Here is a 288358-nt window from a genome sequence, read left to right on the forward strand (position 1 = left end):
GGTGGATTGAAATATGAGACATATTTTCAGGACAGATAAATGCCTTTTAACAATGCTGTCAGTTCTGAAGCTGCCATCTAATGGTTACGGATTCCTCAATCACCAGCTCCTGTGGTCTCTCCTATGTTCAACCACTCACTGTAACCCAGGTCATTTCCATGGATCTGTAAATGAGTTCAAGCTCTCTGTTTAAAACTATTCGATAAACAGAAAATGGTAGAATATTATTCAACCTTAAAAAAGAAGGAAATTCTGACACATGCTACAACATGGGTAAAACTTGAGGACATTACACTAAGTATAATAACAGCCTCAAGGGCTGGGGTTTTGGCTAGTGGTAGAGCACTAACCTAGCACATGTCAGACCCTGGGTTAATTCTTCCACACCACATATAAATAAATAAAATAAAGGTATTGTGTCCAACTACAACTAAAAAATAAATATTAAAAAAATAATGGGCCTCAAAAGGACAAATACTGTGTAGTTCCACTTATATGAACTATGTAGTCAAATCTCTGGAGACATAATATAGAATGGTGGTTTCCAGGGACTAGAAGTGGGGCAAGAGGGAAATAATAGTAAGTAATAAAAAATAAATAATAGAGGGAAATGGAGGAGTTGTTGCTTAACAGGAATAGAATTTTAGTTTTGCAAGATGAAAAGCATCCTGGAGATAGGTTTCACAGTAGAGTGGAGGGATTTAACACTGATGAACTGTACAAGTAGAAATGGTTAAGATGGTGCTGGATATGGTAGCCCCTGCCTGTAATCCCAGCTGTTCCAGAGGCTGAAGCAGGAAAATCACAAGTTCAAAGCCAACATCTGCATTTTAGCAAGAACCTGTCTCAAAATAGAAAATAATAAAAAGGGCTGGGAATGTAGCAGTAGAGCTCCTCTAGGTTCAATCCCTGGTACTGGAGTGTGGGGTGTTAAATTGGTAAATTTTATGTATATTTTAACACAATTAAAAACTTTGGAAGCTACTAGTTTTAGAAATAGCATTATAAACCATATCTAGCATATTTTCTATTAGGAATCAGGGATTGTATATATAATCAGGAATCTAAGTACAGACTGTCCCTAATTTACAATACTTTAATTTAAGATTTTTCAACTTAACCGGGCATGGTGGTACATACCAATAATCCCAGCTACTCAGAAGTCAAGATAGGAGGATCGAAAGTTCAAGGCCAATCTGGGCAACTTGGCATGATCCTGTCTCAAAATAAATAAATTAAGTTGAAAATCTTTTTTTTTTTTTTTTTTTTTTTACAATGGTTCTTTCAGTAAAAACTATACTTTGTGTTTTGAATTTTGATCTTTGCTGTACTCTCCAGATGGTGGGTGGTATATTAGCTTCCTGAAGGTAGGCCTCTTATAAATTTTCTTTCTTCAGCACAGCTCCGTGCCTACTGAAGGTGATCCCTTGACTTCATGAAATCTTATATTTTAAACAGAGTTTTTCATATTCTTTCCCTATAAGAAACAAACAAAAAAACATGTTAATTTGGCAACTCCGAGTTCTGAGGATATGGAAAAGGCCGGACCCAAGGAGCAGTAAGGAGCCTATTTTAGATGCTCAGAAAAGAAATAATAAGAACTTTCTTTAATATGGCAGCAAAAGACAGACATGGAGGCAAGGCATTTGGATACAGAGACCATGTGCCTGGGTGATTGATGGTGACTGGGTAAAGAGGCGAAGTCAAAGACAACTATAACAGGCTTAATGCAAATAAGGAAAAGGACTGGTTTAGGAGAGGAAAATGATGAATTACATACCTTGGATATCATATTATTTGTTACTGTGTAACAAATTATAAAATTTATCATCTTAACATAATAAGCATGTGTAACATCATAGTTTCCAAGAGTTAAGAATCTAGGACCAATTAAGCTGGATGTCCTCTCATGTGGTCCAAGTCAAAATGTCAGCCACACCATCATCTGAAGGTTTGACTGGGATTGGAGGATCTGCTTCCAAAATATCTTGCTCCAAGAGTTATGGACTGGAGACTATAGTTTCTTGCTGGCCACTATCAGGAGACCTCTGCAAGGCTGCTTGGGTGTCCTTCAATTATGGCATCTAACTTCTTCCAAAGCGAGTGTATGATACAAAGAGAGCTATAAGAAGAGGCCACAGTGCCTTTTATGACCTAGTCTTGGGCATCACACATTATCCTTTTTGACATTATTTATTAGAAGTGAGTATGGAACTAGGTATGGAACCACCACTCGACCCAGCTATTCCTCTCCTCGGACTATACCCAAAGGACTTAAAAACAGCATACTACAGGGACACAGCCACATCAATGTTTACAGCAGCACAATTCACACTAGCTAAACTGTGGAGCCAACCCAGATGTCCTTCAGTGGATGAATGGATAAAAAAAAATTGTGGCATATATACACAATGGAATTTTACTCAGCATTAAAAAATAACAAAACCATGGCATTTGCAGGTAAATGGATGGCACTGGAGAAGATAATGCTAAGTGAAGTCAGCCAATCCCTCCAAAATAAACACCAAATGTTTTCTCTGATATAAGGAAGTTGACTCATAGTGGGATTGGGAGGGAAAGCATGGGAGAAATATATGAATTTTAGATAGGGAAGAGGGGTGGAAGGGAAAGGGAGGGGGCAGGGGATTATCAAGGATGGTGGAATGTGATGGACATCATTATACAAAGTACATGTATGAAGACTTGAATTACTCAATTCAACATACTTTATATACAAACAGAGATACAAAAATTGTGGTATATATGTGTATTAAGAATTGTAATGCAAAAAAAAAAGTAACATTACCTTAGATTAGATAGAGGTAAGTGAAAGGAGGGGAAGACAGGGGTCGTGGGAGATAAGAAAGATAGTAGAATGAACCAGACATTACTTTATACATGTATGTGACTATATGACCAATGTGATTCTACAATATGTATACTCAGAAAAATCAGAAATTATATACCCTCTATGTATGATATATCAAAATACATAAGTGCATTCTACTGTCATGTATAACTAATCAAAACAAATAAAAAATTAAAAAAAATAAAGGCTGATCCCAGAAGAACATGAGGACAGTGCCTCTGGAAGTGGACTTCATTATACAAAAAAAAAAAAAAAAGTGAATCCCTAAATCTAGCTTGCACTCAAGGGCCAGGCTAGACTCCATCTTTTCATCTTTTGAAGGGAAGAATGTTGAAGAATTTATGAACATAATTAAAGCCACTATAGATAGGATTTTAGGAAGGGAGCATTCAAATTAAAAATCAGAAGGAGAATATTGGGAGATTTTAGAGAACCAATATATTTTAAGCAAGAGTTGAAAATATTGAGGATGGATAATTCTGAAGGCAAGTGCCTTCATTTAATTTTCTCTCTTAACCAGCCTCATTATTAATGGTCACTGTTCCCTTTTCCATATTATATTATTCCAAATTTTTAAATATTTTTAAAAGGTTTTCATTTTTAATTTGTTTGTTTTTTTCCAAAGCTGCTTATTATGAAAAATTTATAGAAATTTCAAATTTACAGAATAGTTGAAAGATTGGCAAAATGAATGTCTGTGTATACCTGCTATCCAGGGATGCAGTAATTGCAGTATTTTTACTTATTTGCTCTATCAATTTTTTTCTGAACCATTTACCCGCTGATATTCCTTTTTTTTTTTAAGAGAGAGAGAGAGAGAGAGAGAGAGAATTTTTTTAATATTTATTTTTTAGATCTCGGCGGACACAACATCTTTGTTGGTATGTGGTGCTGAGGATCGAACCCGGGCCGCACGCATGTCAGGCGAGCGCGCTACCGCTGAGCCACATCCCCAGCCCCACTGATATTCCTTTGTACAGAAGTTTCCCTTGACAATGGAATAAAATATAGATTTTTTCAAAAAGGCAGGATACAGATCCAGGCCTGGTGGCTGAGGCAGAAGGATCACAGGTTCAAGGCCAGCCTGGGCAACTCAGTGAGACTGTCTTAAAATTAAGAAAAAATAAAAACTAGAAAGGGCTTGGGGTGTGGCTCGGCGGTAGAGCATTCTTGGTTTCCATTCGCAGTACTGGGGTATAAAAGAAGGAGGAAAGTATAGGCTTAATTACCTTAATTACTGTGTATCCAAGTAGAGAAACTGAATGTAAATGTTACAATGCTAGCAAATGATTTCTTTTTCTCTTTTTTTGAAAGTCATAGTCGAAAAGGTAAAAACATACATATTTGATATATTTTGTCAAAGACCCATGGAGGGCTGGGGTCGTGGCTCTGTGGTGGAGCGCTCGCCTAGCGCGTGCGAGGCCCTGGGTTTGATCCTCAGGTTCAGGAAAAATAAATAAATAAATAAAATAAAGGTATTGGGTCAACTACAGCTAAAAAAATAAAATAAAATATTTTAAAAAAAGACCCATAGTGATTATCATTTTCCACTCCCATCAGCATTGTAGAAAAGAGTCCCTTAGTCAGGTGAGGTGATGCATACCTGTAATCCCAGAGAGTCAGGAGGCTGAGGCAGAAGAATGGTAAGTTCAAGGCTAGCCTCAGCAACTTAAGGAGGCCCTAAGCAACTTAGTGAGACCCCGTTTCAAAAACTGGAGGTATAGGGCTGGGGATGTGGCTCAAGTGGTAGTGTGCTCGCCTGGCATGCGTGCAGCCCAGGTTCCATCCTCAGCACTACAAACAAAGATGTTGTGTCTGCCGAAAACTAAAAAATATATAATAAAAAAAAGAGAGTACTTATAAAAACAAACAAACAAACAAAAAACTGGAGGTATAGCCCAGTGGTAAAATGTCCCTGGTTTTAGTCATTAGCACATATACACATGTGCACACACATGGAATCCTTGTTATTCCTGTTTTTTTTTTGCGGGGGGCGGGGTACAGGGGATAAAATCCAGGGGCACTCTACCATTGAGCTACACCTCCTACCTCTTTTTATATTTTGAGATAGGGCTTTCTAAATTGCTGAGGTTGGTCTCCAACTTGTGATCCTCCTGTCTCACCCTCTCCAGTGGCTGGGATTCCAGGCATGTGTTGCTGGCTTTTTTGTTTGTTTGTTTTGTGGCCTTGCCAAGACAGTCTGTTTTCAAACATTTGAATCATTTGCCAGGGAAATATTTAAGTTTTTGTCTAATGTGTTAAATGAGATATAGTATCTTAATGTAGGCATCTCTTCTACAAATGAGGCCGAACATCTTTTTTATTTAAGAGTCATTTGCCTTCCTTTTGTATTCTGCCTGTGACTTTTGCCTGTTTTTCTCATGAGTAGTTTGTTCTTCATTCTAATCTGAATTCTCCCCATGTATTAGAGAGATTAGCTCCTTGTTTCTAAAATAAATTGAGAATTGTTTTTCTTTCTTTTTGTTTTTATAATTTATCATTTGTTGTTTTTTTTTACTTTGCTTAATGTATTTGTATGATATTTGGGTTTGGGTATTGAATTTATTGGTTATTTTTAAAAAAATTGCTTTTGGATTTTTCAGCCAGAGTTCTCCCCTCACACTCGGATTGTAAAGGGTTTTTCCTATGTTTGCTGCTGGTGCTTGTAGGACCTCTCCCCTCCCCTCTCCCTTTTATCCCCTCTTCTACATTTATATTTCTTTCCCCTGCTTTCTTCTTCCATCTCTCTGAACTTTTTGATTTCTGGAGTTTATTCTGATACAGTGTATGATATATATCCACTGTTCTTTTTTTTTTTTTTTTTCAGTGGCTGGACTACTGACTATTGTTTTCCCAGGGATTTGAAGTATACCAAATTTCCAAAAAGTTTTGCTTTTTTGGATTTTCTATTCTCAAATCTTCTATTTTCAGATCTTCTATTCTCTTACAGTAGTGTTGCGGGAAACAGACTGATCCACAAGGAACAAGTAGCACTCAGAGAGGAGAATTCCAAATTTTTAATTTTATGCAGGTGGGCCCAGAAGAAAACAAAAACTCCAAATTCTGAGCCCTGATCTGAAGTTTCTCACAATATTTATAGGTTATTTCAAGTCATCTTAGAACCATCCTATCATTGGGGCTTTTCATCTTTTTTTAAAAAAAATCCTAATCTACGCAGCTGAAGGCCCTGTCCAGGGTCTCTAACATCAAGCATGCTCACAAAAACAGATAAGAAGAAATCTGTTACATTTCAAGAGGGAGTAGTCAGATTCCTAGGGCAGTTATATACAATCCATGGTTAATTAGGCTTCCTGGAGAAAGGCTTAGAGAAGGGAGTGGAATTGACCCCTTCTCCAGGCATTGGTTTCTTACCATAGCGTTTTTTGTAATTTCTTTTCACAACCATGTCTGGTTTTGCCATCACAGTAGTAGTGTTGAGTTAACTCAGGGGATAGAAACTATAAATACTTTCAACAGGGGAAATCTTTTGTTTCTATTTTTTGAGATGGACATCTTGCTAAATTGCTTAGCTTGGTCTCCAACTTGTAATCCTCCTGCCTGTGCCTCCCAAGTAGCTGGGACTACAGGCTCTACCACCATACTCAGCTAACAGGGGAAGTTTAAAGAATTACCAACTACGGTAACAGATTAAGTATAAAAGATAAGGAAACTCTCTTTGGCACCCCATGACTGAGGAGTAACACCTAAGGAAGAACAAATTTGGAAGGAGTTCAAACCTCACTGGATAAGCGAGGTTTGGCCATGAAGTAGCAGAGGTATTGATTGATTTAGCCTGGCTGGTCTGGCATTGCAGGGCCAGCAAAATGCACCCTCTAAAGTGCCCCTGTGCAGATGGCAGTCAGTAACCAGTGTGAATGCATGGTCAATGTAGGTCCAGGTTCCCTCAAGGCCAGAAGGCCTTCACAGCATGCAAGTTGTAGAGTGATTTCTTCACCTCCTTCCCTGTCTCTTCCACTTCTTCCACTGAACCACATCCCGAGGCCTTAAATATATATATATATATATATATATTCTCCCTAAACTGTTTAGGGACTCTCTAAGTTGCTGAGACTGGCTTTGAACTCTCAATCCTGTTGCCTCAGCCTCCCAACATGCTGGGATTATGGGTATGTGCCACCTCTCTGGATAAGGTGATATTTCTTAATGAATTCCTTTGAGATGTTGACCCTTTGGACCGCAGCCTGGATGGGTGGCTGTGGAAAAGTTATCACCAACCTGAGGCTACAAGATTGCAGAGGGACCTTGTTTATTATTGAAAGAACACAGTGTATTTGAATATGTTAATAATATTAGCCTGGATCATTGATCTTCTTTAGGGTTTACCTGGCTATTCCTATTTTTCCACATGAGCTTTCAAATAAACTTCTCGAGCTCCAGAAAAAGCATACTTGATGGCATTTTATATATTCTTTTGGTTTTTAGTTTTCAAAAGTATTTTAGAAGACCAACCAGGAGGTCCAATTGTCTCAGCACAAACTTCATTAAACCTGTCCTTGTCACCAGTGCATGATATAGCCATCCAGATGATACCTTTTGTCACATGGAAATTAATCTGTTAGATGACTCTAAAGTGGAAAGGCAACCAACTAGGAAAAGGCTTTAAATTGTAGTCATTTCCAGCTGGATGAAGAACCTTCGAGTTTCTGGCATTAGCAGATGGGTTCTATTACCTGACTGGTAAGAGAATAACGTTAGGCTTGTCAGAGCCTCACTAGAACTCCCAAAAAGTTCAAGGGTACTTATGGTCGCATTCTATGGCCATATGTTGCTACTGTTAATGTCTGTTTCTTTTTTAAAATTAAAAAAAATAACCTTTTAAATTTTTATGTGGTGCTAAGGATTGAACCCAGTGCCTCACATGTTCTAGGCAAGTGCTATACCACTGAGCCACAACTCCAGCCCATTAATGTCTGATTCTATTGAATAAAACACCTTCATGTGGGCTCTGGTGTGAACTGGTGTCTGCTCTAGTATAGACTGAGCAGGCCTCATCACTGGTTTATCTTATGCTTGTATGGCTTGATTTTAGTTTTGTATTCCCTATAAAGGAATACCACCGTTGAACTCAACACAATTTATAGTGAAATAAAATTAAAATATCGTAGAATAAATTATCATGGTTAAATAACTACCACAACAATGAAGCAATAAAGAAGTAAATGAGGATTGGGATTATGGCTCATAAGTAGAGCATTCACCTACTATGTGTGAGGCCCTGGGTTCGATCCTCAGCACCACATAAAAATAAATAAATAAAATAAAGATAGTGTGTCCAACTACAACTAAAAAATAAATATTAAAAAAAGAAGTAAATGAATGAGAGTTTCATACTTCACATTCCTACCCCTCTGTAGTTAATATTTTCACATGTATCTTTTTGGATGTATTTGTAATCCCATATAAAGGTGTGCATTTATAAAAAAAAAAGTTTGAATACTTTTTAACAGTTACTTCTATAGCTCATAGCCGTATCTTTTGTTTCTCTTTACAGCCATTATACCTGCCCATGAGTCCTTGAGTCCTTTATAATGTCCCTTTGTGCCTCTTCTCACAAGGAGTTTTCTCAGCTGCTGCCTGTTCAAGACATGGATATCAAAAACTCACCATCTAGCCTTAACTCTCCTGCCTCCTACAACTGCAGTCAATCTGTCCTACCCCTGGAGCATGGCCCCATATACATCCCTTCCTCCTATGTAGAGAGCCATCACGAATATTCGTCCATGACATTCTATAGCCCTGCTGTGATGAATTACAGTATTTCTAGCACTTCAGATAACATCGAAAGTGGGCTTGGTCAACAGACAGCAAGCCCACATGTGTTATGGCCAACTCCTGGGCACCTGTCTCCTTTAGCAATTCACTGTCAGTCCTCACTTCTGTATGCAGAGCCTCAAAAGAGTCCTTGGTGTGAAGCAAGATCACTGGAACACACCTTACCTGTCAACAGGTAAATGTAGTCTTCATTCTGAACTGCAGTTCGTGGGCATGATGCACTTTGCTCTGTGGTTTAATGAGAAGAAAGATGTGTGTTATACAAGGTCTTTATTTTGTCACCTAGATAACTTAGAGCACCGAAAACATATGATGCCCTCATTAAAAGGTTGTGCTTGTAGATAGGTATCATGGGGAGAATTCACTGTCTTTATGTGATGAAGATTGACCTTGAATCAGGCTGGGATTGTGGCTCAGCAGTAGAGCACTTGCCTAGCACATGTGAGGCCCTGGAATCGATCCTCAGTACCACATAAAAATAAACAAAATAAAGGTATTGTGTACAACTAAAAAATTTTTAAAAATTTAAAAAAGATGGACTTCGAATCACTTTCCTCCCAATGAAGCTATTTGGGTTTGAAAAATAAATCTTTACTTTCAGGTTAGAATCTTTTTGTGAGTCACAACTTAGTGTTCAGGACAAATTGTTTCCAGGATAAAAGTAAATAACATGCTCTGAAAAGGTAATTAGTACAAGCTTTCTAAACCATGAACTAAAACAATACTTTAAGAAGTTTGGTGAGAAAATGCATAAATGTAGGCTTCTGTTAAGTTTTTCTGAAATTAAATATTTGAGCTCTTTAAATGCAAGGTAACATGATGAATTATTTCAGTCTAAATTTTTATATTTTTAATAATTAGTATGGCTGTAGAGGGAAAGGATGGTATCAAAAGAAGGACAAAGAAGAAATAAACTTCTAAAACAAGCAGAATGCTACGTTAGGGCATGTTGGGTATTGAAATTCATCACTTTTGAGAAATCAGGCAGGGGATATGGCTCTGTGATTGAGCATGTGCGTGGCGCATGTGGGACCATGGGTTCAATCCTCGGCATGCATATTTATAAAAGGAACTTTGAGAAAATGTTATATAATAATTTTAGTTTTCGGGTTGGGGATGTGGCTCAAGCTGTAACGCGCTCGCCTGGCATGTGTGCAGCACTGGGTTCGATCCTCAGCACCACATACAAATAAAGATGTTGTGTCCGCTGAAAACTAAAAAATAAATATTAAAAAATTCTCTTTAAAAAAAAATAATAATTTTAGTTTTCTTCTTTTAATAACAACTTTATATTGGTGGATAAAAAAGAGAATATAAAAATTGTAGGTAACTTCAAAAATTGTGTTTTGTGGTGTGTGTGTGTATGTGTGTGTGTGTTTGCATGTATAGTATCTGAATATCCAATTGTTCTCCACTATTTTTTTTTTTTTTTTGTAACAGGGATTGAACCCAGGGGCACTTAACCACTGAGCCACATCAGTGTTTTTTTTTTTTTTAATTTTTTGTAGTTATAGATGGACAGAATGCCTTTATTTTGTTTATTTTAATGTGGTGCTGAGGATCAAACCCAGTGCCTCATACATGTGAGGTAAGTGCTCTGCCACTGAGCCACAATCCCAGCACTCTGCCACTGAGCTACAACCCCAACCCCCCTGCCCTTTTTATGTTTTATTTTGAGACAGGGTCCGGCTAATTTGCTGAGGCTGGCCTCAAACTTGCTATCCTCTTGAGCTACTGGGATTACAGGTGTACACCACCACATTCAGCAAAAATTGTAGAAAACTTTTTTTGGGGGGAGGGTACTGGAGATTGAACCCAGGGGCACTCAACCATTGGGGCACATCCCCAGCCCTTTTTTGTATTTTATTTAGAGACAGGGTCTGACTGAGTTGCTTAGCACCTTGATTTTGCTAAGGCTGGCTTTGAACTCATGATCCTCCTGCCTCAGCTTTCCGAGTTGCTGGGATTACAGGTGTATGCCACCATGCCCAGCAAAAAATTATAGGTAACTTTTTTGAAGAAATGTTGGGTTGGGGGCATATAGCTCAGTGTTCAAGCCCTCATCTCACACATATGACACACTGGATTTGATCCTCAACACTATAAAACATAAATAAATACAGTTTAAAAATATAAAAGTAATGTTTTCCTTTAAAAGAGGAAATATTTTTGTTTCTGAGCTTGAATTCTAATAAAAGTTTTGTTAATATTTGGACAAATTAAGAAATAAGTCAGTAATACCCCTACTATTCCCTTTTCAAAACAAACATGCTCAGACAAAATTAGGAACTTGCCAGGTGTGTTTTTAGTGCCCCCTAGTGTTCCCTTGCTGGGTTCTGTTCCTCCTTGGTATCCCTTGCCCCGAAGCAAGCTTTGAGCCTCTGCTTCCTTCCTGTGCATGGATGGGCATAAACTCACCTAACCACTTTCACACATCAGTCATTCTCCACATAGATCTGATATCAGTAACAGAGGTTCTGCTCCATCAGATTTCCTAGAATACATTTATCATGAGTCCTGGAAGGCAAAGAGATTAAATTAGACTATGTTCATGCCTTTTTTTCTTCCCCCTAAAAACCCTTTCTTTCTCTTCATGCTCTTTTACAATGGATGTTTTCTTTGCCTTCCCAGAGAGACACTGAAGAGGAAGGTCAGTGTGAACCATTGCACCAGCCCTGTTACTAGTCCAAGTTCAAAAAGGGATGCTCACTTCTGTGCGGTCTGCAGCGATTATGCGTCTGGATATCACTATGGAGTCTGGTCGTGTGAAGGATGTAAGGCCTTTTTTAAAAGAAGCATTCAAGGTACAAGAGTATTGTTAACTGCTCTTTTAGTTTTCCACTTTTGCTTTTAAACAGTTTTGCAGAGATGACCTGGTAGAGATTTCAGCAATGATCTGTTTGATACATTCACGTGAAGATTGGAGGATCATATGTGTTTGGGAATGGGCTGGGAGGAGCCGGTATGTGGGTTGTTTCATGTGCACAGAACTTTATCTTTGATTGTCTTGTTCTATGCCACAACCCTAAGGTCATACAGCCAACTCAAATGGGTCTTGCTCCTCCTTTTACCCCCAGGATCATGGGGAGATGTCCAGTTACAGTTTCAAAAAGATAATGCTTGGAAAAGGTGCACTTGTTAGAAGGTGCAGAGGTTTAATATAGGGCACGCTTAACAGGCCTGACAGTGGGATGGCTCCTGAGGAAAGGAGAATAAATAGATTTTATGGAAATGGTCAGAAATCAGGAATTCAGCTGCAGCAGACTTTGAGAATTGATGAAATGCTGTCTTCTTGAATTTAGAGTTTCCTGCATGACTCCCTGTTTTCTGCTCTGGGATTAGATCATTTCTCTAACATTCTCCAATTTCCTTCTGGGCTAGGGTTCATGTATTTGGTTTGCTAATTTTCAAAAATCACCTTTTCGTCAATTTCAAGTTGTGCATGACTGGCTTCAGGACCAGTCAGCCCAATTCTGTACACATCCTTGCCATCACTCCCTCCCATGCCAGCCCTGATTGTGCTGAAGTCTCTTTGTTTGTTGGCTGTGTTTCTTTCTTTCTCTTTGCCTCGTAATTTCTTCTTCAGATGTCCCTTCTGGGCAATGTTCTTGTGTAGAGCTCCTTCCCCCACCTACCTATCTTTCTTTCTTTTTAAATTTTGAGACAGGGTCTCTCGAAGTTGCTGAGGCTGGCCTCAAACTTGTTGTCCTCCAGCCTCGGCCTCCCAAGTTGCTGAGATTCAAGAATGTACCATGAGGTGGTCTTCTTCCCTTTTCTATCAAAGCCTCAGTGCCTGGTTTTTTTTTTTTTTTTTTTTTTTTTTTGGTACCAGAGATTGAACTCAGGGGCACTCGACCACTGAGCCACATCCCCAGCCCTATTTTGTATTTTTATTTAGAAACAGGGTCTTGCTGAGTTGCTAAATGCCTGCCCATTGCTGAGGCTGGCTTTGAACTCATGATCCTCCTGAGCTGTTGGGATAATAGGCACACGCCATCGAGCCTGGCTTAGTGCCTTGTTCTTTTTTTAAAAAAAATTTATTTTTTAGTTGTAGATGGACACAATATCTTTATTTTATTTATTTATTTTTATGCAGTGCTGAGGATTGAACCCAGGGCCTCATACATGTTAGGCAGGTACTCTGCCGCTGAGCCACACCCCTAGCCCCAAGTGCCTGTCTTGACCAATTAAGAACAGCAGCCTTAAGGGGGTTCATAGTGTGCAAATGGCAAATAACAATTAACTTACCCACTGATAAGTGCAGATTAAGAGGAAGTTTTACCTGAAGCAGAGAAGCACCAATAGCACCCAGACGGTGGTGAGGAGAAGAATGTTGGTGGATAAAGTCATCTTTCTATGTAGCTCTGAAATTTACCCTGTTTGATAACCACCCATTTATCCTGGATCTTCCATGTTATAGCTCTTTGGCTTCATCTGAAGCTTCCTCTGTGAAACAGAGATACTCAGAGTTGTTCTAAAGATGAAATGAAGTTGATTATGACAAATATATCTAATGCTTAAATATTTTTTTATGATTATCATAGTAGCGAATTATTAGGCCAGTTTTTTGCCATATGTGATGTGGACAGTTCACATTTCCTGAAATTCAGAACTGAATTCTTGATATACAATTTTTAAATTTTTGTGGTACTGGGGTTTGAACACAGGGACACTCCACCAGTGAGGTACACCCCCAGGCTATCCCTTTCCACCTTTGAATTTGAGACAAATCTAAGTTTCTGAGACTGGCCTTGAACTTGAGATTCTTCTGTCTCAGCCTCCTGAGTCACTGATATTAAAGGTGTGTGCCATCATACCAGCTTGATATGATTCTTGAATTCTGTATTTTTCTGAGGTTCTGGAATTTTACCCCTTGAGATTTTATATATATATATATATATATATATATATATATATATATATATATTTTAGTTGTAGTTGGACACAATACTTTTATTTATTGATTAGTATGTGGTGCTGAGGATTGAACCCAGGTCCTCACACGTGCTAGGTGAGCGCTTTACTGCTCAAATCCCAGCCCAAGGATTTTTTTTTTTTCTTTTTTGGTACTAGGGATTAAACTCCAGGTTGTCAACCTCTAAGCCAAATCCTAAACCCACCCCTTTTTATTTGAGACAGGTTCTTGCTAAATTGCTCAGAACCTCACTAGGTTGCTAAGGCCGGCTTTAAACTTCCGATTCTCCTGCCTCAGCCTCCTGAGCCACTGGAATTATAAGGCATGCACCACTATGCCAGCTCCTTGAAGAAATTTTGGTCCATTACAATTAAGTATGTCTTGAGAGAGAGAGAGAGAGAGAGAGAGAGAGAGAGAGAGAGAGAGAGAGAGAGACTCACTCTTCTTTTTTGCTGTTGGAAAAACATCTGTCTGCCTGAAATATCTTTGAACCTTGAGACTATAGCTGATAACAGTTGAAAGTAAATTTTCCCAATGTCATTCCTTCCTCCTACATCAGCCAGGAATGTCAAATTATAAATATGCAAAAAGAAAGAGTTCATGCTGTGACAACTACTTAAGGCCTAAATGATCCTTTCTTTGGACCTTTTATATTTTCATAAATACTTTGCAGTAATTGAAAATGTCCACTCAAATGTCTCAAATAGGCCAGGGTGGTACACTGTTAACTTGAGAAACTGGTTACATTTTTGTTTTGTTTTCCTAATTTTAAACTTGTCTTGCTAACTTGATTCATAAGCTCCAGGACCACATCTTAATACATTTCCGTCCCTTTCACTGGACGAGTACACTGGAAGCTGTTTGGGCTGGGCAGTCCATTAGTGCTGACCTTGTTGGCTTCTTCGTACACTAAGTTGCCATTAGAGATACTGTCATTTCTCTCCTGGGCTGTGGAGCACAGAGCAAAGGAACCCGGGGAGAAGCTCCTCATCATTCCTGGTCCAGATGAAGGCATGGCTTATTTTTTAAAAGCTTGTTCTTTATTTTACTTCTCTTTCCTATTAAAATTCACTTAATGAATATTTAGTGAGCCCTGTACTAAGCTCTACAGGTACAGTGTTGAGCAAGACAACAGTTTGTGCTTTTTTTTTCTTTTTTTTTTTTTTGGTACCAGGGATTGAACTCAGGGGTACTCAACCACTGAGCCATGTCCGCAGCCCTATTTTGTATTTTATTTAAATACAGGGTCTCACTGAGTTGCTTCGCGCCTCACTTTTGCTGAGGCTGGCTTTAGACTCAAGATCCCCCACCTCAGCCTCCCAAGCCCCTGAGATTACAGACATGCACCACGCACGGCGCCCGGCTAGTTTGTGCATTTTGTTCACTTGCTGGTACTCAACGATTCTGTGAATGATGATTTTTAAAACATCAGTCCTGCAACTGCTGGGAACATATAACAACTTGAATGATTGTGGAAGACCTTGAATTTCAGAGAGTGCATACCTTAACATGTATTTCTGCCACAATACAACTGTCAAAATCAGGAAATTAACATGGATGCATTACTGCCATCAAATCCTCAATTTTTCCAACGGTGTCCTCTGTGGCACAAGAATCTAGTTTCAGAACCAGAATTTGCATTTAGTTATGTTTTTATTCTTCATTTGTCCAGAGTACTTCTTGAGTCCTTCTTTGATTTTCATGATTTTAAGCACTTCCAAAGATTTTAGGCCATTTTGCAGAATGTCCGTCACTTTGGATTTGCCTGATGTTTCCTCATCATTAGTTTTGGGTTAACATTATTGACAGGAATATCTCAGAGATGATTCTGTGGCGATGACGCTGTGTTCTTCTCATTAGCTCCTTTTGTGTGGTGCATGATTTTAATTTGTCGCATTCCTAGTGATGTTCATTTTGGTGATTTGATTAATTAAGGTGTTGTCTGCCAGGCTTGTATTCTGTAAAAGTTCTGTTTTTTCTTTATTTTTTCTTTCTCTTTGTAATTTATGAGTCTTTTTGTTAGGAAATCCTTTGAGACTATGCAAATATTCCTGTTCTTCATTAAACCTTTAGTTAGTTAATTTGTATTATTATAACTTATAATATTCTATTTTTTGCCATGAACTATTATCTTTAGTGTCATTATGTATTATCCTGATGTCTATATTATTTCGGATTTGACCAGCAGGAAACCTTAAAGTGACTTCTATGTCTTTTTTGACATGTTCCTATAATTCTTTGGGCACTTATTCATAAGATGCTTCAGGCTTATCCATACTTTGCCTGTCCCAGTCCTGGGATAAGTTGTTTCTCCATGGAGCCCCATTTTCTCCTAGTGGAGAATGGTATTTGTAGTCTGGCATGGTGGCTACAGGCCTGTAATCCCAGTGACTTGGGAGGCTGAGGCAGGAGGATCTCAAGTTCTAAGACTAGCTTCAGCAACTTAGCCAGACCCTGTCTCAAAATAAAAAATAAAAAGGCCTGTGAGGTAGCTCAGTAGTAAAGCTCCCCTGGGTTCAATTCCCAGCATACCCCCACCAAAAAAAAAAAAAGGAGAAAGAAAAAAAATCTGAGTACTAGTTTTCTTCTTGCTCTGGGAGTGTCCCTGCTTCCAGGTCTTCTTAGGGGACAGCATTAAGTAATATATATTGTGTGTGTGTATATATATACATGCTGTAGAAGTGTAATGGAAGATTTGTTCTAGTTTCTTCCTGTTTGTGTATTTGCATCTTCTTTCTCTAACATGAAGAACCTGTTTCTTACTATTTTTACTGTTTGCTTCTTTAATCAATACCTCTATATGAAAATTTTTTAATTGTTGCTGCCCCTGTTCATCCTCCAGGCAGACACCCTCTTCACTCCAATGGGGCTTCATTATGCCACCATGGGGATGGTCCCACATAGAAGCTCAGGGTCCGCCCTCCCCACTATCCACCACACCTAGTTCACTGGAGAGTAACTAATAGCAACAACAAGACACTTCATTGATACAAATTATGATCTATATTCATTAAAAAATTCAAATAATGTGGAAAAATAAATGTAGAAGAAAGTGAAATCACCCCCAGTTCCACCACCCAGAAGTAATTACTCACATAAGTGATGAGCCTTCTAGCTCTCTGTCCTTATGTGCAGAGGGAAAGATATTTTAATAAAATATGTAGAGGGAAAGATTAACATACTTTAATAAAAATGAGACTGTATTATTAGAGATGCTATATTTTGAAATAAAAGATAGTTAACTATGTCATTTAAGTGTAGCTGAAGAAAAAGGGCCTAACCAAAGTTCAAAAGAACTTTTCTTTGCTAAATGAGATACTCATATTGGTCAAAAAAAATTGTGGAGTATGTTAAAAGGTTGGAGTTTTTATTTGCCACTATGCAAAAAAAAAAAAAAAAAAGAGAGAGAGAGAGAAAGAAAAGTAGAATTCTGCATGCATTATATTCAGTTTAAAGAATAGGAAAGCAAAATCCCTGTGTAACCGGTGCTCAGGTAATGAGACAGGATATTGCAGTGCCCCCAGGTAATGAGATAGGATATTGTAGTGACCCCCTGGGTGGCCCTTCCAGTCATAGCTCCTTCCCTCCCTCCAGGGGTAAGACAGTCCTAACTTCTGCCTTCCTTGCTAAGATTTTACCACCTGTGCACATATCCCTAAGCACTCTAGTTTCATTTTCTCTGTTTTTGAACTTTGCATAAATTAAATTCTCTTCCACTCTGTCCTGACTTGTTTCTTTTCTGACTTATTCATTTATCATTGAGATTCATCCATTGCCCACTCTGGAAATCTGATCCATTTAGGCTTAATGTAAGAAGTTCAGGCTCTGTTGTTTATTAGAAAGATACAATGAAGAAATAAAGGCACCTCTAGGGATGGTGGTACACTCCTGTAATCCCAGAAGCTCAAGAGGCTGAAATAGGAGCATCAAAAGTTCAATTTAGCAACTTAGTGTGGCCCTAAGCAACTTAGTGAGACCCTGCCTCTGCAAATAAAAAATAAATAAATAAAAAGGGCTGAGGATGTATCTTAGTAGTAAAGTACCTCTGCGTTCCATCCCCAGTAGCAAAAATAAATTTAAAAATTTTAAAAAAGAGCTGGGTGTGGCCGCATACCTGTAATTCCAGTGGCTCGGGAAGCTGAGGCAGGAGAATTGAGTTCAAAGCCAGCCTCAGCAATTTAGTGAGGCCCCAAGCAACTCAGCAAGACCCTCTTTCTAAATAAAATATAAAAAAGGGCTGGGTATATAGCTCAGTGGTTGAGTGCCACTGGGTTTAATCAATCCCTGGTACCAAAGGAAAAAGAAAGGTACCCGAATGCTCTATTTTTATCTGTTTTATGATAGTCTCCATTTTCTAAACCTTTCTCAGACCCATGTGTCCCTTATCATCCTTTTTACGAATGTCCAGTCCAGACAGCCTCTCTCATTTACACAGCTATAGCAGGTTCTCACTTGGTCTCCTGTCCTCCATTGGTTCTGCTGACTCTAATCCATTCTCCATACTGCATCTGAAATAACTTTTTTTTCGTATTAATAGACGGACAGAATGCCTTTATGTTATTTGTTTATTTTTACATGGGGCTAAGGATCAAACCCAGTGCCTCACACATACTAGGCAAGTGCTCTACCACTGAGCTACAGCCCCAGCCCATGAAATAACTGATTTTTGAAATATTTTATCTCTACATAGAAATAAAAGTGTAATTGTCTTAGAGGTGGTTATCTAACAAACAACTTAAATCTTAATGTCCTATTACACTGAGCATTAGTTTTTGTATGGGTGGATCTATGGGTTGAATAAGATGGTTCTATTCCATAAGGCTGGCCCTGGCCTTTGGGTTGAGTTAGGTCTTTTCCACACATCCCCACATTCTCCTTGGACCAGTGGCTACCTTTTAGGCACTCAAGAGGTCAAGCCAACTGTTAGAACAGCACATTTATTAACATACCAGAGTCAAACCCAACATCAGTGGTGCAGAAATGTACTCTGTGCACTCTAGCGTATCACAGGGTCACAAGGTGGAGGGAGGGAGGGAGTGAAGCAATGATAACGATAACCCACCACAGCTAAAGACGTACTTTCTGTTCTTATGTAGATTGCTAATTTCTGTTTTAAAGTTTTGTTATTGGTTCATTATAGTTGTACATATTAGTGAGATTCATTGTCACATATTCATACATTCATACAACATAATCTGGTCAGTTTCATCTCCCAGAATAATTACTAATTTCTTTATTTGTTCCTTTTGATTTACTTTTCTTATTTGGTTATGAATTCACATAAAAAAATATTATATTAAATCCTGAAGAGGGATATATGTAAAAGCATACAAGCAGTTGAATTTGGTAAGTTGATACACAACTCTCGAGGAATTCTTTGATTTGGAGCAAATCAATTTCATGTGACTTTCCCTTTCCATGTCCAAAGGAGAATATTTCTAAATGTATTTCTTTATTTATTTTGGTACTAGGGATTGAACCCAGGGCCCTTAACCACTGAGCGACATCCCCAGCCCTTTTTTATATTTTATTTAGAGATAGGTCTCACTGATTTATTTAAGGCCTTGCTAAGTTGCTGAGGCTGGCTTTGAACTTGTGTTCTTCTTGCCTCAGCCTCCCAACCTGCTGGGATTACAAGCTTGCACCACGGTGCCCAGCCTAAGCATATCTATTTTTTTAAAATTCTAGTAATATGAGGGAATAACCTATTAGCCAAAAAGCAAGGTACTGAGCTATTCTTCGTTTTCCTTTACTTGTTGTCAGGGTGTCACTTTGGCATTTGTATCTGTATCTGTCCCCTAGCTCTCACGTGGATAATATGCTTTTCCCCACATTTTTTTTTCTTGGTGCATTAGAGTTGCACATAATGATGGGATTTTGTTGTTACACACTCGTCTGAGTACACAATATAGTAATATAATTTGGCCAGTATCACTCCAGCACTTATCCCCACCCTTCCTCTTTTCTACCCCTCCGTCTCTTTCCTCTACTGATCTGCCTTTGATATCCATGAGGTCTGCCCCCACCTTTCTCTTCCTTTTTCCTCTCTAGCTTCCACATATGAGAGAAAACATAGTCCCTTGACTTTCACTTAACACGATGGTCTAGTTTCATCTATTTTCCTGCAAATGACATAATTTCATTTTTATTTATGACTTAACAAATCTTCATTGTATATATATATATATACCACATTTTCTTTATCCATTCATCTGTTGATGGACACCTGGACTGGTTCCATCATAGCTATTGTGAATTATGCTGCTATAAACATGGTATGTGTGTATCATTATAGGGTGATAGCTTTCATTCTTTCAGATAAATACTGAGGCATGGTATAGCTGAATCATGGGGTGGTCCTGTGTCTGGTCTTCTGAGGAACCCCCATACTGATTTCCTTAGTGGTTGAACTAATTTACAATTTCATCAACAGTCAACTGGGTAATATTATCAGTGTTGTTGCCCTGGAAGAAATTTAACCAAAATATTTTAACAAGAACCTTCATTTTTTTTTCCTCTGCTGTAGGACATAATGATTATATTTGCCCAGCTACGAATCAGTGTACCATAGATAAGAACCGGCGTAAAAGCTGCCAGGCCTGCCGGCTTCGGAAGTGCTATGAAGTAGGAATGGTGAAATGCGGTGAGTGTTCACTTGCCTTTTGTTGTATGGAGCCATGCCGAAAACTGTGTCTTTCGAGGAACTAGAGGGCACATAACCTGGATAAGAGATTTAGGACATAGTGATCATCTTCAAGTGTTTGTCACACCGTATTGACCAGTTCCCTATAGCTGCAGATGTCAGAGCTGGGATGAGTGTGATCAAACTGCCAGAGGCAGATTTTGGCCCCAATGCGCAAGAACTTGCAAAGTTCCTGTGGGTCTAGCAACAGAATAGGCCACTGCATGGGCTAGGGAACTTCTAGCCACTGAAATGTTTAAATAGGCTGGATGGCCACCTTCCTGAGACCCTGAAAAGTCCCATTCCAAGAATAACATCCTGATTTAAATGTCCACAGTGGAAACTTATGACAAGAAAGTAGAATATCTTGTGGGTTATTTGGGTAGCTATGGAGAAGTGTCTTGCTTCCTTCTACTAGCTTTCTAGAAGTGGAAAAAATACATACAGGAGTCAGATTTTGTTCTATGATGGTATGTATGTGTGTTTATATATGTATGCATAACATGTAGTAAACTATATAGTATATAGTGTATGTAATGTATAGTATATATACATGATATGTGTGTATACATGCTATACATACACATGTTAAAAAAAGAAGAGCATTTTAGTATAACAAGTCACAAAGATGCCTACTCCTGCTCTCTCCACCTGGATAGCTTTTAATTTACTTGTCTGTATACACTTTTTTGTGTGTGTGTGTGTGTGATGGTGGTGAGGATTGAATCTAGGGCTTTGAGCTTGCTAGGCAAGCATTTTTCCACTGAACTACATCCCTAGCCTGTTTATTTTTATCTTTATTTTTATTTTGAAACACTAAGCTCACTAAGTTGCCTAGGCTGGCTTTGAACTTGCAGCCTCCTTCCTCAGTCCCCTCAGTAGCTGGGATTATAGGCATGCACCATCATACCCAGTCATGCTTATTGTTTATATATATTTCATATCAGCTCTGCCTGTGCTTTTCTTATTCTTTTGCTAGCCTATATTTTGCCTGGAATTTGTTGTAACTTCTTTCTTGGTAACTAATTATTTGAAAAAATTAAAATGAGCATCTTTCTCTTTTTCTCCCTGATCATCTTTTGGTAGCTCTGCTTTTTAAACATTCTCTGGTTCTTTTCTTTTTCTCTGTATGTACAATAGATTAGAACCCTCACCTAATTCACAAGTACAGCAGAACTCTCTTAATTTGATCACACTTCTTGGGCTTTTGTTTCTGAGAAAGTTTACTTGAAAGCTTTGAACAAAACTGTAAAGGACTAATAGCTAAGAAGGGGGAGAAATCACAAACTTAGGAATGTCTAAGTTGTTGCCCTAGTTCCCTCCCCCCCACTCCGCCCCACCCTTGGGTACCAGGGATTGAACTCAGGGGCACTCAACCACTGAGCCACGTCCTCAGCCCCATTTTTAATTTTATTTAGAGACAGGGTATCACTGAGTTGCTTAGCACCTTGCAGTTACTTTGAACTTGTGATCCTCCTGCCTTAGCCTCCCAAGCCTCTGGGATGATAGGCGTGCGCCACTGCACCCAGCCATGTTGCTCTGTTTTAAAAATGCTGCCACTGGGTGCTGGGGTTGTGGCTCAGTGGTAGAGCGCTTGTCTAGCATGTGTGAGGCATTGAGTTCGATTCTTAGCACTGCATGTAAATAAATAAAATAAAGGTCCATTGACAACTAAAAAATATTTTTCAAAAATACTGCAACTGGAAATCCAGAGATGACATATGGGTGTAGTCCATGCAGAAAGGTGGTTTTTCCAGGTGTCAGAGATGAAAAAGAGAAAGCCTTCGGCCCTTTGACAAAAAAAAATTACAAAGAAAAGGTCTTTATTTTTAAGTTAGACAATATTTTAAGGTGAGTGTGGTGTGTGTGTTTTTGAAAAACAATGGTTTTCAGTTTAGTCTTAGGTCAAGGGCACATTGTGTACTAGGATCTGTTGGACAGCTCTAGGCCTCAGGGTTCAAGGCAGCACCCACAGTAGGAAGAGCATGAGGGTTGGACTCCTATCTATGGACTGAGTGTCATTTTGTTTCTTTACTTTTGGCCTCTCTCCAGATGCCCTTCTTGTCTGTCCTTCCCCCAAACCTTCTACCCACATTTTACCTTCTATTCAGTCTTGGAGGATTGGTAGTCTCCCTACATTCTGGATCCTCCTGCACCATCTACATTCCCTCTTTAGTCATAAATCATGTCTCTGTGACTAATTTTTTCTTCTTTACCTCTGATCTTTTCTTTCCTACTGATGTGTTGATATAGTTATTTAACATAGGAGGACAGCTGCCTAGACGGACATCAGAGATAAGGCCTCTTTACAAGGATATGTTTCCATGTAACTATCCAGGAAAACAATCTCAATAGCCACATATTTAGTCTGTATCCCTGTGTTGGGACAACAGCTCAGCGTCTTTCGAGTGTCATCTCTTTACTCACCTGATGTATATACTTTCAAAAAATGGATTTGGTAGGTAGTTGGTATAAAATAAGAGTTAAACAATAAGACAATAGTTACAAGCACAAGCTCTGGATTCATATGATTGGTTGGATTTAGATCCTGCTCCTGCTAGTTTCTAGCTTTCCTAACTTGGTCAATTTTTTTTGAGCTGCCTTGTGTCTGGCTCCTCCTCTCTGTATTGAAGATATTAATAGCACCTGTCCTTGTAGGGTGACTGTCAGCACAAGATAGATAATCTGTGTATGATACACAGTATCTGGTATGTAGAAGCTTCTGGTTGATGTTAGCTGCCATTATATCATTTATTACCCTCACCATCCATCCTCTTTGGGCTGGGACTATTTACTACACCCTATTTGTTAGTTTGTCATTAAGCTCACGGAGAGGCAGCTGCCTAGGTTGTAGTGTCAAAGTCATAGCATTAGAAATGTCCTCATAGAAAATATGAATTCCTTCACAAGGGCTTTGTTTTATGGAACCTGAAATTTCCAGAACTCACTACAGGGCCTGGAACATAAGACTTGAAAGTCTTTCACATGGGGAAGGCACATCTCTTTTGTATACTCCTTATCCTCACACAGGGTACAAAAGAGAAATGTGTGATTAGAGAAGTGCTTTGTAAGCCATACATTTTATTCCATGTTAGTCTGGAGTAAAATTGAACTTAAATATTTATAACACTCTAATTGCTAATAAAATGAAATATGTCTTAAGCCAGGTATGGTGGCTCATAGCTGTGATTCCAGTGACTTGGGGGCTAAGACAGGAGGATCACAAGTTCAAAGCCAGCCTCAGCAATTTAGTAAGACCCTAAATAACTCAGTGAGACCCTGCTCAAAATAAAATTTTAAAAAGGTCTGGGGATGTGGCCCGTGGTTAAGCGCCCCTGGATTCACTGCCCAGTACCAAAAAAAAAGAAAAAAAAAAAAGAAAACAAAGGAAAAAAAAAGAAATGTATTTTAAACTTTTAATTCTTTTGGTAACAAATTTGATTCAACTCTTCCTGAGTGGATAGAGCCCTTCCTTTTACTATAATTAGCTAAGACTAAATTTCCTTGGGAGACATTAGTTTATATTTTCTCATGCCTTCTAGTTAATTAATTAATTTATTTTTGTACCAAGGATTGAACCCAGGGGGCAGTTGAGTACTGAGCCACACCTCCAGCCCGTTTTATTTTTTTAAGACAGGGTCTCACTAAGTTGCTGAGGCTGGCTTTGAACTTGTGATCCTCCTGCTTCAGCCTCCCCAGTTGCTGGGATTCCAGGCATGCACCACTGTACCTGGCTCTAGCTAATTTATTTCATTGCTAATTTTATCTTTATTTTAACATCATCAAAAATGATCTGACATCAATTTTAATTAAGATTTTCTTTATGACCTGATATGTGAAAATTTTTATAAATATTTATGGTCTGTGTATATTAAGCTTGTCAGTTGTGCGGTTGACATGTTCAGCATTCTCACTTTTCTCTCAACTGTTTGCTCCATCAGTTGCTGAGGGAGATTACATTACTATATCCTATAATAATAGAATATTTGTCAATTTCTTTCTTTTATAATCACTTTTTTAAAATATATTTTTTTAGTTATAGTTGTAGATGGATACAATACCTTAATTTTATTTATTTATTTATTTTTTATGTGGTGCTGAGGATCACACCCAGCACCTCGCATGTGCTAAGTGAATGCTCTACTGCTGAACCACAACCACAGTCCATTCATTGTATTTTTTAAATATTTTTTTTATTTGTAGGTGGACATATACCTTTATTTTATTCATTTATTTATTTTTTTATATGGTGCTGGGGATTGAACCCACTGCCTCATGCAGGCTAGCAAAGCGCTCTACCACTGAGCCACAACCCTGGCCCCTCTTCCATTGTATTCTCATTTAAAAACCCACATTAATAAAACATTTTGGTACTAACACAGGAATAGAAAAGTAGATCTCTAAAACTGAATAGAGAAAAGATAATTTTATATGTAATTATTTATTAATGAAAAGACGTTTCACATCAGTGGTGAAGTCTTATTCAATAATTACTATTGGGAAAATTGTACATCCATTTGAAAAATATAACATGAAAATAAATATATCATATAATATCATGATATAATATAATGCATATAATATAGGTATGCATAAAATTCCAAATAAATTTGAATCACACATTGTTCAAGAAGACAAAGGAAAATATATAAAATATTGATATAAAGTAAAAAGATTTGATTCTGCATTAAAGCTTCTTATGACAAATGACACCATGAGCAAAATTAAAAGACATATATCAAGTAAGATAGCCAGGTATGGTGATGCATGCCTGTAATTCTAGCAACTGTGGAAGCTGAGGCAGGAGGATTGCAAGTTTGAGGCCAACTTTGGCAACTTAGCAACACCCTGCCTCAAAATAAAAATTAAAAAGGAGGAGCTGGGATTGTGGCTCAGCGGTAGAGCATTTGCCTAGCATGTGCAAGGCCCTGGATTCGAGCCTCAGCACCACATAAAAATAAAGAAACAAAATACAAATGTTGTGTCAAACTACAACTAAAAAATAAATATTAAAATAAAAATTAAAAAGGGGTAGAGGTGTAGCTCAGTGGTAGAGCACTCCTGGGTTTAATTCCCAGTACCACAAAGAAAAAAAACAATTAAAAAAAAGCAAATAAGGGCTGGGGTGGTGGCTCGCCTAGCATGCATGAGGCACTGGGTTCGATCCTTGGCACCACATAAAAGCAAACTAATGTATCCACCTTAAAAAAAAAAAAAAAACTAAAGATACATAAATAAATAAGTATTTTTTAAAAAAGCAAATAAGATGAATGTTGCATCTAACAAAGTTATCTATCAATACTATACAAAGAGCCTTTGTAGGTTTTAGGGAAGAAAGGGGCAAAATGCACAAATAGGCAATTAATAAGTAAAGAAATACAAAGGACAAACATATTAGTTAACCTTACTAGTAATTTTAAAGATAAAAAGTAAGGCAAGACTGTTTAGCCCAGCCTTATAATAGCAAATATTAAAAATGTTAGTCCTTATAAAGCAAATATTAAAAATGGTTTTTAGGGGCTGGGTTTGTGGCTCAGTGGTAGAGCACTCTCCTTGCATATGCAAGGCCCTGGGTTTGATCCTCAGCACCACATATAAATAAATAAATAAAATAAAGGTATTGTTTCAACTACAACTAAAAAATATTTATTAAAAAATGGTTTTTAATGCTCAATGGTATTATGTGAGAATAGGTGGTCCTTAAACTACTAGATTATAATTTTTGAAACACTTTTGGGGAGTAATCTGTGAATGTGTATCAAAATTTTAAATATATGTATGCCTTGGTTCAACAATTTGATTTCTTTGAATTTATTATAAGGAAGTAATTTGATACATATACAAAAATGTATGTTTATTATAATATTTAAACTAATAGAAAAATTGTAGCAAATTAGATTTACTTTAGCATGGGACTCTAAATAAATGATGCTATACTAATAGAACAGAATGCTATGTGCATTTTTAATTGTCATATGACATTTTTATTTATTTATTCATTTATTTATTTGGTGCTGGGAATGGAACCCAGAGCCTTGTGCATGCAAGGAAAGCATTCTACCAACTGAGCTATATCCACAGCCCTTCATATGACATTTTTAATGAAAAGAGAAAAAGAAGGTTATGAAATAGTATCTATGCCATGATTCTAATTTGGTTTATAAAATATGAAAATGTATAAAAGCATAAAAAGCTGAAAGTATTTATGTCCAAAGTCATTCTCTTCTCTATTTTCCAGATTCTTTTCAATTAATTTATTTGAAGTATACTTGTTTGTGTAAGTTTGTGACAAGAACACGTGTTACACATATGTGTATATGTGCATACAGATATGCATACATACCTGTGTATGTATATATCTGTATATTTAAAATATATCATAAAGTGTATTATCAATGTTGAAGTCCTAACTTTTCCCTATTTTCTACCTGAGGAAAATTCTTCATTTTGTAATTTGGAAACTGAGACATGTCCTCATGCTTTAAAAGAGAAATGGATTTAGTATCCACAGATGACCTTCAAATGGAGATTTAATATGCCTAAAATGTCAAGTTTTTGATTTTGTTATACAGTCACAACTATAGTATTCTTCAGTCCAGGCCCCAAGGCTCCAGAAAAGAAGTTGACCTTCTGTTCTCAGACGCTTTCTGAGAATAGACTCTGGTTCTTCCGTGATATCATGGCTGTGTTTTTTCCCTGGCCATCAGGATCTAGCCTCTGGATCAGAGCAAACACTGTATGGCCATCTGATCTCCCCTTCAGGCTCCCGGAGAGAAAGGTGCGGGTATCACGTGGTGAAACGACAGAGAAGTTCCAGCGAGCAGCTGCACTGCCTGAGTAAAGCCAAGAAAACCAGTGGGCACCTGCCAAGAGCCAAGGAGCTGCTGCTGAGTGCCCTGAGCCCCGAGCAGCTGGTGCTCACCCTCCTTGAGGCAGAGCCACCCAACGTGCTGGTGAGCCGCCCCAGCACACCCTTCACAGAGGTCTCCATGATGATGTCCCTCACCAAGCTGGCCGACAAGGAACTGGTGCACATGATCGGCTGGGCCAAGAAAATTCCTGGTAGGGCTCTCTGAGTTTTAGCATTTCATTTATTTCTAGAAAGGACTGCTCCCAATATTTTTGGGTTCAGAGTACAGAGTGGATGTCCAGGACTTTGTCTAGATATTTAACAATTTGACATCTTAATTTATAACTTAAAATGTGTTCTTTTCTCCTATGTTGAAAACATAGCTTCCACATTTCCTGGAAGGCAGTGTGGTTTAGAAGTCTTGGACTTCTCAGTTCCTCTCTACCTGACATGTTGGTACAGAAGGAGTCGTGCCTGGCCTGTTTCTGTTCCTGACTCCCTTCTTTTCCCTACTCCCTGAGTCCTTCCTTGCACGCATCCCATCCTCTCTGTACACATCTCCAAAAGACACTGCCTGTTGACTGCCTCTCATTCCTACATGTGGTCAGGGAGAACAGTCTCAGGAAAGAGACACACCTGGGTTCTGAAATTGAACTTGGGACCATTTGGGCAAGAAAGTCCAGGATTTGGAACCTGGAACATAGTTAAAAGGTAGGTATATGACCTTCACATTGACTGGGTCTGTTGGCTGTGAACTTCTCACCTTGAGCAGGTTGGGGTGGAGTAGGGTACAGTATGATCAGCCTGAAAATGAAAAGTTTGTCAGATCCTAAATAGGAAGTTTTAAAATATTTTTTCCAATCAAGGAAATATCAGTTATGTACATAAGATACAAAGATTAATAGAGTAAACCAGCAGTTGAGGTAACATGCATCAAAAGACCAATAAACCTGGCATGCTGTCAAGTCAAAAGCTAGCTTAACTGTTTTTGAGTTGTCATTTAGAACCTACATTTTTCCATCCTATAAAGTAAACTTTCCATCCTATAAAGTAAACCAGACCTATTTATAGTATATATAGACAGTCCGTGATTTAAGATGGGACTTATAATTTTTTAACTTTATGATGGTGTGAAAGTGTACCCATACAACCATTCTGGTTTTCTCCTGTGGTTCAAAATTCAATCATGAGCTATTCAGCATTTTATTATAAAATGGGATTTGTGTTATCCAACTGTAGGCTAATATAAGTGTTCTGAGCATGTTTGTATCCAACTGTAGGCTAATATAAGTGTTCTGAGCATGTTTGAGTAGGCTAGACTGAGTTATGATGTTTGGTAAGTTGAATTTAATACGTGCTTTTTTTTTTTTTTTAAGATAGGGTCTTGCTCTTGTCCAAGAGAGCCTCAAGTGACACTCCTGCCTTAGCCTCCCTAGTAGCTGACACTACAAATGTGCGCCGTAGTACCTGGCTCTACATGCATTTCTCTTTTTTTTTTTTTGAGGGGAGGGGTACTGGGGATTGAACCCAGGGGCACTCAACCATTAAACCACATCCCCAGCCCTATTTTGTATTTTTTAAATATATTTTTTAGTTGTAGATGGGCACAATACATTTATTTTACTTATTTATTTTTATGTGGTGCTGAGGATCGAACCAGTGCCTCACACATGCTAGGTGGGCACTCTACCACTGAGCCACAACCCCAGCCTCTTATTTTGTATTTTATTTAAAGACAGGATCTCACTGAGTTGCTTAGTGCCTCACTTTTGCTGAGGCTGGCTTTGAACTCACAATCCTCCTTCCTCATCCTCCCTTCCTGCTGGTATTACAGGTGAGTGCCACCATGCCAGGTCTTGCAATTTTTGACTTAAAATATTTTCAGCTTACTGTGGTTTATCTGGATGTAACCCCATTGTAAGCTGAGGAGCATCTGTACCTAAAGTACTATATTGTGCTAAAATTACTAATTAGCATCTGAACTAGTGTTTCTATGGAGGAGTGAATTTAGGATTCTAACCTTGTACGGCTGCAACACATCATCCTCTGAAAAGACATCTCCATCTACTTCTTTACAGTGGCCTAAGAAATGAGGTCTCTCTCCAGGCTCTAAACCCCTGGCTTCAGAGGCAACAACTGCATTAGGCAAACTGTAAATATTAGGGGGGGGTGAGAAGCTAGGTGAAGAAATGTTGGGGATAGAGAGCTGTGGGATCCAAGACCCTGTCTCTTGTGGTCCTTTGTGGGCCTGGGCTCATTCCTTCTGAGTTTTCTGAGGGTTTTCTGGTGTCTGGCTTTGTTTTGTTTTGTCTAGCATCTTCACCTTTGCCAGAATGATTTCATTTTCTCTGCTGTTTCCCACAGGAGATGCACTTTCCTTCAGTTTTTGCTTTGAATGCATAACACTATTTTGCAGGATCCCACATGGAGAGTAGTGGTGAAATTATTGCTAAAAACTCTGCAGTTTTTCTTGGTACTCTAACAAAAGTGAACTTTTAAGCCATATTAGTCCTCTTTCAAGTGTGGTGTTTTGAAAGTTTTGCAGAAAATTTAGGTATAGGCTTAAGGTGTGATTTTTCTCTCCCTGCAGTTGACATAGTCATTAGCCAAACCAAAATGATATTAAAATATCATCTAGCCTCAATCTTGTCAGATATCTATAAAAATAAAAATCTTCATCTCTCTTGGGTAGGTTTAGTGTTTATAACTGAGTGGAATTGGAATGTATGAACATCAGAGGGACCTTACCTGGGCTATGTGTGTGTCTATGGAAGGGATTTGTCCATCTTTACATTCATTACTCCATTGAACTCTCCTTTGTGCAGATTCACAATGTAATTGCTCAAAGATTTGAATCATGTGTGTGGTCTTGGTGCTGCAGTTTCCTCATTGGTAAAATGAGTAGGTTAAGTGATTGTACCTATAGGAGGGTTTCGGAGGAAGGCAAGAGTGCCCCCATGTTTCCTATAGAAAATAGTCTTAAGGGAGATTAAATAACTAGCTAGGAGGGGACTGAGCTAATGTTCAAACTGAAGTTCATTCTATGCCAAGACTTTGCCTTTGGTTACCCTGCCTGCTCTTTTTATCATAGCATATAAAGGAAGCTCCAGTGTTCTCTACTTTTCTTTAAAAGCACTCGGTTCCTTACGGATTTCTGTTTCTTTCCAGTTCTGTGACCAATGCATGCTATTAGGCCGTCAGGACCTGCTTCAGTTGTAGTATTTGCTCTTTAGGATGCATTCACCTAGAATGAGTGTTCCTACTCAGAAGAATGATCCTAACTCTAGAGAGGAAATTTGAAGCAATCAGAGGAACCATTTCAGTTGAAGCCTTGACTTTCAGCAGAGGCTGGCACTGCTCCCTGCATGGCCCTCACCCCCAACCTCCACCTACCCTTTCTGCCCACCCTTTTAGTCCCAGTCATGGCTTGGGTCAGACAAGTAGTCCCTCTGACTGGCAGCTGAGCTTTATCTTTCTCAATAGTCACAGGAGTTATTAAGACAGTTTTGCTAACAAGGATCAGTTCTGGCTTCCTGTTTTCCTTAAGCATCTGCCCAGGGAGCCAAGTAGCCTTGGTAACAGTTCTTTATAAATATTAAGTGAAGTCCACTGTGGTGGTGCACACCTGTAATCCCAGTGACGCAGGAGGCTAAGGCTGGAGGATCACCAAGTTCAAGGCCAGCCTGAGCAACTTAGCAAGACCCTGCATCAAAACAAAAAATAAAAAGAGCTGGTAGAGCACTGGGTTCAATCCCTGGAACTGAGGGAAATATAAATACATACATACATACACACATACACACATAAATAAATACTAAATGAAATTTATCTCTAGAAAAGGTTCAAGACTGGAAACTGCAAGTTACACACCTTAAATTCAAAACTTTCTTCCTTTAAACAACATTGAATCACATCTTATATTTATTATTTCCCTATGTTGTTTTTTTCTCTTATTTTTTTTATTGGTTGTTCAAAACATTACAAAGCTCTTGACATATCAGAATCACATCGGTTACACATCCACATTTTACATGATGCCATATTAGTAACTGTTGTATTCTGTTATCTTTCCTATCCTCTACTATCCCCCCTCCCCTCCCCTCCCATCTTCTCTCTCTACCCCATCTACTGTAATTCATTTATCTCCTTTTTATTTTCCCATTCCCCTCACAACCTCTTATATGTAATTTTGTATAACAATGAGGGTCTCCCTCCATTTCCATGCAATTTCCCTTTTCTCTCCCTTTCCCTCCCACCTCATGTCTCTGTTTAATGTTAATCTTTTCCTCCTGCTCTTCCTCCCTTCTCTGTTCTTAGTTGCTCTCATTATATCAAAGAAGACATTTGGCATTTGTTTTTTAGGGATTGGCTAGCTTCACTTAGCATAATCTGCTCTAGTGCCATCCATTTCCCTGCAAATTCCATGATTTTGTCATTTTTTAGTGCTGCGTAATACTCCATGGTGTATAAATGCCACATTTTTTTTATCCATTCATCTATTGAAGGGCATCTGGGTTGGTTCCACAGTCTAGCTATTGTGAATTGTGCTGCTATGAACATCGATGTGGCAGTATCCCTGTAGTACGCTCTTTTAAGGTCTTCAGGGAATAGTCCGAGAAGGGCAATAGCTGGGTCAAATGGTGGTTGCATTCCCAGCTTTCCCAGGATGTGTTCCTAAGCCTTTAAAAACTTGCTATTCTGACTTCACAGAACAGGTTGGAAGAGGAGGGTGGGTGTGTCTCACGGCCTCTTCTTTTCCCTAGGCTTCGTGGAGCTCAGCCTGTTGGACCAAGTGCGGCTCTTGGAGAGCTGCTGGATGGAGGTGTTGATGGTGGGACTGATGTGGCGCTCCATTGACCACCCTGGCAAGCTCATCTTCGCCCCAGACCTCGTTCTGGACAGGTGAGGAACACGTACTGTGCTTCTTCTCAGACTCGTTTTGGGTGAGGCCACTTAGTGAGTGGAAACAAAGTCCTAGGTGCAGTAATTAAAATCTCATACCTGAAAGGGTAATTAGAGGATGATAATGTCATCGGCTCCTTCACTGGGTCAAGAACCCAAGAAAAAGAAAGCTGTCCCTTGCCTCCTTGCTAATCTGCGGTGCAGCTGCATTCAAAGGCCGGGGTCACAACAAGGGACTGTACCCTGCAGGAAATATGGCCACTAAGTGTGCAGGTCAATGTAAATTTTTCTGCATTAAAAATTCTATTTTAGTGGTGTGCAGTGGTGCATGCCTATAACCCCAGTGGCTTAGGAAGCTGAGGCAAGGAGGATCATGAGTTCAAAGCCAGTCTCGGCAATTTCGTGAGACCCTATCTCAAAATAAAACATAAAAAGGGCTGGGGATATGGCTCAGTGGTTAAGTACCCCTGGGTTCAATCCCTGGTACAAAAAAAAAGTCTTTTTTCAGGTTATAATCTTAAATTGTTCTATCTTGTCCACCTCTAGTGAGCAATTACATCTCCAACTATCTATACAGGTGATAAATTTCTTATGAATTTATTTTCATATGCTTTAACTCACTCTAAAGCATGTGCTATAACAGTGTTTTTGGAAATATTGCTGAAAGGAATAGTTATTAAAACCAGATGAAGGGGCTGGGGATGTGGCTCAAGCGGTAGCGTGCTTGCCTGGCATGCATGCGGCCTGGGTTCGATCCTCAGCACCACATACAAAGATGTTGTGTCCGCCGAAAACTAAAAAATAAATATAAAAAAAAAAAAACAGATGAAGGTTTATATAAGTTGGGATATGATATTGCTAATGTCATAACTTGGTTACTTAGCTTTTTAAAAATGATGGCGCAGAAAAGGAACCAATTTTTAATTGATTTAATAGAGCTGTTTATGGAGGGAAAGCTGGAATATACAACCACATTAAAGATTTCTGCAGAAAAAAATAGAAAACTTTAATATGTATATATATATATATATAAAACTTTAAAATAAATATATATATATACATATAAACTTTAATATATACATATAAACTTAAAAAATATATGTATATATATATGTATATATATATATATATATATATATATATATATACACATAAAGGTCAATAGACCCTTATTTATGTATTTATTTATTTATCTATTTATATGCACTGCTCAGTCTCCAACCCAGTGCCTCACACATGCTAGGCAAGTGCTCTACCACGGAGCCACAACCCCAGCCCTAATAGAAAACTTTCGGTGTACATTTGAACAGTTTGAAAATCTCCACAGGAATTGATTTCCACTTCCCCTTATGTTGAAAAAGTGCCATGTTGACTCTGCACAGAGTGGGAGGATGCCTAGTGCTAAGAACAGAAAGTACCTGCCCCAACTCTTGCATCATAATCCTGTTACCACTTTAGGTCATCAGAAGACCCTCATTCGCACGTTTGGCAGATGAAGAGCGGTGCCCCAAGGTATCAGCATCTATTCATGGATGACATTGACAAAGAGCACTGTTCTGAGTAATGAAGGTGTTTTGGTGGAGAACAAAGCCTGTGGGAAGAACTGGCGCATGGGATGTGGCTTGAGCAAGAGCAAGCCCTGGTGGTGAACCATAGAGGGAAGCTCTGGAAGCCCAGAGCAGTGTGGAGCCTGAGAGCCTTCAGTAACAATCAAAATAGCTCACTTAATGGCTTGTATGTGCCAGGCACCATCGTAAGCACTTGTTTAATCTTCACAACAGCCCTTTGTGGGTAAGCACCATCAGAATCCCTATCGGAAATGGAAGGTTTAGTGACGTTGCTTCAGTTATACAAAAGTAAGTGGTAGAGCTGGATTTGGGGACCTGTCTGTGGAATCCACACTCTTAGTGACATCGGTTCATTGCCTCTCGGCAAGAGAGAACTGGAAGGGGAAGGAGGAGGCCAAAAGGCTGCCTTGCTTTCTACTTTATTCTTTTGGCTTAGAATAACACTATTTTATTTCTGCCTACTTCAGAAACTCACTCTTCCTGCTGTCATCTCAGGGTACCGTGCTACAAGGCAGGTCAAAAAGCCAAGCCCCCAGCCAAGGCATGCATTCATTATGTTCCACTCATGACTTAAATAAAGACACATACACTCCCCGACAAACCTACTTGTACATATAATATACACATACAGTTCTCCTAGAAGTTAGTGCTAGTGAGATGTTCTGTCCCTTGATAATCCAGTAGATTTGCAGATATTGAAATTATTTTACTTTTTGTCTTGTAGCATTAATTTTCAGTGACTATATCATTCCTGGATTTCAGTGCAATTAACTTGCTTCTTTATATGGGTTCTTTAATTCCTGTAAGTAAATGTGAAAATTTCTATAAATGGAAACCAATCCTGGATAAATATTGTGCTTACATTGTACTTAGATAATAGAAGAAGAAAGTTATTTTTAATATATTCACATTACTCCTTATAAATATTTGAAAGTCTTATGTTTCATAACATATAAATTTAGTATATCTCATTAAGTATAAAAAGGAGGTCTAGGGAATTGTAAATGCTTTCACATTGAGGAGGCATTGTTTTGAGCGCCTCCTCATGTTTACTTTTTGTTGTTATCCCTAATATTATTTTTAAAAAAATTTTTTTTGTAGTTTAGGTGGACAGAATGCCTTTATTTTATTTGTTTATTTTTATGTGGTGCTGAGGATGGAACCCAGTGCTTCACGCATGCTAGACAAGTGTTCTGCCACTGAGCTACAGCCCCAGCACCCTAGTATTATTTTTGACACATTAGCTTTTTGGAATCTAGAATTTCAAGTTTAAGATAGTTCAGTTACTCAGCTCATCTCTTATATAGATAATATAGTTTTGTTTCTGGGGGAGTTGCCTAATCAAAATCAGGGATCATACTCTATAAAGGAGTTCCATTATGAATCTTTTTTTTTTTTTGCTAAGTAAATAAATAACCCTCACACTATTTGAAAATTTGCTATCTGTTGCTAAATTTCCCTGCCAGAATTTCTTCAAGTAATGATATGACCTTTATTCATGTTGAGGCTTTTAAAGCAAGAAAACTTGAACCTACTGAGGATGAGAGGAAAATCTGGTTATCTCAGCCGATTTCCAAAAAGGTAGTTCTTTTAGTAACCACTAAAATCATAAATTCATTTCATGATCTACTACAGAACCTGAGCTGCTGCTTGCTCAAAAAATCATACATGACATTTTTATATCCTTAGCATCAATAAGAAACTGTTAATGTTAAATGCTTTTTAAAGATCAGAGAAAGCTGGGTGCCGTGGTGTGCACTTGTAATCCCAGCAACTCAGGAAGTCACAAGTTCCTGAGTGGAGGAACAGGAGGCTAGCCTTAGTAACTTATGGAGGTCCTCAGCATCTTAGTGAGACACTGTTTCAAAATAAACAATAACTACAAAGGGCTGAGGATGTAACTCAGTGGTAAAATGTGTCTGGGTTCTATCTCTAGTACCAAAAAACAAAAACAAAAACAAAAAACCAAATGCCATAAGAGGAAGTTTGAGTGTATATTTGCATTAATTATTTCTATATTGAATTTTCTTCAAGGTAGCTATAATATTTTCACTTCAGAATTTAATTTACCCTTGGTATCCAAATGTTGAACCCTTGTTAAGGATAAGCACATGGAAAGGACTTACCTGGGTCTGCCCACCCTATATCCAATGGCCATGCACAGGAGGTAAATTCTGGTCTGTAACCATGTGTGCAGCCAGCAGATACATATGTTAGTACTAAAGAATAGCCCCAAAGTAGGGCCCACTCATTGAACATTTGTCATTGTATTAAACAGGATGTCTTTCTTTTATAAAAGAAGATTATCAAGCAATAGACTATTCCACATGTAATTAGTAATTTTATTTGGCACTGGTTTATGGACAAATGGTGGGCAAATGTGTACTTCCATGAGTAAGTAGATTTGATTGAAATACAATTTCAATATTTTAACCTTCAGTCCGTATGTTCTCTATCTTTAATTCAAATCTTATTATCTTGTCCTAGTTTTTTTGCTTATAATTCAGTTTTAATCCATAATTACAAAATAAATGAAATAGACCTCATCAATTTAAATCCTCCACTTTTCTGTATAACTCAATTGAAAGTAGAATTTTATGAGGTTGTCATTTATGAGGTATTGTTTGTTATTGCCCCTATATTTCTCATTTATTTTCTAAAAATATATTTGGTTTCTACAGTCTGTGAAGTGAATAAAATATTCTAACTTTGCCAGCCCTTGAATGAAATGGTTATCTGTCATATCTGCCAAAAAGAAAGCAGTCAAACCTGGTTCTTTAGGATTTCTTTCAAGTGAATTTCACAAAAATTCACTTTTCCCATGAAGTACGCATGCTCTGATTACTCTAAGTTGCAGAATGTATCTGTATGTAAACTCTCTCCGCATTTTGAAATACGAATATTCGTTAAAAATGGCATGCATTTGGGGCTAGAGTTGTGGTTCAGTAGTAGAGCGCTTGCCAAGTCTGTGTAAGGCACTGGTTTGATCCTCAGCATCAAGTAAAGAATAAATTTAAAAAAGGTATTGTGTTCACCTACAACTTAAAAAAATATGGCATGCATTTAGTGAGGGAATGGTACCAATCTCAATATTTAGTGGCAGGTCTTAGGCACAGGTGACAACTTCTAAAAAACAGGGTTGAGTTCAGATGAGTGTCTGCTATACCATTATGACTTCTGAGCCTCACAGAAGGGTAAAGGGTCAAATTATTAAAATTAGTTTTTTTGTTACAAATGGATTCAATATTTTTATTTTACTTATTTATTTTTATGTGGTGCTGAGGATTTAACCCAGTACCCCACACATGCTAGGCAAGTGCTCACTGCTGAGCTACAGCCCAGCTCCCAAAGTCAAACTTTTAAAGTATAAGTGCAAGGGTTGTTGGGTATTTTTTGTTTTGGCTCTTAAGTGCAAAATCAGCTTCTCTGAACCAAATGTCCTCAAGCTCAACAGTTGCAATTTCTAAGAATTAGTTGTCTCAAGCAGAGTGACTTGATGTGGCACAAGGGATGTTTCTTGTGTACCTGCTAAGTGCAGAGCCTTTGTTGTCCCTACTGGAACCCAGAACTGAGGAGGTGGTCAGGGGAGGTAGGAAGAAGGGGTGTGGGGAGGGTGGGGGGTTTCTCACAGATTTTGGCATTCCTTCCAAAGTGCTCTGATTCTCCTAGATAAATGTCTTTCCCTGTAAGTGACTTCTAGGGGGCACTAGTGTTTTGTCACTTAACCTGTGTATTTTCAGAAAGCTGCAACTTTTTGCAGAAGTCACCATGCTGATTTGCCAAAACCCTGAGCCAGTTTGGGTGCTTGTAGCTCTGTGTAGGTGAGTCTGTGGGGTTGTAGGTGAGTCTGTGGGGTTATAGGTGAGTCTGTGGGGTCACAGGTGCTGTGGAAAGCAGGACCCTGGTGAGCTGCGCTCCTAGCTGAGCACCTAATGGGAAAGGTCTCTCCAGAATTGGTGGTGCCCAGTGGTGTCAGTTTATTTGAATTCTACAGAGGCTGTTCCTGCAAATACCCTGATCATTAGAAGTGTCCTGGTGGGGTTGAGGGAAAAGGGTTGGGAGCAGCCAGTGCCAAGGAGACTTTAATCTCCCTTCGGGGGATGCTAAAGAGACTAAAAATGAAACCCTCAGAACCCCACTGTGCCATGGACACCCTTCACTCAGATGCACTGCAGCTTTCAGGAGTAATGAGGGTTTTGGGGCAAAATCATCTTCCTGATTGTTAGGGACTTCCAGTAACTCTATCTGATGATGATAGAAGTTTTTTTGGAAAGCAGTGAGGTAGAATAATATATGTCTGGCTAGAGTGAATAAAAGCCACTGTTTTTTTTTTTTTTTTAAGATAAAGAACAGTAATTTACTTCAAAGGTATGTTTAAAAAAATTCATCCCTATAAGGAGTTCTCAAAAGAATTTTGATTATATGCTTTGAAGTTTGCCTAAAATTTTTGCAGAAAAATGATCTTCAAGCCTGGTGTGATGGTAAGCGCCTGTGGCCTAGCTACTGAAGAGGCTGAGGCAGGAGGATCACTTAAGGCCAAGTGTTTGAGGCCAGCCTTGGCAACATAATGAGATTCTGTTTCAAAACAAACAAATAACAAAAACTTCAAGTCAAAATTTTCTCCAATCCCACTTCTGCCTTTTTCTGACACTAATTCACCTCGGTTGTGATTTCTTCGTATATTATATTCCCAGATGCATTTTTTTCAAATTAACTTTTTTGGAAGTGTGTCTTGGTTGGCACACCTGTTTCTAAGCAGCTAGGAAATGAGAAGCTCTAGATATGAAAGTTGATTCTTCTTGGGATATTTGCTTCTGTAACATGCAGACTTCCTCCTTAACACTTCCCAATGGGAACATGGAATGTCTCATTTGAGTCATCTGTCATATCTGGCTAGATGTCATATCTGGGTGACTGAAATGGTTTAGTTTTAAAGTAATCAACTAGAGTGGTATTTTTTAAAAGAAAATAAAACAACAACACACACGTGATGACAAGGTGGAAGGAAAAATGTAGTTCCAATGCATACTTTTGCCTAAATAATATTGACTCAATATTATTGATTTACTAAAAAATCCCCTATAGCACACCTTGTCTTCTTTATGTGAAGTAATTGTAGCAGTTCCATGTTGCTAGGTGTTGTCTTAATAATACCTTGCTGCAGTCAAAGGATGTACAAGATAAAATCTAAGATTAAAAAGAAATGTTCCTTATTCTTTTTGATGGTTGCCTAAAGCTGTGTGTTCCTTAAATTCTCAAATGAACTTTTATAGGGATGAGGGGAAATGCGTAGAAGGAATTCTGGAGATCTTTGACATGCTCCTGGCAACGACTTCAAGGTTTCGTGAGTTGAAACTCCAGCACAAAGAGTATCTCTGTGTCAAGGCCATGATCCTCCTCAACTCCAGTAAGTAACCCCCGCAGCTGGGCTGTGTTTGTGGAGAGAGATACTCTTTCTAGAACTGGCATGGCAAAAGAACAGTATTAAACTTGTGTTTGATTTTAAAAGGGGACAACAGCTTCCTTTGGGACTTCTCTGTTTTTTTTTTTTTTGTAGGGATTTAAACTGTAGTTAACTTTTGGTAACTTGAGTATAAATTATTCATCGGGTGAACTCCTGGGAGTTGATTTAAAAAGTAGCTCAAGCCATTTACTGGAAAAGAAAAAGAAATGAACTTTAAAGTGTTTCCCTATCAGCCTTTTTGCAAAGCTCCGACAGACATTTTACAGGGTTGATGTGCATCTATAGTTAATGTTTTTGGGCTTCTACTTTTACAGATTCATGCATTCATTTGTTCATTTAGTAAAGACACTTAGGAAACAGTCCTGCCCTTAAATAGCTCATAGTGTAGGGAGGAAGGAAGTAAACTATGAAAACTCATAATCTCAGTGCTGTACTTGAGTGTGTGTGGAGTAGAGCAGGAGAACAGGAGGAGAGATTCAAGAGAGGCTACCAAAGCAAAGACGTCTGTGGAAGAGCAGAGGGGGGTTGCCTAAGGCTGCAGACTGCGAATTGAAGGTTACGAATGGTTTCCTTGGGCACTGAGCAGCCAAGAGGTTCAGAAGGGGACAGTTGTGCATGGAAGCGTGTTATAGCAAGGTCACTCCCATTTCCAGGTGGAGGACTCCCTGGAGAGGAAGAGACTGAGGCAGGGGTCCTGTTAGAGACACTGTGAACTTGAACCAGTTTGGTATAATGGGATCAGGCGATGGATCAGGCTTCAGAGGTGGGACACAAGGAAGATATCTAAGATGTGTGGATGGTTTAACTTTGCTGGCTTTAAAAATTATACCAATAATTCCTGGTTATTGTGAACATTCAAACAAAAAGAAGAGTTTAAAAATTACTAGGAATACCCCTCTTGAAGACAACCACCATAACTTTGGTGACCGTAGTTAATAGTGTTTGTGCTTGCTTGTTCTCTATCTAGTTCTCTTTCTCCTGTTGTCCTTGGGTATCCATGGGGGTCTTAGTTCCAGGATCCCCTGTAGGTATAAAAAAAATCTATGGATGGCTCAAGTTTTTATACAAAATGATATAGTATTTGCATATTCCCTATGTATATTCTCTCATATACTTTATTTTTAAATTACTTATCATATATAAAATGCTATGTATATAATTTTTGAATTATATAATTTAGGGAATAATGACCAAAATAGTCTGTATGTGTTGAGTACAGATTCAGTCTTTGTTCCTAAATGTTTTTGATCCATAGCTAGTTGAATCTGTGGATTGGAATACTGGATACAGAGGGTCAGCTGTATATATTGATAGAATCATACACAAATACACAAATGTGTGGTATGTTATGTTCAAAATTATGGGTGCTTTGAAATAGACTTATTTTAGTCTTAATTTTGTTGTTTGGCCCTCAGTGTTCCTATCCAAAATCAAGTAGCCAACATTTTGAGACCAGGTCTTACAAAGTTGCTAGGTATCTTACTGAGTTTCTAAGACTGGCCTCAAACTAGTGATCCTCCTGCCTCAGCCTCCCTAGTCACTGGGATTACAGGTGTGCATCACTGAGCCCAGCTCCAGGTAGTTGATCTTAACAGCCAAATGATAGCTTTCCTACCTTCTTTCATCCTCTGGTGGTTAACATACTACCTTAACATACTACCTTACCACTAATATACACAGTCAGGCTTTTATTTTTTTCATTTTAAAAAAACATTGGGCCACTACACACAAATCTCTGTGTCTTGCCTTTTTACTTTTCAAAGTGCTGTGAAATTCCTCCAGGTCAGCTCAGAGAGATCTCATTCAATCTTTGAAATCAGGACATTTCACAGGGCAGTGTTCAGCCATTTCCCTATTGATGTGCCTTTACTTCATATCCAGTTCCTTTTAAAAATCACTATAAACATTACCTTAGTAAATAAAGATATGTTATTTTGTACACATTTCTACATTTCTAGGTTCTTGTCATACTGCTCAGCTTACTCTCTGTTTGGTGTTCATCCAGCCTCCATATCAGGTATTGATTGTTTGCTTAGCCATTGTTTACTTATTTGTTTATTTTGAAAGTACCGGGGATTGACCCCAGGGCCTCACACATGCTAGGCAAGCACTCTACCACTGAGCTACACCGTGGCCCTTTTTATTCTTTATTTTAAGAGAGAATTTAGCTAAGTTTCCCAGGCTGGTCTCAAACTTGCAAACCTCCTGCCTCAGCCTCCCAAGTAGCTGTAATTAATTATAGGCATACACCTTTGCCTAGCACTTAGCCATTTATTCTTTTTGGGCTTTTTAGGTTATTGATTTTTTTCTGACATGTTATATATACATAGAATTTTAAATGTAGTCATATAATTTGTATGATTTTATGTATTTGTAATTTATATTTATTTTTATATATTATATATGTTTATATATTTATGATTTTATAATATTTATACTTATAATTTTAGATTTACATTTATATAACTTGCATAAACCATATATATTCACACAATTATTCTGTTGCTTGCTATAAAGTTTCTAGAAGCTTATATTCAATGTCTGCTTTTCTCTTTGTGGCCTGCTAACAGTCTTACTTTGAGTAGCTCTGGAGAGAGCACAGAATGCTGTCCAGGAGACGGTTGGGTCTGGGTGGAAGGTGGGTTAGGCCTCACAGGAGAGGGGCACAGAGGAATGAAGAAGGGATCCAAAGGTACAGAGACCCTGAAGACAACCCTTGAGTATGTACCAGTTGGGTCTCTGTGTGACCTCACCTTCCTAACAGGACACTACCCTACATCCAACACCCCTCCCATTTATTGTTACCATTCATAAATTTTTCTAAAATAGTAGATGATTGGTGATTAATAATTCCTAATTGGGGCTGGGGCTGTAGCTCAGTGGCAAGCACTTGCCTGGCACATGTGAGGCACTGGGTTCGATCCTCAGCACCACATTAAAAAAAAAATCCTAATTGATGGTTAAGTTAATGTGCATATGGGCAAATTTCCAACAGGACATATAAAATTGATCAGGGAATAAAATCAACTTTTTCTTGCTCTTTTTTTCCAACCTGCCTATAGACGTTTACCTCACATGTTTGCTGCCATTTCTGTCTTTGTTAAAAGAGTGAATCTGCTTAAAAAGTATGTTCCCATCTCATCAATGGAAGGACATCAAATGCCAGATTATGGGGTTCCTCTTACTTTCAGAAATAATTCAGAACTCGTTTCTGTGTTGCAAAGTGCTCCTTGGAAAGCAGTTTGCTTGTTGTTACAACGCTTTACTGTAAAAAGCCTTCTCTTTGGCAAGGCTCCTTCTAGTCATTTGAGACTCCGAGACATCATATTGTGTTGTTGTCAAAGCTAAAAGCAGCATCTGTGCAGATGGGGAACATGAAGGCAAGTGCGCTCCTCCTGCGAGATCTGACAAAACCACATGGTAAGAGAACCACAGAAGGCAAGTGAGGCAATTACCACTTGTGACAGTAAATGACTAAAATTTGTTTATGGTAAATCCAAATGAAAAAATTCTCCAGCAAGAAAGTTGCTTGCTTGGTAGTCGTAACAGTTGTCAAATGAATTTATGTGGTTCAACATTGCTCGGAGGAGAATGGGATTCTGTTTCTATTGGAAATTTTCCTACTGTTGAGAAAGGGGGATCTTTTGTATGCCAGATTTTAAGGATTTGCAAGAACAGACTTTTTTCTTCTGGATTATTTGTAGCACTTAAATTGGAAACAAAAGCAATGCCCCCCAGCCCCGCGAAAAAAGCAGGTGTGGAACCTACTGCCCCAATATTAAATACAAATCCATGACAGAATATATAAACAGACATTGGACAAACAGACCATGCAGGACAGTGAGCCCTAAGAGAAGGGATATAACAAGGTGACACTAGTTGTCTGTCTACTGCATGGAAGCAGTTTCTAGGTTGCAATGCAAGGAAGTATATTAGGTTTCAACAAAGAAACAGAATCAATAGGATGCATGGACAGATATTGATGTGATATGCAAAAGTGGATTTATCATGAAAATTGGCTCAAGGGATTATGAGAAGTGTCATGTGTGCCATCTGCAAGCCAGAGACCAGGGAAGCTGGTAGCCTGGCTCTGTCCAAAGGTCTAAGAACCAATAGCAGCGATGGTGCAACTCACAGTCCAATGCCAAAGGCCTGAGAAACTAGGAGACCACTGGGGCAAGGCCCAGAGTCCAAAGCCTGGATAACTTGGAGTTCTGAGGTCCAAGAGCAGGAGAAGTTGGATGTCCCAGATCTGGGAGACAGGATAGGGAAGGGAGGGAAAAAGGGAAGTGAGGAGGAAGAAAGGGAGGAATTAATTTGCCTTTAGTCTGCCATTTTGCTCTCTCTGGGCCCTCTGCCCAGGATGGGACCTGCCCACATTGGTAGGGGCAGATCTTCCTTACTCAGCCCCCTGATTCAAATGCCACTGTTATCTGGAAGCACTCTCAGACATACCTAGAAATAATGCTTTGCCAGCTGTTCAGTATTCCTTAATGCAATTGACACCTGTAATGGTTAATTTGAATTGTCAACCTGATTGGATTAAGAGATGCCAATGACAGGCAGCACTGTCAATAGGATGATGGCTTGGATGGAATAAAAGTTGGAAGAACAAGGAAGCAGCAGCAGATGTAAGCTTGGTTCTTCTTGAACAGGTTCTTGATTGCTGCTGCGATCATCTGAGGATATTGAACTCTTGATTCTTTCCTTTTTGGAACTGGACTCTGCCAGTGATTCTCCAGAAACCTTCGGTCTTGGAATGGGGTAGCACCATTGGTCCCTCTTGTTCTGGGGCTTCAGCCTGTTGGACTGCGCAGCTGCTGGTTCTTCCAGTTCTCTAGCCTGCAGATGGCCATTGTGGACTATCTAGCTTCTGGCTGCATAAAACAACCTGATAAGTCCCCTTTTTATAATTATATTTCCTGTTGATTCTGTTCTTCTAGAGAACCCTAATACAACACCTAACATTAACCATAATACGGGCTGGGGTTGTGGCTCAGTGGTAGAGCACTTGCCTAGCATGCATGAGGCACTGGGTTCGATCCACAGCACCACATAAAAAAACGAAATAAACAAAATAAAGGGTATTGTGTCCATCTACAACTATAATAAAAAATAACCATAATAGGGAGTAGCCCAAATAGAAACCATTTTTCCCCCTGAACTGAGGGGGAAGGGTTGTGAATTTGGGGCTATCAAGGCAGCTGTGATTTTTTAGGAGACAAGACTTGAGAGGAAAGAGCTGCTCAGAGAGAGAACTTTGGAGATCTGCAGAAGACCCTCTTCCAGAAGGCTTTCCGCTGGGTATTCATCTGCTCATGATTATGAAGATACTGAGGGCCAGCCTGGGAAGAAACACCAGAAAAGATGGAGCAAAACAATCCCTGAAGTTCAAACAGGGTGAGCTTACCTTGTGAGAGCCCAGACATTGGGTGTGATCCTCAGGAGACTGTTGTCTGGATAGTTGGGAGAAAGCAACCCAAGTCTGAAGGCTACCAGACAAAACCTAAGAGGAGCCTGAGGGCTGAGCTGTAGCTCAGTGGCAGAGCGCTTTGCCTAACATGTATGAGATACTGGGTTCAATGCTTAGCACCACATAAAAGTAAACCTATAAAACAAAGGCATTCTACAAGTACAAAACAATTTTTTGAAAAAATAGTAAGCCTGGGGCTGGGGCTGGAGCTCAGTGGTAGAGCACTTGCCCCTCACGGGTTCGATCCTCAGCACCACATAAAAATAATAAAAAGATATTGTGTCCATCTACAACTAAAACAAAAAGTTAAATAAGAGTAAGTCTGAAAAATCAAAATATTGCTAAAGAATTTGACTGCAACCCAAGACAAAACTCAAGATTATTTAAAGCAGAAGATTGGGATATTGCTCCCTGGTAGACTGTTTGCCCAGCATGCTCAAGGCCCTGGGTCCAATCCCCAGGGCTGCAAAACAGAACAGAACAGAACAAAACAATACAATACAAGGATATCGAGTACCCAATAAGGAAAAATTCACAATGTCTGATAACCAGCCCAAATTAGTAAGCATTCAAAGAAGCTAGAAAATGTGATCTCTAACAAGGAAAAAGCCACTAGGTTAGAAAAGACCCACAAATGAAATGAATGATAGAATTAATAGACAGTACATTAAGACAGTTACCCTAATTATATTCAATATATCCAGGAGGCAGAGGAAAGCATGAGCAGGAAAAGGAGGAACATGGGAAGTATGAAGCAGGCACAAAAGGAACTTCTCGATGCAAAAACTTTGGGTGGTGTTTACATCAGGTGAGGCGCAGCAGAAAGAAGGATCGTGGATGTGAAGACATAGAGTTCTTAAAAAATGAACGCAGCATTAGTGAGACAACTGCAGTTGTTCATGTGCATAAAATTGAAATCCCTGGGCTGGGATATAGCTCAGTTGGTAGGGTGTTGGCCTCACATGCACAAGGCCCAGGGTTCGACCCACAGCACCACCCCCACTCCGAAAGGAAAGAAAAGAAATCTCTGATAAGGGGGATATGGAAAAGCACTTAAAGAGGCAATAGTTTTTAAAAATTCTAAATTTAATGAAAACAATAAACATGGTTTCTATGATGCTCAGTGAAGCCTAAGCACACATACAAAGAAGGAGAAGGAAGATGATGAATATCACACCAACATATATTATCATCAAGTTGCTTAAATTCAATGAAAAAGAACAAAAAAAAATTTTTTTTTGAGATGGGGTCTCATCATATTGTGTGGCTGGTCACAAACTCATGGGCTCCAGTGATCCTCCCACCATAGCCTCCTGAGTAGCTGGGACTATGGACACAAGCCACCTCACTAGACTGCAAAAAATCTCAAAAAAACAGCCAGAGAAAAAAGACATACGGAGGAACAAAGACAAAGATGGCAAAAAAAATCTGCTTTCTGAAGTGTAAATTAAAGAGATGGAAACAACATCTTGAGAGTTCTTGAGAAAACAATTGTCACTGTAGAGTTCCTTATACTTTCAAAACTGAAGACAAAATAAAAATCTTTTCAGACATAGAAAAACTGAAAGAATGTATTACTAGCAGCCCTGTACTGTAAGAAATATTAGTAGATGCCCTTTAAGGAGGTGAAGATTATACCAAATGAAACCATTTGGTATAATCTTCATATCCAAGGAACATTCTTTTCCTATTTAAGTCCTTTTATTTGTGTTTCAAAGATAACCTAGTATTTAAAGCCAAAATAATAACAACATGCTGTAAGTTTATATAGAAGAAAAACATGTCACAAGAGCACAAAGGCTAGGAAAGGACAAACGGAAGTATGTGCTATTGTAAAGTTCTTCATCTGAACATGAAGTAGTATTGCTTGAAAAAAACCAAAAACTGCAGTGAGTTAAATATGTATATCATGACCCTGAATGCAGCTGTTGAAATTATTCTTTAAAGAGTTAGGACTAATATAATTTTTAATAAAGGTGATTAAAAATAGAACCACAAGAAAAATCCATCTAAAGGAAGATATTTTTAAAAAGTGGGAGTGAGACAGGAGGATTGCAAGTTTGAGGCCAGCCTGATAGCTCAAGAGTAAAACACCTCTGGGTTGCTCAATCCTGCAAAATCAAAACCAAAAAAAACAACAGTCACAACGAGAAACCATTATATACTCATAAGATGTCAAAATGAACTGGACACAATGCTTTTGGTCTAGAATAGGGGATACATCCTTAAACTTTCAAGGGTCTGATCCTTACTGGACATAAATGGAGGAGGCACATCCTCCTCCAGGTGGGGGCTTAACATTCTAGCTTGCTTCTCAGTCACCCTCTGCACCGAGCATGCAGAGGATGTGGGTGGAACTGGAACCACAGTGTGATCTCAGCCTCTGATGAACCTCTTGAGATGCAGAGACAACAGGAAATGTTACATTTAACAACCTGTTCCAATGTTCAAGTGTTTTAGAAATTCAGAGGTGTTACGTGAGCACTGCAGTTAATAGCATCCTTAGTTAAGAGCAGAAGGACCATCCTTGTCACCTAGGACCCTGAAGATTCGTAATCCTCCCTCAGAATTAAAGAGATCACTAAATCTAAGAAATAGAGTGGAATCAACCTGCAAACATTTACCCTGAATCTTTCAAAGTAGTTTAAATTGGGAACATGTCTATTTGTCTAAAATTTTTTTTATAGAGGTTTTATTTTTATTTATATATTTCTGTTTTAGTTATACATGACTGTAGAGTGTTTTTAAAAATTTTTTTTTGTTTGAACAGTTTTAAGACTTAAAAAGAATGAAACTTAACAAGGGAAAGGAACAGAGGTGATCCTGTTTTACATTAGACAGCACATACCTACTACACCTCCCATAAGCTGGAAATTTCTTCGTGGTCAGTATTCTGGGATTTTAATTAAACAGTCTAGGTTTCCTAATTTATTTGCCTTCAGTCAAGGAACTACTTATCTTCATCCTTGGAACACATAGGATGTGGCAGATCTGGGGCTTTGTGCTTCTCAGAATATCATCAAATGGGCCAGTGAGAGGGATGCCCAGCTGTCCCCAGAGGGGAGAGGAGACAGTGTCCTGGATTTTATTTTGCTCTCTTTGATATGTGTGGAGCACTATGCCAAGATCATCCTTTGTACTAGATCTCTTTAGTTTCACGAAAGGTGCTTCATGTAATTCTGTTCTATAATGAATCCTAGCTGATGTTCCCACCTTTTGGGGGGTGGAGGGGTTTATTTTTGTCATTTCCTGTGTGTTTGACTGATGGGGCTTCCGGTCTGGTCCTTTGCTCCTGCCCAGGGCCTGCTCTTAGCAGTTACTGTCCCCAGGTGTTGGGTGAGCAAGAGGGTGCATGAATGGCCAAAGTGCAGGCGCTCCTGTCTGGGGAGGGCATTGGCAGTGCAGTGGGCATTCTTCAGGCCACTGCCTTCCCAGGATGGTTGTGTGCTAGTTGCAGTCTGTTGTCTCTATATTTCCCCATATGTAAAATTGGTGTGATTGATGCCTTGTTAAAACTCTGTCTAGAGGTAATCTTCCTCCCTTGCTCTCCCTCCCAACCCCATTTTGAGTCACCCCCCTTATATCAGAGAAGACATTTGGCATTTGTTTTTTGATAAATTGTGGTATAAAGGTGTATTAAGAATTGTAATGCAAAAAATTATGAATGTAATGCACTCCTCTATTGTGATGTAAGAAATAATAAAAAATAAATAAAAATAATTTAAAAAACCTCTGAAGCCTCCCTCTGCAAGCTGCTCATTAATGATGGGTGGAGGTACTATGTGGAACTGTGCTGCCCTGGCCTGCAGAAGGTCAGGGTCAGCCTCAAGCTATGCTGCTGCTTTGGGTGGGGTGACCTAACACCTAGCATGTGTTCTCACACTGCCCAGGGCATTTATGTTTCTTAATTTTCGTTCTGAGGTGTTATTTTTATTTAAATACATCTTGTGCCCTAATGCACATACCACACAATGAAGCCATTTAAGTATATAATTCAATGCTTTAATTATATTCACTAGAGGTGGTGCCGTCATCACTATAATTAATTTTATCACCCCAAAAGAAATCCGATATTCTTTAGCCATCAACCTCCATTCTCCACCCAACCTATACCTCCAGGCAATGACAAATCTACTTTCTGTGTCTATAAATCTGCCTATTCTATATATAACTCTGTGCAAATGCAATCAAAATGTTTTCTTGTGCCTAGCTTCTTTCACTGAGCATAATGTTTTCAAGGTTCATACATGCTATAGTATTTGTCAGTACTCAATTCTTTTCATGGCTGTACTCATGTATTCCATTATATAGATAGACCACATTTTGTTTATTCATTCATTCATTGATGGACATTTGGCTTACTTCTACTTTTAGGCTATTTTTTTAAAAATAAGTTTTTAGTTGTCAGTGGACCTTTATTTTATTTATTTATATGTGGTGCTGAGAATCTAATCCATTGCCTCACATGTGCTACGCAAGCACTCTGCCATGGAGCCACAAGCCTAGCCCCCACTTTTAGGCTATTATGAGTAGTGCTGCTGTGAGCCTTTGAATACAAGCTGTGACTTATTTTTATTATTTCAAATTTTGTCACTTTGGAATGAGATATGTACAGGTATACGATTTTGGTTCCTTTTAGAATTTGAGGACATATTTCTTTATGGCAGTAGAAACTCATAGAGCACGTCATGCAGCAGAACACATTAGATAACAGTTCAAAGAACTATTTTTGCACCTGGGATCAATTTTAGGCAAAGCGAACTTAAAATAATTTTCTCTGTACTTTTAATTCATGATTTTCTGTTGTGTACCTAAAATAAGTGTTGACATTTAAATGATGATGGTGATGGGGCCAGGACTGTGGCTCAGTGGTAGAGCGCTTGCCTAGCATACATGAGGCACTGGGTTCAATCCTCAGCACCACATGAAAATAAATAAAATACAAACATATTGTGTCCATCTACAACTAAAAATAGTTTCTAAAAATTACGATGTATGATTGGCTAAAAAAATGCAAAAACTTGAACCTATGTGATTTCAGTTAAATTCCTCCCACAGATGAATGTTTCCTCCACACCAGGAATTGTGCAAGGTGAGGGGGATATAATGACAAGCAGGTTCTGTGCCCTCAGAGCGCATGTGTGCAGTCTTGGGGAGGACTGGAGGGTGGCTTTGGAGATGCAGGAGGACAAGGCAGATATCCAGCATATGGGGTTTTAGGGGAGAACTCAAAAGCCAAACTTAAGTTGGATGGTAGGCAGGACAGGGGAAGCTTCTACAAGGAAGTCCAAGATCAGGTTGGGATCTAAAGGAGGAATAGATAGAAACAAATAAGAGAAGGAACGCTGGAGAAGGAGGGAGTTTCTAGGCAGGAGGTTGGGCGTGTTTAGCACATCACCTGGGTCCCTCGACTGCTGCATCAGGTGGTTGGGACTGTACCCCAAAAGCGCAAAAGGGTGTGCCTTAGAGGGTGCTGGATGAGCAGATCTGAGTTTTGGCCATTCAGGGGATGCCCTGGATCAAGAGTGGGGTCTTGTTTCCTTTCCATTGAGAGGGCAGGTCACCACTGGGGGGCAGTGGCAGGCCAGAGGGTGCGAAGGGATTCAAAGAGCCACTATGGAGGACAAGGTGAGCAGGTGGGTTAGGGAAGTTGCTTCAGGGATGCTATAAAAAGTGGATATTTTAGATATGCATCACGAGACATTATGGCAGGCCCCTAGGCATATGCGGAAGCTCTGCAGTTGGGTAGCTGTGCTTCTGTGTATCCTGTGCCGAAGGTGGGGTTGGGCGTATTTGAACTGAGTTGCCTCAATGTAACTAAAAATGTCAAAAAAGAACCAGAGCAAATATTGCCAAGACAAATCCATCACTACAGTCAAATCTGTACCTGTGGTTGATGTCACATAATTTTTTTACTTATTATTACTTTGAAATTGAAAGCCTGGAAGAGAAGTCAATGTTTCAGGAATTGAGAATTGTTTTGTGGGGGCAGAGAAGGGGGGAGACTTACCTGAGTTGTTATTTTGTTAATTTGCAACCATTGGGAAGCTGCAGCATCTTAGATCCCAGAGTCAGAGGGGAATTGAACCCAGGGTAGGGCAGGTTGGGGAGGCAACCCTGCTTTTCCGGGCCTAAGGAAATAATGTTCCTTTGAGGTTGGAGCTGGAGAACTGGATCAGGGTTTGAGAGCTAGAAATGGTAAACATAAGATAGGCAAAACCCGACTCCAAATGGGTGGTTATCCTGTCCCAGCAAGGTGTCCCATAAGTTCGAGATGTTGAGGATCTGGACAGGGTGGCAGTGGTGCCACCTGTGTGGGACACACACATGGTGGTGGTGTGGGGGAGGCCAAGCTTCATAGCATTGGCCATTGTTTCTTAAACTCCATTAGGTAAGGAGCTCTTTTTGGGCTCAGAGTAGAATCAATCTCCCTTTCTGACCTCCAGATACACTTGTCACTGCCGATGAAAATATCCCATCATGATCTGGGGAGAATAGATACACCTACTGCTTGAGCGAGGCCACTGTTCTGGCCTGACAGATTGTTCAAGAGATCATTTATCTGCCCTGCCATTTATCTGCCCTGCATTCAGCTGGGCTTCCCTTGCAGCTCAGGGATGGGGCTGGCTTTCAGGGAAGAACCCCTGGGAGGTAAAGTCAGGCTCTTGAGATCTCGCCTCAGATGCCCAAGCCAGAACAGCTCAGACCTAGGTGGGCTTCCTTCCCCGACAACATGGGCAAGCTTCATGGTGAGCACGTGACTTTGGTTTTTCACAGAGCAATGACTTGGGGCTCTCATTGTCTCATCCAGGTATGTACCCTTTGGCTACAGCGAGCCAGGAGGCGGAGAGCAGCCGGAAGCTGACTCACCTGCTGAATGCTGTGACTGACGCTCTGGTCTGGGTGATCGCCAAGAGCGGCATCTCTTCCCAGCAGCAGTCCGTTCGCCTGGCTAATCTCTTGATGCTCCTGTCTCACGTCAGGCACATCAGGTACCGGCCTGCAGGGGTACACGCATGCGCGGTGTACACGCTCAGAGCTTTGGGAAGTTGAAGGTGGAGAGTGTAGGCTTGTCACCTTTAAGAGAAAACCCGTGAAAGGGAGTGGGGATGTTCACTCACGTGTAACCAGAGATTGGCACGCAGTATTGAGTGAATATCACAGGGCACCTTCCAGATTTTCTTGGCATCATGTGGTGTCCTGTTTTTTGGTTGCTAGGGTTTAGAGCTTTTTCATGGAGTCCTAAAAGGGGCAGTTCCTCCTCTGCAATGAACCACCACCCTGAGTCATGTTCCTGAAGAGGCTAAGTCTGATTCTCCTAGGGCATCCGTTAGGCCCGTGATTTGGGGAAGCGCACAAAGCTTTCCTAAAATTTATTTTTTTCCTTTTGATGACATCAAGATATTAAGAATGAGATCTTCCAAACAAGTTTGGGAAGGCAGGGTTGTGGATGGAGCACATTCCAGACCCACACGTAAAATTGTGTGCTGGTGAAGGGGGTGGCAGCAGTGGCTTCTGCTGGTGCATGGTGTCACCCAGGAGGGTAGCCCTGCACCGGGGCTGGATGAAGGTGGAAGATAATGTCGGCTTGAGGAGCCAAGTGAGGGGCTGTGGGGAAGGAGTTTAGCATGAGGGAGGAAAAAAGACCACTGTCCCTGTTTTTTCTTTATTTCTTTTTGAAACAGCATCTATTTTGCCCAGATTGTCCTCAAACTCGTAATCCTCCTGCCTCAGCCTCCCAAGTAGCTGGGATTACAGGCATGTGCCATTGGGTCTGGCTCCTGTACACTATTCAGAGCCACGTTTTTACATTTTTGGGGGGGCAACTTCATTTAAAAAACAGCTTCCTAATGTAGTGCAGAAATGCTCTCTATCTTAGAAAAGCTGTGATGTGCCTTTTGGAGAAAATAGGTAAGTTTGCTTCAGGCATGAGTTAGGGTGCCTTTTGTTGGCTGTGAGTTTGATGCTAATAAATTGACAATGTCTATTAAATAAGGCATCTTTATATAAACACACCTAAAACAAGACTGACCAGCTGATGAAAATGGGACGAGAAGTTTTTAGGAAACTGTGTATGTCCCTGAGGAGCAGTGACTTAGTATTTCCTAATTCGGTGTTTACAGTGACTTTATAGAACATGACTACGGTGAATAATTAGAATTGATTGTACCCTGTGCCATGTGCTGGGTGGGTGGTGGGACACAGAAGTCAAGACAATTTTGTTTTTGTCCTTGAATATAAATTACTGAGAGCTGGAATGCTTGAGCTGTAGAGTAGGAGACTGGGGGAATGCTTGGAGGGGGCAGTTTCGGACCTGCTCTGCGCAGGAGAATGGGGAAGATTTTGACATTCCCAACCCTACCCTCAGGGAAAAAAAATCTCAGTATCTTTTTGTCCTATAGTAACAAGGGCATGGAACATCTGCTCAGCATGAAGTGCAAAAATGTGGTTCCCGTGTATGACCTGCTGTTGGAGATGCTGAATGCTCACACGCTCCGTGGATACAAGTCCTCCGTCTCGGGGTCTGAGTGCAGTTCAGCAGAGGACAGAAAGAGCAAAGAGGGCTCCCAGAACCCACAGTCTCAGTGATGCCTGGCCTGGAGGTAAAAAGGCCCACGTGAGGTCAAAGTCAGAAGCATGAACTTAAGCAGATCGGGAGCCTGGCCTTCACCGTATCTCCACAGAGTGGCCCCTCATCTGGGTATGGCTGCCTCCGTCATGTTTGGTCCTTCCCTACCTTCCACTTCTCAGGAGTCGGGGTGAGAAAATCAGGTTTTCCTTGTACTGGGGGCACATTTGAATACAGAGTCCCATGTTACATGGCTGTCTAGGATCTCAATGTGGTCCCTTTCTTACTTTCCATCTCCATTCCACCTCTTTGGGAAATATCCTAAAGGTCTTGGAATGAATGGTGTAAGTCTGACTTGGAAGTATTGCAAATTAGAACATGACATATTGATAGGAAATGGACTAACCCTTACTGTGCACTCTGTAGTCCCTTTGGAATTGACCTTTGGATGCTCTCTTCTGGACCATTTGATTATAGGATCGAAAACCGCAATGACAATCAGTTAACTAGTTTCACGTACCTACCTCACAGGCCTGTGAGGACTGATGTCATGTTCTGAGGTTCTGTCAAAGACCAAGGGGACAGTGGTTAAACTGGCATGTGAGCCTTGATCTTCCTACCAGACTTTGTTGCTCTCTTTGCACACATCTGTCCCTTCGTTTGCATTCATGGAGCCCACTAATTCTTTTGGTGTGTGTGATCACTTTCATGGAGGATTGTGGCAGATTTAAATTTCTCTGCCCTTGGAGTTGGGCCTTCTTGAAACTATTGTCCCAGTGTGCTTAGCACGTGTGCTACAGAAAGACCTCATGTCTGCAGGAATGGGATTCTCTTGTGGGTGTGGGTTTTAGCCACAGTTTTTCCCAGGATGCTGTGAATGCAGTTTCCTTTTACATGGCAGAAGTGGCAGTCATAAGTGCCACATCAGCCACCTGGGGGACACAGGGACACCATGGGTTATGGGTGCTTTTCTGTGGAAAGATGCTACACACACGCACACACACTAGCATGTTAGCTCTGGGGCCATGTTGTCTAGGCACCACTGGAACAAGACTTGGTTTGGAGACTCTCCTTAAAAAAGAGAACTATTTAGGGGTAAGTATTTGTGGCAAAAAATAATCCTTTTAACCCCTGGGGAACTCTCAAAATATTTTCTTATCAGAAAATTTATATGGTAGTCTGGGCAATATAGAAATAGGAAAGGAAGACAAAGCACTTCTGAAATGACAATTTTAACTCACTTTTTTTTAAAATGGAAATTTTTCAGTCCAATTTTTGGAGGACACAGCCAATGTGTAAAATGTATAACAGTCATTATTTTGGATATGAACAGTTAAATGATCATGTTGATTTTTGTAGTAATGTTTTTCAAAAGTTCCTTGGAATATGACAGTAAGTGCATTTTCTTTTTGAAAATAAGTTTACTTTGGCTAGCACATCCTGTATTTACTGTCATTAGGAAGATAAATTTAAATTTAAATGTCACAAAGGTTAGTTTTTGCTAGTGAAAAAACCTTTAGTTCTTAATTTTGACCCTGGTGCAACTTTACTAAAAAAGTTGAGTTTAGCTGTCTTAGATACACTTGGACATTGGACACACCAAGCCTGGTAATCTGAGGCAGTTTAAAATTATTCTCAGTAACCCAAATGTGACAGGCTTAGAGAAATTCAGCACAGAAAACAAGCTTGATTTCATAAGGAAGCAGAGAAGGTCAGTTTTCTTTCTTTCTGACCAGCCTAAAGTTTCCTACTGTAAACACACAAGGCTTGGCAGTGGGGGCAAAGAAGGCAGCCTTGAACAGTTATTTGCCAGTGAATTCTTCTATTTTATAGATGACCGGGCAAGAAAAACAAGAATAAACAATAGAATGGGTTCCAATCCATTGCCTAATGTGTACATAGCGGAGTGGATTTTTTAGGTTGATTTTTTTTTTTAATCTTTATTTTTATGTGGTGCTGAGGATTGAACCAAGTGCTTCACATGTGCTAGGGAAGCCCTTTACCACCGAGCCACAACCCGGCCCCCTTAGGTGGAGTTTTAACACCTAAAGAAAGTACCAGATTGGACTCAGGTGGCCAAGTGCCCTTTGTGCCAAGTCCTGTGTTTCCAGGTAAGTGGGCGTTCCCTGTGATTCTTGTCCAGTGGCCTTTAGTTATTTTCCACAAATTCTTCTGCCTGTTTCTCAAGGATTTAGCCAGGATGTGAATCTTTCCAGGTCTCACCTGGGTGTGCTGGCTGCACAGGTTAGCACCTTCTCACCCCAGTGCTCTGACTGGGATCTGGGGCAACCAGACGATAGAGAAAACATACTTGGTACTCAAAGGGTTTGTTTTTCATTTGGAGTATCCCAGGGTCCTCTTCCTCTTCAGATGAAGTGTTTTGAGTATCTCTGCCCATCTGATCCAAATATATCCTCTAAAGATGGACTTTTTTTTAAAAAATGCTTTAGGCTGCCCTTTTGATGTGCTGATCAAATCCTCTGTGTCCATTTTATAGATGGTATTTTGTCTAATTCACAGTGCTTTCTTTGAAATGCCTTCATTTTGGGGATGTCTACTCTTCTTAAATAGTCTACGTCCACATTCCTCTAGGGCAGTTCAAGTTCTCCCATAGCTAAGCAGGGATCGCAGTGTTTCCCAAGTTCAGTTTTTAAAAGGAATTAATTAGAGCAAACAGAATCTGACAAGTGTTAACAGGAATTCGATTATTGAATGAATACAAGACCTAACTACTTTCAACATATTTTGGAACCCTGATCCTCAGCTTTGCCTTATATTGGTATCACAGGATTTCCTTCCTGTTTTAATTTGGAACTGACCGTTTAATGTAAGAAATATTTACAGGAGATGAGTGATATTTGGGCTTAATTTGAGAAACATGAGTAACTAACATGGGGTCATATAGACAAATGTTAATGGTCACCATGGAATGTCCTTCCCACCCAGAGTTCACTCAGATTCAGATAGTGACTGGTTGTCCCTAAAGAGGACCAGGGTGGACAACCTCAGGAGAGCAGTGGTTTTTTCACAGTGGGTTTTCTAAGGGAAGTTCCCTCTGTTCTCACTCCCTCTTTTCCATCCTCAGACCTGTCATGTACCAGGACCAACTAGAAAAGATTAAACCCCAGATAATCCTGAGATTTTCTTGAAAATTTGATATGAGAACAAAAGACAGAGTTGTCAGCCAAATAACAAATTTAGAGAATCTTAATTATAGTAAAAACAGTTATTTCAGAATTCAGTTAGAACAAAAAAAAAATCAATTGCCAACTCCTGGCAAAACCGTACTACATATTCATATGTATGTGAGCTAAATGGAAGCAATTCTAGAATTTTCTAGCAAGTGAAAATAGGTGTTTGGTTCCTATTTTCATCTGCTGAGGGTCTTGAATATTTTGATACTTTTTCTAATTCAAGATGAACCTTCAGTTTCTAGTTCTATACACACATACGTACATATTTTTTGGTACTGTGGATTAAGCCCAAGGGTGCTTTACCACTGATCTACCTGCCCAACCATTTTTATTTTGGAGATAGGGCCTCACTAAGTTGCCGAGGCTGGCCTGAAACCTATGATCCTCCTGTCTCAACCTCCCAAGTCCCTGGGAGTATGGGTATATGCCACGCCTGGCTTAAAACAAATTATTTTTATTAAGATTGGTATATTTTTTGCCAGTCACAGTAGTGCATGCCTGTAATCCCAGCAGCTGGGGAGGCTGAGGTGGGACAATCGCAAGTTCAAAGCCAGCCTCAGCAAAAGCAAGGTGCAAAGCAACTCAGTGAGACCCTGTCTCTAAATAAGATTGGTACATATCTTTAAGCTGCCAAAACCCTTTCAAAAAACACAATAAAGGTTATGTAAAGTAAGCCTTTAGCACTTACTTACATTCAATTTCCATAATGATTACCATGATCATAACTTTCTGGCTGGAAACTAGAGAGTCTAAGCGAACTTGTTCCAGTCCACACAGGCCACACAGGGCAAGTAACAGAGCTGAATATAGGCAGTCCAAGTCCAGTGCTGGAAGTGATCAAGCAGTTCAACTAGTTCAAAAACTATGAAAGGGCCGGGGATGCACATGATATATATATATAGATATACATCTATCTCTCTATCTATCTATCTATCTGTTTATCTATCTTTTGGGTCTCTACCACTCACTTATATCTCCAGCCCTAGCCCCATCCCAATAATTTTAAACTGCAGAATCCATTTATCAAAAGCACTCTGACATGCATGGCTACTGTGACTTAAGTGGGACTTACTGATGATACTGTATACTCCTAATGCCTACTACAACCCTGCAGACACAGTTAACAGCTTGGAAACCTCTGACACAGAAATTCAGTTCCACCTTTTCTTTTTTGGGGGTGTGGGTGGGTGGGTACTGGGGATTGAACTCAGGGGCACTCTACCTCTGAGCCGCATTCCTGGCCCTCTTTTGTATTTTATTTAGAGACAGGGTCTTGCTGAGTTGAGGCTGGCTTTGAACTCGTGATCTTCCTGTCTCAGTCTCCGGAACTGCTGGGTTTACAAGCATGTGCCACAGCACCCAGCTCCAGTTCCATCATTTATACATGTGTAAATGAAATTCCCCAGGGGACAACTGACCTGCTTAAGGTCATACTTACCATGGAACCTGGAATGGAATTCCAGTCTGCTTGTCCAGCTAGCATTATTGCTGCAGGATTCTGCTTCTTGAGCTGAATCTCAGTAGGATGGAAAGATGGTTAGTCAGTTAGGGTTGCTTGTGTTGTACCTTCAGATCCTGCCTTCTCAGCTTGGATGGGGTCTGCATGAATTCTTACAAGTGGCAACAGTGGCAGGCAGGAAAAAAAAAAAAAAGATGTACTATATTATTCCTCTCCTCTTCCTGGGCTCACAGGCCAGAAGGGACCATCATCACCACCACTATCTACCTATTACTACTTTCCCCAAATGTGTCAAGCTGAGTATATTCCTTGGAAATTTACCCATGTAGAAGTCTCACATCTCTTAGGCATGAATACTTTCCTGTAGCGATTAATACCATATTGTGAAAATACAGGCATCTTCATAGCTCTTGAGCTCACTGGAATTTTGGCTCCATGTTTGTGGTCTCTGTGATACATAAATTTATCAGCCTTTTTTGTTGTTCATGAGTCAAGGATTTTTTTTTTAATGCCAAGGATCCTAATTCACTTATAGGACCAGCCAGTTGATGGTGGGTTTCCTCTCTGGGAAGGGCAGATGTCCAATGGTGTCTGAATGTCATATGAGTATTGGTCCTATAACTATATTCTTCAATGGTCCTGTGTACCTCAGAGTTTGTTGCTTGGTTCTAATTTGTCATTTTTTGGGGGTGATGCTTTGTGCCCTTGATTTGTTGACTCCTGTTCACAGGCTTTCAAATGCGGACTTTTCAAGAAATGAATGTGTGATGTTGTGTGGAAGCAGACTTGGAGACCTGCTTTACATTCCTCTGAGTAGCGCTTTTTCCTTACTGTGTCCTTCCAATGTCTATGGAACCATCGCAGATAAAAGTTTAATGTGACATAAATAAAGTGATTTCCTAATTTTTGTGACATATTTGTTGGGCATATAAGAACTTATAATTGGGCTAAATGGTATCTACATTCTACTGTGAATTCTGAGTTTATAGAGCCCTCTGGAAATTTGATGACGACCATGGGCGCATTCTTCCTTTATGAGATCTATAAACACAAATGCCTCATTTCAGAAGAGTTCACCTCGGCCTTCATCTCCAGCTTCTTCAACAAGAAACATTTAATCTTTAGTCACTAAATCATTTGTGATCTGACCACAGGTAAGTGTGTATGAGTAAAATGAAGCCCACAAAATGTCAAAGTCCTGGTGTGCAGGGCATCAATTATCTGGGTAGATTTTCTGTAATGACCCCTTCTGAGTCATTTAGTATCATACCCTTCAGAAATGCAGGGGAAAATAATTCATTCATATTGAAATTATCTTTGGGTCAATGGTCACCTGAAAATTTCCCCCACAAGTGGCGATGGAAAGATGCAAATATATTTGCAGCAATATAAAACATTATCTCAGAGAAGTGTTTTTGGGAATATACTGAGTTTGAGGTGAGGGAAGGCAGCAGTGGTTTCATCAGAGTTGGGGGTGACTAAACTCAAGACTTAAAGGTCTTTATCTTGAGGGAGTGTCCACAGTTGATATGCATAGTTAGGCTTTGAAATGCAACCAGCACTTTGACCAGCCTCAGGTCTCCCCCTTAGGGCAGAATGGAAGATGGAGAGGGAGATAGGAATTTTGTTCTTCCTCTCAGGCTAAAATGGAGCAGGAACTCTCTAAGCAACTCAGTGCCTTAAGGAAAGAGCTGTAACATTTTTACTTAAATTAATGTAATCCCAGAGAAATTTATGAAAAAGGTGAAATATTTGGTACTGGGAATTGAACCCAGGGCACTTTACCACTGAGCTTCATTTCCAGCCCTAATTTTTTGAGACAGGGTCTAAGTTGCAGAAGTTGGCCTTGAACTTGTGATCCTCTTGCCTCAGCCTCCAAACGCAGAAAATGACCCATTTTCACATCTATCTCTAGATACTCGAGATGCAGGTGTGGAACTGGGTAACTTCAAGGCAGCAGAAATGCTGGGGTTTACCTTCTTTGTTTTGGCAGAAGGCAGACAGTGGTGCTGGAATTGTATGGAAGGCAGGTGGCTTTGCCTGAAACATTTGTTAAACACTTGATCACCTGTCACAGGTTGAGCATGCTTCACCCAAAAATCCAAAATCCAAAACTTTTTGAGCACTGAGAGCACTAACATAATGCTACAACTGGATTCTGCACAGTGAAACTTTGTTTCATGTGCAAAATTACTTAAGATATAGCATAAAATTACCATCAGCCTCTGTGGATAAGGTGTATACGAAATATAAAATACCTTTTTAGACTTGGTTCCCTTCCCCTATATAGCCCATTATGCATATGCAAATATTCCAATGCAAAAAGAGCTTCAAATCTAAAATACTTCTAGCTACAAGCATTTTGGATAAGGGATATCGAGTCTGCAATTCATTCCAGATAGAGATGGGAATACAAAAACTGGGTCATATGTTCTTGATCTTTTGCGTCCACCTTCCCTTTGGGACTTTCTTCATCTACTCCCTATTAGCACCTGAGATCATACATTGAGTCATTGGCACATATACAAGGGTCCTTCCTCCAGACAGGGTGAGGTTTCTAGATCTCAAACAATCCTGTACAAAGTTAAATAAGTAGAATATAAATTTTAGCTTAGAATAAAAAGCCCCTTATAATATTTTAAAAACAATTTTTGTTTAATAGAAGACTGGCCACTGACCCACTTTGTGATATAATTCACTACAACAGTTTGGCTAATTTTTTTTTTTTTTTTTTAATGAGAAACATCTGAGTTGTACATACCACAGACAGCTTCAAGTTTCTGTATCAACCCCCGCCCCCTGGCAAAATGGTTCAACCAAACCTGAAGCATCTCTTTAAACATTGAAAATTTTTATAAAATTAACTTACAAAAACATCCCTATCAAGTTTGTAGTTTGGCGTTTACTGTACATTAGTCAAAAGCTCAAGCTAAAATCTGATTTTTAAAAAAATCCAAGTTTACATTATTCATAGATTCAGCATTGTTAAAAAATATGCACAAATAACCACATCCATGCAATAAAATTTCTTTAAAAATTTAAAGCAATATAAAAGAGCAGATCTAGGTACTGAGCTGAACATTTTGGTTTATAAACTGGTAGCTCAAGATCACTAGCTGATTGGAAGAAAACTGATTCTAAACATTTAAAATATGATTGTTTCAGTCAGTCAGCTCGGTGCATATGAATTTTGGAACCATTTCTAAGGTGGGATCTGCTTGTTTCTCTAATATATATTCTGTGATGAACGCCACTGCTCATGGACCACGTTAGCTACGTTATAATAATGCTGTTTTACAAATAAGTCAGAATTTACAAAGTGCGAGACTCTTAGGAAAACTGCCCTTTCCAGAGTTCCCTCAACCAATCAACTAGCTTTGCCCAAATGCCCTCGGCAATTGCTGCAATAGTTCCCTGTCCCCAGGAAGGACTTCATTTGAAAGCTGCCCTGGAACCCCAAGAGCCCATTCTGGACAAGCCCAGAGGTGGGTGTCCACGACAGGTCCCTGGACATTCCCAGTGCTAAGAGTCACTCACACATTGGTCTGGGGCCACAAGCTGGGCACCCATAGCAAAGAGGCTGGTGGTATGGTGCTGGGACTGGCTGAGCCCTCTAAGTCGGAGGAGGCCCATTGGTGTACCGTAGCATGGGGTAGAAAGAGCGGGCGAAGTTGTTGGCCTGGGTGCAGCTGTAGTCCTCTTCGGAGGAGGGCAGCAGACAGGCCAGGAGCAGCAGCAGCAGCAGGAGCAGCTGCAGGGGCAGTGCTGCCCTGATCACCCTGGAGAGGAAGGAGCGCCGTGGCTGTGAGCTGCCGGGGCCAGACATCCTGCCAACAGAGGAGAGCTGATCAGCAGGTTCCAGAGGACACACTCACCTGCTCCCCTGACCCTCTGCTATGTAAGCAAGAAAATCTGGGGTGAGAGAGCCAAAGGCAGCCAACAGCTGGGGTCCTGTTTTGGAAGAGAAACCCTAGCAGTTTCCAGGAGAAAGAAAACCAGATTTCTACAAGGACCTGCATAGTGGCACTGGCAGAGCTGGCACAGTGACTGTGAACCCTGGGGAGTCACTCCTGTGACTGTGAGGTCATTACCTGCTGTCTGTCTCATTCTCATCTTCTGTAGTTCTCTCTGCTCTGACCTGCTGGGAAAAAGAAGCCAAAGAGTAAGTTGAAGACAGTTTGGTCCTAAAGTGATACACTTCTATAGCTCGTCTTCCTGCCACACTTGAGACTAGACTAAGACACCTGAGATTCAACAATACTGAGTAAGAAATAATTGGGTTTGTTAAACTATCATGTTTGTTGATCTGATTTGAGGGAGAAATCAGGAAACCCCTTTAACAAGGGCCCTCGTATTTTACAATCTACTATGATCCCAAACTAGTGTAACTGAGTAGGAGACAATCTTTTGAGTCAGGTCTTTTTAAAAAGTATATTTTAATATTAAAAAAAAATCTTTGGAGGAAGAATTTCTTTTGATTAGAGTTAAAGCAGATCTGTGCTGTCAGGAACTGTCTAAAGGGGTCTTGGAGTTCCAAGTTTCTGTCATCTCACGAGTGTATGGGGCTGGGGTTGTGGCTCCATGGTAAAGCGTTTGCCTAGCATGTGTGAGGAACTGGGTTCGATTCTCAACACCCCATACAAATAAATAATTAAAATTAAAAATAAAAAAATCATGACTGTGGTTCTGACAGAAGTCAGGGGCTCTCACCTTCGCTTGGGGAGCTCCCATGGCTGCTGCAGAAGGCTGGTCCCCGGAGTCTACCTCATCAAAGTTGAGCAGAGATGGGTCTGAGTTCTGAAAGCCACACCCCAACAGTTCAGTTCAGAATAGTCACAAGAGCACAGAACCATGCTTCACACAGTCTTCTAGGCCCTGCTCCCTCCCCGAGCCTACAGCTCCTCCTGAGCAGGCTCCTTCCCTTGCTCTCCGCCCTTGACTCGAAATCTTTTCAGACAAGAGAGAACATAACCAGGGCAAGGACAGCCATGTGCACTGATTCCAGCTGACCAGGGGCTCACCAAGGTCACTGTGGCCATCGAGACATCAAGTCTTGGGTGTACAGGAGGAAGTAGACATTCTAGAGTAGAGGGACCTGTCCCAAGTTTGGGGAGCCCACAGCCTGGGTACTCCTTTGGTTCTAAATTTTTATCCCATTTTAAAGAGAGGGAAGTTAAATAAATTAGAGAAGTGGTGAGAACAAAGGGACCAGGACAATAAAGAGGACATGAAACCTCTGAAGTGAGTAGGGTGATGTGGGAAGACCAGGCCCTCATCCACTAAGGCAGATGTCAAGGGAAACTCTCAAGAAACAGCACCATTGAGATACAAGTGAGAGTGAAGCCTTGAGTCTGATCCATCTGAAGGCAGAAATGATGGCGGATGGCTGCTTTCCATAACCCCAGCCATGACAATTAAGGCAGTTACCTTGCTCTCTCCCTTTTCACATACAGAACACGTGTGAGGAGCTTATGCAACTTGTATGGCCACACTCCACTCAGACCACCTGCTCTCTCCTGGCCTCCTCGCCACAGCACGGCTACACATCCTGCCTTCTGTCTGCCTCTACTGTGACATCTTAACCCATAAAAAAGCCACCAGGGGACTCACCTGGCTTCCCCGTAAGGACATCAAATCTTGGGATACTTGTTCTCGTAACTGTTTGAGTTTTTTCTGGATGACATGGACCTTCTCTTCAGCTTCAATGTAGTCTTCTCCATGCCCCTTAACGAGAAGGCTGGTGGAGAGCTCCTGTAGGGAGTTGACTTGAGGCTGACGTTCCACTAGTTCCTTTTTCAGTTGCTGAAATAAAAAGTGTGTGAAATAGTTGTCCAAAGAGAAGCTGGTGTGGCCACCCGAGGCTTTCTCAGTTCCCGATGAATGCTGAGCCTTCTACTTTGCCTGTGTCCTCAGTCTAGCACTGTTTAGAAAGCAAGCAGGTTGCACCCTGTCCCTGCTTTTTTATTCCTTTCCACTCTGCAGATAATTATGATGCTGGAGAAATCAGAGGAAAGGAATGAGTAGGGTGGGGTAGGAAGACCTGAGCATCCAAAACTTTGGTACCTACAGGAGTCCTGGAACTATGTCCCCAGGTCTTATGTTTTTCAGGATGTAATTTATTTCAGAAGTACCTGAGATTGAACCTAAGATCTTATGCACTAGGCAAGTGTGCACGAGGCTCTACCACTAAGCTCCACCCAGCTCTTCTGATATTTAGACAGTGTCTTGCTAAGTTGCCCAGGCTGGCCTAAAACTTGTAATCCTCTTGGCTTAGCTTCCTGAGTTGCTGAGATAACAGGCCTGTAATGCCATGCCTGGTTTGTCAGGGTATTATAAACACTCATGTCCCCAATTCCTGAGAGTCTGAAAGACTTCTTGCTCTATCTCTTCATCTCTGCAAGTCATTGTGCTTCACGATTACAGAGGGCTGCTTGGTGGACAGCAAAGGGAACATGAGGGCCAAACTCCTGAGTCACAGCTCAGTCACAGTCACAGCTGCCTCTGGCACTGTCAGTGCCCGGGAGCACTCTGACCAGCTGGAGCAGCCAGCAGCCAGTGACCTGCAGAACCCTGGAGAAGGGAATTTACCATTAGTTCTTTCTGGCACTCCTGGAGGACCTGGCGGTTTGCCTTTGGAGTGGTGACATGAGCCTTCTGCCTCCGGTTCTCAGCACTTGCCAGCCACAGGAGCAGGTTTTGACTTAATTCGTGGAAATCCTTAAAAAACAACATAATCTAAGCAATGCGCCTTCTGGGCACCATGGGAGAGGAAGTGCCGAGAAGGCTGCAGGCTGCTTCTCAGCCATCAGTCACACATTCTTCTAAGACAGTGAAAAAAGGGCCACATCTCAATTACAGTACAAGGCCTCAAACCAAGCCAAGGGGAGAGCAGGGGGAAAGTGCTAGCAGAAAGGAGGGGCTTCAGGTCATCCTCAACGAAGAGACCATGTGCATTCTTCAACAAGTTCACTGGGCTCCGTGGCTAAGGGAGCTGGCCCAGGCTGTGGTGGGCTCTGTTCCCTAAAATGGGGTCACAGCTAAACAGCAATGCAGTGTTAATAAATGCTGAGCACTTATATGTCAGGCACAGGGCTAAGATGACACACACCACCTCATTTAGTTCTAAAAAGGACCTGGGAGACAGGTATTAAAACGATGCCCATATTTCAGATGAGAAAACCAAGACTGGGAGACTCAGTGATTTTGCCTAAAGTCCAAAGCTATGAAGTCGTACACCTGGATTAACTGTTCCTGAGTTCCATGACCAGGTCTGCCAATCACTCTGGCAGAAGGACAGAGATGGGGCAGTGTTGGGGTGGCATTCCCAACCTACAAGAATGTTTGCTGTGACCCTTACAGGTCACAGGGGGTGGGTGAGGCCAGGAGACTCAAGGCGAGCAGTGTGTGTGTGTGTGTGTGTGTGTGTGCGCGCGCGCGCGCGTGCACTGGGGTGCATGACTCTTTGGAAACACACAGTAAAGCACACATTTCCTAGTACAAGCCACATTTGTGCCAAAGCAGTCTGATGATAATAAAAATATCTGCTGCTCCCACCACATGGGCCTGGCCGCTGCCGGAGACAGAGCCTTGGGCTGAGTCAGCATACCTGGCACTGCATGAGCGACTGCCGCAGGTCCCCTCTCCAGCTGTCCACTGCGCCCTGGACCGCTTCCCAGCGCAGGCCCAGCTGGCGGAGTCTACTCTGGAGCTCTGTGGCTTCGGTGCTCTCAGTTGGCAGAGATTCCTTGCCGCTCACATTGACAGAGACCATTAATGCCTTGTAGTTCTCAAAAGCTTTTAATATCTCCTGCCACAGAGGGAAATGAGTGGGCTAAGTGCTCTGGAAAAGGAGGGGCTCCTTTGAACCTCAGTAGGGAGCAGGCCTTCCACACACTTCTCCGGGCTGTGGCTACTGAAACGCGAGTGACCTCGCTTGTGACTGGCTGGGAAGCATCAGGTGAGGGAGCTGCCTTATAAGGCCAGGGAACCTGGCACGCTAGCCCGCAAGGCCCGACAGCAGAGGCTGGTCTCCTTGCTGGTGGACTTGCTGGATTAACTTCATGCCTGGAGGCACGAAGCAACCCCGATGACTGCCACAGCCCTTGCTCTGTGATGGACTTAATAAAATTTCTGGACCCAGATTCAAAGTCTTTTGGATAAAGTATATATCATTTTTCTACCTCCAGATATCCTAGAAATGTTATTTCTAAGATGAATGGGAATCCCTGATATACAAACACACAAAGTAAAATAAAAGTACATATATGAAGAGTGCTTAGATACCCCAAGACCCCTTGCCCAGGGCCTCTAGAGCTCAGGCTTGTGTTCAGAACACCTCCAAAGCACAGGGCTTGAACTGCCCCTACTCTGCTCCCTAGGCTGGTACAGGTGGAGCCCAGGCTGATTATGGGGTGACAAATCCCAACAGTATAGTAGGGTGACCAGATCAGGCCGCAGGATCTACCAACCTGGAACTATACATATAGATCAGCTGGGTACAGTGGTATCTGCCTGTAATCTGAAGTCTGTGGCAGGAGGGTTACAAGTTTGAGGCCAGCCTTAGCAACTTAGTGAGACCCAGTCTCAAAAAAGAAAAAGGCCTAGGGATACAGCCTAATGGTTAAGTGCCCCTGGGGTCAATCCCCCATAATAAAAACGACAACAACAGAAAAGTCTAGAGGTTTGCCTGGGAAATCAGATCTGTCCATCCCTGGGGAATCTGAGCTATATCTCTCCAGCGCTGCTCTGGGTTTCAATCATTTGTAGATACTGTTCCATGTAAAAATAGAACTCTTCGACTTTGTCAGTTACAGAAGTGACGTGAAACAGGCTGACCTCTACCACGCTCCATCTGTGAGCTGCCACCTACCCAGCCCAGCAGTGCATTCATGTGCCTGTTCTCAGCTCCTCTCCCTCCAGGCCTCCAGCTCACCTGCAATCTCTTCACTCTGGGTTCCATTTCCTGGATGTTGGAGGGAGGCTTTGCCATCTTTAAAGTTTCAAGCTCTGCTTCAGTTTTTCCCAGCCAAGCAGTGATGGCGCTGATATTAGAGTTCAGCTGCTGCATGTTTTGTTTCATTCTGAGTTTACTGTGAAGCTCTTGTGCTTGAATCAGTTCCCACCTGTCAAAGGCACCTGAAACAAAGCCACCAATTTAAAAAAAGCAATAATGCAGACAGACTTCTCTGGCTGAAGCTACTAGGGGTCAGCGTGGTAAAAGTGTGTGGGACGCACGCCCCTTGCAGGAGGATCTGGGTAGGGTTGTTCTCTTTTCCAGAATATGGGACAGCGCATTTCTCTGTGCCACACTCCCAAAGGCTGGAAAGAGGCGGGGACTTGGGGAGGAATGGGACCGATGTGTGCTCTGGTCGCCTACTCAGCATCTCAGTTCTCTGTTTCCTCCTTTGGTCCACACACAATCACACAGAGCATCAGCTTCACTTTAGATTTCGCTGAGCAAAAACTTTGACAGTTATTGGTCTGGTCTAATGAGGGGACACTTGAGAACACTTTATCACCTTTATTTTGATTTTTTTGGGGGGTACTGGGGATTGAACACACTGAGCCAAATCCCCAGCTCCTCCACCCCCCCGCCCACCTTTTTAATTTAGAGACAGGGTGTTTAGAGACACTTGTCTCTAAATAAAAACGAAGTGCCTAAGTTGCTGAGGCTGGCTTTGAATTCAAAATCATCCTGCCTCAGCCTCCCGAGACTTCACATTTGAGATATATATGAAGTCATTAAAAACTTCATCATAGAAGGCATATTTTGTCAATGTTTAAAGAACAGTTTCCAAATTAAAATGAATAGGGACTCATAAATACAAGTTATTTAATCTGAAAATAATATTGGCTGTTGTAGAGTAAGTTTAATAGTTTTGGTGAATCATATGTTGATCAATTCCTAATTTTTGGGGGGGGTGAGTGCTGGGGATTGAACCTTTACTATTGAGCTATATCTCCAACCCTTTTAATTTGTCCAGACTGGTCTCCAACTTGTGATACTCCTGCCTCAGCCTCTGGAGCTCCTGGGATTATAGGTATTCACCACTGCACCCAGCTTAATTCCTAATTAATATTCTGTCAGGTGATGTTTCAAATGCTCAGCTCAGCCCAAATACCACACACAACCTCTCTGATAGCCGCCGGCATAGCAGTACCTGATGGCTGTCCTGTTAGGGTGGCCAGATGCTCGTCTTCCTGCTGAGGGCTGCCATTCAGGACTCTTGGACTTTCTTTGCCACCATCAGTGCCTGGATGTAATAGTAGCTTTCCCTAGAATGAGTCAATTTTTAAGTTACCATCTATAAAAGTTAAAGTTTTCTGAAGAATGACTGGGTTCAGACTCATAGGCAAGAAATAAGGGTACGGGGCCCTTTGCTTTGAAGGGCCACTCTCTAGTAATATGGAGGTGGCTTCGTACGTGGTTAGCATTTGTAAGCAAACAGAGCTGAGTGGAGAAACAAAGCCTCCGCAACAGGGGCTGGGGCTCAGTGGTAGAGCGCTCATCTAGCATGTGTGAGGCACTGGGTTTGATCCTCAGCACCATTTAAAAAAAAAAAAGAATAAATAAAATAAAGGTATTGTGTCCATCTACAACTAAAAAAAAAAAAAAAAATTGAAAAGCCTCTGTAACAGCCCAGGAAAGGGCAAGATGGCAGCAATGGGAATAAAATTAAATTTGCATGCTTCAAGGTCCCCAGGAGAACTGTGGGAAGAAATCAAAAAACAATCTTTGTGCTTACCATGTTGGCACGTTCACATTTCCACAGCATTTTCACTATCCCTCCCATCTCCCTACTGAGGTGGCTGGACAAACCGCCTCTCAGGGTGTGTGTCCTTCACAGCACATATTCACTGGCTCTCTATTATCACAGAGCTGAATGGACTATATGACTCAAGCCTTTGCAAAAATAAAAGTGTTTCTTTTAGGAAAACTATCCTTCCTTTTTTTTTTGGATTGAGTCCATGTGGCCTATTTGTGTGGAATGAACAAATTTTTAAAATCCTTCAAATTTGTGGGGACATGCCTGCTTCAGACACAACAAAAAGGTTTGAGTTTTTGAAATTGGCCAGATGAAGGACACGAGAAGTGTAATGGCTTGGGAGAAGCAAACCACATGGGCCCAGGGTATGTGAAGCACAGGTCAGGCGCTGGGTCTCTTTCCCCCCATCTTATCTCACACCAGAAGGGCAGATTAAGTGAGAGCTGCTTGCCAAGCAAAAGGAAGTATTTCTGAACTATATGTGGCCAACCCATTGTTAAATGACTGGGATTGAATGTGTGAAGATGATCCATCTCCAAGTATGTGGCCATAGTCACTGCTAGACAGAGGGCACTCTGACTAAATCTCCTGATGCTTACATTGCTGTTGGTTTCTCTAAAAGATGGTATTAAGATAAAAGGGATGCTTTAATTTTAATTCTCTTGTCACTAATCCTCTATACTAAGAATGTTCTGTGGCCCATAGTAAACTCTAGGCTGTCCCCCACTTGCCCAGCCGGAGCATGCTAAGAACTCATGTAACTGAGAAGGGACAGATGCTGTGACTACCCACCTCCCCCAATATGGCAGCAGTAATGATGACCTCCACTCCTGCAGGCCTTCTTTTACCTTTACACACATCAATCTTAGCAACAATTATGCAAGGCAGGGTTATCCTTGGGTGAGTCAAGCTCACAGAGGCAAGACAAAGTGCCTTAGGTTCTGCAGTCATGAACTGGCAGGGCTGGGAACCCAAGCCACCATCCACCATGGCCTGCCATCAAGTCTAAACATGAAGTCATGGTGTTTTGCTTAGGATGTGGTCAAGAGGTCAGTTTAACAGGGGAAAGGGTCCTGGGGAGGGAGAAAGGGAAGGAAAGCAGGGATACCAGGGAATGAAACAGATCAATTTATGTGTTGTGCATGTATGAATATATCACAATAGGTCCCATTATTATGTATATTTATAATGCACCAATTAAAAAAACAATAAAAAAGATAAACATAACCAAGGCTTGGGAGCTCAGGAGCAGTTCAGGAAGGCCCAGGAACTTGTCTCTTTAATTTTTACATGGAAAACTGACAAAACAGAAACAATTACTACTATATTATGTCAACGTACACAAAGATAGTTTTGGCCAGAAACCTCTCTGGTCTGTTTGCCAGGGTCCTAATGGAGCATGGATGGACAGTTTGGCAGAGATTTTTTTTTTTTTTTTTTTTTTTTTTTTGGTGGTGCTAGGAATCACCCAGACGTTGGGACCTTGGGCCATGCTAGGCAAGTGTTCAACCACTGAGCTTTATCCCCAGTCTCTCAGTAGAGCAACTGTCCCATGAGAAAACCAATTCAAGATGTGCCTAGGGAGTGAGCACATGTAATCTGCACCAAAAATCTCTCTTAAATTTTAACTCTTACTCATACATTTGGGTTACATTCCCAGGAGAGTCAAGACTTACATAGGCTGATTTGTAAGGGGTGCTGGAACCCGAGGGGATGGGTGGTACATTCCTGTCACCTTCCATTTGTTTGTAGTGATGCTTGGGACAGGAAGGGCTGTCAGGAACATGCCACGAGTGGCCATCAGAAATGGATTTACCTGAAACAAAAAGTTGCAAGTGATGGTCTATTTTGCAAACAAAGGATTCCTCTTTAGTGACACAAAGCAGGTCATGGGGAATATGGCATCAGGTTATAGTGTCAAGATGAGTTCCTCAGCTCTCCTTGCAAAGCATGCATGTTTGCAAAACGTCAGTATGTCTCAGGAGGGGATGAGATGAGTCATGCAGCTGAGCGGCATCGTGCTGCACTAGATGGGATCACAGCGGAGCACAAGGAGCATGAGTGGCTGTGGGATGAGTGGCATTTTGAATGGAGCTGGTATCTTGAGTAGGGGGGTGGAACTGGGTGGCCAGGTTGGATCTGGGGGCCAAGAAGTCAGAAGGCCTCTTGGAATTGAGGGGAAGGGGTGACCTTGAAGATGGACTGGAGACCCCAAGGGCTGCTGCTCATGGCTCTCCCCCACCACAGAGTGAAAGATAAAGGTTAGAGCTGCAAGTCGAAGAAAGGAGGTTGTTTTTTTCTCCTGCAGCAGAGGCAGGGGTACCCTCACCCCCACCCACCCAGCCCAGTCCCTGGAAATGGTCAGAAGCAAGGAAATAGTTCCAAACCAAGCCACCATGAAGAAAAGCTTGGTCCATGCCAAAGGACTTCAGTTAGATGGAGGAAATGAAAAAAGGCATCATGAAAAAATTCCTCCTACATAGCCCTGCCGGGAGGAGGGCTGGCATGGAGACGCTCTGGTGAGGGCAGGGAGCACGCAGCTATGGGTGAGTAAGGCAGTGTAAATACACCATGACACGAGGACCAAGGCGCATGGTGTCCACAGAAGGCACAGGGCAGACGGGACATGGGAGCGAGGGTTAGGATGCAATATGCGTCACGGGACTCTGCCATGTGGAGACGTGCACGGGCAGGGGCCTACCAGAAGATGCTTTCAAAGTTTTTGTGGTCATTTTAAGATAGGCCTCAGGATTTTCAGGGATTTCTACATCTGAAAAAGAATAATGTCATTTTCCTCACTGGACATGCCTGCAGATTAATGCCCAAGTAGTAAGTTAACAGTTGTGAAACATTGTCAGCTGAAAGGAGGAAACTAACTACTCTATCTTTTTTATTAGAAGAGTTTTGAAACCAGGAGTTTGTTTTTTTTTTCTTTTTTCCCCCAGCTGACCTCTGATTGCCTGCTGCAGTGGTGGAGGGAGGGGAAGTTCTGTAGAAAGAACAGAGATGCTCAGTCTACTGAGGCTCCGAGAAACTCCACTGAAAAGTTAGCTGAGGAGTCTCCCCAACAGCGAGAGCCATCTGTGCGTGGCTTTAATGTCTGTAGGTCAATTTTTTGCTTTTTCACCCTTTCACTGGCTTATAGGAATGAGCCAGTTCTCAGGTAAGTCAAAAGGTGGACAGGACAGAACCCAGGAAGCTATAGAAGTCTGTCTGGGTCGGCCACAAGCTAGACATCAAGAGCTGCCCGTGTCACTAGGGTGCTAGGAACACAGCCAAATGGGGTCAATTTCTAGGACTCTGGGGATCTGCCATTACCTGAGAGTGCACTGTAGTATGGACCTTCCTCATCTTCTTCGTGAGAGGAGGAGCCCCCCACGTCACCTGTGTGATCCCACTCCAGAGGGATGGAGTCCACACTGACAGGGGTCTCACAGCCAGACCGCTCGTGGCTCAGAGCAGGGGGCACAAGATGGCACAGGGACTGGGGAGACGAGGGTTCCTCACTCTCTCCCCTTTTATGCCAAGAGTCGGTCTGGATTTCTCTGGGGTCTTCCATGTCTGTTTCGGTCTCAGAAGCTTCCTTTTCATCTTCCAAACCCTAAAGGGAGGAGTATCCAGCTTTTAGAATTAACCAGTTCAAGGGCAATTCACTTAGAAGGAGCCCTGGAAGTCTGCCTGGCTAGCAGCCATCACCAGCATTTCTAAAGCTGATTCAAAAAGAACTGTATCCCCAGGCTCTGCTTATGGTTATTTGAGTTTAGCCAATCTAGAATGGGGCTAGAATCTGTATTTTTTGCAAAAACTCCAGCTATTTCCAAGATAGAAAGCTGAGGTATATAATCAAACTTAAATAACTTTATCTGGAAGGTAGGGGAAAGGCAGAGCAAACTTTCATGTGAGTAGCAAATTCCTCCAAGAATCAGAAAGTTTAAAAAATAAAACAAAACAAAACAAAAACAACTTCAAATCTGCCAACAAAACACCAGAAAGGCACAGATATTAAAAGCTTTCCCACATTAAGAAACACATTCCCCAAATTTGTAATAAAAAAACCATAACAGTTTTCAATGAATTCTCGGGGTACCATCATGTGCCAGAGGAGCCCTGTACTGAGGAATACATTGAAAACAGGTCAGAGGAGCAGGAAGTTTTAGAAATATCATCCTCTCCACTGGGTAGTGGGGACTTGGAAGTAATCACAACTCTATTTAATAAAAGCAGAAATGAAAAATTTCAGCATAGGCTCAGTGATTTTTAACCATAAAAATCAATCAGTTGAACCTCTACGAAACTGACATCCCAATTCTTTAAGCGGTTGGTGGAGCCCTGGGCAGGTCGCCTTGCCCTTACCGGAGCGTGGGAGGTCAGGCGCCGGTGGAAGCGAGAGACCCTGCCGAACACCTCCTGGCAGTACCGGTGCAGCTCCTCCAGCTCGTCCTCAATCAGCACAGCATCTAGGGGCTCGCTCTTCTGAATCAGCTGCTCCCCAAACACGATGAGCTGGTCGATCTTGTTGGTATTTAACGTAATTTCCTGTTGGAAGCCCTATTTAGAGGATGAGAAAGAGAAGACTTCAAAAGAAAGAAAATTGCCCCGGGGCGTCCAGTGCTATGTTCAAACAGGGCCTTAGGAAAAGGCGTGTCATTTTGGTTTTGTTCCTATTTTCATTTTGTCTGGTACCCAGGACTCCAGCTTCATCAATTTTTAACCAAGTGACAATGATGATTTAATAGTTTAAAAAGGCTGTCTATGTATTTTTTTCCTCCTCCTTCTGGGCACCGATTTTTTCCAATTAATAAATTCTAAGGGTTTGACATCCTTGGGTGTGAGGGGAGGAACACAAGAACATTTCCCATAATAAGCAACCAATGGGCATCTGTCTGCCTCAGGTGAAATAATAATGTTTATGGGGGTGCCATTAAGGGAGAAACATTTTCATTTCTCATTTTCTTCTAAAGTCTAGCTAAGGAGAGAACAACCGTGAGATAAACCTAATATAGATATTGGTTAAATCTGTTCTTGGCACCACCAATGATAGATTTCCCTTTCATTATACCCAATTTGAGTGCTAGAGAAACAGCATTGTATGATGTTTCTATTTGGAACCTCAAGCAAATTCTCCCCTTGGATGATTTATCAGTGGCCATCAAAAAAGGGGGAGGGGGCCTCATTCCAATGACTCCTCAACTGCAAGGATTAGTGTCCTTGCTCATGAGAACCCAGTAATACATAGGTAAGATGCAACCTAGCTGCTCAAAGAATTCTGGAATTTGTTCTTAGAGCATCAGGTGAAATCTGTACTTGGCCAGGGCTCCTCCTCAAAGCTGCCATCTTTGAAGAGGAGCTGAGGAAGCAGCCCTTACATTCAGCTGGCGCATTTTGTCATCAGCATCGCTCTCGGAGAAGTGCTCCACATTGGTTAGCTGCAGGTCCATCTCTGTGAGCCACACCAGAATGCTCTCCCTGGTGCCCTCGAAGTCCTCCCTCTGGTTGGTGAAATGCTGCAAAGGGGAAGAAATCAGATCTGTACTGACCTTGGGAAAAAGTTCAGGTAGTCATCACCTTTGGCTCAAAGGAAAGGGTGCCCGAGTGCTCGGGAAGACTTGTATCCGGGGTGCCCAGGAAGCCTGAAAGCACTGTACACTGCAGCCTGGGTCTGGTCCTGGCTGTGATACCAAACAAGCCCCCAACCTCTGAGCCTTGGTTTCTACCCTAGCAAATGAGGGAAGTGTGGGAATGTTGATTAGGATCTCAGAGGTCTTTTCAAACACTTGAAATTCTGTAATTCTTTAAGTCAGGGATTTTCCCCTGTCCACTGAGGAACCCCTTGAGAGGCCGGGCCAGGCATGGCAGATTTAGCAGCAGCTTCAAGATAGAAAAGTGCAGATTGCAGGGCTGAACCTGGATGACTGACTGCCCCACTTGCCTTTGTGTAATTCTGAGCATGTTGGAGACCCAGAGGAGATGCATCACCTCCAGTTTAGGAGGCTCTCAGATGGCAGCCAATTTCCAGAGAAATGTGGCATTCAGAACCAAATGACCATTTAGACTAGTAATAGTCCAATCAAGAAATTAACACAATGAGCCGGCTGTGGTGGCACACGCCTGTAATCCCAGCAACTCAGGAAGCTGAGGCAGGGGGATCACAGATTCAAAGCTAGTTTAGCAAGGCCCTAAGCAACTCAGTGAGGACCTGTTGCCAAAAAAAAAAAAAAAAAAAAAAAAAAAAAAAAGGCTGGGGATGCTCAGGGGCAAAAACAACAACAACAACAACAAAACAATGAAATTGTCTAGATTACTAGAAATGCTAGCCAATGTCCTCCTCAGAGGGTTAAAACCCAAACCAAACCAGAAACACCAAAACAAAATATTCTTATCTTTCTAAAAGGGTTTCAAAAGCATTCTGCCTTGAAAACAGAGTAGGGGTTAATATCACATTGGATAGCTCCTGACTATACTCCTTTAGCTGAAACCTGGACTCAAAAAGGTTTACCTTATGAACTACAGAAATCCAGGGTGAGTACATACAGTTGGCTCTCTGTATCCTCAAGTTCTACACTGGAGGATTCGACCAACTGTGACAGAAAGTATTTGAAGAAAATTTGTCTGCATTGAACATCAGGACAAGACAAGACTTTTCTTGAGCAACATACTGCAATAAGTATTTGCTTATATTAGGAACAATTAGTAATCCAGAGACAATTTAAAGTATAGGAGGAGAAGATGTGCACAGATTATTTGCAAATATCACACCATTTTGCATGAGGGACTTGAGCATCCAAAGAGTTTAGTCTCTGTTGGGGGAGGGGGGTCCCCACTGTATTATTGAAATACCAGCCCCCAACCTCTGAGGTTAGTCACTGAGCTGTAAAGGAGAATAATGGCTGCCCCCAACCTCTGCAATGCAGAGGGGCACATGCATGATGGGGTTTATGCATATTCCTGGGGGCACATAACAACACACAGACGCAGGGCTCTTTCTGTGTATTGCCTCCACTGACCCAGGAAGCAGGGCCTGTGCTCTGTGGGCAGTCCCTGTGCTCACGTGCACGCTGGAAGTTGTAGAGAGTTGTGTTTTGGTAACACAGATCACATCTACAGGCTTTAAGAAGCCCCAACACAAATCCCTCTTTAAAAATGAACGTTGGCAGCTGAGGGCTCCTTGGTGCAAAGAGAACTCTAAGACAGGTTAGTCCTGCAGTGAAATCTCCCTGCGCTGTTACAAGCCTGCCACTGCCTATCCCATATCGCTTCTCCCTGAAAATCTACAAATAACCCCTGTGCTGCAGGCAAGGTTACCCTGAGTCTCCGCAGGATGGCTGTCACCCGCTTCTGGAGGTTGTCCCAGCGCTGGTTGCCCTCGTGGACCATCTGCTTCAGTTTGCTGGCCGTGTCGGTGCGGTTCTCCCGCGCCAGCCGCCGGTACTGCTTGTTGATGAGCTCCAGCTGAGTGAGCCGCTCGTGGATCTGCCGCTGGAAGGCCTGCAGCCCACGGAAGGGTCAGTGTCAAGGAGGCAGAGGGCTGGGACATCTCCCTCCCCTACCCCAATGGCTTGCTCTGTGTGGCCAGTCCCCAGTCTGCACAGGTAACAGAGGGTGACTTCACCAGTAGTTGTTTTAGGTACTAGAGATGGAACCCAGGGGTGCTCTACCACTGAGTTACATCCCTAGCCCTTTTAAATTTTAATTTTGAGATAGGGTCTTGCTAAGTTGCTCAGGCTGGTCTCAGATTTTCCATCCTCCTATCTCACCCGGCCCAAGTTGGGATTTAGGTGTGCCACTGAGCCTGGCTATCCCCAGGTCTTTGATGATAAAGCACAGGCTCCCAAGGCCAGCATATGGCTGTTGGCATACATGGGTAACACTTTGCAAAGCTGCCTTAGCAGCTGGTGGCAGGCTGAGGATTGTGCTGTCCCCTCCAGAGGTCGGGGAAGTAGGCCCTGGGAAGCCATTTAGCAGCTTCTGAGTGGCTGCTGTCTCGGTCATTAGCAGGAGGAAGGATGGGGAAGGCGTTTACCTCAAACCTCTTCAGCTCTTCTTTGGCATTTGTGTACAACACCTCAGAGGAATTGGGGCAGGCTGCTGTCCTCTCGGCAGACTTGAGCCAGTCCTCGAAGCGGGAATAATCATCTAAAAACTTCTGCCACAGGCGCCATGTCTCTTCAATTCTGATGGGGGGAAAGTGGCTTAGCCAGCCGCCCATTTCCACCCTGTGCCTTTGGACTTGTTTTTGCCTCCTGACTGGGCCCATTCCTAGCTGCCTTATGCTCACGCAATTAGGGAGGGACCCTGCCACCCTTCCTGGGAAACAGCTGAGGATGCTGCCTCCTGGTCTGCACACCTTCCTTCTGGAAGGGCCGAGCATCTCAGAGGTCCTGCCTCACAGGGCTGAAAAACAGGAGACAAGCTCAGCAGTGCTTCATGGCCCAGTAAACATAGTAAGCAGCAGCCACAAAAGAGCTGGGGGAAGATGGCACCACACTAGGTTTTTTTCCAATAAGTCCTTGGTAAACACTGGTCACCCCTACTGGGTCCTCTCTGCCAATACCTGGCACATTTCTAAGTGACGTGAATAGAGCAATTACTATGACTGAAGGCAGGGGGTGCACAGGGTTCTGTAGGCCACAGTTTAATGTTTGGGGCCAGCAGGGTCCTTACTTCATGCGCCGCTCCATTGACATGGCACAAATGTTCCTCCAGCGCCTGTCCAGGCTTCTGGTGGTCTGCTGGATGGAGTCGCACTCGGTCTCGTTGGCACAGGCGTCAGAGTCATGCAAAAGGACATCACAAATGTTGAACACGGACTCCACCCCTGCGCTGTGCTGTTCGATATCTCGCTGCAGATCCTAGGGTTGCAACAGGGTACGAAAGCCTTTGAGACAGTGGCAATGGATGGAAGGCTGGCATCAAAGGTTCACTGCTCATCCCTCCCCTAGTCTAGGGACACAGCCCTGGGTGCACTTGGGACCAACAATACAGGCTCAGCCTGTCTTTGTACAGCTCTGTGCCATTGCACCTGACCTGAAGCCTGGGTGGTGGCAACAGGTGGGATTTATGTGTTGAACTGAGTGAGGGTGGGAATGGTGTGGGGCCTGCTGTGCACTGACAGGTGGCCCTGCTGACCCTGAGAGGCCACTGCTCCATAGACTTTGGGCATGCTTGCAATCTAATCCAAATGACCTACCCCAAAGGCCTCCACTTTAGATTTGGTTTCTGAACTATCCAAATCTCTTCAAGAGGAGCTGAGATGTTAGCAACAGAATTGGAGCTTTTATGGCTCACAGAACTCTGGAACCTACAAAGAGCCCTGTGCTGTCTCTCTACATGCGCCCTCCTGTGTGGGTAGCTGTAAGGGTGTGCATGGCCTCTCCATGAGCCCATCAGTGGCTCCACAGGTCCCAAGGAAGAATCCTGGGACTCCTCTACCCAGAGAGTGGGGCTGTGACCTGGGGAGGGGGGGGAAGGATCTCTGGATTCTTCTCCCATGATAGTGACAGTGATGCAGTTTCCCAATTTGGAAAAAAGAACACTTATGGAAATGCATGGTCACAGGAAAAAGATAAAAAATTTCATAGGAGGAAACATGGGGCTAGAGATATAGCTCAGTGATAAAGCACCTGCCCAGCATGCATGAGGATAATACACACACACACACACATTTTTTCAGTCATTGTGAGAGAATAATTCTTTCACATTCCATGGGTGGGCTGGGGAGTAGGGAGACAGATGAGGAACCTGTTTGTTTTGCCATTCTGGATGGGATAGGCTTCCCCTGACATCCAAATTATGTGATACGTGACAGGAGACCACACCATTAATCCTAGTAGCTGAATTATGTTGTAAAGTAGCCAGGACCAAGTTAAATTCTATTTCAACTGTTTGATAATACAACCATTTCTGAAATTGCACAATGGTTTAAGCAAGCCACTATCAACTCCACTAAGCTATAAACCAGTTTTCAAGAGGATTACTTTACAAACAGTGGCTGCCACCAGCTGCAGAGGGGCAGCTCAAGGTCATTCCAGGTCACCTCAGTATTTAAATAATTTTGGAGACAACTACTATATGCCTAGGTAGGCCTAATATTTTCTTACATTTCTTCTTTCAAGTGCACAATTTGGATCATTGTGTGTTTGGGTGGATTTGAGAGAACAAATGTGAACACTCCACCTGAATTCTAAATCAGCCAGCTGCTAGCACAGATCCCGAGTAGACACGGGCACCAGAAGAAACATCTCTTCCACTCGGTCACCCTGTGAGCCCAGGGAGAGATATGCAGGGTAGGTTTTTAAAGCTCTACAGCTCAGGAAGAGTATCAGAAATGCTATAAGGGTGGCAGTATCCCCAGGGCCAATACTAGGACTAGCTTAAAAATTATTACATTTAAGTTGAATTCCAGTTTTTAAGAATTCTTACTGGTTTATAGAATTAGAACAGGTTTTTCTGAAATTTACTGATATTGATACATATCCTTTGAATTATTAAAGTAATAACAGTAATTTAGCACAGTAGTGCTAATTGAGTAATTCTGACAAATTAATTGAAAAATTCCCTCGATCTCACCTGGCTCCAACTGGGTAGAATTTGATGAAAATGCTCAGAGAAAGTCTAGTCTATGGATAAACATGAATGCCACGTTTTTTGTTTTTTTTTTTTTTTTGTACTAGGGATTGAACTCAGGGGCACTCAACCATTGAGCCACATCACCAGTCCTATTTTGTATTTTATTTAGAGACAGGGTCTCACTGAGTTGCTAAGCACCTCATTGCTGAGGCTGGCTTTGAACTTGCAATCCTCCTATCTCAGTCTCCCGAGCTGCTGCGATTACAGGTGTGCACCACCACACCCGGCCAAATGCCATGTATTAGATTTTTTGCGGTTAGCTTATATTAGTCATCTAGCTTATATTGAATAAATGTTTAAAGAAAATTTAATAAATGACAGAAATGAGGTTCTAAACCAAGTTAAAAAAAAGAGATCATCCACATTTTGGCTGAATAAAAGCAAATGCCCTACATTTTCAACAACAAAAAACCACAACCACCCCCCCAAACACCTAAAACACCAGAGTGGCCTACTGATGTTGGAATTTCATGTATAAAATCAAGTTGTAAACTATATTTTAAAATGTAGATCTTCCAAGTCCTAGACAAGTATTATTTTGCAAATTAAGTAAAATAATCCTGCTGCTATGCCCACTGAGGCATGAAGCTGAACAATAATTGCATTTCAGAGACTGTCCAAACTTGGAGACAAACTGAGTTTAAGGAAAGGCAGAAGACATTGGGAAAGACTTTTGCCAAGGGTTTTGGAAAGGGGCTCCTCTTCACTCTGTTTTCCTGAGCAGTTGACAGTGAAGTTAGGAAAGAGCAGAGGAGGAGGAGGAAGAGGGTGCTCAGCAAGAGGTGATGGGGGGAGACATAAAACCAGAGAAGAGATGCAGTCAGGAAGGATGAGGATAAAAAGAAACCAGAAAAATAAGATAAAGAAGAAAATCACAGAGAGGAACCCATGGTGTGGTGGCTCCAGGAAGTCTCCATGGGAGGGGCTTGGGTGGCAAGCCAGCCAACCAGGGTAGTGTTGGGGGACGGTTAGGGGGCTTGGAGTGAAGCTGAGTGGGCCTTTGGGGAAGAGGCTATTGGTCATTACAGAATGAGAGGGCAACTAAAAATGTCCCCAAGTGCCATCTGGCACCCTCAGGGATTCAACAAACAAACAAACAAAAAATCAGGAGAGAAATGTTTAAGACTCAGTGAAAGTGGCTCATGATTTGTCACTAATGGGTGCCATTTCCTTTGCATTTTGAAAGAATGACCCCATCAACAACTATCTAAAGAAGTTCTACCAAAGAAAGGAGAAACCCAGAGGACTCTCATAGAGTCTAATCCTTCCTCACCAGGTCCCTAAGGACATTACAAAGAGGACCCAGGGATATCATGGCTCTTTAGGGAGCTGGGGGCATTTGCAGGAGGCAATACTAGGCAATCCCAAGCTTTTGGGTCCTTTACCAGAGGCAATCAAGCAACTTATTATATTTATTAGGGATGAAAAAGTAAGGTTTTTAAAAAGTGACTCATAAGTTCATTTGTGTGCCACTTCTGTTTTTAGTGTTTTGGATGATCTAGGTTTAGTATAAGAAACACATGCTAGTTCATTCCATTCAACAAAAGTACTAAAACTTTGCTCAGGTGGCAGAACAATGAAATGAATCCCCTCCCTTCCAAAGATGTCTGAATCCTAATTCTAGAACCCATGAATATATTAGGTTACAAGGTAAAGGAGAATTCAGTTTGCTGATCATTTGACTTAACATAGATCATTTTAGATTGTCTGGGTGGGTGCAATGTGTTCCTGAGAGTCCTTAAAAGTAGAAGACTTAGAGGAAGATGCAACTATGGAAGAATGACCCATAGAGACAATGTTGATTGATGTCTTAGAAGGTGGAAGAAGTGGGCCAGAATCCCAGAGATGTGGGAGGCCTCTAGAAGCCAGAGGGCAAAGACATGGATTCTCCTGTGGAGCCCTCGGAAGGGCAAGCTCCAGGTTGGTGCCTGGTCAGAACTGTAAGATTAATACATTTGCATTTTTAAGCTGTAAACAACAGCAATAGAAAATTAATACATCTAATTTATTTGCTGTAATGGTAGTCCTAAATACTAACTCCACAACTATTTTGATAACCAAAAGGAATAAGACTTCCATTATGGTAACTTTGAATTCTATAAAGAGGGAAACCTCGAATCCATTAGATGGAAATTATGTATCATTTCAGTATGGGAACAAATAGGCCAAGAGAATGGCAGTTCTAAATTGTACACTTTAGGAATAAATATCCTGCAATTTAGTGTGTCATATTTCAGATTTATAAAAAGTTAACACAGTTTTGAGCCTGTACTAAATTCAGCCAATCATTCTTTAAGAGCAAAGATACTGCCATCTTTCTTACTATTTATCTGAAAAGACTCACCACTCAGGATTGATAGTTGTTTGCAATGCCTTATCTATTAAGAGACTAGAAATTAAGAAATTTGTCCAACAGATTACATTTGTAAATGAAGCTGATGATGTTCCACTGAGAAGTGCATCAAAATCTCTAGACTGTCCACTGAAGTTCTTTGAAATTTATGTCATATTCTTTCTCCACAAAGCAAAGACAGAATTTAGATGACCTTAATAAAAAGACACCCTTAGATATCTGAAGTGGTAAAACCAGTAATAATTTGTAGCAATATTAAATCATACTAATTTGAAAGCCATTATAGGCATCATTTGAATAGTAAAGGCAATAGTAATATCAAATACTTGGCTCTGTTTATAGAAGCATGAAATGACACTTGTAACCATTAAAAGGATGGACCGAACTCAAGAGAATGTCATAGAACAGGCAGTCTTCTGGCCTTGAATCTGGGGGAAATGTGCCAACACAAACTGTCTCTACGCAGCTATGATAGATAGGATGAGCACAGGGGAGGTTAAATGGGACAAAACCAGATTCAAATCTAAGAATCATACGCCTTGCGTGGTTGGAATAATCTGCCTATAGCTCTGAAAGAAAACGTAGATGAACAAAAGCCACAGAAAGAACAATATAAACTTGGTAATTTAAAAAATAAAGACAAACTTGGGCAGTGCATTATGAAAATGGCATGTGAGTAAAATTTACAGAAGGCAGCAAAGTGGATTCAATAAACCAGTGATGTCAGAGAGCTCCTGCCAGTGGGTGCAGTGGCCAATGCTAGTGGAACTCAGTGATTTTTCAAAATGCAGATTTCCAAGGTTAGCTCAGAGCATGCATATATATAGCTGATGACAAAATGCAAAGTGTGGTAAACTCTGCACACCTGAGCTTCTCGATCCTAGTATGTTCCTTTGCTTGTATAAAAGAATTTTCTTTTGAGACAGGGTCTCACTAAGTTGCCCAGGCTGACGGAACTTGTGATCCTCCTGCCTCAGCCTCCTGAATAGTTGGACTGTAGGCATGCATATCTTATAATTTTTGTTTTTTAAAAAAATGTCTATCAGACACAAATAGCATGACCCCATGAAAACTTTCCTTCATAAAAAGAGGTATTTCTTTTCCAACCTGTTGCCTTTCAAAATTATGTTAGCAAAACACAACAAAGATCAAAGTTCAAAAAAAAAATGACTCAACTAAACTCCCTAATTTCTCACTAAGATTAAGGTCTACATCTTACACACTATTTAAACTGTTTCATAAAGAGCTATATGAATGGGTGGGCATTCAAGAGATGGACGCCTCACACATATAAAAATGCAGACAGGCAATCAGGGTTTTTTTCCTGGAAAAAAACAAACCGATATTATGAAATGCAAACATGCTGAAACACAGCAGATGATGTGGGCAGGTCTGTGTTCGTTATCAGACTTGCATCTTAGACACCTCTGCTGGGAGACAGCTCACTTCCCATGGCCCCACCTGCTGCTCAGCGAGCCTCTTCTGGATTTCCTGATCGTCACAGACGTCGTAAACAACCGGCTTCGAAAGCTCAGACTCGATGCGAGCCAACCAGGTGCGAAGGTTGCTCATGTTTTTGTCTAACTGCTGAATAAAAGCAAATGTCTCCTTCAGCTTCTTCACCCTGAACATATTTGCAGAAAAAAAAAAAAAGATGGAAGACAAAAACTCAGCATTTAGTGATAAGAAAAAGGGACCAGCCAATAAGGGTGTTTGTTGGTGGGTAAAGGATCAAAACTTGCTCTGATCTTCATGTCACCAGAGTTCCCATAGAATACATGCCACTTTGCAAAACTGTCACCTCGGTTGATTTTTTCATATGGACTTAGCCTACCCGTGCAAACAAGGATGTCCTATCATTCCCAAAATGGGGGCCCCCTGAAGTCCTATCCATCTTGCTGGGCCTCTAGAGGTGAGATGTCACCACTTTTGGCTTCTTTTGCCCCGTTTCTGTCTTGGGTATGCCTGAGACAATTGTCTTCCCAAGAGATTAAAGATGCCACACGCCTGGCTAGTTGGTAGTTAGCCCACAATGCCTCTCATGGGACCTTGCTCTGAGCAAGAGAAGAACACATGCCAAACCCACCACTTCAGCCAGGATTGATGGTGCCACTGAACCAGCCCATGTGGGTACTAGAGGGTCGCCTGTCAGTCAGAGGGTGGGGGCAGAGGTGAACGGTGGCCTCAAGCACAGTTCTAAGTGCCGGCTACCTGGCCAGCCTGCCTCAGATCGTGCCCAGGCTGACTCCACATTGAGCAGATTTGAAAAGACACACGTGGCGCTGGTGTCAAGTGGTGCCCTCACCGAAACCAAGTGCCACTGAGAGACAACCACCATAATTTTATGTGAATACTGAAATAAAATGTGTCCCTAAACCCTTTCATGAAAGTCCTAAAGGAGCGTGAGTGAGGGTGACCTGGGGGATTTTCAGTTAATCCCAGCGACTTCAACTAGTAGCTACAGTTGAAACTTCCCACTTACCAATCCTCAAGCTGGAAGATACTGTCAGAACTACATCCCATGGCTGGGAGCGCTAAAGAGAGAAACTGAGGTGCTGACCCTAGCTCACTGGACCACACTGTCCTCCATGCCACCACCACCTCTTCCTTAACTGGACAACTTCCTACCTAGCGACCTCCTTGCCCTCCTACCCACCTTTGGTTCTGAAGCTGAAGGATACATCCTGGAAGGCGGGTCTGATCCATGGCCACAACACAACAGTCGCTGCCCTTCCCGGACAAACCAGTTTAATCACGTGATCTCCTCCAGCGTTCAGTGGCCTCTGCCTCTGGCCCTTCAGTTTGCAAAGCAGCTCCTCTTTCCTTCTGGAGCTTCTCTCCACTGCCCCTCCCCCACAGGCTCCCACAGCATCTGGGCCTCCCACCTGGTGCCCTAACCGTGAGTCTCTGCACCTATCAGCACAGAGACTAGCTGCCAGGCAGCACTCCCACACCGCCTGGTGGGCCAGAGGTGTCCACAAACATTTGCTGAATGGATAAATATAGCTAAGCCCTTCTACAGCCTAGGAATTGGGTAGACCACAGAGGTGTGCATGTATATTTTGTTTTCATTCCTTACAAAGGACCAAGTCAACCAGCCAGCTCTATTGTCAGGGTGACCTGTTATGCTCTCCCTTATCTCCAGTAGGCCTCTGAAGTCTCCCAATTCAGGAAGGCAACAGGATCCAAGTGAGGTTAAGGCCAGAGCTTCGGAGATGAGCTGCCCAGGGTCAAGTCCATTTCACTATCTATAAGCTATACATCCCTGCAAGGCCCTCAGTCTCTGACTCCTTGTTTCTTTGTTATCTGTAAAATTAAACACCTTGCAGTGGTTGTGAGACCAAAATAACAGAATGCATGCATGTAGAGCCACTGGGGCATAATAAATGCTCAATAACACTAGCTCTTCTTATGCTGACTGGGTTTACAGGAGACTGTGAAAATAATAATGCCTTTTCCATTCAGCACTGGACCTCACCAAGTTCTTTCATAGGTGTTTTAATCTTATTAGCACCATAGACTGTTCAGGCTTGTAAGCTGTGGAGTCTGGTGGAGAAGGACACAGACAGGCCCTGACCACAGGGTTTCAGTCCTGACTGTTTAATCTCATGTGAAAAATGGTGCTAACAGTAGCACCTTCCTTCCTGGGTAGCTGAGAGGACCACAGGAGACACAATGCATGAAGGGCACTGGGACACTGTCTGATGTGATGGGCAGATGCCCAGGGACTGTGTGCATGATCAGTTTTAAGGAGGAATATTCTCCAAATTGCATTCTTACTGCTAACAAGTTGCCTTCAAAGTCACTAAAAGGATTCATTGAAAAAAAAAAGTAACAGAAGCCCAAGCCAGGCCTGGATACACTGTAAACTGGATGAAGCAGGGGCTTCATTTCCACCAAGTTAGCATTATGCCCTCCTCATCCAAACATTCTGCCACCATGCCTGTCCAGGGACCAAAAGTCTTCCACACAGTTGGGAAGGGCTGTCCTCCTCGGAGGCTCTGCTGGAGAAGAGGCCTGGGCAGGTTCAGGTTTAGTTCAGCAGCCTCCTCTTCCCTTTTCCCAGGATGGCAGCCACTCACTGCCTTCATTCAGCATCTGACCCTATTTCACCATAAGAATCCCGGCCTCTTTCTTATTATAAAAAGAAAGAGGGCTGGAATGCAAGTTTTTTATATGAAGGTGCAAGCAGCAAAATAATCTGGGTGTAAGAATACCGGAGTGCAGTGGTCTTGACTGACTTCAGCCCTAGGGGTCAGCCATGCCATGCATGATAACTCCTGCAGGAGGGGGATGAATAATTTGCTCGGCTTCCCAGGACTGTGGTTTCTAAGGGGTGCTCCAGACATATCAATGGGACATAGGTATAACATACAGGCTGAGCATCCCTGTTCTGAAAAAATCTAAAATCTAAAATCCTCCAAAATCAGACACTTTTTTTTTTAGCACAATCATGATGCCACAAGTGGGGAATGCCACTCCTGATCTCGAGTGATGGTTTACATCAGAACATAGGCAACACTGAAAGTTACTATGTAAAACTATGTCCGGGGTATTTATGAGAATCCTAAATGAATTTTGTGTTTAGACCCAGGTCCCATCTCTAAGGTATTTCATTATGTACATATGAAATTATTCCCAAATCTGAAATCCAAAATACTTCTGTTCCTAAGCATTTTGGATAAAGGATACTCAACCTTTATTAGACTTTATACTGCTAACCTATTCTTTTAAAGTATCTACATTGGATATGACTTTTAATACATAAACCTTATTACTAAAATGGAATATCTGTGTAACATAGCATCTAACAGGCTGACCAGTGCCAGGCCTGCAGTGGTTCACACGTTAGCAACTCATTTAATCCTTATGACAATGCTAAGATATGGGTATTATCGTCATTCCTATTTGACAGTTGAAGAAATGGAAGCCAGAGGTTAAATTATTTGCCCTAGTCACATGGCCATTAAGCAGCAGTGGGGGGAGGGGGCAGGATTCTAACTGGGCAGCCTGGCCTAGAGGTATTACCATATGGCCTCGCATACATGCCTGCATACACTAACGTGTACCTAATAGTGGATTTTGTTGCTGTTGGGGACATGACCAGAAGTCTGGACTCATGGCTACTGCATTACTGGGGATAGAAGCCAGTACACACAGCGCTAGACTTTGTGGCTATAAGCTGGTGTGTGGGGAAGAGGTCAGAAGGCTCAGATATGCTGTCCCCATTTCCTTCCCATGATTTTCTTTCAATGCATTTAACTATTTGCTTAATCTTGATTGCTGTGCATATTCTGGAAATCCAAAGATAACTGGAAGATAAGTCTTATTCCCACAGAGCTCATGACCTTGCAATTAGATGTTATGATAGGGGAAATGCACAATAAAGATCTATTGAATGAGGTTCACTTATACCTTCAAGTTTTTTTTTCTATAAAAGAGGTGGTCACATTATATTTGAAAGGAGAGAAATAAAGACCAGAGCACATCAAAGCCCTTTTGCCAGAAAACAACATGGTGCCCTCCAGTGAGCCACATGTGCCCCTAAACTCAATTTCCAAATGAAGTGGAACAGGCACACAAATCAGGTGCACACTTAGGGTAAATTAAAGAAGAAGGGAAGGCAGAGGGAAGGCAAGAAGACTGCCAAGAAGCTATATAGCATTCATCAGTCAGAACTGAACCTATTCCATGTATCAACCTCTGTCTGGAAGCACAACACCCCAAATGTATGAGAACCAAAATGTTGCTCCTTGGATAATCATGTTACAACTCACTCCAGGAACATCAGATGCATTGCTGAGTTTGTAATGTTCTGTTCTCTGTAGATACTGTAACCCAAATCACATTGCCCAGGTCAGAAACTTATGTGCCATTTGCCAGCCCCAGCAACTGGCCTCCACATTAGGACTCCTTAAAGTTGCTCTTGGAAAACATCTGAATCTCAAGTTAATATGGAGAAACAAGGAAATCTATTCAGAAACCAGTCCATTGGCACAACCCTGCATTACATCAACCACCTAAACAGTTTGTTTATGTGGCTCCCATCTCTGTACTTGCCCACATTTTGACCCAGGTGCTCTTGGCTAACACTTCTCACATATATGCCAACAAATATTTATTCAGAAAAATGCAGCATGATTTCCTGAGTTGAATTCTGAGGTCTGATGATCAGAACAATAATTTTTTTTTTTTTTTTTTAGGTGCAAAGGGGGAGCTGTCTGCCTATACAGATATTTTCCATGAAACCAAACAAAAGAATTATACCCAAGAGTAGCTATAAAACAGAACAGTTCTTTTGCAAGGATTATGGGTAGAAATGCAGAAAACAATTAAGGCGAACAAAGTTTTTCTTTTATCTTGACTAGAGATGGATCAGAATGTAACACTGACAAATACTGATCTCCTTCCAGAATGAACAGTCAAAATCAAGGTGAGTTGGTTAGTAGCAGTCTCCGCATCTAGCCCAGGTCTTACAATGCAATGGAGGCTTCAAATAATACCTGCATATACATTTAGAATAATTAATAGTTGTGCATATGGAATAATTTACCTTTCAGTCCAGTTCTCCTCATGCTAAGAAGTCTACAGTGAAATTACTAAAGCCCTAGATTAGCATAAATTGACAAAAAATTCCCATGCCAATGTGGACAGCAGAACAAAAATCACAAGGAAAAACTGAGATGGTTGAAAGTACCCAAATTTGTGCCGAAATCAACACTGCAACATGGGGGCAGCTGTCAGCTGCTAAAAACACTGTATGGATCCTGTACAACTCTGATCTTTTTCAAGGGCTAAACATCTTTATAGCAAAATAATCAATTGCTCCAAGATCCCAAAGCCCTGATGTGAGGACACGGACATGACAACACATTCTGGAGCTAATCGCCTGGCTGGAGCATTTCTGAGGCCGGAAGACTCCCATCTTCCACACAGCATAGTCGCTGTCTCTCTGCCCTGCTTGTCGGAGGCAGCCTGCAGACACGGCTCGCATGCTGACGCCGGAGAACCCATCCCCCGATGGCTGAGCGCATATCCTCCACCGCCACCATCTCATCGGTGATCTCTATTGTCACCAAAATGAGAGAGCAGAGAGCGAGACACAAGAGACAGCTACCGTGTCGCCATAGGCAGAGCTGATGGCTGAAATGGCACTTACTGTATATGAGAAAAAATCATTCCTTAGGTTGAAGCGAAAGCTCCAAGTTCCCGGCTGCACCTCCACCTCCCAGGGCCGAGGCGGCCCCTCCCCCTGCCCAGCGTGCCCTCTTCATTCACTGGTTCAGCATCTTGCAGAGCAGCGGACGCAGCCCTCCCCAAGGCTCCTCACGGAGGCGGCAGGGCTGGCCCGGAGCGAGGCCAGTAGCAAAGGAAGACACCTTCTCTGCCCACTGCAATTTTTTAATCTCTGTTTTCTCCCTTCCAATAAACAAACATCTCCAGCTCTTCCCTCAGACACTCAGTCTTTGTTCTGACGCTACAGGATTGCAATGCTGGGGGAAGAAAGTCCCAGTGTTATCTTGGCTCTGGGTTATTTACCAAGTGCTTTAAACCCAGGGAGGAAGCAGATTGGAGACATGGCAAAAAAAAAAGGATTTCTGTTCTCAAATTAATTTTTCTGTTTCAAGTTTTTGGAAAGGGACAGTGAAATATCTAAAGCCCCTGAGTCTAACAGGGATGCCTTCCTCCTGTATTCCTAAGGGGGACATTTCCCAGTGGAGATTTTCTGCCCTTCCTTTTGAGTCCTGTGCATCTTGGTTTAGGAAGATCAGAGAGTTCATATAATCCATTCCATTGCTTTTTGCAGAAAAATTCCATCTTGCTGTACAAATGGAGCTCAAGATTTTGCAGGGGGAAGAAACTGTATACTTTTTCTTGCTAGTTCCTTCCTTACTATAATGCGGGCACCTGACAATTCCTCCTTATCCCTAGCCTCAGTTTCTCTGGATGATCTGAAGTGGCTCCGTTTACCAGACCACTGCTTGGTTTGTGTTAAGCTCACTTCCAGCCCTTATTTTATGACTCCATAATATTAATCCATTCCCTTGGGTTCCTAAAGCCCAACATTGGATCATTATGACATCCCCACCTGAAACACAGCAAACATTCTAAACTAGTGGAATTAGGAATGTGGATTTGGTAGCATTTCTCCCCAAATGCAGCATCCAATTAACTTATGCTCACATACTTGGCTACTCCTGTGACCTGCTAAACATGAACCTCAAAGAGTCAGTGCCCTGTATCATCCCACTGATGGCTGCTCTCTTCTGGGGAGTGGGAGTCCCTTGACTCCCCAGGAAGGTATTGGGAGCAGTAGTCACCTGTTCTAGAGCTGCAATGATCAGGTGACGGAAAAGAAAATGGAAGTGGGGAGGCCTATCTCATATCTTGCTTTCTTTATGCTAAAATATCTCAATTCTTCCTGCTCCCCTGGACCAGACAACCTACTAAGACCAGAGCAAGTCAGTTTTGTGACTAAGAGAATTGTTTGGTCTTTCCCAATAACCTTGAGAAAATATAGATAAAAGGAGAGCAGTGAAAAGCGTTATCAGTTTAAAAAGGCATGTCTCCCTGCCCATTCTGCAAGGGAAGGAAAAACAATCTTAACACATGGTTGCCATGGTAATAACTGCTGAGTTATGACAACATTTTAATTGTTACTATTATAAATTAGGTGGGCTTTTCATATGGGTAGGTAAAATGTGAAAATTAGGCTTAATTTCTTTCCATGGACTTGATACTTCTGAAAGCAAGAGAGCAAGCCACTGTAAATAGGAAAGGATCAAGACTATGAGTAATATTCTTCCTTCATTGATTCCTAGGACTCAACATTGGTTAAGAATGCCAAGCCTGTTAATGAAGATACCACAGAAGAGAAATTAAGAAGGGCAACATTGCTTTCCTTAGAAAATACAGACAAGGTGGGGCTGAGTGTAGCTCAGTAACAGAGTGCCTGTCTAGCATGCATGAGGCCCCAGGTTCCATCCCTGTTACTTCAAGGAAAAAAGTACAGACAAACAAAAAGAAAATTCAAATCTCTAATGATCCAACATGGAGAGATAACTAACATAAAAATTCTGGAGGTACCTCTTTTAGGCACTGAAAGTTTTCATCAGATCATTCCAGTATGTTGCTAGAAAGAGTCTTTAAAGAATTCCCATACCTGAAGAGGCTCCATCAAAATGCGTAACCAGCAAGGCACGATAACGCATGCCTATAATCCTAGCTAGTCTGAGGGCTGAGACAGGAGGATCGCAAATTTAAGGCCAGCCTCAGCAATTTAACAAGGCCCTTAGCAACTTAGTGAGAACTTGTCTCAAAAATAAAAATAAAAAAATAAAAAGGGCTGGGGATGTAGCTCAGTAGTTAAGTGCTCCTGGGGGTTAATCCCTAATCCTGAAATAACAAAACACACACAACCACATACACCATTAACCAGAGTGACTCACTAAAGACACAGACACCTGGGGTAACAGAACTCCTGCTTCGTTAGGATTTGGTCATGCTTTCCCATCTAGGAAATGGGAAGGGGCTCTGGGAAACAAAGCTAGATGGATTTTTTTTTTTTTTTTAGGTGTTTCATGAATACTGTTTTTTTTTTCTTTTTTCTTTTAAAATAAAACAATAGTAGGTCAGATTATGTGGTAAACTGAGTCCTTCTCTGGCTTCAGTCCCATTAAGGGGATGAAATCCCAGACTCCCCTGGGTGTGGTGGCACGTGCGTATAATCCTTAGCAACTTGTGAGGCTGAGGCAGGAGGACGGCCAGTTCAAAGCCAGCCTGAGCAACTTAGCAAGCCCCTGAGCAACTTAGTGAGACTGTGTCTCAAAATTCAAATTAAAATTAAAGAAAAAAAAAAAAAGGAGGCCAGACATGCGGCTCAGGATTAAGCACTCCTAGGTTCAAACCCAGGTACCTACTGCCAAAAAAATCCCAGACTCCTTTGGGAGCTTTAGTCTGTGCTGGCTAAAGCATGTTAACTAGGCATCTTTTCATCCATCACCTGGCATTTTGTATTTAACCTGTTCCATGGTAATATAGCGCCCTCTAATCCAGGATATTGTATGTATTGATTTTTTTTTTTTTGGGGGGGGGAGCTTCTGTAATTTAGTAATCTTTCCTTCATTCAGGTTTTGCTGAGTCACTTTTCAGAGATATTATCTAAGAAAACTGAGGAGGAGCTAATAGCTACAATAAAAACTTAAATTCATTCAATCTATTACATGAACACAGTAGCATAGAACTAATATTTCTTGTCATCAATCAGATTGGAGTCTAGATGACCACACCATCATCAAAAAATATGCTTTCAGTGGTTTTCAGTAATGAAACTGATAGCATGTTTCCTAAGAATTTAAGAGGACACAAATGTAAGATACTACAAATATAAGGGCCCTCGATGACAGCTAAATTTCCCAATCCCACCACGACACAGAGCCAGCTCTGTGAATTCTAATTGCCATGTCAGGGCCTGTTTAATCTTATGTGACAGGACCTGGGCTCCCTGACTCTTTGATAAGGTTATTTCAGGACACACAGACTTCAGGTTCTTGAGGGATTTTACAGAAGCTGAATACTTTATCAGTAGAGAAAAGACAGTGGTTTGGGGGTGAGCCTCTTTCCCCAGCTATGGTTATCGTGGCCATGCTGAATGGATAGCATGTGTGTGTGGATGGACCCAGGGTCATCGTCTGGCATTTCAGTCCTCACTGCCCCCGGCCAGGGTGGGAAGGCACAGGGCTGTGGAGTTGGTCAGTGTGGAAACCAAGGCTCACAGAGCCACAGACCTGCTCGCAGGTGCAGGATTTCTGTCTCTTGGTGCAATATGGATTTAGTTCCCCAACTGTTTCCCAGACCAATCCAAGGCCACTCCGGGGCACACATTACAAATGTCCATCCTAAACCCCAGTCAGATCTATGGAAACAGAAGCTCAGGGGCTCAGGGAGGAGCGGGCCCTCCAGGGGATTCTGACGAATGTTCAAGTCTGAGAACCACTGCTTTCCATTAAACAGGATTCTACACTGAGTTCCAGGTTTCTTTTCTTTTTTGGGGGGGAGGGTGCGTGTGGGGTGAGGGCAGCATGACGACCAGGAATTGAACTCAGGGGAACTCAACCACTGAGCCACATCCCCAGCCTTATTTTGTATTTTATTTAGAGACAGGGTCTCACTGGGTTGCTTAGTGCCTCACTATTGCTGAGGCTGGTTTTGAATTTGGGACCCTCTTGCCTCAGCCTCCTGAGCCACTAGGATTACAGGCGTGTACCACTGCACCTGGCTGAATTCCAGGTTTCAAAAATATTTCTGACACAATAATTTTAAAGCCAAGGCCTCCTAGTGGTGTAGTGGCACTCACCTGCAATCCCAGTGACTCAGGAGGCTGAGGCAGGACCTTGGCTCTATCACGGGGCTACATCCCCAGACCTTTTTATTTTGAGACAGGGTCTTGCAAAGCTGCCCAGACTGGCCTTGCCATCCTCTTGCCTCAGCCTCCCGAGTCACTGGGATAACAGTTGTGCACCACCTCCAAATGCTCTCTCGATGCTTAGTGCAATGGCATGAACAGTCCTTGGTTCTTATTCTTGTCCTGAGCAGAATTGTGACTGCTACCTACCTTCTCTGAGCTGTAGTTTCCCTTCTTGTAAAATGAAGTATCATACTGAACTTGTAGTATTAAGGGCTAAAATGAAATAATGGTTGTGGGGAGCCTGGCAGTTATAAATAAACATTGTTTTTCTCCCCACCCACTCCAAAAGGAGTCCAGCTGAGATGATCACCAATTTCATGTGGTTTAAAGGAATCCTGCACTCAATGCTTTATTAATTCATTTGAAATTTGCTGAGGATGCATCCAAAAGAACAGGCTTTTTGTTTTCCACTTTTCCCCCTCAGTGAATTATCCCCCTGGTTTAGTGACATTTCAGACTTTTGAGTGCCATTTCAAACCTCAGAGTTTATTAAAGACTTCTAGTGAAAAATTTTTAAGTGATGAGGCCAAACACCTATGTAGGGTTCCCTCCCATGCATGTTCAAGTCCGAGAACCCCTGCTTTCCAGAAGTAGCCGAACTCTACTTCTGGACGGGTGTCCATGATCCCGTGGCTTTCAGTATACCCTGAAGGGCAGGTTCTTATGAGTCCTGTTCAAATGTCGACTTGGCCGCCTGGGTTCCCAGCTCTTTCCTTCCCCCACAGCAATGCCCCCGTCTAACGCCCAGTCAGTGCTGGGGATCAGATGAGCTGATTCTATGTGAGGATGGCTCACCGCAGGTCCAAGCTTGCTGTCTGGATCCTTGACTCACTTGAAGGGTTCGCTCAGCTAAGAGCTCCTTACATTCCACCTGACCCTTCTTTAATGGTAAAAGATGTTACAGTTCCCAAGTCCCTCAGCACCAGGCTCTCAATGTGTCCTACACATTTCAGTGTTTCCAACTGGAAAGGGTCTGGGGTGGCAGGGAAGCAATGTGTTGAAATCCTGGTTTTGTCATGAGCTGGCTATATAACTAATTATGGGTAAATTCTTTAACTTCAGCCCTCGGTTTCCTTATCTGTAAAATGGGATAATGATACCTACCCTTCAGAATTACAATGAAGTTCAAGTGAAATCATACAAAAAGAACATACTGTTAAGAATATCACCGGCAGCCAATATATTTGCTATTATTTCGGTTCCTTAAGTTTCCCAATTGCTGTTTCCCAAAGGATCAAAGAAACTTATTCCACTATAGTCTTTCTTTCCCACCAAGCAATTGGTTGAAGACAGGCAGCCAAAGAAGCAGGGAGGGCAGTAAAGAGCCTGTGAAAACTCCAAAGTGATATAACAGGAACGATTAAGAATCTTCAGGAAGCATCTGCTAGATTTTGCTCCTGAATGACCCATGAACAGGGACAACGTCATCACACCCTTGACTAATGCCAGGTGGAGTCCAGGACAACTTAGGACATGAAGATGACGATGGTAAAGAACATTCCTTCATTTCAACAAATAGGTAAAGCACCATTCTTGACTCTGGGTCAGACCCCTGGCCTCACAGAGGAAAGATCTCTTATTACTAGACATAACCACGGGAATCCTCTTCCACTCAACAAATGTGCTATTGAATCTCAGAGTTTTCAGAGGGGTAAACAGTGAAAACCACCAGTCAATCATTGTTGGTTCCTGCATGCTACACCAGTCCTCTGCCAAAGGCAGGACACACCACCACTCATCCACACAGCAGGGAGTGGCCTCTGACATAAGGAGTGTCACTGGACAAATTTGCAGATTTGGAAACTTCAAGTTTCCATGGTAAATAAGTAAGAAAGTCAGGAGTGGCTCAAAACCAAAGCCTTACCTAGGTTACAGCAATGGATTTCAGTAGGTGTATTTTTCAACAAGCTGTAGAAAGAAGTGAAATTCAGCCCAGCCTATTCTAGCAGCCAAATCACCCCGAGATACACCTTTAGGAGACTCACTACGGCTAAAAAATTCTTAAATGACCCAGACCTTATTTAGCAGGCCAAGTCTTCAGTTGAGATTTAAAGTCGGTTCAGACTTAGCCTCACTGGAGCTTTCCAGCTTCATTTCCTGTGGGCTTCTTGTCATCTCTCAAGTGGCGTCTGTGCTGCTGTACCCTGTACCTGTTGGCTCACAATGTACATGTCTCCCTCGCTGCCTCTAGTCATGGTCAAGAGTCAACCCTTCCCCAGGACTGTCTGGGATCTCAGTCCTTCCGTAAGATTCTTCCTAATCCCACCCCTAGGAAGATGTGATCCCAGCTCTCGAACCTGCTGGGCTTTATAGCTGCTCAGATATCCACTCCCATTAATGTAATTGACTCATCTTACTTCCTGTCTGTAATTCTCATACCACTTAGCCCCGTGGCTCTGCTGATTGAATCAGGCTCACTTATGACTTCCTGTAAACAGCGAGGTAAGGATATGCCACATTATTAACAGCATCTTATTTTTATCTGTGCTGCTGTACCCTGTACCTGTTGGCTCACAATGTACGTGTCCCCGCTACTTGGGAAGCTGAGGTGGGAGGATCACTTGAGTCCACAGGTTCAAAACCAGTCTGGGCAACATAGTGAGACCTCCATCTCAAAACAACAACACTGATTGTGGCTCAGTGATAGAGAGCTTGCCTAGCACGTGTAAGGCACTGGGTTCAATCCTCAGCATCAAATACAAATAAATAAATAAAATAAAGATATTGTGTCCATCTATAACTAAAAAAATAAAAATAATAAAAAATAAGGGGGGGTGCTGGGGATGTGGCTCAAGCGGTAGCGCGCTCGCCTGGCATGCATGTGGCCCAGGTTCGATCCTCAGCACCACATACAAACAAAGATGTTGTGTCCACCAAAAACAAACTAAAAAATAAATATTAAAAAATTCTCTAAAAAATAATAAAGGGAGGCTGGGGGGGTGCAAATCAATGGCAGAACACTTGCCTAGCATGTGTGAAGCTCTGGGTTCAATTCCGCACCAGAGAAAAATAAAAATTAAGAAAAAGCAAAATAGCCAGGCATGGTGGTACATGCCTATAATCCCAGCAGCTTGGAGACTGAGGCAGGAGGATTGTGAGTTCAAAGCCAGCCTCAGCAAAGGCAAGGCTCTAAGCCACTCAGTGAGACCCGGTCACTAAATAAAATACAAAAAAAGGGCTGGGGATATGGCTCAGTGGTTGAGTGCACCTGCTGAATTCAATCTCTGTACCCCTCCCTAACAAGAAAAAAGAACAAGTAAAATAAAACTAATCTAATTTAAGTGAAAGTTTACTAAAATCACTTTCTTTTAATGATGAAACTGGAATTTCTACTCATTCTTACCAAATGTCAATCTGTACATTTATAAATCTGCTAGATTACCTTAGAGGAAGATGGCACCCAGTTTTCCAGCTCTTTGAAGTAACCCCTGAACCTTTTTAAGCCATTCTCACCTTGATCCAATAACATCAAAAAGATGTTGCCATCGATCGTTGATTTTGTTGAGCTTGTCATCGATCTCAGCTGCTCTTGTCTTGCTGCTGGCCTTGATCAACTGGTCGCCCATCTGCTTTAGCTGTAACTTGTTTTCACTGAACAAGTTTATTTCTTCCATGCAATCCTGGTAAAGGCACCAAAAAAGTCTGCATTATCCCTGCAAACTCATTTCTGCTCCAGTCATAAACACACAGTTGCTGCTTAGAATCCTTTTAAAAATCAAAAAATTCTCAGGCCTGTTAACACAACTCAGCTGTGAAAGGCTAAAAACAAACCCGGCCCACCAGGCAAATGCGAAATATATAAAGCAGCAGTTAGTTTGTCAATTCAATAGTCCCTCGGGTTGCTCTGTGGGGATTAGTGATCATTTCAAAATCATGGGCTTCACTGCTGTTGGTTCTCCCCTTTGGCAAGGTGATCACCTTATAATAACCTCTGGAGAGGGCTGGGGGTGTGGCTCAATGGGAGAGCACTTATCTAGCATGAGTGAGGTCCTGGGTTCCATCCCCAGTGTTGCAGCAAAACAAAACAACCTCCAAAAACCCCTGAGAAACCAGTCCTGGTTTAGGGCCTGAAGGATGCTCGTGAGCTCCTTCTCTGGCCAAACTTCCTAACCAAGGGCAAGCAACTCCCCTCAGTACCATGTCCACCTATGATGGTCTCACACTCCCATCTCTCTGGAATCTTCTGTCAACGTTTCCCTCCAAAGGATCAAAAAAAAAAAAAAATGTTCCTGGAAACACACCCTAATACAGTTTACCTCTCTGAGCCTGGCATCAGGAGGGCAGAGCAGCCCAAGGTCATCATAACCGCACCCACCTGGGCACCCCTGCTTACTTACCTTCTGCAACTTTTCAATCATTTCTTCAATGCTAATATCTGCTGTCTGTAGAACCTTGTTTTCCATCTGGACCAGCCACGCACACAACTCTTTATTTTTTTCATTGAACACGATCCATGAATTGAGTCTGTCTTCAATCTCCTGTTTGCGTGTAGCCACCTGAGTATAAAAATGCATCTGGCAGCTGAGGAGAGCCAGGAAACCCCTCCTGCTCTCTCACTGAAAGGACTATGAATTTCATTCCTTCTAATCAGCATCTCTACACACTTCAATCTATTTCTTCCTTTTAAAACCTAGAGTTTAACAGCAACAGAAGTGTTTTATACCTTTAATAACTAAAGTAACCAAATACTGCATTGCACCTGACTGAAAGGATTAAGCTGTATGCAATGCCTCTCTATTATTATCAGGTTATATGAAAAATTAGAAATCAGAAAAGTTAGTCAAATATCTTAAGCATCACCCGATTTCCACTGTTTCCTATTTTTCAATATGCATTTATTAACTACTTACTATAGCTAAATTGTAACTTTATGATCCAAATCCTTTCCTTCTAAAAAACGGATCAAGTCCTTATGCCTATAAGGCCAATGTCCTATTTAATTTGAAAATTAATTATAATCCAGATCATGATATAAATTACACATCTGTAATGCAAATAGACCAGAAAAATTGCAGTCCCCGAAATGTTTAAACAAAGCAAAACAACACACAGAACGGTGCACGTCATTCATTTAATCCACCGTTCCATTATACACTGTAGTTTTGGGATGGAAACCATGAAAATATCACCAAAAACTGGTTGGCCACAGGCTGACCTCCATTATGAATAAGTGGCCCCTAAACTGACATCAGCAAAAGGTCCTTCTCCTTACACTGAAATTTATTATCTAAATAAATTTACATTTAGATAATGAAAATTAGCTTCATTAAATGGTCAGAAGTATTTCTTTTTTAGGTCTTCAAAAAATCTTTAAAATCTTAAGAGTTAAAAGGAGATAGCTAAGATCTTTTAGCAAAGTTTTAACACTTTGCTTTATAGACCAGGAAATGAAGGTTGAATTCTCTGGGATTTTCTTACTATGTACAAAAAAACCCCTGCTCTTTTTAGACAGAGGGAGGCAAAAATACCAAATGCTGGACATCCTACCCAGACTAACCTGTTAAAAAGGCTTGAAAATCTACACTTTAAAAAAGCAAGCTTTTGGTTTCCATTCCTCGGGGCATCTATTTATCTTAGCTTTTAAAACTCTTGGCATTTTGAACAGTGTCCCGATTGACTTCATAATGGTAACAATTAAGAACATCTGGACCCCAGTCTTTGTGTCTAACTTTTCAAATACTTTTCACATATTCTAAACATTCTTTTACAGAAAACCTAAATAAAAAAAAAAAAAAACTTACAAGAACATTTGAAATTAGGGCACATTGTGATTATCAAACACTAAAATCAAGGAGTTTTTGATATTTAATTCACAAAAAAATGAGATTAAAGATTTTCTTTTCCTTAGAATTACATGTTCTTAAAACAAAGATCTTTAAAGGCTATTTGAACACTTTAACCCCATTCCTGTCACACTGGTAAACTGTACAACCCCAACCACAGTCCCCTTCCTGATAAGTAGAAGGGGGGCCCCTGAGAGACAGAACAGCAGTTGGCCACTTCTGTAACAGTGGCCCCTTCACCTCTGAATATAGCCCTCATTGTTCTAAGATTTCTTTTTTTAATGTTTTTTTTTTTCTCTCTTCTCCTCTCTCCCCCTCCCTAACAATATTGGGGAGACAGTGTTATCCTTTCTTTCCTCTACTTAATTTCCTTTGAACACACCTATTAGAGGAAGGAGATGCCAGCGGTGGATCTGGGAAGTGAATATCTCCCAAATTAACAAGTAAATCTTAACAGGCCAACAGGGCGCCCTGGGACCCCCTACCAGAGCACACCTGGAATGTAACCTTTGAAGAGTTCCTTTAAAAGGACCCTGTCCCTCCAAATCGAGAGGACCACAGCCTTTGGGACAAGAGTCCCCTGTGTTTCTTCTTTGCTAGCAAAGCAATAAACCTTTTTTTTCCTTTTTCTCAAAACTGTGTCCTCATTAAATTGGTATTGATTGGTATTGGGACAGGGACCAAGCTTTTGGTTACACTTCTTTTAGAGAGTTTAAAAAAACTAACTCCTTGAAATAAATCTGCGATGGCTTGTGAGTGCAGAGTTCTCCCATGAACACTCCCACGCCTGCAGACACTAGGTGAGACTCCCCTGTTAGGCCCAGAAGGGACACTGCAGTGAGAGAGACCTCTTCTAATACACCAAATTAGAAGTGCTGGGACACCAAGCAGAGAGCAGAGGCCGCACATCTGCTCATGGCTGCAATTCTCCCTGCTTACGGTGATTTAAAAAAACCAAAACAAAACAGTGAGCAAACTTGCAGCATTTAGTCTGCTGAAACAAAAGGGTCAAATCTGTTAAACCCTGCTGCTGCCTTCTAAAGGAACGGCAGCCGGCCAGGGGACCCGCAGAAAAAGGGCCTCTCTTTCAATGAAAATTAACCTCCTTTCTACTTTGTCTGGCCTTCAGGACATTTCGATCAACTCCCAAGCAGCCGTACCCTGCAGTTGACTGACTTACTCTGAGGCAGAGGTCCTCCCATTGTCTGTGCAAATGCTCTATCTGCTCCTTCAAAACCATCACGTCCTCCGAGAGAATGTGCCGGGTTAAGTCGCCCTTCATGGTGTGAAGTTCTTGCAAGTTCTGAGTCCAGTTAGTCAGAGACTTCTCTAGTTCCTGCATTAAACACAAGAGGGTGTGTGTGTGTGTGTGTTGGTTGGGGGAGCCTTCAACTCAAGCTGCTGTTGTTTCCAAACCTGTAGGCTAATCCTTTGATTAGACTCTGGGGGAGGGGAGGCCAGGGAAGGGGAGGGACCGGCAGAATTAGAAACAGCCCTGCGGGCTCCGCAGTCCTGGTTGGCCAGCCCTTCACCACCTTTCTCTCCAAGGAATGCTCTCTCCGCCTTCCTTCTCAATTCCTCAGGTAGTTCAGATTTTTATATCATGCATCCTATTTTAAAGTCATGCACGTCTTTACCTTATTTAGTATATTGGAGCAGTATATTGGAGTCTAATAACAATGTTGCACACATTTTTAATTCGGAAACTGTTACAGATAGGTAACAGTGTGATTTCCTGCTTTTAGATTGCTGCTTACTGTTGTTGTCAAATAATGACAATTTCTGTTCAGAGGAAATTATTTCTGGCTAACTTTCTAAATGAATATAAAGTGGAAGAAAACATGAATTCTTTGCTAATAACTGACAGAGATTAGTTAGATAATTTCCTCTGGCTATAGAAACTTCTATTCTTTATATCTCTATTTACCTTTTATTTTACATCTATGTTATTATTTTTGTGGTTCTGGGGATCAAAACCAGGCCTCACACATGCTAGGCAAGCACTCAACCACTGAGCTATACCTTCGACTGGTATCTATCTCTGAAAATGAAGGGTTTTTCAAATTAAAACTCTGAATTCTTGGGCTGAGGTTGTAACTCAATGGTAGAGCGCTTGCCTTGCAAGTGGAAGGCACTGGGTTCGAGCCTCAGCACCACATAAAAATAAAATAAAGGTATTGTGTCCATCTACAACTAAATAAAAATTAAAAAACAAATTCTGAATTCTAGAATTGAATCAAGAAAATTACTTTCATCATAAAGAAGGTCAAAGGGAACAGTAAGCCCATTCAACAGTCCTTTAGGTTTTTCTTGTGCAAGGCACCTTTTAAGGGTCTCCATTCCTATCACTAGGAGTCTGAAAGAAGGTCCTATGTCATTTACACCAGAAATCAGTCTGAAGGGTGGCCACAATAAAAAATGTCTTAATTCTGATTGACTTTTAGAATTCTAGAAGTTACACTGGCATGCCTTCATAACTCGCCAACAAAAATTACATTTAGTAAAATGCGCTGGGGAATTCTTTTTAATGACTGTGTGCAGATGAAGAAACGGTACCTTCATCAGAGAGAATAAATGTTTTAGACCCATGAGTCTGCAGTGGAACACCACGAATGGCTTCCACAACGTAAAAGGGGCGACTCACTCACTGAGGTGCACCACTCACCAAGTTAAAGGGCTTCACTGAGGTTCCCAATCGGGTGCTAGGAAGCTCAACCTGTCCAGTCCCCTGCTCAGAGGCCCAGCTCTGATGCCTGCACAGTAGGCAGGTGTTTTTTATCCATCCAGGTTTAAATCAATTCTTGTGATACCTACAATTGAAGGGTATACCCAGCGGCTCAGGAGGCTAAGGCTGGAGGATCAAGAGTTGAAAGCCATCCTTAGCAATTTAAGGAAGCCCTAACCAACTCAGAGAGACTTGTCTCTAAATAAAACATAGAAAAGGGATGTGGATGTGGTTTAGTGGTTAAGTGCCCCTGGGATCAAACTCTGGTACCAAAAAAAAAAAAGGATTGGACTCCTCCTACAACCCACACACTTTGGGTAGTGCTGGGAATTGAGCCCAGAGCCTCTTTCACACTAAGGAAGGGCTCTACCACTGAGCTATACTCCTAGCCCAAGATATAGGACTTTTGAATATGGACAATCCTATGATTTTAAATAAGTATTGCCAAATTGGGTCCTCAAATGTCCTCTACATACTTTTTGGTGTTGAGTTTTATATATTGGGGGGCAAGTTTAATATGTAGGAATGATAACTAATGATTCTTTAAGTTTTCCCCCAGTAATGGGGATTGAACCTAGGGGCACTATATTATTGAGCTACATCCTCAGCCTTTTTTCTTTTCAAATAGGGTCTCCAAAATTGCTGAGGCTGGCCTTAAACTTGCCTCCTGAGTTGCTGGGATTATAGTTGTGTGCCACCATGCCCAGCATACTTTCTGAATTTCAAACCATGTGACTATATTACATATTCAAAAATAATTTAAAAATTAAAATCACCCCTAGGACTAAAATTTTATAAACACAAATATCTAGCAATTTTCATAATAGTATGATTAGGCTATATATGAAAAACTTATAAAGAAATCTTATATAGGTTGAGTATCCCTTATTCTTGAGATCAAGAAGTATCTCAGACTTCAGAGTGATTTTGGAACATTTGCACAGCCTTTACTGGTTGAATATCTATCCCTAATCTGAAATGCTCTGGTAAACATCAACATAGCTCTCAAAGTTTTCGATTTGGGGGTATATTTGGATGGCACACACTGTCCTAGACAGGCTTCAGGTTACTTGGAACCTTTTTGGAATATGGTCAGGGGTTGAATGAATTCAATACTTTTTGCCTCTGCCTGATTCTTTCCTTTGATAAATAGGATGCTAAATGTAGGGGCATTGAAAATATTCTGCTGGAAGCTGAGCAGTGTGGTACTTAGGAAAAAGGGTTTTCACTTCCCATTCTGCACAGGTTTTTAGACTTTATGGAATCAATTTCCTGGAGATGAACTAAGAAAGTGATTCTGAGTTCTTTCATTTGTTACTAATTTGTTCTCTCATTTTGAGTCTAAACCTAGTGTAAAGATGGCAAAAACTTTGAAAATTAGCTATATATACTTTATAGAAGTATGGGTGAACAGCAAACATACTTAATGGTGAAAGATTAGAATTGTTTTCTTTTGGTGAGCATGGTGGCACCCACATGTAATCCCAGTGGCTCAGGAAGGAGTCTGAGGCAGGAGGATTGCGAGTTCAAAGCCAGCCTGAGCAACTTAGCGAGGCACTTAGCAAATAAGCGAGACCCTGTCTCTAAATAACATGTTAAAAAAAGGGATGGGGATGTTGCTCAGTGGTGGAGCACCCCTGGGTTCAATCCTCATTTAAAAAAAAAAAAAATTTTTTTTTTTTTTTTTAAACATCAGGACTGACACAAAGGAGCCAGCTATCAATGCCTCTCTTCAATATTATTCCAGAGGCACTGGCCAGGAAAGGAAGTAGAAACACAATATGAGAATTAGAAGAAACAGCTGGGCATGGTGGCACATGACTGTAATCCCACCAGCTTGGAAGGCCGAGGCAGGAAGATCACAAGTTCAAAGCCAGCCTCAGCAATGGTGGGGTGCCAAGCAACTCAGTGAGACCCTGTCTCTAAATCAAATATGAAATAGGGCTGGGGATGTGGCTCAGTGGTCAAGTGCCCCCAAGTCCAATCCCCAGTACAAAAAAAAAAAAAAAAAAAGAATTAAAAGAAACATAAAAATTTGTCATTATTCATAGATAATGATTATCTTTAGAGAGAATCAAAAGACTATGTAGGCTAATTATTGGAATTAACAAGAAAATTTAATAAGGTGGTTGAACATTAAGTAAATATACAAAGATTATATTTCTGCACTCCATCAATGATCATGGAGGGACTGGGAATGTAACTTGGTGGTAGAGCATTTGCCTATCATATGGGAAGCCCTGGGTTCAATCCCCAATACCTCAAAAAGGAAAAAAAAAATTAGAAAATAGAGAAAGGCAGTGTTTAATAGCTTTAAAAATACATACCAAGAAATATATATAGCAAAAGGTATACAATACTGTATAAAGAAAATTAAAAAACATTATTGAGAAATCATTAAATATGAGCAAAAAAGGGGTCAAATATGCCATATTCATAAACAGGAATGCTCAATGGCAAAATTATATTACTTGCTACAAATTAATCTATTTACACTTTGCAATTCCATTGAAACTCTTATCAAAAATTTTCAGTTTGACAAGCTGCTTCTAAAAGTTATATGACAGGGCTATGGGTACGGGTATAGCTAAGTGGTAGTGAAGTATTTGTCTACAATGCTTGAGGGCCCTAGATTTGATCCCCAGCACTCTGTATCCACCTCACACACACAAAAAGCTATGAAAGATCAAAGGCCCACAGACATCCATTCTTATGAATGTGGAAGAACAGGAGTGGGTATACATCTCTCATAAAACGAAGATTTTTTAAAAAAATTATAAAGCACAGCAATCAAGATAAATTGATATTAAATACAAAGAAACAGACCATAAAACATAGTAGAGAAGTGGAAAACAAATCACACATATATGTAGTAAATTTGATTTTTAACACTGGGCCATTCAATAAACAGGTGCCAGGATAATACAGATATATGAAAAAATAAACCCTCACTTAAAACATATGCCAAAATCAAGTCTTCAACAAATAAAGAGGTAAATGTATAAAGCAAAATTTGAAAACTTTCAGAAGGAAATATATTTTATGACGTAAGTATAGAGATTTCCCAAAGGAGAAAAGAACATAAATCACATAGGAAATTATTAATAAATTCATCTACAATTAAAATAACACAAAATCTTTTCTTCAGCCAGTGACACAAGAAAAAGTAGAAAACCAAGCTCCTTGACAGAAAAAGACATTTATAATGCTTATACTCAACGCAGGAGTAATGTATTAAGAATAAAAAAGCAGCTGGGTGCTGGGGTGCACGCCTATAATCCCAGCAGCTTGGGAGGCTGAGACAAAAGAATCACAAGTTCAAAGCCAGCCTCAGCAAAAGCAAGGTGCTAAGCAACTCAGTGAGACCCTGTCTACAAATAAAATGCAAAATAGGGCTGGGGATGTGGCTCAGTGGTTGAGTGCTTTTGGGTTCAATCCCTGATACCCCCCTCCCGCAAAAAAAAGAATAAAAAAGCAGCTTGTTCAAATCAATAAGATGAGGATAAATAACCCAACACAAAAATGAGTAAAAATATAAATAGGTCAGGCATGGTGGTGCATGCCTGTCATCCCAGCAACTTGGGAGGCTGAGACAGGAGGATTGAAAGTTTGAGGTCAGCCTCAGCAATTTAGCAAGACCCTAAGCAACATAGTGTCTCAATGTAAAAAATAAAATGGGCTAGTAAACTATAAAGAGATGCAATCTCACACCTATCAGACTATCAAAAGTTAAAAATAAAAATCTGACAATCCCTAATGATTGGAGAAGGAAAACTCAAATTCATACTATACAGTAGGGAGAAGGAGGGAGCTATAGTTATCATACTGGTGACTTAAAAAAAAATCATAAGGGAAAAAAACTGTATTTATGTTATATACTATGGTGCCACTTATTGAAACCCAGAGAGCTGTACTTCTGTATTTCATTGAGAAGGACAACTGTGCATTAAAATGATAAAGGAATGAATAAGAATGACAAATGCCAAAATTAGGATTGGGATGGATACCTTTGAGGAAGGAAAGTACATGGGAGCTTAAACTATATTGGTAATGTTTTAATTTTTAGCTGAGTAATAGTCCTATGGGGGAGGATCCTTATTTCTGGCACAGTTTCAAGTATTAAACAGCTCATGCCAGGGGTGGTGGTGCACACCTGTAATCTCAGCAACTCTGGAGGATGAAGCAGGAGGATTCAGAGTTTGAGGTTAGCCTCAGCAACTTAGCAAGACTGTCTCAGAATAAAAAATGAAAAGGGCCGGAGATGTGACCTAGTGGTTAAGTGCCCCTGGGTTCAATCCCCAGTACCAAAAACAAAAATGGCAACCCATTAATGCCTATTTTTTTTTTTCAGCTTAAAAAATTAAAAGGCACTGATTCTGGTAGGCACTCCATGTTTTTAAACACCAAACTGCAGATAAGAAAGAAATGCAGGGGCTGGGGATATGGCTCAGTTGGTAGAGCACTTGCCTTGCATGGACAGGCCCTGGGTTCAATCCCCAGCACCAAAAGATGGGGGCGGGGGAGAGAGAGAGATGCAGGAAGTTCCTGACTTGGGAATTTTATAGTCCAAATTCCTATCCATAAGCTTGTGACTTGCCTTCTGCAAAGACTTAAAATATCCAGGAATGTGGATATTTGCCAGTGTGGTCAATTAGGCATAGTAGCACAATTTGGTTTAGAAGAATTTTAGGAAAATGTTATACTTGAGTAAAAAACTCAACATACTGGTTTTAAAAATGAATTCTTCAGTTGTACTAATTTCAAAGACAAGGTCATTTGATAAGGGAATAGCTTTTAAAGTAATCCCAGAGGCCACATCTTATATTACAGAGGAGCAACAACAGAAAGAGGATCTGGAAGAGAAAATCCCTAAGATCCCAAGAATAGATTTTTGCAAAAACTTTCCTCGTCTTCATTTGATGATTACAAAAATCACCAATTTTAATACCTTCAGAGCCCAGAATGTGATGTTAGAAGATAGGGAAAATCTTCTTTGACTGAATGTGAAACTCAGTTTCAACATGGAAATAAAGTCAAGCAAACACCTCAGGAGCTCTGAGAACAGCTAAATGATTATCCCAACCACTGTTAGACTTCAGTACCTTAGTCAGCTCTCTTTCTCTGTGGAGGTCCTCATGAAGTTCTGGAAGAGGATCTTTACTTTGTGCTTTTAAAACTTGCAGCCTGCTTTTTAGCTCCTTGATTTTCTTTTCACACTGGTCCCAGGTCTATTTAAAAACAGTATTTAAATTGGATAAGTACTTGGTTCTTAAGAAACAATTGTACAAATAAAATAGCTCATTTAATCCACATAGTCTTTCTGTGTGTGTGTGTGTGTGTGTGTGTGTGTATGTGTTGGTACCAGTGATTGAACCCAGAGGTCTTTAACCACCGAGCCACATCCCCAGCCCTTTTTAAAATTTTATTTAGAGACAGGGTCTTGCTGATTTGCTTAGGGCCTCGATAGGTGGCTGAGGCTGGCTTTGAACTCGCAATCCTCCTGGCTCAGCCTCCCAAGCCGCTGGGATTGTAGGTGTGCACCCCCATGCCCAGTTCTTGTGTGTTTTTATAAATCACATTGTAGCCTGGTTCCCTGTCTTGAGTAGACTGATCTAAAGGAGCAGAGGGGACATCAATATGACTTGACATGGCCTTTGCAGTTTTACCAGTGGCTCGTTTGGATTGAAATCTCTCTTCCTCCCTGCTTGTCTTTGTCATTTACCTAACCTTCCTTTTGAGTTTTGGAGAAGTCTAGATCTAAAAAGCTAACATGAACTTTTAGCATTCAGTCTTAGGCATATGCTGTTGATGGCACCACCAAGCAAAAAAAAACTCAGCCCCTTCCTGGTCTTCTAATGTCACCCCTCTGCTGGCTCTCTGCTTCTTCCAATGCCTGGTTGTAGCAACCCCTTTACATTCAACTTCCCTTGTCTGTTCTCATTACTGCCCTGACTGCCACTTTCTCCATAGTGCTTTGCAGTTTTACGAAGCTTTTCAAACTTCAGCAACTCATGGGAGTTATGACCTTGGGACACAGGGTAAATATTAACACACTTAAAATGAGACTCAGAGAATACTGATTGACCTACGGAGAGGGGGTTAAAAGCCTAGCCTAGTACTGACCACCTCTTTTCCTTAGATCTCACATTACTGAGCAAATAGAAACCTGCATTTTCAAGTTCAGGGTATTTATACTGGACTCATTAGGTTAAGTTTCTATTTCTTAGGTTAGTAAAAGTAGACAAACATACAATGAAACACCATTCCATTTCTCAGTACAACCTGCTACCTAAACATACTCAGGGTGACCCAAATCTAGGGAACACTCCCACCTAAGGGGAGGCCATTTGTCTAGCAGCATCTACTTCCTGGTACTCAACTAGGAAGAAAGCAAAGAGAGAAGCAGAACTGTGAGTCCCAGCTGCTCCCACCAAACCTTTATTTTCCCTTACCATCATGCTTTACAAATAAAGCAGATGGTCAACCAGAGATTGCTAGCTCATGAATTTCACATAAAATCCACATACCACATAAAATTCAGACACTTCATTCACAGGAGAAATGCTCAGGCCCAAACTCAGCACAGTTATACTTAATTTGAAAAGGTGCCCCTGACAAGCTTGGTTATCTAGTAGCAGTGCACACAACTGATTAGAGGAGAGTGGGCCATATGGAGTAGGGAAACTCAAAGATGGGAATAAAAAAAAAAAAAAAGCTTCCTATTCAGAAAAGAGAAAGAAAAATCATAAAAATTATATCAGAACTTAAAGAGCATCTAAGTTTTGGGTCATAGGTTCAAATCAGCTGAAGTCCTTGAGAATACCATGGTATTTTGGCAAAACAACAATTTTCCTACTAAAGATTCAAAATAAAATATTTTGGAACAGGAAGTGGTGTGGCATATGCCTATAATTGCAGTTATTTGAGAGGCTGAGGCAGGATGAACACAAATTGGGGTCAGCCTGGACAACTTAGAGAAAAGGGTTGGTGGGGAACATTTCAATTCTTCTTCTTTTTATTTTTTGTACCAGGGAATGAACCCAGAGGCACTTAACCATTGAATCACATCCCAGCCCCTTTTATATTTTATTTAGTGACAGAGTCTAGCTAAGTGGCTTAGGGCCTTGCTAAATTGCTGAGGCTGACTTTGCAATCCTCCTGCCTCAGCCTCCTGTGCCATTTGGGATTATTGGCATGTGCCACGGTGCCCGGCTGGAACATTTCAATTCTTAAGTGTGCAGTCATAAATTATCTGGTATCTGGAAAATTCACTTATGTGGAAAAGAGTATTCTCTGATCACAGCAGAAAAATGTAGTGTCAGCCAGGTGTGGTGGTACATGCCTATAATCCCAGCGGTTTGGGAGGCTGAGGCAGGAGGATCACGAGTTCAAAGCCTGCCTCAGAAAAAGCAAGGCCCTAAGCAACTCAGTGAAACCCTGTCTGTAAATAAAATACAAATCAGGGCTAGGGGCTGGGATTGTGGCTCAGTGGTAGAGTGCTTGCCTATCATGTGTGAGGCACTGGGTTCAATCCTCGGCACCACATAAATAAATAAATAAAATAATTATGATGATCTACAACTAAAAATAAAACAACAACATCAGCAACAACTACAAAAAAAAGAAAAAAAAAGGCTGGGGGATATGGCTCAGTGGTTGAGTGCCCGAGTTCAATCCTCAGCACTCAAAAAAAAAAAAAAAAAGTACAGTTTTTGTGTTTATTTCATATATTTTACCCCAGGATAGACCATTGTATGGAAGGTGAGCTTTGTGGCTTAAATTTCTACCAAAAATGATTGTTTCATACTTCATAAATGTAAATGTCTTACCAGAGCCTTAACTAATTATATACTTATCACTAAGCTTTTTCCGTGTTATATTATTATTTTACTATTATGAAGTAACTAGCATAACTCACAGGTGAGTAGAATTTGAGTTCCATTGGAAAACTCACAACATTAGATTTCCTAGAGTCACTCCCATCTTCACATGGCAAATAAAAATCATATACAGAGTACTTGAACACCATGAATGTATGAATACATGGTGGTTTACCTCTATGATGCTTTGGAGATGCTTAATCATCTGTGCTAGATGGAGCTCCGTGTCCTTCCAGTTGTTCTGCAGCTCTCTGATTCTCTTGTTCATGGACTCTTTTGCTTCCAGGTTAGGTGTGTTCAGTAATTTCTCCCCAGCTTCCAAGGTTAGTGCATAGGTGGTTTGCCATCTCTGAAAATGGATTTCCTTATTCTAAAAAGAAAAAAAAATATTGATTTCAATCACTGATGTGATACAAATGTGATGGTGTGTGTTTGTCTAGATTTCCTTCAAAGCACTTCTTTTCTTCCTTCCTTCTCCTCCTCCTCTCTCCTGCTCTCCCTTCCTCTGTCACTCCCCACTCCTCTTGCTGGTACCAGAGATTGAACCCGGAGGCACTTTACCACTGAGTATATTCCCAGCCCTTTTTATTTTTTAAATTTTCAGATAGGGTCTTGCTAAGTTGCTTAGGTCCTTACTAAGTTGCTTAGGTCCTTGTTAAGTTGTTGAGGCTGGTCTTGAACTTGCAATTTTCCTGTCTCAGCTTTCTGAGTACCTGGTATTATAGGTGTGCATCGTGGTGCTTGACTTGAAAGCTTTTCTTAAATGTTAAATTAGACATAGACCAAACAAATCTGGTCAGAACGGGCAGCATGCACGAACACTTACACGTGTATACATGGGCTCTTAGTCACTTCCAAAGCTAATGTTTTACTTTGAGTAGACAGCACATTACCAAGGAAGATGTTCTTAAAATAATTAAGATAAATAAATAAAACAAGGTTTAGTAAGAGATTAACATTCTTAGTGTAATGATGGAAAGGGAAGTTTAAAATATATGCTTATACCATTTACCTTTATAAGCTTTTATAGAATAAAAGCTTATAAAGGTAAATGGATCTAAGTGTATTAAGAAAATGATTTAGTATTAGACCTGAAATTATCATTCGTACTATTTATCACCATGGCAATCCAGAAGAGTATAATGGGCATATCATCCTGAACAAATGTAAAAGAGGACAGAATAAAAGAGGTTAAAAAAAAAAACCACTTCAAGATTATTACACAAACATGTATATTAATACATGCACTAAAAGGACACTTTAAAACAATTCTACCTGAACATCACAAAGGCTTTTCTTTAGTGAGGATGTAAATTAGCTATTTATAAATGCAAAAATGAAGTAAAAATTTTTAATTGATTCATGCTTCTGAAAGAATTTGCTTTCATGGGAAAAATTTCGATAGCTTTTTTCCTTTCCAAATATGATTTCCTTCATCTTCAAATTTCTTATCTAGGACATAAGGTAGACATTTCCAAGACAGAAGCTGATAAACAACAATGAGCACTGATTTACGTACAAAGGTGTTTCTGGGAAGACTTGAGATCATTCGAACCCAAAGGAGCAGAGGAAATAAGAGAAACTGACTCCAGGAACATACCCCGTCCCCCCAGATCTTCCAGCCCCTCAGCCTCCTGGTCTTCCTCTTCCCTGGCTTGGTCTCCAGCCCCAAACCAGAGTCATCCTGGACTGCATTTTTCTTTACTTGCCACATTCAAACTGTTAGTGAATTTTGTAAACTATCTACAAAAATAGCCCTTAAAAAAAAAATCTCCACTCAGATGGCTCTTGTCTTAGCTCTCATAACAACTCTCCAAGACTACAGGAACAGCTTCCAACTGGTAGGGCAAACTGTTTTTTTCTCATAAAATAATCACAACACTCTCAGTCCCACAAGTTCTTCTGGAACCTTGCCACTGTTCATCACATGGTGGTCCCTTTGTCCCCTCCTCTTGAACCTGTGAGGGTGTGTCTAATGGCCTTGATTAACAGAATATGGCAGATGGGACATGTGTAACTTCTGAGTTTGGCTCTAACCCATCTCCCATACCTACCCCTGTACTAGGGATTGAACCAGGGGCACTCTACCACTGAGCTATATCCCTGGCCCTTTTTATTTTCTATTTTGAGATAGGATCTCACTAAGTTGTCTAGGCTGGCCTTGAACTTGCAATACTCCTGCCTCAGCCTCCCTAGTTGCTCAGATAATAGGTGTGTGCCACTGTGTCAGGCACTATCCACTCATCTTTGCTTCCAGCTTCATCCCATGGCCCAAGAAAGCCTTCTATTTCTATGGTTATTATTACTGTTTTTTGGTGCTGAAGATTAAACCCAAGGGTGCTCTACCTCTAAAGCACATTCTCAGCCATTTTTATTTCTTAATTTGAGGAAGACTCCAATTAAGTTGCTTAGGTCCTTGCAAAGTTGGTAAGGCTGGCTTTGAACTTGAGGTCCTCCTACTTCAGCCTCCCAAATCGCTGGGACTACAGGTATGTACCACTGCCCCTGGATGAGCCTTGCTATTCTAGATGAACAGGTATATTGGAGTTTCTAATCCTACAAGGCTAGACCAGGCGGTGGACTGTGGTGACTACATCCAGCTGGCTTCCCATTGAGCAGAGCATACTTGGACTGTGACATTGGAGAAAATACAAAACTTTAGGTGAATGAACATTTAGCAAATGATGACTACCTCATGTTTCTCACACTACTGCTGCATGCATTACCTTTAGCTCATGGATTAGACTTCTGATTTGGTAGAGGCTGTAGCAATCCTGATCCTTTACTGCGGACAGCATGTGGCTAGTGTTGGTGAGGAAGCGGAACAAGTCCTCCATGGAGGAGGTGAAGTATAGCCACTGCCTCACCAGCTGGTCAATGTCACTCTTCCTCTGCCGAACGCCTTGGGCAGCACTCTGCCAGTGGTCCGTCAGATTTGAGAATTCCAAAACAAATTCTGGTCTGGGAAAAATAGATGGTTAGAGATTCTTGACATGATCACACAAGAAAGAATACTGTCAGTGAGTCATAGAGACTCAGATTTTCTATTTGTATGTACAATTTGCATCAAACAACTTGTTAAAATTTGAGACCCATTCCACTTAAACCTAAGGGGAAGCTTTGGAAGAGGCAATGTGTGGTTGGCAAAAAGTGTTTAGCAGAAGATAATCTGCATATAATTGGTGTTTTGCCAGTATATACAACTATTTCCTTAAACAAACTGAGCAGTGTTAACATATATTATGCCACATGCTGCCTAGAAATCTTGGAGTTGGCATTGAAAGGAAACAAATGAATAGGCAGGTACCTTGTGGTGTTACTAATTACTGGAAATTGTTCTTAAATTTTAAGAATAAAGAGCCTGCCACATGAGCCAGCTACAGGAAGAGTTCAGTTATGGTCAGCAGACTGGCCATGGGGGCTCTGCTCAGCTAGACCAGCACTGGTCCTAACCCCAGGTGGTCAGCCTGGAGAGAAGTCCCTTCTTTAACAACTATGACATGGTTTCTTATTAGGAACAGAAGCATTTAAAAACTTATTTTGAAATAACAAACCATCATGAGGGTGATGAAATACATTACAGAAGAACCATTCTGGATTAAAATTTACTATACCTGGGGAATGGGTATTTTCAAAAGCTTCTGTGCTACTGACCCCATCCATCTACCATAGGGAAAAGAGCCACCGGTGTTTTTATGGCCACACAGCAAGACCCTGTCCTAATGTACTGCCAGAAGACTGGACTCATAGTGATCTATCAGCTAACCTGGCTTCAGGGCATGGACACGGGCAGAAGAATGTGCTGGCAGATAAAAGAAGTAAGTTCTAGTTTTCTGTAGCAAAGTGGGTGACTATGAGTCACAACCTTCTTCATATTTTAAGAAGAACTGGAAGAGAGGTGTTTGGGGGTTCTAATTATAAAGAAAGGGTGAGGAGATGGAAAACTAATTACTCTGATTTGGTCAGTGCACACACACACAAAAAAAAAAAAAAAGAGAGAGAGAGAAAGGAAGAAAGATCTGCATGTCAGAGGTCTGTCTCAATCAACTGCATTATTTCTGTAAGTCCTAGAGGGCTTACCTCTTCTCTATTTCTGTTGTGTCCAGGAGTTGTAGGGACTGGGTGACATAAGAATCAGCAATTGTCTGGTTTATAGAAACTTCAGCTTCTAACATCTGCATGGGTCAAAACATAAAATTCTCAGCTAGAATTCGTTTTTATGAATGTGGAGAGCCCTTCTTTTACAACTACAACATAGCTTCCTGCTACAAATTTCTTATTAAAATCTATGATGGCAGGGGATATAGAAATGATTTGTTTTCAAGTTATTTGAGTTCAACTGGAAATGCTCAACCATCACCCCAACATTTCCTTAGAGCAAATAGGTCTAATCATAATTATGCCTAAATGCTCATTTCCATTGGATTTTTTTTTTGTACTGGGTTTTAATCTAAGGGTGCTTTACCACTGAGGCACACCCCCAGCCCTTTTCAATTTTTATTTTGAGACAAGGTCTCACTAAGTTGCTTAGGCTGGCCTTGAAGTTGTGATCCTCCTGCATCAGCCTCCCAAGTTGTTGGGATTTCAGGTGTGTGAGTGCCATCTTGCCAGGCTCCATTGGATGATCTTAGTAACAGTATAGACTAAAATCAGTTATGTTAAAAAGTAACAGTGAAATAATCAGGCACACTTTCCAGGATTTGCCACCAGGAGGATTTTGAATATACATCAGTATAGCAAGGGGGAATACTTCCGTGAACTACTAAACATTGCAATTATTATTGCACAGGGTACTTCACTCCTATAGAGAATTAGTGAAAATGCAAAAATGAGCTGAAGTAATTTAATATGCTCTCGGTATATTATTTGATGGGTATATTTGCATTCTGTAGAAGCAAAGTTATGCTAGAAGCTTCCATGCACTGCAGGAAATCTAGGAGTGCTGTCACTTATAAAACATTGTAACAAAATGTTGAAGTATGAAATGTGTGAGAAGTTTACAAATGATCAGTTAATTACTGAATTTGCTTAAAGATGTACACTCTGTAGTTAGAGAGTGATAGGTAGGTACTTATTGTATTTGGATCTATCTTTCCCGGACTCCTGCTCCAGAGAGCACAGGTTTACCTCATAAGCTTTCTGCTGTTCCAGGAGAGCAGGGAGGCTGTTGGCAATATTCACTTTGAGCATCTCTTCTATCTTTTCCAAAAGTTGGACCCATTTTTCACAACAATGAAGAAAATTTTCATTTAACCCACTTTCCTGCAGCTCGCTACAAAGGTTTAAAAACAAACAAAACGGTACCACATGATGACGACTTTCCCAAACTTGAGCTGTTCATTTTACCCAAATTGGAACAATGGCACAGATGGGATGTTCTGACCTGCAGCGGTCCAGCGCTGTGGCAGTGGCGCGAATCCATTGCCGGTTCATATTCTGTAACGTCTTCAGGGGCATGTCACTGAGTGGGAGCATGAGGCTGTCTTCATTCAGACGTTCAATGTCAGGAGACTGGGCTATCAATGCTAGCACATGATTCTATGAAAAAATAAAGACCAGATTTTTGGATGCCAATAAGAATACTTAGATAATGAAATGGCCTCCTTATCTTAAAGATGAGGGAAAACTGGGGCCTGAACAGGTAAATGACTTGCCCACAGTTAGTTAGCTAGACATTGAAATAGCCCAGGAAGTAGGAAGGGAAATCAATGTTTTGTCTGAGCAAGACTGAAAATAGGCTCAAACAAAATATACCCCCAGCAAAGCATGATAACTTAAACCATACTTTAAGAAAATATTATTCCATTTTGATAGAATATAAAATCACAAGAAAGCAAATTCATTAACATTTTATCTGTAAAAAGATATTCTAGGTACAGCCTGTAAGTAGGTCCATAATATGTTAAGAAAACATGTCTCACAATATCCATATTATCACTATAGAACTCTGCTGTAATAGTCTAGGTCAGGGTCAGCAAACATTTTCTGCAAAGGGCCAGATCATACATATTTTATGCTTGAACTGAACATGGTGTTGAGCACCGGGAGTCCCTGCTCCTTGGCATCCTGGGGCAGGAAGACTGCTTGAAGCTACAAGTTCTAAGTCTGAGCAACATAGGAAGACCCCATCTCAACAAACAAAAACCATAAATAAGTAAATAAATAAATGCTTTAGGTTTTTGTAGGCCATATGATCTCTATAACAACTCTTCAACTCTACCCTTAAAGTATGAAAAGTCTCATAGATGATGTGTTAATGGAGGGGCATGTCTGGCTTCAAATAAAACTTTATAATAATAGCAGGTTGACTTGAATTTGGATAAGGTACCTCGTTTGCTGCTCCTCATCTAAGGTTATAAATATCAATCCTTAAGAGTTGCAAGATCCAGAATTCCTAAATTCTTTCAATTCACTTATGCTAACTGTACAAAATTTATTAAGGTAATTTTTAAAAAGGAAAAAAATACACAATTTTTTTCTTTCTTTGCAGTATTGGGGATTGAACCCATGGTCTCATGCATGCTAGGTAAGTGCTTACCACTGAGTTACACCTCCAGTTCCCTTTTTTAAACTTTGAGACAGGGTATCACTAAGTTGGCCAGGCTGGCATCCCAGTTGCAATCCTACTGCCTCAGCCTCCTAAAGACTCTAGGATTACAGGCATGTGCTACCATTCCTGATAAAAAACATACCATTCAGATAGAATATTTTACACTTGATCTTCAACCAACCAGAAAAAATAATCACAGTAGCTGATTCTGGTTCACATAAGTTAATTAATAAGAACCACAAGATAACAGAAAATCTAGGAAAAGTTACTATGACATATTACTAAAATAGATCTCCATGTGTTCTACTTTTCTAGACCCTAGAAAAAATAGGGCAGGAATAAATGGTTAGCAAATAACTGTGCTCAAGCGTTAATTAGGGTGGAAACTGATTCTATAGTGCAACAGTAATTAGCTTATTTTTTTTCATCCTATGGTGAGTGTAAGCCCTGAGGAAAGACAAATATTGCCAATACCAGGAACGAGCCAGGATTTTCTTCTTTGTCTCGTTGGTAAAGTTTATCCAAATTCTCTTCCTCGTGTATAATGAGGCCTTTTAAAGATTCCAGCCGGTTCTCAAAATCCTTAAACTGTGAGAGAACAAACTAGAAGGAGAGATTTTCATTACAAACGGTTTCCATGAGCATATATCACAGTTTAGCATAGCCTCGGGGAAGGATAAAAGTTGAAGTTATTTTCCATCCCCAACAGCACATTACTGTCTGAAAAGTTCATAGATGACTAATCTGAAGACCATAGATTTTCACCCAGTGCGTCTGACCTTCATAGAGGGAAAGCTCACCTGTTGAGGGGACCACACAGAGGAGAGCCAGCCCTTGGGCTTGCTAGTTTTACTTCTTGTTGCTATTGAGACTTGAGACTGGCACTCCAAGGCCTCTATATAGCTCACACATTAAAAGCTTTTCAGAAAGCGAATAAACAATATAGCAACTGGCCATCCAGCAGCTACTTCTATGACTCAACCGCCCTACTAGGAAATCTAAATAAAACATCACATTTTTAAACTAACACATTCCATTAAGATCTTCCCATGTCCATATGATTGAAGACAGAATCACACCGGGTGTTGTCATTCTGCTCCTTCCCTAACGTGCTGTCCAAAAAGCACTCTTAAGAGGGATTGAGATTAGCACATCAATGTCCACGACTACAATTTGAATGGAAAAGTAAGATGAACCTCAAATTCATTTGCTTTCACAAGCAGCATCTTTTCCAAATAAATAGCTCTCCGGAGGGAATACAGTTGACCAGAAAAGAGCCCCGAGGCGTTGGACTCCGCAGGTTGTGGGAATCGGTCCAGGAGGATGGAATTTTGGAGAAAGACTTCTTTTGTCTTCTGCACTTCCTGCTTCAGCTCCTGGAGAAGAAAGAGGAATCATACTTCTCCCTCCTTTCACATCAGTCCCTAGCCCCTGCCATTCCATCAGCATCAAAAAAATCTAGGAGAACTTTTGCCTTGAACTTGTGGGCTTACCTTTTTGTTACTGTTCCTTTTAAGTAGCTGAAAAAGCTAAGATCTCTTCAAATGAAGTGTCTCACTGAACCGTTCCGAAATTTGTCAGTTCACAGCTAAAACTGACCACCGTCCAAAAGAGTTGAGAGATCTAGTTTATGGAAGCTGCAGACCAACTGGGTAGACTCGTGTGTTTATAGATTGCACACCATTTCAAGAATCATTGTGATGTGGACCCCTTCTCCTCAGACTTCCTGATATAAATGTGGACTCACTTTGCAGAGGCTATAGAATCTCAATCAAGCGGATTTTAGGACTACATTTGGTGATGTTTTGTGTTTGAAATTTCAAGATTTTTGTTTTGTTTTAAAACAACCAATCAGGTAGAAGTAGATTAGAAATATGGCTCAGCTGCATTCCTATGTCTTTAATTCAACTGTTTACTTTGTTTTGATTTGAACATCGGAAGATCCAAAATACACCTGGTCACTAAGTTTAAAACTAAAAATTATTCACTTTCTGGACATTTCGTAACTCTAATATGAAAAACACCACAGAGGAGACTGTACTGCTCTTAAATATCCTCTAAAAATCACTACTCCCACAGAAAAACCATACTAACATGGCACCAAGTTCATGATTATTTCTAAAACAAGAGATTCCTCAATGGCCCCACTCTGGGGAGACACTTTTCCTTTTTTGTTTTGTTTTTTTAATATTTTTAGTTGTAGATGGACACAATACCTTTATTTATTTTTTGTGGTGCTAAGATCAAATCCAGTGCCTCCTATGTGAGAGGTAAGCGATTCACCACTGAGCGACAACCTCAGCCCACACTTTTGCTTTTATCTCAGACTTTATATAAGGCTTTTGCTTTAGAGATTTAACTGCCAGAGTCAAAGTGTTGACTTAGAACATGGTGCTTCCAGGTCCCTCCTGGCTGCTGCCGGAACCTCTGCTCTGAGCTGCCAGCTGCTCTGTTCCTTCCAGCCCCACACATTCCGCCTCATTGCAGGCTACACAACTTGTCAGCCTGGGCACCTGGTGCCCCAGGGCACTTGTCCTGACTGATATCTCTGAGGTCTGTCTTATTTCAAGGTTGAGGCTGTCCCTCACTGGCCCTGTCAGCTGGGCTGACTTGGCTTTGGTTTCCCATTGGGCTCTGTACCCACCTTTATGTCCTGCAGGGCCACTGGCAAGATCTCTGCCAGGTTGTTTCCAGACATGTTGATGTTTGCAAGCTGTTGAAATTTGGCTTCCTGCTGCTCCAGCCTTGCTGTGGCTTCCACATGAGCACTTCGATAAACTTTCCAGAGCTGGAGCAGAGTCTGGGCCTCCTGCAACTGGTCTGCAAGATCTTGGTTTACCTGGGTCCACCTGTCAGTGCAATGTGACAACAGGACCCTCATTCCATCCTTTTTCTTGTAGCAAAAGTATAATATACACACTCAACTATGAATTTAAGAGTAGGTGGATAAGACACTGCCAAATGCTTTTTTAAATGAATGGCATCACCATTTAATAAACCGCAATATAAACAGATCCAAATCAGGATATTTACTTGACTATAGTATTCAACAAAAGAGATAACATTGGTGATTAGCAAGAAATATCCACTGTATTATGAATACCTCTTAGTCAAAGGGGGAGAAAGCACTGAATTGTACACCTGATGAAGCTTCTCCATGTGGGAGATACTTCCAATCCACAGAGAGCTTCTTTAAACAAGTTTTAAAATGTGTTTATGAAAAGTAAGTTTATTTTCCAATTATATAAGTAAAATATCACTTTTATAGAAGTAAATGGGAATTGTTTTATTCCATATACAGTCTATATCTTGCGTTTCTCTCCTATGTGACTTTTAAAAATATATTTTTTCAAGTTATTAATAAAAAAATAAGAAAATCTAATTTTAAACAACTGTACAAAATGGTCTGCAAATAGTACAAGTTGAACTTGTACATGCGGTGGTGACCAGGACTCTTCAAATAGCAACTGTACTACCTTATGTTGAGGGTGGCCCTGATAACTCTATGTGGAGTTGAATATATTTCTATGCTCCTGCTTACTCCCTTTTCCAATATAGACTGGATCGAGACCTGAGGACATCTCTGCAGGGTAGAGAGTTTGATTTCCTTTGTTCAGTACTTGTTCAAAGTTGATTTACTGGAGTGGCTGCATCTGCATGGAGGAGGAGTGGAGAAGGACCCTCAAGGCGGCTTGACCTCTTTGTCCTTGTCTCCAGCACATTAGCTTTCATATATCATGCCTCAAACCAAAGTCTTGCAATTAATGAGGGCCACACACTTTAGAAAGACTTTCATATGCCACAAGCAGCAATTTTTCAAAGAATTCCTTCCAGTCACAAATATTCCTTCCTTTCCACCAGAAATGGCTTCCCCAAGAGATACAACGTTCTTTTTTTTCCAGCTTACAATGTTTATGGTGATGCTTGATGGACTCCTGCAACCCACCCACCCGGCCCACCCCTTAGTGTGTTTCTGCCACTGCCTCTAATGTTCCTGAGATGGCTCCTGACATTCAGTGCATGCTCTCTGTAAGTGGCTACCCTGGGGCTGTAATTAGGGCATTTTTAGATTCATGTCCAATTACTACAGGAGGCACATGCCAGCCCTCACGGCATCTAACTGTACATGAACTAGACCATTCAAAGCAGAGGCCAGAATAATATGGAACCAGTCATCTCAGAGGACTAGGAAGACCTTACAAGACCTTAGGTCTATCGTTCTGATTGCATCTTAAAGTGTACCTTGCATGAGTGTCTTGGCATTTCTCTTCAATTATTTCAGCAACTGAGGGGCAGGAATCTTTGAGTCTATGAATAACCTCCCGGAGTTTCTCCCAACTCCCTTCGCTGATCTCAGCTTCATCTTGAAGAGACTAAGAACAGAGCAGGAGAGTCAGTTTCAGATGGCCTCCCCACTCCACGGAAGACAGCAGTTCTTGCTTCTCAATGCTACACAATGAGAACAGTCACAGAGTAAAACTTTTTTTTTTTTTTTTTTTGCAATGCTAGGGTTGGAACCCAGGACCTTGCATGTCGTAGGCAACTGCTATACCTCTAAAGTACACCTCTAGCCCCACAGTAAAACTTTTAAATTGCAAAATAATATGGACATGGAAAATGAAGGAAAATCAACATATGGTTTGATAGTTTTACTCTTTTGCTCACATGACTCACTTTAGAATTTAAAGGTGTACTTTATGTTTTTGATCCTGGGGATTGCTCCCAGAGGCCCTCTACCACTGAGCTACATCCTCAGCCTTTTTTCTTTTTTGATACACAGTTTTGCTAAGTTGCTGAGGCTGCCTTGAACTCACAATCCTCTTGCCTCAGCCACCCTAGTCCCTGGGATTACAGATATGTGTCACCATGCCCATGCCTGGCTTTAAGGTATACTTTTTTTTTTAAAGTTGTAGATGGACACAATACCTTTATTTTTAATTTTAATTTAATTTTTATGTGGTGCTGAGGATTGAACCTAGTACCTCACACATGCTAGGCAAGCACTCTACCACTGAGCTACAACCCAGCCCCCCAAAGTATACTTGTATTTAATATATTTTTGGGGGGTGCTAGGGATTGAACTCAGGGGCACTTGACCACCGAGCCACATCCCCAGTCCTATTTTGTATTTTATTTAGAGACAGGGTCTCACTGAGTTGCTTAGCACCTGGCTTTTGCTGAAGCTGACTTTGAACTACTAATCCTCCTGCCTCCACCTCCCAAGCCACTGGGATTCCAGGTGTGTGCCACCAAGCCCAGCTCAAGGTATACTTTTGATATTGCATTAACACAGTTTGGGGCTTCTCTGTGGAGGCACAAACCCACATGCATCCTTTATTGTTCTTGCTTCCATTTGGAATTTCCTGCCAATAATGCACTGCACCACACTCTGGCTAATTTACCTGAAGGTTCTGCACCTGGCACCTCAAGGCCTCCAGTGACAACACCACAGGCTTGCTGTGTTCCATGCAGTACCCAAATTGGATCGCCAGCATGTTCACTTCATCATAGAGTTTATCATACAACTTCCACTCCTGTAGCACCGACTGCATGAAGCTTTTGAGCTCACTGACCTATATGAAAAAGGAGACAGAACTCATTTAGAAAATCCTTGACAAGACATGGTCTCTTGAGAGCCCTGGAAAAGGACAGTGAACAAGGAATGGAATCTGAGTGCACTGCTCAGGTATCCTGTATTAGTTTTCTGGCCTTGGGTAAATTATTTAACCCTACTGTTGTCTTCCTCATCCACAAACACAGAGATTAATAAAAGAAAAAACAAACAAACAACCCCCACCCCAATAGGATCTGTGAAAATGCTCTAATAACTGTAAAGCATTGCAAATATGTTACCTGGCACTTGGGTCTGATTATTGCAAAATAGTTACAAACTGGAGAGAACCCTGCCCTAGTCAAAGGATGGGAAAGAGCAAAGTTGGACAAAAGGCAAAAGGTGGGTCCATTTTATCCATTGGTATGTTTTGATAGTGATGAAAGGGGTTGAGCATTTTGTTGCCAATCAAAAAATGACTTTAGATACGACTGTGAGTAAAAGAATACAATTCAATGATAAAAGACAATAACCAAACTGAAGGAGAAGGACTTGAGAAGACATTTCTCCAAAAGGTACACCCATGGTCCATAAGCACTTGAAAAGATGCTCCACTCCATAGTCATCAGGGAAATGTCAATCAAAACCACACGGAGATATCAATTTGTATCTACTTTGATGGCTAGGATCAAAAAGTCAGGTAACAACAGGTGAGGGCGTGGCAAGAATCCTCACACACTGCGGGTGTGGATGTAAAAGGATGTAGCCACTGTTAAAATCCATTCCATGGTTAACCATAAAAGACAAACAGAAGCTGGCTGTGATTTGCCTAGCATGTGTGAAACACTGGGTTCCATCCTCAGTACCACATAATAAATAAAGGTATTGTATCCATCTACAAATGAAAATTAAAAAAAAAGTTATTGTGTCCATCTACAACTAAAAATATTTTTTTTAAAAAAGGAAATCCTGTCATTTACAACATCATGCTACATGAAATAAGCCTAGGACAGAAAGACAAATACTCATGATATCATTTATATGTGGAATCTAAAAAATGTTAAACACAAAGAGGCAGAAAGTAGAATGTTGGTTACAGGGACTAGAGGCAGAGGGATGAGAAGGGTTGGAGGGAAGCTGGTTAAGATACAAACTTTTAAACAGGAGGAGTATGTTCATGAGGTCTATTATACGACATGGTGACCACGGTTAATAATATTATGTAGTTGAAAACAGATAAGAACATTTAAAATCTATTCTTGCCACAAAAAATAAGGATGTGGATAATATGTTAATTAGCTTAATTTAGCCATTCCATAATGTATACATATATCAAAATGATGTTGTACACTATAAATATGTATAATTTGTCAATTTTGATGATTTTTAAAAATTACCTCCTTAATAACTGTATCACCCAATGAATGTACATTTCTATAAGGCCAGAGGTAATTTCTATTTCATTCAACATTGTATTCCCAATGTCACTAAAATAGATAGAGTTTACAAATGAATAAATGAGCATAATAAGATAAAAAAAAAAAAAAAAAAAAAAAAAAAAAAAAAAAAAAAAAAAAAAAAAAAAAAAAAAAAAAAAAAAGAAGCTGGCTGTGGTGGCACACACCTATAACCCTAGGTACTTGGGTGGCTAAGGCAGGAGGATTACAAGTGTGAAGCCAGCCCGGGCAATTTAGCAAGACCCTGTCTCAAAATAGAAAGAAAAGAAGGGAGTGGGGAGCTGGGAACATAGCTCAGGACTTGCCTCGCATGTACAAGGCCCTGAGTTCAATTTCCCAGAACCACCAAAAAGAAAAAGTCAAATTACCACTAGACCTAATAATGGTATTTGTAGATACAGATTCAAGAGTACAAAAAACATGTTTGCACAAATGTTCATGGCAGTGTGGTTCCTAAGAGCTAAAAAGTAGAACTAACCCAAACATTTACTAACTGGTGAACAGATTAACTGTGTCTTATCTATACAATGAAATAGTCAGTCATAAAAAGAAATGAACTACTGATACAAACTACAATATTGATAACCTTGAAAACATGCTAGGGGGTCAGGGTATGCTGAGAGATAGAGCAAATGCTTAGTATGCTGGGGCCCTGGGGATCCTCAGCACAAAAAGAAAGAAGAGTGGTGTGGTGAGGGGGAAATCCTCACCAGGGTAGTTTTTTCTCAGAAACTGAGACCTGCATGGGTGGCAATGGCCCAAGGTATCCATCGGGTAGTGGTTCCAGGACATCCCATCAGAAAACAAAATCTAAGGATGCTCAAATCCCTTATGTAAAGGGATGTAGTATTTGCACATACGCTCTGCACATCCTCCTATACAATTTACACTATTTCTTGATTACAGATGATACCTAACACAATGTAAATAGTTATCTAGGGAATAATAACAGGGGGAAAAGTCTGTACATCTTAAGTACAGACACAATTTGTCCCCCAAATATTTTTAGTCTGTAGTTGGTTGACTGTGTGGATGCAGAGGCCAGCCTGTCCCAGCTCATCCCCGAGCCCACACGTGCACCGTTCTACAAGGATGGCCAGGTGCATGCCGCGCAAGGTGCTCACAGCTTCCACATAGAGAGGTGGTGCGACTTCTAGCACTCTCCCAGGGGCCCCTTTTAATACTGCAACTTCATGGAGAAGACATGGTATGTGTGGTTTGAAGGAAAAGAAGAAATTTATTAAGAAAAACTCACTACAGCAGAAAGAAGAAGGAGAAATGTTTTCAAAATGTGAAAACTGGGATCAGCCGAAGAGTAGCATTTATTGAGCACTGATAGGCATCGATTTTGAGGTAAGAAGAAATGAGTAGGTCTTATCATGCCCACTCTGTAGATCAGGAAACAAAGGCTTAGAGAAACAACCTCCCCAAGGATACAGACAGACAATGATGTTATGAGGATCTCTTTAAAACTGTGACCAGAGTCCTTGCTCTTAACATAAGGCTATATTGACTCTGAACATCTTACGGATGGAGGATTCCAACTTATACCCTCTGTATTTTAAAAATAATACTTTACTGAGATACAATTAACATACCACACAATTCACCCATTTTAAAAGCACAATCTTCATAACTAATTTTAGAACATTTTTCTTTCCTTTGGTATTGGGGATTGAACACAAAGGTGTTTCCCAGTGAGTGACATCTCCACTTCTTTTTATTTTAAGACAAGGTCCCTCACTAAGTTGCTGAGACTGGCTTCAGACTTGCAATCCTCCTGCCTCAGCCTCCAGGTTCTCTGGGATTATAGGTGTGTGCCACCATGAAGAACATCTTCTGTCACTTCAAAACCAAAAGCCCATGCCCATTGGCTGTCACTTTTCCCAGCCTCTAATCTACTTTCCACCTCTACAGATTTGCCTATGCTGGATTATTTCATATAAGTGGAATCATATGATATGTAGTCTTTTATGACCAACTTTTGTCACTTAACATAGTGCTTTTAAGCCCCTCAATGCTGTAAAATACACTGATACTTCACTCCTTCTTATAGCTGCATATTCCATTATATAGACATATCACATTTTATATAAACATTCATACATTGATAGACAATCAATTATTTCTCCTCTTTCTCTATTATGAATTATAGTTATGAATATTCATGTACAAGTTTTTTGTTTTAATTTCTTTTGAATTATCTAAATCTGATGGAATTGCTGAGCAGATGTCAATCTACCTAACCATTAAAGGAACCATCAGGCTATTTGCCTATGTAGCTGCACCATTTGACATCCCCGTGAACTGTGATTGAGGGTTAGTTTCTTCCCATCTTTTCCAACACTTGCTGTTGCCTTTGTTATCGTTATCCTAACAGATGTGAACTGGCATTTCATTGTGGTTTTGATTTTCATTTCCTTGATGGTTAATGTCATTAAGCATGTTTTCATGTACTTATGGCTATTTGTATTATATTCTTTTTGTGGTACTGGGGACTGAATCTAGGGATTTGTGCAAGCACTCTGTCACTGAGCTATATTCCCAGTCCTTTTTTGTTTTTTTTAAATTTGTTTTCAGACAGGCCTTGGTAAATTGCCCAGGCTAGCATTGAACTTGTAATTCTCCTGCCCCAGTCAATTTATCTATCTTTTCATATCATATCTAGAAAACCAGTCATGAATTGGGATAGTGGTGCATGCCTGTACTCCCTGATACTCCAGAGGCTGAGGCAGGAGGATCACAAATTGATACAGCCTGGGCAAGGCAAGACCCTGTCTCAAAATTAAAAATAATAATAATAATAATAATAAATAAAATAAAAAGGGACTAGGGATGTAGCTCAGTGGTAGAGTACCTCTGGATTCAATTTCCAATACTGAAGGAAAAAAAAAAAGAAACAAAGATTTTTTAAAAAGTCATGAAGATTGATACCTGTTCTAAAAGTTTTACAGCATTAGCTTTTACTATGTCCTTGATTCATTTTAAATTAACTTGTGTACATGGTGTGAATGTGTGTGTCTGGTGGTGCCAGTGCCTTTTTGAAGATTTTTCCCATCAATGAATCATCTTGACACCCTTGTTAAAAAAAATATAAATGAACTGTACGGCGAGGGTTTTGAACTCTCAATTCTATTCCATTTACTTGTCTGTCCTGATAGCACTATTATCTGAGTATTTGTCATATTACCTCATTTCATTTTCCCCCTCTATATTTTTATATTGTAATTCACAGTATTATGATTATGTTTCCTCCGCTGCCTGTGAGATCTTGGAGGGCAGGATTTATTTTTTTCTTATCTTACTCCTGGTAGTGAGCACAGGGACTCACACAAGATAAGTTTAACAAACTACTGAGCAAACTCTTCCCTATTTTCCTGCTGGAGTCCTGGGAAGGGAAGGAGGCCAGAGGCTGCTGGAACTCATGGTTGAAAGTCAGTTTTAGCAGATGACAAATAACCCACACTGAGGATTGTGGGAGAAACATGGACACACCTGCAAGTGGTTAGTATTTACAGCTTGTCCCTCAGTTGCTAGGAAGTACAGGCAGCCAGGTTTGGAATTGCCTGGTCTTTCCCTGCATCTGGGGACTTTGACATGCCTTTCATAAGATTACCAGGTGTCCAGCACACTCTTTCCCTCTGTTCTTTTTTTTGGGGGGTGGGTGGGAAGGGGGTGGTGATACCAAGGGCACCTGACCACTGAGCCACATCCCCAGCCCTATTTTGTTTTTAATTTAGAGACAGGGTCTCACTGAGTTGCTTCATGCCTCACTTTTGCTGAGGATGGCTTTGAATTTGGGATCCTCTTGCCTCAGCCTCCTGCACCGCCATGCCTGGCTCCCTCTATTCTTACTCTTCACTACTGTGCTGTGTTTTTGCCCTCCTCCAGAGTTCTCTCTAAGCTGACCATGCTCCTAGCCTATAGAGGCTACATGACAAGATCAGTTCCTGAGGCACTGTCCTGTGTGTGGGGAGCCTGAGCTGCTGCTTCATAGCTGCTCCTGTGTATCTGTCTGGGAAACAATGCCAGATGCTCTGTTGGGTTTGGGGGATAGAGACATTTGTGTCTGCATGAGTACATTAGACAAAACAAGGACAGTCAAGTGGATTTCCTGCCTGTCAGTGATGTCAGGAGCAGTGGCTTTGCCTCAAATTATTCAGCATATAAAATAGGATTCGAAAGGCTTTTCTCCATTTCAATCTTTTTCTCAGAAACTTTTTGCTTTTTAGTATAGAGCATGTCTTCACAATTAAAGAATAATAACAACAACATACAAGGTATAAGAAGACTATGTGGCGAGAAATAGTACACTAAATGAATCCAGCACCTGACGAGTCACATTGTCCCGCTTTTGAAGCAACTTGTTGATTCCAGATGCTGCATCTTCTAACAGTGGAACTGCCCCACTTTCCAGAGTCAGGTAGCTTTGCCTCAGCTCATTCAGTACTTTGGATTTAATTGCAAGTTGATTTTCTATATCCTGGAAGGGCAAGAGGAGAAGGTTTGCAATGCACAATACACAAAAGAGTGAAATGTAAGAGGAGTTAAATCTTATCAAGTTAAAAAAAAAAAAAGCCAGTGGAGTATATAATCACACGACATTACATCAAAGAAGTTTTAATCACAGTACACTCAATTCAATTTTATATTCCATGGTTCTGCACGTAGAAGAGTCTAGGCAATAAGTCCTTATCCTAGAAAGAACCTAGAAAAGCAGGTCCTCGCTGCACACCTGCCCTTGGCTGACTTTTTGGCTGGGCCAATGTCATCAGCCCCCTAGTCCATTCCCCTTTCTCATCTGGATGAGCGATTCTCCATGCTGTGCACATCTGAGAGAGCAGGTGACATCACAGGCAGGAACGTGCTTTCCAATCACAAAGCATCGTGTAAGTGAAGGTCATAGAATTTACTGGTAGTTCAGTCAGTAATGGCTTTACTATCTACTTATACCTTTTAGTCTATTAATTCACTCATAACGGCACCCCTGACCTTGTCCACTATTTTATTTTATTTTTATTTTTTTTTGTGTGTGTGTGTGCACGCACGCTGCAGACTGAACTCAGAGCCTTGTGTAGGCTAAGCACGTTCTCTACCACTGAGCTCCACCCCGCCCCTTGGTCTACTCTTTACAAACATAATTCCAGAAACCATCAGGAGCCCTCTGCTACAAAGGAGATCATGGACCCAGCAGTCTGAAAACAGCTAAAGGGGGCCAGCAGCGAGATTGCCACTCTTCCCAGAGGAAGGATGGATAGAGGTGCTTATACACCCCTCTCAGGACTGGGGTTAAAGACCAATTTGGAAAAAGTTTAAACTTTTAATTTATTATTATTAGAGAATTACAAACTTGCTATAGAACATTAGGAAAATACAAAAGTCCTTTGGCATTCATAGCTCTTATTCTGAGTTCCTTTCAAGTCTTCAAATGTACAAATCTGGGATGTACATGGACTCACTTTCTTCAGCATTGTCCTGGATTTCCACCCAGGTATGTGTGATTTGAATGCATGGCCTCCATTTAGTGATCCTTTGTTCAACTTTTCTCTCTTGAAGACTGTTTTTAGCAAGAAATAGGGCTTTATAAAATCTTAATCCTTCAAAAGACTCACTGGGTGGGTCCATAAGGAAAGAGGAACCTGAGCTCCTGGCAGGCATACGGGTGCTGGGCAGGCATGCTGTGTTTGTACCCTGGTGAGGGATTAGTACCCTGGACTCGTCTCACAGTGTGGTACTGAAATTCAGCCCACACAAAGCTGCCACCTGCGTAAGCCTTCAGCTTATTGCACAAACTTTTTATTTTTATTTTTTTTAGGACCAGGGATTAAACTCAGGGGTGGTCAAACACCAAGCCACATCCCCAGGCCATTTTTTATTTGGAGACAGGGCAACAGCCTTTCTACCAGCGCAGCCCTGAGAGGGACTAGTACCATGGGAGCATACTTCCGGTCATTCTGTTAAGGGACTAGTTGTGAAAGCACCCAACAAACCAAGCGGCTTCTCTGAAACAGCTTTGCCAGTGAGACTCACTGTGCCAGTACCTCTAGCTCTGCCAGCCTCTCTATCACCAAGCATCCTCTATCACCAACGTGGAGCTGACTTCTTTCCTAGCACAGGGATAGCTTGAAACATTTTTAAAATACCAACTTGCCCTCCTCCTTAAAAGCTCAACTAACTAAAGATTTTGTAAAAAACACTTACATTTGCTATTAAGTTGTCATATTTCCTCCATATCATAAGTTAATGAAGAGGAGGACTATTGAGTAGAAACAGAGGGAAAAAACACAGAGACACACAAGAACACCAAAAAGGTAGTATAAATAATAACTGTGGTAACAATAGCACATGGAGACACACACACACACACACACACACACACACGAAGCCGTTCTTGTTTGTTTTTCTCCTCAGAACAATCTGGATTTAGCTGAGTGATTCTATAGTCTGACCTTGCAACACAGAGGCCTACCAGGACTTTTCAAGTTTGCTAGTTCCCTGCTCTACTGGTAAATAAATCCATTTTACTTTAAGTCCTAACTTGCTACACTCAAAATAGGGTGGCTTCAAGATATCTGTTGATAATCATGGAGATTCACTAGAATTTACAAGTCCAGCCGTGCTTGTATCCATTCCTGGAGAATTGGTGTTAAATATTTTTTAAATATCTAAATTCCTTTGAAATGATCATGAATGAACTTCTGTGAGCGGTGGGTACTTATGGTACAGCAGCATCAAACTTGAGAGATTAATAATCGTATCTCAGACCGCCTCATTCTAACCAACTCCGCAGTTTTCCTTGCTAATATAATATGCCAAACTCGGCCTCTTCCTATTCATCTATAACTATTAGGAGCCCTTCAGAATGTTTCAAGCCAACACTAACTTAAGTCTTAACACTTCATAAACACCATCCTAAGGTTTCTAGAGTAAAGCCACTTTAGCAACAAGCTTCCTGAACTGAAAGATTCTATCCTGGGATCAGTCATGAAATTATTATCATTTTATTTCCTATAATCAATGAATAGTGAAGAAAAGCAAAAATGACTTTTGCATGAAGCACACTTTTAGGTCTACTAATACATGGGCTCAAGCAACTCCTAAGCACCCATGGGTTTCCCAGGCAGTGACAGGCTTAACCGCATACTATATATCAAGCCTGCCTGTGAAATCCCAGTCTAGTCGGGGACAGACAAGTAGACAGATGAGTTCAGTACGGCCTCAGACACAGGGTGCTACCACAGGCCAGGGAAGCTGATTTCATTCACATACTTCCATCTCTACCTTGTTTTACAGCCTTTTATAAAGATGCACCTAAGAAAGCAAGGTAAGGAAATTAAAATAGGAAAACAGAAGCTAATAGAAAGTGTGGGGGCCTGTGGGAAGGTGTATAATTGGTGGGCCCAAGGTGAGGTCAGGGTGTTTTGGCTGAGTTCTGACAAAGACAGAGGAGAGCTTGTGTGTGGATGGTGGTAGGAGAGCCTTTGAGGGGTCGTCCAGAATCCTACAGTGAGCAGCAACATAGTGCAACAGCACTGGGGCCCAAACTGCCCATAGTTCAATGCCACATTCAGGTGGGGACTGACAATAGATACTGCTGGCCAGGCACGTGTGCAAATTACATGTGAGGGAAACCATTTCTGATGCAACCCAATACAACCAGATATGCACACACCAGGTGGTCAGAGTGCATTTGAATTAGGAAACCCTCATTTCAGAGAGGGCCATCAGAGTGCTCTGAGTTTAACGTCTCAATCAACATGAGTCATTTTGCCAAGGAGCACAATGAATGTTAGAAATGCTTTTTACAGGTAAAATTAATGGGTTATCAAATAGCATGATGAATATTAGAAATGGGTTCTCACTGGTTATAATTATACATACCAAGGTAGGTGGATTGGCTAAACTACTGTGGACACAATTCTCACCCTTATTGGAACAGAACATAACTATACATAGCCTGTTCTCTTCGCCCTGGGTGACAATCCCTAGAATAAGTTCCTGTGTGGTTCTGTACCCAGCCTAACCTCCAAGGTTGCTGGATGCTTACCATTCCAATACTGGATTCTTGTTTCTGGAATGCTCACACGTATGTCCTTCTTGAGCAAGCCTGGGGCACCATAGGGCAGAGAGATTTGGGCTTCCTAGAACATTGTATGCACTGCCTTTGTTTCTTGCCAGTAAATATTTCTACAAATGGTAGAATTTAGTCTGTGTTTTTCCAGTGCCAAGGATCAGACCCAGCACCAGTGTTCTGAGATTTACTTAATTACAACTTGGTGGTGAGGTTGCAGGGAGAACAGCTAAACTGAACACAAACTTGTTCAGAGGTTAGTGTTATCAAAACAAAACAAGAAGACTAAGAATTGCTGAAGGCTTGCTTACTGTGAGGTCTGTAGGGTGAGGGAAGGTCAGAGAGGGGCCAGAATGCCACCTGAAGCATTTGAACTTCATTCTATGGGCAACATGGAGTCAATGAAGGACTTTTCAGTGGGGGCATTGCTGTGGCCTTTTGCATTTCAGAAATATCGCTCCACCTTGGTGGGAAGAATGAATCAGAGAGAAACAGAAGAGGTAGCTGTGGTAGGACAGGCCTGTAACAAGAGGAGTCTGGACTAGACCAGTCTGGACAGATGTGGACCGACTAGATAGTAGGGGTAAACTGGGAGGACCTAAAGAGTTACTGGAGGTAGAGGCAAGGATGAGAGCTGCTGCTGGGCTTCTGGAAAGGATGGCCAGCAATAGGCTGAGGAACAGAAGCGTCCCATGAAGGAAAGGTGTGGACTCCAAGATGGCTACAAGAAGACTGATGTGGAGATGGAGGGTAGAGGTTGAGAACAGGATTAAGAGAATTTGGAGGGCTGGGGCTGTAGCTCAGTGGGAGAGTGCCCGCCTCACATATGTGAGGCACTGGGTTTGATCCTCAGCACCACATAAAAATAAAGATATTGTGTCCAACTACAATTAAAAAAAATTAAAAAAATAAGATAATTTGGAAAGACCTCCTCAGGTATTCCCTTCCCTCATTTTACATACAGTACTATTCTGTAACCTTCTCAGATTTGGGATCTGACCCAACTCTCCAGCTCCATAGTGACAAATGCAATACTTTCACATAGTAGGTACAGAAGCAGCATAGTGTGTGCCATCCCCAGCCATGGCAACAGTGGAAATGGTGAGTGTCCCAATAGGGTGGTGCTAAAGGAGGATGAGTCCACCCTGGGGAGAGGGTCCCTCAAGGACTATGTGATTTGGCAGACAGACAAAACCCTCACACCCAAATGTGACTCAGACACTGGTTCCAAGGACAAGTAGTCCTTTTAAGACACAAGACACAATAGGTGGAAGAAAATTTTCTTCTGATGAAACACAGAATAAAATACTAAGAATAATAGAAAATTCAGAGTCATTTTGCTAATGTTGGACCAAATAAAAAAATCACAAAAACTGAAAAGGGGGCACCTAAATCAAAATTCCCTGTCAATATATGCTCCCCCCAAGAGTAATATTGCAACCTCTTGGAAGTAATAATAACCATGAAAATACCTTCTTCTGATTATGTAAAAATGGTACTTGGCCATTATGTAAAACCTATAACTAATTATCTAGTTTATGTAAGAAAGTAAGTTATGCCATACACACAATGGCAGTCCCACATAGCCCAGGCCTGTGGGGTCTAACCTTTCCGGGTTTGCAGAAGGACACTCTGTGTTCCTAAGCACAAGCTGTACAACAGAATCTCCTAACATGCCTCTCTCAGAAAGCTACCTGTCACTAAGCAACACCCAACTGTAAACACAGGGGAGCTTGCAGGAGTGTCCAGAAACTACAGCACTATCCTTCACGGCCAGGCTTAGGACCCTGCAGCCCAACCCTGCCATGTGGAGGGTGCTCTGCCCCTCCTTACCTGACAGTCCAGGAGCACCTTCTCGATGGAGATCACACTTTCCGGTTTTTGTAAAGTTTTCAGCTTCTCTTCTTGTGCTTCCAACCAGTTTTTCAAAATCTGCATTTTGTTTTCATTCTCAGTGATGCTTTCCAAAAATTGTTCTAAATGTTGTATCTATAAATGATAAATAAAATTATTATGAAGGGCTGGAGTTGTAGCTCAGTGGTAGAGCACTTGCCTCGTATCCATGAGGCACTGGGTTTGATCCTCAGTACCACATAAAAATAAATAAAGATATTATGTCCATCTACAACTAAAAAAAAAAAAAATATATATATATATAATTAAAATTATTATGAAAACAATCTTATTTTAAGTCCCATGCTTAAAATGTATATGGCATGATATTTTATTTTATTTTAATTTTTAAAATTGATTTTATTATTATTATTTAATACACGACAACAATGGAATGCATTACAATCCTTATTATGGTATGATATTTTAAAAGGATTTTTTTTCTTCTCAAATTTCTAATATTTCACATATTAAGATGTATAAATAATTTTGGGATAAAGATTCATCAGTCAGGAAATTGGATTTAAATTCCTCTTTTAGAAATTTCATATTTAAAGTAAAAGTTAATCTGCTGAGATAACTGGCTGTTTCAGAGTTTCATAACAACTATACAAAATAACATTAGATTGCTAACATTCAATATTTTCTCTTTGCATTCTCTATAAATATACAAACTGTTTCTGGCAATTTTCTTATTCTGGAGTCTCTTAGAGTTGTTTAAAAATTTCTACCAATATCAACAATCTCACAATTCAACAATGTGATTAAAAAATCAGTTTTTATTTTACTAAAAATATTTATTGGTGCATTATAATTATACCTAATAGTCGGGTTTGTTGTTACAAACATATAACAACAAATAGATAGAATAATATAACTTGCACATAGTAGAACAATATAACTTAGTCCCCAGAACCTTCTCTTTCAATAATTATTTTCTGTTTTGTTTTATGGTACTTGGGATTGAACCTAAGGGGACTCTCCATTGAGCTACATCCCCAGCTCTTTTTATTTTTATTTTTTTTTAAATTTTGAGACAGGGTCTTATTAAATTGCTGTTTAAATTTTGGCTGGCTTCAAATTTTCGATCCTCTTGCCTCAGCCTCCCAAGTACCTGGGATTACACGCATGTGCCACTGTGCCTGGCAATAATTAGTTTTGAATTTTGTAATTCTTCTCATTTCTAATACTCACAATTTTTGTTGCTGTTGTTGGTATGGGGATTGAATCCAGGCCAGATCTACCACAGAACTATACTCCCAGCCCTTTTTATTTTTGAGACAAGGTCTCACTAAGTTGCTGAGGCTGGCCTCAAATTTGGGATCCTCCTGCCTCAGACTCCCAAGATGCTGGGATTATAGGCATGTGCTGCTGCACCCAGCTTAATATTCACATTTTTAAAATTAGCTTTTAATCATAGTATATATGAAGTTTCATATTACTTTTCCTATATGTTTGAAGGCCTTGCTGAGTTATGACATATGCTAATATTACTTTTAAAAAGCTGCTCAGTATTTTATCAAATGGACATAGTATCTTTTGATTAATTATTCCCCTAGAGTTTGAAATTAAGGCATTCTGCATTTTTGCAAGTATAAATAATGTTGAGCACTTCATGCAGACTTTTTTTTTTTTTTTTAAAAAAATACCTACTTTAAATAGATAAGAGCTGGATTGCTGGGTTAAGAGAAAAGATGGTTTTTAAAATTTCCCAATGCTTTCCAAAAACGTAATGGAGCCATTACAGTATCAGCAACATATGAATGTTCACTTTGGGCTTATATTCTTGTTTTATTAACATTTCCTAAGTTGGGCAAGGTGGCACACACCTATAGTTCCAGCTACTCAGGAGGCTGAGGCAGGAGGATTGCAAGTTTAAGGCCAGCCTTGGCAAATTAGCAAGAACCTGTCTCAATGTAAAAAACAAAAGGGCAGGGGATGTACCTCAGTGTTCAAGTGCTCCTGGGTTCAATTCTCAGCACCAAAACAAAAAAACAAAACAAATTTTCTAATTTAATAAGTGTACGCTACATCATTTAGTTTAAATATCTGATAATCAAAGTTGACATATTTCAGCGGCACCTGAATTAATAGGTGGGAGCTTGGTTCCTATTTTGTGAAATGTCTGCTCATGTTCTATGTCCATTCATGTATTTGAATCTTAATTGCATAAATCTATTTGTATGCATTCTCTATACAAAAAAGAGGGCACACACACTTTATACCATATATTTTTAGTGTATATGTACACTATGTATATATACTAAATATATGTATACTATATATATACTATATATAAATATATACACATACTATACATATGTATATATGTATATATATAATATTTTTCAGGAATAAGTTTTTTTCATCTTTTCAAGAATCATGAAGTAAAAAGCCTACCAAAAAGCCACAGACAATTTTTTCCTTTTCATAATCTTTTCAAGGCTGAAATAGCTTTAAGTCCCTTTTGAACATCTGCTTTCACAGAAAATGTCAAATTCTCTGACCTTTTAGTAGCCTGACATAATATTGACACCTTTTAAAACAAAAGTTCTCCTCTTTACTGCCTAACTCAATTTCCCACTAAGAAATCTCAACAGGAATATAAGAATTATTTTCATATTCCATTACATGTACCCATAGAGAATGCTAAAGCCTAGGGTCTATAAAGAGGCTATGATTATTAGGTTCAACTGTAAATCAACCATCTGGATGCCTTTTTTTGGGAGAGGTGACTGGGGGTGAACCCAGGGACACTTAACCCTTGAGCCATATCCCCAGTCCTTTTTATTTTTTATTTTGAGGCACTAAGTTGCTTAGGGCCTCACTAAATTACTGAGATTGGCTTTGAACTTGAGATCCTCCTGCCTCAGCCTCCTGAGTCGCTGTGATTACAGGATAGGCCACTGTGCTGGCCTGAATATCTTTTTTAATTTTTTGGAACATGGTGTTTTACAAAAGCCAAAACATGCCTCCAACCGTGACCCTGGAGCATACCTTTTTATTCAGGGTTCCATGCACTCGGTGCCATTGGCGGTTCATCTCCCCCAGGTGCTCTGCAAACTCTGTCCTTTCATAGCGCTTGCTTTCTACATCACAGGTGCTTAACTGAAGCAATGACTGGTTAACAAAGTCAACGATCCACTGTTTATAGTCCATTTCCATTCTGAACTCCTAAAACACACAAAGAAGTGAAATTAAACACGCTAAGTCCGAATGAAGTCCATTATATGAACTGGATTTCCCCTTGGCTGTACTCTAGGGGGCGCCAAGCTCCCACCCATTAATTCAGGGTGCGGCTGTCAGGAGTTACCTTCTACCTTCCCCAAGTCTTATCAGGAGGCTGCTTTATTTGAGTAGGGACTCTTCTTGGGGATTACATATTCCTGGGAACAGAGAGACTCACTGCTTCAGACTGACGGGAAAGTCCAAGGGAGCACCATATATGGTAGCTACTGTCATCAGAATGTGTATCAAGTCCCTGGAATCTTGTGAGAGAATATCAGAGAGCTATACTGGATCCTGAGTTTCCCTGAGGGCTCATGGAGACAATAGGCTGGAAACAGAAGTTAAAGCTTTCCCAGAAAACCCAGAACACCTTTAAGGAATTTAGGCTGCTTCTTTGTTCCTTGGGCGACAGTCTGTGCCACCTAGGGTGGCTTGGATGACTTCACATTCTATAGCAGTCCTAAAAGGCCAACCAGGTTCCTGTCAAGCCTGCCATTTGTTGGGTTTTACCTGGGAAGGTTCTAACACATCCTATGGAGACAATCCAGGGGGGTCATCATGTGGCATGGGCTAGGTTACTGCAGCCTGAGTAGCCCTTTTATATAGACTCTGCTACCCACTGAGGTTAGGAAGTGTTGGTATGTAAAAACATTTTCTGTTAATATTATACTTGGTGATCAAGCTATTCATCTCCTGCCTATCAGAGACCAGCTCCAGCAACTTGCAAGGTCTTTGAAAGTAACAGCCAGCCTTGTCATTCATCTTTGCATTCCCAGTGATTAGCACACACTGCCTGGCACTTCTTTTTTTATGGGTATGAGAGAAAAATTTAATTGCTGTTGCAAAAAAACATCTGTATGAAGTAGAAACTGGTTTCAATAACATTAGTAGAGAATATGTTCTAGAAAGTAGTGGAGGTAACTGGATGTAAAATTCTGGCAGTAATTTAATAGAACAGGCTGAGGCCAAAAGCCTTGTCCGTGGGGAATTTGGGATGATAACCGCAGGAATGGTACACTGTGCATAAAGCAAATTGGATTGTTTTGACAAGTGTTGTGAAGTTTCATATAGTAAAAGGTTTCTCCTACATGCACTTCAGTTTCACAGCAAGAATGGCTCTGAACACCCCAACACAGAGGAGAGCATTCATGCAAGATACCTAACTCCTGATACAAAGCATACACTTTAATATGATCACATGATCATTACATCTAGGGCCCTGTGCCCTAAATGGTGGTGGTTATGGACAGCATGGCCCTGGTAAGGACATCTAGAAAGCAGCTATCACCTTCTATCTGTGTTCTCTTTTTAAGTTTTTTTTTTCCTTCATTTTTCTTAATTCTGCTGTTGTCGCAAGCTTCTTAGCAAAACTGGTAAAAACAAAACTGTAATCATTGAACACAGCACTCTTGCAATCAAGACTTTCAAACCTTCAGTCTTCTGGGGTGAAGAAAGCACAGTACGAAATTCAGAACTCTGATTAACAAACAAGGTGGTCACAGTGTTTTCCTGGCTTCAAGACTTCCACAACTTTCCCAAGAGGTCATCATAAGAGGGCTGACTTAAGCTTGTTTCAAATTTAACATAAGAAACTACTGGTTCTGGAGTGATGGGAACAGTCCCATAAGTTCCATCTGATTTCATTCCATTCATTGAATACCCACCAGGATTGAACAGTGTGGCATTGATGACAGAACCTGGAATCAATCAGGTCACAAATTCTACTCTCCTGAGTGACATTCTTTGTAGTAACATAATCTTTTGTGTGGAACTGGTCCATAACTGCTGGGTCAAGCTCACTCATCAAAATTTCTATCTGACTATTAGACTATTACCCGACTCTCTGGGAAACCCAGAGTACACAAGTACCAAATGGTCAGAATTCATAACATCCCATACACTATGTGGCTCCATTTGGAAAAACTGCATTAAGAAGCTCTATTTCTTCCTGGAAATTCTGGTTTGGGTATCATTGGTGAGAAGACTTCATGAAGCTTTGAAATGAGTCAAATCTACGGTAATCCCTAGAAAGCTTCAACAGGGGAACCAGCGCTTTCAGTAAAAGGGTGGCACCATGTCTTCAAATGAACCCTCAATTGGAGACAAACACGCTACTCTCACTGAGTACACGAGCTTCCTGCTTGCCAGTTTTTATCACGTTTATGACTGAACATAGAACATCCTTCAAAAGTACATCACACTCAGATCTTGGGAGAGTGTGAAGATCCCAAGACCCTTGGCTTGCATTGGGCTGCTGCTGGGAGCACCAAACCTCTAGCAGCTTCTCGGGCCCTTGGAAAAAGTATGTAGAGATGGCAAACAACACACACCCACAGAAAATCAACTAAATTAAATCTCTTCTCTGGCCACTGGGGATTGTTCCAGCTGTTACTGAAGTTCAGGTTCCTTTTTTTTTTTTTTTGGTATAACTTTATATTACATTTTAAAAAAAGGGATTAATAAAAATTTCCCAGCTTTGCATGTGTGAGTGTGTGTGTGTGTGTGTGTGTGTGTGTGTGTGTGTGTGTGAGAGAGAGAGAGAGAGAGAGAGAGAGAGAGAGAGAGAGAGAGCATGCCAAAGTTGAATTTGAGTCTGTTGGAAACAGAGGCAGATATAGTTCATTCTCTTTTGTCATCTGCCGCTTTCCTGTCACAGAGAGTAGAGTGAGCCCTAGCTACTGTCACTGGCCATGCTGTGTAAACCCAATGTGCCTTCTTTAAATGTTAATTAAATCTACATGAAATGAAGTACCACAGAGAGGGCCACATTCATATCTGTAGCAGGATACCAGCTTTTTCTTCCTCATTCTCTTGCTGACAGAATATTTATTTCTTTATTTATTTTGATACCAGGGACTGAACTCATTTATTATATTTTATTTAGAGATAGGGTTTTATTGAGTTGCTAAATGCCTCTCTAATCTGCTCAGGCTGGCTTTGAACTCGTGATCCTCCTGCCTCAGCCTCCTGAATTGCTGGGATTACAGGTGTGAGCCACTGCATCCAGCCAGAATATTTCTTTATTTTTCTTTCTTTCTTTTTTTATTTATTTCTTACATACATGACAATAGTGGAGTGCATTACATTCATAATTATCTATTCACAGCACAATTTTTCATAACTCTCTCTATAAAGTATGTTCATGCCAAATTATGCCATTATACATGAGCTCTCTTATTTTTTTTGCATACAATTCTTAATACACTTTTATACCACAATTTATCATATCTCTGTTTGGACAGAATATTTATTAAAACCCACTGGAGGCCAGCTGTTGGGCTTGGTGTGCTATTCTTGGGAGGTGAAGGATAGCCCCTGCTCTCAAGAAGCTCAGTCAAGTTAGAGAAGCAGTTGAGTAAATAAATGATAATTTATAAATAAAAACTAGAGAGCAACATGGAGACATTAACTCAGCACTGTCCCTTAATCCAGCTGGGAGAGCCAGAGTGGGTTTGTCAATGAGGAGAAGCCTGAGCTGGCTCTTGCAGGATGATTAAGAGGATGTCTGTGGCTAACAGTGGGCAGTGTCAGTCCAGGTCAGAGGTATAGTATGTTGACTGGGGAGGTAAAAGAAGACCTGAGTCCATTAAAAAGCTTGGATGGTCCTGCAGTGGTCAGAGCTATAAAGGAATGCAAGTGAAATAAAAGCCAGTGGACTACCTCATCATTTCTAGAATCATCTACCACCCTATTCTCTACTCCCCAAATCAGTGTTCCTACATTATTTCCCACACGGCTCTGGGTTCAGCATTTCCCTTCCAAGTGATCTACTTCTTATTTAATGAAAAGACTGTGGCTCCTTGCGTAATTACCTTGAGCTTCTGAAGAAGATTCTTTACTTGAGACTCAGAACTAGGGAAGTGCGCAGAGTCTTCACCTGCAGCCTGATACTCCACGCTGTTCATCCAGCTAATCATTTCTGTGATGGCTTTACGAGATGGCAATTTCTCCATCTGAAGCTGCAAGGACAAAATGATTTCCATTTAATTATCTACTGTTAACGAAATGAATCAGGGCATCACTAAAGACGGTATCTGGTTTGATATAAGGTCTTGCTACATAATGATGCAGGTTACTCACAAAAACAAACCCAGCATTCAAGCTCAGAAAATGTGACCCCCCCAAACAACGGTGAAGACCTTCACATAAATGAACAGAGTGGCACAGATAAACGGAGAAATAAAGTAATTAAGCCCAATTTCTCTGTGAAGAAAGATCTCATTGGAGGACAGTCCAGTAATGAAGACCTCTATATTCAGTGGTGCCAGAGAAAAATAGGTAATGTCAATGAAAATTATTGAGTCAGAAAAATAATTTAAAAAGAGTTGTAAGCTAACAAGTGAACGCTAATTTAAATGCTGGGTGTCTAAACACTGACCTGGTGAAGCTTTTCTTGAATATCTGGAAGCTGAGTTATGAGCATGGTCCACTTTTGTTCAAACTGGGCTAAGGAGGCTCTCAGCGTGGCAGTGTCGGTTTCCTTCAGGTGCAGAAGCTGGTTCCCAGTGCTTAAAACTGCAGTCTTCAGGGAGGACTTTCCATCCACTTCCTTGGAAAATTCCTAAGGAAACAGTTGTAAAGAACAGAAACGTTTAAAATTCAAATACAGTCAGAGCAACTGGTTAGAGTGCAAAACTAAATGGAATAAGAGTTTGAATGTCTGTGTACACACACACCCGGCTTTGCCTACCAAGTGTTGGCACTATTCTGTATATTAGATCCACATGGGAGAACAAAAGAGATGGAAATCCTGCCCCTCCAGAAACTCAGAACCTGGTGGGTTTTTAGAAACAGACAAGTTATTTGAGTTTCAGAAGAAACCATGGAACTCAACTTCAAGTTCAGATTACATGAACCACTTGCAATGAATTTTTAACTAAAATATTTGAAAAATTTCCCATGTATATTCCCAAGTATTTAAAAAATTATTTACATTTTAATACCAAAGTGAAGTGAGTAACCATAGCTACAAAATATATTTTTTTTTAAAAAAAGAAAAAAAGATAGGCATGATTAAGGGCAAAGATTAAGGGGTCTCAGGAGTGCATTTTACATTACAAAAGTAATCCTCTTTTCCAGAAAACCCCTCAAAACCATAGAACAAAAATCTTTTGAGTAGAAATGTCAGTTCTGTATCCAATAATTTAAAACTGTATATTTATTAACTTAAAATATTTATGAATTAATAATATTACATAATTGTTTTTAAATTTTGGGGGGAGGTATTTTCTGTATTTGTAAAGCATGTCCCATGTCAAAGCAAAAGATTTATACATAATATATATTTTAGTGTAAAAGACATTTTTAAATAGTCAATTAAAGATGCATTCTATCATTATAAATATATAAATAAACAGTATAAGCAGATAATTCTAAGTTTGTAGACCACAGATACAATTACCTCAAATCTTACTCCTTACCCACAAAAGAAGGAAGATTATCACAGCAACTCTGAACCTGTTCCTCTGATAATTTATTTCTGACCAAAAATTATTTGAACATATTCTATTGCAACTTACAAAAAAATTATTTATGTTGTTTCTGATTGTATCCAAGTCCTGAGATGCATTGAGGGACTGTTCTTTCCAGTGATTCAAAGTTTGCTGAGAAGATTCCAACCACTTGGTTAACTCATCTGAATCTCTGTTGTAACTAACAGGAGCAAAGTGGGAGAAAGGAAATTAGAAAGGTACTCTGATAATGAGGGGTACCACTAGCATATTTCTTCTTATTTTATTTTGTATTTGCCTGTGTTGATCAGCCCTATATTTCAGAAAATCAAAACAATTATAAGGATTATATGATGGATTATTTCATGCCTCAAATGCGAATATCTTTTAATAAATAAAAATAAAATAAGGGGCTGGGGATGTGGCTCAAGTGGTAGCGCGCTCGCCTGGCATGCGTGCGGCCCGGGTTCGATCCTCAGCACCACATACCAACAAAGATGTTGTGTCCGCCGAGAACTAAAAAAAATAAATAAATATTAAAAAATTCTCTCTCTCTCTCTCTCTCTCTCTCTCTCTCTCTCTCTCTCTCTCTCCCCCCTCTCTCACTCTAAAAATAAAGTAAAATAAAATAAAATATTCTTTATTTCTTATACAGCTACACAAAAGTATACTCCTATGTAAAAAAGAGATTATTTTTTAATCCATTAAATATCTTCTATAAATGCATTTAAGTAAACATACAACAAGCATTTGTGCAAGATGTATAATAACAAACTGCTGTTGCCTGGATTCAAAAATTTTTTCTCTGATATTTGATAAAAATATCCAAACAAAGTGCTGCTCTTTCTTGTCACTTCCAAAACTTGTTTAGATTAGACAGCCCTCGAGAGGCAGGGATGAGAATGAGGCTTCAATATTCTGTTTTCTGCCGTCCTTGAACGCTTCAAGGTTATCCCAACTGAGCAAAACAAACCCTCTGATGAACTCAAAAGACTTTTCTAAATCATTGTTTTAGCCCAAATCATTTAATTTTGTTTAAATTTTAGAACTTAACAAAGAGAATAGAAAAACTGCAACAGCATAGGATAAAGGGAACATGAACTATTTTATAACACAGTTCCTAGGTTCCATAAATCTATATCAATGTTCTCCAGCCAACTGATTCCTGAGTCTAGCACACCAATATCAGAGGCCTGTATCAGATCCCATTAATCCAGAAGTGGATCCAGGTGCTTCAGATTGTCAAAAAGAACAGCACAGCATAACCGGGAGACTGCATGCAAAATTTAGTTGACTGCAGAATCCCTCTGAAGTCTTTCTTCACAGCAAAATTTAAAGCCAATCATCTCCAAAGAAAAAAACATACCTGAGTAGATGCTTGAGAAGTGTTTGCAGTCTGTGTAGTTCAAGGTCAATCTTCTTGTTCAGGGACAACCACTGCTCTTCCAGTTTGGCAATCTGTCCCTCCAGTTCAGGACAGCTCACAGATGCCACCAGCTGTTTGCCTTCATTTAGAGTTTGGTAGAGCCGGGCATGCTTTCCATCAATGTTTCTTTTTATTTGCTAATAAGTCATGGAGTGAATGATTTTTAAAAAAAAAAACAATCAAGTCTACCAATCTATTCACAAACACAAAAAACCTACGTTCCAGGCTACTGAAGAAATGAGAATACTTAAGCAACATTCAGGACTGCAGTCTGGCTGGACAGACGTGATTAATGGGCCCCTTTCATAAGAGGGCCTGATTAAGGTGTTTCTATAGAGCAGCTTTGTAACTGAGTACAGGTAGACAAGAAACACGAAATTTGTCGATTAAGTTCTGATAGTTAATTCTTCCAACTAAAAACAAAAGAAAAAAAAACAAAACAAGGTGGCAGTCTATTGGCTGCATTCGGCTTACAGACGGATTTCTCTCTCTCTTTTTCAAACAAGGTCTTTCAAACAAGGCTGGCCTGGGCTCAAGGGGTCCTCCTGCCTCAGTCACCCAAGTAGCTGAGACTATGAGCATAGGCTACTGTGCCTCGTTTTTCAGTCAGGTTTTGATTGATCTCAAGATTATTTTGAAAATCAGGATATTTCACATAGAATTGACATAAAATAAAGAAATTTGGATTTCCAGAGCCCCGGGGGAAAACCAGAAGATGTAGGGATTGCAGTTCTGCATTGTCCTGTGGCAAAGCCTGGCTAGAAACAAGCAGCCACAGCCTCCTTTAAAAGGGTCTGCTCCCTTCAGTTCTTTCCCACCTCGGTCCTCACAACCCTGACTGTAGACCCAGCCAGGATTCCTCATTCCTGTTCCCCAGCCTGGCCCCTGGGACACTGCAGACTGAGACCCACATAGGAAAGCGATAAACATAAAAGATGCAGATACCAGGGGAAAATCATTTCTATGGTTTTCCGAATAAAAGGATCCAGGAGAGAGAAAGAGAACTTCAGAAGAATAAATTAAATCAGCACATCATTCAACTCAAGTCACGAAAAGAGAAAGAAAAATTCTTCAAAACTGCAAATACAATGACCCCCTGAAGAGAACTGTCTTAAGGCAATTATCTTCCACAAGCTGGGTTCAGCTAATCTCACTTATCCTGATAGCTGTTTAACCTTTTAAATACAAATTATTATCAAAATAGAACTTCTGCGATTTTCCAATTCACTTAAACCTTTTTTTAAAAATTACCTGAATATTTCATTCCAACTCCCTTTCCTCCTTTTATAATCCTTTCTCCTCCTCCCTGAGCTTAAAGGCTAGAAAAAAAATCCAACATCAATTTTTAAAAAACGTCCTAGTTTTCTAAGCCTAAGTGCCAGACGTTTCACCGTTACAGTATCTTGGAGAAGTTTCATTCCTCCATTTCATACCTGGGAGACAGACTTGATACCCATAAACCTCTCCATGATTATAAGGACCAAGATTGGCCTCAGAAAGCCTATTTGTGTGAAGGGTTTTATGGGATGTCTTCTTTTAGTATAGCAAATTTATTTAAAAGACATAGAACAATGATTTCTTTTTTTTAAAAAAAAAATACTTTAAACTTAAGGGAACCATACTCACATTTTAAGGGATGTGGTCACTTTTTGGGGGAGGTCGGGAACAGATAATGAGGCTCATTAGGTGGCTAATATTACTTCTTACTATGGTATGGTTTAAAATACTGTTTTCGACTGTGTTCTTTCAGCTGTGAGATGGCATGCTCTGTATCCCCAGGCCAGCACCCACTCACCCCCTGGGAAGACCCAGATTCATCTACTCCAGGCTCTCTGGGATGCTGGAGGGTATAAACAGTGCCCTGACCTCTGGAAAGTGTTATCAGCAGGTCACTGCCATGCATCTCGCTTTCACTTCCCATCCCGTCTCATCAGGCACAAAGCTGACTTTTGAAGCTTTCATATTGATCGTTGGTGATTTTCTCTAGCAGCACAACTCAAATTCTGACTGTGTATCTTCTACAGGTAAAACTGAGTATTTTAAGCTTCTGATGGAAGAATTTGAAACTTGTTTTTGTCTTAGTCTTGTTCTCAATGTCACCAGAAATCATATTAATGTTTTATCTTTTCTATGACATCAAAGTTGGAGACATAGACCCTTCAATAATAACTGGACCAAAAATGACACAAGAAATGCTTAAAAGTTTGAAGTCTTTTTTAAAATATTGCAAGAGGCAACAGATTCTGTCTGTCTTATAGGCTAGATCCCATCAGGGCTTCATTGCAGTAAGAAAGCTAAATGTATGTTTATTCCATTCTCAGCGGGTTTCTATAACTAGTAATATATTGCTATTCACCTCCTGAGACAGGTGGAACTGGCTTACTTCTCTGTTCTCAACAAAGAAACTAAGGTTTCGGAGGCAGTAAGGTCACAAAAGTGACAAGTGATGGAACAGGACTTGAATTAGTCTTCAACTCCAAGCCCAACAGGTGGCCACATGGAGGAGCCCACATGGAGCCTGCAGTATCCCTACACTTGTCTACCTGGAGGCTGTGTGACAAACAATATTTCATTTCAATCCAAACCATTCAGCTTCAAAAGCAAGCAACTTAATCAAAACAAGACACCAAGTGCTACGGACCATGTCATTGGCAACTTCAATTAGGAAGCAAAAATACCTGATAAAATGATATCCTTTCCACTAATCTCTCCTCTGTTTCTTCCACCAAACTCACAGAAGGCAACGTAGAGACAAGAATTTCCAGATCCTTTTCCAGAGATCCATAATTTTCATCGAATTCTTCCCATTTCTAGAGAATCAACATAAAATCAGAGATGTAACCCACCCTAAAGAATGAATGTATTAGGCAATTCAGGAAAAATGATTAGATTATGAACATTGTAACCTCATAGAGGATTAATCCATCTGATGAATAATTTGAATGGACTAGTTGGAGGTAATTATAAGCAAGTGAGTAGTTGGTCACTGGGTATGACCTTGAACTACATCTTGTCGCTGGCTCCTCTCTCTCCGTTTTCCAGTTGCCATGAGCTAAGCAGTTTCCTTCCGCCATGCCCTACTGCCATAATGTTTCCTGTCATGGACTGAACCTCTGAAAGTGTGAGCCCCAAATAAATGTTTTTCTTCTCTTAAGTTGTTATTGTCAGGTGTTTTGGTCACAATGACAAAAAAACTAATGCATATCGTTTCCATAAAAGAGAGCTACTTAGGGTCCCAGCACACCAGAGAGTTGAGTTATTGTCACCAAAAATGACCTCTCGGAAAAATCACCACCTAATTCTCATCTCTCTTCAAGTAGTGGGTTACCTGGATTTTCTAGGGCATTCACTGGGCCCATGCAATGTCTTCTAAATATGATGAAATAGTAGTATAAATATCAATTTGGCGTACTAGAAAATAAATGTTACCATAAAATGCTATATTACACTACCAAATTCAATACTCCTTTCCCTTTTAAAAATTTCCTTTATGTGCTAACTAACATTGGTTGTGAATGGTTTAATATGCTAGAGAGGGAAACCTTAAAACTGAAAAGAAACTTTATACATGCTCAATTTTTCCCTTGGAATTGAGACAGCATGGTTATGAATTTGGCAACAGAACGTCTGGGCCAGGGGTACAGTTTCTGAACCACTAACTGTGTCATTCAAATGATCTGGCTCACAGTCTCAACGTGCTTTCAAGTTGGTTTATTCATACACAAACCTAAAAGGTAGAGATGCCATATCATCCCAGATGTGTGCATGATGGAACAGGACTAAAGAAAAGCTAGGGAGGAGCCTCGGAATTAGACCTGGGTTCACATTCCTCACTGTTATTTCCCATTTAACTTTTGCTTAATAACCGGATACTTGTTTCTGACACCTGAAGAGTGGTTGAGAATCAGGAATTCTCAACTAAGGGTAAAGTTCAAGTAAGTCAAATACCTGCAACAAACTCTGCAGCTTCATGCCAAACTGCTGTGCCTTTCCTTCCAGGGATTTAACTTCGGTTACTTGTTCTGCCCAAAATCTCTCTCTCTTCGGTAACACGGAAGGAAACATTTTGTCATAGTATGTTTGGATCAACAACATGTTGGCAACAAGCTTCTTGAAAAATACCTATAATACAGGAAAAGGTTTTAAACATTTTTAAATTGTGAAAATCATATAAGCCAACTTTTTTTTCCCATGGAGAGGTGGGTACCAGGGATTGAATTCAGAGGCACTCAACCACTGAGCCATATCCCCAGCCCTCATTTGTATTTTATTTAGAGACAGGGTCTCACTCAGTTGCTTAGCACCCCATTTTTGCTGAGGCTGGCTTTGAACTCATGATTCTCCTGCCTCAGGCTCCTGAACTGCTGGGAAGTTACTTTAACTTTTTATCCAGTTATTTTTGTTTTTTAATTCAAAATCCCAGGATATCAGGGAGAGTCAAATGTATCAAAAGATAAAAAGTAAACTGAAATGGATCTCTTAATCTTAAAAATTAATGGACACTGAACAAATTATAAAGAAATATTATCCTAGGGGCTGGAGGTATAACTCAGTGGTATGTATGGGGGACTAGGTTTGATCCTCAGCACTGTATAAAAATAAAAAATAAATTAAAGGTACTCTGTCCATCTACAACTAAAAAAAAAATGTGTTGTGAGACACACACACACACATATATACATATATATGAGAAATATTATCCTTAAGTAATATTTTCCACAAAATATTCTATTCCATTATTGTTACTTCAATTTCAGGCAGCTCTTCCTCATTCAGTTGTTTTGAGTTGTAAAACATTATGAGAAGGTGGCTGAATCATTTGAAGACAGTAAGTGCAAATGCTTGCAGCCCACATGCTTAGCAGACAAGGTTCCTAAAGCCTGACTCCTTCTAACTTTGGCTTCTGCTCACCAAAATGGCTAAGTGAAGGGATTTTCCTAAAGGAAGCTGATAGGGATCCCTATCCACAAAATGGACCATATTTGTACTTCAAGCATCTAAAAGGTTCCTCTCATTTGCAGCCTGCTACCTCTGCTGGTTGTTCAGAGGGACCCCTGTATTTGGCAAATCCCTTCTCCTGTTCCTTGAAAAGGACACATACAAGGAAGGGTTTGTAAAAGCATCTAGCAAAGGGTCTGGCACTCTGTAGATACCAATTTTCTCCTCTTCTTTTCCATCCTTCATTCAGTATTTACTTTTCAATTTTTCTTAGACTAAGGCATCCTTTCCAAAGGCTCTAGACTGTCAGCTTGTTCAAGGTAGGGACGATGCCTTATCCATTTCTCATCAGGAGACTAGATTACTCCACCTCTTTAGCCAGTGATGATCAAGAGGTTTTTGTTTAATAATAGGAATGGAAGATGGAAGGATTTACTATGGTATTATTCTATATAAAAGTACCTCTTCCTTGTAATTCCAGTTCTCAGAAAGCTAACCCCCTTAGGTCCATTTCTCCTATGCTCTCATTGAACGATTCCTAATTTTTAGTGGAAATTCGTTTGAAGACTCATTGATAAAAGTCCATCTTCTCAATCAGCTGAATGCTCTATCAACATAAGGAGCTGTTTCTATTTTCACTCAAATATATTCCTAGGGGTCCCCTGATGTCTGCTACACACTAAGAGGCTAAGAGATAGGTTTTTAAAAAATATTTATTTTATAGTTGGACACAATACCTTTATCTCACTCATTTATTTTTTACGTTTTGCTGAGGATCGAACCCAGGGTCCTGCACATGTGAGACAAGCGCTCTACCGCTGAGCCACGACCCCAGCCCTAAGAGACGTTTATTAGAAGAATAAATGCTGCATGTTTCACTACGAAGAAAATGGATCGTTTCCATTCAAAGTCAGAAGAGCCTTAAGGTTTTAGTCCAGGACAAGGGGATCCGACCTGGGTATCTTACCTTGTGATTTTGTATTTGAGTCTGTAAGGCAACTTTACTTTTGGCTTGTTTTAAGTGGCCATGAGCAAGCATTTCCTTTCCAATATTTACTAGTTCCACTGTGCCTTGTAGAAGGGCATGTTGCTGGCTCTCAGTGATGAACGGGCTACTGAACCCAGCGTACCTCGCTCTCAGGATCCCCCACATACTGTCAAGTACATCCTGAGAAGGAAAGAGCAGGTGTGCACAAGCAATTTCATCCAACCAGAAAAAAAAAGTTCAAATGCAGGTCAATATTCACTAGGTGGAAGACCAAAGCCTTCTCCTGAACAATCATCGCACTGAGTGAATGTGTTCTGCCCAGACATACCTCTAACTTGTAAACCTCCTGGAGTAAAACACAGGGTAAGCGAAGCCTCTCCCCTTCGTCTCTTAGTTTGGCCACTCGGCTCTCAGAATTCTGCAGCTCTGCTGTATATAAATCTGCTTTCTAAGGGAAAGATGATACAAAAAAAGGAACACCCTTTAATAAGCCTGAAAAGTACATATTATTTAAAAAAGAATTAAATAGGACAGAAAGGAATTAGGGAAAAAAATTGATCATATTTACCTCTTCCTCACCTCCAGTTCTCCTTGTCAATCTGCCTGGAGGTCACACAATTGACAGTTTGTTCCTAACACACTCTAAGCACACACCAGTGCAGGTACATGTGCACGTCCTTAAACCCACTGAACTATCCTATAGTTATTCCTCACTTATCAGCCCTTTAGCATCTCTTCATATCATGTATCTGGCTCTTTTTTTTTTTTAATGAACCCAGGAGCACCTTACCACTGAGCTATATCCCCAGTGCTTTTTTATTTTTTATTATGAGATAAGGTCAGGCTAAGTTGCTGAGGCTGGCCCTGAACTAGTGATCCTCCTGCTTCAGCCTCCTGAATCGCTAATATTGCAGACATTGTACCGGTCATCACACCAGTTGGCTCCTTTTAAACAGATACATAGTGTGCCATTGTAAGGATGCACCCTGCTGTAGTATTAGGCAGCTCTTCATGGACTTTTGGGTTATTTACAGTATTGCTAGGTCCATCTCCAGATATGTATGATATTTACGTTTATGCATTTATTTTGTGTCCTCAGAAAGAGTACAAATAAGCCCCTAGAACAATAACTGAACATAGTAAGTTCTCAGTTAGTATTTGCTCCATTCATTAATGAAGTCAAATTGCTGTGAATGGAAGAGCATTTAAGATTCTGTCATAGAGCCAAATGGTTCCCAGAGGCTGAACTAATTAGTGTTCTGACCAAGAGGGTAAGGGCCTCGTTTTCCATCACCCTTACCAACACTGGACACATTTAACATTCTGCCACGCTGATAGGTAAAAATGGTCTCATACTGTTAAGTTGTTCTTCAGAAAGGACTACTTGGGAGATATTTTTAAAAGTCAAAAATCAATAGTTTCATCTTCTTGCTCTCCTCAAGCCTGGCTACTGCTCACAAAAGGTAGTGGTTCAGAAGTACCAACTGGTGCACAAGACTCTCTGGCCCGAGGTTTAGGTTAACTTGAAGTATTTCATTGATTACCTGAAGCTGTTCACCAATACTCTGGCCACGCATTTCATTCAAGGACTGTTGTAAAGCTGTCTTATTCTTAATGAGTTGATCATACAGTCGCTTTATTTCATTCTGTATAAAAAAGATAAGTGCAGGAAACTGAGCAATCTCACTTAGGCCTTCATTGTCTTTTTTTATTATATTTATAAATTTTCAGAATTTGTATAAATTTATATATACATTTTCTGAAAATTAATAAAAAAATCTGGAAACTTAAAACACATACAAAAATAGAGTAATCCCCGCCTTATCATCACTGAGCTTCAACAATTATTGGCTCATGGCTGACCTTCTTTCCTCTATAGCCTCCTCCAGTTCTCCTGGATGTTCCTACCACCTCCCCCCTTGTTATTTTGAAGCAAATACCAGAAATCAAGTTATTTCATCACTACGTTTCAGTAGGTATCTCTAAGTGACGAAACTCCCTCCTTTAAAAATACACTTCCTCCAAAATAAAAAATAATTCCTTAGTATGGTTAACCACCTAGTCGGGGCTCATGTTTCTGACAGCCTACAGCTTTTTTTTTTTTTTTTGGTTTGTTTCAATTGGGATCCAAATGAGGTCTGTATGTCACAATGGAATAGTATGTCTTTAAGTATCTCTACACCAGCTGACTCTCATAGCACCTTTCTTTTTTGTTCCTTGGATTTGTGTATATATGAAAAAAAAAAAACAAGTCATTGGTTCTGGATTTGGCAGACTATGACCCACAGTGCTGTTTAACGTGTTCTTCTGCCCATCTGTTAGTTTGACTTAGGTTTTAGAAGCTTGATTGGATTCAGGTTTGATTTGTATGGGCCACACTCCTTCATAAGTGGTGTTATGCTTCATTTCTTTTTCACTAGCCATTCCGAACTAGTTTCCCTGCCTCAGCTCTCCCCCTTCAATTCACACCAGACAACTGCTAGACAAATCCACCTGAAACCTACATGGATTGTCCTTCTTTTGCTGAAAAAGCTTAATGGCTTCCCATTGCCTAGAAATTTAAATACAAATGCTCCCTGTGTGATCATTAAATGGCTAAATGTAATATAAGAAAGGAAACACCATGGTAGCTCTTGCTAATAAATTCACACCCAAGATTTTGGAAAGGTCTTTTTTTTTGGTCCTGGGGATTGAACTCAGGGCACTCAACCACTGAGCCACATCCCCAGCTCTAGTTTTCTATTTTATTTAGATACAGGGTCTCAGTGCCTCACTTTTGCTGAGGCTGGCTTTGAATTTGCCATCTTCCTGCCTCAGCCTCCTGAGCCGTTGGTGTGCCCCACTGCGCCCAGCTGGGCCTCACTTTTAAATGGTCTCCAACCACGAGGACTAGAGGGCCTCACTGTCTCCCTTAGCCATTTCTATTAACAAATGCCACCAGGTACATGGTGCATGGGAACAGGAGTCCATGCTGTGCAAAGTCACCCATGAGCTCAGAGTCCTACCTGGTAACTGTGCTTGTAGTCCAGGCCAGCTTTCAGGGACTTGCTTCTAGAGGCAGCGCTGGCCTGAGTGTGCTCCAGGCAGACCTGGAGGCTACCGAAACATTCAGGGAGCAGAGTGCTGTTCCTGCCAGGCCAAGCCATGGCTTTCAAAAGATCATTCTTCTTGTCACACAGAGCTAAATAAAGTTTCTTCAACTCGAGAGCCAGTTTCTGCAAGGCGGAGGAAGTAGACAGAATGAGCTCTGACCTCAAGAGGCTTCAGTGCTGGCCCAACGAGTGGGGCTGCAGGAATGGCTGACCATACGGGCCCTACCTCGTAGTGCTCCTGCTGGGCAGAGACATCCTCCCTGAAGAGCCCCGGTGTCTGGAGCATCTCCTCCACACTGCCAAGGCACCGATTGAGGCTCAGGAAGAGGTCAAATAATTTTTTATCCAAATCGTTATATGTTTCTTCTGTCATGTTTTCCTAAATCAAGGAAAAGTAATCATTAGGATTCCTCGTCTTCCTAAACCTACATTTTTTTCCTAGTTTCCATTAAAACTTAAAATTGATATGATACTTTTTTAAAAATAATGACCCATTTCAAACAAATGATCTCCAGAAACTGAACTAGGCAGTACTCGCACTAATTAGTGAACTAGTCTTTTCGATGAAGTAGGTCATAGAATAAATAAATAAAATTAAATTTTTAACTTTGAGAAAGACAGTTTTAAGAAACTCAAGGTTCGGTTGTTACTTGACTATTGAATGGAATGAAAAGGTTAAGTCATGAGATAAAGGGCTTCCTTAGCAGGACCATTCAGGTGCAGCTGTGGTCCCAGGCCAACCACACTGTCCCTCTTCCCCCTGCTTCATGCCCCACACATTTTAATGTGGGAGAAAGTGGGTTAACGAAGTCAAGTACAGCCATGAAAAAGAAAAGAAGTCATATCAGAGAAGCTCAAAGGGGTTGATGAGGAAAAGGCGGTACGGTATCTTAAAGACAGGGATGGGTGGTGGAGTGGGGGAAGTCAGGAGTGTCATTTATGGGCTGACTTCAAGAATTAAGGACATCCTGAGAGGTAACGTCTCCAAAGAGGTCCACGGGTAGTGTCATCACATTCTGGTGATTTGGGGAGCACAGATCTGTTTCAGCAGAAGCTGTTGGAACCACCTTCTTTTCTTCATCCATGGTCACCTTGAATTCCTGACTAGTTACAATTAGTTAGGAGCATGCCCATGCTCAGAATCACTCCAACTTGAGCTGTTTCCTGCGGCCTTCTCTGATGGATACCTAGCATACACTGAGCATTTGGCATTAAGCCTACTCAAGTTTGGAAACCATACCTGTTCTTCTGCCCTACCCTCCTCCCTTGCCCTTCCAGACCAGCACGGCAGGCAGAACTAATCCATCATCATCCTCTTTCCTATTGATCTTGGGCTCAGACCCAGAATCCTTTGTACACTGCACTCTAGGTAGTCACCACAAAATTTATCAGAGTTGGCAAACAAGATGAATTCTATTTGTTCTATTTGTTCAGTGAAGAAAATTATGACCAATTTAAATGAGGACATTTTATCTCCCTCTTTTTTTGCATTCGTGCAATGAGAAAAATAAGCCACAGGCAGTTTCTACCTGTGTCTGAAGATTATTTGCTTCTTGACGCAGGTCTTCGAGTTGGGTGGTGTACATTTTCAGCTCTTCCGTTGTAGGGTATCTAAAGTTATACACACTCACACTGGGTAGAATACTCATATTGGTGGTAACCTATTTGAAAAAGGGAAACCTTTTTAGTGACAGTTGGAGATCCTGCTGATGCTACTGTAAACAGAAAAACTGCCTCAGATGCTGTCTTTGGAGTTCCCTTCTCGGTAAGCTTTTGTACCTTGGCATTTATAAGGAAGAATAAGTAAGATTATTTAATTACTTACTATTTATTTACTTAGCAGTACTTGGGGTTGAACCCAGGATTGCTCTACCACTGAGCTACATCTCTAGCCCTTTTTATTTTTTATTTTGAGGCAGGGTCTCACTAAATTGCTGGGGCTGTCTTGAATGTACACTCTTCCTGCCTGAACCTTCCAAGTAGCTGGAATTACAGGCATGTACCACCATACCTGGCCAGCACTATATCATTTTTAAAGTGCTTTTTAAAGGTTAACTTATATTATTCATTCCTTTATTCATTCAACAGATAGTAACTGAGATTCTCTGATGCCCAGGTACTATGCTACCATGCTCCTGGGTGAATCAGGCAGATAAGGTCTTTCTTTTCAGACCTTCTGTCTGATGGGGGAATTCAAACACACAGGTGGAGAGTTTAGGAAGAGCTATGATCAGGGAAACCCACGGTGCTGGAGGAGCACCTGAGGCAGAGTTCCAGAATTGAGAAAAAGTATTGAACAAGTGAAGAACCCAGATGGCACCTTTGCTATCTGAAAAGAAACTGCTACATGATGCAGAGCCTATGTGTTTATTTAATGAGGGCTTGCTGGGTTCCAAGGACGAGCGGGCTGCTTGCAGTGTGTGCAGAATGCAGACTGACCTGAGGCTCCACGAGCTGAGGAGGAGGTAGCTTTATTTTTGAGGACAGTTCATGATGAAGATATTGCCATTTATCACCATTTTGACCCTGAGGTGAAGAGATCAAGTCTGGAGCTTCATTTTCAGGGCCAGATGCCTTGTTGCTTTTAAGGAAGCGAAAAAGGTAAAAAGAATAATCAGCATGAAGAAATTTAGGAATTACCTTTAGATAATGTTTTGTGAGTGGCTTATAAAACAAACAAACAAAAAAACCAAAACGGTTCTCCCAGCCAAAAATCTACTCAATGTCCAACTATTTAAAATGATTTCACCTCACAGATGATCCCTGAGTAGTATCTTTATCCTGTTGGCAATACTGCGGCCATGTTTTCTTAGCATTAAATTCTATAAACTTGAGTAAATCTTTCTGTTCCATTGGTTTTAACTCCAGAACCTAAAATTGAATAAGATTGAAAAGGTCTAGTCAATCCAGTTTTTTATTTAGTACCTAAGGATTTAAGTCATTGTTGACTATTTCTCTTTCTTGATTGCCTATTCTTGTTAATCTTTTTTAAAAAAATTTTTAGATGTTAATGGATCTTTATTTTTTATTCATTTATTTACATGTGGTGCTGAGAATCAAACCCAGTGCCTCACACATGCCAGGCAAGTGCTCTACCACTGAGCCACAACCCCAGCCCCTATTGTTGTTAATCTTAACTTTTCAAAAAATCCATTCAAAATATTCACACAATAATCAAATATTAAACTATTAAGACACATAGGAAAAAAAATCACCCAAAACATATCAGCATGTTTTGAAATATGCAAAGCAGTGTTGTAGACACAGAGGTACGTTTACCCTGCAGGTTTCTACTTAGTTCAATATAAGATACAACTTAATAAAGGAATAAAGTTAGAGTGTCCCCAATAGTAGCAGATGGAAGCAAACCAGTAAACATCCCAAAATCGGCATTGCTGCACACACAAACACACCTGACATTCTGCACTTGGTCACACATGCAGACCCTCCAAAGGCAGTTCAAAGTTTTGGCCCAAAGAGAAATTGCATCTAGAAAGTTTTACTCTTGTCCTTACAATGGCCAGTGGCCAAAATTACCTGTTGCAGGGGGACATCTCTTTGTCTGCTAAATTGTGGCCTTTCAGTTACAATAGGTACCAATTCAGGAAGGTTAACAGGCTGGAGGACTTGTTGGAGTTCTGAAGGTTTCCTTAGAATGGTAGGGTACTGCAGAAAAATGTAACAATGGCAGACTGTTTAAAAATTAAGACCCACTTTATCTAAGAACTCTAAAAATGGGATTACCTAATAGAAAAGTGTTATAGGAAGTAAACGATAGTACTTTGTTAGGTAATATAATTGTATGCTATGTTTTAATGCACTTATTTCTAACATCGTGAAAAATCACTCCATTTGATGAAACGATCTTCTTTCCTCAATCTAATTCATCCCATGAATTACTAAAAGCCAGGATTTATTTATTTATTCCTTTTCTCCTTAAGAACAAAGTCAGTCAATCAATCAATCAATCAAACGGGGAAATGGTACAACATTTATGAACTCAGATTTTCCCCATGTCTCAACTATCTATTTTTTTTAAAAAGGAGGATGAAAGGGACAACCAGATGGCCTATGTCTCTGCAGCTAGTCTCATTTCTGTGAATGTGAAGTCCCCAGGCAGGAATCACTTATAAGTTTGGATGCAAATCTTGCAGGGTAAGATCTATGCATGATATGAACATTTCATTTCTAAAAACAGAATGCTTTTAAAAATCATGAAAGCACTCTAATGTAGTCTACTATACTGTGAGAGTATATAGAAACATTAATAATGAATAACAAAAGTACCCTGGAAGCAGGATTTGTTTTTCTCATGTAAAATTTTCAACTTATCTATAAAGCCTTCATTGTCTGGTCAACAGGAGTCACAAAATTGTGTTAAAATATACACTTATGAAGAAGCCTTACCTGAAAGCTTATTATCAGCAAGTACACTCCACCCCATCAAACCAACCCAAACCAAACCACCACCAACAACCTAGTTAAGACACTTGCACCGCAGTAAAATGAAATAAAAGCAACAAAAGCCAGTGTCCCCATCGCTTCCAGTTCACAGATTCCTGCTTACTGTGTATAGTTTCTCTGTAGTTGGTGCATCATTTCCACCCAGGGTTCTCCTCTGGCTGGCTCTGGCCTATGGAGATATATATCTACACAAAACCATATTTTACCTGATCCTCGCTGTATTTCTCCTGCAGCATCATCTGGACTTTTTCCAAATTGCACTTCACAGTTTTGAGTTTCAGGGAGAGTGCTTCGGCCTCCTGTTGAGTGGCTCCACTATCTCCCAGGCCCTGATCTTTGCAAGTGTCCAAGAGAGAGGCAACCTTGTGCTCAATCTCGGTCAGCATAGCCTAAGCAAGAAAATCAGGAATTATTCACAGGGTTGGTCTTTTTTGTTTTCATGCTGGGGACTGCACCCAAAGTATTATTCTTCCAATAAGTGAAGCTTCCTCTCTTTATCTAAAGGTATACAAGAAATCCCAGAAAGACAGGATGGAAGCCACCTCGGGCAAACATAAACTTCCTCTGAATTCCTATGCTTTTCAGTAGGAATGCAACCAAAACAACCCCAATTGCAGATAGCACTCTCTGTCATAATCAAAAAGAAATGATTTCATAACCACTTTAGAAAACTCTGAACAATGTACACAGTAGAGCACAGTGGTTAAGAACAAGATGCTAGAACCAGCCTGACTGCCGCCTGGACCCTGACCCTGCCACTTGGCACCTGTGTGTGCTGAGGCACTGTGCTTTAGATGTAGGTACATGCTTGTAGCAATCCGTAAAATGGGGGATAATAACAGAATTTACCTCATAGGGTGATTTTAATGAGTTAAATCCATGTGATTTGGCCTCAATCCATGTCCTTTGGATTTAATGAGTTAATATCATGTACATAGTCCATGCTTAAAAAAGTGGTAAGCAAAAAATGTTGACTCTTGTTAATTTCCCTCTGCCTTCTTTATTCTTTATTTTTCAACGATTCCCATTTTAATAGTTCTACTCCATGGTTCCCTTCTTTGTTACTACTTTAAGTTGTTACCAGTTCTTCACTTTTGTAATTATTGCTGCCATAATTATTTTTCTCCTTTCAGATTATCTGCACAGGTTAATTTTAAAGTAATGGCATTATTAGGTCAAAGAAGATGGACATGTTATATGCTCACAGATCTTCAAAACACTGAACCAATTAGAGCTACTACACATTAGTGGGTCTATTTTGCTAGAGTTTTGCCAGGATGATAAAATTGTTATTAATGTACTACAACAGCAAAACAATAGCTAGTTTAATTCAAATGTCTTTAATTATCAAGATTGAACAGCTCTTTTCAAATTTAAATTACCAAATACAATTTTTCTTGTTTGATCCTGTCCTTTGGCCATTTTCCCTCTGGGAACTTAGCATTTATAGACAATTTCAAGGTATTTTTATGTTTCAATGTGAAATCATAGGTGTCATGTTATTATATAAATGAGCCAGAGATGGCCCTTATATATTGGCCCCTATGTTATTTATTTCTTTCCAATAAGTCAGAACCATTAGCTCAAACCCCATTTTTTTATATATGTAGTGGCTTTAAATATAACCCTATGAGCCTATCTTCAGTCATATAGAGCCTGCCTGCTTTGTATACTCCCAAAACTACACCTGACATCTGCCAGCCATGGATAAGACAAACCCTGGGGCTATAGAAAGTCCCAAGCTTCTGCTGCCCTGTGGAACTCTCTGACCTGGACACGACATGGCTCAGGGACATGACCTAGACACACAACACCCCTCACTGATTTCCTTCTCCTCTTCCCCTCTGCAGTGCCCATCTGCCTCATCCCAGGCTTCTGCAAGAACTTCTGTGACTCTAAAAATCAATCCTGTCAAAGTCCTGCCCACATAAAGCCTGTTGGGCGCTACTGCCACCTGGTGGTCATGTCTTTTCTTTGGGTAACCCCCACATCCTCAAAGTAGATACAAGAGGCGAGGAGAGGATTCCAGTGATGATCAAGGAGTTGACATGAAGCCTCCCTAGTCAGTAGACAATCAGTTGGCAAATGATATGGGACGGCCTTAAATGATTGAGAAGCAAAACCTGGACTGGCTTGGATTCAGTTTAAGCATGGCTTTACCCTGTGCTAGTTGGACTTATCTTTTTTTTTTTTTGGTACCGGGAATTGAACCAGGGGCACTCAACTACTGAACCACATCCCTAGTCCTATTTTGTGTTTTATTTAGAGACAGTTGCTGAGGCTGGCTTTGAACTTGTGATCCTCCTGCCTCAGCCTCCCAAGCCATTGGGATTATAGGCCTGTGCTATAGTGCTCAGCTGGACTCTGTCAGTACCCGAGTGAACTGACCATTCAGAACTGACCACTGGGGTCAGAGGTGCTGAGCTGCCCTAAGAAGCAGGTCAGAGCAGCTGCCTGTCCTCTCCCCTGCAGGCAGATCTGGATGCGGTAAGGCTGTGGGCTTGAGCAGCAGGGAAGAATGCCCCTGGTTGAAGGGCAGGCCATTCCGATCACATAGCAAGTGACTGCAGGAAGAGCCCCCTGTGGCCAGGCTGGTGGTGTGGGGTACTCTGAGAAAAGAGAGTGTCCTAATCCCTGGCAGATAAACAAGGCGACAAGGTAGACATCAAGTCGCGGCTGGTCTCCTGAGTGCAGAGGGAGAGAGGCTCTGGAAGCAGCCAGCAGGTCTCTGCTGTTGTGACATGCAATTATGCTGCTGCGATGTCATCATTCTAGCCCCTCCCTTGTGGGACAGAGAGCCAACCTTTGGGCTGAGCTGGCAAGTTTTGTTTAAAGTGACTAAAGTCAAGGAAGTCCATGTCCTTGCTCCTCCCAAGCAAGACCGGGAGCATTCCTGGTCAAATGGCTGTAAAGCCCTTTCATGCTGTATTTGCAATCTTGGAAATCAGAACACTCAGTTTCATTTCTGATGAATAAGTATTCCACGTACTTAGAATTATTAATAAAAATTTTGAGCACTTTTTTTTTGCGGGGGTGCTGGGGATTGAACCCAGGGACACTTAACCATTGCACCCCCAACCCCCCATATTTTTGTTGTTTTTTTTTTAATTTTGAGACAAAGTCTTGCTAAGTTGCTAAGGCTAAATTGCTGAGACTGGCCTTGAACTTGTAATCCTTCTGCTTCAGGCTCCCAAATTGCTGGGATTACAGGCATGCGCCATCGAACCTGGCATTGAGCACCTTTTATATACTTTATATAACAGACACTGTTTTTTGTTTTTGTCTCATTTAATCCTAACAAAAATCCTATGAGCTAATCTACTATAACAGGAGAATTAGGGCTGAGAAGTTAACTTCTCTAAGTTCATAGTTAATGTGACAGAACTGGATTTGGACTCCATATTCTGAGCTGCTGTCCTCCCAAATATGCTGCTTACATAAAGCATTTCAAAGAACTACAAGTTAAGGCAAAGATAAATGTGAGAGTCAGAGAGAGAGAAGAAACATACTGTTGCTTTAAGTGAAATCAGCCCTGAGTTGGCTGGTGATTGGTGAAGAGGCAAACTACGAACTGGCCCATCGGTCTTACCTGGCACCCGACCAGTTCCTGTTCCACCACCTGCTGCATGTCTGCGTTTAATGTTTCCGGCTCAAATGCCACGCTGGCTTGTTGCAGCCACAGCTCCAGCTCGGCCACCTGGGTCTTGCAGACATGGAGGACTTCTACAGGCCGGGCCCTAGTTCTCTTCACTGAGGTCTCAAAATCTCCTGGCTTATCAGAAAAGTCCAGAGCTGCAGCCTTGATAGGAGAAGTGGGACCCTAAGATAAACCCAAAGATAATCCAGCAGTGATGAGCCAGGAGTCCAAAGATTTCAGACTTGGGCTGGCAAAGACCTGTGGACCCACAACCTTTCTCCCCAGTTAAAAGAAACAAAATAAGAACAGAAGAAGGAAGAAAGAAAAGAAAAATGCACCTCCACACTCATAGCAACAATCACGTGACCTGGTGGCACAGGTTTCCAAGCAGCCGATCTGCATGTACACAGGTACAGTATTCCTGGGCACAGAGGAAGCGAATGGGCTTTCAGTTCATTGAGCGGTGAGCCCCAGGAGAGAGGTGAGAGTGTGGGAGAGAGTGTGGGCATGTGGGTGTGTGTGTCCCAAACACCGCAGGAACTGGCCAGTGTTTAAAGTTGCATGACCTGGGATTAAGCAATGCTTACATTACTCTGCACTCTATTCAAACAGGAAAAAACAACAAAACAAAACAAAAAAACGACCTATACATATAGCAGGCATACAATGAAATAAGCCAAGTAATGAGATTATAAAGGATTTTAGCTTTTCTTTCAACATACTTGCTATTACTCATCTCAACTTCTCCCCGGTAAAAATTGCTTGAGTCAAGTTATGAACTTGAGCAGAGGAATCTGAAAACTTTCCTCCTCTTCCTCAGAACAAATCTCTAAAATAACTTTCACCTTTGAGATCCTCAAATATTATTGAGTTAGAGACCAAGTACTTAACATAGAAAAAATGATATATTCCATTCTACTGTCATGTATAATTGACTGTAGAACAAATAAAAAAGAAAAGAATGATGTGTTCTTTCATATTGAAATAACTGGGCTGCTAATCAATGCAACAGCAAAATTTCTCCAGTTAGCAAATGAAAGTTTTTTAATAATTATATCGGATGTTTTCAATTTGGAGGGGGAAAAAAAAGATTTCATACAAAGAAATACTTGCCTTCCACCATATTAATTATCCTTCTCTAGAATATTGAAAAAGTATATCAGCCCTTGGAGAGAAATTCCTTTAGTTTAATAAAGATTTATTTTGCTGAATGAAAGAATCGTTCCCTATAAATATTTTATTGTAATTTTGATAAATTATAATGTTATCCATAGAAGACTTTGTTAGCAAGTAGTAAAGCACAATCTGGGTCAGGTGACAAACTTCTAATAAGAACTGCTCACACATGCATACCCTAATTCAATGCAAATGCACATTTCTGAATATTTGTGAAATTTTATTTAAACACAAAACTTTCAATGCAATTGAGTGAAGAAAACTGGTAGGTGGTAATAAAATCACGCAAAGTATGAAAATATCATTCATTTACACACTGATAGTGTTACGAAAGCTGGTTTGGAAGAAGTGTCTCTGGGTTGAATTTCTTCCCTCTGACCATCCATTAACTTCATGCATATTGCTCTTTTCTGCAAATCCCTATTTCTCTTCTGCCTTCATCGATCTGTGTTTATAATTTTATTCAAGAATCACCCTCTTAAAGACATTTTCCCCTGACTTCTGTTTTCCTCTGAACTTCATATACAGTCAGGTTTAATACCTGGATTCACTTATTTCAATTTTCTTTTTTTAATCTTGATTTTTTAAAAAAGCAACAATTGAGTGGTATTACTGCAAACAACCAATTTCTAGCCACCTGATAAATCCCCTTCTTTTCTTCCTTTGTATTGGGTTCTTGAACCCAGGGATGCTTTACCACTGGGCTACTTCCACAGCCCGTGTTATTTTTTATTTTGACACAAGGTCTTGTTAAACTGATCAGGCTTGTGATCCTCCTGCCTCAGCAAACCACACCTAGCTGATTAATTATCTTCTACTTTTCAGTTATTACTTAAATCTTACTGGAAAAGACTTGGGGATCCCCTTTCTTTGCCACCTGACATAGCAACCTGTGAATATTAATTAATTGATAATAAATGATTTGCCATCTGGCTTCTTGATGTATCCAGACTTTTTGGTGCCCCTGCTATATGCCACACACATTTTAAAAGACATTTTGTTTCTTTGCTTTCTCACTAATAAAATCACTGAGGAAATAAGCAAGCTGGATGACTAATCTGGGCTTTATTGGCTGGTAATTTGAACCTGAAGAGAATCTAAGGGGTGTGAGGTAGGAGAAAAAAGATTATTTGCAACCGTAGAAACTTGCAAAGCTGAAAGTGGCCTCAGGAACCTGCCAGTGAGCAGTTTGCCCATGTCTTTTTTTTTTTTTTTTTAAACAGTCAAAGACACCTGAGCCTGTGTGTCATCAGTTCACATGCCTCCCACCTCACCAACTTGCTTCTAGTTGTCCAAGGTCAACAGCTCTGTGATCTTTAAATTATGAGTCCCTAGTTGTTTCCCTAATAGCATCTCAGCAAAACAGCTTCCCTGGATAATAGCCCCAGATTCTAAAGGCAGAAATCATGTAAACGAAGGTCTTCTAATTGTACACTGTGGGAGGCTTCAAAGCATTAGCCACAATTGTCACGTCTATGACATAACTAAACTAATAACACTAACCTTTACTGAGCTCTTATTATGCGCCAGGCACCGTGCTAAACATGTAATAAAGACCACCTCATTCCTTCACACTGCAAGCCTGTGTTTAGTCCCAGTACACAGCTGAGGAAATCGAGGCTTTGGGAGGCTATTCAAACGGCCTGTGGTCACCCAATTAATTAGTAAGTAGAACCAGAATTAACGTCCTGTTTTCACCCTGCTGTGGAATCTACAAATCCACCTTTTGGACACAATTTTACTAGCTCTCTAGTGTCCAGGTTAACCCCTCAGGGAGTCTCACTGTTGGATTTCTGTATAAACACATCACACATCTAAACAACGGGACTGTGGTTAAAAGGCAAGTGAATTTACTGGCTACAGTCACTCTGCGTACCAAGGTATCAAGCCTTCAAGTTTACTCCTTCTATTGAGTCAATTCTACAAATACCTGTGCATCCTCCTCACTTTGCCCAGAGTGAGAGCTTGCCTGCCTGAAGGGCCGCGTCCACCTGCACAAGCACAGACCTGCGACACGCTGCTGGAACGGCATGGCAGTCTTTATTCTGTGAGGTCAAGCCCACTTTGGTTTCACTTTCTGTATTAAATATTTATTCTTCAATACAATCTGGGTCACAGATGACTCTGAATTTTACTAAAAATTGCACAATTCTCGTTTGGTCAGTGCCCTTGATCTCTAAACCAAAAAGTCTGCAGAGGCTAATGCTTGGCTGATGACACAGGTGGCCTGGTCTCTGGAGCTCCCCATTTCCCTCTCTGGCTGTTGGGTCAATGAAACGGAAATGACCAAAGGCAGGAGGAAAGGACCCTGACTGATCCAAAGAGGGCTTCAAGAATCCACAAGGCACCCCCAGGACAAGAGTTCTGTTAGGAAGAAAATATGAATGTACCTACACAGACATCAGTTTAAGAGAGTCACGGGGGCCTTCCGGTGGAAAGCTCAAGTTCTAAACCTGGAGGGAGAGGTTCTGGGTTTCAATCTTCACTCTGCCACTCAGGAGCTGTGTGGCCTTGGACAACCGAACGTCTAAGTCTCCTTCTGTCAACTGGGGCAACAGCAGTAACCACCTTACAGAGCTGACGTGAGGATGCAGAGAGAACACATGTAAAACCCCAGGGCCTGGCCCAGAGGAAGTATTCAGTGGGTTTTTGTTACTCTCCCCTTACCTCTTTCTCTTATCATCACCATTATGTGCTGTTGACACTGCCAGGGCAAAACAACCTGCCCACCCACCCCCGGAGAAATACACTGCGCAGAATGCCCGCTGCAGCCAACGCACAACTGAAGCTACGTCTGATTTTTAATTAGGTGTCAAAAGAAACATTAATTCTGGCCAGCAAAAGACAAAAACAAACAAAACTATGGGTGAGGTCAGCAACTTTCTTAGACAATAAGTACTGCCAGCGAGGGTTAAGCTGCGACATTTGTCTGCCTTGCTAGGCACATATTGTTAAGAGAGACAGAGAATGAAAGGGAAGAAGGGCAAAGAGGAATAACAATTTGACAACTCATATATATATGCAAGGACAAAAAATTGGGAGAAAAGACTGAAAAGGAGAAGGAGGGGAGAAAGCAGGTCAGGATCTTTTTGGGTCGGTGAGACCCATGGAGCTTTATTTCCACCAAAACCAACCTGGATAATGGCTCCCCAGAGGGCCTTCTTGAGAAACAATGTGCACCACAAAAATATCTCAAATGAAGAAGGGGAGACTGGAAAATTCTGCAATTGATTCCTTACTCTCCCAGTGACTGCCAGCGTTTTACTCTCTGAATTTTGATTTTCTCTTTTGTAAACTTGTGGGCAAGCATTAACCCGCTTCATCTAATCCAAAGATTAAACAGACAACAAATACAAATGCCTTTTATGTAGTAGGCCGTTAATCAACCTTAGCTCTTCTCCACTTTCGTTGCCCCCAGATGCGGTGTGTACAGATGGAAGAAGTCACTAACGGGAAGACTACTTCACACCCCAAAGGGTGACCAAGTGGAGAAAGGTCTCCCTGCTTCATGCCATGCAGATTTTCTATGTGAATGATGGCGAATCTTCCATTTCAATAGCTTGAAAGCACACATACAGACATGAAAGTTCACAAAGAACACTTGGATTGGCACACAAAGGATTGCAGAACCCAGAAAGCTGGTCACCTCTGGCGACAGTTCAGGTAGCCAAGCAGTTGGCTTGTTACTGACAGGGACTTACCTCTTCTGTTTGGTTGAGCTTCGGGGAAAATGCTAGGCTTTGCTCAGTGTTTAGTGAGTCTGGTGCCAGAATTTGTACCATGGAACTATCACAGGTGCTTATTTTCCCATCTGCCTCCTACAAAGAAAAGAATCAGACATCCAGGAAAGGTCTTTCCCTGCTGCCAGAGTAGCCCCTCTTCCTGGCCTGCTCATTTGCAAATTGACTGCTTGCAAAAATGTCCAGAGAATTCAGGTGCATTTAGAAAAGAGTTAGTTTGTTTTGGTGGGGGAAAAAAAATCAGCTTCCTTTGATTTGTCTTTATTTATATGACTTAAATACTCAAAAACTCTCTTCTTAATGAGCACATAAAGGATCCACAGAATTAAGTATTTAAGCAGATCATTCTGAGAGTTTAAATGAGGTTCTATGATAGGGGCCACATTTCAAATAATGGGAGAAAAGATGAACTTATTAGATATAAGAATAACTATTGAGATATTTTATGAAAAATATAACAAAAGTCTTTGTCTCACTCCTGACAATGAATTCTAATTGTATCTAATATTGAAATGTAAAAGCTAAACCATAGAAATTGTAGAGGTGGGGAAGGGCTTTGACAACATAGGAAAAGAATGTTAGTAGAGACAATATTAAAAAAAATAACATAATGTGCACCACAGAAGAAACATAGTCTAAGTTAAAAGAGAAAAACTAACTGGGATAAAATGTTATGCTCTCAATATATTAATCTTATAAATTAATAAGTTAAACATCAACTCCTACAGAGAAAAAAATGCAATGCTATGCACTAGCAATTCATGAAAGAATTACAAAACCCGACAGATTTCTAAAGGGAGATTCTCAACATTCTTACAATATAAATTCAATCTAAACCACTGATTAAGGGGACTAAAACCCACTTCACGACAGCTTTTGATTATTAAACCAGATGATATATTTAAAGTATTTAGTAGCTTTTAACAAAATGTTAGCTCCTCTTTACTGGGCACGATAACTGCTATCAGACACTAAGAACTGAACCAAAACTAAAGGCAGAACTTTAGATAAAATTGCAAAGGTAGGTAAGGATCATGAAAAACCTGGCATGCCAATAAGTTTGCATTTTACTAAATTGATAATCAGAATCCATGAAGGATATTAAGATGGAATTTATTTAGTGCAACAGGTTTTAGAAAAAGCCATCTGTGTTGTGTAAGATATACCAGAAAAAAAAAAATAACTGGAGGTTGTAAAACCAATTAGGAGGCTATTCCAACAGCCAAAGGAGAAATAAAATTGCCTCACACAGGATGAGAAAACAAAGACTAGGAGGAGAGGGAGATGAAGCTTCAGTGGGTGTTGCTTGGCTACTGACTGAATATGAAGATGATCATGAAGTTTATTCTCCTTGGACTGGGAAAACAGTGGGTGCCACTAGTAGGCACTGAGAAATTAGGAGGAAGAGCAAACTTTGAAATCCATTTGGTCAAATGGATTTGAGAATATTCGTCCCAAATGAGAAGTCTATCAGGAGGGTAGACACGTGGAACAGACTTATAAAAGCCATGACGGGCAATTTGAAGTGGGAATCAGCGGCACAGAGATGCCAAGCACAGGGGATGAAATCACCAGGAGACAAAACAGAGGGAAGGAAGAGGAGGAACGTCCGGGGAATACCTCGCGTCACAGACAGAAGAGAGGGACAAGGAAGGAGACAGAGGGTTCACAGGTAGAAGAGACAGGAAGTGAAGAATCAGGAGGACACTTCAAGAGGACGAGGTGGCCCATAACGTCGGACTCTGGCAAGATCAAGAAGGATTAGGACTAACACAAGGCTGAAGTTGCATTCTGGAAGTCAATCACAGCATACACACATCCAGAGGCAGAGCACAAAGGGACCCAGGGAGCACCAAGGAAAAACATTTAGTGGGACATGAATGAGGAAGTACAGTAACTGATGTGGGAAGCAGGATTCAAACAGTCCATGAATCCAAGTGCCATAGTTGGCCATGGACGGGACATCTGCCCGTAGAACAAAACTGTGTCACGTATAGGCCTAAGGATGTGGTAGGCCACACCTGAGGAGAGCTAGGGGCAACAGAGGGAAAGGGCCAGCAATTTCCCCTGTAGGATCTCAGGAGGTTCCATGGAGGAGGCAGAAGTTGAGATGGGTCTTAGGGATGGGGAGGACGCCTCGGGCAGCATGGAGGAAAGGCAGGCCAGGGATGCCAAGCAAAGAGCCACTCGAGGGACAGACAGGTTGGGAGGATTGGTTTGTTTGGGGGAAGGGGGTTAAGAGGGAAGAAATGCACCACGAGGCAGAAAGTGAAGATGCAGGTGTAAGCAGAGCATGGTGCCAGTGATAATGAAGGGTTGGTCTGGGAGCTGAGGGCCAGGAGGTGGGAGGAAGAGGTGGGGGTCACGGTGACGATGATACAGTAGCAGGCATGCTTCAGAAGCAAAGGAAAGACATTACTGCTGTGAGGATGGTCTTCCAAAGAGAGGATATTGCCTTTTATTTTGAAAGATTAGAGAAGAATCTAATGTTGTCAGGAGAAAAAGGCTTACTACATTAATTTATCCTACATTATTTTTTTTTTAAGAAATTATGGAAAGACCCTCACTCTCCTCCCTCCTCCCCTGACACACACACATTTTATCTACTCCCAAAAGAGAGGAGTGATAAATGCCTTGGCAAAACAATGTGACTTAGGTGAATTTTGAAGTGACTTTTTCCTCAGAAAAAAGGACTCTCTCGCTATCTATTGAGTGAACAACAGAAATGCAAGACATTAGCAGGTATTTACTAAGTTGCGTTCCATTTGTGCAAATGTAATGGCGAGAAGCTTTTAAACATTCACAACAGCCAAAATGAGGAACCAACTTCAGTCTCCATCATGGATGAATGGATAAAGAATATGTGGTCTGTATATATTACAGAATACTATTCACCCTTAACATTGAAAAAAAAAAATCCTACCATTTGCAATGACACAGATGGCCCTGAACAAGAATATGTTAATATGTCAATAAGCTGGACACAGAATGCTAAATATCACATTATTTCATTTACAAATAGAATCTAAAAAACTTGAAGCAGAGGGTAGAATTGTGGTTACCAGGGACTGTGGGGAAGCACTGGGAGACACTGATCAAAGGATCCAAACTTTCAGTTAGGTAGGAGGAATAAGTTCAAGAGACATTACCATAAAAAATGACTATAGTTAATAGCAATGTATCATCGACCTAGAGAATACAGAAAGAATAGATTTTAAGTGTTCTTAATGCACACACAAATGATAAAATGATAATTATGCAAATCAATGCATATGCTAATTAGCTCAATTTAGTCATTCCACATGGTATATATGTATTTCAAAGCATCCCACTATCCACTATAAATACATGCAATATTCATTTGTCAACAGTGACAAAAAATGCAACACAGTTCTAAGCATTCTTTTAAATAAGAACTTTTCTTAAAAAAAAAAAAAAAAAAAGAACTTCTTTTCTTTGACTTACTATCCCTTATTTTTATTCCTCATTTGGGACACATCTGTATTTTAAAGTGGAGGTGCTGAATGAAAGAAGAACAAAGGAAGAGGGGAAAGGGAACACAAATTGGGGCAAAAAACAGCTCCCTGTCCCCACACCCCACCTCTGAACATGATATACCCAAGATTACCGGAATGATGGTTGCTGAGGAGGAGGATTCTCCATCTTCCTCCAAGCCCAGGTCATGCTTCCAAAGTACAGGCAAAGACCTTGAAGACGGCTCTGCTTTCTTATATTCATTCTAAGACAGTGATCAGTTGGTTAGCAGAAGGAAGTGACACCCTACCCTCCTAGACAGCACTCTCCTTGTCTCTCTCATGCAAGGTTCAATTTGCTGGGCATCTTGACTGTAGGCCTTGATTCCACACCTTCTCCTATATTCCATTCACTTATTTTGCTAACTAAGTCATATTTCAAATGTGGTTGCAAATTCCTGAAGCGTAAAGAATATTTTTTAAAGTCAGAGTAAGCTCAAGTCACAGAAAGGAGATCTTTGAAACAATACTTAGGTACTTAATTTGTTTTGGTAAATGCAATCTTAAATGCTGTGTTTAAAATAACATTCCAATAGGTATAAAAATGCTTAAAAATCACTAATTATCAGAGAAATGCAAACTAAAACTATAATGAGAGGCCGGGGGTGCAGTTCAGTGGTAGAGCTCTTGTCTAGCATGAATGAAGCTCTGGGCTTGATCCCCAGCACCACTAAATAAATAAACAAAACAGTGAAGATATCATTTCATACCTATCAGAATGGCATTTATAAAAACATGATGAAAAATAACAAGTGTTGGCGAGGATGTGGAGGAAAGGAAACTTAAATACTGTTGAGGGATAGTCAATTAGCTATTAGGGAAAACAGTATACAAGTTCCTCAAAAAATTAAATGAGAAAGCCACCATATGATCCAGAAATACTACTATTGGGTATATATCCAAAGGAAGTGAAATCAATCCATTGAAGAGATATCCGCACTTCTGTATTTATTACAGCATTATTCATAATAGCCAAAATGTGGAATCAACCTGAGTGTCTATCAATGGACCAATGGACAGAGAATGTAATGTGTAATATGTATCTAAGTGTGTGTGTGTGTATATATATATATATATATATATATATATATATATATATATATGAATGACAGAATACTACTCAGCCATAAACAGAAGCAAATCCTGTCATTTGTAACACATGGAGGAACTAAAGGGATATTTTATTAAATGAAGTAAATAAGCTAGGCACAGAAAGACAAATACTGTAGAATCTTGCTTATATGTGAAGTGTAAAAAAGTTAAACTTGTAGAAACAGAGAGTAGAATGGTGTTTATTGGGGTGGAGGGCATGGAGGGAGGTTGGGGAGATGTTGGTCAAAGGATGAAACATTTCAGTTAGACAGGAAGAAGATTAAGAGATGCCAATAACAATATAGTGTGTACTTGCAAACTGCTCAGAGAGAAAACAGAAAACGGTATGTGAGATAATGCATACATGTATTAGATGGATTTAGCCATTCATAACATCCTGAGAGACAGAGCACACTAAAGTAAATACCTATCTGAAATTAAATCATACTGAAGTGTCTGAAGTCCCCTCTGTTTTGGCCCTTGGTATTGCCTCTATTTTCATGATTCTCTCTGCCACAAGGGACATAATCAGATTGTGAAGCTGTCAATGGTCAGAGGACATGGTAAACCTACATTCTTCTTTATCCTAACTCTCAGCCACACTGAGTCCTAGGACACTGTAGGACAAGAGGTCTGTTCTGCATGACAATGGACTAATAATTGGAATAATAATAATACAATCTATAAAACGAGCATTAAAAACTGTCTAGTCATATCTGAGCCATAGAAACTGTAAGAAGCTGCGATTTTCTACCTTTTAGCTTAAGACACATGATAACTTTAGTTTTTAAAGTATGGAATGGAAATTGGTGTCCGGGAGTTCAAGTGTGAATGTCTCTTTTAACCAGTTGTAATGAAGTAGTAACAATTAGCTGTATTCGTCACTAACATAGCACATGACCTTGACAACACTATTTTAGACCCCAAAAAATAACTCAAATAAAGTTGTAAAAAATAAAGTTGGAAAAATAAAGTTGCAAAAAATCACATGGGAATGCCAACCCAACAGCCTACTCTTAAAACTTCAGAGAATTCATTCAGAAGTCAGGACATGAGAGAGGACTTCCTCTTCTCCCTCTGCCAACAAGTGCATCTGAATTACATTTCTCTCCCTTGCACAGGGTGAAGTAGGTTGAGATGCACTTAACGTTAATAACAGGAGAACTACTTCAATCATCCTTTAACAATATCAATATTTTTAAAGAAATAAACATTCTTTTTAAGATCTTTTCTATCACCTTTTTAGAGATCTGGTTCTAACAAACTTTCATGAGAAAATCGTTTTCCTTACTTCACTCTTCAGGGAGCCTTCCTCTGCCTCTTCCTTGACGGCTGGCAAGAATGACATGGAGCCTGGTCTGTCCAGCTGAAAGGGGCACAGCAAAAGGACACCTGCAGTCAGCTTGCACATCAACATCGCCAGGATCCTGGCCTGGCTGCATTTTTATGGAGCTAATTTTTTACTTACTTTAATCCACGATGCCCACCCAGCCTCTGGGCCCTGTACCTTTCCGCTCATCCAGCCCGACAGGCTGGCACAGTCCAGTTCCCTCTCGTTTGCGTGGCTTCCTGGGGCCCTTCATCAAACAACTGAAGAGTGTGATTCACTGATGTGGATTTGGAGAGGGCCCCGAGAGAAGGTGCCGGGCCACTTCTGAGTCTGCCATGGGCTGACTATTCCATAGGATGATACTTCAAAGACGGCTCCCTACCCATCTGCCCGTGGAATTTCATAAGCACATCCTTAAATAACTCAAGCATAAGAATTCTGGGTTGAGCCCAGAACAAACACACCCTGAGGATTTATGTTCATTAGTAAACAACCTCAAGTGAAGTACTTCCACTTCAAAAAAATTCCTTTACTATGGGCCATAGACCGAGATACAACAAGTTGTTCAGGTGAAAAATATTACCCATTTAACACTCTTGTGGAATGTGGGACCAGTATTCAAGTAAAGGGGTTCCTACCTTCCACTCAGACACATCCAGCTCAGCCGCTCCACCATCCTCCAATGCTCTGGCTGACAGCACGTCTCCTTCTTGCTGTTCTTGCTTCAAATGCTGGTGAAGGTTTAATACGGCAGCCTTCAAGTCCACCAATAGGTCTTCTTTTTTCTGGTTTAAATGCAGAATCTGCTGTTCCATACTTTTGATGTCTTCCTGTACAGAAAGAATATCTGCATTGTTTAGAAGTCTGAAGTCTTTGGATGTGCATAGGAGCCAGCTCCCTTCAGTAAAAGAGATAATAAATGGTTCCAGGCTGTTTGGTTGGCAAAGCCAGGAACCACTCTCTGGTATAGTTTAGTTCCTTCCCAATCTGGCTGCATTTCCAAAGGATGTGGGTAGGTTACCTTAGCTCCTCTGTAGACCTTGCAAATCAGAATATCTGGAGGTGGAGCCAAAGCATGAAAACTTGCAACAGGCTCTATGGGTGACTGTGCAGAACAGCTGGGGTGGAGAGCCACTGCCATAGTGGCTAGCAATAGGACTGGTGGACCCAGAATGCAAAAGGCCAGGACCCAGGGTCTGCACTTTAACACAGAAGGGCTGTCTGCCTACTTCCCATTTTGTCACATAAAGTATTACAAATGCATGTTTTTAGGAGATATGTTCTCATGTCTGCCCTAGAGATTCTTAAGCAGACTAACATTTGAGAATGGCTAAGTGAAAATACGCTTAGAAGTTTCATTCTTTCATTATTGCCTTTGAAAACTTCTTCAGTATTACTATATCATTTACTCTTTCCACATCCAAGCTTACTATCAAATGGGAGTAATAGTTACCTTGCAGTACAACTTACTATGGGAATGATGGAGAGATGAGTCCAAATTTCATAATGTCTCTTTTTAACATCTGTGTTGGTATATGCAAATAATTTTTTATATATGGTAGATATGCAAATACTATCTGTCTACGAGAATTATAGAATTAATTATAGAATCCTAGTTTTGGAAGGAATAGCAGATGTTGTCTAGGCTAACAACCTCCACTTTAGCACCTAAGAGTTATCCAACCCGTGCCTGAACTCCTGCAATGAGTGCTGATCAGAAAGTAGCCTGTTCTTTTTAGGAAACTTTCATGTGTTTAAAATTTGTTTTAGAGCAGGAGGTATATCTGGGTGGTAGAGCATTTGCTTAGCATGCACCAGGTCCTGAATTCAATACCCAGCACTGACAAAAGAAAAAATATATGTAAAATAAAATTGTTCCTAATATTTTCCTTAAACCCTTATTTTTTCTATGCATGTACTTATCTATCTAGCTCCATTGTCTTAAAGATATTTATGGTTATTAATTTTTTTTTTATTTTTTTACAGATGGAAAAGTTGCACGTCTCTACCTACAAGTAAGTTCTGGAGTCTGCTTCCAGAGGAAGCAGGTGATGTTTCTAAAGCTGCAGCATGTGCCAGAGCAGAGCTGGGCTTCCCCAGGACTCATGTGTGATTGCACACATTCCTACATCAACATCCCCATTCTGTTTGAAGTCAAAGTTCCCATTATCGCTAGTAGCAAATGATAACTGTCAAAATTAAATCTGGGTTGGGAGTGGATTGTGTCCTATTTTCAATAAACACTAAGCTTCCAAGGTCAAGTGCCCCCCCCCCAAAGTTTTGACAGTCTTTAGAATAACATTTGGGGAACAGAGCAGGAGGTGCTCAACCTCTCCCACTGTGGAGACACACAGGGCCCTGAGTAGCCAGTTGCAGGTTGCGCCTGCAGACCTCTGGGACCACAGTGCCCGAAGTGGAGATAATTTCCATAATGCTACTAAAATTACTTGCCTTTTTGCTGTGTTCACATTTGTTCCGATGGCACCAAAACAACAGTGGGTAAAACTACTGTTACCTTTTATGAATCAAGACAGACATCAACTCTATCAATTAAATTCTTCACTATGGTAGACTTATAGTAGGAAAAAAAGAAAGAAAAGTGCCAGTCTCACTTTAGATCATGCTTGATAAAGATAGATATCTTTAAAATTCTAGTGACAAAATAGGAAGCATGTCCAAAGTACTTTTGTTACCTACCAAAGTATGATGGTTGAGGGAAAGGATTTTTATGAATGTTTGGTTCTGATTGTGAGCTGAACTACCTACCACCCTGCCCCAGTCACATGAAATAAAATAGCTGAGAAACTATACTTTTACTTAAATGCTATACTTAAAAGCCTCTTCTGAAAAGATAGGAGTTTTATATTGATCACTGCCAACATTTGGAAGATCTGGGCTCCTACAATGAGTACTGACCAGAAAGTAGACTGCTCTTTTTAGGAAACTTTCATGTGTTCAAAATTTAGTTTTAGACTGGGAGGTACAGCTGGGTGGTACAGCATTTGCTATACTGTCAACATTTGGAAGATCTACATCATTTAGTGAAATAATATTTTCTAAATGATCAAATATGGTATTTCAAAGTTACACACAGTAGAAGATCCATTCAAAGTATAAGAAAAAACAATGGATTTTTTAAAAAAATCTTTGTTTTTTTAATGTGGTGCTGAGAATCGAACCCCGTGCCTCACGCATGCTAGGCAAGCGCGCTACCACTTGGGCCACATCCCCAGCCCCAAAACAATGGATTTTAATGTAAAAATATAGAAAGTTCATTAATGTGGCTACAGATCCCATTTATAACTAGCCTATGAGTAACTTTCATTTGTTGGGTTTAATGCACTTTCAAAGAATATCCACAGTTATTCAAAAGGGCGGTTATTGCTCCCTTTTCAGAGTACACTGTCTTTGAGAGGTTGGATTGTCTTTATATACTTTGAACAAAATTAATAAAATAGCCGGGTATGGTGGCACACACCTGTAATCCCAGCAGCTCAGGAGGCTGAGGCAGTAGGATCATGAGTTCAGACCCAGCCTCAGCAACTTAGTAAGGTACTAAAGCAACTCAGTGAAACCCTGTCTCTAAATAAAATACAAAAAAAGGGCTGGGGATGTAGCTCAGTGAGAGAGTGACCCTGAGTTCAAACCTCTGTACTATTAAAAAAAAAAATTGACAAAATAGAATGCAGAGGTAGATGAGAATCTGTCTTCTATTATGCCAGACATTAAAGAAATTTACAAAAATGTAAAAGAGTCACTCTTTTCATAGTGTTTTGAGTGACATAATTATATTCATAAAAATGTTATTTCTATTAACATGTGTTTATGATTGCTATTTTAAAATAAACTAAAATATTTTTACTTTTCTGAGTTTCAATCCCTATGTCCTCAGATATACAAACAAAAGCTCTTTGTAGTCCTCAAATTTTCTCATGAACACAGAACTTGACATTTTCACAGTATTGAATCTTTAACACTAAGTCTGTGTCATTGGTTCCACCCCTTAATGACTATGTCACCTTGAACCTCTCTGTACTTTACCTTGCATGTTAAGTAACTTGCTTCTGTCTCACACCTAGTAAATGGTATAACCTTGCTTTGTAGTGCCACATTAACTACCTGCCTGCATCAACTGGATCACAGGACAAAAAACACAGCTCTCTAGAATCCTTGGTATATAATCATGTTTTTAAATACAGAAGTACTGACTTAAAAATCAAGACTGAAACAGTGGAGGATTGACAGGCAAACCACTGTAACTGGGTGCTCTGGACATTATTAATTATGGCAAATAGAAATACAGCCTGGCATATGAAATCCTTCATTATAATGGTGTCTGGAGTTTTATTACTTCTAAAGCCCAGCCTGCCCACACCGCCTAACTACCATCCCAAAAAACCAGTCAGAGAGCCAGGTTGTCCAAATAATCAATGCCACACGAGTCTCTTTGAGATCAGAGCAAATGCAGATCAAAATATATCATGTTGAGGCTGTGAGCACTTGAAAAGCTCCCCATTAAGGAAGAGATGTGGAAGCTCCAGTCCAGTTTCTGGGGCTAGAACTGCCCAGCCTACGATTTTATCATGCTTCAATAATGACATTATACAATCCTCTATTTTATGAAACAGGAATGGAAAGTAAAGGCACACAATAAATAGCTTTCATTGGAAAAAAGAAGTCAGACATACTGCTGTAGGCACTAAATACCAAGGGCTTAAACACTACTTATTACTATTGAATGAACTGATGAATAAATGAATGAAAGAAACATACCTGTACTTCTGGAAAGTCAACAGCTTGGTCTGGTGACATATGTTCAAGGGAGAACTCCGTTGAATAATTATTTAAGATTCGTTTCAAATTTTCTATTTCTTCATTGCATTCATTAGTCTGTCTTATGACTACCTACAAAATAACCCCCCCCCCAAAAAAAAGAAAAACTGTTGTCATATCTAAGGACTAGATTAATGGGCTATTTTCATTATCTATCCCCATGATAAGTTCCAATCAAATGCAGAAAATATGCACTTATACAGATTTCAACAAGAAATACCGAATCTTACATTTATATTCTAAATATATTGCAGATATATCCTAAATATCATCTACATTCTAAATATTAAGAACGTTGGCAAAACTGGCCTGACCTTCCTGCTCTCCTAGGTGAAGGGTCACCTTGGGCAGTACAAATCTAAGTAGACACACCTTTTCTCCAAAGTATTTCCAATCTAGTGGGCTTATTCTGGGAAGCCTATTATGGCATATTAACATAAAGTTGCTAAGGTTTATGACATTACTGCTATATCATATTCACCATTTTAATACACAATCCACATGGAGCTTTCCAAAAGAACAGTGACATTACTGATTCAGAAGGAACAGGGCATGAGATTGGAGTGATGATGATGAACTTTCCTGGTTCAGACCTATCCTCCCCAGTACACCTTAGGATCAAGGAGGCGCATTTTGTAAGTAAAGAACTGAAAGTTCAAGAGCAGTCTGAATTTGTAAAACTCACCAGAACAGCACATGGAACCTGATGTTAAGGGAACAGAGCTCAGACCTATTTGTGAGCGAAAATGGTATGATTCAAGAAGGATGAAAGATAAATGGACTTCAAAAACCAAGTCTAGATACTTCTTTGGTATGCTTTGTTGTGAAGCAGAATATCTTTTGAAACTACGAAGTTTCTGGCCAACATATAATGCTTCCTTGTATTTTCTTTAATATTTAACCATAATTTTAGCTGCAGGCTGGAAATGAATAACTACGTTCACTGCACACACCTGTTCCCAGTCTTCAACAGTGAACTACATCTCATTACTCTCCCCAAAAGTAATTTGTCTTATTTTCCACAAGGAAGGCACTTGTAATATCTACAGTAAAATTAAAGGAAATGTCCCATATTCTAATGATTTTCATTTTCACTAGCTTACTTAGCTTTGAAAGATAGGAGGGGACATTTGATTTTCACCAACACAATAAGATAGAAAATTTTAACAGCACAGTTTGATACCGAACTTGGCAAAAAAAATAAACAAATAAAAATAATAAATAAATAGCATCTTCCATCATCCCCTTTTCATCTTGTGAGGAAGCTGCTTTAAAGCATAGTTAGGAATTGTTATTTTCTCTTCCTGTCCAGGAGACCAATAAAGCACCAAAAGATTAAAAATACTACATCAAGTTTGATGTTCTTTTCTTCTCTTACATTATTAAAAAATTAGAACATTGAGTGCTATGTCTTTTTTCTCTCTGTGAGTGTTAGAAAATGACACCAGCAGATCACTAGCCAGGCCAAGAGGGACTGTGTGAGGTAAGACTCAAACCAGGGAATACAGGATGAAACCTTAGGATGATCGAGTGGCAGCCACAGGCACATGAAACTTAAGAAGGAACAAGGTATTGTGGTGGTCAAAGGTAGGATGCAGATGTCTACTAAGAGGGTCTGTAGAATTCAAGATCTTTCAGCAATTTTCTGTTCTTATAAGAGTGGTTGTTGATCTAGGAATACATGCTAAAGAAAAAAAGTCATTTCTGACCAATGATGATTCCTGTCTTGAGAATGGTGATCTAACAAAATTTAAGTGGGAGAAAAACATTCTCTGGAGAGAGGATGAAAGATGTTATCAGCTAGAAGGAAGAGACCCTTAATAGTGAGAAATGAAACCAAGGGTCCAGAAACTCAAACTTGTGTTATATTTGTACACAAATTAAACCTCTATGCAGGTTAACTCTGTAGCTGCTCAGCAAATCACTTAACACCCTGACACCAGACTCCATGAAGACTGTAAAGTGCCTACCCTCTATCTACTCACACGCTGGGTAATAAGATAATAAGATGAGCTGATTGCTAGAAATGAGCAAAATGGATATAGACAGACCTGTTGGCTTCCAGAGACTGCAAATGCCTGGTTTAGGTTCAAATCTCTTCCCACAGCATTGTACCAACATAGGTTTTTAACAGGTGTGGAATGGAATTAAATAGACCAGGACTATGCTTTAATGTCTTCAACCAGAGTAAGGGCAAGAATGAAGGAAAACAACCTTAGCCCCATCTGGGCAAGAAATTAAGCTCTTCTATCAAATGCCACCTTCTTGATCATAATTATTTCCAATTAAAATTGAGAACAAAACTAGCTTTTGCTGAACATTTTTATCCAATAGATTGGTTGCCATTGTAAACTGCTCACCTTTAATAACTCATTTTGTTCCTGAGTCACGTTTTCCAATAGTTTTACAGCTTGCAAAAGCTGATTTGTCCGCTGAAACACAGGCAGAGGTTTTGTTCCTGCCTGGGGTAGCCTCAGTTCCACTTGGTAAGACACTATCTCAGCAATGGTTTTCTTCATGGGGCGTATATTTTCAAGTATGACCTTAATAACACAAGAAAAGCATGGTACATAAATGAAGAAAAAGACCACTGCTGAGTTTAATTATTCAAAATTAAAATACTGAATACTTTACAGTTTCAATATTTAAAACATTTCCTTAACTCAGATTGAAAAGAACCATTGCATCACTTGGGATGTGAGAGTTAAGGGTCTCGGGAAAGAATGCCTGGGGTAAGAGCAATTTGCCAGTATTTACTTGTGCACTTGGATGGCCTTTTGCTTTCTTCTCTCCCTTCCTCTCTGTGTGAAATTGTTGTTTAGCCCTGCATATTATCACTAAGCAGTGGGCTATCAAAGGGCAAATTCTGTATCTTACCTTCAGAGCAACTGCACAGAGCTTCCTACATAGCTCTCAAAAATGCTTATTAAATTGAACAAAATTGTCCAGAAAATTTTTAATTCTCAGGAGTATAATTATATTTGGCTTTAATCAACTTCTGATCCATAGAATCTGGATCAATCTGCCTACCTACCTACATATCTACCTAGGTAATTTGCAGGGGACTGAATCCCAGTGCCTCACATATACTAGGTAAGCATCCTATCACTGAGCTACATACACAGGCCTTTATATTTTATTTGGAGACAGAGTCTCACAAAGTTGCCCAGGCTGGCCTTGAACTTGAGATCTTTCTGCCTCAGCCTCCAGAGTAGCTGGATCACAGCATGTGCCACCATACCTGGCTCCTAACCAGTAAATTAGGAGAAATTAATCACTTCACTAAATACTTCTTCATTTAATCTTCACAATCCTCTTGGGAAAGCATCCTAACCTCCATTACAGAGGTGTCTGGAAGTTAGAAGATTCAAATAAGGTGAGATTGTAAGAGGCATGGGTGGGATTAATACCCAGGCCTGCCTGATCTCAAAACACAAGTTTTTGATCATCAGGCTAAGGAGGAATCAAAGTCTGTCTCAGTTCCTGTGCTAGGAGCTCCATATGCACTGTAACTAGAATGTAATGACTTCAATCCTAGTGCACAGATATGACAAGGTACATACACACTCGAGTTCATGCAGCTAAGGAAGCAGTGTTATAGTGCTAGAACCCATTTGAGCCTGGCTTAGGTGCTCAAGTTCTTTAGACTTGAAGGCAAACTTACCTATACAATAATTACCTTTACACAGGTAGCATTATGAGTATAATTTAAAGCATTTATATTCATTCATATCTATTTCCAAACCTTATTTTTGCTATTATTCTAGCAAGATGAACACTTTGGGGGCTAGGGGTTTAGCTTAGTGTTAGAGTACTGTCTGAGGCATCAGGAGGCCCTGAGTTCAATTACCAGGATCATAAGACAAAACAAAACAAAACAAGACAAATACTTGGTTCAAATCACATTATTACATATTTTTAACAGACATAGCAGGTATTATGAGAATACTTTTTATAATGATCTATGCTTACCTCTCCATGCTTAAGATGTTCTTCAGGTGAAAAATCAAATATTTCTTTTGATAACAGGATAGTTCTGATTTTTGAAACTTTTTTCTCCATAGATTTTACTTCGGATTCAATAGCAACCACATCCTAGAATTTCAGAAACAGAACCAACTTATGCAGTATATGCTGTAAACTAATAATACATAAAACACAATTTATTGCCATTAATTCTATTTTACACTTAGCCAAAGAATTTGCTACTTATATCTCTTAAAAACTAGCCAAGTGCTACAAAGATAATTTTCACTACTTTCAATAAAAAATGTCATTTTACTAATAGCATATTCCACTAAAGAGCATTGCCCTACACCTTGATATTGAATTAAAATAATCATAGAGCTAATTTTCATTTTCTCATGAGAACAAAGGTAATATGCATCCAAACCATTTTTTAAAAAAACTCTTGTTATCTACAGACTCTTTATCGTTGGAACTGTTTAAACACTTGAAAATAGGTGGGTCTGATATTTTAAAAATTTCTACCACTTTAAGTAAAATGATAAAATTACCCTTGAAAAACTACACACAAAGATTAGAAAACTGACCAGATTTTTTAAATCAACCCTTGATAAAATATTTTTTAAAACATTTTTTATTACTCTATTACTTTATTTATTATGTGGTGCTGAGGATTGAACCCAGTGCCTCACATGTGCTAGGCAAGCCCTCTACCACTGAGTCACAACCCCCACCCTTTTGATAAAATATTGCCAAGCAATATTATAAATGACTTTATAATCTACTCAGATTTATTTAAATAATAGATCATTTGTCTAGTGGTTATTTCTCTAGTTAGTGTCAACGTCCAGAACCTGGCCAAGAACCTTAAATGCTACAAAAATCAGTTAAAATATGCGCTATAAAATCTAGATACGAAATGCATATCACTGTACAAGACCCCTCAATCTGACTTTGGAGATCAATACAGATCCCTATAGCAGTAAGATGGTATGGTTAATGATGGAGATTTTAAAAATCCCATAAAAATAGCCTAACGGTTTCCAATTCTAGCAGTTTGGAATCACTCATCATAGGGTAAAATAGACCTTCATTCGCATGAAGCAGACAGTAAATACAGTGACTGTCTATAGTAGTCCCCCCAAATTATGAGAAAATGTTAAAGTACACTGAAATAATTTTCTGTACCTACTGTTTGAGAAGGTACATAAAATTTTTCTATGTATTCCATGGTAATTTCTATCAGAAGTTGCAGATGCACTCTAAAACTTTGGACTAGGTTTCAGTAACCAAGAATTTACTTCAACAGCTACTATTCCCCGAAGTTACAGGAGTATGGAATACCACAGAGAAACGCAAGGTAAATAACAGAACTAACTGTAAAGGCCTTTATCAGGTGACTTTAAGTAAATGCCTCATGTATTTCAAGCAAAAATTACTTAAAAATTCTGTGATGGTGTGTGTAGCTCAGTTGTAGAGCACCTGCATGCATGAGGCCCTGGGTTGGATCCCCAGCACCACATAAACAAATACATAAAAAAGAAAAAAAAAAAAAGGGCTGGGGTTACAGCTCAGTGGTAGAGCATTTGCCTAGCATGTGTGAGGCACTGGATTCAATTCTCAACACTGCATATAAACAAATGAATAAAATAAAGGTCCGTCTATCAACAACTAAAAAAAATATTAAAAAGAAAGAAAAAAAAAGAAAAAGGAGACTTGGAAGGCTGCCTGTTTTAATTCCTTCTTTCCATATGGGTATTTTAATTAATTAACTAATTAATTCATTAACATTTTTGTGGTTCTCCAGCGCCTTATGCCTGTTAGGCAAGCACTCTACCACTGAGCTATATCCCAAGTACCCGCAAACCCATTTTTTTCTTAGCGCTTTAAAACAATGAGCTTATCTGATCAGAATCCTTCACTCTTTAGATAGAATAATTCTGGATTAAGAATGGGGATATGCTTTTCTGTTATGGTTGCACTCAAGGTTTCAAAGTAAAGTAAAAAGAGCATAAATGAAAATTTTACCAGTTCATTGTGGGTTTCTATAACTCAGACATGATTAGTAGTACAACAAATTTGCCAGATGAACTACAAACCAAAAACAGAAAGTCACATCTTTAGGGTGTCAACTTACATCTGCCATCCGCTGAATGTGGGGAAGGCTTTCCATTATTTGTTGCTGTAGATCTACTACTTGACTGCTTAGGTCTTGTACGGACTGTACTAAGTCATCTGTTTCGAAAATGTCTGACAAATCCTCTAGATCTGTGAAAACTGAATGTAAAAGATTGTGCTTCTGCTCGGAATCTTCCAAAGCCCTCTAGATAGAGAAAAAAGAAAAGAGAAAAACAAGTTGATTAAAATTTAAATCAGTGTTTCAAATTCCTGGTTCTTTCCATTTCCATAGTGAAAACACTGAACGCTTCCTATTGCCAGTGGCCACGGATGACTTTATAGAGTGTCTGCTATGATATGGTGCCATCCAAGTTTTGTATTCCTTATCCAAAATGCTTGGGACCTAAATTGTTTTGGTTTTCAGAATTTTTTTTTCATATTTTAAAACATATGCATATACATAATAAAATGTCTTAAGGATGGGACTCCAGTCTAAACACAAAATTCACTTACACAATGTATATACCCTTCAGGATATATACATATCCAGAAGGTAATTTTACACAATATTTTAAGTGTGTCTGCATTTTGATTAAGACCCATCATCTATTTCAGATTCTGGAGCAATTTTAGATTTCAGATTTTCAGGTTAGGGATGCTCTACTTATAACAAGAATTATATTTATTTGACCTTCATCCTGAGTTCCTAGCAGAGAGTTTCTAAAATCCTTGGAATTTCCTGAGTGACAGAGGTGGGAAGAGTGTCATTAATTATTCATAGGTTTCTTTAAAACATGTACTTTCATACTCAATATTTCCTTTTTGTTTGTTTTTGTGGTGCCGAGGATCAAACCCAGGGCCTTATGCATGCTAGGCAAGTGCTCTACCACTGCACACTTAAGATTTCAAAATATCTCAAAATGTTCAGCCTGCTAATGTAGTTTTCAGGTAATTCCATAAAAATCTAAGTGATACGAGAAAGAATATTTACTTATTCAGGTAGAAATCTAACCATAAGTCTCAAAAATTAATCAGATTATTCAGAATTTTCTATAGATCTTATTCAAAATCCTAGTTAAGAGAAACAAAACTTAAAACCAATGCCTTTGACCAATAATACAATAGCATTAAAAAAACCATGAAATACTTAAATTTAACTTTACACATACAAGAAACCAGTACATTGACAACTAGAAAACATTGCTGCAAGAAGTAAAAGACTAAAATAAATGAAGAGATATACATGTTCCTAGATTGAACAGTCAATATGGCTAAGACATAAATTCTACCCAAATTGATCAACAGATTTAATGGAATCCCACTCAAAATTCCAACAGACCTCTAAATAGACATTGACAAGCTGATTCTAAGATTTATATGGAAATGCAAAAGAATAAGATTAACCAAAACAAATTGGAAAAAGTTATTGAATTTATGATACTTGATTTCAAGATTTACTATAAAGCTATAGTAATTAGGACTGTTACAATGGTAAAAGAACTGAGACAGATCAATAAAACAGAAGAGAAAACCTAGAAATAGAACCATACATATGAGGTTAACATTTTCAAGAAGGTACCAAAATAATTCAAAGTTGAGAGTCCTTTCAATAAATGGTGTTGGAACAATAAGATATCCTTAGGGAAAAAGATTAACCTTGACCTTTAACATTGTTTTCCTTGATTCACCTGTATATAACAATTAACATTAAATAGATCATAGACCTAAAAGTAAGAGTTAATACTATCAAATTTCTGGAAAATAACATAGGAGGATATCTTGTGATCTTTGATTAGGTAAAGATTTCTTAGATATAGCACAAAAGAATAAGCTATAGAAGAAAATATTGCTAAATTAGACTTTATCAAATTGGTAACTTCTGTTCTCTGAAAGACAGTGATAAAAGAATGGAAAGACAATAAAATAAACTCCTTTCTTCCCTTGTCCCTATTCCCTCTGTTCAGTTCACAAACTAGGGAAAATATGTGTAAATCACATATCATATGACACAGAAAGCATTTTTAGAATGTTTTATAAATAACTTCTACAACTTAATAGGGTAACAATCCAATTTAAAATTGGGGGTGGGGGTGGGAAATGAATAGACATTTCACAAAGGAAGTATATAAATGACAAGGACATGAATAAATGCTAAAAACATGAGTCATTAGAGAAATGCCAACTAATCCAGAATACTGCCATATATCACTAGAATGGCCAAAATTTAAAAGATAATACCAAGTGCTGACAAAATGATGAAGGGGAGTCAAAAAGTTATACCACTCATCTCAGAAAACAACTTGGCAGGTTTTCATTTAGTTGAACATTTACCATAAAAGCCAGCAATCATACTCTTAGGTATTTATTCATTGAAATGAAATTAAAAATATATGTCCACATCAACATCAACATTTGTACAGAAATACATTCACAGCAGCTTTGCTCATAATAGCCTGTGGCAACCAGCCTTCAATATGGTGCCCACGATCCTCGCTTCACAGTATTCATGCCTGTATAATCAGTTCCCTGGATTCATGATTTACTCTAATGAAATATGACCAAAGTAATAAGATGCCACTTCCCAGATGAGGTCACAAGAAGACTGCAGCTTCTGATTAGGGAGTTACCTTCTCTTGTTTACACTGGGGGAAGCCAGCTGGAGGTGGTCTCTTGTGAAGAGGCCGTGTCTCTGTGTACGGATGTGGATCTTTCACAGCCTGTTGTGTGTGAATGCATGTGGAAGTGGATCCTGTCTCTCTTTCCCTCACAAACCAAGACTTCAGAGGAGCCCAAAGCCCCTGTTGATACCATGACTGAATTCATGAGAGACTTTGTGCCAGACACACTCCCCTAAGCTGAGCCTGGATTCTAGACCCACAGAAACAGTGAGATAATAACAACATGGTGTTTCAAGCTGCCAATCAGGGGTGTAACTTGTTACACGGCAATAGCTAACACATAGCTCAGAATCAGGAACGACCCAAACCCTACTCACTGGTGTATGGCACATGATTCGTTCACTTCCCTAAATGGAACACAGCAATTAAAATAATGAACTCTGGATAGATGTTAAGTGAAAGAAGTCAGACATAATAAACTATGCAGTTCCATTTACATGACAGTCCAGAAAGGACAGAACTATAGTAATAGCAAGCAATGAGGGAGGGAAAGGTTGCCTAGGTCTGAAGATGAACAAAAGGAGACAGACACCACGTGCAGAGAGGCACAAGGGGACTTTCTGGGGTGATGGAAATGTTCTTCAATTTGTTGTTGTTGGTTACACAGCTGCACAATTAAGATGGGTGTATTTCAGTACATGTAAAATTATACCTCAATGAAGTTGATTTAAAAACAAGCTAGTTTACTATTTTTACAATGATCATTTGTTTTGATGATTCTTAATTACAATAGCACTAATTATGAAATCAGCTTTAGATCATACAAATGTATTTTAACAAATGCAGTCCAGGCAAAAAGTTATAGTGCAATTAAAACAAACTTTTTTTAAACCTCAGTTGAGATTTTTAAGAGTCACTTTAAAAAGTAAGACCTGGTAATGTCAAAAGTGGAAAAGAATATCTTAAAAGTAGAAACAACTATTTCCATTATGAGGACAAAATGGGATTTTCCACAGACGACTAGAAGTAAGCTCTCGGGGACTTACTTCCCATCGGGGGATTTATTAGATCCATTCTGGAGAAAATAAACTTCTTTCTTCCCTGTCCCTATTCCCTCTGCTCAGTTCTAGTTTATCAACAAAGTCCACCAATTTCAGTATCCTGAACAGTCAGACACTTTTACAGCTGCATATTTGTTTCAGGAGAAGGCAGCAAAAGCTAACTGTTCTTGCCTGAGTGGTTATAGTTTTTAATTTTTAACTCATCAAAAACATTTGAGGAAAAAGCATTATTTCTCTCTCTCCTGTCTTGGCAGACTCTTCCAAAATGGTGAATCATAAAAGTGATTAAAGGGCTGGGGTTGTGGCTCAGTGGTAGAGCACTTGCCTAGCATGTGAAAGCCACCGGGTTTGATTCTCAGCACTACAAACAAATAAATAAAACAAAGGTACATTGACAACTAAAAAATAAAAATAAAAAAGTGATTAAAACTAAAAAGATGGCATGCTCTAGGGATGTGGAAAATCAATCTAAGGAATGTGTGTGGTGGCAGTGAGGGACAAAGGCGATCAGAAGCAATGCAGAAGAAAAGAGATAAATGGATAAAAATGCATTATCTTGACAACTGTTACCACAGGACAAAAATGTGCCACCAAATCTCAAACATCAGGGAGGCAGGGAGGCAGGAAGTCAGCCACCCACTGCGGAACATGCTGTGCTGTTCTAAAGATATAAAGAGGACACACATCATCTTGGAGGTGTGAGTTCTGTAAAAACTATTACAGAACATTTCCTAAGGGATCCTTTCCGGTGGCTGAATGAGAGAAGAAAAATATTCCTTCACAAACAGAATTTCGTGGACCAAAACCATCAGTGCTCAGCATCTGGACCACCCCTGCAAGTTACGGCCCTGCCTAGGAGAATACTTCCCTCTCTTTGTCTCTATAAGCTGACATGGAGACACAGGGGACCTGGGCAGTGCCAGGAATGAATCCTGGGATGTCAGGACTGGAAGGAACCATGGATTGGCTTTCTACTGCTATGTAACGATTACTACAAATCTGACTGCTTCAAACCCATTTATTATGTGACGTGTTCCGTGGGTCAGGAGTTAAGGAATACTGTGAGTGGATCCTGTGTTAGGAGGCCATCAGGTTGCAAACATTCAGGTTGTTCACAGAATTCAGTTGTAGGACTGAGGTCCCTGTTTTCTTGCTGGCTGCTGGCTGAAAGTAGCTCTCAGCTTCTAAAGGCACCCTTGAATCCCAATCCCATGGTTCTTACTTCTTAAGGCCAGCAGGAGAATCTCTGTATGGTTTGCCACTAGGGAATCTTGTGATCAAGTGACACGATTGATCATGTATGTATCCACAACAGTGACTATCCCATCGCCACAGTCACAGAACATAACCTAATCAATGTGACTATTCTATCCTGTTCAGAGTCCTGCCTAGACTCAGGGGAGGGGACTATTAACGTCATACACACCAAGGAATGAGAATATTGGGGGGCCATCTTAGAATTTTGTGAACCAAAACCATCAACGCTACCCAATGCAAACTTCTTACTTCACGGATGGGGAACACTGAGGCCCATGGAAGATAAATGCTAAAATTATCCAAAAAGTCATGGAGTAGAACAAAAAGAACCAGATCCTGATCTCCAAAATTCCTTTCTAGTGTCTGCCAATATCTCAAGCTTCCTTCTGCCTCTTAGCATGATGATAAGGGTAATGGTTTCGATGTGGTGTCCCCAAAAGCTCACATGTGAGACAATGCAAGGTTTGGAGGAGAAATGATTGGATCATAGCCTTAACCTAATCGGTGAATTGATCCCTGAGGGGATTAACTCAGTGGTAACTGGAAGCAGGTGGATGTGGCTTGAGAAAGTGGTTTATTTGGGGTGTGGCTACAGAGTATACATATTATATCTCCAGAGTAGAGTCTCTCTGCTTCTTGATCACCATGATGTGAGCTGCTTCCCTCTGTCACACTCTTCCACCATGATGTCCTATGTCACCTGGAGCCCTGAGAAATGGAGCCAGCCTTCTATGGACTAAGTAAGACCTCTGAAACCATGAGCCCTCAAATAAACTCTTCCTCCTCTGTAATTGTGCTAATCGGGTCCTTTAGTCACAGCAGCAAAAAAGCTTGACTAAAACAACAAGTAAGGTGGATTTTCAGGTAAGAAGAAGAAAAAAAAGATGACGCTGATTGGCTTAACCCAGTGACACTTGTAGAGATTCTCTCACTAACAGAAAACACTTACCTGCAGGGTGCTGGCATGGTGACTCAGGGTTCTTGAAGAGTCATAGCGAGCAGGATTGGCCAGCAAACAACTGGTATTTTCTATCCAAGCCTCTGTGCTCTTCAAAAGATCACTATACTCCTCCATCTTAATTGTGGCCTGAGAAAGAAATGTGGGACCACATTTAGTCAGATGCTGGTCACTGGGGTTGAACGGTTCCTGAAGGGAGAGTCACTTGAGATTAGTCAGTGATGTGTTGGGCCTTTCAGGCCCCATGGCTAACAACACTGAAAACAGCACTCCACGTGAAGACCCTCCCAGCTTTTCAGACTGATTCTGACTATGGTGGAAAGAATTTAAGAAGTTCCACCCTGATGCTGTGGGCTTCAGCAAGGGTTCCAAGTCTGCCTTGCAGCTAGCCTGATTCCCATTTATGCTTCTTTCTGAAAACTGGCTAATACTTCCTCTTGTTCAGGGTCTTTCCCTATAATGTCCCATTAATTCTCATTTTGTCCCATTATATATATATATATATTTTGTATCAGGGAAGGAACTCAGGGGTGCTTAACCACCGAGCCACATCCCTAGTTCTTTTGTATTTTATTTAGAAACAGGGTCTCACTGAGTTGCTTAGGGCTTTGCTAAATTGCTGAGGCTGGCTTTGAACTCGTGAGCCATTGGGATTACAGGCGTGTGCCACTGCACCAGCCCATCCTATTCTTGTTAGAGTAGGATCCTATCTTTGCCAGGCTACACTCACAACTCACCAAACCATGGCCACCATTTAGAATGGCGTAGAGAGCGATCTTGTTCCTAAATGGCAGTCCTTTTCATTGCTGGCTCCCTCCCTGGATTCTGGAGACTCTCTGCACTGAATTCCCATCATTGGTCTTCCTCTACCTATTGGGTCTCAGCACTTCCTTGACTTCTGTGGTTGGCTAACTTTTGGATTCTTGGTTGTATCAGCCCAAGCCAACTTCAGCTGCCCCAGAGCACGGGAGCCTACTGTGCAGCTCAGCTCTAGTTTCAGCTCCTATAAGTGGCAGTTGGTGTTTCAGCTGCCTCTGAACATTTTTTTTGTTTTGTTTTAAACCTATCTCAGGACTTCCACGTGCTGTAAGGCTAGCATGTGTTACGCCCCCACCTTATTTAACTGTGAGGTTCTGGTTTCTGCTCTCTGTGAGACTTGCTGGTACTTCTGGAAAGGAATCATCAACTTATCCATCCATTCTTGAGCCTGTCCTGGGTTCTGTTCAACGATGTCCTGAACTTCAGAATCCAGCTCGTTTAGCTTGGAATGCCAGAGATCCAGCTTGTCCCACAGTTTCTGGAGAAGGACATTTTTAAGTCAGTTTGAATGAAGACTGCCATGAGAGATGGTAGTAAACCCTAGTGTTCACAGGCATCTGGAAACGCTATCAAAACACATTGCAGGCCTACTTATTAAATCTAAGGCCTACTTAGATTCACATTCACTGCCTTTCTGCACTATCCTAACTGTAACCTCATTCATTCTAGTACAAATTATCTGCAAGGGACAGAAAGACCTTGATATTTTCCAGGGACGAGTGACAGCAAATAAGGGCAATGGAGCCCTAACCTTTCAAGAGTGATGAGGTCAGCATTATGTTTAAAAAGGGATATTTAAAATGGGTGTGGTGGTGTGTGCCACGGTCCCAGCAACTGGGAGACTGAGGCAGGAGAACCATTTGAGCACAAGAGTTGAAGTCTAGCCCAGGTAATACAGAAAGACCTCATCATCTCAGCAAAATAAAATAAAATAAAATAAAAAACAACAAAAACTACCTCTTGAGGGGCTGGGGTTGTGGCTCAGTGGTGGAGTGCTCACCTGACATGTGTGAGGCCCTGGGTTGATCCTTAGCACCACATACAAAATAAAAAAATAAAAAGGTGTTGTGTCCATCTATAACTAAAAATAATAATAATAATAATAATAATTAACTAAAACAAAAAACTGTCTCTTGACTTGGAATTAATGAAGTGAAAGAAAGTCCCGGCTGCGTGCAATAGTAGTAACTGCTTTTAACTCTAGAAAAACAATTTTGAGAAATGGGAAAATCTAACTTGTTAAATTAGGTTCCTCTGCTTAAGTGTCAAAATTGTACCTAATGATATACCTAATGAGCCACATTCTTACATATTTTTAAAGTCCAATTATATTAAAATATTTCCTAAAAATGTAGATTACAATAAGAATATACATCTAGGCATTTACTTGGGAGTTCAGAGGTAGACTAGTATGTCTGTTTTACTTAAGATTTTATTTCCTAAGATATTTTACAAGGGAAATAAATTTGGATTTTGTTTTAATTTTCCTTTCCCTCCCCACCTGGGCAATCTAAAGAAAAGCCATTAATATTTTTGATATCCTAGTTTTTTTACATCAGTATTCCCAAGATCCTTACTGCCATTCACCTGTGGAAATGATAGCACAGTCAGATTCTCTCAAGAGCTAAGACAGGTGCCCACCTTGGAAAAACCAAGAATAATTTCCTGCCAACCCCCTAGGTGGCCTCTAATCAAGGATGCACCTCTGGATTTGGGGTAGGACCTTGGTGCTTCTAATTCATCCAAAGAACTCACCTTGGGATGGACTGAATTCGAGGGTGGGGTTATTTGTCAGAAATACCTAATGCTGAAGTGAGCTGAGGAGGATGTTACCTTTTGAATTTCTTGAGCTTTCTCAATGTTTTCGCTCTTCTGCTGCAACATATTTTCAACAAGCCGAAGCCCACTGTTAATTTCCTCTATTTTCCTGTTCATTGCAAATGTTGGTGAGCTCTTCAAGACATCATCACTAATCTGTTACAAGGGAGAAAGTTGAATTTGGCTTAGAGAGGGTTTCTGCTCTCTATTCCCAAGTTCACACAATAAAAGCAGTACTCACTCTTGTTTTTTTTTTTTTTTTTAGTAGTGCTGGGGTTTGGGCCTCACTAAATTGGTGAGACTGGCTAATGCATTAGTGAGACAGTAGTAGATTAGCCAACTTGCTAAATGTCAGCTATGTTCATCGGATCTTTTAAATATAATCTATAAGTAAATTAATTACTTTAAATAAAATTTAAAAATTGTGTTGGGCCACTGTACTGAGAGGACTCTTTGAAACATACCCCTATGGATCAAATGATATAAAAGAATTCCTGGGGGATATGTTATACAACCTCTCCATTTTAGAGAATATTCTCTGCACAGATCTGTTTCTATTAAAACAATTCCCAAGCCACTTTAAAAACAAAATGTAATTTCCACCTTAATATTCGTTTGGGTGGAAACAGTCTTCTAAAAGCAGCTATTTCCTGAGGATGCTGAGCTTAATTCTTCTATGTGTAACCGTTTCTAATGCCCACTTTCCCAGCAATCAGAAATCTAGCTGCTAAACCAGGCAGTCTTTTTTTTTTTTTATCTGCATGTTAAAACAACTAGTGCTAAGAAAGATATTAAAAGAATGCTGAATGTATTATTTTTCCAAATACTTGATTAATTTGTGTTCTTGTTTTTTAAAGGTATATGGATAAGGTTTTCTCTAAGCAGCTACTAAATAACCAAATAATACTATATGCTTTTGTATAACTCTTTCAGTCATCACTGTAGCTGTATAACCACTGAGAATAAAATAACCCCAAGCAGATAAGAGTACAGACACAGAAACAGAAAGACGGGCTAAATGACGTGTGAAGGTCACACATCAAGTAGTGGCTGACCTCGTCCTAAGAAGCCCTCAAGTCCCCAGACTCTATCCCAGGCCCTACTTGCACAAGGCTGTCAAAGTGTTTATTCCATGTTTTTATCCCATGGACCATATCACAGTCATGATTATTATAAAAACAAGCCTCACTTTGACCCTCTATTATTTTTTTTTTCTTGCTGGCTATGTTACAAACTACCACAAAATGGAGTTTTCTGATTTTGGGGGCAGTTACTCTCCTGGTAGAAATGCTTACCATTTAGATACATTAGGAAATATTATGATTTAGGAAAGTCAATAGCCATCTGAATTACACACAGAGATGTGTCTGTTGTCTGGGTCCTTAAACTTCCTTTGAACACTTCCCACAAAAAAATTAGTGGCTTTTTGTTACAAATAAACAAGTTCACAGTGGAAATTTTCAACCTTAAATGTGAAAGATTGTTTTTTATTACTAACTTACTTCATAGAGATTTTCACATAAAGGATTTATGACAATAACCCTTAGTTTCTACTAAAACATTTAGTAATCTTTTAAAGTAAAACCAATAGCACATAATTCTTAAGAATGTACCTAATAGGTTTTCTTGTATGTTAAATCAAAAAACACTTACGTAACTATATATTAGGAGATTACATTCTTTTTTTTTTTCCCTAGGTTAAATGTTTCTAGGAGAAGTATAGGACAGATTCTAGAAACTAAGTTTGAATCCCTTCTTCCTTTTTTTTTTTTTTTTTTGGTGGAGTTAGGGGAGATTGAACCCAGAGGCACTTCACCGTTAAGCTACATCCTCAGTCCTTTTTTTATTTTGAGACAGGTTGCTGAGACTAGTCTTGAATGTGTGATCCTCCAGCCCAAGCTTTTTAAATCTGACATTTTTGTACTTGAAGAGATTTATTTATTTATTTATTTATTTATTAGCACCAGGGATTCAGCCAAGGGACACTTAACCACTAAGTCACATCTCTGGCCCTTTAAAAAATTTATTAGGAGAGAGGGTCTCCCTAAGTTGCATAGGGCTCCACTAAATTGGTGAGGCTGGCTTTGAACTCATAATTCTGCCTCAGCCTCCTAAGCCACTGGGATTATAGGCATATGTCACTGTGCTGAGCTTTGAAGAGCTATTTTAGCTAACAAGTTATGGGTGCTTTAATCTTCAAAAAAAAAAATCACATAAAAATCATTCTGTGAATGCTGGGCCAAACAGATTTTTGTTGTTGTTGTTCTGTTGGATTTGGGCTGTCTTTCTACTATCCAAGAAAATTGGCTTGCTCAGCTCAGCTCCTATATCCCTGGTGTTATAAAATATTTCCTACCTTTGTTCAAATCTGGACTCTCAGGTATAATGATTTGCCCAGGTATGTTTTGTGAGAATTTTGTTAACATCACCATTAGACAGTATTTGCTAATTACTGTGCCTAGTGTGATTTTTATTCTTCTTGGTTGTAATTTCAAAATGTTTCAGGGAATCCGTCTTAAAGCAAAGTATTATTTGTGTCCAAAAATTTTAAGTGTCTGTACAATCAAAAATAATTAGAAACCAAGGAAAAGATAATATATAAGTATTTTTTTTTGAGAGAGAGAGAGAGAGAGAGAGAGAGAGAGAGAGAGAATTTTTAGTATTTATTTTTTTAGTTTTCGGCGGAAACAACATCTTTGTTTGTATGTGGTGCTGAGGATCGAACCCGGGCCGCACGCATGCCAGGCGAGCGCACTACCACTTGAGCCACATCCCCAGCCCTATATGTAAGTATTTTAAGATGCAAGAGAAGAAAAACTAAGCATCTGGATGACTAAATATATACAGATTAATATTATGTTATTTAAGTCACTTATTTCAAGCCTATTAATCTCAGTATTCAATACACGAAACTGCCATTTAACCAAGCTCAAACCAGTCAGAGCTAAAATCAGGGCAAATGAAAAATGTGGCATTAGAGAACATTTTCTTCTAGTCATTCAACCCCATAGAGGACAGTACAAGTAAGAACATTATTATTACCTTCTCATCTATGTCTTCTAAAGCTTTTCTGCATTCCTCCACCCGGGACTCCATCTCTGCAGGGACTATGGTGTACATTTCACAGTACTGGATTCGCAGTTTTTCCATGATACTCTTGAAAGTGAGCTTGCCTTTCTTAAGAATGCTCTGAAGCTCCTAAAAACGTCAAGAGAGTTTCCACACTGGGTGGGGAAAGTTCAGCTCTAAAAGGCAAAAGCTGCTTTCCAGCTCCTCCTGGTCCTCGTGATTCAAAGAAACAAACCTTGCTGGACAAAACTCACTATTGTTAGGAGTTGACTGAACCCAGGAGATACTTGGTTTGGTCAGAGGATGCTTTCTAATTTGTAAGAATTAAACTTGATCTCTCTTCAGAGTGTCAAACCATTGTGGCAAAAAGACATTACAATGTCCCCTGCTTCCAAAGTACCTCTAGGATTAAACGGTATCTCAGTCGCAGCTCGGATCTTAAAAGCTACAAGTAGCAAAAAAAGTTTCAAAGAAGTTTTTCTTTGGTGTTGTTATTAACTTGTTTCTATTTCTACTTCTTCCTACATTATCATCACAATGAGTCAAGGCCACTAAAAGCCCACGCTTGAAGCAAAAGTGTCCCTTTCTTGTAATTAGACAGCCCAGCAGAGCTCAGCTTTTTTCAAAAGGGAGGGTTCCAGTTCCTTACAAAGAATGCAGGTTTGGGGAAATAAAAGAAACCTGAACAAACAGTCCATTGGTTGTGGCCTAGAAATAAAATCTGATCTTACTGTTCTCCTCTAGTAATTATAAAGGAGAAACTCATTTGTTTGGGAAAGTTTCCCAAAGATCAAGTGGAAAAATACTTCTTGACTTCACTGTGGCTTTTTTTGTTGTTTGGTTTTTACAGTAGCTGTTCAAGCATTATTTGTTTTAATGGACTGAGTCACTGTGCTGACGCTGAGCGATCACAATTTTAAATGACTCTGGGATGTGTCGCAGATTCTCTTTTATTAATCTAGAAGGAGAAAGTTAAAGAACAAAGCCACCCAGACACAGGTGGACTGGTGTGAGTGTCCTCCTGCTTTATCTAGACTCGGGGAGGACAGGATGTCATTCAGGGCTAAACAGAGCTGGTGCCGATGGGAGGGCTCCTGGACATCAACACCAAAGCTCTGGTTCACCGCAGCCTGCAACTTCTGAATCAGCTTCCAAACATCATTTTTGACTGTTACCATTGAACTGGAATGCGAGATCACCCTGAAGAAATGAGCTCCCAAATGACTCTCAGTATGTGCACGCCCCTACCAGAGGCAAAACACCACGGCCTACTAAAATAGTGTAACACGCTACCCAAACGGGCTCTGAGTCCCCTGTTCATCAAACACCCTTGAAACATGCTTGAAAAAGGGCTGTTTAGTCCACACTCAGCCTGCTCTCAATTTTGCTCATGGTCCCCTGGCTCTGCCCACATCATTCCACAGGGCCTTTGCATGTGCTTCCCCCTCTCCTTGCATCTTTTTTCAATCACTCTTCCAACCCAAATCAACGAGTTACCTCTGCCCCAAGGACTCTGAATACACGGCTGTGGGCCAATATCAGCCACGTTCACTAGTTCATTCCTCACTTACCTCCAACTGCTTTGCCCTTTCTGGGTGGCCCTCTGATGCCATATTTTGGAAAGAAGTTGAAGCCTGTTGAAATACATTCTTCAAAGCAATTATTTCCTTTGTGAAGGAATGTCTTCCCTGGAGTTCAGTCTGCAATGATTCCTTATTTTTTTGAGCTTTCTGAAGAAGCCTAAAACAGAACATCAAAATATAACCAATTTTCTGTCCTGCTCTTCTGTGAAACAGTTTAATTTCAACAATTAACAAAATATCTGAATAGTTCACAAAAAATGATTTTCCCCCCAAGAAGAAAATATCATATATATATCTCATTAACCACTGAGCCACATTCTAGTCTTTTTTTATATTTTATTTTATTTTGAGACAGGGCCTCACTAAGTTGCCGAGGCTGGCTTTGACCTTGTGATCCTCCTGCCTCAGTCTCCCACTGGGACTACAGGTGTGCACCACTGTACCTGGCTCCATTTTTTCAATGATTTCGATACCATGTAATCAAACACACCAAATCCTAGCACTCAACCAAAAACCTCTCCAAAACTTCCATTCCCAAATATCTATTATATATATTATATATAATATATATAATATATTCTAGTTGCCACCTCTACCTTCTATTTTTCTGCATATACTCTTTGATCTCAAATGAAAATGATTTTTGAGTGTGACTAGAGTCATGGACAGGCTCTTGGGGACAGACAATCCTGCAGGACCTATTCTCTTCCACTGACTCCATTTGCTGTGGATGCTTCAAATATTGAAAGAGGCAACTGGGTGGAAAAAACCTTTCCTTAGAGTTATTTGATAAGAATCTGTGATACTATGATGTAATAAATAAATGTTTGGTCTTTGCCCAGGTTCCTGAGACCAAGCTCATAATACCCTTATAGATAGAAGCACAAGCAAAACCTATTGTTCTAAGTTTGAGTCAGTGACTCTGGTTCTTAACAAAGCTCTTAAGACCTTTGTAATTTCCTGAATGACAAGAGCATCTTTTGTGCTAATGAGGCAACTCTTGGTGGGTTCTTGAGGCACCTCAGGATGGGAACTACTTGCAAGGAGAGATAACCATATGATTAAAGGGTACTAACTTTCAGGACCTCCCTCACCGCCTCCATATCATCATTCCTAACCTCCCGAGGGGACAGGGACTGAAGCTGAGGTGATCACCAAAGGCCAATGATGTAATCTATCATGATTACATAATGAACACCCACAAGAATAGGATTTGGGGAGCTTCCAGATTGCTGAACAGCAGAGGTACCTGGAAGGTAGGGTGTGGTGTCTAAGCACTCGGCCTAAGCAATTTCCATCTGGCTGTTCATCTATATCCCATTTTTTTGTCTTTCAATAACAAACCAGCAAACCTGAATGTTTTCCTGAGTTCTGTGAGCTGTTTTGGCAAGTTAATTGGACCTGGGGAAGGTGTCAAAGGAAGCCTTGATAGCCAGCCAGTCAGAAGCACAGTGATGCTGGACATGGTGGTGCACACACACCTGTAATCCCAGCAGCCCAGGAGGCTGAGGCAGAAGGATCACAAATTCAAAGCCAGACTCAACAACTTAGCAAGGCCCTAAGCAACCTAGCAAGATCTTGTCTCAAAAAAAAAAAAAAAAAAAAGAGGAAAAAAAAACCAAAAAACAAAAAACAGTTGGGTATGTGGCTTAGTGGTTAAGTGCCCCTGGGTTCAATCCCTGGTACCAAAACGAGGTTATTCTACTCAGAAATTTCAAGATGGCAAATGAGTGCTTGTTTTTTTTTTGATAATTTTTTTTAAAGAGAGAGTGAGAGAGAGACAGAGAGGGAGAGAGAGAGAGAATTTTAATATATATTTTTTTTTTTTTAGTTCTCAGCAGACACAACATCTTTTGTTTGTATGTGGTGCTGAGGATCAAACCCGGGCTGCACGCATGCCAGGCGAGCGCGCTACCGCTTGAGCCACATCCCCAGCCCGAGTGCTTGTTTTAATGATAGCTACTTTATCTTTTCCATTCCTTTTTGTAGTATAGGATAATGCCAATTATCCTATACAACACAATCCCATAGTACCACTGGTCATTATCCTACACTATTTTTATATTTTATCAATTGGATACTTCTGAAAATTTGGAGCCAGAGTTGCCACGCACATTCTTTCTTCAGTCTTACCTGTCGCACCGTTCCCGCATGGACTGGATCTCTTGAAGAGCAGGGACAGCCTCTACAGCCCCTCGGCCTTCAGGAACATTCCGGATACTCTTTATGCGCTGAAGGAGCAGGGTCAGCAAGAGCTGCTGCATGTCCACGCTCTCTTCGTATTGGCAGAAAGCGTCCAGCAGCTCTGAGAGCTCCTCCGTGGTGGCGGCCTCCTTTGTTTTGGAAATTTCTGGGAGTTCCTCTTGAAGATTGTCTAAAATGATTGCCTCTCGTTCCATCTAATTCAATAAACAACAACAACAACGAAAGAGAACTAAAATAAGTCAAGTACACTCTTACCACATTAGGACTTGAAATATTCTTGTGCAACCGTAATTTTTTAGTACTCTCTCTTCAAAGGGTATCTATAGGCCATCTCCTAATTCAAAAGAAATATTTGTTCTCCTGCAGTTGGGAATATTGGTCCTCTATCAACAGAATCATATAGCTCCCAGCTATAGGATGATGAGAACAAAGGGTTGTGGTGGCTCACACCTATATCCCCAGAAACTCAGGAGGCTGAGGCAGGAGGATCACAAGTTCAAGGCCAGCTTCAGCAACTTATCGAGACCCTGTCTCAAAATAAACTGAAAAAGGGCTGGGAATACGTCTCAGTAGTAAAATGGCCCAGGCTCAATTCCCAGTACCATGAAAATAAATAAGTAAGTAAATACATAAATAAAATGAAGTGTTACTGTTGTGGGAAAAAGAAATGTTGATGAATATTTAAAATAATTGATTTCCTATTCAGTTTTCTGTTGGATAAAGTGGTATTTCTCCTGAGATGCACAGGGGTTGTTAGAATGAGGCCCACAAGCAGCTCCCAGTATAAGAAGCTAGGCAACTGTTAGACATGGAAATTTTCCTGCAGGTCCCTTTTCTTTCACTTCTCACCTCCAAAAACTTCTTTCACTTCTAACTCCAAAAGTAAGTCCAGTGGATTCTCATTACCCTCCCTCATGGCGCCCACCACAGAGAAACCATCTTGAAGTACCAAACCAACCATGTATTTATCGACCACTAGTATGTGCAGAACCCAAAATCATATCTTATTTTTAAAAATATGTTTAGTTAAATTTATTTATTTACATGTGGTGCTGAGAGCATTGAACTCAGTGCCTCACACATGCCAGGCAAGTGCTCTACCACTGAGCCCCAGCCCCAGCCCCCATAACTAATTTTAAATGCAGCTGGAAATCAAAAGCTCCATTAGACTTCAACAAAGACTTAGAAAAAAGTCTCAAAGTCTCCTGAATCCGATGGATCTTAAGTCCCTCCTCAACTCCTATGGTCTTCTCCTCCTTTGCACCCTCATTTATCTCATTCTGTGCTCATGTGACATCAGTCCTATGTTCACACAGAGCCACACATCTATGCTGGCCATCTCGACACTGCAGAACATCACACCAGTCAACTCCACTTATGACATCATGAGTAACCGAAATGGTAAGCAAGGTCCTGGATGTCCAGTAAGATATGCCACAAGGTGAGTAATAAAGCCTATGCAAACTCAAAAGCCCCAGCATCAATTAAGACTCCAAGGCCCAGTGGTCTGAGGTGCAGCAGGGCTTCTCCTCTTTCAGGTTTTTCAATCCTTGACCTCCACCACTGAGAAAGAGATGCAGCACCACATGGGCTTTTTTTGGATTTTAGAGGTTGCATATATTGTAACTGGGATTCTTACACAGCTCTGCTTATCAGATCCATTATCAACAATGCTGTAAGGCTGAAAATGGAGAAAATGAGGCACTGCAGCAGGGGTGGGCTACTCTGCCACTTGGGTCATAGGATCCATTGGGTCCAGTGGCTATAATACCTGGAGAAGGTATAGACTGGACCCTCTCCAAGAGCCTGAGTTATGAAATTTGTGCTTCCCATCATCTCCAAACCAAGACTTGGTTCTCAGGCTGACCACTATACTTGCATCAGGGAGTTCCACTAGAACTATGTTCCACTAGATCATATTGCTTGAGAACCACCATGCAAATAAAGGCACTGCCATATTGACAGGGCTAACAGCACATCTAGGTTTCCAATATGCACAGGCATTGGAAGAACTCTACCTGCAACCCAAGACCTACTGGAGCATCTCTTGGTGCTTTCATTGTTATCCTAACCACAAATGGGCAAACGCAGCTACGAACACACAGTCAGAGCCAAACAACTAAGGGCCCAGACGTTTCCTGCTTCAGTTCTATTAGTCTCCTACTCCTGTCCTCCCAGTGTCACTTTCCAAAATAAACCACCTGCTGGCAGTCCCTAAACACAGGTTCTGCTATCTCTTGTACAGCTGGTTAAGTGTCTGAGGAAGGGAACTCAAGGGGGACAACAATTTTTTTTAACAGGTCCTGGGGATTCAACCTACCTCTTGTGTATGCCAGGCAAATGATCTACCACAGAATCTCACCCCCAGCCACTTAATAATTTTTTAATTAAAATGATAATTTTGCTCAAAAGCCAGGAATTCTTCATCTTATGAATGGATCAACTGTACTCCATCTACCAAGTAGAATGCTACTCAGGAATAAAAAAGAAATGAACTGCTGAGACAAGCAATTGCAAGAATGAACCCAAGCACGTGATGCTTAGTGAAAAGAAGTCAAAGGCCACACACTGTATGAATGCACTTACATGACGTTCTGCAAATGAAAAAGCTACAGGACAAGCTACAGGACTGGAGGTGAGGGAAGACAAAGAGCATAAAGTGACACAGGGAATTTTCAGGGTGACAGAAATGTCCTACATTTAGGTTAAGTGACTCTATATATACTTGTTAAAACTCAACAAACTTTTTGTTAAATTTTACTGACTTGGGGGTAAGGACGACTCTCAAATCATAACAAGTTGCCATAACAAGTATACATACATTTGTCTACTTACAAGAGGCTTTGTTGATCTTCCTTGGACACGGAATCCTAACAAAATTGGTTATAAAACTTCTAGGTTCAGCTGGGCATGGTAGCACATGCCTTAATCCTAGAAACTCAGAAGGCTGAGGCAGGAGGATTCTAAACTCAAGGCCAGTCTCAGCAACTTAGTGAGACCCTGTCTCAGACAAAAAACTGAAAAAGGCTAGGATATATCTCGTGGTAAAGCACCCCTGGGTTCAATTCCCCAAACCAGAACCAACTCTTAGGTTCATGGTAAATTATGAAGAAATCAAAGGGGAGAAGGCATGTAGATAGGAAAAAGAATTCTGTAGGTTATCAGAGCTGGAAGCTATCACCTTTGAGGTCAATGTCACCCTATCATTTGACAACTTGAAGAGTATACTGAGCCCAGAATGGAGAAATCTCAACTAAGTCCTTGTCACATAAAAAAGAAAATCTGCATCTGAGCTGGAATTAAGAGCCCGATTATGGACTTTTAGGTCAAGGCCCATCTGAAAACACTAAACTTTTCATTGTCAACATGGCAACCCAGTTTATAGGTCAGAATAAATGCAGGACTACCCACTGGAGTCTGTGACCTCTACAACACGCCCAGAGCCTAAGTCACATTAACCTTGCCAAGTTCATCCTACAGGAAACAGTCTGAGCAGGGCTCAGGAGGTTGTATTTCTATACTTGGTGAAAAGAAGATTTCCTGTGCATTACTTGTGCTCATTAATATGTGAGCACTATCTCATAATCATCACTATTAAGGGCATGTATTATCCTAAGGTGCCTGCTCTGTGGAGACTGTACACACCCCAGAAGTCAAAACTCAAAATTTTCCTTTTTATAATAAAATACCCAGAACCGAAAAAATAGAAAACAACAAAGAAATTACTTTGACCCAGGGGAAGAAGTCAGCCTTAGCACTCCATTTGTCTTTGAAGACAAGACTTCATTCTAGAATATTATCATTATCAAAGTATAAAATATATGATTATTCTGGATAACCAGAAGTTAATAACCATAATGAGCTCATTCTGTTTAAGAAAATAGGGAGGTAAGATATAAGAGGGGAAAAGGTAAGTAAAAAATTATTTTTTTAACTTGTACACTTATATACTGGGCATTTACATTTTCAAGAATTATACATGAACCATTTATTCCTTAAAGATACTAAATGACTGTATTACTGTAGACATTTTAAAAACAGAATTCACTTTATCATGTTTATAAAGGCACCAACCACACTAACAAAATCTTACGAGTATAGGTCTTTAGATGATGTCATTTTACTGAATGGGTAAGGGCTACAGTACAATCATATATCAGGCTGGGGGTATAGCTCAGGGATAAGGTGCTTGCCTAGCATGCATGAGTCCTGGGCTTGAGCCCGAACATCAGGAAAAAAAATTAATTTAATGTATGCAAATTGCAAATATCATTTAATTTGGTGATTTAGTGATTAAGCACAGACTTTATGTTTGAAAAAAATTTATACATACATTTAAAAAAACCTCCTCAGGAGTCTCTTGAGGATGAAACAATGCACACGATGACATAAAACCTAGTATGTGTAATTATGACTGGCACATATTACGTGCTCTACTTAGTAGTTGTTATTATTGTGCTATTCTTTGAGAAATATATTTTGCTATCAGACTTTGTCAAACGTTTGTAAGAATAATTGCATGAATGAGGTCTGAATTCATAAGATATTATTGCAAATGGGTATAAAGCAACATGTGAGAAAATAAAAAGAACAAAAGGTTTGAATTAGCCAGAATCTGGATTTGAGTAAGAGCTGTCCTTCCACAAATATTTACTAAGTGCCCACTAAATGCAAGGCTGTGGCCAGGGTTGTAAGGTTGGAATGGTGAGCAAGACAGCCTCAGCCTCATCCCATAGGGGCTCACTGCTCAATCTCCAGCTGGGGCTGCTTAGCTGTTGCCTAATATCTCAGGTTTCAGTTTCCCCACCTACATAATGGTGACAATACTTACCTCCACAGACCAAGATTCAGTGAGATCACGTGTGCACTGCCTTCTCAGCCCAGGGCAGGAACTCAACAAATGGTACTATTGTGGACACGCAAGAACCAGAGCCAGCAGCCCCACCGACAGGATAATTTACAAAATTTCTTAGAGCTTGAACACTGAAGAGATTACTCACTGATCAAACCCTGCCTGAATGACTGAAATGATATTCATTTTCAAGAACATCAAGTTCTAAGCAGGTTACTATGATAGTGTTAAACATTTTGATCCCAAAGCATGTGATCTTCCTGCAATTAAGTGTTGACTCATATTTCTATCTTAAAGTCAGCACAAAGTTTGAAATGAATAAGAGAAGGGTTTTTTTTTCATGAGTGTTCTGAATTGTATGTCATTGATACCTGGCCCTTTGGAAAGATCAGAAAATATGCTAAGATCCTTTCATACGATTTTTAATTTTCTTTCTTAATACATGTGAATCCTAAGTCCTAAACGATGAATAAATTAACATCTGTGATTGGCATATATTATGGGGGTCTTCTTTGAGACTGTTTTCCAAAAGAATATCACACCTCATGTTTTTAGGTCTGCACTTAACAATTGTAGCTAATTTCCATAGCTGACAATGGTAGTTAATTTCAAAATTAGTTGGTTTTATGCATGTTGCCTAATTCTAACCTTTAGTGGAATGAATGTAGAGCCAGTTATTTTTAAGAGAGATTAATTTATCTTTATAAAAAAGATTTTAAAACTCAAGCTCAACAATTTATAAGAATTATCTTATACCCCCCACCAAAAAAAAAAAAAAAAAAAAAAAAAAACTAAGCCACTATTATGAAAGAGCCTAAGTAGTTCTTGGGGACTATTCTAATAGAGCCTGACCTCTAGAAACATTTATGTGCCATGTATATGTGATATACACAGAGGGCACTGTGGGGGGCTTGTTTTACATACAAAGTGAAGGTAATAAAGGTAATAACATTTGCTTGGAAACTTTAGAATTTGAATGTTGAAAATGAAACACTCACTTCCTCACTGACGAATTTCCACTCCTGCTTCAGTTCTTCACTCCACATCTCCCACACTTTGGCAGCCTGTAGCAAACTGAGCCACTTCTCCCACAGGACCGACAGGCCTCTGAGCACACACATGCCATCCTTTTCTGTGCACCTGCGCCTCAATTGTCTAAGGACCTGTCGCAGCTTCGTGAGCTCTTTTCTGGTTGATTTGAGATTTGACACCAAGGCCTTAAGAAAGAAAATGAAAGAACAACAGGGATATAATGTCTATGTTTTCCCCCTGAAACATAGAAACTGTCTTAGATCTTCAACAGTTAGTGTTTGTGACCATCCACAAGTATTATGTGACCATTTTTCATCCTTTTGCAAGTCAATTTGGGCCAGATAAGAATTATCCATGAACTATATTCTGCATGAATTTGGGACTATGAGGACCAATAATGACCCTTAAATCTTAAGAATGCACTTTCAAAGGTAAATATCTGAGAATTACATCTTGTTATTTTAACTTGAGTCTATATTTTACTAGATAATTTATCTGTACAATGTTTCCTATATTATCCATCAAAAAATATTTAGGGGTGCTCCTCCCCCCTTTTTCTTCTTTGCTTTTGGTAGATATTAAACACTGTCAATTTAGAAATGTTCTCATCCAAATCCAAGCAGCAATAATACTGTACATTCTAACAAATGCAAATAAGCAAAAATTAAAATGTCTTAGTAACAAGGTCTAAGAAGTGACCAGAAATCAGAGCATAAGACAGGTGCATGACTGCTCAGTGGGCGACAGGCTCTACCATTGATCCAGCAGCATCCCCTGAGATCATGGGAAAATGAAGGTTTACAGAGGACAGATTGTTACTAGGGGAGGACTACACTGTGAATCCAATTAATTTAATATCTTAAAAACCACTGTTTCATTTTTCTCCCCCCTGACTTCTGGTTTGAGGAACTTTCTCAACTCAGCCTGAAGATTTCCATGGGTTGTGAGAAGCACATTTCCTGTTGCCTCCACGTGCATGATCTTCTGAGTTTTGTGCACAGACTTACGGAGACTGGCAAACACAGTTACCTTGCTCTGTTCCAAGCGCTCTAAAGCTTCCTTGTAAGATACTGGTAACGGGGACATGGACTGCCTGAGAACTGTCTCCATTTTTCTGAGGTGAGTACAAATGTACTCCTTGATACTTCTGTAGCGTTTGTAGTTCTCAAGACACCTGATGAGGCACAGTTAGAAAAAAGAGTGACATTACATTTTATGGAACACGATAAACTCTGAACTTCCCAGGATGAATTCTCCACATTCAGTTTTATATAAGATTTTTTTTTTCTATTCAATGCATTTCAACAGGTTTTCATTGACTACGCAACTCCAAAGGGGCCCAGGGATGGCTTCAAATGCAAACTTTAACAGGCATTTAAGGCTGCCCTTAAAATACCTAAACTGCAGAGCTTTGTGGATTTTTTTTTTTTGACTCATTAATTTCACTTCTGCAATTTCCCTCAAGGAATAAATCCTAAATATAAGAAATTTATCCTAAACAAGATAAAATCTTTTGCATAATAATACCTTTTCTCTCACCAGAGTATTAATTAAAATAGCAAAAATTATGTTTAGGAAAAGGTATGATTAAGGAAATTAAATTAAGAAACCATTATATAAAATTTTATATAGCAATTGTAATTACTTTTATAAAGTGTTATAATAAAGAAATGACCTAGTGTTATAGGGTAAAAAAAATCAAGGGGCTGGGGATGTGGCTCAAGCGGTAGTGCGCTCGCCTGGCATGCATGCTGCCTGGGTTCGATCCTCAGCACCACATAAAAATAAAGATGTTGTGTCCGCCGAAAACTAAAAAATAAATATTGAAAAATTCTCTCTCTCTCTCTCTCTCTCTCTCTCTTTCAAAAATAAATCAAAGTAGAAAATTTTTTATTTTCTATTCAACATAATATTGTGATATGTTAAAAATAGTATAAAAATTTTTATGCAAAATAGATCCCAAAATCCCCACTGAGAACAATAAAGATTCTCTACCAAATTTACTTCTAAAAAGAAAAGAACTCCTAAAACACACTAATAAACTGGCAAGGAATCAAGGATACAAAAATCTATAAAATGGAAATAAGAAAATCTGTAGGGCCAGGTTTTTGCTTTGAGAATATTTGTGAGATTTTAGTTTTCTTTGCCTGCTACTCAAATGTGGTTCTGGATAGATTGGATGGGTATTTAATAGGAACATAGAATAAATTCCCACAAATCAGTAAGGAAAAGATAGACAACACAACAAAATGTGAGTAAAGACTTGAATAGACATTCTACAGAAAAGGAAATAGCAACAATTAATAAACATTCAACAAAGAGATCAAACTCATTATCAGTACTAGAAATGCAAATTTAAACCGTAATCAGGTAATACTTCTTACTCATTCACGTTTGTGAATGCATATAGGACACCTGTAATACCTATAAGCTGCTGGTTTAGATGGAAATTAGCGAAACTATTTGGCATTAAAAATTTAAGATGTGACCCAGGCAGTCCCACTCCTAGAGATATGCCCACAGAAAACTCTTGCATTTTAAAATGTTTCTACTAGTAGTGTTTGAGAGTACGAAACACCAGGAACAATCCAGATGTCCATCAATAGCTAAGTGCATGAATTTTTCTACAGAAAAGAACAATGAATAAATCTCAGGGTCATATGCTGAGTTTGAAAAGAATGAAGTGACAGAAGAATAGACACACTGGGTGTTGGTTTGATGATCATGAAAAGAGAACACATCAACACAGCAAAAATACAACAAAAAGCAAGGAAGTGACAAACATTGTATTTAAGATAAGAGATATTTATGAGAGAAGAAAGGAACATAGGAGAAAATTAAAAGTAGGGGCTAAGGCTGTGGTTCGGTGAGAGAGCGCTTGCCTGGCATGTGTGAGGCATTGGGTTCGATTCTCAGCACTGTATATAAATAAATAAAGTAAAGGTCCATTGACAATGAAAAGAAAAAAAAATTAAAAAGAAAATTAAAATTAATGTCAATCTTTGAAACTTTGAGCACGAAGATGTTTGTTTTATCATCATTCTTTATATACATCATATACATGCTTGCATCAATATTCTCTATGCACCCAAAGAAATTTTAATATAATAACATATTTACTAAGGTTTTCTTTAGTGAACTTTTAAAAAACTTTTACAATTGCCCATATTAGCTCTAATGCATATACGTTAATTATTAAATAAAAAAAAAGCCTTAATTTACGTTCCTAAAGTATTACCTTCAGGAAGAAGACTTACCTTTCTACCATAGCTGCCTTCACTGTGGCCGCCTCCTTCATGGCTGAGTTCTTAGAAACTAATTCCTGTAAGGTACACTGGAATTCCTGCTTGGCCTCAGGCGCTGATATAGTTCCCAGGTTCTCGATGAGGTCCTGGATGTCTGCAATTATGGATTCCAATTCCTTTTGCTTCCAGCGAAACCTCTCTAGTGATTCTTGTGGATTATGAAGGTTTACTCTCGGGGATGCAATGATGGCTTCCAGGGAAGTGATGATCTCCATCGCCCTGGCGACTGCTTCATTATAGAGGGTTATATTTTCATGAGCACTGTTCAAGGCATCCTGGAGAATAGGAGATTAAAAGCTGTGACAACACTTGTCAAATGTTTTGTCATTATTGAACGTTTGTTTGTGTGCGTTCCTAATCTGTCTCTGTGTCTTATCAGAGCTGACTTCTTATACTTACGATTTAACAATATCACACTAGTATTAAAAAGGAATAACTTTTTGTTTGTATGAAGAAAAAATGGTTTCCAGCTTTTCTAAGAAATCATCTAAATTCAGAATAATGTCTCATGAATCATGCCCACTGCTATATGTTCCTGCTCTGGAATTCTTGCACCAGACTACAAATTAAATAAAACAGTGAAATTCGTTTAATATGTATAATTTTAATCAGTACCTGTGAACAAATGAAAACAAAACAAAAAACTCCAGATTGCTTGTGTCTTGAAATCAATAGCTATGCTACTACCTTTAGTCTAGGCACATCACGGAATGTTTCTAGACCTCAGTCTTCTAATTAAAATAAGAAATAGCAGAGTATGGGCTGGGCATGGTGATGCATGCCTGTAATCCCAGCAGCTCAGAAGGCTAAGGCAGGAGAATCACGACCATAGAGCCACTCGGGGTTTGATTTCCAGGATCACACACACATAAAAAAGTTAATACGTAACTTCATGACCAATGTGATTCTGCAACCTGTACACTCAGAAAAATGAGAAATTATACCCCATCTGATTCAAATGTATGATATGTCAAGATCATTGTACTGTCATGTGTAACTAATTAAAACAAATAAAAAATGGCAATTAAAAAATACCTGATTTAATTTTCAGTACTAGAGATTGAACCCAGAGTCTTGTGTATGGTAGCTCTACCGCTGAGCTATATAACCCTAGCTCCAAAATAAATCACTTACCCTCCAATTCTAATCATATTGTTTTGGGTATTTATGTCAATTGTTTCCTGAAATCATTAAAACTAAGAGAGGTTCTCAGATTCCTCAACATCTGCTATGAACCTATTTAAACAACACATTAGTGTTCATCATTTGACTTTACACTTCTGTAGCACTTACATCTATCAAAATATTTCAAATACATTACCTAATAATAACTCTTCAAATTAAAGAAGTTAATTTCCCCATCTTATAAGTTGAATGTGACAGACTTGATAACAACGTGTAAGGTATCGTGTAGAGTACAATGTGAAAGATGTCTAAGACACCTATCAAAAGGAAAGGGGGAAGTGTGCTGGGGTCACTTTCCCACAGAGGTCAGCAAACATCAAGACTACTCCACTCTGCAGCTGGAGCATGAAAACAGCCATCATTAGCCCATAAACAAATGGGTGTGGTTGTGTTCCAATAAAACTTTAATTATAAATCAAGGACTATGGACAGGATTTGGCCCATGGTTCTTCTTGATTTGATGACTCCTCATCTAGAATCAGATCTTAATTTTAATTCTGGTTCTGTTTTTGACACAAGATCCTGAGAAAAATCTGAACTTCAATTTCCTTATTGTAATATCATCATCATAATCATCAACCCTAGGAATTGAACCTAGGGCCTTGAACATGCTACGCAAGAGCTCTACCACTGAGCCACATCCTTAGCCCTCAATTTTCCTTAAATAGGCTAATAATAGCACCTTCCTCACAGAATTGCTGAGAAGATTAAACATAGAGTGATTAGTACTGTGCCTAGCATATTGTAAATTCTAAATAAATATTAGTTATTATTTGGTGTTCTTCCCTTACACCACACTTCTTCCATCATCTTTTACTATCTCTGGAGACAAAAAAAAAAAAAAAACACACACACACACACACACATGAAAAAAATTTTTGTGACTTCCATAAGGGCTATGAAGGAAGCAGATGTAGAGATCAGATTAGTGCTTTTCCAAACTATAAGGTATTGAATTTAGATGTAGATTGAGTCAGGATTATAAAGTTGCATTTCTGCAAAGAGCTAACCTCCTGCAAAGAATTCTCCTGTAGAACCTGTAACTTCTTTAGATGTACAGATATTAACCATAGTAACATAAACAAATAAAAAATAAAACACCATTAAATGAAAATATGTGATTTAAAAAAAAAAAACTTACCATGCGTAAATCAATGCTTCTGCTAAGCTGTGTCTGAAGCACTTCAACATCTTGCAATTTTGTCTCCATATCACCAGTTTCAGGAGAGTTTTCTTCTCTTTGCTTCTCGGTAACAGTCACAGCTTTAATACTACACATTTCCTCCTGAACTAGTTCTAGAAATGCTTCACAATTATCCTTCTCATTTTCAATATGTTCAATTCCCAAATTTATAAGCAAAGGCTGCTGTACGTGAGATTTAATCTGATTTAAAACATGTAAGGAATTTTCTAGTAGGTCCTGAAAATTCTTTTCATCAATTTCTTTTGGTTGGAATTCTAGTTCTATGTTTTTGACAACCTTCTGTAACTTATCATTTTCTTCTACATTCAGTGTTAGTTGTACTATTTCTTTCTCTTTGAATGAGTCATCCAAGGCCTTGTTTTCACTTAATTTCTTTAGTACCTCATTATATAAGCACTTCGCTTTCTCAATCTTCTGATTCAAAATTATTGCATTGAGCAAATTGCTCTCTGGTGAGGTATCAGGAGCTTTCTGTACTAATTCAGCCCTTTTCTTAATTTGCATATCCATATCCCTTACTTTACTCAGTAACGCTTGATATTTGCCATGTTCTGCCACAAACGTATCCAACTGTCTGATTTTTTCTTCAAGTTTCTTTTCTTTATCAAATACTTGGGTTTTCAATTGGTTAAGTTGTGAACAGTCCCAGTTTATCCCTGTGTAGTCAAACAGTTCTTTAAGTTCTAATAGTCGTAAGATCTCACATCGAACACCGGTAAGACTGTCTTTAAGATTATTGAACTCTTTCACATCTTGATTTATGTCTTGGTTAAGTAGTAGTTCCTTGTGCTGTATACGATCAACCTCCCTCTGAAGACCAGATGTTTCTTCATGGAGTTCTCTATAAGAATTTATCTTACGTTCTACTTCATTGCACTTACTCTGAATGAATCTTCGTGTTCTGTTGGCCCTGGTCTTCAGATGTTTCAAATGGTCATCAAGAAATAATCTTTCAAAGACATTTAGATCCTTACAGGTGTTTGCTAGTTCCTGAAGATGTGCTGAGATCACACTCCCAATTTCTTGAACCTCCTCCTGGGATGCCTTCAAAGTGAAGTGGACATGTGCTAGCTCAGTTTCTGTGGAGGCTGCTTCCATCTTGGGAATGATCAGTGCTTCCTTTCTTTGAAGGGTGAGTTGAGCCTTCCCAATCCCTGCAAAGAATTGGCTTCTTTCTTCCAATTTAAATTCCAACTGCTGTGATCTCTGAGTTGATTTTAAAACTAGCATTTGGTATTGACTCTGTAAGTCCTCCAGGAGGCTATTTAAATCATCCCCCTCATCTGCTGTAAGGTTTGGAATGATATCTTTGACCTCCTCCACCAACGACTCCATGACCTGCTGCTTACCCAGAATACCATCATGAGCCGTCTTGCATTTTCTGATCTGTGAAAGAATGTCATCCGGGAGAAGGCAAATGTAGGGAGTGAGTGTACCCCGCAGATTCTTGACCCACTGGATAGTCTCCTTCATCTGGTTCTTTATGTCACATTTCTTAATCCGATTTTCCACCTCCAGGTTTAATGGATCCAATGTTTCCAATTGCTTCTTCAAATTATTTATTGCATCTTCTAAAATCTTCTTTTCTTTTTCTCCCCAGAACCTCTTCATCTGAAGTTCAGCTTGTGTCTTTAAAATAGAAAACCCATGCTTGATGGCCTGGAGCTCAGTGGCCGAGGCAATGATGCTGTGGCTCCCCTCCTGTTCTTCTAGAGAATTCAGCCTTAACAGTAGACACTGCTGCTGCTCTTGCAGAGAAGTCTCCATGTCTTGGAACTTATTCACAAGGGAGGTGAATTCACCATATTCCATTACCTGCTGCGAATGCTTCTTTTGAACCATTTGTTCCATTTGCTCCCAACCATGCTCAAGCTGCTGAATCTGGTTTTCCATCAGCTTCTTATCCATGTCAGTCACATGAGGTGATAAGCTCTCCCATTCAGCTTTCAACTTGCTTAAAGAAACTTTCTCTTTTTCTATTGATCTCAGGAATTTCTTAATTTTGTTCAGATAGATTTCACTGTCCATTGGTCCCCTAAGGGGGGAAAAATAAAAATAGTGTTTTTTCACATTTACTATTTATTATGAACTATTATATGGTTAGATAATCCTTAAAAGAAAATAATTCTGCTTTGAATTCACAGAAAAGAAGATTAGGATATCTACAAAAGTATTATATCCTTAAAATAGAAATAAAAAATCTTATTTACTGTGGCTTTCAATTAGTGGATGACAATGCCGAAAATATACCTTTAAAATGGTATCATTAATGGGCTGGGGATATAGCTCAGTTGGTACAGTGCTTGCCTCGAATGCACAAGGCCCTGGGCACCACATACAAAAAAGGTATCACTAAAACAAAGAATCAAAGGAAAAGAGTGAAGAGTGAAAAAAACAATGAATATAAAAACAGTCTGTAAACTGTAAAGTGCTATACAAAGGTTAGTCTAGGACTGAGAGAAATTACCATACTATCAAACACCTCTGTTACCATCTTTCTAAAATCATGTTACAGATATTGACTAAGAAGTCAGAATTATTAAGCAAATGTTTTTAGTATAAAGTGTTTTCCTCAAGAGATAGTACTAAAAGTAAACCCATTTAGATATATATATAAAATAAACCTTTTTAATAAAAAAATTCACCTATTAAGACTATATCTGGGGCTGGGGCTGGGGCTCAGCAGTAGTGCACTTGCCTGGCACGTGTGAGGCACTGAGTTCGATTCTTAGCACAACATATAAAGGTCTATCAACAACTAAAAAATAAAACTAAAAAAAATTTTTTAAAAAAGACTATCTGCCACCATTTGTTATCATTTTAACGGCAAAAGGAGTGCATATATTTTAAAAGAAACAATTAATACACATGTGTGTAAATATATACATATATGCGTGGGTATATATACATATATATTCAATATGTACTAAACTATCTAAACCAATTATGCGAATGCCAAAAAATTATACACATATTTTTATCCTTCCCACAGTTTAAAATAAACTCTTATCCAAAAGAACATTGAATTTCATAGAACTGAAATATACTTTGCAGATATTTATACTGTGAACTATTTAATAACTTAATTTGTACAACATATTCAGTAATGTACATTTATTTTTCCAGCACAAAACCAACAAAGTTTTCTTAAATGGTTTCTGCTATTTAAGAATATTTGAGGATTGGGGATATGACTCAGTGGAAGAGCACTTGCCTAGCATGTTTGAGACTCAGGGCTCAATTCCCAGCAAAGCAAAAACAAACAACAAAACAAACCAGAATGAGCCCCTCCCAAATTCCTATTTTATCAATAACTTAGGGGTATTAAGAAGTGGGGCCTGGAGGGTAATTACATTATGAGGCCAAAACTCTTATAAAATATGAATGGGTTTAGGGGTCTTTGAGACAGAAATCTCTAGAGAACTGTCTTGTCCTTTCTACTCTGTGAGGACACAACTAGAAGGTACCATCGATGCACTGGTGAGAGCTTTCACTAGACATCACATTTACCAGCATCTTGATCTTTACTTCCCAACCTCAAAACCGTGAGAAAGAAATTTTTGTTGTTTATAAGCCGTGCAGTCTATGGTACATTGTTATAGCAGCCCAAACAGACTAAGCCAGTTCCACGTAGAATTCATTTCCTAGAATAGTTTTACAATTATAAGGCCCTTTCACAGTATAAACTCTGAAAACTCTGAGCCCGTGCAAGGAAGTGAGGGCTGTGCTTGAATGAAAAGCACACGAGTCCTGTATTCCCACACTTACACTTTTAGACTTTCCTTTTCTGTCAACAAGGCTTTCATCAAGGATTCAACTGCGGTGACATGTTCTTGAAAATGTTTAAGGAGATAATACTGGCTTTCTTTATTTTTCTTCAAAGTAGTAAGCGCCTGAAGCAGATTGTCCAAGTGCTGTGCTGAATATCTTTTATTGTGGAGGGCCAAGGCACTTGCTTCTGTTTTGTTAAAACATTCAGATTGTTCTAGTGGTTCAATGGCTGTTTTCCTTGCTTCTAATCGGTTATATAATTCCTAAAAACAAGCCGCACAAACCAGTAAATCATACATGCATTAATTCATTCATCCATTTTTCCTCTCCTTTCCTCCAGATAACACACCCTATTCTCAAGGTGATATTTCAGATATTTCATCTGCACACGGAGAAACTAAAGTCATGACATCTAAAAGAACTTTTTTCTCTACAATCAGGTTAAAATCTAGACCAAAGTTCACCTGGGTTCAGCATTTAGTATCAACTACATGATCCCACCGTCTTAAAAGTTTCTGTAGTTTCTAAAGGAAAATTTATTTTAATTATTTACATACAGCAATAGATGGCATTATTATTACATCTCATATTGTAATTAATTACTACTAATAGTTATTATCAGTAAAAATAGTATCTAGCTATTAATTATTATTAGTTAATAATATCACATCTCATTCTTAGACACATATTTCCTATTATGTAAACTTGGCTAGAAGTACATAAATATGTTAACGCAGCCTATAAACCCAGCCGCCAAAACAAAGCAGGACCCATGGACTGATCATGAGGAAAAATAAAAAGAATCTGTCAGAATCAAAAAACTACACATGACCACGAAAAGGAAGGATGACAAGTCAGAAAAATCCAAAATTTTGTTACTGAATAAGTTTTGGGGAACTTTCTGAAAGAGAAAGAAGACGAATGTTTATTAAACCCTTCTACTTGTTAAATGCAAAAACTTATAAAACCTACTGATGAGTACATAATTATACAGTTACCAAACTGATCATCAGGCAGAGGTTAAATAAGACTTTTCACTCCGTGCAAGCAGGTTTTTGGTAATTAAAATGCATTGTGCTACCATGGATGAGCGATGCAATCATGTGGTCAGTGTTTCCACGGTTCCATACCTCTATCTCTTCTAATTGTTCATTTCTCAGCAGAACATCCAATTCCAAGGGCTGATTTTGCAGCTCGTTGACTTTGTGCTCATCTTCGGCGTTGTTCATGCTTTCTTGAACATGGAGAGGAAATTGTTTTGACAAAACCATTTCCACGTCTGAATTCTGAAAACATAAAAAGATTAATTGCTGAGTAGTCTACCTTCCAAATGAATCATTTTTATTTATCATGACAAAAAAAATTGTGATTTCTTCTACTGATTCAGATTAAGAACTTTAAGGAAGTATAGTTGGGTATTATCAAAGGTGATTTTTTTTTCCCATACCATAATGAATACCTACTTGGTACTCCAAAAAGTGAAACTTTGTTACAAGATAGTACAGGATCTTGTGTTGCTCCATTATATACTGAGGCATCATACATAGAGTCTTTTTTTGGATACTGGGGATTGAACCCAAGGGTACTTAACCACTGAGCAACATCCCAGCCCTTTTTATTTTTTATTTTGAGAAAGGGTACTAAATTACTTAGGACCTTACTTAGTTGCTGAGGCTGGCTTTGAACTTGTTATCCTCCTCCTCAACCTCCCAAGCTGCTGGGATTACAGGCATGCACCACCACTCCCGGCTCGGGGGTATAATATATAGTCTTAAAGTAACAAAACAGGATGGAAAAGTCAAACTTTCCCAAATTTATTCTTGGTATTCACTATGATACAGAGGACAGATCAAAAAATAGGCACTCACTGTCAGCCATCTGTACTTTAAAATAAGTGGTTCAGTGAAGGAAACACCACGATTTCATGATATTAAGAACAAATGAGAGGCTGGGATTGTGGCTCAGTGGTAAAGCACTTGCCTAGCATGTGTGAGGCACTGGGTTCGATACTCCGCACCACATAAAAATAAACAAATAAAATAAAGGTATTGTGTCCATCTACAACTAAAAAAAACATTTAAAAAGAATAAATAATACCTTAAATCAGATAGTAGTAAGAATTATAACCTAGATAGGTGGAACAGCTTATATATGGGCTATATATGGGGACACACATACATTCACATAAAGATTTTTTTTTTTTAACTTTAAAAAGTTGCAGATCTTAACAGGTCACAGACATCTCAGGGTACCCACATTCATTTATCCATTCTTTCAACAAGCATTTGTTGAGGACTTATGTGTACTAGGTCCCAGGACAGTAATTTTTAAAGATTTCCATTATTTTGCTAAGATATTAACTTTTATTTCCAGGTAACTTAATAAAAGAAAAAACTCTTGATTTTGCAATATACTTTGTCAGCAGAAACTTTGAACAATTTTCTCTTGGAACAAAATGTTTCCAAAACCCCCAAAAGGTAAAAACTGTTGTCTTAAAATGACTCCCTGGACAGTAATATGAGATGTTAGCAATAAGAAATTAGATGCCAGAATTTAAGGCAACTTTTTATATTACCCTTGTACTTTCCCAAAACCATTCTAAAATTAAAAACCTATTTAAATAAGACAAATATTGCCTGGAACTTCACCTGTTCTAACTGGTAAGAGGGTTCAGCCAGTTAGGGTTTTGAAGTAACACTTGGCACAGTCACTCTTCAAAAAGGTTACAAATGATTGAAATGATTTGGCAAATTTCCTCCAACTCAATGATTTAATTCACATGAACTTGGGTGCAAGTCTATATGGAGGGCAGCGTCACAGCCGGAAAGATCCAGAAGGACTTGGGGGGACAGGAGAAAGGGGCCACATCACAGGTTTCACCTGGTGGGTTTGATCTGGGCCACAGTCATCTCAGGTACGCACCTGCCTCCTTCCCACCTGATGGTCACTGTTTCTCAGAGCCCCCTATAAACTCACCAGGCACAAGAGCCTGAGCTACAGGCCTAAGTACCAGGCAGTCGGAGAGCTTTATCAATTATTAGTCATCTACTAAGAATTCAGAGCTCTTATCTCTTACCTGATAAACCAGTGCCTGAGGACTGCCGTTACACAGGAAAACCCTAGTGACATTTGTAATGACCGCCTTCAGTGGTCAGAAAGTGTTTTTAAACACCTGGAATCACCCCAAGATGCCATTCCTTTACCAAACCCAAGAGCCATTTTCTACCCTGGCAGAAAAGCCAACAGAATCCCTCAAACGAACATTTCAAATTTAAAAGGCAACATTCCTTTGCTCATGACAGGGAGATTGGAATGCAGATGCCAGGACCTGATTGGCTCCTGGAAAGTTCTTTCAAGACCAGTCATCCTTTGCTCAGTAAGTACCCTCTGCTATATCTTATTTGAAACATTTTATCTTAGGTTATGTTTCAAGCATATATAAAAGAACAAAAATAACAGATTCTCATTACTGAATGCACAAAACAATACAATTTCCCATATTAGGAAAATAACCGAAAGCCCAACCCCAGCCTTTTCCCTCTTTTCCTCCCTAGAACCAACCCTTCTCTAAAGTCCACATACACATCATTACACTGTTATCTCCTGCAACAGAATTGGCATACTAGTGTTCTGTGTTTTTAATTCTTACAGAAATCAGAATCATGTACGTACCATTTTATACTTGTTAGTTCCATTCAAGAGTGTATTTTGAGATTGATTCATGTTAACTGATATAAATCTAATAGTCATTTGAGCTTTGTATCTGTTCCAATGAATGAATGAATGACTTATTTATCTCTTAGAATACTCTGGACAATAACATGTCCCTCTCTTCCTGTCACACCTCATATACACACTGTATACTCCTGTATGGTTCTTGCATGTTCATGTAAATTTCTTTAGGATATTTGCCCAGAACTCAAATTAATAGCCACAAAACATGATCCAGTTGATTACTGATTTGCTCTCTAAACTGAATGACGGTTTCATTTCCATCAGTGGAGACAGCCAAGAAAGCAAGTCAGTAACAGCGTCACCCTCCTCTCTCTCCTTCATAGGAATGGTCCCATAGTGTGTGGGCCAGGATCTAAAGTCCACCACTTGGAACCTGCCAACAGGGGGACAGTGTGTCACACCAGCTCTAAGGGACATGTTTCTTCCTTCTCTAAAGCCTTCCAACATGAAGCAGTGAAAAACAATCTTAGCATAAATGCTATCTTATTGCCATCAGAGACCAAAAAAAAAAAAAATAGGCAGATCAACAAGTCTCAGAGGCTGCTGATTACTCTTCTATAACCCTCTCAGTATAACATCTAACATGTCAAAGTGACCCACAAAGCACTAGTGACTCAGCCAGCCATGCTCCTCCCTCTCAGACCTCATCTAAGGCTCTCCACTGCCCTCTACCCTCTGGCCAAGGAGCCATCCATCGGCTTCTGAAACTCCTGCTTTCTCCCACCATTTCCTCTGTCAGGAAAGCTTCCCACGCCCAGCCCAGAGCTCTGCTGCCTCCAGCTGACCCTTTCAGTCCCTGAACCCTCAGGAGTTGCTTCCTGAGAGTAGCTGTCTCTACCTCTACTGTCCGGATCAGATTGCTTTGTTAAAAGCTAACCCCAAACTGGACTCTTCCTTAAGCTCCTGTAGTTAGACTCTCGTTAGTGTAATTCATTGAGTAACATGTGTCTCCCCTACAAGAACAGAAGCTCTATGAGGACAGACAGTGTCTGTGTCCGAATCTTCATTGCCTGTTCAATGTACTTTTACTGAATGGACACAGAGATGAACTCAAGCCAGAGAAAAATAAAAACATTTTACTTAGTCTTCTATTTTTCATATTCATAATACGTGAGTTACGAAGTGGAATGGAAAGAAAATGAGGACCTGTCAATCTAGCAGTTCTTGGCCAGACATCTGTTAGGACTGAGGGGAAAGCAAGAGAGTGGTGGTTTGAAAGAAATGCTAGAGTCATCACAGCACACACGACTCAGGAAGATCAACTCACATAATAAAGAAAACCTATTTAAATTTGTTTAACCTCACATTTTAGAACTTATTTAGACCTCCAACTGCCACCTGTGTAACACATTTTGTGAATCGTAGGGGGAGTTCTGAGCATCAGAGTGGGCATGCAGCATGCCTGGGTTCTCACCCCAGCTCTGCTGGACTTCAAGCCCATTCTCTAAAATACAAAGGTTAGGGAAGAAAATTTCTAAGGTCTCTTCAGCCCAAGATTTTAGGACCTTGGAGCACATTCTCAAACACACACTGTTTGTAGACAGCAAGAACATGTACAGAGTGCAGGTGGCTCATCCTGTAAAGGAATCAATCTTGGACTGTGAAAAAATACTCCTAGAGTAAGAAGCAAGACTCAAATGCTGGCCAAAAAGACCAAAGTAGGATACTTTGAAGATGGAGTAGACACATGGCCCAGCTAGGTGATCCACTATGTATAGTTACTGAGTTACCAGAAGAAACATCAGAAGTAGACACCAATTACCCCAGAACTGATAAGTCTCCCCGGGTGGAGTGATTTTCCTTCTCCTGGTAGACTCCACACCTGGCTTCCGCCCACTCACTCAGTGGAAGCCTTGCACAGGTGATCACCTATCTTCTAGGATTTATCTACAGATGCTTTCTTATACACCAAATCATTAATGATCAGAAGCTTTTGAAAAGGAGAAAAACAATTCACAAATAATAAAAAGCAATGACACCAATGACAAGGAAATTAAAGAAGTAATTACAGACCAAATGTTCTGGGTGTCTTTTTTTGTTGTTGTTTTTTAAGCATGTGGATTGTCATTTGGGAAGACTGCAGCATAAAAGCTCACTGAATACAGGGAATCTGTAATATTGCTTTATAATATTTTTGAAAATAAAAAATAGAAAGAATATAGGACATAGGAGTTTCAATGCATTTACTCTTGATCACTTCCCTTTATGGATATCTAAAAGCCCAGGAGATTAGATAGTCCTCACTTTTTTAGCATTTCCTAACATATTACTTTACTTAAGTTATACAGGAAGAAGGAAAAGGGAAGGTAGTTCTGCCTATTCATTCTTTAAGACTCTTAGAAAATTGGCTGAGTGCTGCGGCATCTGCCTGTAATCCCAGGTACTTGGGAGGCTGAGTCAGGAGGATCACAACAAATTCCAGGCTAGCCTCAGCAACTTAGTGAGATTCAAAATAAAAAGGGCTGACAATATATCTCAATGGTACAGGGTAAGTGTTCCTGGGTTCAATTTGTAGTGTGTGGGAAAAAGAACTCTCATAAATGCACATCTATAAAAAATATGTTACGCTATTAGAACATCATCACCCATCCTTCAGAAGGTATTTTGTGATTTCTTTTGATTCTAGACAGCTTTAATATTTCCAACATTAAAGAAAAAGTCAACAAACGTTCTAGATTTAATGTGTTTAGAGTAAATTTCATCTAACTGAAATTATTAGCACTAAATTCAAATGCACATGGCAATTTTTAAGAGGAAAATCATATATTCTATAAAAATTAAGATTTAATAAGGAAAATTAAAACATCCTAACAATTCTTCTAGAGACTTATTTAAAATTATCTGATGAAACATCCTAGATTTCAAAGTCACATGAGGTGAGCATAGATGGGATATTTGTTTCTTGTAAGATTGAAAGTTACTCTACCCCACACCCCAACAGAACGAGAGCAAAATAGGTCTGCATAAGTGCTTTTAATCAATTCAGTGCTTATTTTCACTATTATTATAGCTTATTTTAATCAGATTTAAAATTAAATAAGTTGTTCTTTTCTGTGCTTTTCGTATTCATGATATCGAGGTATCTGAGTCCTGACACTGAATAATATTACACATGTATTTTACTTGTCATATTAAACCTGTATTTTATTTGCTGTGCACAACCCCAGCCCCATATTTGATCTTGAAACTGCTCTTGACCTTTCATAATCTAACATTAGACAACTTTACACACTCTAATATTACATAGTAGAAAGCGCAGCCTACACTTATTGTAGAAAAAGTAAGCCCAGATTCAGAAAAAGATTCATGCTACAGAAGTGTAAACACTGCTAGGGAATTAAAACTAATTTTCTGTAATCAAGACTTAAATTCCTTCCTCTGTCCTGAAAAAAATCTTAATAAACTCTCAAACTACAAAAGCTCTTATCATCTGAGATTAAGTAAACATCTTAATAAATTAAGAAAACATCATTAGATTATGATCTTTATATAGTTTTTAATGTACTTTATTGAAATCTGGGGTTCATGGTCAAAATGTGTCTGAGAAGTTAGTTTAGAAGTTATTGGTCAACTAACCCCTGTTGGCAAAGTCTTGTGTTAGGTTTGTGTCCTATCTTACAACTTTATCCTACAGAAAGCACTTGGGTATTTTTCCTTTTTTACATAATCTATTCCTCTTTTTAAAAAAATATTTATTTTTTTAGTTGTAGTTGGACACAATACCTTTATTTTATTTATTTGTTTTATGTGGTGCTAAGGATCGAACCCAGGGGATGACACGTGCTAGGCGAGCGCTGTACCGCTGAGCCACAACCCCAGCCCCATTCACCTACTCCTCTTTAAACATCATTAAGGAAGTATCCTTCACATATACAGCCCCAAGCGTCTCACCCACAGAGGCTTCACTCTGTTAGACTTACTTCCTTAGGATTATCTAATACAGTGGGATTTATAAAAAGACTTTTATCATGGCCAAAGAGAAGGTCCATTGGTTATTAACCTTGCTTAACATATTTCTAAAAAATCCTATCTGGTTCCTTTAATCATCCATGACTTTTTGTTCCAGGAAGACAATCAAAAGGCATGTTCTCTTCCTTCCTGTTGATTACATGTTCCATAAAAAGCTGATGAAAGCTCATGCCTGACTGGCCTAACCTCCGGACCGTTCGTTCACTGTACCCTGGACGGTGAGAGGCTGCCTGCCAGGGGATCCTTTCAAACACAGTTGACTGGGTGACACTCTCACTGCCTTTACCACATGGATTGGAAAGCTACAGGAAAGTGCTTTAAGGACCACAGGAAAATGCACCTATTTGGTTTAGAATAAAATTTTTTTGAAAAAAATCCTTCTTCCTTCTCTTTTTGGGGGGCAGGGGTGGGCGGGGGGTACCGGGACTGAACTCAGGGTCACCTGACCACTGAGCCACATCTCCAGCTCTATTTTGTTATTTTATTTATTTTAGAGACAGGGTCTCACTGAGTCACTTGGTGCCTCGCTTTTGCTGAGGCTGGCTTTGAACTTGTGATCCTCCTGCATCGGCCTCTTGAGCCACTGGGATTACAAGTATGCACCATCACATCCAGCTCCTTCTTCCTCTTCCCTGAGAAAATTAGGAGTCTGAATGTAAATATTTTCACACTAAAAGATCTGACAACATTTAAGAGTATGTTTGCAGTATAGGGTTAACAAAAGTAGAGAAAGAAAATAACTGTCTCTGGTTTCATTTATAAAATCAACCCCCCAAAAAAGAAAGAAAGAAAGAAAATTTGAGCTGCTAGATTCCCACCCCCTTAGGAAATCGGTAAAGCAAATTTTCTTTTCTTTTGCCTTTTCTAATTTGCCTTTGTGCTCTTGACCCACGATAACTGTATCTGATTACCTATCTGTGAGGATAATATACCTAAATTGATGATTGACATTTTAACAGACTGAACAGTAATATTTCACCACTAAAATCTGGATAGTTTTCTAAGGGCTCTTTGTACAAGTGAGTTTCATAAATAACCAGTATGCCAAGGATTTAATTATGAAGTCAGAACGCTTGATTCGAGACCCTCTTTTCAGAGCCAAACACCTCTTCTTTCTTAGACTTATCATAGAGAGTGTAATCACCAACACTTACCTTGTTTACTTCCCAGTCTTCCTCCAGCTCTTCCACTCCCATCAAGAGCCCAGTGGACTCCACCACCTCAGAAGTGGCCTGCCTCTGTCTGCCTGGCAGAGGAAACTTCTCATTCTTTTCTATTGAGCATTTTGATTTGAGAAGGCTGTTGAGATAATTTTCAGTCTCCTGTTTAGCAGATTCAATTCTGTTTTCCAAATCTTTTTGTTTACACGTAAGTGATTTTATATCATCTTTAATAATAATCTGTCCCACTGAAGATGTATTTTGCTTGATGGATTTTGCTAATGCTAAAATCTTCTTCAGTGTGCCATCTTGTAAACTGAGTCTACTTTCTAGTTCCTGTGAGTGGAGAAAAGATTACTGTCAAAAGCAACTCCATTGAATTGTCAGAAGAGCTGGCTTCTGTAAATTACAGTGCTACATTAGTAGAAATCATGTATTAAAAACTCTATCAATGCATACCACAGAGAAGAAACTTTGGGTAAAAATTTAAGCCAATATAGCATCAAAACAGATTTTATGAGGATATTTGCAACAAGTAATGCAGTAAATGTTTACAGCATAGTTTGTAAAACATAGGAGGTGGTCAACAGATATTTGTTGAATATTCATGTTTTGTTTAAGATAGTCTTTCCACAAGTGAAAACTCTAAAGAAAAGTGCCTGCTATGTGTAAAGTATTAAAAAGAAGAAAAGAACCATGTGCCCATATGAATCTAATTCTAATATTTAAAATTCAAAGATTTGGAGGTGATGAGAAATAAAACTATCAGGTATACTCTCTCAGATACGGTAGAAATTCAATCAATAATTATAACACGCATGAACAAATGAGGCTAATTTGAAAACTCCAGACAGAAGAAGAATTTGAAGTTCCATAGTAGCCAATGAAGAACTTTAAGTATTACAGTAGCCATTGACGTTACTGGTGAAATGGAATATGTCTTATAGTATTCTATGGGCTGTGCGGGATTTATTAGTCACTAACTTAAAGGGCAATAAGTATTCACTCATTCATTTAACTAACAGTTAAGTACTAGGATAGGTTCTGAAGTTACATAAATGAATAAGAGTCCCTTTAAGTTCATATAGTTGAGTGGTACAGACAGGTCACAGGTAGAATTATCTCCAAAGGCCACTGAGTCAGAGTACAGTTCAACTCAAATTACAAATGGATTTGGCCACTAAAGAACAATGTTCCCATTGTTTTGACTTTTCAGAACTTTTGCTATCTAAGTCATTTGAATAACACTTAAATTTCTGATCAAACCACTGATTAGTCAAGTTCTAATGAATGTTGATTTTTTTCAAAAAATGTCTACCATATATGGACATTGTTTGATACCTGCAGTTTCTGCAATTTGTCCTCAATTGCTGTTTGATCCACCGGCAAATCAGAAAAACTAACTAATTCCATGGAGATATTGTCCAATGTGGTATTCAGCTCTTTGATGCAAACCTCGTATGAATGGTGTTCTTCAACATGATCCTCTAATTTTTGCACAGAATCCTAAAAATAGAAACGATTGACAATTACCAATTATTTCTCTCTGAATTTTTCACTTCATAAATTATACAATTTATAAATATTTGTTTTACAAGGTTCCACCTTTTGAGAGTGTGTTCTGCCAGGCACAGTGGCACATACCTATAATCCCACAAATTGAGAGGCTGAGGCAAGAGGATTATAAGTTCAAGTTTTGTGTGGTAACTTAGCAAGATTCTGTCTTAAAATAAAAAATAAAAAGGGCTGGAGATGTAGCTCAGTGATAGAGTGCCTCTGGATTCAATCCCCAGTAGCACAACAGAAAAGCTGAAATATGTCCACAACTGATCCAGAGTTCTGAATTAAAGATCTCAGTGTCTGAGGTATTTCATTGCAAAATCTGCATCTTTCCCTAAAAAATGACTCAATAAAAACACTTGTTCTTCTCATGCTTTATTGCCCTCATTTCCTTCCAGAAGATATTTTTTTTGGTAAGCAATTTACAAAAAGAAATAACTATAAATTATATCCTTAAATCACAAACATCCATAATAAACCAGGTGCCTCAATTATCTGTTGCTTTAAAACCAAGAATTCACAGTTGGAGATGAGACTGTACAAGATCAACCTCACCCCATGTTCCTTTCCTAAGAATCAAACTCAAATCTTACGTTAGGAAAAAGTCATCCTAACTCAAGAGCAAACCATTTTCAGGTTCCCTCTGTGGGGTAAGAAAATAAGATAACTACATCTGATCAGAAAAGCAGCTGGTATTAAACGAAGTGATATATAGTCACCTTAATCCCTTCCCAACTCTTAATATCTAGACAACAGGATTTCTTACCGGGGTAATCGTTACTTTGAACCCAGCTTTCAGTGTGCTAAGAATTACAAACAGTTCTATTAAAAGAATATATTCCCTCTTAACAAGCTGACGATTTACCTCAATTCCTTCACTGCAAATAATGTCCTAAGATTTAAGAGAGGGGCACTTATAAGAAGGTAGGAACAAGATAAATGAAATGTCACAATGTGGATGGATGAACGGATGGGTGGATGGATGGATGGCTAATTCGAACACTGTCCTTTTCATAGAGATGCCTAGAATCTTAAGCCATTCAACCCCTAAAGAACCAAACTTCAGGGCTGGGGATGTGGCTCAAGCGGTAGCGCGCTCGCCTGGCATGCGTGCGGCCCGGGTTCGATCCTCAGCACCACATACCAACAAAGATGTTGTGTCCGCCGAGAACTAATAAATAAATAAATATTAAAAATTCTCTCTCTCTCTCTCTCCTCTCTCACTCTCTCTTTAAAAAAAAAAAAAAAAAGAACCAAACTTCAATGAAAGGTGATAACATTATCATCAAATAACCCACAGTGGATTCATCTAGCAAAACTGTTTGGATTCCTCAGTCTTTGAAAGTTGGCATTTTCATCTGTTATGGTTTGGATGTGAGGAGTCCCCACACATCACGTGTGAGACAATGCAAGAGGGTCCAGAGGAGATGTGATTGGATTATGAAAGTCTTAACCCAACCAGTGGGTTAATCTCCTGATGTGATTAACTGAGTAGTAAATGAAGGCAGGTGGATATGTCTGGAGGAAATGGAGCGTTGGGGGTGTGGCTTTGTGGCTTTGAGGTATATATTTACATCCGGCAAAGATATTTGCATCTGCTTTGTGATCATCATGTGAGATGCTTTCCTCTGCCACACTCTTCTGCCATGATGTTCTGCCTCACCCTAAGCCCTGAGGAATGGAGCCAACCTTCTATGGACTAAGACCTCTGAAACTGTGAGCCTTCCTCTGAAGTTGTTCTGGTTGGGTCTTTTAGTCACAGCTGACTAAAACATCATGTAAAATGATAAATTAACTTTTGAAAGCTTTAGGCTTATCAAAAGAATGACAGCCAAGCAATAGTTCTGAATATGAATCTTGCATCAATAGAATGATTGCAACAATCATTTAAAATTGTATTTATCAAAGAATAAACTTCACCTGCAGTTGTTGAAGAAGACTCTCATGTAGATGTTTTATTTCCAGCCAAGGCTCCTCACTGAAGCTGGGATTTTTAGTGCACTCCAAGAGGTAATTTCCTTGAGATTTTAACTCCTTTAGCAAGGATGTCAAATCTTGTGCTTTCTGGAGGAATTTCTTATAAATTTTTAACTGGGCTTTCTTCTCTGGCAGAGCATGTTGAAGGGCAAAGCCTGCTTCTTGCTTCTTCCTTAGTTCTATGAGCATTAATCTCAAGTCCTCCTTACTTTGCAAATACTTTTCCCCTTCTAGCAGAAGCTTTTCTTGATGGCTAAATTTCACCAAATATTTTATAAATGAAATAACAGCAAAATGGAAGGGCGTTTTGCATACTAGAGTTGAACACACATTATAATCAACAGCATTACAATAATACTAATTCACATTATTTCCAGAGACTCTTTAGGCACTATAATATTCTAAAATGGAACTAAATTTAGCTCAGAAATCGAGGCATAAATTATTTTCATATCTAAAACATAATTATTTTTTGTTACATAGTTTGATCAGAGAATATTTAATACTTTAAATTTCAAACTAGTCCCAATGGTTTTGTTAAACTCAAATGTAATTCTTACATTTCTTACAAAAGTAAAATAAGCATTCAATATATTAACCAATTAACTGGCTTATGCTTTCTGTATCTTCAATTTAGTTGTAATTTGGTGGTCTCTTTAGAAAAACATTAGCTTCACATTTCAAAACATGAAATATACCATTTAAGACCAGATCAGAAATAAGTATGTTCTCCAGAAATATGTCTACAGAATTCGGCCAACATTTATCAATGTTTCCACTTTAAGAATTTCTTAAGAAAAATATTCCAAAGCATCAGCTACTCCACAGTGATGCCATGCAGGCTCTGAGGGCTGACTGAGGGGAGGGGGTTGGCACAGAAGCAGGTACGGTGAACGTGGAATGAGAGGTGACGTGACTTGGTTTGGAAGAACCCCACAGGATGATGCACCAGATACACTGCCTGAGCATGCAGCAGCTGTTTCATATCTGACCTGGACTATTTCTCTTGCCTTGGACACCACTGACTTTCTCTCCAGTAGATATTATATCCAAACCCAGACACCAGACAAAACATACTTGTTATGACTCCTCTGAGCAATGAGAAAAAACACAAGCAGGGACAGCACTCCCACCCTCTACCTTAGGTATGTGCTGGCCAGATGGAGCGTGCTGTCCCACTGGTTGGTGATATCAGCAAGGGTCTCCTGCACCAACGGGGCCTCACAGCTCTCGGCTTGTCTCATAATGGTCTGTATTTTGGCGTCCCCTTCAGGCTTTAGTAAAATGATTTCCTGGAACACAAAATACGAAAGATCTTATCATTTCATTCATATTACTTAGACGTTTTACATAGCATAAAGCTTACAAATAAAAAGATATCCTAAGATTCTAACTGCAGAGCATATTTCAAAATAACCCTTTCATTTTCATATATGCCCCCAATACAAAGACATCCCCTTCACATTTATAAAGAGTTGGTTCTCGATAAACATCTGTCAGTTGGAGCTGATCAGGATCAGGAGGTGAGTTCCTATTCACTGCCTCATTTTCAACTGCTTTCTTAATTTCATATGCTAAAAAAAAAAAAGCTGGATAAATCCTCCTTCCTATTCTCTTCTATTATTTATAAATGGAGAATTAGGGCAGCAAACTAAATAAGACCTTCTTATTCAACCCAGAATAGATTTATGGCCTCCCATAGGAAAACACAGCTTCCCTCTCAGTGTCAACTCTTATTTCTCCACCCTGACAACAATTCTTATTCTCTGTTCTCATTCCCTCTTTTGCCCTGACAACTCAGTTCTCTCCCTCTTGTAAAATCTACTTGAGATTTGTCATCAAAGAAAACTTTCAGACAGAATCCCAAATGATACTGGATACTAAGTGTCACCACCAACCCTCTCAGCTCACTCTTCTTGAGCATCTCTTCCTCTAAAAAATGCTTCAATTTATGTGAGTCCAATAAGTACATAGGCTTCTATGCCCTGCTTTTATTTTTTTTGAGACTGGGGTTCAATAAGTTTCCCAGGCTGGCCTTGAACTTGTGATCCTGGTTCCTCAGTCCCAAGTCACTAGGATTACAGGCGGGCAGCATCATAGCTGGCTTGTGCCCTGTACTTTAAACTAGCAATATTCACTCAATGAATCTCCGCTTGGAGAGAAAGAGGACTCCAAGAAGCATGAGATTTCTTTTTCTTCACCTCCACTAAGCATCTAGTAAGCCTTCTGTGAGCATATAAACCCACCCCAAGAAATACTCTCCACCCTGCACTTGACCTTGCTAATGCCTCTACTGTACAGACATACATTCACTTTTGTATCCTAGCACCTGCTGTGGCTCTGATCTATTGTCTTTATTTCAATTCTTCTGCAGGCAGTGAAGATGTAAAATAATTGGGTACTGCCCTCTCAAAGACAGGATATTCTTTCTCTCTTTCATATGCATTAAAATAATTTTAGATCCATCATAACCCTTCTCTTTTGTAAGCTCAGTGATTTGAATTTCTTCAACCATTCCACAGTGATTCTATTAAGAAACAAATCTTTGCAGTTTCCTCTAAATCTTTTCAAAATTAGAGTTCACTCTGACCTCTCAAATTCAGTTTCCAGTTATACCTTTATTTTTTGGATTCTCTCCTCGAGTGGCATTTTGCCTTCAGATGAGTTCAAAGCCATAAGAGACTCTTTAATCTCTTTTATCCAATGAATCACATCATGTGCAAGATCATTAAAGCTCTGGTCCTCAGCAGGTGGCAACTTAAATTCTTCTTCAATTTCATGTAATTGTCTCAATAATGTCTGGTATCTTTCAATCAAACATGTTGATTCGTTTATTATTTCATCTTCCTCAGTAAACCCATGGTCCTTCAAAGAGTCATTCAACTGGACCAGAGATTCAAACTTTTCCCTGTAATTTACAAATAACATTGAAAGTTTATAGGAGTCACTCCTACACAGTAGAAGAAATCATATTCCCAAGTAATATATTTCATATTAGATCATGATACCTCTTTTCAGCTAATGTTTGACAAAATAGCTCAGTTTTCTCTCCTGATTCTTCCATTTCTTTCCATTCCTCTTCTTGATTAGTCAACCACTTACTCAGGCTTCTGCAATCATCCTGCAGTCTAAAAGAATATTACAAAGATCAGGATATATTTTTAAGCAAAAAATGTTTATACTCAAGAGGATGGCAAGAACCTTGTCAGTCAACCAAGTTTTTACTATCAGTTTTATTTTTTGAGAAAACTTGTAACATATAAAACCTGAATAACTGCCTATATTATAATGAAATTCATTAAAGTAATGAACCATACAAAAGTATCATAAATAACAGGAAAAAAACCCAAAATGTTTGGACTGTACCCTGAACCTTTGCCATTAGTTAATTTGTAGAAACTCCTAGCACCAAACCTGAATTTAAAAGTCTAGCCAGGGCAGTGTACACTTATAACTCCAGCTACTTCAGAGGCAGAGGCAGAAGCAGAATATTGGGGGCCAGACTGGACAACTTAGCAAGATCCTACCTCAAAATAAAAAATAAGAAGGGCTGGGGATGGAGGCTCAGTGGTAGAGCACCCCTTGGTTCAATCTGCAATACTTAATTAATTTTTAAAATGAAGTACAGTCCAGGGCTAGGAGCATAACTCAGGGGTACAGCACTTGCCTAGCACACATGAGAACCCGAATTCAATACCGAGTGCCCCCTCTGCCAACACACATGCACACATGCATACACACAAACACACACACACACACACACACCAAAAAAAAAAAAAAAAAAACCCAAACCACAAAGAGTATAGTTGGCCCTCTGTATCTGTGAGTTCCACATTCATGAAGTGAGCCAAGCACAGATCAAAAATATTTGGAAAAATAGAAATTGCATCTATACTGACTTTTTTTTTCTTTGTACTTCCCTAAACAATACAGTATAACACTACGTGCATAGCCTTTAAATTGTATTAGGTATTTCAAGTAACTCAGAGATTTAAAATATATGAGATGCCCTTAAAGTATCAGGGACACAAATTCTGGTTTTTGTTTTTGCTAAATATGAATGAAAAAAGACACACAATTCCAAGAATTACCATCTCATGACCTTAAAAAGAAGCCCTACATAATGGCCCCACTGGTTAAAAAAAAAAAAAAAAAAAAAGCAGCAATCCTGAGAAATGGAAGATAGAGATATTAAGTCCTGATCATGTAGTTTGAACCAACTACTCAAGCTCCTGTTAAGCTATATGTAGCTCAATTTTTCAGTTCTATGAATTATTAAATTGCTTTAAAAAAACAAAGGCAGTTAGAGGGGGCTAGGGTTGTAGTTCAGTGGTAGAGCACTCGCCTTACACACGAGAGGCACTGGATTCAATCCTCAGCACTACATAAAAATAAATAAATAAAGATATTGTATCCATCTACAACTTAAAAAATATTTTAAAAAAGGCAGAAATAAAGAGAAATATACTGTTGTTTATAACCTAAAGCATCTCCTCTAATAAGAATCAATATTACTGTCTCATCAGAAGATGAAAAGGGTTCTTAATAATAATTAAAATAAATCAAATAGGACTTCCTGAAATTTCACATTAATATACAAGGGTTATATGCAAATATTATGCATTTTATATAAGCAACTTGAGCATCTGTGGATTTTGGATGCTTAGATACCAAGGAATAATTACATCTATTTCACCTATTAAATTTGTATGTACTGCATATCACAGCATACACTGTACTGAGGAAGAGCTCAAAAGAAATAACTCTAAAAATATCCCGTGAAAACGTTATTCAGATATCACCTTGACTTCGTACCTCAGTAGCTGCTCCAGGTAGTTATCGAGTTCCTTTGCCTGGGCCTCACATATGGACACCATTTTTTCTAATTCAACTTCTTGACTCACAAGCCAACTGTTAAGCTCTTTAACATGGGCTTTAGGTAGGTGCTTCTTCACATGCTGCAATACAGTTTCTACCTGCTGTATTTTACTGCTTCTTCCTTCAAGAGTCAAGAAATCCTTCGAAAGACAAAAAAATCAATTATGATCTAAAGGGAGTCACCTGCCACCCCCATGACACTTTTCCAAAGCAGTACACAGATGTTGCCAGTTCCCGGCTAACATTCTCACCGAAGGAAAGTAATGAAGGGGTGGCTAACTCCCATGGTAGACGACCTATGGTGGTTCTGGATGGGTGTATCCATTTGCACTTGAACCTGACTTTCTGGATAACACATCTAGCATAGCAGTACAGAGCCACCAGGAGGTCCCTCAGAGCAGGACCAGGAAAGCTGCATTCTCCTCTCCTGGCTCTGCTCAACTCTTCCTAAATACTTGCTCTGACATCCTTATATAAAACTAAATACTATCTTCCATTTAACCTTTCCAGCACCAGAATTTTTTTCCCAATGTTTGTGTTTCAAAGGTTTGGGTGTGAATTGCTGAGGCCCATGAAATGGGCAGATTAAAAGCAAGAGAAAAAAAAAAAGTGGGGCTTTAAAGAAACAAGAAAGATGATTCCATTAATAAAGCATGGTACCATTAAAACAATAGATTAAACAAAATGTTTAGTGCTTTCAAGAAGCTTGAGAACATGACTTGTCATCAAAATATTAATGTACTAGATAATCTACCCCAAAATGATCAATATTTAAGGGTGTCAAAGGTATCTTACAAGCTCTGTACACTCAGTGCTCTGTCCAGCTATACATTAAAGTTCAATGGCAATTTTTATCAGAAATATGACTGGGGGGGCTGGGGTTGTGGCTCAGTGGTAGAGCACTTGTCTGGCACGTACAGAGCCCTGGGTTCAATCCTCAGCATCACATTAAAAAAAAATTAAAAGGTATTGTGTCCAACCACAAGTTAAAAATAAAATATTAAAAATATTTTAAAAAACATGACTGGGAAAATAATTAAATGAAGTCATCTTTTTTCAAGGGAAAAAAAGAAATTTTATAGTCCAAATTAGGTGAAGTCTTCATCTTTGATCAAACATGATTTTAACACAACTGAATTAACTAAAACAGCATCTTAGAGTAGTATCAAAGTGGAACTTGTTTAAGCTACTTGCACACTTAACTCAGTAAAAACAGAGTTCCAAAATATTTAGGAAAAAAGCCTGGTTACTTGGAACTATCATCTGTTAAGTAAAAAAAAAAAAAAATAGTCAAAGTAAGTATTATTTTATCTACTTAAAATTAAGTTTCATGCTGCCAATATTTTAGTTATGATAGACTGATTAAAACGTACATATGCATTTTAATATGTATACATGTGTATCTTACAGAAAGTATTTGCAGCTTTTGTTCCACACTCTTTTTTGTTTCTGATGAGTCGAAGCACTCTTCAAGCCTTACTTTAATCTTGCTGAACCAGTCATTGAAGTTCTTGCATTGATCTACAGGAAGTAAGATAGAAAAAAGCTCTATACATTCCAGCAGAATTCCATACACCTTATTACGTAAAAGATTTTATAACCTGCTTCCTACACCATCCTGGAAAGTGGTCATACATCCTGAAATCCAATCATGAGGCCTAATATAGTCTACAAAGTAATTTGGTATGTTTTACACCAAATCTCCCTCTTATTTATTTATTTATTTTTTGGGAGGGGTACCGGGGACTGAGGATTTAACCCAAGGGCACTTTTCCAATGAGCTACATCCCCAGCCCTTTTTACTTTTTATTTTGAGACAAGGTCTTACTAAGTTTTTTAGGGCCTCACTAAGTTGCTGAGGCTGGCCTCAAACATGCAAACCTCTTGTCTCAGCCTCCCAAGTCACTGGGATTATAGGTGTGTGCTACCACACCTGGCCAAACCAAATCTCCTTTCAAAGACACTTGTGGAGACAGATCACAAGCAGGCTTCCAGACTCACTGAGCATAGTTGAGTAGTTCAAACGTAACTTTTAAATTAAGATTTGGGGCTTTAAAGAAAAACACATTATTTAATGCCAGGCATTAATCAGTAAGTATTTCCCCCCAGAGATTTTATCCAAATATTATTCCTTTAAATACAGTCTGTGCAAACCATTTATAAGTCAGGCTTAGATTAGTTTTTGGGTTCACAGTACTATCTTCATACTTCAAGTAAGAGGAACATCACACTCACCATTCAATAATGAAGAAAAGTGATCTTGCAAAACACCTTTTTTGGTATTAAATAAATCGCTGACACTTTCATATTGCCTCTTCAATTCAGAGAGTTCAGGGGTGAGACAACCTATTTGATGCTCAAGTACTATCATGTTGTGCTTCTGCTGTAGAATTTCTTGTTGTATCTCCTACAGATGTAAACAAACAACCACCATGAAGTCTTAAAACAGGCTCAAGTCACAGATGACAGACATCTCAATTGTTTTTAAAAAGTCTACAAGATTTTGAATGAATGGATTTGCTTTCTCTTTGCTAGCAGGTGTACAATCCATTGCAAATTTAATTTTAAAAAGTTACTGTAGACAGAGCATTCAAACATCAAAGTGCTGAATACACAGAAACTGATTTTCTGGGTATCTCCACGCCGCCCCCCCACCCCCCCTGAACTTCCATTTCTTTCTGTTTTTATTAATGGAAAAAGGTCAAGACCATGAAAAATGTGAGAGTAAGCCTGAAGATCAGAAGATGAGCAGCTGGGCAGCACCTCGAGTTTAGTGAAAATCTCCAAGCTGTCGGAAGGAGATAGGGCTTTCAAGAGGGACTCCGTCATCCCGATCTGGGTCTTGGCTTGGTCGAGATCCTCCCTCAGCTCAGCTGTGCTGCTACCAAGCTCGAAGCAATTGGACTCTCCTGATATATACTTTTTCACATGTTCCATCTTGTTCAAAATAGAGCGTTCCATGACCTGAAATCATGCAACATGTAGTTCTGTGACAGATCTTATTGAACTAGACTGCAAGGCAAAGGCATTGCTAGAAAGTAACAAGACTGCTTCATTTCAATATGAAAAAAAAATTATTCTCATTGCTCTACATTACTCTATATCACCAATACCATGATAGGAACATTGCCTTGGGAAAAAAAATAAAGAATAACATAGAAAAACTGAAATTAGCATTGTGACTTTTTTTCTAAGACATTAATTGGAATCCTTCCCCAAAATAAGTTTTATCTAACATATCAACTGAAGTAATATCTCAAGGCACTTATGAGATAAGACAGATAAGATTAAAAGACACAGAAAAAAAACAGACAGCAATGATTGCTTTTTATGTATACAGCATCCAGGTAAGCACTTCCTGTGCAAAATACAGGCTTAAGAAGGTTGAATATCAGGACTGGGGTTGTAGCTCCTCAGTACAGAGCTTACCTACCACATAGGAGGTGCTAGGTTCGATCCTCAGCACCACATAAAAATAAATAAATAAAATAAAGGTATTGCGTCCATCTACAACTAAAAACCATTAAAAAAAAACAACAACAACAACAAAAAAAAAAACAAAGAAGGTTGAATAACTTGCCCAATACAAAGCTAGTAGGTGATACAGCCAGGATGTTACCTATAAAGTACCTCCAGAGTTCTTATTTAACCACTGTGCAACCTGATCCAAATAAAATTGAGAGAATTATCTTCATACAACAGAAAAATCACACTTGGAGCAACCTCCCTTTTTCTCCACCTAGCAATTAATAAATCTTAAGAATATGACTTGAGTCATATTCTCTTTCCTGCACCCAAGACATTCACAAGAAATTATTATTACTTTACATGGAAACACAACCACATGTGACCCTTTACATAATACACCTGTAAATGAGTGAAAGGAGAACAGAAGAGTGCAAAAATACAATATTCTTCATGCTAATCATGGAAAAAAAAATCATTATCTATGCCAACTACAAAATTTGGTTGGATTTAACATAGAAATCAAATAAATAATGATCCTAATTTTATGTTTAAGATTTAGAATGCTTGGTTTATGAACACTATTTAGAGGCTTTAGAGAATCTTTAATTGAGGATTTTAAGTGAAAATTCTCTTACCTGCAATTCAAGTGGTTTTTCATTACTTTGAAGCAGAAACTGTATTTCGGTCACTCTTCTAGAAAATTCTGAAGTTTGTTGTTCATGGACTTGTAACTCTTCCTAAAACACATAATTTTAAAGGAAAATATCTTCTTATTTCATCACCAATTTTCCGGTAGCCATGATTATTATTGCTGATAGAAACTGAGAGTGCCTTTGAATTTCCTCTAATCACTTGTTTTTTGACAGAGTCCTGGGAGTCAGAAACTGAAGTGCCTCTACAGGTCAGATAATTGCTATCACTGAGTGACCCATTCTAGTTTTAAGGCAATAGAGAGAGGAAAGGCCTATGCTACAAAACTGCATGGTCTGCCTAAAAGTATTACAAACTTCTTAGATATGTGTGTTCAGGCTGTGAATGATTTGTCCACACTTGCAGGTTTTGGCAGGTTTTGGCAGGTTTGGCTCATGGGCTGGCAGTTTATATTCCTTAACTTCAGATTTCTAAACAACCTATAGTTCAAGACAAACTTAAATGATTCTTAGAGATGATTCATTTATACTTAAGAGAATCATTGTTTTAATTCGTAACTACCATCACATCTCCAGGAAACCAAAAATCTTCACACATTTTAAAAATGGTTTCCATAAAAATGGATATATGAATTAAAAAGAGAATAAAATACAAAGAGGGATAAAATGATATTGAAGCATTTGCTTCATGCACACATACAGTTTTATATTACATAAATCCACAAAAAACTGCCAACCTTTGTTTTCTCACCCAGTAAGATGATGATTTTACATGATAAAAACCCAATAATACATGAACAAACAAGTGGTTAGAACGCATTCTTTCAGAGTTAAGAGACAACTTTAATTTTTTTCCAAATAACAAAATCTGAGATTACTATTTAAAAAAACAAAACAGCTTTTTTTAAGTTCTATAAAGACACTGATTCTCATTCTTCTTTTTTTTTAATAATCTTTTTGAGGGACTGTTGAATTTAAATAAATGTTGTCTATATCAGGAGGCTCTAGATCAGGGGTTAATAAACTATAGCCTCAGAGCTGAGAGCTTCTTTGTGTAAATATTTATTGGAACCCAGCTACTTCCAAGGATTTTTGAACTGTTTATCAGTTTGATGCTATAACAGCAATGATGAGCAGTTATTGCAGAGACAGAATGATCCATAAGCCTAAAATATTTAATATATGGCCCTATAAGAAAAGATTTGCCTATCCCTGGGGTATACACTACCCTTACTTGGGAACAATAATACATTTTGTTAGAACTTCTGCAAAGAGTTCTTAACTTTTTTTTTTAAATACTATGTACCCCTTGGGCAATTTGTGAAATCTATGGGTCCTTTGCATAATAATAATTGAAAAATAAAACATAAGGAAAATTATATAATGTTACAAATGAAAACAATTACACTGGGCTATAGTTATCAAAATATTAAAAATAATGTGTGACATATATTGCTTCATGTTTCTCTATTAATACCTTAAATGACAAGATCCAGCAGTGGGCCCACTATATCCCTTGCTTTCAACCTAGTGATAAGGATACAGGTATAAACAACCAAATAATGATCCCAAATATCTGTGATTTTCTTTCTTTTCTTTTTAAAAAAATTTTTTTTAATCTGTGATTCTCTTGATAATGAAGTCACCTATGATGCTCATCCTACCATGTATGTTGCCTATATTCATAATTGAAACAAATGCTATATTAAACTAGATGTTTGTGAAAATAAAGACGCAATCTTTTGCCATCCAAGATCATTTTATCCATGAACTCCCTTGGTGTCCGTGAACCCCCTGTTAACAGTATCCTCTATCACCTTCCTGGATGTCACAAAGGAATGGATAGAGTTCAGGTTCCTCTCAAGGAATAAATAAAAGAGATAAAATATTTCTTTGTGATTTTTTTTGTCCTGATCCAAGAGAGCAAACTCGTGCAAACAAAACATCTATGTCCAAAAATAAAATAAAATAAAATAAAAATTTTAAATCTGATTTTGAATAAAATTTCAACTTATATAAAAAAAAATCTATGTTATCTCTGTTGAATCACCTTCAGCCTTTCTCTGTCCTCTTCAGTCAGCTGTGAATCCCTTTCTCGAAGCACATTTTCAGTCCACTCATCAACGACACTTTTCAAATTAAAAAGTTTGTCCCATAAAGCCAGAGCTCGACCAAGATTTTCATAGTAGTCTTCTGTCTTCTCATTTATCTACCATAATGTAAAAGCAGAAGTAACACTTATGTAGTGGTGAAAAGAAGTAGGAAAACCACTGTTCCGGTCAAATACTATTTCTAAAAGAAAATTTGAGTTTGAATTTATTATTACTGGAGAAATAATCTGTTTTCTGATCACCAAAAATATTATTTAATCTACCATGTAGTTCTTTCTCTTAAAAAATTGTAGTTCACTTGCTATATCTTATATCAACTGAAAGCAATAGTCTTCCTAATGTCTAGACCACAATTTTTTAAAAATATGCTTTTTATTTATTTATTTTTAAATATTTATTCATTTTTTTAGGTGTAGATGGACACAACACAATGCTTTTATTTTTATGTGGTGCTGAGGATCGAACCCAGGTCCTGCCCATGCTAGGTGAGCACTCTACCGCTGAGCCACAATCCCAGTCCCCTTAAATATGCTTTTTAAAAGCAAATGAAATATAATACAGATAAATCCTTAGTTTGTAATTCATAAACATGTTATTACTTCTCAACCGAAAACATACAGTTAAACATCAATATCCTGCACAAATGCATAATAGATTAGCTAGTTTATGTACATAAGTTGAGTAACTATTTTTGTACCTAGAAGATTATAGACCCCTTATTAGTAGTGCCTAACTCTGGGGTGAAATTAATTCCTGAGTTATAAACTTCACATTATTTGAACATATTTATGACAAATATAGTTTAATTTTTCAATTAGGAATACTAAAGATATTCACCCAAAAGATTAATTTGTTATAAAATAGAGTTTGTAGTCAATAAAATAATCACGTACATCAAGCCATCGATCCACAATAACGTTAGCCTCTTTTGCAAAAGGGGGCTCTTCAAAGGTTTTCATTTTATTTAGATAAAATTGTAGATTTTTACAGATCTGGTTTATCTTGTCAACTGATTCTAAATGTTCATTAAATTCTTCTTTGACAATTTCAATCTGTAAAAAAAGATATGAAAGATATTTTTGATATATTGACATAGGCTAGTAAAAAAGGTCACAATTCTATTTTTGTGTTTTATGATCATAACAAAGAATAATTCTTTCTTACATTGTTCTTTAAACAGTTTTTTTTTTTGAGAGAGAGAGAGAGAGAGAGAGAGAGAGAATTTTAATATTTTTTTTTTTGTTTTCGGTGGACACAACATCTTTGTTTGTATGTGGTGCTGAAGATCGAACCCGGGCCGCATGCATGCCAGGCGAGCGCACTACTGCTTACATCCCCAGCCCTTTAAACAGTTTTTATTGTCCCATTTTCTCTACACTTTCTAGTATATAGAATATTAATTAATTTAATGATAATCCTACACTCAAATTTCCTCCTACTCTGCATTATGAGAAAGTTATAATGGTCAAAAACCATTTCTAGCCATGAGAAATAAGATTCTGTCAAAAAAAAGCATATCCATTTAAATGGATAAAATGTGTGATAGTCCCTATATTTCTCTACTAAAAATTGTATCTTTAATGTCAAAGAACTTAAGTGCTTATCAGAATAAATAAACAGAATTCAAAAGCTCTAATATTAATTTTTTAATCTTTCTGAAGGTGAAATACTACTTTATAAAAAGAAAATCTCCTATATAAAGAACTCAAAAAACTTAACACCAAAAAAAAAAAAACAATCAATAAATGAGCAATGGAACAGAGCAGATACTTCACAGAAGAAGAAATACAAATGATCAACAAATATATGAAAAAATTTTCACCATCAATAGCAATTAGAGAAATACAAATTAAAACTACACTGAGATTTCATCTCATGTCAGTCAGATGGCAATTATCAAGAACACAAGTAACAATAAATGTTGGCAAGGATATGGAGAAAGAGGTGCACTCATATATTGCTGGTGGGACTACAAATTGGTGCAACCACTCTGGAAAGCAGTATGGAAAACTTGGAATGGAACTACCATTTGACCCAGTTATCCCAGTCCTCGGCATTTACCCAAAGGACTTAAAATCAGTATACTGTAGTGACAGGGCCACAAACAATGTTCATAGCAGCTCAATTCACAATAGGTAAGCTATGGAACCAACAGAGGTGCTCTTCAATAGATGAATGGATAAAGAAAATGTGGTACATATACACAATGGAATATTACTCAGGCAAAAGAAGATTGAAATTATGGCATTTGCTGGTAAATGAATGGAAATGGAGACTACCATGCTAAGTGAAATAAGCCAATCCCAAAAACCCAAAGGCTGAATGTTGTCTCTGATATGTGGACGCTGACTCACAATGGAGTTCACTGGATTGAACAAGGGGACTTGGGTGAAGGAAGAGGGAGTGGGAATGTGAAAGACAGTAGAATTAATTGGATATAACTTTCCTATGTACATATATGAATACATAAATAGTGTAACTCCACATCATGTGCAACCACAGAATGAGAAGTTATATCCCATGTGTGTATGATATGTCAAAATACATTCCTACTCTCATGTAAAACTAAAAAGAATAAAGTAAAAAGGAAAGAGAGATAAGAAAGAAATTAATTCTCCAATCACTTAAAAACTAAACAACCTAGTCTTTCTTTGGTCAGTATCCATGTGCAGTTGGTTCCAGAACCTCCGAGTGCACAACAAAATCCACAGATGCTCAAGTACCCAATAAAACATGACAGAGTATTTGCATACAATCTATGCATGGTCTCCTGTGTATGTCTGATCATCTCTAGAGTACATATACTTGCAGTTTTTATACTTTATAGTTTAGAAAATAATGATAAGGAAAAAAAAGATCTGCCCATGTTCAGTACCAACATAATTTTTAAAAACTACACTCTGCAGTTGGTTGGATTTGCACATGAAGAACCCATGGATATTTAGAAATACTAAATATTTCTAAATATGGGTCAAAGAGTAAGTCTCAAGGGAAAATCTTAAAATACATCAAGCAGAATGAAACTGAAAATAAAACATCAAAACATGGGGGATGCACAGCACTGCTCAGAGGGAAGCTATAGCACTAAAAGCATGCTCAAGATATAAGGAACAGTTTCCAGTCAATGGCCTGTGCTACTGCTTCAGGAACTCAGGAAAAGGATAAAATAAACCCAGAGCAAATAAAGAGAAGTAATACAAAAAATAAAAGCAGAAATGAGTTAGGTTGAAAATAGAAGAACATTAGGGGGAAAATCAATAAAACAAAAGCTAGTTCTTAGAAAAGAGAGTAAAACTGACAAATCTCTAAAGACTGACAGGGAAAAAGAAAGAAGAAAGCACTACCAGGACAAGGAATGGAGCAAGGGATGTCACTGCAGACATTAGGCAGCAAAAGGTGACGGAGGAGTGCTACAAATAATCCACTGAATTAAGTTTGAGAACTGAGATGAAATGGAACAACACTTCGAAAAACACAAAGGACTATGATGCATCCATCTTTAAATATGAAACATGAACAGCTCCATTAATATAAAGGATGTTGAATGTATGACATGAAAACTTTCAAACAGACAAACAAACAAACAAAAAACCTACAGGTCCAGACAGTTTCACTAGAGAATTCTAGCTAACAGCCAAAGAGGAATAAGCATCAATTATATATAATCTCTTCTAAAAAACACAAGAAGCAGAAACATTCCCAATATCCTTTGTGAATATGCATACATCAACAAGTAGAATTCAGCAATATATAAGAAATATTAAATACCTGGTCATTTATTCCTGAAAAACAAAAATTTATATTTACCAAGGACCCCTGCACAAATTGTATAGCAGCTTTATTCATAATAGATAGAAATTGAAAAGAACCTCAGTTCCTTCAGTGGGTGTTGTACATGTATACCAAACAGCACCACAGCCAGAAAAAATGAACACACCATCAGTCTAGTAAGAATCTTAATCAATCTCCATGAGTTATGCTGAGCGAAAATACCTAATCCCAAAAGGAGACATGCCAGATGATTCTATTTATAGAACATTTTTGAAATGACGATATTATATATATAAAGTAAAATCTTTAAAATGGAAAAATAAGAAACTGCAGGTATAGCTTAGTGATGGAGTGTTTGCCGAGCATTCATAAGACTCTGCATTCTATCCCTAGTAACACACACATACACACACACACACACACACACACACACACACACACAAATATAATTGCAAAGTTCTTCACAGGTAGAATTTGTTATACTGGCACAATAACCACTGGGTGAAGAGGAAAGAAAGGGCAGGAGAGGTACTTTCAGCTATAACGGGTTTTGTTCTACAATAAATAGAAGGCATAAAGTAATGAGAACTAGGCCCACTCTGACATTTCTCAAACATTAATTGTGCCCTGACATTTTCAGCCTTTCTGTTCTTGCTTTTGCTCTTCTATCTTTAACTAAAGACAGTGGAAATGTGGTACCATATCCTAGATAAACATCCAGGTTTCTATGGTTTTGAAGGACAAAAGTTCCCAGCAGTATCCAGTTACTGTGCAAAGCATCATGAAGATACTGTGATTGACAGTTTGTAAAGACAATTCCCAAGTCACCACCAAATTAACTGAAAGTTATATTAATAATCAGCACTAAAATTTCCTTTTCACAGACAGTTTTAAAAATCTGAGAAAAGGGGCTGGCGATATAGCTCAATTGGTAGAGTGCTTGCCTCGCATGCACAGGCCCTGGGTTTGATCCCCAACCCCACAAAAAAAAAAAAAAAAAAAAAAAATCACCAGTGTACTAAAATTTCTGTATTTTACATATAAAATAACTTTTCAGCAAATATATAAGGTGCCCTTATATTAAGATATAGAATTTCCAATAAAACAAGAAAGTCTGGACTATGACACATTTCTTAAGGGTTGATTAGTTATTTTATTAATTTTTATTATTTTATATACATATATATGTGTGTGTGTGTGTGTATATATATATATATATATATAAATAAAATATGGGGGGGGCAATGCTGGAGCCTCACATGTGCTAGGCAAGTGCTCTATATCTGAACTATACTCCCAGCCCTTACTAATTTTAAAATACCTTTTGTAATCAAGTCTTTCCAGTTAAATAAAGAGTTCGGGCAAAGCAAAGTTAACCAATTTTAACTTCTGTTATGTATTAATTTCAAATATGCTTTCAAATCATGCAGTTCTATACAGTGTTTGAAACATGATGCTGTGATCAGCTCTTCCTGGGTAATAATAAGGATTTTGCCTGTTATTAGCATGTCTTGGGAAAGTTCCTATACTCTTACCCTCAATGTCTTTCTTCTTACACAAGCAAATTGCCAGTATGACTGTACAAATTCCAAAACAGAAATTGGACCACACTTATAAATAAGTACAATCTGTCTCAAGGGTAAGTTCTTTTTTCTGCTTCACATTGCTTCCTTCCTGTTCACCAGACAAGATGAGTAACAGCCCCATGGGACCAGTATTTAGCACCTATCTTCTCTCCTACTCACAGAGGCAGAAGGACCCAGCATACAATGGCCAAGCCATCAACACTAAAAGTTATCATTATCACCACCATCATCACTATTAGTATCATTTTAGTAGTAGTAGCAATTACTTAAAACCTCAAGCCCACAAGACAATCCTATTCAGTCTCAATTTATATGGCTTCAGGGTTTCGGGCTTCTGAGGCAAGAAATAAATGGAGAGAAGAGGAGATGAACACAGTGAAGAATGGTGAGAAACACAGAAATGAGTAACTTGATAAAGTGCAGCAAGGAACATCTTCCATATTAAGAGTTTTCCACATTTAAGATTATATCCTTATGATCTATTCCTACAAGCAAAATATTTGATCAAATTGTAGAAAGATTTTCAAAGATCTTAAATAATATTGCCAAAGAATTTCCTAAAAGAGCCATATAATACACTCTTTCACCAACAATGTAAAGAGTGATTGTTTTATTGACTACCAAAAAAGCTCAATTAATATGAAAGTTAAAAAAAAAGAGATACTGTCAACTAGTTTGGGTGTCCTTTTGATTCTTACTTTAATTAACAAGCTGAATTTATTAAGTATATACAAACAACCATTAGGATCACAGGGGTTTTCTCACCAATTTCTATCAGTTCTGTACAGATTACTGCAAACCTTATGCTATCGTACTTACTGAAAGTATTTTTCACTCTACAGAATTATATAAAATAGTTCAAAAAATTTAGAATTTAGTATAATAATAATTTCTGTATATGGGGCATGTTTATGTGAACTACTATTGCTCAATAGTATAAATACCATATATAGGAATCATTTACTAAAAGCCCATATTCTTTGATTTATTCATGGTTAAAATTATTGTTGAAATGAGAAGGCACAAAGTCTTCATGTAATTTAATAAGGAACCATAGGGAGCTGGGTGTGTATCTCAGTGATAAGAGTTCAGAAAGCATGAGCCCCTACGTTCAATCCCCAGCACTGGGGGGAGGGGGGAAAAGCCATAATATGCTCTTGTCACAGTGATTCCTCATCACAAGTGGCAAAGAACTCATAAGCCATTCCTTTTTGCTCAATACAAAGACAATAAAAATGTCAGCAAATAGTAAAATGCCAGTTTCCATATTTTTAAGTTAAATATTTCTATATCCTATAACCATAAAGTTGGGTTTCTGTCTAAACCTGTTTAATCCAAAAATAAATGAATAAATAAACTTTTGTAATATTCAAGGATTTAATAGCTATCTTGCAAGAACTGTAGACTTATAACCATGAGACAACATATGTAACATGTCTGTTATGAGAAATGACATGTTGGCATGTAGTGAATTTTTTTTTTTTTTTAATAAAATCTGAAAAAAAAATGAGCCTAGAGGGGAGGGAGTTTGGGAGTAAGGTGAAGGGGAGAAGCCAGCCCACTTGTGCCATAGAATTTCAAAAAAAGGCTTGAAATTACCTCAAGGTACCCAGGAAGGCAGGTACAAAAGTCACAAACAGGAAAAGAGGATAATTTTTTTAAAGAGAAACACTTGACCCTCAGTGCCCTTCTCCTGTACCCTGACAGAGATGGAGGTTGACTTTCTGGAGAGGCTTTGAACTTGAGGATGCCAAGCACAGCTAGGGATAGGGGTGGGCTCCTGTTGTAGCAGTCACAGAGAAGCTAATGAAGTAAAAGGGTCAGAACTGGCCACTAGGGAGACTCACCCAGAGAGTGGCCAATGCCTAGAGGTGATGGGAGGAAGTTTTATCCGTTGGAAGTTTCATCATCCAGAAAGGACAGTTTAGAGTGACAGGTCTGTGCAGGTATGGGGTCATGGAAAGAGGTTTTGGGCACCTTAGAAGAGCTGCAGATCGGCCTCACACAGGGTGGGCCTGGTGGCTAATGCTCATCAAGACACTGTTTAATGTCCAGGCTCTGAACCTAGGTGCCTGTGCTAGGTGCTCACCAGGCCAGGACAGGGCTGCTTTCTTCTGGCAACAGGGTCCCATTTAGCAGGGCTAAGGCAGGGCTCCAGGACTGAGGAAGAGTCACATAAACAAAGAAAACTGGCAAGTCAAGAGGGACTAGGTATCTGGTCAGTGCACAAGGCAGGGACACAGGGTCTATTGAATTAGGCAGAGACCTTGACCCTGAAACAAGAGGACAAGGTGGGAAATTAGTGTTGGGGACACAGAAAAAGGGTGGTTACATGAACTGGGACTCAAGCCGGAGGGCATCTTAGAAGGCTGAACATGATTCTCTGAGAACAAAAACCAGAGTTCCTAAAATCCACTAAAATGAGGAGAGGATCCTCCTAGTTCCCACAACCAGGAAAAAAACCCAAAGCTGCCTCCACTGGAACCAGAAAGGCTGCATCTCAGCAATTCTAACTGTCTGCTCATGATCTTGGTGGCCTTCTTGGAGGAAGTCTGATAGGAAGACAGTTACACAGTCACCTCTTTTACAGTTGGTCTCCAAACAGGGCCCCTCCTGATGAGCAAGCTCTATGAAACTGAGTCCGAGAAGGGGCACCAATGAGGGCTATTCCTGACACTCTGGGTGGCACTTTGAGCTTGTTGGCTTATAGTTCTAGGTAAAGACCACTCTGCCTGTAAAAATCTGGTCCATATATGCTTCAAATGTGTTGCTCTTGGTGACCGGAAAGTTTAATGAAATTGCTTTCTAACACCCAGGTATATCAGGCTGACTATGTATCACACATGCTTGTGACGCCTTGACCGCACTTTAACTTAAAATTCATAAATCTGGTGGAGGGGCTGGATTGTAGCTCAGCGGTAAAGTGTTTGGTCTAGCACGTGCAAGGTCCTGGGTTCGATACTCAGCACCACAAAAAAATAAAACAAAGGTATTGTGTCCATCTACAACTAAAATAAGATATTTTTAAAAATCTGGTGGAAAGAAACTACTTTTTGATGTAAGGTCATGTAGTATAGTATGGTGTATTCTTTTCTAACTATTCCGTTCTTCTGCTACACTAGTTGATGACTACTATACGTAAAATCATAGAAAATAATGACATCTAGTGTCCAAAGATGTTATTCTTTTTACCATATGAAGTTTTGATTGGTGAGGCCACAGACACAGTTGCAGTTACTTGGAGATTTAGCTCACACATCTTTACAGGGAATAAGTAAGTAAAAAATATAATCTTTCCCCTGTTCATTCAGAACAGAGGGGATTTTCCTGTTACCTCTGTTCTCTCAAAACTGCAGTGAAGTCTCAGCTTCCCTTCAGGAAGTAAGTGAAAGGGCTCTTACAGCCTTACAGAGAGCAGCAGACCACAGTCCCAGTATCAAAACCCAAACACAGGTAACCTAGTACCAATATGTGAACTGATTGTTTTTTAAAGCGCTGGTGAAAAATTCAACATATTCTTAGATAGCTGGTAAAGTAGAGTCACCTGTAACTTCTTTTAAATCTAGTTTCAAAAGTGACATTTATAGCTATGCACAGTGGCACACGCCCATAATCCCAACAGCTCAGGAAGTTGAAGCAGGAGGATTGCAAGTTCAAAGCCAGCCTCAGCAACTTAGTGAGGCCCTAAGCAACTTAGGAAGACTGTCTCCAAAAAAAAAAAAAAAAAAAAAAATGGGAGTTTGGGGACATGTCTCAGTGGTTAAGCATCCCTGGTTTCACTCCCTGGTACAAAAAAGAAAAAAAAAAAAAAGACATTTATAATACTCTCTTCCCTGACGCTCCTACGTGAATCACTAGGTAGATGTCTCTTTTGGAACAGTCTCACCTCTGCGATCCTTTTCTTCAGGTTCTCCTTTCCCATATAGGAAGACTGCAGGGAGATGACATTCTCTTCTTTCTGAATCAAAGTTGTCAAGATACCTTTAAAATTCTGATATTGTTTTAAGAGCTCCAAAACTCTTCCACATTGATCAAGACTGAAGAGAAAAAAAATGTAATAAAAAAAGTATGAAAATAACAAAACCAGTTTCTCTTTGTAAGTAAGTATCCTACAATAATGAGTAATAAGTTAAAAAATGACTTTCCCTCTCAATCCAGTTCATAACATTGTCTTACAAGTACAACTCAGGAATGATGACACATTTATTAACCTGGCAAAACAGATGGTATAAAACCATCACTGTGTTAGTACTGTCACAAGATCACTATGTAAAGGTTAATAAACTCCAGAGATAAATATATGATTTATAACCCTATAAAACCAGCATCTTAATTTCATCATTATTCTTGGAGATAAAAAAAGTAAAGCTATACAGTGAGTTGCTTGGTATCTAGTATGGCTGATTTGTCATATGACTCTGGAAAAGTTACTTCAGTCCCTTTGGACCTCAGATCTTTCCTCTGTAAAGTCAGAGGGTGAACTAGACCAAACGCCATGAAGAGACTGTATCTTGACTCCTGTATACGTGGGTTCTGATAGGACATGGGCGGGATCCTGAGAAGAGGGTGCAGAACGGGCCACGGAGAGGCAGCAGAATTCAGGAGAGCCATCGGGAGACTCAGGCATCCAGGCATTTCCCAAACCAAACCTGTCAGGCCGCATCCCCCCGAGGAAAAAGAGCCGGAAGTGGCCGAAGTCACAGAAGGCCACTGTTAGAAGTTGCCAGAACCACATCACAAACATGACCCTATGAGTTGAGTTCTGCCTGCCCCTTTGTCAGGTCTACAGGGTGCATTTTCAACATGACATTTCAAAACATTAATTGTGTACAGATGCAGGAGGGATTTCTTTTCCCTTACCATTCAGCAATGGATGTTTTTGTATTTTCCCACAAGAGCAGGGTAGTTTGGCACTGTTGAATCAGAGGTTTTTCTCTGCCATCTTTGAATTGTGGGAGAGAATCAACCATTTCTTCCAAGTGTATCTTCTCTTCTTCATACCCATCTATATCCTTCTCCAGTTTAAGTAATAATTTTTTCCTTGATTATGGATGAGAAAAAAGTTTATTAGCCAATTGTTAACCAACTGGGTTCCACACAAATATGGTTAATGGGGGCAGAGGATACCCTCACTTTCCATTTCTCCTCATGAGATCAATGCCCAAACTACATATTCCTATTACAGACTACAGGCAACTCTTTGAATTTCCAGAATACTAATTTAATGTTTTAAATAAATATAACAAATATACAAAATCATAAGCAGTTATATTTTTCTGTGATGAACACATATGCAAAAGGTATACTAATGCATATGAGAAAGAGTGTAGTGTGCAGGTGTGTGGGAAAGATGGCATGGTATGGCAAGAAGACATGGATGACTGAATACTGCATGGAAGAAGGGTGGGAGTGGCCAAAGACAAAGGAAAGGGTAAGGAAATCTTTCAGCTCTACTCTATGTACAAAAAAAGCTCTTCCATATCAAATAGGAGACATTTAACTAAGGGTTTAACCTGTAAACTAATCCCAGAGGGATTTACTCCATTCATCTGAAGCTACTTCCTCTCCTCCAACACTCTCTTGAATCTACTCCCATAAGACTTTCACCTCCTACTGCTCCATCAAAACTGCTGTGAAGAGCACCTCAAACTGGGGAATCTGAGCTCCTCAGCCCTCACCTTCCTTCACTGGTCAGCAGCACTTTCCAGGATTGCCCACTCTCCTTGGTGAAATGCTTTCTTCAATGGCTCCCAGGACCCAGTTGGTTTTCCTCCCACTACACTGACTGCTCCGTCTCAGAATCTCCCCTAATTCCTCCTCATTGCCCTGATCTCCTAACGTGGGTGGCCTGGAGTATATACAACTTGGACCTCTTATCTCTTCCTCAGCACCCTCATCCCATCTCATAGCTTTACTGATACATTCTAAAATCCTGAAAACTCTCAAATGTATGCTTCTAGCTGCACCTTTTTCCTGACACCATCTATTTTTTAAGAGCCAAGTCGAGATTACCACTTGAATGTTGAATAAAGACTTTGAACCTATCATCTCTGAAACTGAGCACACCTGATCTTCCATTCAATACCTGATAAACATCAGTCTCTCTCATCTGTTAATGCCATTCTTCTAGCTGCTCCAGTCACACCCTGGAATCATTCTTGACTCTAAACTTTCTTTTAGTGACTATGCCCAAATGTATCAACACACCTTGTGGACTCTGTCTTCAAAATATATACAGAATCTTACCCCTTTATGACAGCTACCATCATCCCTTACTTGGATAATGTCTTCTCAACTGCTACAGTCTATTCTGAACCTATCAACCAGAGAGAACCAGTTATGGTTCAAATAAAATCATTTCCCTCTGCCCAGAGCGGTTCAATGCCATCTTATATCACTCAAAGAGAGAGCCAAAGTCATCACATGGCCCACAAGTCCCAACTGAGCTAAGTCTCATCCACCCATGCCATCTCTGACCCCCTTTTCCTACCTCTTCCCCTCACTGCTGCACCTTTTCATCTCCTTGCCCTCCTTGCCTCTCCTCAAACACACCTGACCTTTGTATCCACTGCTCCCTCAGCCTAGCAGGCTCTTCCTCCAGGTGGTCACATGTCTTGCTTTTGCATCTCATTTGACTCAAAGATGGCCTTCTCAGTGAAGCCTTCCCTGATGATCCTATTGAATTGCAACCTCCTCCCCCTTCCCTAGTTTTTCTCCATAGGTTTTATCAACACCAGATGTCGTAAACATCTTATTCCTCTCAGTAGATAATAAGTTTTACAAAGGGTAAGAATTTTTTTTTATTTTGTTAACTGCTGCATTCCCAATAGCTAAAACAGTACCTGGCACACCGCACATATTTTCTCTACTTAGAGCTACATTAACAAAGTAATTTATTACTCATACACGTATGGTTTTTTATTTATACATTAATATTTACTACTAAAATCTATCATTATACTTTTAAAAAATAATAACTGTGTAATAATTAGTATAACACCTTCTTATGAACTGAGGTCCCCTAGAAAAATCCCATGGGACTGAAGGCCGGGAACATTTTCAGACTGAAGAGCACACTGAGTTATACTCACTGATGTGGTTTGGATATGAGGTGTTCCCCAAAAAGTTCATGAGTGAGACAATGCAGAAGTGTGATATGATCAGAATATGAGAGCTGTGACCTCATCGTGGATTAACCCATTTGGTGGATTAATAATTTGAAAGGATTACTGTACTGCGTGGTAAAACTGTAAGTAGGGAGGTCATGGCTAGAGAAAGCGGGTCCCTAGAAGGATGCCAGGGGCATTATCTATTTTGTTCCTTATTCCTCCTGCTCTCTTTTTGCTTCCTTCCTATCATGAGCTGAGCATCCTTCTTTCCCCCTGTCCTCTGCCGTGACGTTCCAGCATTACCTTGGGCCCAGTGCAATGGAGTCAACTGACCTTGGACTGAGCCTCTAAAACCATGAACCCCAAATAAAACTTGTCCTCCTCTAAATTGTTTTTGTCAGGTATCTGAGTCACACAGATGGAAAACTAATACGGTGACAGGTCACCTGACGACCTCCATGAGACCACTGACCTTGAGAAACTAGAGAGAGTGTGGGAGATTTAAAAAGAAGAGGAAAGTGCTACAGAAGGTGAGTCTTCCTAACATTTTAGCTTTCAGGACCTAGAGGACATCCTCTGAATGCCAGAATGAAAATAGCACATATGCAGAAGGCTGCACTCGACACCAGTTCTACTCAGTCTCCACAATTAACACCAATATTAGCTTTCCTCTTAAATTCAGCCCCATGGCCTCCCTCTCAGTACCACCCTAATCCTATTGGGGGAAGAGGAGAAGACCAACTAGCCAAGGAAGGCATGTGCATCTTCCACCACTTCTCCCTTTCCTATCAGATGTGTGGGGTTTGCCAGCCTTCTGTCCTTAACAGAATTCCATAATAAGCACACAGAAGAGCAAGGGACTTTGAAGTAACGCAGTCCTTTACACTATATTTACTTTGCCACTCCTCTGTCCAGAAGACACACCTCAAAGAGAAGAAAATTATCTAACATTCTGTAAAGGCATTATATCAAGAAAATGAAAGCTTGCTCACATGAAAAGGACTGAAAAGAATACCGAACACTGAACAGAGAGAGCAGGATGGAATAAAAACGGAAAGAAACAGAAGTATTTGTTTCACATAATAGATATTTGAAAAGTATCACCTTGGATGGAAACAGCATAGCCCTTACCGATGTTTTACGGCTGGAACAGTAGGATCCTTAAGACCAATTTTACCGATCTGATTTTGCATGTCTTGAATATTTTTAAAGAGTTCCGCATTTTTGGAAGTACAAGTCTCTACTAAATTGATTTCCTCAGCAAATGCTTCCTGTGTGTCACAGATACGTGTCTCGAATAACTTCATTGTTAGGGCATCAAGAAGTTTTTTACAGGAAGTGTCTTCACCTAGGTCTGCATCTTCAAAGCTTATATCAAGCATCTTCAAACGTTCATCCAAATGCCTAGCCTTGTCTCTCATCAGACGAATTTCTCTCTTGATATTTTTCACTGTCAAAGTATTTTCTGGGGCTACCGGTGCATCTGAAGCTGAAAGGTCGGTAACAAGATCAACAGAGAGCTTAACTGTTCTTACAGAATCTATAAACTCTCCCAGAGCTTTCAGGACCTCTTCGCTCATCCGCACCTTGTGGTTCACTTCTTCAAGCTGTGTTTTGCATTTCTGTATAATGTTCCGGGTTGCATGTTGATCAAGTGGGTGTAAATCCTTTAATACAATGTTGCCAGGCTCTTCTAAACTGGTACATACTTTAATCTGTTTGGCTATGGAATCTTGGATATTCTAAAATAAAAAATTAAAAGCTAAGAAGACTGAGGCAGGAAAAAGAAAACTGCATGTCAGAAACTAATCCCAATCACATGACTAGATTGGATCTAGAAAAATACTTCTGAGTTTAACCAAAGATGACAGTTTTATCATAAGGAAACATTTGAATTACAGTTGACCCAGCTGTTTCTTCTGCTGATACCCTTTCAGATTTTCCAAACCTCAAAAGAAAATAAGTAGACTAATCTATTGTGTCAAAGCAAGGAACTGGAGATGAAGAGTTGAGATATATATATTTTACAATCTGAAAAACAAAACAAATATCTTTGATTTAAGACAGGATTTGGAATAAGTAAACTGCCAATTGATTTAAGTCTGTGAGGCTAGTGAAATATTTGGGAGATTCAGTCATTGAAGAAGGCATTCATAAAGAAAGCTTATTTTGAATTCAAAGAAAATGTCCTATTATTTAGTCCATGTTACCTATCTCCAAATGTGCAAGAAATTGGAAGTTTGAGAAATAAAGAACAAGTTCAAATCATTGACTTATATTCTATCATAGCTTATTCCAAATCTATGCTAGGATAAACAATTAAAAATTCACACATATCTATAAATCTCTGAAGAATTGATTATTTGATAAATATACTGTATGAAATTATGTACCCTCAAGTTTTGATAAATGCCATCAGTGTCCACGAGATGAAATTCCTGGATGGCCACTTGACAGGGAAATAGGTCTGAGCCACACAGGAAGAGTGACTCTTTCTCCACTGGTAATAAGACCTGCAGTGCCATCTCCAAAGACTCCACTCTGGATGAAAAAATAAACCAGACATGAGGGAAAGAGCAGACAGCTATCCTATGAAAACACATTAACTCCATTATTTAACCAAGAACAGGAAATAGTTACCCTCCAAAATATAGTTAATGATATGTACAAATCATCATATGAAAACCCAAACCCACAGATCCAAAATGTAAAAAAAAAAAAAAAGAGTCATTTGCTATATTCAAGTATTCTTTTTTCCCCACTATGCATTCATCCATTGATTCATTCATTCCCTAAACCTTCATTTAGTAAGGGACACCAGACCTAGGTTAACTATGCTCCCTTTGGCTGAGAGCAACTCCAGCTCACTTCTGCTATTTTGATATCATTATTAATGACTTCTCTGTGTCCAGATATCCAAGCATTCTAATGGTTTAACAGATACCACACAGATGGAAATTTGTTAAACATACTATGCATTTCCTTCTCTTTGGAAATGCAAAAACTTGAATATACTTTGACTTGATGATGAAGAAAGCTCCTCACCACTTAATCATACTTATAGATAATTTACATATATATATATATATATATATATATATATATATATATATATATATATCCATATCAAAAATATTACGTGGCTCCCAACAATCCATATTAAAAATATAGGAATATAATGATGTTCAACAAATAGGCTCTTTTGATAAAGAACTGAAATGTGACTGTGGATAAATAACAGACTCTGAGCCTCAGTTGCTTCCTATAAAAAATGAGAATATATACTGGGAACACAAACCCTATGTATATGGGATAATAAAGCACTCTCATTTTAGAAATGAAAAAGTCACTGGGCCTCAGAGGTTATGTGACCTAGCCAAATTCATGCCCAAGGAAAGACAGTGGGAAGAGCATGGCCTTTGGAACTACAAAGAAGTAAGTGCTATCTTAAGTCTCTGGCTAGTGGTATGACTTGGTTACATTATTGAACCTCTTCAAGTATGTTTCTTTATCTGTAAAATGTCAATCATAACTGCCATAGTTTGGATCTGAAAATTTCCCCCCACAGGCCCATGAATTAATGCTTGATTCTCATCCTGGTGCTATTGGGAAGTGGTGGAACCTTTAGGAGGACCTAGTGAAAATGAGTTTCTTTAGGGGTGTGCCTTTGAGGGGATACTGAGGTCCCAACCCCTTTGTGTCTTTCTTTTGTTTCTTGGCCACAAAGAAGTAAATAGGCCTTCTCTGCCCCATACTCCTACCATGATGTACTGTGCTTCCACAGGCCCAAAGCAATAAGGCTGAGTAACAATGGACTGTAACCTTTTCCTTTCCTAAGCTAATTTATCTCAGGAATTTGTCACAGCAATAGAAAGCTTTCTGACACAACAATGCTAATCTCTCTTCTGGTTGTGATGACCAAATAAGATAACATATTTAGCATAGTAATAGTCTTGCTTAACATTACTTTTAAAAGCTTTGGACTTATTAAATTCATGGTTAGTAGATCTCAGAATTATACCTGGTATTAAGAGTCATTTGAAGCTCATTTTCTTTTTCCTTTAACCTGTCTCTCTCCTTAACTATAAGAGGCTTCTCTGTGTCATTCATGAGGCTTTCTAACTCCAATGAAGTGCTTTCAAACTCTTTCCAGCAAGCATTAGTTTCATTTTTTAAGACCTAGATAAAATACATAAGTTAATTTATCAATGAAAGGTTAATAGGCACAATTATAATATTCTTACAAAATGAGATATTTACCAACAGTGGGAGCAAGCACAATGTTTCACATCAAAATGTGCCTTAAAATATTTTCCAACCAACTACAAATGAACTGTCCTGTGGGGAAGAGATATTAACTGTGCTCTCAGAAGACCCAGTCAATGAAGTGAAAGGAATAGACAACATGGATTTCAAAGGTGTCTCCCCTCCCCTAAGACGGATACACAGAACACAATTCAGAAAGACATATGTAGATGTAATAACAGATATGCTATCTCCTCTGGCTAGTAAATCTCTGTTACCTTCTAAAGTGGAAGAAAATTGGAGTTAACCACAAATGTTTCTGCACACATAAGTGAATAAAGTTCATTTACGGTTTATGATTAAACATCTATAAGTCTATACTATTCTTGTTGGCTATCTCAGTTCTTCCCCATCAACAAAGGCAACACTTAAGAATCCTACTTGAGGGACCAACAAAGTGACCGTGAGCTGGCATAATAAGAGGAAGAGAACTAGAAAATGGAGGTCAATCTTGTAGGGCCCACCTGTGGCTCTTTCTGCACCTGTTGCAGGGGTTCCACCAGCCAGTGTACGAGGTTACACTACAATACACAGATGATCTCCAAAATAATTTATTTATTTTCAGGGGTTACAATTTGTGTGACTACCTCTAACAGACTGTGTTTTCTGCCACATCTGAGTCAAGTGCAACACCTTCTCTGAAGCCTTTCTATGAATATGATTCATAATTTAAAGTGAAAACTCCCTCCACTGCCTATCCCTCACTGCACAACATCCCACAGTCAACAACTGGTTTACACTGCAGCAATTTTAGACAATGTGACAATTTGGTTGAGAAGATGAACAACTGAAATGAATATTTAGTTGCTAGTTCACTAATTTTGGAACAGCACATAAGTAGGTTGAAATTGCCCTTAAACACACTGTTTTTGACCAATTCACTGAAAGCTCCAACTATAGTCAAAAATTTTATGAGCCATAATATCTGGAGTATAAGATTAAAGCAGAAGCAATAAATCAAGACCCCGAACAAAGTCTTTCCTGATATAATTCCTGAAAACAAATCATTTTACAGAATAGGGTGACATTGAAAATGCGATCCAACAAACAGGTCTTTGGAAACACCTTGCTTATGTGACCTCAACAAAAATAGTGCCATCCATACTCATGGTGGTATTGTTTGTATTAAAAGACATAACCAGAGAAATCATATTTGTGGGTGTTACCTGTAAATCTGTTAGTTTATTCTGCAGATTAGCACTACTCATTTCCTTTTCACTAGAGAAATCAGAAGTAATCCTGAATTTGTTGTTTTGCAGATGTAGTTCAAGAATCTCTTTGTGTGTATCATACCTGGGGGGAAAAATTAAATGCAACATTACTTGATTTTATTTTATTATTATTAGTAGTAGTAGTAGTAGTAGCAGTAATAGTACCACTGGGGATTGAACTCAAGGGCACTCAACCACTGAGCCACATCCCCAGCCCTATTTCATATTTATTTAGAGACAGGGTCTCACTGAGTTGCTTAGAACCTCACCTTTGCTGAGGCTAGTTTTAAACTCGCCATCCTTCTGCCTCAACCTCCCAAGCCACTGGGATAACAGGTGTACACCACCATGCCTGGCAATATTACTTAACTTTTAAAATTTGAACCAAAAATTTTTTATGTTACTGTCACTTGTGCATGAGGAAATTCCAAGGAAGTCCTTTTAAGTTAGTGGACCGTATGCAAAAATTACAACTAAAGAATCATTTTTTTTTACATGTTCTCAATGAAAGATTTTTGGTGGACTTTCCAGTTGTTTAAAAAGAGGTTACCTCTTTTGTAATCTATTTTTAGATGCACTGTGATCTTCTTCCGGCTGCTCCATAATGCTTTCTTGTTGTTGGAGTTTTAACTCTGATGTCAGGCTAAAATTCTCAACAGGTTCCACTGCCTAAGCAAATATGTAAAACATGAGTAACACAATATCTTAAACACACTTAAATATCTGGAAAGCTAAATGTTCTATGCTCAAAGAAGTATCACTGATTTTTTAATATCCCAAATCAGGAAATAATACAATTTCTCTGAGATTTCTCAGCTCAGAAAAAAGTCCTCCCATAGGATCGAGGAGAGGTATTAGCCTTCGAATCGCTTCTTATCACTGAATGAATGCTACCAGCCTCTAAATGTTGTTTCTGACTGAGACCACATGGCCACAGTCAAAAGCAAACAGAAGACTGCAATACAGAAGCAGACTTTTCAAAACAAATGTTACCTTGTTTTTTCCCTACATCTTCCATATGATCTTCCCTATGATCTTCCATACATGCCAACTTATCTAACTTGAAGAATTCAGAAAATTCAATTCTCAAGGAAAATGAAACAAATTACAATGAGAAGACAAATGATAAATGAACTAGTTCATTTCAATGAAATAGAAGCATCTGTGCAGACCAAGCTCACTCTCTTCCTCAACAGCAATGGACCAATGGACACAGATGACCTCGCTTCACAGTGACTCAAAGTGGCCTCTGCTAGGAACAACTGGTTGCATCCTCACAGCTAGATTAAGTTGTGCTCACTACAGCTTTGGTGCACTACATGCTAATTCTTGAAAAGCAGTCTTCCTTGCATTTGGGTAAGTGGGGATTCTTAGTTGATGAAAACAATCAGATCATTAAATTAATGAGAAGCTTAATTAATGAGAAGTGGATTGTTTTACATTTTGCTTTTTACAATGAGTTTACTTCTACAACAGATTATCCACATTTAACACCTTTTCAGTCGACAGCTGATTATCAGGTTTGGCAAATGGCACCTCACTGTGGAAACCCTTTCCGCCATTCTCAGCTGTGGTCACAGTTTCCCTAGGAAGGAATTGAGACTGGGCATTACAACAGAGTGAGAAAAATGGAACCCAAAAGAGAATGAACAACTCTCGGTGCCATCTGATTATGCAAAAGGCTTCGTTCAGTTTTACCCCAAAGCCTGGCTACTCTTCGGAAGTTCTAACTCGTCTTTTGATGTGCCCCCCACGGGGGCCAGCAGAGTCACATGGATCTCAGAAGCACATTTCAGAAGTCTTTCTATCTTTTGCTCATAATCTTTGAGCACTCTCTGCACTTCTTGCTGATGCTCCTGCGAAGTCAGCTCTTCACACAGCGCCTTCAGGACATCCACATGGTGATGGAGCTGACACACAATGACTTCCTTAGAAAAGCAGGCCTAACGGATGGAATGAGAGAGAGATGGGTATGTACAATCATTCCACAAGGATCAGAAACTCACAGATGTATGTGACTTTAACAACCTGTTCTTTCACAGTCCAGCTACTGTGGGCTCTGTATGATAACAGACACTGGGAAAAAGATAAGAATGTCAGCCCTACAGGAATCTGCAACTCAGAAACAAGACATTAATTAGCACATAGTGTCAAGTACTGTGAGAGAGACACTCCCTGCCTTAAGAAGTCATGGAAAAGCCAATTGGGAGGCTGAGGCAGGAGGATCAAACCCAGCTCAGCAACTCAGTGAGGCCCTAAGCAACTCAGTAAGATGCTGCCTCTAATAAGACATTTTTAAAGGGGTGGGGGCTGGGGATATGGCTCAGTGGTTAAGGGACCCTGGGTTCCAGCCCTGGTACCAATAAAAAAGGAGTCATGGAAAGTCTGCCTCACAACCATGTGAGCTGGATGAGGAAGGAATAAAGACGCACTAAGTACAAGGGGAGGGCACAGGAGAAGGGACACTACAGGGGTGTTCTGGGGTCAGAGAGTACAAAACTGAGTGGGCTTCTAAGGAGTTGTCCTGGGGGTCACAGGGAGCCAGCAAAATATTATCTGTAGCTCAAAAGGCTAATTCTGGTGGTGCTTATAAAAGGTGATGCAGTCAATACCCTGCTACCATGGCAATACTGACGGGAAGGAAGGGAAGGAGAGGCTGTTCTGAAGGGGACCACGTGGAGTTTGGCCACTGACAAAGACGTGCAGAGGGAAGGCTGAATGGGAAGAAGGGGGAAAGCAGAGGAAGGGCGCTCTGGGACAGCAACACCTTTCATAACCAAGATGCAGAACAGAGGAGAGGAGCAAAAGTTGGAGAGTACTGGTTCAGTCGTGGACACGCTGATTTGAGGTCCCTGAAGAGCACTAGCGATACCTTCTAGTCAGAAATACAGTATTGTATGGAACTGTCACAGTGACAGCCATTAATTTATGTAATTAATATGAGTTAGTATTTATGATTTAAAAAAAAGAAAAAAAATGTATAGCATGGAGCTCAGAGGAAAGGATTCCACTGGAGATAAAGACCTAGGCATTGTCATTGCAAAGAAGGTAGTTATAACCCCTGAATGCATGAAATCGCCCAGAAGAAGGATGAAATTAGCCAAAAATGGAGGGCCTCCAACATATCCTGTAAAAACCCAAAACAGGAATAGAAGAAAAAAGGGAAATTTCTAAAGAGCACTAAAAAGGACTCCCCACCCCCGCCTAAAGTCCAGTCTGTGCAACAGAGACTGATATTGGGAGAATCCAACAGCAAACTGTTAAAAAGAAATGAAAAGAGGGGGTCAGTACTATCAAATTCATAAAAGCAACCCAAAAGGATAGAAACCAAAAAGATCACCAGATCTGCCTCAATTTGCTTTATATTGTGATATGCCCATTTTCACAAAAGCTACACTTCTGGGGACACCATGTCCTGACAAAAGCATCTGTGGGGACTTCAGCAACAGCAGACACAGTTGAGACCAGAGTCTCAGGATAGGGGACACGGAGGCATATCCAGGGAAATAATGAAATAAGAACTCAATGCTGGATTTTTTCACTTCTAAAAACTAAAAAGTACAGGCTGCAGTTAGCACTTGAGTTATGTAAGTGGCGCCCCCAGGGGACATAAGGGCTGAAGTTATTTGCAGAGCAGATTTAATCCTGGCCACATACAATGATTTAGGATAAACCACAAAAGGATGACAAGATTTCAGTGGAAATAGGTAGTTTTACCTCATGTTCTTTGATGAGACCCTTGGTCTTTCCTCTACGAATAAGTTTCTTTTCTTTATTTATTTGCTTTTCAAGCTTGGAAATGTTGTCGTTAAGTTTTCCTTTCTCAATATCTATTTTTAGTTGCTGAATATACAAAGAAATTTCTTGATGAAGAGACTGAAAAAGACAAAAGAACATATTAATTATGGGAACAGAATACTTGAAAACTATTTGTAGTGACAAAAATATTTATAGTAACAAAAAGAGATAGAACTTAAACTACATTCTGACTCATCTGTGTATCTTTGGGAGAATGTTTTAAAAACCCATAAACATATTTTTTTCTTCCTGACAACTAAAATTGTTTTTCTAATTTTTTTTCCTAACAACTGAAAATGTGTTTTAGCTGTGAAAGACGCTGTTAAAAGAAAGAAAGACAAGCTACAGACTGGGAGAAAATATATGCAAAACACATATCTAAGCCTAAGGAGACATAACAAAAAATGCTATGTGTATACTGGATGGAATCCTGAAACAGACAAAACAAACATTAGGCAGAAACTGTGGAAATCTGAATAAAGTACAAACTTTAGTCAATCATAATGTATCAATAATAACCCATTAATTATAACCACGTACTCTAATAATATGTTCATAAGAAAGGAACCCCAGTGTGGAGCCTACCGGAACTCTCTGAACCATGTCTGTAATAATTCTTTTTTTTTTTAATTTTTTTAGTTGTAGGTGGACACAATATCTTTAATTCATTTTCTGTGGTGCTGAGGATCAAACCCAATGCCTCATGCATGCTAGGCAAGCGCTCTACCTCTGAGCCACAACCCACCCCCACCCCCCAATTCTTCAAATCTAAAACCATTCTAAGCTGGGTGCGGTGGCATGTAATCCTAGTGGCTCGGGAGGCTGAGACAGGAGCATCGCATGTTCAAAACCAGCCTCAGCAAAAAGTGAGGTGGTAAGCAACTCAGTGAGACACTGTCTCTAAATAAAATACAAAATAGGGCTGAGGATGTGACTCAGTGGTTGAGTCCCTTGGAGTTCGATCCCTGTACAAAAAAAAAAAAAAAATCTAAAACTATTCTAAAATAAAAGTTTATTTTAAAATATGCTGTAGAAGCTGGGTGTGGTCTATAATCCCAGTTACTTGCAAAGCTGAGGGAGGAAGATTGTGAGTTCAAGGAAAGCCTGGGGAACATAGCAAAAACCTGGCTCAAAAAGAAATAAATCAAATCAAATGTGTTTTAGGAAAACCTTTCACAGTAGCTATTCAATTCAGTTATCCACATGGGACTGATTCCATCCCTTCCTCCACCATGGATATCAAAATCTAAGGATGCTTAATTCCCTTATATAAAATGATGTCATATCTGCATACAAACTAGGCACATCCTCCCATGTGCTGTAAGTCATTTCTAGATTACTTATGATGCCTAATACAATGTAAGTGCTATGTAAATAGTTGTTATGCTGTTATTACCTAGGGAATAATAAAATTTTAAAAAAGGCTGTACATGTTTGGTATAGGTGCAGTTGTTTTTCTCAAATATTTCTGACCCATGATTGGTTGAATCCAGAGGTGAAGAGTCAACTGCACAGGTTAAATATACACACACACATTTGTAACATTAATCACTATTGATTGAACACAATCTCTGTGGCAGATTCTTTATATAAATCTTGGCAATAATCCTGCCAAGTAGATCATGTTTTTCTCATTTTTTTCAGCAAAGTTCCTAAGAGTTGAGAAACTTATCCAGGGTCATATCTTCGGAATCCAGGTTTGTCTGCCACCGACACCTAGGCCTATTTCACTATGAAACTCTGTCCAAGGACATGTTAATGCACCGTCTCAGTCAGAATCCAACCAGGAAACCAGAAAACACTCTAAATATTTAACTCTGGGAATATGAATGCCAGAAATTGATTACACTAAAGCTCAAATGGGACAGTCAGGCAATTCAGAGATGAGCAACGGCAGGAAGCTGCTACCTCTGCAGGTTACAGGCTTCTGTGGTACCCAGGGAGGAGAGACATCCATCAGATGCTGGAGCCACAGGGTCCAGAGTGGAAGAAGACATTGCTGCTGCCAGAGGCCATGCCCAAGCGAAGGACAGGAAGAACTCCTTCACGCTCTCCCTCTCCTCCTGCTCCAGGTGCTCTCTAATCTTTTAACAGTGTGGTCACTGGCAAAGGCAGACAAGAACAGAAGGCAGCAGATGCAGAGCCCAGGACCAGCACCTGTAGGAGCCAGTCCATCTGCAATATACAGTAGATAGGGGAACCCCAGGAATGACCAATGACACAGAGACCCAGGACCAGACCAGAAGCATATGTGCATCCTCACCTCCCATTTGGCACAGGCCTCCCGCCTCTTCTCTTCCAAAGACAGCTTTACATCCTGAGGAACGTTAAGTTTCAGTTCTTCAACTGCTTTCAAATACTTAGCCAGACTATTCGTATTAAAAATTTTCAGTGCTTCCTAAAAAAAGGAAGTATAAACGAGAACATGTAAGCCTCCTTATACTGCCAGATTCTGAAGCAATTTTTTTTGTAGATTTTTAACAGATAGAACCAGAAGGGACTCTTGATGACTATCTGAAGATTTACAGGAGACCCCCTTTGGTAAATTAAGGTAGATACACCCTTTTGGATCTCTTGAATTCTCTTGAAAAGAAACAAAAATATTTATCATTCAAATGTAGTTAGATGTGCAAGACCCAGACCTTTTGCATTTCTTGAAACTTTCTGAAAAGAATAAAAAAATTTATTATGCAAATGTAGTTCCACACTTGATACCTTCAGGATATTCCAAATGAATTCTGCTGCTCCTTTGAAAAATAACTCAAAGACTTGCTGAACAAAATAATGAGGCAATACTGGTATGGTGGTGCACATCTGTAATACCAGCAGCTCGGGAGGCTGAGGCAGGAGGATCACGAGTTCAAAGCTAGCCTCAGCAAAAGTGAGGTGTTAAGCAACTCAGTGAGACCCTGTCTCTAAATAAAATACACAATAGGGCTGGGGATGTGGCTCAGTGGTTGAGTGACCCTGAGTTCAATCCCTGGTATCTCCCACACACACCCCAAAAATGAGGTCTTGGCATTGTTTTCTCTGAAGTTTTAATGTATTGAGTAGACAACCTTACTTCATAAGTAATACAGGAGGAAGAATATAACGGTATTAAGAGAGATTAACATTGCAGTAAGACAAAATTTATAGTAGGATTTATATGGCAATTATTTAATATTGAACATAAATATTATTATGCTGAAAGAAGCCAACATTACCTTGTCATCAGATCAAACTTTTGCCTGGGGCCTACCACATGGGCAGTCCTGCCCCAGGGAAGGAGCGGCAGTCAACAAGGATGAGGACAGCCTTGCCTGAAATGTACCTGCTCCTTTCCTGACATACTCTAGGACACCAGAAACCTGGCCTGCACAACTAGTGAACGATAGAACAAAAAATGAGTTGAGACCTATTGCAGAAAACCCACAGGAGTGAGAAGCTGGAGAAATGCTGAAGTAGAAGGTAATTAGGCAGGGTAGGAATTTGCTTATTTATTCACTACACTTTGTTAAGAGCCTGCTGTAGACATGGCACAACACTGACTCCAGGACCCTTCTCCAAGGCTTCTTTGATTATTACTCCATTTAGAACCTGGGAAACACCCTAACTCCTAAATGCTAGCAGAAACCTCATTGCACTGCCAGGGCAGTGGGAGCAACCACAAGTCTCAGGGCAAAACTTGGCAGAGGACAGATTTTTTTTTTTAAGAGAATGTTTGTTTATTTTTCCTTCTGTATTTTAGTATTAAACAATATATGCTATGTCTTGTGAATACATATTCCTGAAACAAGATCTCTCTTGGCACATAAATATATAAGCTTTTTAAAAATTTGTCCTTCTTAGCTTTATATGACAGTAGAGTGTATTTGTACATATTATACATATATGGAGTATAACTTCCCATTTTTGTGGTTGTACATGACATGGAGTTACACTGGTCATGTATTTATATATGAACATAGGAAAGTTATGTCCTACTGTCTTTCCTTCCCTCCCCCTTCCTTTCATTCCCCTTTATTCTCACTGCCCCCCCACCACTCACCCCAGGCCTTAATCATGTGTTAGAATCCACATATCAGAGAGAACGTTCAACCTTTGGTTTGGGGGGACTGGCTTATTTCACTAGCACGCTATTTTCCACTTCCACTCATTTACCAGCAAAGGATGGATGTTGTTTCTGGTAAGAACAAGTATCTACTTTACTAAATGCCAGAGGCAAAAAGGGCAAAACCTTGGCCTCAAATTCTGAAAGGAAGATAGTAAGGGAGAAGAAAATGGTATAAGAACTGACACTTCCAATTCTTCTCCCTGGTAGAGAAGAGGTATAGAAAACTCTTCTTTTATTCTTCTCCATTTGCTTGGTAGACCATATCTGCCCTCCCTCTGGGGAGGAGGAAAAGAAATCCTCACACTCTTTCTCCTCCCCACCCCAAGTCCCTCTCTAATCTCTTAACAGTGTGGTTCTGTCTGGCTGAAGGCAGACAGAAGGTGGCTGATACAGAGTCCAAGACTAACACCTGCAGGAGTCAGCCCATCAGCAATTTCAGTGGACAGGAGAACCCCAGGAATGACTTATAAAAGCACTGACTCATAAGCAGTCTAGTAGGTGGCTGGCTGGTGGCTGGCCAAGTGCACAGAGTACAAGATCAAGCAAGAGAAGGCTTTCAAGGTGGGGGAGAAAACTGAGAGCAAAGTCCAGTATGGTTAGCAATACAGGAGGCCAAAATAAGGTTAAGGCCCAGAAGAGAGATGGAGGCCAGGATGAGAATGAAGAGAGGCTCCTGTGAGGGCATCTTTTCCAACAAAGAGTGGGAACAATAGGACTGGGGTTATTGCCTGACTGTATCTTCATCTCCCCCACAATGCCAGTCTCCAATTTTTAGTATTCAATAGTGTGTTCAATGCTGAATAAATGAATGAACAAAAAACCATGTATTCCCCCACCTCCTTAGTGTATCCAAAGGTAAGGACCTTGTTTTTCCTTGCACCCCCACAAACACCTCCACGGCATTAAGAATAGCAAGTTTCTGGTTTGGTTACATCTTTAGATGTCACCATTACCTGCAAAACCTGGGAGAAAAAAATCAAACTGGAAAAAGCAGCATTATGGGGTCTTTAACTTATATGTAAGTATGTATCCATGAATAACTTCTAACGAAGTCTTTTAATAATATTAGTATTCACAGAATTGTAACTGTGCAAAATACCTTTATATGTCTGATTTTCATTAAAAGCCTCCCAATGAGTCTAGGGCTAAAATTATTATGCCCATTTTACAAATTTAAAAGAACAAAACAAAACAGAAATTAAAGTCTTGCTCAACATCAGAATCAGCTGTGCTCTTTAAACTAGATCACCTGGTACATCCAAAGACTCTTGGATAAAATTTGAATTAAAATATTCTTCATTTGAATGCTTCTTTTTATTAGCCTCGGGGGAACAACATGTAATACTGGGAAATTTAAAAATTACAATAGCTTTAGGCTGGGGATGTAGCTCAGTTGGTATAGTACTTGCCTCGCATGCACAAGGCCCTGGGTTCAATCCCCAGCACCACACACAAAAAAAGGAAAATTAAAATAGCTTTACTTTTTACAAGCAAGGGAACATCTTGACTTCAAATGAGATAGGTAGCTAATGATCTAATGATAAATATCCTACTAACGATGGTTGAGAAGATTCCTACCTTATATTTTGAAATGAGTCCACGGGGGCTCTGTCTTTGCCCAAGTAACTGTTCAGCTCTCACAATGTAAGATTCCAATTCTATCTGGGACTCTTTTACCTTCTGCTTGGCATCCAATTCTTGTGAAATATCCGTTGAGTTCTTCAACACTGCAATTAATTTTACCACAGTGATCTGTAAAGGCAAAAAAAAAAAAATCAAATTAACACTTGGCCCAAATTCTTGGTAAATTTGTAAGTTAATAAAAATTTTCTTTGATTAGCAATTTACATTTTCCCACTAGATATAGGAATATCTAATTTTTTATATTTCTACTTTGCAGTACACTTTAAATTATAAAGAAAAGAAAGTGCAAAAGTGATATTTTACAAGATATTTACAAATTTCAGGGCCAGCCCACCCTTTACCCACTGACCACCTGGTTTTAAAGAATAAATTCACTAATCAGGGAATATTAAGAAAGACCTGGACTTTCTCATTCGCTTCTTGAATCTTTGCCTGAAGTCCAGTTGTGAGAACGTGCTGGAGGGATGCCTGGCTTGAAATATTCTGAACATCCATTTGTAAAGTATCTTCAGTTCTGGCCAGAAGCTCTTCATACATCGAGCCTCTGGCAATAAGATGCTATTAAAACAAATTGAAGAAAGCTTCACATTGCATGTTACATATTAACCATTAACAATCAGATCAGGAAACTGTGAAATATATAAAAGAACAATTAATCCAAAGAATCACAAATCTAGTAAATATAATGAAAGATAATCAAATCTTACATATCAATAAAGAACTACAAAATAAAATAATCAGAAACCATTTTCAGCTCTCCCAAGTTAAGGAAACTTAAGAATTTTCAATTACAACTCAAGGATGGTGTAGGGTATGACAAAATAGAAATTATGTTGCACAATATCAACTATGTAAATGCTGATCTTCTTGATCTTAAGGTAGTGAACAGAACAGAAGGATAAAGCAAAGTTCCTGTCTCTCTATCCCCTCCCTTAGCTGTCATTTAATTAATCATTCAGATATTTGTTTTTTAACATATTTCTTTTATGTTCATTATGTCCCCAAAACTGCTAGGTTTGATGCAAGTTGAAGACAAAAGAGTTATTTTTTAAATCCTATGGATATTTTTCTATGAATATAAAACCACAAAATATAAAAATGCAACTTTGCTTTAAAAACACAAAATAGGTCTGGGAATGTGGCTTAGTGGTAGAATGTTTGCCTAGCATGCATGAAACCCTGGCTTCAATCCCCCAGCATCACAATTAAAAAAAAAAAAAAGTTTAAAATAAAATCCCATTATTCACATGGTTTGGCAAGTTCATTTCTCACTTTAGAATATATTTTGATCAAACAGCCAGGTGCAGTGGCACATGCCTGTAATACCAGCGACTCGGGAGGCCGAGCAGGAAGATCACAAGTTCAAAGCTAGCCTCGGCAAAAGTGCAGCACTAAGCAATTCAGTGAGACCCTATCTCTAAAGAAAATACAAAATAGGGCTGGGGATGTGGCTCAGTGGTTGCGTGCCCCTGAGTTCAATCCCTGGTAACCCCCCTTAAAAAAAGAAAAAAAGAAATATTTTGATCCCATATTTACTTAATTCTTTATGCACGTAAGTATATTTCAGTGTGATAATATCTTCACTGTTTATAAGAGGGATCATTGTTACGCTTTGAATATATTTTAAAACTAATTTTTGAAATAAAATTTATTTTAAATATTTTATTTCATAGAATATTTATTTTATTTAAAATATTAAATATTTTATTTAAGTATGTATTTTAAATATTTAATTTCTACCTCTTTTCTTTCACTTGAATAAATTTCAGATGACTAAATAAGTAAGAATAAAAAATAAAATTAGAAAAGCACTGGCAGAGGAAATAAGTTTTTTGGTTTTGGGGTTTTGTTTTTGTTTTTGTTTTTTTGGTACTGGGGATTGAATCCAGGGGATTTTTATCACCGAGCCACATCGTCAGCCCTTTTCATATTTTATTTTGAGATAGGGTCTCAATAAATTGCTGAAGCTGGCCTTTAACTGGAAATCTCCCTGCCTCAGCCTCCCAAGTCACTGGGATTATAGGCATGGGCCACTATGGCCAGCTGAAATAAGTTCTTTTAATTTTTTTTTAATATATAGTATTTTCAAAGCAACAAAATATATCACTCTTATGAATAATAAAACACCAGATGTTGAAATATATAGCTTTCATAAATGGAGATTTAGAATATAATATAAATGCTCCTTTACTCCAGGAACTACCTATCTTATCCCAACTTGTGACATGCTTCATGAATTTTATAGCTGAGCTAGAACTCAATAAACTTCAGTTATAACTTCTTTCCCAGGAGAACTAAGTAATATTGAAACATACTCTTGCTTCATTGCTTTTCAATGACTCAAAAGCTTTAGAATCAGGATGGAATGGAGTTCTACCATCTGTCACGCTTCCCACGTCAAGCCATGAGGGGAAAGTGGCTTTTTCAGTGGAGAATTGAGTATACAGCCTTACATTCCTACTGCACTGAGCTGCATGCAAGAATGAATGCACTCATCTCCTTATTGTCCTCTGATGTGAAAGAATATATATACATAAGTATTATAATGTAATCGATATGTAATATTATATTTACACACACACCAATGATTGAACCCAGGGGACCTAACCACTGATACACATCTCCAGCCCTTTTTAAAAAAAAAAAAATTTATTTTGAGATAGGGCCTCCCTAAGTTGCTTAGGGCCTTACTAAATTGCTGAGGCTGGCTTTGAACTCACAAACCTCCTGCCTCAGCCTCCTGAGCTGCCGAGATTACAGGTGTGTGCCACCACACCCAGGGCAAAAGAATATTTTCATCTCATTGTATACCTGGAAAAATGAGTCTAAGAACCAAAGCTCAGAGGTATTTCAAACAAAATCAGAGCAGATGATCCAGGGATTAAAATTCATGCATCGTTAAAAACCCAATAAAGAAAAATAAAACTTTTGAAAGCTCATTATTATTTACTTTGAAACTTTTCATTTCATATAAAACGTAAGTCCATATAAATCTCCAACCATGAAAACACCCTCTTAATACTTTTACACTCATACCTGCAAAGATTTTTCTATGGTACTATCCATAACATCTTGATGTTTCGGAAGATCCAAAATGGACTTGGTTTCTGCCTCCCACACCTCCACTTGTCTAATGAGTTTTTCAACCTCTTCAGCCACTTTTAGGTGTTCTGTGGATTCTTCATGGTCTTTTTCATGTTCTTCCACAGCCTACAATATTCAAAATTATCACTGAGAAAATGTCATTATAAATGCATTATAAAACCACCTTCCACTTAAGAGTTACACCCCTTTCTGGAAGAGTGCTAATTCAATGAACAGTCATGGGTCATTTAACAATGGGGACACATGCTGGGGAATGCAGCAGTGGGTGATGCTGTCATTGTATGAACATCACCGAGTGAACATACTTAGGCAAACCTAGAATAGCTCCTACACGCCTAGGCCTCAGAGTATGGCCACTGTCGTGTATTTGGTCTGTCAGTGACTGATATGTCACTTATTATGTAACATTTGATTGTATTTTAATGATATAAGGACTGGTTTAGACAATGATAATAGTACTTTATGAAAGTATATATCATTTTACAAATTAAAGGTTTCTTCACCTACATTATTATAATTATAATATCATTCCTATTAAATAGTATTATCTCTATTTTACAGATAGTTAAAGTTTAGAAAATTAGGCTTCAAAAATACGTTTCTAAAACTCATAAACAATATAATTATTAAACACAGCTATTATTAACAGTAGTTGTGAAATGCCAGAGACTAAGAATCAATTTTTTAACAATCAAATCTTTTTCTTATGTGTATTCTCTCAGTATGCGATAGGTTGATATGTTACAATTTTACAAGACAAATCCAATGCAAAGTTGATTTTAATCAGGTTACATTTTAAATGCTCTGTAGACTATGGTATTTTATAGCATATTGGACAAAAATCAGATCTTTTCAGATTTCCTCTCATTACACATTCTTTTTTGTTTGTTTTATTTTTTTACAGTGCTGAGGATCAAACTCAGGACTTTCCACATGCTAGGCCTGATCTGGCATTCTTGTTTATTTATTTATTTATTTACATTTTTTGGTGAAGCTAGGGGTTGAGCCCAGGGCCTCGTGCATGCTGAAGGCTCTATAACTGAACTACACCCCCAGTCCTTGATTAGGCATTCTCATGGTTGGAAACCCCAAACATCCACCATGGCAACTGGCCAAAGCCAACTGAAATTCTTAGGTAAAGCTGTATAAAGCTCTTCTGCAGGAGGCACATGTCTAAAACCACAGGTGTATGATTTTTAATATATTTACTTGTTTTTTTTTCCTATATTCTTACCTATAATCTGCAGTCCTCCAGATTATCCACAAAACAAGATCCATTATGCTTTCTCTCATTTTACAGAAAGGAAGCAAGATTACAAGGCGATTGGGGGATGCCTTGGAGTTAAAACCATTTTTGAGTACTAGTCAGAAGTCATCGAAGGAGATTTTTCAACTCAAGTTTTACACCACTCAGAAGCCATGTGTGGGGCTGGGGTTGTAGCTCAGCGGTAGAGCGCTTGCCTAGCATGTGGGAGGCACTAGTTTTAATCCTAAGCACCGAATAAAATTAAATAAATAAATAGAGGTACTGTGTCCGTCTACATCTAAAAAATATTTTTAAAAATTTAAAAAAAAGAAGCCCTGTGTGCTTCTGCATGACTGTGGAAATGCATGAGGATTAAGAGACCTGCATTCCTCGCATGCTAGCAACTGCTTCATGACGGAAACAACCTCCCTGATTTTCTAGAAAATGATCACATGGTAACTACTATCTAGTAATCCATACATTTAGCACTGTCATTAAAAGAAAAACAGCAAAGTTAAACTATTCCTATCTGCAAAATGAAATATACAAAGTATATAATCCTGTTACCTTTATATTCCGATTATAATTTTCAGGAAGTCCTACTGACATATTCTTTGAAAAATCAAGAGTTGATTTTTCTTCTTCTTTAGGTAATAGAATATTTCTAGAATTGTCAAGAGTGGGCTGATCCTGTTTTTTTGAAAGTGGCAATTTCATTTCCTATAAAAGATTAATTTTGTGAAAAAATTTTAATGCTATTGTATTTTTTATACATTTATTTTATTTATTTTTATGTGGTTCTGAGGATTGACTCCAGTACCTCACACATGCTAGGCAAAAGCTCTACTACTGAGCTACAACTGCAGCCCGTAATTTTGTGAAATTTAGTGCACTTATTTTTATTTTGTATGCTGACATATGCTGTAAACAATAGGTGGGGATAATATAGTCAAATATATCTTTAGGATTTATCAATCAGCAACAATGTTATAAAATGAGAATTCCTCTGGGGAAAAAAAAGGAAAAAAGAAAACCACCCACATGTCATATAAAATTAAGAGAAAGAATAATTTAAATTAAAATCATTTACTGTAACTTTGCTTTTATGAGGCACTGTAACCAAATATAAACAAAGCCCAGAGTGTGTTCTTGAGGAACTTGAAATCTAACAGGCAACATAATGCTTACACTATTCTTTAATGGTAAATGAATTTCCACTAGAAAGCAATATCTTAGGAATGGTTAAAGATAAAGTTCTCTTAGGTGTACACCCAAGAGAAAGGAAAACAGGTGTCCACACAAGCATGTGCAAATGTTCACAGCTACACTATATCGCACAGCTCACAAAGCAGAAAGAATTCAAATGTACATCAACTGATGAGTGCCTAAATAAAATGTGATGCATCCACATAATAGACTGGTGTTTGCCAATAAAAAGAAATTAAGTGCATATAGATATATCATCACATTATAAAATGATGATTCCTGAAAACACCATACCAAGAAATAAACTTGTCACAAGAGACCACACTCCATATGATTCTATTTTATGTGAAATGTCCATGACAATAGAAGAAAAGTAGTGTCGTGGGTACCAAAGGCTGGGAGGGTTATCTGGCAGTGTGGCGTGAGTGCTAATGGGCGCACGGTTTCTTTATGAAACTGATCATGGTGATGGCTGCACAGCCCTGTGAACCCGCTGAACCATACTGAGTGACACACTTTAAATGAGTGATTTGTATGTGGTGTGAATTATATCTCAATAAAAAGGTTCCCCAAAAAGGAAAGAACTTACAAGTGGAGTTTTTGTAATAAACTTTCTCCATCTTTTATTCAGCCTTCTCAGTTCTTTAGAGACAGATGATCCAACTTCATCATTGCTGACTTCAATTAAGAAACTTCCCACTTGGTTTAAAGTGGTGTGTTCTACATTCCACTGGGCAAGTGTCTCAAAGGGAACCTGCAATAACACATAAGCCACATACATATCCAATGGTACAACACTTGTCTTTCTATCATCTATAATAAATCTTTACCAAGGCTAATGTGAAGCAGAAGTCAGCCTGGAGGTCTCTGCAGAGACTAGGACTCTCCCCACTCAGTCCTGTTGCTCCGGCTCTTTGTGTCTAATTGCTATTTGGCAGGTACAGGCACCTGTTTTCCCTTCTGGGCCTGGGCCTTTAGGAAGCATCTGCTCTAATTTTCTGAGTGGCTGATGAGCTTACAGCAGAGGTTACCAAACTCATTCAATTCATGAAGCCCTCTAGGTTTCGGTGATTTTTTTTTTTCATAGAATCTCTGGGCCAAGGAATTACTTAATAGTTCCCATTTTTAAGTTGTCAGGTCCAACAACTTAGAAGTAGCCTGGTGTCCAAGAGAGAGATGCTGTTAAATCTCCCTCAAAATGTAAAGTGTCCTCTAAGACCTCTTTTGCAGCCCAGGGCATCTCATCAGAGCTTGGGAATTTCAGGCTTATGAGTGCTATTTTTCTCAGAGTTATGTACATTTTTAATAGAGGATCTTTAAAAACAGAGCAACTGTTAGCAGCCAAAGATCCAAACTTCTAGTACCAATGTGAGTGACAGGGAGTGGTGGCTCACAAACCCTTAGAGTGCTCTTTTTTTGCACTCAAACACTTAACACAAATTTTAACTCCAAACAAATAGCCTATTTCCCATTAAGTATTTCGGTTTCCAATTGGAAAATGTTTCATCTGAATGGCTATCTAGTTCCATTTACAACAGAGGAGCACAGATTAAAGAAAGAAAAACTACCTCCGATAGTCATAAAGGAAATCATTACAGGATTAGCAAGTGAAAGCAATAACAAATTACATTCACATTTCTTCCACACCTCTCCCCATCAGCCTTTTGATTGTTCTCCTCTAGAAACTTGGAAAAATTTTAGAGGTAAAGCTTTCAACCAGATCGAAAAGTATAACTTTAAAAACCACATTTTAGTTTAAATGTGTCTATAAACCATCTGGTACTGCAAGCATTTTCTTCCTTACATAAATGCTTAGTAAATGTCTCCTAAAGCATACCATGTATATAAGTTTTACCCTAATAAAGCTGTGCATTATAGGTTTTACACACATATGTGCACATGTGTGTAAAGCCTATAATGTGGATAAAGCATCCTTTTGATCATTATATTAGGAATAAACTAAACTCTTTCCAAGACCTTAGAGAATTTTCCAAAAGACAAAGAAGAGATGTTTACTCTTCTCTAGATTCTCATCGTTGGATTAAAAACAAGAGTCCCTAAATAAAACTTAAAAAGTAAAGAAGATGTCATTAGACTGCAAATACCTCTTTAACTTGTTTCTTTGTCTCCTCAAAACCAGCCTTCAGTAAGCAAAGGTTCTCCTCGTAAGTAGCCCAACAGGCCAGAACTTTTTCGAGAGTGGACTTCACATTATATATATTTTTTCTGTACATAGAAATATTACTTTCCATCACCATATATTGTTCATTAATATTTTCACGTTCTCCAGCTATAATATTACCAAAACAAGAAAATAATCTTAGAAAACAGCATTTTTATTAATAATACTCTTCAGAAAACTATCTACACATCAATTGAGAGTATTGTTCTCCAACAATACTAAAAGTGAAAGCAAGAATTTTCGGAAGAAATCATGCATTTAAAACTAATTTCCAACTCATTAAAGAATAAAGAAAGCAAATATGAAATGTGATATATTTAATTGGTAAACATTTCATTAAAAAGTAACTGAACTACTTTACCTAAATTTTTATAAATTTCTTCACATTTTTGAAAAGCAGTATCGAGTTGAGCTATGAACTCTTTTTCTTCAATAAAATTCTAGGGGAAAAAACACATATTGATAGTTTTCACTTTTAAAAATTTGCTAAGAAATTGTTAATGTTGACAGAACACATAGTTGTTAAGATTTCTATCATACTTTAATACTACATATTGCAATTGAAGATGAAGGGCAGTTCATGAAGAAGGACAGGTGAGATCTAGGAGGCCTAAGTATGACTCGTAAGTATGACAATATGACCCCCGAGGACATTTATCTTAACTGGGGTGATATGTTCTACAATGGTTTTCCTCCTATAGGAAAAGGCAAGCTAATTATTTACAGTAATTCCAAAGTCTCCTACTTCTAATACTTTATTAATACTGCATAATTGCAACAATTGCTCTTATTTCATATGTTTTATTAATGTTGAGTAAGTTTTTATTAGATATATTAGCATTTGTTACAGATATATTCTCATCCAACACACAAGAAACATTTGAGAAATGATCATTAACTAAATTCTGCCTTGGAAAAATACTGAGTATTTATTGTACACTTATTATGTGCCAGTGAGGTACTATGACTACTTAAATAGAAAAAAAAAATGAAAATTTGAAGAAGGCTAAAAAGGTACGATATTAAAAATCTAGTCTAATTGAGAATGATGCTTCTTGTTTGGGAACAAAGTGTTTCAATTAAAATTTTTAAATAAATTTCTCATCAATTTTTGCATTGAAATTTATAATCTTGGATTTTTCTTTTCTTCCTGCCTCCTTTCCAAAAATGGAAACAGAAAGAAAGATAAGGACCAACTGTAGAGGTGACAGTTCTATGATGCTTCATGGACATACTAATGTTTAAATCACTTGAAACAGTTTCCCCTATAAACTGGAAGAGCTAAAGCCACAAGAAAAGTATCCCAAGACAAAACTGAAAATGTATCGTTTTTTCCTATTATTAGAACTTGAAATGCTAAGACTAAAATATTCTAAGGAAAATTTAATTGTTGAGTGGCATCATGAATTGGGAAAGAAAAAACATAAAATGAAATTTCAAGTCAATGAATGAAGGAGTTTTGAGTGGAAAAAAAACACTGAAACCTGATAGGTTAATTGTCCTGGTTAACTCAATCTTATAAATGACGCTGTTTTCTGTTTCTTACCTTCCCCAAGCCTGTTATTTGACTACCTACAATTCTTTTCTCCAGGCGATATCAAAGCTAACATGAGCAACCAACAGAACCTTGTCCCAAATCTTCACAGTTAATGGGAAATTAAGCCAACGAAAAATGCAAACTCAGCAACCAGCCATGGAAAACAGTTGCCCAAGACAGAATAAAGCAGCTTACATGCCAGTCTTCCAGCAATAATTCCACAGATTCTTTCTTCCCAAATTTTATGTTCCAAAAATCCAATTTTGGTTTCACTTCATCTAGCAAGCCAAGAACTGAGCACTTATAGTAGTGAAATTCTAGAAGTAGAGTGAAATTGTTCCCTAAAGTGTTGTTCACTCTGAAAAAAAATTGCACATTTTTGAACTTAATATTATTGACAAAATGTGAGAAACCCATATTGGCATTTTAAAAAACACTGAGGCCTTAACCTTCATTCATTCATTCATTCATTTATTGGTATCGGGGATTGAACTCAGGGGCACTCGACCACTGAGCCACATCCCCAGCCCTATTTTGTATTTTATTTAGAGGCAGGGTCTCACTGAGTTGCTTAGTGCCTCACTTTTGCACAGGCTGGCTTTGAACTCTCAATCCTCCTACCTCAGCCTCCTGAGCTGAGATCATAGGCATGTACCTCCGTGCTGGGCAAACCTTCTTTTATAAACACATGGAACTCACATGTATTCTAAAGTTTTTATTTTTTTGATTTTTTAATGTAAAACAAATATTACAGCAAGATAGGAAACAAACCTTTTTGAGCTATAAATCAATAAATCAATAAATACATACATACAACTACTAGAACATTTTCTGAAGAGATTATTCTTCATTGAGAAATCCTATAATGAAATGTTGATCTACAAAAAAATCTTACTAAATTTGAAAACTTCTTTATAATTTAAAAGTTTACATATTAAAACAGCTTTCATTACCAAGGCTAACACTCTCTCGTTCTAATAAATTGCTTATGAGTAATGAGAAAAGAGAAGACAATGGATACAACCACCCATTAAATAATCTCCATATCAACAGGGTTGTGCAGTTTATAAAGTGCTTTCCTATACTTCTTCCCTTGATCCATATCCTCATGAGACATGGACAGGGAGATTATCACTATCCTGTATTTACGAACCAGAAGGCAAGCTCCAAAAACACACAGCTTACACCGGACTATTCTATCATTCAATAAAAAGGATGTTAGCATGATAGAATGTGACTATTACAAAAAGTTGAAGGCACTGTTATCAAGATTTAAAGAGAGGGGCTTGGGTTGTGGCTCAGTGGTAGAGTGCTCACCTAGCACGTGCGAGGCCCTGGATTCGATCCTCGCACCACATAAAAATAAATTAATTAATTAAAGGTATTGTGTCCACTACAACTAAAAAATAAATGTTAAAAAAAAAAGATTTAAAGAGAACACTTGTAAAAATTATCTAAATATCTACATTCCTGTGGTCCCATGGCATCATGCTATGTCTCCCCCGTGAACAGTCCCAGCAGTTATGCAATGGTAGTGCTACGAACCGTCTCTTCATCTCCTCCAGGGTGTTAAGGGGCACCAATGGCAAATGTTCTTCGTCTTTATTTTCAAAAGCCATGAGAATACTCGAATGGTAGTCAGATCTGTCCATCAGACTCTGAAAAGAGATTTAGCATGACATGAACTAGACTTACTGCCAAACCCTGCAATGGGTGCGTTCCTCTCACTCACGGTATGTCTTTTTTTCAAAAAGGTCATAAAGCCCCTTTCATTTTATCCAAGATTTTATGAGTACATATTTTTAACATAAAAGTTTTAAATTGCAACATTTTGCAAGTGAAGCAGACTGCCATTTCTTTGGTAAAACCATGATCAATTTTTTTTTTCTTGTCTGGTGTGTTTTCCATTCCTTCGGGAGCTCAAATGCAATTATTAATCTCACACATCAAATTTCATGCCATTTTAGTAACAACCTAATCTTCCTCATTTTAAATAAGTCTTCTTCTGTCCATAGCCTTTTCCCCCCCTCAGACCTTACAGTTGCTGTAGAACTCCTTATACTGAATTCTTATTGAACAAGCCCATGGTCATGAACATAAAAGCATCTTCTGGATCCCTGAAATCCTAGGGAATCACTCCACATGGTGCTCAATCACCCATTAGCTGCTCTTGGACAGAATCTTCTAGGACAGAATCTTCCTCAAGAACCTAACATAGTGTTAATTTTTCTGCATTTTTCTTTTGCTTTTCTAACCTTGAATAAAGTCATTTTCTCTTCTGTCTGAGCCATGGCTTCGGAGTAATTCTGTGAGGTTGGTAACTCCTCCTCCATGAGCTCCTGGACCTCCTGAAGCCATGCTTCAATTTCACAGAGGGGCCAGGGCAAGGCATCGTTCAGGTTTGTTTTCCATACGTTAATCTGAAAATAAAGGAATATGTCCTTCAGCAGAACTTTTCTAACATATTTCTTCACCTAGAGTACGTTTAATTCTTCAAAGTGCCTGTGAAAGCTAAGACTGATAAATGTCATTTGTTAGTCAAGACAAATCTTTATGGGAGGGGCTGGGGTTGTGGCTCAGCGGTAGAGCGCTTGCCTAGCATATGTGAGGCCCTGGGTTCAATCCTCAATACCAAATAAAAGTCAATAAATAAAATCAAGGTGTTGTGTCCAACTACAACTAAAAAAATAAATATAAAAAAAGGCAATCTTTATCAATGGGTAAACATCTTAGTCCCAAATATCATTAGCTACTTGCTGATGAGGAATATAATTCATTCAAAGGCTGTAGGAAAAGAAGGCACAAGAAGGAGAAAGGTTTAGATAAATCTATATTAAGTTATATGGGAAAATACTGAAACATTAAAAGCCCTCCTCTAAGCAGGGATGGTCATAATCAAGGACTACCATTTGAAATGTTGTATGGCCTTGTGTTTCTCTGACATTACAATCACACTTTCCCCAGATTCATAGATGATTTTTCTCCCTAGCCCTAGCCACATGTTCACACTAGAATACCGTTATCTCCTGATATCTGCCCTTCGTCACTCCCTTCACAATCCAGGCACACCTCTTCCTTCCTCAGCCTTCCCACCACTCCCTGCATGCACACATGAGTCACACAGACCCCAACAGCTTGTTTCTCTAAACACGCAAAGCGGTGGCTTTCTCTGCCCCTTCTGCCTGGGTTTTCTTCCCTTCTAAGAATTATCAAAACCCACTCACTCACACAGTCACTTATTCACTCATCAGCCAACATTGATAAACAACCCATTGGGAAAGAGTGGGTTATAAAACTATAGAAGGCTTCTAGAGTGCAGAGGGGACATGTGGTGGCCCCATCCCATGGAGTGCTGGGCAGCAGTTAGGAACAAATCAGATGCCTACATGGTGACCTGGGGGTGCCTTAAATACACTGTATTCAAAAATAAAAGAAATTATGTACCACCTCAGATTGCACAATTTCAAAATACACGTTTACATAAAAATCAATGTGTATGTTGCAGAAACATCTAAAACAAAATGATATATACTAAATACCTCAAAATGATGACCCAGGGAGAAATAAGAATGGAAAAGAAAGTGTGGGTATAAAAGGAAATAAACACATAATAAAACACACACACACACAAAAAAAAAAAACCCAAGAGCCATGATGCCATGCACAAATGGAAGGGTAGAGCAGAACACAGCCCTCGAACCACATCAGAGTCAATCCGACAAATAAAACCACAGCTCTTGACTCAACCAGCTATCACAGGAAGCAGATAGGTATATGGTTACAATGAAAAGTGGCAGGTGATGTGACCAAGCCAGCTACAGGAGCTAAGGGTGGGGGTGTGGAAGAATACTGGACTGATAAGTGGATTTTTTATATTTTTTTATTTTTGATAGTACTGAGAATCAAACCCACAGCTGTGTACAGGCGAGTCCAGCACTCCACCACTGAGCTACCCTCCAGCCATGACCACTGGAATTCTTGAGCACAATAAAAATCCATCTCCAAGGCCATCTCCTTCCCTGACTGTGGCTTGTTACCCTTATCCCTCATTATTGCTTTTTAGTGGTATTCTCCTCTCAAAGACACCACTCAAGCACAAGTCAAACTTTGTTTCACTCAAAGTAACTGCCACTAATGAAAATGTGAGTGTTAAGTCTGTCTTTTCTCTTTCTGAGATCTAGTTCTACTGAATGAATCAATACTATTCTCAGAGTTAAGTTGATTTTACTTAGAGGGGAAAGTGGGCAAAATCCGCATATTTCGTGGTGTTCACTTCATTATTAATTTATTCAAAAACATTTGTTGGGTGTTCATTATTTGCAAAGAAAATACGTAAAAGATTTTTCACCAACTACTCAGGTATACAAAATGAGGACAGGTGGGGGTGTAGTTCAATGGTACAGTGATTGCCTAGCATGTACAAGGCCCTGAATTCCATGCCCAATACAGGAAAAAAAAAAAAAAAAAGACAAAGTTAGGCTCCTCCACTGAAGCAGCATACAACGAAAGCACTGAATTTTACAGGAGTTTTCACTTTGTCTTTTTTATTTTTTTGCCTTACAAGTTTATTGTCTCAAAAAGCATACAGCAAAGGCAATTCTACAATGTTAAATCACTGAGTATATGCCATTAAATCTCTAGTTGGAAATGAAGAATCAAAATTTTAATATAAACAAATCAGCTAGGAATGGAAACCAGGGCCTCACACCTACTAGGCAAAGGCTCTACCACTGAGCTACATCCCCAGCCCCAGCATGTTTTTCTATTGTATCTAATTATTTGTGCAGTTTCTAAGAAATAAAAAACAAACTAGGAAATTAGAAAATCTTTGAGTTAGAGGCTAAGAAGGATAGGTCTAATTCAATTGTAATTCTTTGCATAACTAAAAGAAAACTGCATATATATATATATATATATATATATATTTTAAATGAAACCAAACTTGTGCTTTTTACTTAGGGTCACACTGAAAATATTTATATAGTAGTCAAAAGAAGAAAAACAGAGGCAGGCAATGTTTATTTTTTCATTCCTTTCCTTTCTCACTTAACTTAGAAAACAGGTTCCACACTTCCTTTCTCAGACAATTACTTTTGAATCTGGTTGAAAATTTATATAAGATCTTATCAGATCAAAAATAAAACATTTTTTTCCCTATAGCAGACTTAAAATGAAACCATTACTAGGAAGCTTTAAGATAACCCTGTTCTCAAACTACTGAATCAAAAAACTGGATGATACTAAGTTTTATACACCTGATGACTTCAAAATCAGCACATCTCATTTTGCCACATTGAGAAATAAACTGCAGTCTGCTAGAAATACTGCAGTCTGCTAGAATAAGAATAGAATTTTCGGATACTATCAATTTGTAGCACTTAATCTTGCAAAATAATTCTTTTTGTGATTTTGCTCATTATCTCAGATATTTTTTTTTCCAAATCATATTCTGAGTACTTAGGCCAGGTCTCTGTGTCCTGGAACAGGCTGAACTGTACAAACACTCTCTTTTTCATTGACTTTTATTAAGGGCCTGTCACAGGCAGCTCTTGTCCCTTCACAAGAGTCAGGTTCGAAGTTGAGATCAGCAGGTGCAGACAGTGCAATGAGCCTACCCCTTGTAGGATTCCTGGAAGTGCACTTCTTTTCAAATTTAGATCCTCAGAAAGGATGGCTCTTTTAAGCCAGGGGACGACTATTTAAGTCAATATATGGTGAGGAAAACATATTCAGAAATCAGGCCGACCCTTCTGATAGCTAAGCAGAAATCAGCAAACATCTGCTATTCAAAGCCAGAGTAATAAGTTTGACTTTGTGGGCCATATAGTCTTTCCGAAAATTCATTAAAAATTATTTCATTATCAATTTAAAATAAATGGATTTTATAATATATAAATTATACCTCAATAGAATTGTTTTGTAAAAATGAAGGGAAAATAAAGACATTTAGAGATCAAAGAAATCTGTCACTGCACTGTAAGATTAAATTAAAGATTTTAGGCATAAGGAAAATGGCCTCAATGGAAACTAAAATCTGTAGGAGGAATTAAAAAGAGTAGCCATCAAGATAAATATGAAAGATTAATTCCTCTTAAAATAATATTCTTTAAAATATATGGTTGTTTGAGGCAAGGAAATTATAACATGGCATTGGGAGCTTTAAAATATGTTTATGCCACATTTATGATATACATGTCAAACATGCATTTATATATAGAACAACTAACTATAAGATAAAGAACAGGAGGCAAGTGAAATCAGTTTGATGGCAAGAATTTTATGTGTTTAAAGAAGTTGTACAATAACTAAGGAATTATATGACTCTACCAGACTGCAAAAAGTGTGGAATGTATAAATAAGGTGATCCTTAGAACCACTAAAAACATGAGGGAAAGAGGTAGAATGACAAAGTCATGGACAAGTTAAAATAGAATTCTACAGCAACAATAACCCCAACAATTCAAAAGAAGACAAGAAGGAAGAAATGGAGATACAAACAAACAAGGAATAAACAAAACAAAAAGTCAAATGGTGTACCTAATTTGAACCACAGCAATAATTACATTAAGAGTAAATGGACTAGACACTCTAATTAAAAGGCAGGTTTTCAGAGTGGATAAGAAAGTGAGATCCAATTCTGTGCTAACAGAATTGGAGATGCTCTGTCAATACAAAAACTCAAAGAGGTTAAAAGTAAATGAAGAAAAGAGATGTGCCATATAAACAGTTGGCATCAGAAGACTAGAATGACCCCATTCCTATTAGAATAAGTAGACTGCAAAAAAAAAAATACAATGGTATTACTAAAGATAAACAGAGGTATTTCATAATGGTAAAAGTATCAATTAATTAGGAAGCCACAACAATCATAAATGTGTATATACCTAACAAAGTTTTTAAATGCATAAAACAAAATTTGGCAGAATTAAAAAGAGATTTCTAGGGGCTGCAGTTGTGGCTCAGTGGTAGAGTACTTGCCTAGCATGTATGAGGTACTTAATTTGATCCTCAGTACAACATAAAAATAAATAAATAAAATAAAGGTATTGTGTCTTTCTATAATATATATATATATATATATATATATATTTTAAAGAGAGATTTCTACAAATTTTAATATCTCTTGGCAGTTGGGATAACAACTGAACAAACTGACAGTCTGAATAACACTACAGTTCATATTTATAGACTTACATGCAATAATTGCAGAATACACATTCTTTTCAAATGCATATACACCATAATCAGGGCCAGAAATCAAGTCTTAATAAATTTACAAGGACGAAAATCATACAGATAGATTCAGACTTAACACACATATATCCATCCTTACACATAACTTCTGGGTTTGTCCCTAACCCTTTCAAGCATCTACTGATATTGACACACAATGGTGTAGAAGCTACAGGTCAACCAAATCATCTACTGTGTGGCAAAATAGGTATAATCTATCATGGTAAACCAAGAATAGTAAGAATATAACATTGGATAAGTTTGCATTTAAGCACAATGCCACAAATTCTTATTAAATCCAACTACTCTCCAAATGATGCTATGGAAAAAAATATAATATTATCCCATTTCCTGATGAAGCATCTATCCTGTGTTTTATAGAATTCTTCATGAAAGTCTACAGTAAAGTCTTCATTCAACAAAACAAAGATGCCCATGAAAATGTTCTTCAGACCAACATAACAGTAACCTTTTGGTTGAGGCCATCCCAGGCTTCTCTCAACTGTAATTCATCTTCATTCAGCTCCTGCTGATCCCTTTTTAGTGACAATACTTCCAGAAAGCGTACTTTTTCTTCATTGAATAACTCCATATAGGACGTCAGGCTCTATAATTAGAAGAATATTTTAAAGGCTGAAACAGTTAATTCACTTTATAAAATGTAATTTGCTCTTTGAAGACCTGTACCTAAAGATCATATTTAAATTTAGCTTAGATAAAGGTAAAATCCCTGACCCCAGGAGCTGCTCTCTGATCTGGTTTCTTTCTTCAGTGCATCCTGATAATTTGGGTACCAGCCAAATGAGTCTTGGCTTGTGACCTGTGTGCACAATGTTGGATGCCTGCTGGAATAGAACATCCAGTTCTATAGGACAGATCATGACGCCACATGCAAAATGTGAATTGGTGTGTCCTCCAACAAAATAAGAACAAGTACCTGTGAGAATTATATCACAGTGTTGTCATGCACAAATGATTTTCAAAGTGTTTGTGATTAACTCAACCTGAACCAATTCTTCCAAATTCATTTTACGTAGACCAAAAAAAAAAAAAAAAACCACTTTCTCCCTGCCACCCACATTCAATTAACAAAGCTTTTCTTGGTTTACATTTGTGTGAAGAGTGTTTAACAGTTATCCATTCTGTCAGATGCAGTGGCACACCCCTGTAATCCCAGTGACCTCAGGAAGCTGAGGCAAAAGGATCACAAGTTCAAGGCCAATATGAGCAAATTAGCAAGACCCTATCTCAAGATAAAAAAATAAAAAGGGCTGATGATGTAGTTCAGTGGTAGAGTACTCCTGTGTTTAATTCCCAGCACTGAAGGAAAAAAAAGAGTTATTAATTCTATAAATATTATTTATATAATTACTGATTATTTCTAATTGAATTTTATATGAGATGGGCCTGGTGGCACATTCTTTTAGTCCAGCTGCTCAGGAGGCTGAGATGGGAGGATTGTTTGAGCCCAAGAGTTCAACACAGTGAGACTCTGGCATCAGGAAAAAAAAAAAAAAAAAAAAAAAAAAAAACTATGCACAAACCAAGGGATAATTAATTTATTTAACTTCTTTCTGATAATTAGTAACTCCATGAAGCCCTTTTATTTAGGAAACATGAATCTATTATACATTCCTAAATCAAAGATGTGTGCCTGAACGATACACTTCCATTGAATACTGAGTATTTGGTCAACAAGAAGAATCTTAGACCAGAGCTAAGAAGCACAAGACTTCTATACTGCTTCAACCAAAGGAAGATGAGAAAGTCTTGTCTCTTCTTTCCCCGATGCCTTCAAATGAAAACAATGGTATGGTGCACAAATCACACACCTGTTGAGTATTAGAGTTGTTGAGGCTGGATTCACCCATCTCCCTCACCTCACAGATAGGGCAGTGGAGGCCTCCAGTGCTAGTGGCTGTGAGGACACATGGATAACACCCCACCTTATCCAGAACAGAGAGATGGTAGGAAACACAGAACTGCATAGACAAGGGACTCTAAGAAATGGGACTCAGACACCTTCACCTTGGCTCCTTCAAGATTCTATAATGAGAACAAACGCTTCTAATCATACTGTCCAGGAGCCCTGAGGAGGCCGAGTCAGAAGGATGGAAAGTTCCAGGCTAAGTCTGGCGGGGCAACTCTGGAGGGTGAGGGAGAAGGATAAGTTGTTCAAAGCCAGCCTCAGCAATTTCGCAAGTCCCTCAGCAATTTGGTGAGAACTTGTCTCAAAATAAAATGGCTTAGCCAGGAATGGTGGTATACACTAGGAATCCCAGCTACTCAGGAGGCTGAAGAAAGAGGATCACAAGTTCAAAGCCCACTATCTCACTGTAAAAATTAATGGAGGTGGGGCTGGAGATATAGCTCCATTGGTAGAGTGCTTGCCTGGAATGCACAAGGCCCTGGAATGCACAAAAAAAAAAAAAAAAAAAAGAAAGAAAGAAAAACAATGAGGACTCAGAAGTGGCCTATTGGTAAAGCACCCCTGGGTTAAATCCCTAGTACCACAAACAGAAAAAAATAAATAAATAAGGATGGGATGTTGCTCAGTGGTAGAGCCCCTCTGGGTTCAATCCCAGTATTGAAAAAAAAAAAAATTCTACAATGAATACCCACTTACCCTGGAACAGCAACAGGATATAAAAAGAGCAAGAAGTTTAAAGCTACACTCTAAAAAACCCTACTCCAACCCTTTAGTAGCTACGTAACCTTAGATAAATCATTTACTCTCTCCCAACCTTATTGTCTTCGTCTGTCAAACTGAAATAACAACACCAAACTCAGCAAGATGTCTTAACCTGTAAAGTACTTATCAGCAAGGTGCCTGGCACATAGCAATACTGAATATATGGTGATAATGATGAAAGTTATCATTAGGACTGGGGATATAGCCCTGTGGCAAAGCACTGTAGCACACACAAGGCCCTAGATTTAATCCTTAGCACCAAAAAGAAATAATAATAATAATAGTTGTCATTATTTCCCAAAGGACTCCTTGATTGAGGCCGTGTATTAGAATTCTGGGATGCCCCATTGCTCATTTCCCGATTTTTCCTTTCATTCAATATTCATAATAAAAAAGCATATTCTGGGGCTGGGGCTTTGGCTCAGCGGTAGAGCCCTCCTCTAGCACATGCAAGGCACTCGGTTCAATCCTCAGCACCACATAAAAATAAATAAATAAATAAAACAAAGGTATTATGTCTAACTATAGCTAAGAAAAAAAAAATTTTTTTTTTCAAAAGAAGCATGTTCTGCTATAAACCAGGGATTGGAGAACTTTCATTGTAAGGGGCAAGACAGTAAAGATGGCTTTATGGGCCAGATGGTCTCTTTTGCAGCCACTCAACTCGTGTTGTGGTAGAACCTTGCTGTGAAGTACTCCAAGTACCAGCGCCATGGACAACAGCAGGGACCTTGCTGGAAATGTAAAATTCCTGCCCCAGAACTACTGAATCTAAAAATGCATTTAAACAAGATTGCACTGTGATTCATATGCACATTAAAGTTTCAGAAGCACTATCTTATTATTCAGCCCTGAAACCTGGAGTTGATGGAGTATTTAAATATTTAACTTAGAGTTTTCTAAAAAGGTATTTATTATTCTTCCCTAAAAGAGTAAACTACATACCAATAGGTATTCAAAGTCACACTTACATGATACTTTTTAAAGTAGGTCTTGCCTTCCGACTCCTTCAGTGCCTCTTGCAGCTTTTTCTCTTGCAGAGTTAGCCAGGCCATAGCGTCTTTTACCTTGCTCTGTAATTCACACACACACCTACACATTTAAACTCTCCCCTAAATAGACTTGACGACCTTTTTTGTTAACAATAAAATTAACACCTTGAAACATCAGTGAAATCATGTCATCATAACACTCCAATGACTCAGTGCCAAAGAGTAATTTTGCTTATTCATACAACACCTTAAATTTTAAAATAGATTGAAACTAACATCTAAACATCAGAATGTACTTAAAAAAAAAAAAAGGGAAGCAAGCAATGCCCCTCTGTTTTTGGCCCATCCATTTCTATTATTCAATTTCAGAGAACATTATCCCAAATCACTGCTTTATAGTAGGCATTTTAGAAGAGTGCTTTCCAATTAATCTAAATAGGGAAGAACTCAAGAGATGTTCACTTCCTGAGAAAAGCACTGGCATCAAAAATATCTTGAATGTTTTAAAGGTCCTAAAATAACACTACTAAAAGTTTTGATGGTGCTATCACATGGAAGTGAGCAAAAATTATTCTTTTCTTAGATTCAATTCTTGCTTAGGTGGTAGCTTGCTTACATTTGGAAGCAGACTTTAATGCTAGAGGATAAAGCAGAAGTCACACCTTATTTCTAATTTTTTAAAAATTTCATTTGAGTTTTATCTAGTAGGCAAGAGTGGTTTTTTTTTTGCATTCAATTTCATGGACAGTTGAATTTTTCATTTTATTTTTTAATATGAAAATTAATTAGGAAAGAGTAGCTCCTCAGCAGGTCAGAAACAAGTGAAATGAGTTAGAAGCCGAGCCTCAGCTTGAGCCTCCCTTCCAGAGTCAGCAACAATCTGGCTTCTTGCCTCAAACACCACAGCTGGAAAAACAGAGGCCCAGTTTGTCAAATAAAATGTATGTAAACACATCTGAGAAAGGAATTTAAAATAAATTTGAAAAATAATATTCATAAACATTTCACTGACTTCCCAGCACTCATGTATCTTCATAAAATCAGAATAAGAATCAGAATAAGGGCTTCTTTTCAGCTCAGTGATTTTTATGAAATTTCTACCTACACTGTGTAACAGACTGAAAGTAAAAGGGAAATACTGAATAATCAAATGGTACTCTACTAGTATTTCAAGAATATCTCAACAAACAAGGATCAAAGGTAGAACACAATGCTTCCATTTATACAAATTACACAGTTCCATTTACATGAAGCTAAAACAGAGGCAAAATGGAAATGTGCTAAAACTAGATGATGACAATGGTTGCATTATCGTGTAAATACTCCAAAAACACATAGTACCATACAGTTTAAATAATTGTATTTTATGGTGTATGAATTATATATCAATAAAGTGAAAAAAAGTTATAATACACAAAAATTCAAATAACTCCAAAATTGTTTAAAACCTAGCTTCATTTAATTTGTCCCAATAAAGAAATAAATAAAACGCACTGTAGATTAACAATTAATTTCTTTATTTAGGTGCCAAGGACTAAATCCAGGGGCATTTAAACACTGGGCAACATCCCCAGCCCTTTTTATGTTTTTATTTTGTGACAAGGTCTCACTAAGTTACTTAAGGCCTTACTAAATTGCTGATGAGGCTGGCCTCAAACTTGTGAACTTCTGCCTCAGCCTCCCAAATTGCTGGGATTACAGGCATGTGCCACCACACCTGGCTAAAATTCATTTTTAGGTAATTCAGTAAAGCTTAAGAAGTTATCACTTTTACCTTAGGAAAAAAAGGGTAGAAAAATGAACTACAGTGAAAGAAATTAGAATACTGGCTGTCCGGGATGAATAATAAGACAGGAGGCACAATGGAATGTTGTAGGTAACATTGTTTCACATCATAATGGTTTACAAGGGTATATGCATTTGTCAAAACCAACTGATCTAAACCAGGCATGATGTAATCCCAGCAGCCTGGGAGGTTGAGGCAGGAGGACTGAAAGTTCAATGTCAGCCTCAGCAATTTATAGAGGCCCTAAACAACTTGGCGAGACCCTGTCTCAAAATGGAAAAAAAAAAAAAAATTTTTTTTTTTTTTTGCTTTAAATTAAAGAGCTGGGATGTGACTCAGTGGTTGAGCATCCTGGGTGAATCCCTGATACAAAAAAAAAAAAAAAAAATCACTGATCTATATAATTAAATTCTGTATGAAAATCATAGGCCAATTTTTAAAAATTAAACCAGTAGTCATATACAACAAAATGACTTCATTTATACTGATAAAGACATACCTGAGTCATATCTCCAGTCCGAGAAGCATCCTTGGAATATTGCAGAAACTGTGCCACATAGGTCATGATTGACTTTTCATCGGGGTTAACAACATCCACGTCTGCAAGATACACCACACTATCAATTAGCTGTCAATTTTTAATTTACTATAATGAATACTCAAGTGCAAGCTATGCCACAGCCTATGCTATTGGGTTCACAGGCTCTTGAACCAAAGTAGCTGAGTAACCATGCAACCTCTGCTCATTCAACTTGCTCCAACATTATGCACAGGGCTTATGTCTAGGGCCACATCTGTGCAATTCTGGCATGGGTATGTACACAGCCTCAGTCTCCTAGTTACAAAGTTTCTATGATGCTATATGTGTGAAGCCATAAGTATTCAAGAAGGTAGAGAGAAGAAAATTAAAGCATTTCCCTTTCTAGAGACATGGTGCAGAAATTCCCCCATGTTGTATTAAAGAAGTCCCTTGCAAAATAAGTTCGAAAAACAGGGACTTCCCAGAGAGTCAAAATGGTTTTAAATTGTTTAAGTGCAGGACTTCTCCAGGCATATAATAAATCAAGTGAATCATAAAATCACAAAGAGATTCAATATGCCATAGACAAAACACTTCATTTGGGGATGTGTCTTTGTTGCCAAAACAACTAATATGTCATACTGAAAAGGAAATCTTCTCTACTTATTAATTCAGTTAAATTCAATGCAACACATAGAGAGCTAACAAAGGTGGTTAAAAGGCAGGAGCTACAAAGGTGTATCAGGTACACTCCTTGCCCTCAGGGACCTTATGATTCATCCCTTTGTTCATTCAACAAGTAGATGCTAGATGCTCTCAGGCACTGTCTGCCCCTCAAGGTGTTGATGGCTAGGAGAAAAATAAATGACAGATATAACACACTAGGATGTTTTAGTGAGCCTGTTCACTAGGCCCAAAGAGTGCTATAAGTCAGCTAAAGGAGAAAGTAAATTTAATTCATGAACAAATAATATCACACAAGGCAGTAAGCATATAAAATCTATCAATAAAAAGTTGGGGGCTGAGGTTTCAATATAGGAAGGATTCCTAAGAGTCGAGTTATTCTGTTTTCAATGGAAGAGGTGTAAATATCAAGAGATGCATAAAATAATGATACTGGCTTGACTAAATATCCCTTTTTAGACTTCTCGTTTTATATGAAGCCATGATGCATGAGGATTAAATAGTTGAACAAAATTGTGTCAGAGGACAGGTCCCTTAATCAAATATGACTACGATATTTGGTTTGCATAAATAGTCATAATGCATCTCACATTTTTGAGCTACTACTTAAACTACAATAAATTGTAGGCAATCATTCATACAGAGGAAATTTGTTTCTTTTTTTAATATTTATCTTTTAGTTGTAGTTGGACACAATACCTTCATTTTATTTATTTATTTTTATGTGGTGCTGAGGATCGAACCCAGGGCCTCGAACATGCTAGGTGAGCGCTCTACCACTGAGCCACAACTCCAGCCCAGGAAATTTTTATTATATTGTCTGTTCTATTAACTGCCTAATTATTTGCACATACTAAAACAGAAAAAAAAAATACAACCATTAAAGAGGATAAGGCAGGAGGAACACTAATCCCAGAAGTTCAAGGACAGGTGCACAACAAACACAGAAAGATCCCCAACTCCAAAAGAGAAAGAGAGAGAGAGAAATTTTCATCCTAAGAGTAAAGATTTGAAGAATCACAATGTAAGCTTTTTTTAAAGGACAATAATCAGAAATAAGAAATTAGAACAAAGTATGAGAAAAAAAAATAAAAAATATCTAACAAAAAGTAAAAAAAAGGAAAAGAGAAAGATAAAGATGGAGAGGAAATTTTAAAAAGGTAAAAAGAGAGGAAAGACAAAAAACAGGAATAAAAGTCAACAAGAATTAATCAAGAACTACATTGAAAAAAAAAAAAAGAACAACAACAACAACATGAAACCAGACCAATCCCCAAATTGATATACAGAAATGTGGAATCATTATCCTAACTGTGAATTTAGAGATGTCACCTAATTTGGCTGGGGGTGTAACTCAATGGTACAGCACATGTTTAATATGCACTAGGCTCTGGGTTCAATCCCAAGGATCAAAAAAAGAAAGAATAAAATATTATCTCAATAAATATTGAACTCTCATGAAAAAAAAACAGGCAGACCCCAGGTAGATGGGGTTACATCCAAGGAACACAGGAGCCAACTGAAAGAGCTCCCAATAGC

General features: G+C 39.4%; 2 protein-coding genes and 1 pseudogene across 4 annotated transcripts; 1 reads left to right on the forward strand and 2 right to left on the reverse strand.

Moving 5' to 3' along the window:
• The first annotated feature begins 8418 nt into the window (after window positions 1-8418).
• Window positions 8419-53105, forward strand: Esr2 (estrogen receptor 2). 3 transcript variants are annotated; one of them, XM_026385161.1, is made up of 9 exons: window positions 8419-8837; window positions 11294-11466; window positions 20104-20220; window positions 27022-27321; window positions 31873-32011; window positions 33470-33523; window positions 38853-38986; window positions 51328-51508; window positions 52919-53105. In XM_026385161.1, the coding sequence occupies exons 1-9, from the start codon at window positions 8419-8421 to the stop codon at window positions 53103-53105; spliced, it is 1704 nt and encodes a 567-aa protein (XP_026240946.1). The 3 variants fall into 3 exon arrangements, with proteins under 3 accessions (XP_026240946.1, XP_026240947.1, XP_026240949.2); XM_026385162.2 differs by lacking the exon at window positions 33470-33523; XM_026385164.2 differs by lacking the exons at window positions 31873-32011; window positions 33470-33523; window positions 38853-38986 and having other exon boundaries at window positions 8476-8837.
• A 7321-nt stretch (window positions 53106-60426) lies between these two features.
• Window positions 60427-179838, reverse strand: Syne2 (spectrin repeat containing nuclear envelope protein 2). Its single transcript, XM_026385107.2, has 57 exons — window positions 179760-179838; window positions 178148-178330; window positions 175728-175859; window positions 171593-171784; window positions 170916-170990; window positions 168628-168738; window positions 160036-160266; window positions 156653-156835; window positions 155520-155648; window positions 154732-154853; window positions 154422-154563; window positions 153512-153643; window positions 152209-152361; window positions 151896-152105; window positions 150435-150536; window positions 149219-149338; window positions 148870-149070; window positions 146913-147086; window positions 145643-145774; window positions 142905-143101; window positions 141608-141740; window positions 140467-140649; window positions 139901-140047; window positions 135858-136034; window positions 132801-132956; window positions 127227-127379; window positions 121291-121461; window positions 120131-120261; window positions 118533-118737; window positions 117085-117264; window positions 116363-116491; window positions 114722-114876; window positions 114466-114610; window positions 113419-113513; window positions 112065-112299; window positions 109514-109708; window positions 106561-106686; window positions 99914-100069; window positions 97288-97446; window positions 96404-96570; window positions 82945-83107; window positions 77166-77353; window positions 76525-76675; window positions 75807-75989; window positions 73871-74008; window positions 72858-73052; window positions 71823-72105; window positions 71206-71274; window positions 70181-70320; window positions 67899-68013; window positions 66671-66873; window positions 65345-65545; window positions 64327-64455; window positions 63349-63540; window positions 62449-62535; window positions 61830-61879; window positions 60427-61565 (listed from the first exon to the last, which is right to left on the reverse strand). The coding sequence occupies exons 2-57, from the start codon at window positions 178304-178306 to the stop codon at window positions 61352-61354; spliced, it is 8796 nt and encodes a 2931-aa protein (XP_026240892.2). The 5' UTR covers window positions 178307-178330; window positions 179760-179838; the 3' UTR covers window positions 60427-61351.
• On the reverse strand, window positions 137380-138895 carry LOC113180340 (S-adenosylmethionine decarboxylase proenzyme pseudogene; annotated as a pseudogene).
• Window positions 179839-288358: the final 108520 nt, after the last annotated feature.

This window comes from Urocitellus parryii, chromosome 6 (genome assembly GCF_045843805.1).
Source record: "Urocitellus parryii isolate mUroPar1 chromosome 6, mUroPar1.hap1, whole genome shotgun sequence".
NCBI lineage: Eukaryota > Metazoa > Chordata > Mammalia > Rodentia > Sciuridae > Urocitellus > Urocitellus parryii.

Coding starts and splice junctions, on each gene's coding strand:
- Esr2 (XM_026385161.1), top strand. CDS start 8,419: ATGTCCCTTTGTGCCTCTTCTCACAAGGAGTTTTCTCAGCTGCTGCCT. Junction 27,322..31,872: donor CTGGGCCAAGAAAATTCCTG/GTAGGGCTCTCT, acceptor TCTTTTCCCTAG/GCTTCGTGGAGCTCAGCCTG. Junction 51,509..52,918: donor TCTCACGTCAGGCACATCAG/GTACCGGCCTGC, acceptor TTTGTCCTATAG/TAACAAGGGCATGGAACATC.
- Syne2 (XM_026385107.2), bottom strand. CDS start 178,306: ATGAAGAAAACCATTGCTGAGATAGTGTCTTACCAAGTGGAACTGAGG. Junction 145,775..146,912: donor AGCTGCAGAGTTTGTTGCAG/GTATTTGACTTA, acceptor TTGATTCTCTAG/AAATGGGAAGAATTCGATGA. Junction 117,265..118,532: donor TGGCCCTGCAGGACATAAAG/GTGGGTACAGAG, acceptor TTTCTTCTCCAG/GAGCTGAAGCAGGAAGTGCA.